Source organism: Canis lupus, chromosome 36 (assembly GCF_048164855.1).
Source record: "Canis lupus baileyi chromosome 36, mCanLup2.hap1, whole genome shotgun sequence".
In the NCBI taxonomy this organism is placed as follows: domain Eukaryota; kingdom Metazoa; phylum Chordata; class Mammalia; order Carnivora; family Canidae; genus Canis; species Canis lupus.
Genome location: NC_132873.1, coordinates 30247741 through 30534379, shown reverse-complemented (window position 1 = coordinate 30534379; position 286639 = coordinate 30247741). Strand labels below are relative to the sequence as shown.

The following is a 286639-nucleotide window of genomic DNA, read 5'->3' as shown; positions in this document are numbered from 1 at the left end:
TTCTCGTATTTATTTTATGACAAATTCCCAGGCTGGAGGTGGGGTAAAACCCAAGAGGCTACTGCCCCTTCCAGAATAACCATGTGGGCAGCTGCAGCATGAGAAGGTGAGCTACGAGCTTTTTGTAGACAGAACCAGATACTATTCATCTGTAGACCTGGCACATATTACAGTGCTTGGTACATAGTCACTATTGGATAAATGTTAATTATTAAGTGTGCACCTCATAGGTTTATAACCAAGTAGGTAGCTACCTGGACTGGGAATAAGTCATAGATTAAAATTCAAATTATGTTGGTGACTTGTCCTGTGAACTTTTATGAGTCACTTCCCGTCTATTTGGTCATCTAGGAAAGAGGCTGCCTGTTGGAATATTTAATGTATCTAATGTGCATTGAACTCCTGCATATAAAAGTACCAAATAATTACTATTACAATTAACTAAAGAGCTCATCCTTTTTATTTCCCAAAGTGCCTTTCATCCAAATACTTGAAAGCACTTCCCATGATGGCAAATTACTCCTAATGCTTTTCTAGAACCTTAAAACATTTTAAGAACTAAAAACATATCTATAGCTTTCATGTGTAATGATTATTTTTACCCAGTCCCAGGTGGCTTCTGTATTATTACTGTAATAACAGTTTCTAAAGCCTTTCTTTGGTCTCTTAACTTTTTTAGAATTCATGAAGTATTTACACTGAAAGGGCTACTACGTAAAAAGGAATACTGTAGTAGGCCCTTAGACGCCCTATTAAGTCCAAGGTCAACCTGACTGTAACCCTGTCACTGTAGCCAGACTCAGATAAATCTGAAGAAATCTTTTGCGATTCTCCAGATATGCACAATCTCTGGATCATCACCAGCTCTGGATACATAAGTCACCTCTGGGATTTAAGTAGCACAGAATCACCAGGAAACATCCACATTCCATGAAAGGAGCCTGAGTCCTCGGGAATCACTGACATTCAAGAATTTTTTAGTCTAGTGCCTAAGAAGGCAGGGTGGCTCAAGGCACCTCAAGGACTCCTTCCATTTCTGCTGCTTAAACCCAGGCGAGGCTTGGCTACTGGTATCTCAGGCATTTGAAGGGCCTCCTTCTGAGGACCATTTGCAAGCTGAGGTCCAGTTCTGGTGCAAACCTGCCTATCTGCACTGACAAAAAGAGGGAAAAAATGCCAGGAGAAAACAAAGAAGGCAGGAGCCAAACATAGTTTTAAGAAATGGTTGTGTCCAACAAGGCCCTTTATATAGAAGTCTATTAGTATTGTTTTCCAGGATCTGTATTTAACATAAAACAATAATAAATTTGAAACCAAAACACTTTTATTTAAGGCATCAAACATGAAGAGTTTAGTAGGAAAAGGAAAAGTTGGAAGGGACTTTTGTTGGAAAGCTGAAAAAGCTAAAAGCATATCTTCATTTCATAACAGTTGTAAAAAAAAAACCAGAAAATTCTATGATTGAGAAAAATAAAAATCAACCTTTTTCTCTCTCTTTCCCACTCTGATCTTATACATCAGAATTAACAAATTCCCCCCAAAGTACAAATGATTTCCAAATACAGACCGTTTGTAATTTTTATTTACAAATGAAATACATGTTTTCTTATGTTGCTCATTATTGATTAAAACGCATTTTGCTGAATCAAAATATTTTTATTTTGTTACACAGGCATTCATTCATGAAAAAACAAAAAGGATGCTTCATCCCCTCTCATGATTGCTTCTTTTTTCCCAGCTTGCCGAAGGAAGGACATGTCAAGGATGAAACTTAGCAAGAGCAGGTAGAGCCGCCATCTCGGAGTCAAAAGGGCAAGACCAAGAGAATCACCAGGATGCTGGGCCTGCTATCAAGGCGCTGCTGGCTGATACCTATCAGCCACCCCCCCACATACCGTGTCGTGTGAAAAGAAGAAAACCTCATCTTTCTAGTCCACTGTCAGATTCTCTGTCGCTTAAAGTTGAAAAGCCTTGTAACTGACAAAGAATTAATAAAAGTATTTTTTAGGCACACAAACAATGGAGGCTCAAAGAGGGAAGTGATACGAAGCAGAAAGAATTAGGAAAGGCCTTGAGGAAGACTTGACACTGGTGATGGTCATGAAAGGCTGCGATATAGGAGGAGAGTACATTTTAGGTAAAAATTATGCTCCAGCAAAAGCTCTGAGAAAAACATAAAAAGTATTGTTTTTATTAAGCCATCTGGTCACGAAATCATTCATTTTGCTTACAGTTTCACTTAAGGCTAATATTTGATTCATATATATATATATATATATATATATATATATAAAATGCTACCAAATATGAATATGTTTCCAATAATACCTATGATACCATAATAATTGATTTTGCCATTTTGGGGAAAATTCCCCCCAAAAGTATAAATACTGAAGCATTTTGCAACTTTAAACTCCATTCAAAATTGTATTTTCAATGCTGTTTTGCAGAACTTATATTTATTACAGTTTATGTTTATTTTTTCTTTATTTTTTTTGAACTGGAAACTAAAACATCCTAATCCCTTTTAATCATGATAAATTATTATTTACTAATAAATAAAACTATTGGTAGGCAATGATTCATTGCAACCTTCATAAACCTGATTATTATACATATTCCAAAAATAAATATAATAATGAGCTCCTTGCCTCTGCATATATATATATATATACAGGCAAGAGGCATCATAATTACAGGATTGTGCAGTCTTAAGGTCAAAGCAGGAGGTCAGAGCTCTGATCCTAACCAGCCCAGGATGAAGCTGCTGATTAAAAAACAAAACTAAATAACCATAAAAACAAAACAAAACAAAATTAAAAAAACCTATTTCAATGCAGGGGAATGTATTTCGACCAATTGTTTATTAGATTTAACTATTTTTGCTCAGCATGGACCAGTTCATTAAAAGATGTTAATGAAAGCCAGATATTACTGTAAAAAATGAGAACTCTAGAAATTTAATTTAAGGGTGAGGATGATTAATTTGGTTATTTATTTAGAGTTTAAGAATATGAGATAATTGGTGTTAGAAAGATTTATTTTTATTCTCTGACACAACATCTAAATAGATAATATTGGAATTTCCCCAATTGTACATTGTCAGATTTCTGAAAGCATGCTTAATTCTGCAGTAATAATAACTATGGATACTTTGTGCCAATGCATTAAGACCAAGAAATCTGTTATGTGTCTCAGTTTTCCCAAGCAAATTAGTCTTAAGTTATTTCAGGCTTAAATGTTACAATGAATTATATAAGTAAAATAAACTGATGCATAAAGGCCTCTATGTATTTTTAATGTTCAAAGGAGAGATGACATATTAAACATTTTAACATAAATTCCCTGTGCAGAGTAGTTACAAAATGATATGTGAAATTATTATTATTTTTTAAATTTAGAATGAGGTATGATTTATTGATTTTTTTTAATTTATTTTTTATTGGTGTTCAATTTGCCAACATATAGAATAACACCCAGTGCTCATCCCATCAAGTGCCCCCCCTCAGTGCCCGTCACCCAGCCACCCCCACCCCCCACCCACCTCCCCTTCCACCCCCCCCCCAGTTCGTTTCCCAGAGTTAGGAGTCTCTCATGTTCTGTCTCCCTTTCTGATATTTCCCACTCATTTGTGAAATTATTTTTAAAAAATAAAATTCTCTCTCTAAAAGGGCACTTGATGAAAAGATGTTCAATCTTACTATGTTAGCTAATGGGAATCTAAAACAAATTAAATGAGAAAATAGTTATGCATTTGATTTTGCCATTTTTTAAAAAGATTTTATCTTTCTTTCTTTATTTTCTTCCTTTCTTTCTTTTTTAAATAGACTTTTTTTTAAAAGCAATTTTAGGTTCACAGCAAAACTGAGCAGAAGATACAGAGATTCACCATATGCCCCTGCCCCCACACATGTGTAGTCTCCTCCATTATCACTATCCCCCTCCAGAGTGGCACATGTGTTACAGCTGAAGAACCTACATTAATATATCATTATCATCCAAAGTTCACAGTTTATATTAAGGCTCATTCTTGATATTGTATAAAATATATGATTGCCATTTTAACTGTCATAAGCGTACAAGTTATTCCCCATTATAGAGGGAAATCTTTATAAATACATATTTAGAATTAATTCCTAAAGTCAAGTTAATCCTAATCAAGTTCCTCCAACTCTTGGTAGATTCACAAAACTTCATATGGGTATCGCCAGTAATCTGTTTTCCAATGCCTCAACTTTTTTGACAGCTGGCCAACTTAGTATTTGTTTGGGATTTTGTTTTGATTTCGGTTAATTTTGTTTATATTTGTTTCTAAGCAATGGAATAAAAATACTCAAATTGAAATAATATTTTACAAACTTGTTTGTTCAATTGAACTGACAAATTCAATCATGACCGTGTTATCAAATCCAATATAAAGTATTCAGACTGAAAATTAAATTAAATTAATGGAAATTCAGAAAATGGAACTACCTATATGCATTGCCTCCGTAAGGCAAAGTATGCGTATCCCGAGTAATTACTCTCATCAGACAAGGTGGCAGTACCATAGCACATGCTTGAGTTACCAAAACTATAGCATTCTTTTGAAAGCTTTGAATACATGGAACTTTACAGAATAATATTTATGTTACTAAACAATGTGTAAGAAGGTGCGGCTCTTGAGTGGTACGCCATAATTGTTATTTAGGTTTTTGGGCTTGTTCAGACATCTACCATCTTTTATAAGGATCAGGAGAGAAGCTAGGCTAAGATTATGGCCGCCTGCTGCCTGGCTAGGGAGACGTCAACTGGACTGATTTGGTCTTTGGGACTCCTCTACCCTCTGCTTGACCTTCCCTAAATATATCTCTCCCTACATATGCCCTCCAAGTACACCTCATATAACCTGCTCCTCTAACAACCAGGCTCCTATCCCTCAGCTACACCTGTTCCAGAAAATGATGGGATAGACTCACTTCCATGTATAAAGAGCTGACAACACTTCATTTTTTATCATTCCTGAGTTATTTAAAATTTAAACAACAAATAAAGAATAAAGTAGTTAATTTTCTAATGTCAGGATCTTGGGAACTTGTAAATATAGTATTTTTGCAAGATGACAGGGAGTGCGGGCGGATCTTCACAGCAAAAGGGATAGGGAAACTTAGTAATCTCAAATTATTTTCAGAATTGCTATAAATATTCATATACACCTAGACCAGGTGAAATATTCCCATATAAAATATGACTGCTAGGATTTGCTTATATCAAGCAGCAGAACAGCAGTCCAGTTTACAGCTTGATAACTTAAGCCATAATTATTTACAAGATTCATTGCATCCAGAGTCAGCTCCACGTTACTGTAATCTATAGAAAAAAATGTGGTTGTCCATAGCATATTGATGTTGGTCTGTCGCTTTTCACGCTAACCCTATTGCCTTTTTCACTCCTTCAGCCTGACACAGATTATCTCTTGGCTCATGCACAAAAGAAAAGAATTCCATTGTCTCATTCCAGTATTAAATGAATGAAAATAGTAATTTATAGTAATTTGTAGGAACATGATGCCCAAAAAAGGGCAGCAGAGTAGGAGGATGATTGCCATGAGAGTACTACAGTTCCCAATAGGACAGGGTGATTTGCTAAATCCTTCCAGTACTCCATGAACTGCGTGAAGAACAACCTCCAAAGTAACATGAGCTAAAATTCCAGTTCCTGTCTCTGGGACAATGGACACAGAAGTGATGTAAGATGTAGCCTCCAGGGTGGACAATGTAGGGCGGACCATGGCTGTGCTTTTAGTGAGAGATGATCTTATCCCAGGGCTACTCAAGGCACATGTTTTCAATCCAGAGCACTATAGTATACTGGAATTTTAGGTTGTATTGTTTTCACATGGCTTGCTCTTTCTTTCTTTTCTTTCTTTCTTTCTTTCTTTCTTTCTTTCTTTCTTTCTTTCTTTCTTTCTTTCTTCTTTCTTTCTTTTCTTTCTTTCTTCTTTCTTTCTCTTTCTTCTTTCTTCTTTCTCTTTTTCTTTCTTTCTCCCATTTTTTCTTTCTTCCTTCCTTTCTTTCTTGAAAATATTTTCTATTTTCTTGCTTTTTATCACCTCGACCCAGTGGCTCTCCAGTGACCATTACTGTGATTGTGTTTCTCAGGAGAAGGAGGCCCTGTAAACAGGGAGGGATAAGGGTTTCCTAAAGATCCAAAAGATTTATAGGAGAGAGGAGAGTTGCTATGACTGGGCAGGAAATTTTGTTTGGTTTTGGTTTTTAAAATATTTATTTATTTACTTATTTTGAGAGAGAGAACACAAGTGAGAAGGGCAGAGAGAGAGGGAGAGAGAGGACCTCAAGCAGACTCCCTGCTGAGTGCGGAGACTGATCTCACAATCCTGAGATCACAACCTGAGCCTAAACCCAGAGCCAGACACTAAACCGACTGTACCACCCGGGCACTCTGACCTGGCAGGATGTTTCAAAATTAGCTATATTTAGGGAACTCTAAAGAGTTCTCTCTAACCCCAAGCCAGTTCATTTTCATGATGCAGGTCATCACAGGTTAAAGGTTAGGAATTCATATGAATCACACATGGGACAGATTTCCCTGATAAGGTAAAGAAAGATATCTTTTTCCTTTTTATTTTATTTATTTATATGATAGTCACACAGAGAGAGAGAGAGAGGCAGAGACACAGGCAGAGGGAGAAGTAGGCTCCATGCACCGGGAGCCTGAAGTGGGATTCGATCCCGGGTCTCCAGGATCACGCCCTGGGCCAAAGGCAGGCGCCAAACCGCTGCGCCACCCAGGGATCCCGATATCTTTTTTCTAACTCGAGAGAGAGAGCTTCTAACTCACACCTTCATGGATCAAAAGAAGAAAAATTCTAAATCTTAATAAGCTAGAATAAAGTGCTTTACATAGACCGACAGAAAGAAAAAAAAAAAAAAACTTGATACATGTAATGCCTGGAAAGCAGCATCATGTAGCAAGAAGAGCTCCAGATGGGGAAGACGGATGCAGGTTCTAATTGCTAGTGACCCATGTGGCCTCGGACAAGTCACTTGACTTTCTGTGGCCTTGTTTCCGCATCTGTAAAATAAGCGGGCTGTGTTTGAGGATCGTGGCTTTCTTACTGTTTTTTTTTTTAATAAATTTATTTTTTATTTTTTTATATAAATTGCTTTCTTATAATACTTTGTGGCACTAAGACTAGAACAGTTGAATTAAATACCCCATGTGTGTTAAATTTCTACTGCTATATTACAAATCATCACAAATTTAGTAGCTTAAAGCAACACACACTTATCTCATAGTTTCCACGGGTCAGGAGTTCGGCAAGCCTCTGCAAAGCTACAATCAAGGTGTCGACCAGCATTTTGTTCTTATCTTGAAACTTGGTTGGTGATCCACTTCCAACGAGATTGTTAGTAGCATCAAGTTCCTGTGTTTGTAGGACTGAGGGCCCTGGCCCCTTGCCAGCTCTCACTATCGGCTCCTAGGAGCCACCCACAGTTCCTTGCCACATGGCCTTCTCTGTGGGTCATCTGATAACATAGAAACTTGATTTTTCAAAGCTAAAAGTGAGAAAGAAAGAGCCTGGTAGCAAGATGGAGTCTTATATAGTATAACCACCAATGTAACATCCCAATTATCTTTGCCATATTCTATGGGTTAGAAGTTAGTCACAGGTCCCACCCAAGCTCAAAGACAGGGGATGACACAAGGGCATGAACACCAGGAGGCAGTGGGTTATGGGACCACCTTAAAGTCTGTCTGCCACATTTTCATGTTTTTTCCTACACTCAGTCCTTCAGCAGGTGCTGTCAGCTAACCTTTAAGATATACTCCAAATCTGCCACTTTGCATCATCTCCATTTCCACCCAGATCTCCCTAGTTTGCCATTATTTTCCTCATTTATCCTATTGCAATAATCAGGCAGCCTGGGTGGCTCAGCAGTTTAGTGCTGCCTTCAGCCCAGGGCATGATCCTGGAGGCCTGGGATCAAGTTCCACGTCAGGCTCCCTGCATGGAGCCTGCTTCTCCCTCTGCCTGTGTCTCTGCCTCTCTCTCTCTCTCTCTCTCTCAAATAAATAAATAAAATCTTTTAAAAAATATATAAAAATCCTATTGCAATAGTCTCTTAACTTGTACCCCTCTGTCTTCTCTTGCCCTATTAGCTTACCACCTTACCCACATGACCTGGCTCCTGACCTCGTCTGTGATCTCATTTTCTACTCTTCTTCCCCTTTTATCTCCCCGCTTCTGCTACCACCAAGCCCATTCCTACCTCAGGACCTTTACAAATATTCTTTATTCTGACAGAAATGTTCTTCCCTCAGATCTTTACCTGTTGATTTTGTCTCCTCATCCATTCCCTGCTCAAATACCACCTCTCCAGAGACCTTCTCTAACTACTGTAACTCATTTAGTTAGTCTCTGCCCTATTCCAGGCATTCTTTGTCTTTGTTACCCTGCTTATTTTTTGCATAACTTACTAATAAATGAAATGTGTGTTTTATTCTAGTGTCCTCCACTAGAACGTAATGTTATGAGGATAAATCACTGTATATCCAATAGTGCCCAATGTCATAAATATAAAATGAAGAAAAAATGCAAAAATGAAACCTAAAATTTTTAATTGAGAAGGTTGGCTATCTGATAATTTTACCATATTATCCTTAATTCTTACAATTGCCATGATGGATGATAGCTTTATCAATAATTGCCACCTATTCATGCTTAGCTTTTTAGAGACCACTCTTATTTGATCAACTCAATAACAATTGTTTCCACTGAGGAAGCCTCTGCTCTGAGTCTAAATATCTGGTGAGTGCTTGGGGTACAGGTATTTTAAGTGATGGATTTAAAAGAACTCATGTGCTTTCCATCAAGATATGCAGAAGGCAATGATTTAGGAATTAGGAGGAAACACCTCTTCTTTATTAGAAACTCCTAAAATTAGCCATTTCCATCTTTGATAATGCACTGGTGGTAGCATAATATGATGAAAAAAAAAAACATTGCTCCGGAAGCTAGGAGACCTAAACTCTAGACCTAATTCTTTCCAAAGACAGCAATTTAAAGCATCATTTATTGCTTTGGGCCTCATTTTCCTCATCTACAAAATGACAGAGTTCAGCTGGATGACTTCCAATGTCCTCTATAATATTAAAATTTTTGAAATCTATGGGTTCCACCAATCTATAAAATTCTAGAAAAGGGTAACTGTTGGTTTATGTTATTCAGAGTAACTGTTGAGTTGTGCTATTCATCAAAAGTCTGTCCAACTAATCACAGCATTTATAGAAAAAAAAAAGGAAAAGGCCAACAACAACAGTACAGCAAGGATGGTTCATCCTATTCCTCTGAAATTATGCTCACTGTCTTCCCGTTAACAGTACTGACTATTATAGTGCTGACGTTTGTCTTTCAGACTAATCATATATGTTATCACCTGCATAATAAACACCCGGGCCAAAGGAAGAGTAGTTGTTTCAGTTATCTATATCATATCTTATTCTGCAGATACCTGGTTTGGAATTCTGGCAGCATCGAGAAAACTCTCTTTTATACATTCCACAGGAATAATTTATTAAGACAGAAAACAGATTTACCAATCTAAGTCAACGAATTTGGGTAATATAGCATGGCTGTTTAGAAAGCTTCAAGAATCTGCTAGTTTTCTAGTAGTAACATGTCACTTGCATACAGAGCACTTCAAAGTGATTCCATATGCCATGTTATTATTGCCCTTATTTATTAAATTGTACCATTTGAGATCATTTGTAGTCCATATTAAAACATTGCATGATAGTCTAGTTAAAGCAATCATAACAGAAAGTTAGTTATTTAATAGTAAATTAATCATTTTTTATTTTTATGGGTTCTTCGGTATCCATGTGAATTAAAGAAATGCTCTCCTGAGATATGTTTGCTTATGCTTAAGTCACTTGAGGTTAGAACAATCCCAAAAACAACCAAGGGTAGGTTACTCAAATATAAAACATTAAATTTTGCCTCATACTTGAAGATAGCACTGTGGTTTGATATAAGTAATAGACATTATAAAAACACACAGGAAGGAAAGAGGCTGGGAAGATGGTAGAGTAGGACAATGCTTAGCTCACCTCATCCCTGGATGCAACCAGGAAACATTCCCACTGGCATAAATAACCCAGAGGACAACCCAAAGACTGACAGAACAAAACTCCACAACTAAAAGTAGAGAAGTCCTCAGGGTTTAGCGCCTGCCTTTGGCTCAGGGCGTGATCCTGGGGCCCCAGGATGGAGTCCCACATCGGGCTCCCTGCATGGAGCCTGCTTCTTCCTCTGCCTGTGTCCCTGCCTCTCTGGGTGTGTGTGTCTCTCATGAATAAATACATAAAATCTTTAAAGAGACAGAGAGAGAGAGAAGAGGCCACATCTAAAACAGTAGGAAGGACAGAGACATGGTAGGGAGCTCTGGGTCATCCATGGTTGGGTGGGGGCGAGGGGCATTAAGAAGGGTGAGAAACAGGTTCTTACACCAGGGAACCTGCAAGGGGAAGACAAATCTCCATAACATTTGGATTTGAAAGTGAGAAGGGCCAAATTTCATGAGTTCTTACAACCAACAGGACTTAAAGCTTGGAATTTTATTTATTTATTTATTTAGCACATGTGCAAGCAGGGAGGGGGCAGCAGAAGGAGAAGGAGAGAGAATCTCAAGCAGGCTCCATGTTCAGCACAGAGCCCATCATAGGGCTCAATCTCACGACCCTGAGATCATGACCTGAGCCAAAATCAAGAGTCAACACTCAACTAACTGAGCCACTCAGGTACCCCAAAGCCTTAAATTTAAAAATCAGTGGACTCAGTTCTGGGAGAGCCTAAAGGGTTAGGAAGCTGAATCCCTGCCCTTAAAGAGATAGCCAACAGCCCCTGGAGATCCAGCCCAGAAGCAGCAGTTTGAAAATTGTCTGGGATGAATGGGAAGGAAAGTTATTTACTCATCTTAAAGCCTGTCCCAGAGAGGATAGGATCCTAAGGAGACCCTTCTATGAACAAAGGAGCTGGTAGGCACCATTTCTATTCCCCACCCCTTAGCATAAACATATAGCCACCTGGGGGAACCAGTTCGGCACCAATACTCACCAGCTAACTTACTTACACCAAGCCCCACGCCCCCATGTTTGGCAGACCTGCGCTTTCCAGTCATGCTTGCCTCAGTCCCAGTGCTGCAGGTTCCTTCCCTCCAAAAGACCAGCATTAAACCTCACCAACACAGAATCTCCCAACCTGCATGCTTTCCAGGGCCCTGGTCTCTGTAGCAGCTGTGTGCCCTTTGTGGAAGAGACTCAGCACACACAGCTTGTGGGCACTGTGCCCCCACATGCACTTTGTGGAACACCCCTGGCTGGCCCAGGTCTCTGTAGCAACTGCACATCACCTATGGTAGAGGACTAGCACCACTTTGTTAAAAGTGAGCACCCTGCCCACTACTTTCATGAGCATGAGACATTGCTGACTTTCCTAACATATAAAAACAGACTCAGAGAGTTAAAAAAAAATGAGGAGACAGAGGAATACGTCCCAAATAAAAGAACAGGACAAAACCAAGCAGGAAACCTAAGCAAAACAAAAATATGTAATATGCCTAATAGAGAATTTAAAGTAATGATTATAAAGAACTCACTGGGCTTAAGATAACAGTGGGGAACATCAGTGAGATCCTTAACAGAGAGATTAAAAAAAAAGAACCAATCAGAAATGAAGAACACTATTAATGAAATTAAAAATACACAATGGAATAAATAGCAGGCTAGAGGAAGCAGAAGAACAAGTTAATGACATGCAAGACAGAATAATGTAAAGTAATCAAGAAGAAAAAAATGAAAGAAAAATATTCAAAATGAGAATAGACTTAGGGAAATCAATGACTCCATCAAATATAATACCATTTTCATAAGATAAGAAGGAGATAGCTATTATTTCTTCAAACTTCTCTAATCTGGGGAAAGAAACAAATATACAAATCTAGGAGGCACAGAGATCCCCCATCAAAATCAACCCAAGGAGGTCCACACCAAGACACATAGTGATTAAAATGGCAAAGGCAGTGATAAAGAAAAATATTTTAAAGCAACAAGACAAAAGAAAAACAATTACATACAAAGAAAGCCCCATAAGGCTATCGGTGGATTTTTCAGCACAAACTTTGCAGGCTAGAAAGGAATGGCATGATATATTCAAAATGCTAAAAGGATAAAAAAAAAATCTGCAGCCAAGAATACTCTATTCAGCAAGGCTATCATTTAGAACAGAAGGAGAGATAAAGAATTTGTCAAACAAAAACTAGGGGATCCCTGGGTGGCTCAGCGGTTTAGCACCTGCCTTTGGCCCAGGGTATGATCCTGGAGTCCCGGGATCAAGTCTCGCATCAGGCTCCTTGCATGGAGCCTGCTTCTCCCTCTGTCTGTGTCTCTGCTTCTCTCCCTGTCTCTGTGTCTCTCATGAATAAACAAATAAAATTAAAAAAAAAAAAAAACTAAAGGAGTTCATGACCACTAAATTAGCCCTACAAGAAGTGTTAAAGGGAATTCTTTGAATAGAACATAAAGACTATAAGAAAAAGTAGGAAAAGTAGGAAACACAAAATAAAAATAAGTATATCATAAAAATGAGTCCAGGGGTTCACAAAATAAAAGGATGTAAAATATGACACCATACACTTAAAATATGGTTGGGGGGGGTAGTAAAAAATAGGTTCAAACTTAAGTAACCTATAACTTAATACAGGCTGTTATACATAGGAGAGGTTATATACAAACCAAATGATAACCACATATCAAAAACCAGTAAGAGATATGCAAAGAATAAAGAGAAAGAAATCTAAGTATATCACTAAAGAAAGCTAGCAAACCATGAAAGAGAGCAAGAGAAGAAAGGATCAAAGGAAAACTACAAAAACAACCAAAAAACAAGAAACAAAGTGACTGTAAAACCATACATATCAGTAATTACTTTGAATGTAAACAAATTAAATGCTACAATCAAAAGACATTGGGTGATGGAGTGGACAAAAAAGCCAAGATCCACCTACACGCTACCTACAAGAGACTCATCTTAGATTTAAAGACACCTGCAGATTGAAAGTGAGGAGATGGAGAACCATTTATCATGGAAATGGATGTCAAAAGAAAGCCAGGGTAGCAATACTTATATTAGAAAAAAACAGACTTTAAAACAAAGATTGTAAAAAGAGACAAAGAACGACAGTATATAATCATAGAGGGCATAATCCGACAGAAGACATAATAATTATAAATACTTATGTACCCAACATGGGAGCACCAGATACATAAAGTGGTTAATAATAAATATAAAGGAACTAATCAACAGGGTATAAGCAGTAATCAAAACTACTAATAAACAAAAATAGCCCCCTATAATAGTGGGGGACTTTAACACCCCACTTAATAGACAGATTATCCAACAGAAAACCAACAAGCAAACAGTGGCTTTGAATGACACACTGGACCAGTTGGATTTAACAGATATATTTAGAACATTCCAACCTAAACCAGCAGAAAACACACATTCTATTCAGGTACACATGAAACATTCTCCAGAGTCGATCACATATTAGGTCACAAAACAAGTCTCAGCAAATTCAAAAAATTGAAGTCATGCCAGGCATCTTTTCTGATCATGATGCTATGAAATAACCACAGGAAAAAATCTGGAAAGAGCAGAAATTCATGAAGGACAAATAATATGCTATTACACAACAAATGGATCAACTAAGAAATCAAAGAAATTTTAAAAATGCATGGAGACAAACGAAAATGATAATACAACAGTTCAAAATCTTTGGGATGTAGCAAAGGCTGTTCTCAGAGGGAAGTTTATAGTAATACAGGCCTACCTCAAGAAGCAAGAAAATATCTCAAATAAACAACATAATTTTACACTCAAAGGAGCTAAGAAAACAGGAACTAATAAAACTCAAACCTGCAGAAATAAATGATATAGAAACTAAAAGTGCAATAGAACAGATCAATGAAACCAGGAGCTGGTAATCAACAAATTGACTCATGAAACAAAAAAGAGGAATCAAATAAACAAAATCAGAAATGAAAGATGAAATATAACAATCAATGCCACAGAGATACAAAAGATTGTCTGAGAATAATTATATGCCAACAAATTGGACAGTCTAGAAGAAATGGATGAATTCCTAGGAACATATAATCTACCAAAACTGAAACAGGAAGAAATAGAAAATTTCAACAGGTCAATTATCAGCAATGAAATAGAATTGGTAATCAAAAACTACCAACAAACAAAAAATCCAGGATCAGATAGCTTCACAGATGAATTCCACCAAATATTTAAAGAAAAGTTAATGCCTATTCTCAAAGTTTTCCAAAAAATAGGAGAGGAAGGAAAACCTTCAAATTCATTTTATTAGTCCAATATTACCCTCATACCAAAACCAGACAAAGATAGTGAATAAAGAGAACCACAGGCCAGTATCTCTGATGAACGAAGATGCAAAGATCCTCAGCAAAATACCAGCAAGCTGAATCCAACAATGTACTAAAAAAGTTATTCACCATAATAAAGTCAGATTTACTCCTGGGATGCAAGGGTGGTTCAGGATTCACAAATCAATCAATGTGATCCATTATATCAATAAGAGAAAGGATAAAAACCATAAGATCATTTCAATAGATGCAGAAAAAGCATTTGAAAGGACAACATCCATTCATGATTTTTTAAAAAGTAGGTTTACAGGGAGCATACAGCAACATAATGAAGGCTATATATGAACCCACCGAATAGCCAAAGCAATCTTGAAAAAGAAAAACAAAACTGGAGGCATCACAATTCTGAACTCTAAGGTACATTAGTGATGTAGTGATGATGTGATGTGATGAAGACAATTATGCTGTTGGCACAAAAACAGAAACATAGATCAATGAAACAGAATAGAAATGACCCAGAAATTGACCCACAACTTTATGGTCAATTAATCTTCCAGAAAGCAGCCAAGAAAATAAATGGGGAAAAGACAGTCTCTTCAACAAATGGTGTTGGGAAAACTGGAGAACAACATGCAAAAGAATGAAACTGGGCTACATTTTTTCACCATACACCAAAATAAATTTAAAATGTATTAAGGACCACATGTGATATTTGAAACTATAAAAATCCTAGAGGAGAGCACAGGCAATAATTTCTCTGACATCAGCCATAGCAACATCTTTCCAGATATGTCTCTTGAAGGGACACCTGGGTGGCTCAGCGGTTAAGTATCTGCCCTAGGCTCAGGGCATGATCCCAGAATCTGGGATCGAGTCCCACATCAGGCTCCCTGCGTGGAGCCTACTTCTCCCTCTGCCTGTGTCTCTGCCTCTCTCTTCCTCTCCCTCTCTCTCTCTCTCGCTGTGACTCTCATGAATAAATAAAAATCTTTGAAAAAATTAGATATGTCTCTTGAAGCAAGAGAAGCAAAAATAAATAAACTATTAAGACTTCATCACAATAAAAAGCTTCTGCACAGCAAAGGAAACAATCAACAAAACTAAAAGCTGACCTATTGAATGGGAGAAGATATTTACAAACGACCTCTCTGATAAAGGCTTAATATCCAAAATATATAAAGAACTTACACAACTGTTACTAAATGGGCAGAAGACATGAACAGACATTCTCCAAAGAAGACATCTGGATGGCCAGCAGACACATGAAAAGATGCTCCGTGTTGCTCGTCATCAGGAAAATACAAATCAAAACCACCATAAGGTATCCCCTCACACTTTTCAGAATGTTTAAAATCAAAAACACAAGACACAAGAGGTGTTCACAAGGATGTGGAGAAAGGGGAATCATCTTGCACTATTGGTAGGAATGCACACTGGTGTAGACACTCTGGATGACAGTGTGCAGGGTCCTCAAAACTTAAAAATAGAGCTATCCTATGACCGGGCAATTGCCCTACTGGGTATTTTCCCAAAGAATACAAAGGATACATGCACCCCAAGGTTTATAGCAACATTATCTACAGTAGCCACACTGTAGAAACAGCCTGAGTGTCCACCAACTGATGAATGGATAAAGGAAATATGGTATATATATATACACACACACACAATGGGATATTATTCAGCCATAAAAAAAAAAGAATGAGGGGATCCCTGGGTGGCTCAGCGGTTTAGCGCCTGCCTTTGGCCGGGGGCGTGATCCTGGAGTCCTGGGATCAAGTTCCGCGTCAGGCTCCTGGCATGGAGCCTGCTTCTCCCTCCTCCTGTGTCTCTGTCTCTCTCTCTCTCTCTCTCTCTCATAAATAAATAAAATAAATAAATAAATAAATAAATAAATAAATAAATAAATAAATAAATAAATCTTTTTTTTAAAAAAAAGAATGAAATCAGTCAGGTAAGCATCCAACTCTTGATCTCAGCTCAGTTCTGAATCTCAGGGTCAGGAGTTCATGCCACATGCTGGGCTCCAAGCTGGGTATTTAGCCCACTTAAAAAAAAGAAAAAAAAAAAGAAAGAAAGAAAGAAAAAAAAAAAAGAAAAAAGAAACCTTGCCATTTGCAATGACGTGGATAGAACTAGAGAGTAGAATGCTGAGCAGAATTAGTCTGTCAAAGGAAGACAAATACCATACGATTTCACTCCTATGTGGAATTTAAGAGACAAAGAAATATTGAGGAGCGGAAAAAAAAGCCAAACAAAGAAATAGACTCTTATCTATAGAGAACAAAACTGATGGTTACCGAAGGCGAGGTGGGGGGGTGGGGGTAATGGGGGAAACAGGTAATGGGATTGCAGAGGGCGCCTGTCCTGTGAGCTGTGAATAACGTCTAGACCTGGCGAGTCGCTGGATCGTACACCTCAGTCTACTATGATGCCGTACGACAACATCCTGCAACTGAAGTAAAAGACTTGGTAAAAAAAAACAAAACACACAGACAGGAAATAACAAAGATTGGCAAAATCTGGCAGACCATGCAAATACAATGCTTATTGGAAAAATACAACAAATATGCTTTATTTTGTTTGTTTCTTGCTTTTATTTAAATGCTTAGTTAACAGAGAGTGTAATACTGGCTTCTGGAGTAGAATTTAATGATCCATCACTTACGTACAACACCCAGTACTGAACCCAAGGACCCTCCTTAACCCCCGTCACCCATGTGGCCCGTCCCCCACTCACTTCCCGCCCAGGAAGCCTCTGTTCTCTCTACTTAATAGTCTTTTATGGTTTAAAAAAGCCCAGAAAACAATTCTAAGATTATAAACAGAAAGGCAACAATTTTTATATTTCTCAGCCTCCAAATACCTCATTATTATTTCCTCGGGGTTGCTAATTCATTCAAAATGGCTGACTTCCTGGGCCTTTGGCCTCATTCTGGAAGCCTGAATCTGTGCACAGAGCCCGCTGTGAGGATGCGGGTCGGGGACCAGAAGGCCACGTCCCCCGCAGCCGCTGCGCCCGCGGTCGCATGGGGAGGCGTCCGGAGACCAAGGTCTGGGCCGAGGAGGTCTCAAAGGAAAGGAGAGCAAGGAGAATTACAGACATAACAGGTTCCCGAGTAATTCAGACAAAAGATAAAGAGGGAGAAGGGGAAGGATGTTGGGGAGGGAGTCAGCGCCATCTGACGGGGCCTTGTGCGGCGGTGACAGGGACCTGCACAGAGGCTCGTCTTTGTCGTGTCGGGCAGGTAGACACCAGCTTCTATCTCCCTTCCTCCTTGTCCTCTGTGGCCAAACGTCGGTACCAGGAAATGTGAGACCCACGTTCCCTTCCAGAGCATCGTTCACGCGTGGAATGGCCGCAGGACGCTCCAACAGGCTGAGTCACTGCCTCATCGAATTAAAATGTGCCGACCCCTCCAAAGGGCACCAAGCACGCTTCTTATGGGGACACTACTGAAGCTGGGGGCGGGCTTGGGGCCCCCGCGAGGCTGTGGCTAATGTAAGACTCCAGAAATCCACCCATCGTGTGCCCCAAGGTGTCTTGTTAATAGTGCTCTTAATATTACTTTGAAAGCTCTCGAACTTGCTATTTTTTTTTAAAGATTGTATTTATTCACTCATGAGACACACAGAGAGAGAGAGAGAGAGGCAGAGATGCAGGCAGCGGGAGCAGCAGGCTGCGTGCAGGGGGCCGACTGGGCCTCGATCCCAGGTCTCCAGGGTCATGACCTCAGCTGAAGGCAGCGCTAAACCGCTGGGCCCCCCAGGGATCCCCCAAACTTGCTATGTTAAATCCTAATCATTTTCTGCCTTCTAAGCTGTAGGCCCAGAACTTGGAGCTAGACCTGTTCCCAAAGCCTTCTGCTTACACAGGCACAGGGCAATGGGAAGAAACGTCACCCTCTTCTCTGGGTCTAAGGTCCAAGCATGGGTGCTGGGGGCGGACAGGCCCCGCTCTGAGGAACCAGGGCCAAATCCTTTCACCAACCTGGGCTCCGGTTTGGCCGGTGAACTGCAGGTCGTGCCAGGTTTCCGAGGGGAGAGGAACAGCAGAGTCCCTTCTCCAGAGCCCCCGAGGGGACCGGGGCCTGGCCGGGGCCGGGGCAGGCCCTGGAGCTGGGGGGCTGCTCGCACGTGGGCCCCACTCCTCCTCGTGGCATCTGTGATCCGCAGACACGTTTTGCTGGGCCTGGTTATTCTTTATGGTTAACTTCTCCTTTGAGGCCTGAGCCTTCTTTGTGGCAATTTTCTATTTTCTGTGGTTACAGTGTAATTAGGAGAAAAACACTTCATCTCTAGCGGTTGGAATGGGGGTCTGGTTTGGGGGTTTTGTTGGTTTTTTTTTTTTTTTTTTTGCTTATCTCTGCTCTCCTTCCATCCCAGTGTCTATGGACCTGAAATGGCTTCAGAGCCTGGTTGGCCCTACTCCTTCCCCCCTAAAGCGCCATCCTTTCCCTGCTCACTGCAGAGGTGGTAACGAGACTGTGGCAGCAAAAGGTCAGAGTGGGAGGCCTTCCTGCGGGGGGCACCCATGCATGCGTGGACATGAGAGGTTCCCCTGCGGCCGGGGGCAGGGCCTGGTAGAGACGGACTCGGGCAGTTGAGGGGGTGGGAGCTCGGGCCTAGTAACCTGCATGTGACTTTAGCTAAGTCACAGGCTGGGGAGACCTGGGACGTACAGCCCTGTGTCTATCTAAGCTCCTTGAGGGCAGAGGTCTCTGTGCCTTAGTTCCTCTGTCTACGAATATGGGTAAAAGTTGGATCTGAGGATTACATTCATGTATAATTTATATAAATATAAATGTTTCTGCTTACATCATACATAAATGTATAGTTATATATTATTATTTTATTATATATTACATTTATATAAAATTTATATTATCTATAATACATCTTTCTATAAAGTAAAATCAAACACATATAAATACACACATATATAAATCATTGAGTATCTGGCCATAGCAGGACACCAAGAAATAAGAAATAGGGTATAATTTTGTATATTTACCCCCCACCCCCACCCCAGGGATAGCAGGAAAAAGGGGAGGGAGAGATAAGAAAGAGAGGAAGAAAGAGGAGGGACAGATGGACTGAAGAAGAAAGGACTAAGGAGTGAACAAGGCAAACACTCCCCTGATGTGCCTGGAGAACAACGGTGATTCCTAAATATGCAGGGAAACGTTCTTGGAAAAATAGTACAGACGGCACACGCATCAGTGAAACAACCCCGTGTGGCACAGAGAAGTCTGCCCCCACACGGGCTGTTGACACTCACACAGGTGACATGAGTGGGAGAGGCAGCCCCAGAAGCCCCAGGGCAGCACTACCACCCTGGGCCTCATGTCTGGCGCTTGGAGCCCCGGAACGGGGCCGGAAGGGAGCTAGAGGCAGAGGAGAAGGAGGAGACTCTGCAGCTGGTGCCAGTGGACAAAGGCTCATGCAAACAGCAAGGCAAAAGCCAGACCACCCCTTCTCCTGCCCCCCGACAGTCTGCAGGTTTGCTCCTTGGAGCGCTGATACCCTGATTCTACCTACAGCAGCGATGCTGAGAGAGGCTGCGGGGCAGGGGCCCTCCCTGGGCCCGTTCCCCTCAATCTCATGTCATATACGCGATTAGAAGGCTGCCTTCCAATCCTTCTCCTCACTCTACTGCCCTGGCCGCATCCCTCCTCTCGAAAACCTAGATTACCTAAATCCTATTAAACTAGAACCACAGGCGTTTCCCTCTTGTCGCCATAGGTAAAGCCACGCGATGTACAAACAAGCACGAGACAATCCGGTTCTCTACACTTTTAGTCAAAAGCGGATACGGATCGACGGCTCCCAGTGAAAGGTCCCCTTTGTGTTCAGGCTGAGTGGGAGACTCATCTCTCTGCATTGTCGCTCTGGAAGAAACTCAGCTCTCCTCCGAGTAGGGCCAAAATGGGAAAAAGAGAAAGTTAGTATCGGAGAAAGACTGGCATTGTGAGGTGCTCTGCACAGCACCCCTCCCCCGGGGGCTTGGCTCCTCAGTCCACCCTGGTTGGAGTCTTGACTCTGCTGTTCACTAACTGATTCAACCCAGACAAAAACCACAACTTCAGTACTCAGATTCCTCACCTAGAAAATAAGAAAACAAAACTCCATTTTTATTTTTTTAGACATTGAATCATTTCATCAAAAAAATTAAAATAAAAAAAAATAAAATCTTATGTGTGGGACGCTGGGGTGGCGCAGTTGGTTGAGTGTCTGCCTTTGACTCAGGTCATGATCCCAAAGCCCCGGGGCTGAGCCCCCCATCTGGCTCCCAGCTCATCAGGGAGCCCACTAGCTCCTCTCCCCCCACCCCCCACCATTCACGTGTGTACGCACACGCGTGCTCTCTCTCTCCCAAAGAAGAACTTAGGTGTGAAACCCAATAGGGTAAAGAGACACAAGAATAATTGTGTACATGTAGGGGTGCTGCAGTGAAGGGGGATAGAGCCTCATCCACTGGTCCCCTCCGCCATCTCCTTGATGGTCCCTGAACCATCACAGAGTTTGTGGATAATTGTGATCTCTCAGCTCTTCCTCCAAGAAGTCTCTAATATTTTACATGTATCTGCACCTCCCTTGGTTATGCACTTAGTATGCTGCAACACAGACAACTCTAGAGCATCCAAACTACGTTCTTCTTGGCCCTGGGCTCCTATAGGGCACCTCAGGACTCTCCGGGGTACAAAAACCCAAAAGGGAAGCCAGCCATTGGAGTCTGTAACCTTCCCACCCTTCACCATTTCACTCGCTGTGTCTGTGCTTTAACCTGTTTTATCCTTTTTGGGGCCATGTAAAATTTCTTTTGAGAAAAAGATTCTATTGCTTTAAAAGTTCAAAATCCACTATTTTGGCACAATGGTTCCTGAGCGCTTCTCACCTTAAAGCACAAGAAAGATGGCTTCGACGTGTATCTCACAGCCCCACGGGCGCGTCCAGAGGTGTAGGCAGCATCTCTAGCCCTTTTCCTCCCACCCAAGAACGCAGAAAAGTTTGTGAGAGGTAACAGCCGTGTTGCCATAGGGATTGTATTGAATATACGCATTTGTTCTTCTTCTGTGGCTGACACAATTGCTGTCCCTGTTGCAGTAAGCAAGAAATAAATAGGAGCGTTAATAATACCTTAAATAGCTACCTCTTTCTTTACGTAATGATTCTATCCAGAAGCAGCAACTTTATCAACCATAGAAAATGAAGTTTTAGGGGCACCTGGGTGGACATTCAAGAGTGTCTAACTCTTGATTTCAGCTCAGGGCTCGATCTCAGGGTCCTGGGATCAAGCCTAGCATCAGGCTCTGCACTCAGGGGAAAGTCTGCTTGAGGTTCTTTTCCTCTCTCTACTTCTTCCCCTCCTCTAGCTCTATAAGTGAATAAACAAACAAACAAATAAATAAATAAAATTAATAATACATTAATTTCATTAAAAAAATAAACTCTTAAAATCTTTTTAGAATAGTTAAAAACTGACAAAATGTGTAAAAATATGAAGTTTTGTAGCTTAAAAGAACTAAAATGCATCACCACATAACTAAGGAATATTTGCCTTCTAGCTACTTCATGATTTGTTATTCATCTTCAAGGCTGCTTGTCAGGTCAGCAGGTCTAAGGGGTCTGATGTGAGGTCATTTTTTTCCCAATTCTTTCTAATTGATGGAGTTTAAAAGAGATGAGAATCACCAACACTCAGAGGAAGAGGAGGGGACAATATACAGGATTTAAGGAGATGACTTGATGTTTCTTTGTGTTTAAAGTGTGTGTGTGTATAAATACATACGTAAAATATTAACTGATGCTTTAGTACTTTCCTACAAACAGTAATAATTGAGATTTTTCCAATAGAATTGCTCATAGAATCACTTAAACACATAAATGAGCAAAACCAACATTACTAAATTTGAGACCATGAAGCCTTTCCTTTTCCTCCCTCGGGCGGGCGGGGTACCCAACACCTCGACCCAGAGAGCACCTGTTGCCTGCGAACGCTGCACAGCTTGGAGCCAGAGGTGAGTATCTGTATTTGGAGTATAAGGTGAGACCTGACCCACTCGGAGTATAAGGTGAGACCTAGGGGGCTCCCTTGATTCTCCTTCATAACTTTAACATGAAAAGTTCCCTCAGATTTGTCTAGAAGGTAACTTGGGTTATGACTGAGGTGTTTTATTTCAAATTCCTTCTCATAATTTCAAACCCTTGTACGCTCTCAATTCTGGGGAAAGCTCCATCCACATACCCGCCCCCCAAAAGAAAACAGAACCTGACCTGACTTTAATGGGGTTTTTTGAGTGTAGTTGACACACAATACTACTTTGGTTTCAGGTGTGCAACTTGGTGCCCCGACTTCCCTGAACATTGTGCTATGCTCGCCGCAACTGTAGCTGCCATCTGTCACCATTCACCATTGTCACGTCGTCGAAAATATTCCCTGTGCCGTGACTTTCGTTCCTGCGACTTAGTCCACAACCGGAAGCCTATATCCCCCAGTCCCTTTCACTCATTTCACCCGTCTTCCCCCCACTTCCCTCTGTCAAGCATCAGTTTGTTCTTTACATTTACAACGACCTCCCCTTTTTCCTGAGGGATGGATAGCACGATCCCGTGGAAATCTAACTTCAACTTATGACAAACGTATTAGAAATCAAATAACTTATTTTACATCAAATCTGGTTCTCTGCTACTGAAATATATAATTATTTTAGTGACATACATACCGCCCTTCCTTGCCTCACCTCAAAACAACTTTTGAGGAATTCACAGAAATAAGAATATATCCTAAAGTGAGAAGTCAGTATGACTGATGGTGTTGCTATGTGCCAAACTTTCCATGTAAAATTAGGGAAAAAGTTACACTGGCTCTACTTGACTTTTATTAATTTCATTATTAAATTTACATAAATACATCAAGATAATTTAAGGCATGTGATTTTTTTTTTTCTACCAAAGAGGTGGGTTTAGAAAAAACTAAAATTTAAGTTCAGGATAAAATCTGATTTAAAGCTATACGTATGTAACATATACAAGTTTGGAGGTAAGTGCACTTTTGAGAAATCATTGGAACCAAACTCAAGTTCTTCTGCCTCGTGCACAAGGACAGTTGCTGAGGCACGAGTGTGCAGCAAGCGTGGGGCTTACCGGCGAGGCGGCCGGACAGGGGCAGGCCCGACAGAGGGGAGTAAGGGATCTTTAAAGGCAACTGAAAAAGCTCTGGGTAAAAGGTTGCAGTTGTGCTTATTAGTCCCGTGAACGCTTAGTTTCAGCATCACGACAACCTGTGCTACGAAGATACCCTCTCCAAAGCTTACTGCCTGGCCTCGTGACTTATGATGCTAAACCCTCGACGGAGGCTCTACCCTCTCAGCAAAATGGTCATAAGACAGCCCTGTTCCCTCTTGCTCGGCCCTACAGGACATCCCCGTCTTGCCGATCTTTTCTAACTGGAGCTGTGTACCTCTGGCCAGCACTCCCCACTTCCCGCACCTCCGCTGACGTCCCCCACCCTGTGTCTGCTTCTAGGACTTTGGCTAGTCTAGATGTCTCGTGTAAGTGGAGTCATTTTATTTTTTTAAAGATTTATTTATTCTTGAGAAACAGAGAGAACGAGAGGCAGAGGGAGAGCCGGCTCCCTGGGGAGCTGATGCGGGACTTGACCTCAGGACCTCGGGACCACGACCTGGGGCGAGGCAGGTGCCCCTAGTGGGCTCACGTGTACCTCCGTGTCCTGCAGCCCCACCTCATGAGTCGGGTTCAGATTCGCTAAAATCACAGTACATGGGTGAGGGGGGCTGAAACCTCCAGCTAACTGGCATTAGCAGAATGGACAGCGGGATTCTTACGGCTGGTGTTTAGCTCAGGGATGTGGGGGTTCCGGCTTTAACGGTGTGAGGGGGATAGTGCGGCGGCCTTGCACAGAGAGAACGATCTGGGTGGAGCCTGGGGGGTTAGGGCGGAAGGGACCAAAGGCCAGAGGCTGCAGGAGGGGAAACTGAGGGCCAGAGAGAGGCTGCAGGAGGGGAGACTGAGGGCCAGAGAGAGGCTGCAGGAGGGGAGACTGAGGGCCAGAGAGAGGCTGCAGGAGGGGAGACTGAGGGCCAGAGGCTGCAGGAGGGGAGACTGAGGGCCAGAGACTGCAGGAGGGGAAACTGAGGGCCAGAGAGAGGCTGCAGGAGGGGAGACTGAGGGCCAGAGGCTGCAGGAGGGGAGACTGAGGGCCAGAGAGAGGCTGCAGGAGGGGAAAGCATGGTGAACACAGGGCCCCCCAGGCCTGCCGGGTCCGTCAGCCGGGACCCGGGGGCCAATGGGGGAGCCCAGAGAGGGAGCCCGCAGTCCAGATGCTGGAAAGATGTTGCTCCCAAGCCCCTGGGTCCTTGGGTCCACGGGGGCTGGGGCGCGGGGAGCAGAGGCGGTGCGCAGCCGGGGCCCGGAGAGGACGGACCCGCACAGCCGCGGTGACCCCAGCCCTGAGAGGCAGTCACATAGGCACAAGACAGGCGAGGCTCAGGGACTCCCCGAAATACCCGGACGGGAAATGGGTCTCCCACGGGCCAGCAAACGGGGGTGTGTGTGAGGTTTATTTGGGTACTGATGGGGGGATGCTCGGCGCCCCGGGCAGCCCTGGATCGTGTTGGGCCTTCTCCCCGCGGCCACCACACTCCTCCCAGGGAGCCTGGAGTTACCGGAAGACTAAGTGCAGCTGTCTGAAAGCCTGACGTAGGGCGACGAGGTGTTCAAACCATTGCACCTTCTTTCCTTAAAGAACTGAAGCTAAAGCTCTGTAATTGGACCCTTGCTGCAGGCTTTGTGCCTGTGAATACCCTGAGGGAATGGGAGAGGAGCTCAGAAGGAGAGGAGAACATTTTTAAAAATATATTTTATTTATTTATTCATGAGAGACCCAGAGAGAGAGGCAGAGACACAGGCAAAGGGAGAAGCAGGCCCCATGCAGGGAGCCCGACGTGGGACTCGAACCCAGGACCCCGGGGTCACGCCCTGGGCTGAAGGCAGACATTCAATTGCTGAGCCACTCAGGTGCCCCAGAAGAGAACATTTTTTTTTTTTGAAGAGAACATTTTTATTCAGGACCCACTAAGTCTCAAGGGCTCTATAAATATTGTCCTCATTTAAACCATAGCAACTTCCTGAAGGAGCCACGATAAATCCTGTTTTATGAATCAAGAAATTAGGCCTCAAGGTCGAATCGCTCGCCCAAGGTCACAGTGTTTTTCATGCTTGAGTGAAAAAGAACACATCTTCTCTTTACAAGCATCACCAAGAGTACGTCAGGCTCCGGGTTTAAAACACGCTGATCTCAGATCTAAGCTACGAAGCGCCTCTTCGTTATAGCAGCTCTTACGTATGGGAGGGCACACGATAATTTTAAATACCATCGTTACACCGAAAACACACTCACCTCAAAATACTGGGACCTGAGAATAAGTGCCTTCAGACCTAGGTGCCCACGGATTCTGGAGAAACGTGGTCCTGCCATGCTCATCGTTTCAAGAGCCAAGCCCTGGCCGAGGGGCGCCCTGGGCCATCGTATGGGGAAAGTCTGTCGGAACTCGGGTGTGAAAATCCGGAGTCCTGATTTCTAACTCGCACACAAAACTCCACGGCGCCCGTAGCCGTGCCCTTGCAAAGCTCCGTCCCAATAGGTGAGCCTCGAAGATCAAAGTCATGGCACGTTCCGCTTCCAGGCCGGGATCCCCGGGTCTGCTGCCCCAGGGCCACCCTCCCGGGAGCACGCTCTACTGGTTGGAGCAGGCTTGGGCCTCCCCCTCAGTCCTACCTGCTCCAGGCCTAGTTTGAACAAACCGGTTGTAACTGGCTCTCTACACCTCTTACCCTCCAAATGCAATTTCATATACAAACTGCAGCTTTCGACTCACATGATACAGACTTAAGTCTAAAAATAAACACGTAAAATAAACACGTCCTTTCAAGCAGGAATTTCCTTCATCTCAGAAGCGCACCAACCACTTCACAAGGCGGAGACGTGGCAGCCCTCCAGGCCTCCGGGCCGGGGGCGGGGGGCTGCACGCCGGGGTGGATGCCGCAGGTGACAGCAGAAGACCTGCAAGCGCAGCTGCGACATGGATCGTGTACGTCATGTACCGGGTTGCAATCGACACATTCTTCTTGGACTTTATCTTGAATTCTTTTGTAGACATTCATTAATAATCGTTTTAAGATCTAGGATACCCAGAGGTTAAATCCCACTAAACTTCACAAAAGGAGAATCAATCATTCCTGATTGGGAACCCAACCCTTTTCCTAACCAGGATTTCATTTGCTCCCCTTGTAGACAATATGATTAATTTAAGTGGATTACAGAGAAACTAGGCGAATTGGCTTAGAGAATTAACAGTTTTAAATGAGCACTTGTGGCCTGTCCAGGACTATACGAGATGCTTCACCTGCTGATCTCATTGAATTCTCAGCAATCCCATGAGGTAGTTATTATGCCATGCAATCCTAAAATCTACATTTTCACCCAATCAAATGCTGCAGGGCAGTGGGACCCAGAATCTCTGTTAGGGGGCCTCAGAACCCGCAGCGTAGGGGAGTTACGGGCTTTCCTAAACTGTACACAGGAAGCACACTGCTCTTAGATCGGATATTTAATTGTTGTAGCTTGGCCAAAAATGATGTGGAGGGCCCCAGTGGGCCCTCCCTCAGTCCTGCAGACTGACTTCTTGTAGTGCTGCCGCTCCGTGACAGCGCTGGAGCTTGGCCCATGGGAGTAAGAACTCACCACGGACCTAGATGACTCCAGGAATGAGTGCATGGTAAAAATCCATGCGATGGCTTTTTTTAAAAAAAGATTTTATTTATTTGACACCTCACTCTGGGAAATGAACAAGGGGTAGTGGAAGGGGAAGTGGGCGGAGGGATGGGGTGACTGGGTGATGGGCACTGAGGGGGGCACTTGGTGGGATGAGCACTGGGTGATATGCGATATGTTGGCAAATTGAACTCCAATAAAAATTTTTTAAAAAAAGATTTTATTTATTTATCCATGAGAGACACACACACACACAGAGAAAGGCAGAGACACAGGCAGAAGGAGAAGCACGGGACTTGATCCCCAGACCCCGGGGTCACGCCCTGGGCCCAAGGCAGATGTTCAACCACTAAGTCCCCCAGAAGCCCTGCATGTGATAACTTAAAAAAAAAAGAAAAAAAAAACAAAAAACCCAGGACGTAAGGGAAAGTCTAAATTGCATTTTTCCAATAAGAAAGAGCTAGTCCTGAAACTAGGGACCGTGAGATTTTTCCAGCAAAACGGGAACTGTGCTCCCTAGCCCCCCCAAGAGCATGTTTTCTTTCCCGGCACCACTGAGGGGCTGGCCGTCTGACTTAGGAGGCCTTTTCCAGCCAAAATGTCTAAACAAAGCAGCTCAAATACACGGTGTCAGCAAAAACTGAAGTTGAGGCTGTCCATATTTTTTCTGCCCTTGGTGAGAGCTGAGCCAGCTGTTCCCGGGCCTGCGGCGGCAGGGCCCAGCACGGCCTGGACAGGGTGGTGTCGGGGCACAGGGCCTGGGAGGCCAGGCCGGCTTTAGGCCGCCCCGATCCGCAGCTGGACGCCAGGGGCTCCCCTGGACGATTGATACTGGAGCCCAGTGGGAGCCAGGGGTCCTCCGGTCTGTTCTGGGGAGGGGGGCAGCCACCCTCGAGGCCTGCAGCCCCAGCAGAGCCCAGCACAGCCCCTCGCCCAGAGCCTGCTGCTTCCTTCCCTCCTTCCTTCCTTTTTCCCCCGATAAGTGGAGGCCTTGGGCTTTCCAGGTGACCTGTCCGCGCCGTTTAGTTCCCACAAAAGGCTCCTTAACCCCGAGCACTGGCTGCAGTCGGGCCTGGGCCGCTCCGGGCCTGGGCCGGGCCTGCCTCCCTCCCTCCCCACGCCAGCTCCACTTCCCGTCATTCTTCTCCGACGTACCTTTCGCCCTTTTGCAAGTGTCCCCCCAAAATATCAAGATTGCCGCCATCTCAATCCCAAAATATCCATGACCTAGAACGGAACATCCAAGGATTTCTTATGAAACGGGAAATGGCACGATTGACGGCCAACGTTTCTACATGATGTTTTGCTTCCCAGGGACCAGGAGTGCCCTTGAAAGAACGACCAGCAAAGACTGTGAGGTTTTAGGGGGGAATCCAAACTATAATTTTAATAAGACTCCATTGCATGAACCGACCGACAAATACCAAGTCCACTGCTCCCACCTGAACAAGAAATTGGATTTAGGCTCCGCTGTCTCCTCACCACGGAACTACGTGTGATCAAGTCCCCCGCATAGCCCCAAAAGGGCCCCCCTTTGACTCACAATGTGCCAGAAACATTAATAATATCGTGTAGCCTGAGGTCCCCAGGGTTCTTAAGCACAGACCCCCCCCTTTCAACCCACTGTTAGCCTTGAGGGAAACAGGCTTAGGAGCACACAGACCGCACAAAGGCCCTAGGGGCTGGCCATGTTCATTCCACATTGCTGTAGTAAGCAAATCATGTCCCTTCCCCCCAACAGGAGGGGGGAAGCAAGGCTGGGCCCCACGCCCCCCGGAAATAGCAACAGAAACTTCCAAAGAATATATGAAGTCTTCAGAAAAGTTAAAGTGTGACCCATGCAAGTAAGAACTGAATACGCATCAAAGATTTTATTCAACCTTTTAATGAACGAAAAAACTAGGAAAAGGGTAAAACTGGTAAACAGAGCACCTTGCGGAAGAATGTTAGACGCGGGCTCCTAGGTTAGACATACAGCTGCAGAGGGCCGGACCGGAAAGCAAAGCAGCCAGCCCGCTGGGCTCCTGTCACACCCGACACAGCTGGGTCTTGACTGCCAACAAACCCAGGAACTACCACGTCACCGCCCGGGGTGAGCCACGAGTCCAGGATAAGCACCTGAGCCTCAGATCGGTGACCACAAAGGCCTGAGGGGGGCTGCTGAGCACTGCCCAGCAGCAGGGAGCGAGGGCTGGGGGGGGCAGTAGGACAGCAAGGGGAGCAAGGGGGGCAAGGGGAGCAAGGAGGGCAAGGGGGCAAGGGGGTAAGGGGAGCAAGGGGGGCAAGGGGAGAAAGGGGGTTAAGAGGGGCAAGGGGAGCAAGGGGGCAAGGGGGGCAAGGGGGCAAGGGGCGCGAGGGGGGCAAGGGGGGCAAGGGGCACGAGGGGGGCAAGGGGGGCAAGGGGAGCAAGGTGGGCAAGGGGAGCAAGGGGGTTAAGAGGGGCAAGGGGAGCAAGGGGGCAAGGGGGCAAGGGGGGCAAGGGGGCAAGGGGGCAAGGGGAGCAAGGGGGGCAAGGGGAGCAAGGGGGTTAAGAGGGGCAAGGGGGCAAGGGGAGCAAGGGGGGCAAGGGGAGCAAGGGGGTTAAGAGGGGCAAGGGGAGCAAGGGGGCAAGGGGAGCAAGGGGGGCAAGGGGGCAAGGGGGGCAAGGGGGCAAGGGGAGCAAGGGGAGCAAGGGGGGCCTCCGAGGAAGGACTCCGCAGGTGGAGGAGGTGTCCGCCCAGTGGCAGGGGCAGCCCTCCACTGTGCCAGGAGGCCCCTAGCATGTCTCTTTGAAGAAAAACCATAAGGAACCTCTGCAGCGGTGCCAAGGCCCGGTGTGCTTCACAAACACAGAAGACACCAAAAGGCATGTGTGGGTTGCACATTAGAATAACTGCATTTATCACGATGTTTTGGTTGGTTCAATATCCTCGTTGTGAGTCTCATGCCACACAAAGGTTACTGCCTATTAATTTAATATTTAGGCTTCTGTTCCTTTCCAGAGATAGAAAGCATTTTCTTTCTCAACTCTTTAGGTTTTGAAATTCCCCCAAAAAATCAGTTTTCTGTCTCTTAAGTCCTATAATTCAAGGGCAAAGCAGCAGGACTCCAACAATATCTGCTTAAAAAGTACCATGATAACTTTATTATCCTAAAACAGAATGTCTTCACTGTTAGGAAGTCACATAAGAAGGACATAAAAATGGAATGGATTTTTATTTTCCAGGATTATTTTCTTCTGCGATGACTTGACACGGAATGGATAAGATGGCCTCCACGATCCCTTTATATTATTATAAATAAAAATTCTACAATACAACATTCTACAATAACTGGATTTCCCAAATCCTCATAGAACATATTTCAGTGATGGGTCATTGGAAGTTCTACATCTACATCATATTTTAAACTTCCTGTCATCAATACATTTTTAAAATATAAAATATCCATTAGAACACATTACACCCTGCCAACTAAATTATAGGCACCTTCAAGATTTTGATTGGAAAAACTGGTAAAATTATTGTGTTGGTTCCCCCCAAAATTGAAAAACGCTCTGTGAGAATATTTTTTAAAGCTGTATTTTCCCGTTTGTGAATAGTTGATGTTTTGGAATATAAAAAAGAAAAGACAGAGAATAGAACCTTTGCTATGAATTCCTACATCACAGGTAAAGCAATGGTTCAAGTCTCGCTGGCAGGTTTAGAGGCCTATGGGATTCATTAAGGTGTTTCTTCAGCAACTTTGAGACTCTCTCAATTATTTTTTATTATGTCTATATCTCATTCCTTTCTGGTCATTATCTGCAACTATCACAAAATGATGAGGCTCCTTGTTGTTCTGTTTTTGTTGCCAAAATGTATTAAATAATTAATTTCTAACCCTTTGGGTCACTGTTTTTGGAAAAAAACTTTATGCTCCTCTTTTAAAGCTAAGTTCTGTTTCAGTGTGTTTTCAAAACATGTCTTTGGAAAGTCCTTTCAAAATTAAAAGCAGATGGTGAGAAAGCTCTTTGCCAGTTACTGAGCTATAAACTGCTGGCAGTCCAAGTGTGGTCAGGGAAAAATAACATTTTATGTTAAAAGCTGACTTCCAGGAAAATTATTCCAATCTGTTTGGAAAAGGACTGTCAGAATTTGTGCTGTTGGACACACGGGGTGAAGTCGTGATCTATCTCTTTTCTTGCTTAAGCAAAGGGGTGCAGAGCCGGGAACTGGAGAAAATGTATTTTTGGATCTCTAGAAAATTCCTAATCCATTCATCCAGTGAATGCTATTTCCATCTTCTAACACACTGTTCCAGAACCTGGTGATAATTAGTGAACTAGATCCACAAGTTCCCAACCCTAAAGACTTTACAGGCTTGTAGCTGAGACAGACAAAAAATTAAGCAAATAAATAAAAAATATAATTACAGATTATGATAAGTAACACGAAGGAGATAAAAAAAAAAGTTCATGATAAGTAGTAGTGGGGGAAAGAACCGCCTTCGATAAGTTTGTCAGGAAAATCCGCTCTGAATAACTGTATTAATTAGCATTTCCTATAAATAACAATGGCAATGACAACAAAATGGGCTTTAAAAAGAGAATTTATTGACTTGTTTGGGAATAATCTAAATTCTGCAGTTTAGTCTAACAGCTCAGAATCATTCCAGAAAACTTTCTTCAGCCCACCTCCCAGCTCTGCTTTCTGCATTGAGGAAGTCATCCACAGTCGCTACTCCGTAAGCCTCATTACCCGCCCCCCCACACATATGCTCCCACTCATGAACATAACTACCATCCAACAATCTAGAGAAACACAGAGGTCTCTTCCAAAAGCTCTCAATGAATAGAAAGGAACTTTTCTTTATAGGAAAATCCAATAAATGTCTTCTTACATCTCCTTAGCTCGAACTGGGTTATAGGCCCACTGCCGACCTAATCATTCTGGCCGCGGCAATGGAATATGCTTATTGTCTCAAGCCAGTTAGGACCTCGCCTGGGGTCCATCCCACCTAATCCACAAGCTTAAAAGTGGGGTAAGAATGGAACTCTAGAAGGAAATTGGATCCCTTTTTTTGCCAAAAGAAGGATGGATAGAGGTTGGGTGCAAAACGACACGTGCCTCTGTAAGGAGATGGCATTTAACCTGAAAGCTGAAGAAGCCAGCCATGTGCTAAGCCAGCGAGGCAGGGCTCCACGCACTGGAAATTGCAATGAAAAGGCCCAAGGAAGAAAGGAGCTTGGTATGTTCAAGGGACAGAGAAATGTAGGCATTTATAAAATAAATCATTACTAAGCTCTGATAATTTAATCAATGACTCTTTTCTAACTACCTAAGATAATTGAGTGGGAGCAGGTCAATTCTAAGGTAAACTGTGTACCTTTGATCTGCTTTTCCATATTCAGATTATTTTTCTTAATATAATAAATAGCTTTACATGAGCTCTTTCAATAATATAACACCATAATATAGCATAAAATGTCACACATGACATAAATAATTCTATACAAGTTTCATATTTGATAGTTATTCAGGAAAAGTTGGGGAGAATGCCTGAGTGAGAAAATTTTCCTTGACTTAGTTGCTGAAGATTTGCTTGAATTAAGGGGTTAGTAGCAGCAAATACAATTGCTCTTCTAAAATGTGTAGTAAACTGAGAATAAACAGTGTGCTAGGTTTTACTTTAAATGCTATAAGTTAGACTGAAATTGAGTATTTTCAATGATCATTTAGTTGACTTCTGAAATCGCCTTATTTGAAAATCTGGTGTAGCTCAATGGAAAGAGAATAATTTTGAAATCAAATGAGGCCTCCATTTCAGCTCAGCCAGTTGTAGTTGTTTGATTCTAAGCAAGTTGGCAAAGCTGTCAGAGCCACAGTTTGATCATCATTTTACTATTAGTAAAATAGTGTGCCAATCCCCACCCCCAGAGGTGTGTTGAGGCTTAATGACATAATGTACGTGACAGTATCCAATAAAATATGCTCAACGGAGCACGTTCAGTAAATGTGACAGTTTCTTCTTCCTTTCTTTGGGAACTTTAACTTGAAATAATGGTCAATGAGTGGATGAAAGAAAAAAAATTCTTGTACTTTGGAAGAAACTGAGTTTCTCAGAATTATTCGCCACCTCAAAGCTCTGAGAGCGATTAGTAGGAGTGAAATGGTGGAAGAAGGAAGGTTAACGCTCTCAGTTAACTGTTGAAAATACATCACTTCTAGATCTTCGTTAACTAGCCCTCCGTCCCACCCCCATCAGCCGTTTTGAGAACCAGCCTTCACTGGAAGTTTCTTGAAAGGCAGGAGGACAGAAAGGAAAATGGAGAAAGGAAGAGGGGAGGAAGAGACATCACTCTCTTCCCATCAACCTAGAAAATTGCCTTCCCACTGTTTTTATTTTTTTTTAATTTTTTAAAATTTATTTTATTTTTTAAAATATTTTATTTATTTTTTAAATAATAAATTTATTTTTTATTGGTGTTCAATTTGCCAACATACAGAATAACACCCAGTGCTCATCCCGTCAAGTGCCCCCCTCAGTGCCTGCCACCTAGTCACCCCCCTCCCCCCCCCGCCCACCTCCCCTTCCACCACCCCTAGTTCATTTCCCAGAGTTAGGAATCTTCATGTTCTGTCTCCCTTCCTGATAATTCCTACCCATTTCTTCTCCCTTCCCTCTATTCCCTTTCACTATTATTTATATTCCCCAAATGAATCCCACTGTTTTTAGTCAACCCAGTATCCATTCCCACTCAGGCTTCTCGAAGAGAGGGTATGGCTCTATCTTTTTCCTTCTACTTTTTAAAAATTTTATTTAAAATGCATCTCCCCCTACACTCCCACCGAACACATAAGCATTTGAAGTAGAAAGTTAAAGGTCTAACTAATCTCGCCTCCCAGAAAAATCTATATGAGGCAAAACTTTTTGATCTTTTTACTTTGAATATCATAAAAAGTTAGATGATAGGTAGCTAGATAAAATAAATATACAGTTATAAGGAGATCAAACTGTTTTCCACTTAGCAAAGATAACCTTATATATCAATATTCACTCATTCATGATTTGACAAAAATGTATGAGCTCCTACTACACACCGGGTGTTGTTCTAGGTATGTGGAATAAACATTTAGATCCCTAAATCTTCATATCCAATAAAACACATTATTTAAATTCAAACTGATGACTTCATTTTGCCTTATGTAAATTTTGTTTTGTTGACTTCAGGGACCTTAAGTCAATTCTTAGTTGACATGAGTCAATACAGGTCAGAAGAGGAAGGCTTCCTCTAAGACCCAAGCATCAATCAGGAATCCAACAGAACTGCAGACATTACATCCTCAGAAACAGTTTTATCATCTTGTGTATCGCCCATCCAAGAGCAAATTGATCCTGTTTTATTAGCACTTTTCCCTAACCAGAGGGTTAGAGGGGTATATAGGGCAGATCTATTGCAATGCTCTTAGCTCATAGACCTCACTTGTCATAGGATTTCCTGGTCCACCTTTGATTTTTAGAGACAAATAAAGGAAGCACAGTGTAAAAAGTCAAAACACTTGATTGCAAAACTTCAGAGCTAGAAGAAATACTTAAAAAATCAGGTAGCCCCAGTCTTTCTATGAGAACACCTACAAATGACAATAGGGATCCTGATAATTTGTATATTCATTTAAATAGATAATTTAGCTCATATTAAATTATTAAGTCATATTTCCTCATTAGTCTTTATGCTCGGGATTATAGAGCAAGACAACTGAGCCTAACCCTATCCCCCTCTCGTGGAAGCTATTTGGTGATGGAGTTAGGACGTAAGCCCAGATAGTTCAAGGCTAGAGACAAAGCTCTTAACTACTTTTACCTTCTCTTGCCACTCAAAACTGGTTTCCTGAGTCCTGATACACAGGATGTTGCCAGGAAAACCAGATGTCACCTATGCGTGCAGTGGCTTGTGCTACAAAAGAGGAGCTTCAAGTTTAGTGAGCCTGACTTTTTTATAATGGGCTGTAAATCTGGCTGAGTAGGTTTTTGGATGAACATCTGTTTCCATATGTTCCGGGTAAAGACCTAGGGGTAGGATTGTTGGGTCATAGGGTACGCGTATGTATGGGTACCCTTGAGGATAGTCAGGAACAAAGGCAAGTAGCGCCTCTTCTCCTAAGTCATGGAGAAATGTGAGCAATCAGTCAGATGGCCTATAGCAGGTGTTCGATAAAGAGTAGTCATGATAATCAAACATATCGTTGCCTATGACCAGCCCTGGACAAGCTATTGGGTCATCTACTCATTCCAGAGAAGGGATTAGGATTTTGAAGGAGTGTTCCTTCCCGCCTCTAAGTTGAATTCATCATTCTAATCATTCTAATGATATCGATAAAATAAAATCTAGTGGATGATGCTCACCACGTTGACAGTGGCCGTTTGCCCGACATTAGCCTTCCGCAGCACTTCCCAGCTTGCAGCTATTCGGTTGAGCGACATGGTTGAGGAAGCTCAAGCCACACTCGTGTTCCCTGTTCCTAACTGGTCGTAGACAGCACGCTTCTTTCCGTTCATTCCCATTCCAGTCGGCTCATGATCTTCCATTTCTGCCCTACAAATTTTGGACATGTTTAGCTGGCTCACATAGTTGTGTAAGCCTGTAAAAGTGTGTATATGTACACACACACACACACACACAATTATGTACACCACTAGTTATGCTTCTTTGGCAAATGCTGAAAGATACAGAATTTAGTACCAGAGATGGTCCTGGAGGAATAAAATGTAAGGCTGAGTTCTTTGAATCAATCCTGGGTTTTCTGGAATTGGGTCTCTAATCTGATTAAATTTAAGGGCGCGTTAGCCTGCTCCCACTGGTAACATGGGCATGGGTAAAGAGGGCTGGTAGGGAGAGGGTAGAGATAAAGAAGGCTGCACAAGGCACAGGCCGCCGACCGCAAGGGATGTGATCACAGACTTTCTATGAATCCCTCAGCAACAATTTATGCCTTACCCCACATTTTTCCTTCTCCGGGGCCTGCAAATCCTGAGTCTACTGAGATTAGCAAAGTGATATTGTTTGCTTCTCGAATCCCTCCCTGCGGGCACCTAAGTAGGTAATGCCACTGTCTACTAAGTTAGTGACCATTCCTCGATCTAACTTCCATCTCCCCAAACTGGTGAAATCTCTTCTGTCTCCTTCCATTCTCTCTCTCTCTCTCTCTTTTTTTTTTTTTTGGAGTTCAATTTGCCAACATATAGCATAACACCCAGTGCTCATCCCATCCAGTGCCCCCCTCCTTCCACTCTTATCAACCTCCAGGATTCATTTCTTTTCACTTGTTAGAAAAGAAAAAAGGTAAAAGATGTGTTCCATCAATGATGTTCAGCTGGAATCCCATATTCTTATTTTAGATGTGTGTCAGGACTGATCCATTTCCTCATCAACGTTAGAAAGTATATATACACAGATCTCAAGTTTTAACCACATTTCCAGTTGCTTGCTTTGGTTTTGGTTTTGGTTTTTGAAGGCTTGCAGTTAGCAGGGGACTAAAGGATTCTAGCGTTGTGCACGAAAATTACTCCTGTCCGATGACCTCCTTGCATATTCTGTGTAGGAAATTCATTAAAACCAGAGCTGGGAACTGACTAAACAACAAGGCCAACCCATGCCCAGAGCCTCGGAAGCCCAGCGCCCGCCGCCCGCGGTGGGAAGGGTGCTCCTCAAGTGATGAAGGACTGGGAGAGCTCTAGAGGGTCAGAGAGGTGGGCCCCGGGGGGCTGAGCACAGCCTCCAAGAGATGGAGACAGGAAGTCCAACTGGACCACTTCCCTTTTTTTTAAAAGGTATCATCACAAATGACAAAATGACAGTAATTTTTAATGTAGGAGGTGGATCATAATTCCTTCGGTTCTTTCCTGTGATGTGCATGTTTAACATTTTTCATAATAAAATATTAAAATAATTAAAAGATGATGTGTGCCTCTTGATAAAAGGAAGACAGGGTCAAGTTGTCATTTTAATTTTGGGATAACATAAAACCTAATGAAGAGATGCGTGAGTGTACCTATGACCCGATCCGCCCTCTTGTAATCAGTTGTCCCTCCTGCTCACTCACATGCATCCTATGTACAGACACATGCATAGAGACATAGATTTTTGCCCAAACATTAAAGGGCAAGCTGCGTATACCAAAGCCCTTTACCTATAAATACTACAGTTTCTATTTGTGTGTGTTTTTTTTTTAAAGATGATGTCTCATATACACCCAGTCCACGTAAGCTACAGTAAGCCTAACACTGCCTCGGGATTTCATCTACTAACTACCTCTACCAGCTGTCCGCCCATAAAACAACGTCCGTGACAGTGTTTGCCCTCCAGAACCTGAGCCCGTAGGTGCTTGTATGTGGTCTTCACATCTCTAGGCCGCATCCCGAGGCCGCGGGGGCAGGCCTCAGGCCCGGGCCCTCCGCCGGCCAGGCCCGTCTTCAAGGGCGCGTTCCATGGGGCCAGCAGGATAACCCTCCATCTCCTCTGAGAAGGGAAACTTTTCTTAAAAAGCTGTTTCTGGAAAAAAAAAAAAAAAAAAAAAAGGCTGTTTCTGTACAACTTGAGAAAGTTAATTAGGCCACAGGCTGCACGTCCTCTGAGAGGACTGGTCTCTGTTTCTCCGAACCCAGAGTGCTTATTCTCTCCAACGAGTCTGCTCTTCAGCGCCAAGTGCTCCCTCCTGGTGGCGCCACGTCTGGGACGTGTTCACACCAGGTGGGAGAATGTAGCAGGCAGTGCCGCCGCCTTGGCTCCTGGCCCGGGCCGGGCGCAGCGTGAGGCCAGGGCAAATCCACTTCAGAACCTGCTGTCCGGGGTGGAAATCAGCCCCCGGAAAGCAAACTTTAAACGTGACAAATAGGTCTCCCTCTGAAGTGGGCACCCGAGGCAAGGAAAGGCCCTCTTTCCAAGTCTTCAAGGAGCCCAGTGTGATGACACTGCTAGGGTAGGGGGTCATCATGAAGTGGTGGTGGTGCAGCCTCTCTGCCTGGGGGCATGAAGCAGAAAGGGAGGAAGTCGTTTGGATTTGGTAAGTAGGAGGAAGAAGGAATACAAATGGAGGACGAGCCAGTTGGTTGGAAGGAATGGGAATGTTCCCATTTTCCTCAGTCACGTCCCTACACACACACACACATCCAGGCCCCACCTTCCTGATTCTCGAGGCTCATCAAGCACTGTGAGCAGACTGTTGCCATTCTGGGGCACACGTACAAGGATCCTGTCCTTGAGCCCAAGACAGTGTTTATAGAAACACTGTCAAGCATGGCCTCACTCTTCCCCCCTCTGGGGAAGGCAACCCTAACACGTCCCTTCTAGCCGTGCTTGATGACATGTAGGATGTGCACACAGTCTGATGATCAGGGTTGAGGCATTGCCTCGTGATTTTCGAGCTCTTGGTGGATCCCTGGTAGATCTCGAGACACCTATAGTTCAGGCAACAGAGGGGAATCCTACACTTTACTCCCCAAGTGCAGTGGTTCTACAGATTGCTGTGGACCCTGATCCGATGCTTGGAAGACAAAATAGTCAAGGATACCGAGTAGGTCCTCATCTTCATGCATATCCATGTCACCCTGATCAAAGCCACGGACTTGCACAGGGAGTGTCTGCAAGCAAAGAAGACATCAAAGGGATGGGACCACAAAGAAGGAGGTGAAGGTGACTCATGGGACCCAATGAAAGGTAAAGTGAAGGGAGCCCTTTGAGCTACCTGCTGAACCACCACCAAGTCGCAGGCCTGGAGTGAGAACATAGAGCAGGGTAGCCGATCCTGTCCACATCCCCGTCTCATCACCCTACCCAAGCACCCAATTCATGGGCTTAGAACAGCAAACTTTATCTTTTACGAAGAGCACCAGTCTTATGGAGGAAGCAAAGCCTACCAATGGTCAAGATTAATTCCAACTATTAATATAGCAAATAATACTGTACATCCCTCATTTTATGTGATTCTCGTAACTTAATGCTCAGAGAGACCGAGTTAACTTAATGAATGAAAAATCCAGTACTAGAGAAACTCAGATATGACCATCAGTCTGGGGATCTTTGCCATGAACCTGCAGATCAAGGACACCTAACCAAGGGCTTAATGACTAGTCTGAGGACAAATCCAGTTATCCCTGCTCCCAAGATTTTTTTCTTATCTCTAGAGATACCAAGGGGATGAGGCAATCAGACAGGATTGACAAACACAGGAACTCTGCTTCTATCTAGCACTTTGTTTCTCTTTACCAGGATCCATCCCTCCTGAAAAAGCAGGGGGGCAAAACTCATTAGCTGAATAGAGGAAGAGCTATTGCTCTTTTAAAATAATGTTTTCAAATACTTTGTGCTCACACCCAGGGCTCACGGTGCCACCCAGGGCTCCCAAGGGTCATTGTTCACTTTGTTTGGAGTTGTGCTCCAGAGGTGATAATGGATACAGAATACAATGAGAATGGGATCCCTAGATTGAAAGAATCCCAAGCCCTACACCCTACACCTAATAAAAGGCTGATAAAAAGGCATGAGGGGATTGGTAGCTTGGAGTGGAGTAGCTCAGGTCTACACATTTTTGGAGACTGGTGTTTTAATGTTATAACTTGTCAAAAAAAAAAAAAGCATGTTGGTGTTTTACTGTATAGTTCCCATAAGTTTATTAGCCATTTGTATATTTTTATTAATTTCTTGCTCATTATCTGTAGCTTATTTTTTTATTTTGTATCTGAATTCAATTTAATTGACATATATTGTACTTTTTTTGTTTCAGAGGAAGAACTTAGTGTTTCATCAGCTGCATATAACACCCAGTGCTCATTCCCTCAAGTGTCCTCCTTAATGCCCATCACCCAGTTACCCCATCCTCCCCACCTCCCTCCACCAAACCTGTTTGTGTGCTCGAGTTAAGAGTCTCCTATGGTTTGCCTCCCTTTCTGTTTTCATCTTGTTTTATTTTTCCTTTCCTTCCCCTTTGTTCATCTGTTTTGTTTCTTAAATTCCACATATGAATGAAGTAATTGGGTATTTGTCTTTCTCTGCCTGACTTACTTCACTTAGCATAATACCCTCTAGTTCCATCCACATCATTGCAAATGGCAAGGTTTCATTCTGTTTTTTTTTAAATGATAGTATTTTCTTAAAGATTTTATTTATTTATTTTTATTAAGATTTTATTTATTTATTCATGAGAGACACACACAGAGAGAGAGAGACAGAGACACAGGCAGAGAGAGAAGCCTGATATGGGACTCGATCCCAGGTCTCCAGGATCACACCCTGGGCTGCAGGCAGCGCTAAACTGCTGCGCCACCGGGGCTGCCCAGTTTCATTCTTTTTGATGGCCAGGTAATATTCCACTTTTGTCTCTTCTGTGTTTCAAATATTTTTCCCAGTGTCATTTGTAGGTAGCTTTTGTTTCTGCAGCATTTTGCCATGTAAATACATTTTTATGTACCAACTCTGCCAAACATTGTATTTTTGACAATGTTACAAATTGAGATAGTTTTAAATACCAGGCGAATAACACAAATAAGTGAACTGGAAAACGACCTTTTTACAGTAGGCAGAAATTATTTATTTAAACAAAGGGAGAAAACTCTTAGATTGTGAACATGGCTGAGGAAGTTTTTTATATGCTCCAAGAGTTTTGGCAAAGGCACCACAGGCCTTGATAGAAGGGTACGCACGGTCATGCTGGCCTTGAGGATTCTTCAAAAGCACCCCGAAGCTCTAAAAGAAACCTTTAATGACTAAAAGGGAGAAGTTACTGGCTTAAGTTGGGGCTGGCCATTTCTCACATGTCTACTTTGGTAAAGAAGTACTTGTTCATTGAACTTTGATGCTTTGGATAGTGCATAGAGCAACATGAGGGTAGCTCATCAGTAAATATCCCCAGAAATGGAGAAATTTGCATTGTCTGTCTGTAGTGATTATGAGTAAATACCTCTACCCTCTGTTCCTTTTAAACCCACTCTTTCACCCTTTGCCTAGCTAATTTGTACTCTTCTGGTCTCATCTCAAGGCTCTCTTTAAGCTTTCCCTGACCTCTCCCTGTCCACCTCACGTCGCATCTGTTTTGTTGCTCCTCATGTGTTCCCATAGCAAATTGTACTTTCCACGTCACAGCATTTATCACTTCAGAAGATAACTATCTGTTCACCCATCTACCTCCCTAACGACATCACATGCTACTTGAGGCAAAGACAGCTGCCTAACTTGTTCACAATTATATTCTCAGCACCTAGCCCAGCACGAAGTAGAAGCCAACATTTATTTGTGGCACAAATAACATGTGTGTGGCTCTGTAGGAAGTACTGCATCTGCTTCGTATTTTCATTCTGCATAGAAATTTAGAAGACATGTTGGATTAAAAGTTGTCCTCCACACTGGACCGAGAAATGCCTCTGGTAGGGCAATAATTCAGCATATGTCTCCAACCGAAAATTGGGGAACCATGAAAACAAACATGTGGTCATTTGAATCTATCTCCTTGTTAGTTGCGGAGAGTTCAATTTGCATTCCAGAGAATTATCCATGTTCCTCCTATTGTTTATTTATTTTAACTTGAAAAGGAATCAAAATGTTAACATGGAACACAAACTGCTAAACAACATCAAGTGGTGGGGGCAGGGAGGAAGAGATGGAAATAGGAAAAAAACAGTAAAAATAAACAATAAAACAGAACTTCAAAACACAGTCTTATTCTGAGACAACAGAGAACTACCTGACTGGTTCTTATGATGTAAAATTTTGACAAGTTTGTTGGACTTCAAGAGAAAAAAATAAAAGAGCCTTCTTGATTTGAATCTAGACTTTTTCTTAAGTATCAAACAAAACAAAATACTACCTTTCTTTTTCCTCAGCAGGGATCTCAGCCAAGAAAGAAAGAGAGAGGAAGGAGGGAAGAAGGGGAGAGGAAGGGAAGGGAAAGAGAAAAAATCTTGAAATTTAGTTTTTTTTTTTAAGATTTTATTTATTTATTCACGATAGACATAGAGAGAGAGCCAGAGACACAGGCAGAGGGAGGAGCAGGCTCCATGCAGGGAGCCCGACACGGGACTTGATCCTGGGACTATATAGGGTAAATATAAACACAAGGAAATAGTGAAAAGCTATGATGAACAGATACCAGCTTCAGAATAAAAAAAAAAAAAAACTTAACCTGTTAATGATTTTTTAAACATTTTTAATGCTTTTAGAAAAAAAAAAAGGTTCTTCTCTACTCAAGCTAAGCAGTTAATCATATAGGTACTTCGGGGGTGTCTGTAGAGCTGACCCCTGCCAATTATCTCCCTCCCTACCCCTCCCAGGCACACACACACCTGCCACGACCATAACCCCACTGAAAAGACCCATCTTAGGCAGCACACGATGTCCCTTCCCTGACCATAGTTGACTGAATCAAGGCCAATCTTCCCCCAATATACCAATCAAGTATAATCTCTCAATTCGAAGCAACAGACACTGATGTTAATTTGGCTTTAATTCATCTCCCTTTATGGACAGAATAAAAATGTTCAAACCACTAACCTGAGTACTATTCTATTACAATACAGCAAAGAAAAAAAAAAGAAGTGGGGCTGGAGAAGGAGGAAAGGAGGAAAAAGAAACATACTCAGGACTTCCACACAGTTGGAATAAATGTGCACTAACCCTAGATATGTTCCCAAAGTGATTCAAAACATTTTGACCTATTGAAAGCCAAATCTTGTTATTGGGATTGGATATTTATAGATACTAAAAATATATACTTCAAAGCAATTTACTGGTTTTGAAATGTCTAAAATGGTTTCAGCAGCCTCAATTAAAAAGAAATTTATACCACATCATTCAGTCATTATGAAAGTAGCCGTGAATTTTGAATTTAAGTATGAATCAAGACAGAAAAAAAATCACTTTCTTCAGAAAATATGGAATAAAACTATTCCATAAAACTATTCCATAAAAATATGGAAGGAAATAAAGCCATAGTTGACAATTTTTCAAATATAAAGATCCGTTAAAAGGTAATGATGTAGTACATTTAATTGAGTTCTAGGTAGTCTAACATAATTACAAAAACTATGCTCATGTATTCAACACTTACAGAAATCTAGCATATTCCAGGCCTCTGCTAATCACTGAAGATACAGCGGTGAGCAAAATAGACATAACTCCCTGCCACATGGAGCGCACGTGGTTCAGGGAGAAAATAATAAACAAAATTAATAAAATATGCAATATAGTATATTTCATGGTGATAAAAGTAATATTAAAAAATGAAATAAAAAAGGGGATTGCCAGGGAAATCCTCAATGAAAAACTTACATCTGTGTCAAGGTCTGAATGGGCCTTTACATCCATCCATGTAAACTTTTAAATTGAAGTGATACTAATTTCATGAAAACAGAAATGTGAAGGGTGCTCTTCCGAGACAAGAGCACATTCTCCACCCCTGGAGTGGGGTGCGGTCACTGGGCCTCCATCCCCTGGGCAGGTGCCTCCCACATTCCCGGGCCCTCTCAGCCAGAGTCAGCCAGCCCTTTGTGGCCAACCTCTCTCTCCTGCGTGCAGATGTCTGTGAATACCCGGCTTTCTCCCCAGGAAAGTGCATTCTCCCTGGGTTGGCTGGGGGTTTGTTGGGGTTTGTTGTTGTTTTGGGGTCTGTCTCCCCCACATGTAACACAAGGACTTACTCGTTAAAGGCGCTCAACTTTTTTTTTTTTTAAGTGAACAGATCCCAGGGTCCAAATAGTTGACAATAAGCATGAAGACCTGAAGACGTGTATCTCAACGTTGGCTGGGCTACCCATGAACCAGAGTAAGATGTTTTCCGCCTTTAGGTCCTTCAAGGGCTTCTCCTGGCCAACAGGAAAGTGGTCAGGGACCCGGGGCAGGTGTTCAAGCAGCTGGCCCTGCTGGCCCCTCACCCCCAGCACGCCCCAACTGCCCACCCGGACCTGCCAACGGGCTGACTCCCTGAAACCAAGTCTCTGAGCTTCTGAGGAGGCTGTTTCCTGACCCGAGGTCGCGTTGGCCTCCTGGTCTGGCAAATTCCCACCCATCTTAAGAATCTGTGCTAGTTTTACTTACTCTGAAAAGCCTGCCTTTATTTCTCCAAGTAGAATCATCCTTTCCACTGAGGTTCCATTTTCTAAACCTTGGCTACAATATTCATCACAGTGTGGTATGAGCCTGTTCTCACCTGGCCTCTCGGCTTGACTGAGAATTCTTTGAAGTTAGAGACCACCTTACTCACCCTTGTACCATCAGTGGGTAGCCGCGGTCCCAGGTGTGCAGGCGTTACTCAATAAGCTTCAAATAAGTGAATTTTGAATGGATTTTAAATATTTGCTTAAGAACATTCAGCAAGATACTGGCAGGGGGAACACAAGAAAAGTCTCCGGTGTCTTTTTTCCTAGGTATCATTTTGCACATTGAATAATATGGCTTGCATCCTAAAAGCATACAGACCCAAGCCAGACACATCACGGATTAAGAAGCAGGATCTCTGGAGTTCTGGGTGGCAAACCATGCACGTAGCCTGTGCTATTTCACATGGTATTTAAAGATTTAAAACACATTCAAGATTAGCAGTGTGAAGGGCTAAATGGAAGAATTTAAGGACCTGGTTTTGGCTGAGGATCTTTGGCATTGTCCGGAGTCCCTTTTGTTGTCACAATTTGGGGGATGGAGCTTCCAGTCTCACTGAGGAGAGGTCAGGAATGCTGTGAAACATCCCACAAAGCACACTGCAGCCCCTTGCCGCACAGTTATCTAACCCTAATTGTCAATAATGCTGAAGTCGACCTTTTACCTCAAGAAAATACAATTTTTTTTTAAAGATTTTATTTATTGATTCATGAGAGGCACAGAGAGAGAGAGAGAGAGAGAGAGAGGCAGAGACCCAGGCAGAGGGAGAAGCAGGCTCCATGCAGGGAGCCCGATGTGGGACTCAATCCCGGGACCCAGGGGTCATGCCCTGGGCTGCAGGCTACGCTGAACCGCTGGGCCACCGGGGCTGCCCCAAGAAAATACAATTATTTTACAAGTTACTGTAATGACCTTGAGAGTTATTTGGGGCTCCTCATAGGTATGACTTCTTCCCTAGTCAACTGCTAAGAATGCACAACTTCCAAGTAGAATTATAAAACCTTGTACTCTGACCTGAGAGAAATGTCAATCTCAGGGAAAAGGGAAGGGCTGGGCTTTTGTGCTCCGCATCTGATCGTGGCAATTTGAACTCTGCTAAAACAATTAGGTGATAATGATCACCATACTCAATCTCAGAAGCATTTTGGTGAACTATTAATAAACATTAATTCAAGTATTAATGCTGATAAAATGGATGATGACTGCCGGGAGAATCAGGAGGCCACTGAGTAACGAGATTACCAACCTTTGTAACATTTTGGCAAATGCGTACAAGGCTAAGGAGCTTAAACACAAGGAAACACGTCGAAGCAGAATCAGAAAATATAAGAGTACTCTACATGGAGACATCTAAAGGCCACTAATCGCCCAGACCCCGGAGCACGTCCACAATCTGATGAGGGCGGCGATGCCCCAACCCTACACCTACTTCACTTCAGGGACACAGGAGCGATGTGATACAAAAGCAAATTTCTCCTTCTGTCTTCGGCTCCTTATCAAACATACTTTGATTCTCCACAGGCGATCTTCACCTGGATTTGCCTTTCACATACAAAAGCTAACATTTCAAAACCTGAGCTTATCATGTTCCCATAACAAAAGGAAACTTCTGCAGGATTTCCGGTGGCGTCCCCCAAGTTCTGAGGCCTGGCCTCACAGTCCTGCTATCTTACCCGTCACGGTCTGGATTTCAGCTTCACCATCCAACTACCCTCCAGGTTTGTATCACGAAGTATCTTTTAAATTTGGTCCTTTGCCCCATTTATTCCGTTTCATACCTGTCTTTCAAGCTCCTACCTTAATGCAGGTCCGTATCATTTATGCCCAGGTCTCTGTGACAACCTCAGATCGTCTTCTGCCTTTGGTGCTGGAGCCGCCACCAGCGCAGTACCAGGGGCAGCTCGAGGCTGCTGTAGGCCGGGCGCCTGCTGGGGAAGGCTTGGAGTCGGGTTGCCCAGACTTCAAGCACTTGGGTATCGAAGTCATTTAATCTTTATAACAACACATTGAAGTAGCTCCTATTCTTACCCCTTTTTTCAAAATGAGAAAGTAGAGGGTGGAAATCACTTGCTGAAGGTCACACATCTACTTAGCGCCACGCCAGGGTGTGGTCCTGTCCAGTCTCTCTGACACCCCCGGCTGAGCCCTAACCACCGCGCGCACTGCCCATCCTCCCAGCAAGTCCTACATCCATACCATGGGGCCACACTTCCCATAACTGGATCTTACGGACTCAACTTATTTTGTCTTTCTGGGTCACATTTGCACATAAGAAGCTAGTCGTCTTTATTTTATTTTGTATACGGCAGTGAATTGTTTTTGCAACTGCCCTCGAGTAGCTTCATTTGTTTATATTTTGCTATTTCACCTAGGTTTAAGTTTTTTAAAAGCTTTGTTATTCTATATTCTTCCAAAGTACCTGGTATAACACCCATGAGTATTAAGCGCTTTAAGACTAATCTTTTAAGGGCAGCCTGGGTGACTCAGCGGTTTAGTGCCGCCTTCCGCCTGGGGTGTGATCCTGGAGACCCAGGATCAGGTCCCACGTCGGGCTCCCCGCATGGAGCCTGCTTCTCCTCTGTCTCTCATGAGTAAATAAATAAATCTTAAAAAAAAAAAAAAAGACTTATTTTTTAATCACTTACATGAAAACCCTTTACACATAAAAAATATAATGAATAAAGGGGAATACCTTATTTTAGATATTATGAATATAAAAAATCAAATGGAAGATTTCCTAACATAATCAAAGCAAGCCAGATTTAGAGATTCTGAAAATAGCAAAACCTTAAAGCTTCATTTGTTAATTCCAAATATAGAGGCTGACAAACCGAAGACTTTATTTTTTCCAATTAGTAAAAGTGGCCTAGTCACTTCAGAATACTGCCCTGCATGGAGCATAAAAGCTCCCAATTCGCTCAGTTCCATATGCCACTGGAACTGTAACCTAGACTGGAAGTCATGTTTGGGGAGAGTCCTCGTTCTTTGTAAAAGAGAATTTGGGCAACTGAGCTGGGGGAAGGGAGGCCAGCGTCTAGCTCTGCCTAGATTTCCCGCGTAGAAATCTTTAATTGGTGTAAGAGCTGCAACAGGTTATTATCACAGGTCTTCTTCAGTTTGGCTCGTCCATCTTCAAGAAGGGAGGCAGCCAAGAGGCTTGGCCTATGAGCGCATGCAGGCTCAGGCTGGATTGCTGTTTTAGTAATTTACTATTTGCTTGTCTGTGAGCCTTGAACAGGCCTGGCTCGCAGGCACTCAATTTGTTGAATTAATTGATGGGTTCAGGAATTTATATTTGCCTTTACACAACAGTAACAACCCCAGTAAGATCTTTCACATATTGGACCGACAATATAGGCAGTTAAAACCAGACTGCGTGAATCCACACGCCTGCTGTTTGTCCTTGAGAGAGCTGCTCGACTTTTCGGACTCTTGATTTCTTAACTGTAAAGTGGACCTACTCATTTTTCTCCTTTCCCCTTTATTCCCTTTCACTATTTTTTATATTCCCCAAATGAATGAGACCATATAATGTTTTTCCTTCTCCGATTGACTTCTATATGTTGGCAAAGTGAACACCAATAAAAAATAAATTTATTTAAAAAAAGAGAAATAAATAAAGTGGGCCTAAGAAAAGTAACTACAGGACTTTTGAAAGGATTAAGGTAGAAACTAGATGTCACACAGTATAATCTTATACATATTAAGTACTTTAAAAATTATAGCTACTTTTGAGTGCCTACTCCGTCGGGCATTACACCAAGGATTCTCAATCTTAGCATGATTGACATTTTGGGCCACATAGTGCATTGTGAGGAGTTGCTCTGTGCACGTTTAGCACATGCCTGGCCTCTACCTGTCAGATGCCAGTAGCACCTCCCCAGACATGCTGAGCGACCAAAATCAGCCCTACTTGAATCTAGAACACAAAACTGAGCTCGTTACAAATATTTTATTAATTTCTCAAACTACTCTAACAAGGTGGTATGTCAATGCTATTATCTCGACAAGTAAGGAAACGGGGGAGGGGCAGGGGTGTGTTAGACGGGGGGATGGGTATTAAAGAGGGCACTTGATGTGATGTATGGAAGTGATGATTCACTATATGTAATTCACAATATGTAAGGGATGAATCATTAAATTCTACACCTGAAACAAATATTACACCGTATTTTAACTAACTAGAATTTAAATAAAATTTGAAGGGAAAAAAAAAAGAAATGGCCGTTCAAAGATGTTACCAATTTGCCCAAATGACCCAACCTGCTGAGATTCTGACCCCACAGAAGGGACTGCATCACGGCCCCCCTATGTAAGTGAGGCTCGTCTTCATGCCTCCCCCTTGGCTTCTCACCCACAGGGGCATGAGCTATAGGTAGAGGTCTCGGGGGCCATCAGAGGGTAACACTGAAGCAAAAGCTCACTTCCACAGGCTCATGAGACGATCTCAGCCACAACCTTATCCACAACCCTTGAGCCACGGTATTTCTAGGCAGAGCAGAAAGTTTTGGGGAATCTCAGGAGTAGGTAAACAAGCAAAAAATGGCATTATTCTAAAAAAAAAAAAAAAGTGTTCAAGAATGTGAACTAAATATATACATAAGGACCTATCTTTAATTCCCCGTCTCCCTCAGCTTCCCTGGCAAGTCCCTCGGCAAGTGATACAAATGCTCTTCGTTGCTGGGAACCCCACCTTATTCCTGGCCCTCCCTACAGCCCTTGCCAAAGTGCTTCAGGGGTCCTCCCTGCACCCACTCCAGGTCATTCAGCATCCTGCTGCCCGACCGACCTCTCACAGTGACCAGCTTCACCAAGTCACTGCCCCACCAGACAAGGGCTAAAGATCCTTGTTTTCTGAAGCATCGAGTTTAAATCTCATGAACTAACATTCAGGGCTCTTGAAATGCTGTCTCTCCAGAACATGAGAGACTCCTAACTCTGTGAAACGAACTAGGGGTGGTAGAAAGGGAGGTGGGCGGGGGGTGGGGGTGACTGGGTGACGGGCACTGAGGGGGGCACTTGATGGGATGAGCACTGGGTGTTATTCTATATGTTGGCAAATTGAACACCAATAAAAATAAATTTATAAAAAAAAAAGAGCAGAATGCTAATGGATGCTAAGAAAGGCCATCATCATACAAACCTGAGTGAACACCATCAACAAAATCTGAAAGTAAGTATAAACATAAACAAACATGATTTTAAGTTTTATATTTTTTATGGTGGACAGTCATCATTTGCCTCAACAGCCATCTGAAGCCAATAGTCCTGATTATTAAAAATCACAAAGTTGTATAAATGCTCTCCTCCTTTTGGAAAGCCATGTTCATTTTCTCTACACGAAACAGGACTGTCTGCAAAGCCTTGTGCTGACAACGTAACCCAAGGAGCCAACTTTGGTTCATCAAAGTAGTGACTGAAAAAGAAAGACAAATCTTAATAAACAGGGAGGGCTAGGAATGTTCACATTTTTTTCCCTATTCAGGATAAGTGATATTTCTGATGTTCCCATGAAGCTTAGACCTTAGCTTTTGTCTATAAAAATTAAGAGATACCAATTACATTCCTGATCCTATGTATTCAATAAACGTTAACCAATTACAGGATGCATAGAAGAAAAGAAAAGAAAGAAAAAAAAAGAAAAGAAAAGAAAAGAAAAGAAAAGAAAAGAAAGAAGGAAGGAAGGAAGGAAGGAAGGAAGGAAGGAAGGAAGGAAGGAAGAAAGAAAGAAAGAAAGAAAGAAAGAAATGCTGTCTCTCTCTCTCATGCTGTCTCTCAAGAGCCCCCCCCACCCCCTGCAAACTCCTCACTACCCTACCAATTGGCTGAGGGGCACCCTGGTTTCCCTGTGCCCCTCATCCTAGGCCTTCCATGTTGGGACGCTCTCCCTTCTCTGGGCCTCTGTCAAAATCCCAGCCTTTGTTTTGGGGCAGCTCAGGCCAAAGCACCTCCACGAAGCATTCTCCGACAATTGCAGGTGTCATCAAGATCCCTCTATTTACAGATGTTCACAACCCTGGCAGTCTAGCCTATAACACCTGGCACTTAATTTAACTCTGGTATCTGCTGGAGTTTCATGTTTGCCCCAGTGGTTTATAACCCCACTGTGTGCTGTTACCATATCTTAACCGCATGGGCTGTGCTCAAAGAAGGCCTAAGGCCCTCAGTGAGTCCCAACAAACTGACTCCATGGAAGCCAATCCTACAGGCAATTGTACAGGCAATCCTTCACAGAAACGCATACTCTTGATCTTATCTTGACATCTGGGGCTCCACCCTATATGAGATCACCTCTATGGTTCGCTGCTACTTGGAGGCACAATCACCAGCACACCTGCTTCTTGCCAACTCATTTCCAGCATAAGCTCTCTGTTGGCCCTTAGCTCTCAAGACTCCTGATCTCCTTTTCTTATCAGCACACCTTAACTTACTTCTGCATCATGGTCTTTGATGCTTTCTTCTTTGGGAGTAAACCCAAGTCACTATGCTGAAGTTAGCTCTTTATGGCCTCATTCCTACATCTCTGGAAATGGAAATTATGACCTCATTTAAGCCAATGATTCCCAAACATGACTGAGACTAAGATCATTTACGGGATTATAAACCATTCCGATTCCTGGACCCTGCTCCAGACCTACTGCATCAGAATGTCCAGGATATGGGTCTAGGAATTGAAATGTTTAATATGCACCCCAGGCAATTTTTCACATCAGAGGAATTGAGGAAACGCTGATCCAAGCTACTGGGTAATGTCTTACCAAGTGATCTAACGACATCGGGCCCAATTGTCAATCAGAAATTAGGATCCTGAAGAAAGAAATCATTGGTTTCGGGAGCTTAGCAGCCCTCTTCCATATGAGTTTCCATTTTTCTAGCTATTCATGTGAGGAACTCTGTCCAACTAGATGGGCCGCTAATATAGATGCTATGTGACCTTGGGCGGGTTACTTAAGAACTCCGAGCTTCAGTTTCCCTTCTATCGGAAAAGGTAGGGTTGGGCTAGATCGGTGGCTCATGGATACACATCTGAATCAGTTCAGGAGCCATACTCTCCCCAGAGATTCTAATTTAATTGATCTAAGTGATTATGTTGTTGAGGTTAAAATAAAGTGAACTGAGTGATTCTTAAGATAGCTTCTGGCTCCGAAATAATCTGATTCAATGACTTGATCACTTTTTAATTCTTGTGTCAAGTCTCAAAATTTATTTCATGCTGTATGTAAAAACACATAGACTCTTTCTTTATTCCACTTTTTTACAATAACATCTTTGTTAGGTATTTGACATTCATGTAGGAATGAGACTGAATAATTCTAACATATTCTTATGGGTTATTACTACCATGGAAAAAAATTCAGGAATGTAATATAGTCTTTTAAAATCTGTAGGCCCAGACATGTGAAGAGCAACAACCCAACTGCTAATAAAATCAAATATCAGGGTATACCTATCATTCCTTCAGCATTTCAAGTAGTAGTTATCATTGAGTGTCTGCTGTCTACCCACCCGCATGCTGGTTACTGGGGATATAAGAAACAGTTCAAACCCAAGTGGAAAGATTAATATCGTTCAAATATTACAAATGTGACTAGGATCACAATGGCATACAGAGAGCTCCAAGAATGCGTAAAGGGGATTTAATCTATTCCGCACAGAAAAGGCTTGAAAGAGGAAGTGAGGGTTAAGGTGAAACCTGAGAAATGAACTAGAATGCCATGATGTGGTGGAGCAGGGTGAAAGCATGTTGAAAGGAACGCAGGTGGAAGTAGCTTAGAGTATACAAGGAACATAAAGACCAAACAGGCTGGAGCTAGTAAGCCAAGGGGAAAGTGGCACAAGTGAAGGGCCATTTGAGAGTTTAGAATTTATTCTGCAATATCAAAGTGCAAGAGTTTATAGTTTATCCTGAGAGCAAAGGCTATTTCAAGAGGGGGGCTGCAGTGATCTGACTCACATCTCTGAAAGTCCCCACGGTGCTGGGAGTGCAGAAATGGCACAGACGCTTGAGTGGGGATGGAGAATACAGGCTCCTGGAGCAGTCAGGGACAATATGATGGACTAAAGTCGAGTTTGCAGAGAGAGGGAAAGGTGAATAGATTGCAGATAGCCATCTGAGGGGACTCTGAGGGATGGTGACTGGTGAGGTGTGGGAGGTGAGGGAACCTAATGAGTCAAGGTTCCAGGCTTGAATAACTGGGTGAATGGCCATCTATTTACTGAGATAAGGAAGCCTAGAGGAGGAGCAGGTTCAGAGAGAAACATGAGTTCAGTCTGGAATGCAGTGAGTGTGAAACACCTGTGAGTCAACCAAGTGATTTAAATGGGTCTGCAACTCAAAAGAGAGACCCGGACTAAAGTTAGAAATTGAGAGCTATTAGCATTTGGATGATAACAGAAGTTACTGGAGGTGGATGAAATCATCAACTGTGTCAGGGACTACGGCAGGTACGTGGGCAATAGATCCACTGCATTCAAGTGACTCCTAGTCCAACCAATGCAAATGTAATGACCAAGGCCTAAATTTTAGCTCAACTGCCATGAAAAACTACCTTGAATATCCTAATAGGTATACTTTCCTCTGTTCTACTCCCTAGAAGTCCATCTCCCAATTCAACCCCAAACCAGAAATCTATACTTTATTCTACTTAAGTGGGGCTTCAACCAAGAGTACCTCCTAAGCCACTAGGAGATTCCACTTAAATCTTAAAATTAAAATTTGCAAGTTGAGATCCATTTATATTAAATAGCATTGAACATGAAAATCCAGGGAGCAGATTGCAGGGTTTGTGCTTGGTCATTCTCATGGTGATGTGAACTTTACAGTTTATAGGGCTGTGATCACAAAGCCCAAGGTCTGTTAGGCCTGTGCCACATGTAAATAAGTCCACAGTCTAAGGGGTACATGCTCTGCTTTTAAAATGTACTTTGTAGCTTAAAAGAGCACTGCACCCAACGGCTAGGCTTTCTGTTTGAAAGTTCACTGATACCAGGAATAATTGCCAAGAAACATAATGGAGATTGACATTTCTTAGATCTGATTCTTCTCTAATTTTTTTTTTCTCCTTTCCTTCCCCTTTCTTCCTCCACTTGTTCCCTCCTCCCTTCCCTCTCTTTCCCTTTCCTTTAATCCTCCTTCCCTTCTTTCATTTCCTCTCTCTCTTTTTTCAGTTGTCTTTCTTTCCACAAATAGTTTCTGCCTCAAAGCTTTTATGGAATGAGACAAGGCATACATATATAATCTGCACACCACCTACAACAATGTTAAGGGGCAAGGCGCTTTGACAGAAGCACAGCATTGGTATCAGACACAAAAGAGACCTCCAATTCACTCATTCTACAAGAAAGGGGAAACTTCTGTTCCTCTGATGCGCCTGAAAGTCACTTTACGGTTTATTTGGCCATCGTGTTGGACTTCACACAATAATGGCAGACACTCCTTTGTATTATTTTATTAAGTCGGCAGACCTAGAACTATACTGACTAACACAGTTGGCCCCTAGGCACATGGCCCCTGAGATGTGCCAAGTCTTAACTGAGATGTGCTGTAAAATATACAATGGATTTTAAAGATAATATATTAAAAAGGATGTAAAATGTTTATATTAATTACATGTTTTGAATATCCTAGGTTAAATGAAATATACTATTAAAATTAATTTTACCTTGTTTCTGTTTTTTTTTTAATGTAACTATCAGAAAATTTTCTATTAATTACATAGTTCACATTTGGTGACTCATTAAAATTCTACAGAACAGAGCTGTTCCAGAATAACAGTGCTATCTCATATAAGTTTGTTTATTGGTTAGTTAATATTTCAGGCCAAATACTGAAGGTTCCTAAGCTCATCCAACACTGATAAAAAAAAAATTCATTCACAAACAAAAATAAACAGGTGGATCACATGTCCTAGAGGGCCCATGCTGAGAATTTATTGGCCATAGCTCAACAAAGCCAAAGAATTTAATGATTTATCCAAGGTTATGTAGCTTATTAGTGCAGAGATGATACCAGGACTATTTATTTGCTCATTGACCTTTTATCATAGAACAGTTCAATGAACAAAATTGTGAAATGCTTTTCAATGGCTGCAAAACTGATTTCACTTGAATTGAACAAATATTTGAATGTCTCATAAATGCCAGGCATTGTGCTAACCAGACTAGAGGACTTTACTTGTTTTTGTTTTTGTTTTTTTAAGATTTTATTTATTTATTCATGAGAGACACACAGAGAGAGAAAGAGAAGCAGAGACACAGGCAGAGGGAGAAGCAGGCTCCATGCAGGAAGCCTGATATGGGACTTGATCCCAGGTCTCCAGGATCACGTCCTGGACTGAAGGTGGCCCTAAACCGCTGAGCCACCCAGGGATCCCTACTTGTTTTTTTTTTAAATTATGTTCTTAATTTTAATTTCAGTATGGTTAACCTACAGTGTTATATTAGTTTCAAGTGTACAATATAATGATTCAACAATTCTATGTATTACTCAGTGCTCATCACAGTACATGGAGTCTACAATCCCCATCACCTAGTCCACTCATTCCCACACCCGCCTCCCCTCTGGTAACCACCAGTTTGTTCTCTATAATTAAGAATTTGTCTTCTTCAGTATGGAGGTTACTCATAAAGTTAAAACAGAGCTGCCCTACAACCCAGAAATTGCACTATTAGGTATTTATCCAACACATACAAACATAGTGATTCAAAGGGGCACCCGCACCCCAGTGTTTATAGCAGCAACGTCCACAATAGCCAAAGTAGGGAAAGAGCCCAGATGCCCACTGAGAGATGAATGGATAAAGATGCGCAGGTGTGAACAGTAAAAAGTATGCAATCGGGCAGCCCTGGTGGCGCAGCGGTTTAGCGCCGCCTGCAGCCCGGGGTCTGATCCTGGAGACCCAGGATCGAGTCCCGCGTCAGGCTCCCTGTATGGAGCCTGCTTCTCCCTCTGCCTGTGTCTCTGCCTCTCAGTCTCTCTCTCTCTCTCTCTGAATAAATAAATTTTAAAAAATACTTATTAAAAAAAAGTATGCAATCTTGCCATGTGCAACCATGTGGATGGAACTAACGGGTACTATGCTAAGCAAAGTAAGTTGGTCAGAGAAAGCCAAACACCGTATGATTTCACTCATATGTGGAATTTAAGAAAGAAATCAGATCAACTTAAGGAAGGAAAGAAAAAGTGAAATAAGATGAAAACAGAGGAGGCAAATCATAAGAGAGGCTGAGCTCTAGGAAACAAACTGTGAGCTGCTGGGGGGTGGAGGGGCCGTGGGGTAACTGGGTGATGGGCATTAAGGAGGGCACTTTAGTAATGAGCACTGGGTGTTATATGCAACTGATGAACCACAAAATTGTATCTCTGAAACTAAGAAAACATTATAAGCAAAAAGTTTTAGGGGGCCCCTGGGTGCCTCGGTGGTTGGGCATCTGCCTTGGGCTCAGGGTGTGACCCCGGGGTCCCAGGATTGAGTCCTGCATCAGGCTCCTTATGAGCCTGCTTCTCCCTCTGCCTGTGTCTCTGTCTCTCTCTCTGTGGCTCTTATGAATAAATAAACAAAACCTTTAAAAAAAATTTAGGAACCACAAAATCATCTAAATCATGTATTATTCAGTACTAATTACCCTATTTTTCAAAATATTTAGCTAGTCCATTCAGTTTAAACCTTTATACTAAAACAATGTAATTTTAAAATAACACAAGTTTTCTAAGCCAACACTGTCGAAAGAAATAGATGAAGCACGTAAGGTAATTTTAAGTTTTCAAATAACAATAAAAATGTAAAAAGAGGTAAAATTAGCTTCAATCATGATATACTTCACTTAACGAACAACAGAAGAGAGTCTATTTCTTGGTTTGTCTCTTTTTTCCTTTTTTTGATCATTTGTTTTGTTTCTTAAATTCCACGAGTGAAATTATGTGGTATTTGTTTTTCTCTGACTTATCTCACTTAGCATTATTGTTTATTATTTCCTTCATTGTGCAGAGCTTTTTATTTTGATGTAGTCCCAACAGTTTATTTTTACTTTTATTTCCCTTGCCTGGGGAGACACATCCAGAAAAATGTTGCTAATGATTGATGACAGAGAAATTACTGCCTGTGTTCTCTTCTAGGATTTTTATGGTTTCAGATCTCACATTTAGAGTGATTTTGTTTTTGAGGTTTTTTTTTTTTTTTTTTCATTTAAATTCAATTTGCCAACATATTGCACATCATTAGTTTCCAACGCAGGGGGGGCTCAGTGATCCCTCAGTTGCACAGAACACCCAGTGCTGGTCACATCATGTGCCCGCCTTCATGCCGTCACCCAGTTACCTCATCCCCCCAGCCATGTCCCCTCCACCAACCCTGTTTCCTAGAGTCTCTCATGGCTTGTGTCCCTCTCTGATTTCTTCCCATTCAGCTTTCCCTCCCTTCCCTTAGGATCCTTTGCACTAATTCTTATATTTCACCAATGTATAAAACCATATGATTGGGGATCCCTGGGTTGCTCAGCGATTTGGCACCTTTGGCCCAGGGCGCGGTCCCGGAGTCCCGGGATCGAGTCCCGCATCAGGCTCCTGGCATGGAGCCTGCTTCTCCCTCTGCCTGTGTCTCTGCCTCTCTCTCTCTATGTGTGTGTGTGTATCATAAATAAATCTTAAAAAAAATAAAATAAAAAAATAAAATAAAATAAAATAAAACCATATGATTGTCTTCCTCTGATTGAGTTATTTTGCTTGCATAATACCCTCCAGTTGCATCCACATCGGTGTAAATGGTAAGACCTCATCCTTCCTGCCGGCTGAGTGACATTCCATCGTATTCACGCCACGTCTTCTCCAGCCACTCATGTCTGTGGACATCTCTGCTCTGTCCATAATCTGGCTATTGTGGGCACTGGGGGGGGCGGTTGCCTCTTCGGACCATTATACTTGTATCTTTGGGGTAAATATTAAGTAATGCAATTGCTGGAGGAGTTTACTTTTGTGCATGTGTAAGGAAGTGGCCCAGGTTCATTCTTCGCATGCACCTGCACAGTTTCCCCAGTGTCATTTATTGAAGACACTGTCTTTTTTTTTTTTTTTCATTGAATGTTCTTTCCTCCTTTGCCAAAGATTAACTGAGCATAAAATGGTGGGTTTATTTCTGGGTTCTCTGTTTTGTTTCATTGATCTACGTGTCTGCTTTTAGACCGATACCATACTGTTTTGATTCCTACCGCTCTGCAGCACGACTTGAAGTCTGGAACTGTGATACTGGAAGGCCTATGTTTAATCACTTTAAAGTCTGAGGGGCTGAGATCCCACCTCACCCCAGTGAGAAGGGTGAGAATCAACAAGACAGGAAACCACAAGTGTCGGAGAGGATGTGGAGAAAGGGGAGCCCTCTGCACTGTTGGTGGGAATGTGGACTGGGGCAGCCACTCTGGAAAACTGTGTGGAGGTTCCTCAAAGAGTTAAAAATAGACCTGCCCTACGACCCAGCAATTGCACTGCTGGGGACTGACCCCAAAGATACAGATGCAATGAAACGCCGGGACACCTGCACCCCGATGTTTCTAGCAGCAATGTCCACAATAGCCAAACTGTGGAAGGAGCCTCGGTGTCCATTGAAAGATGATGGATAGAGAAGCTGTGGTCTATGGATACAGTGGGATATTCCTCAGCCATTAGAAACGACAAATACCCACCATGTACTTCCACGTGGATGGAACTGGAGGGTATGATGCTGAGTGAAGTAAGTCAGTTGGAGAAGGACAAACATATGGTCTCATTCATCGGGGAATATAAGAGATAGTGAAAAGGATTATAGGGAAAAGGAGGGGAACTGAGTAGGGAAAAATTAGAGGGTGACAAACCATGAGAGGCCAACTCTGGGAAACGATCAAGGGGCAGTAAAAGGGGAGGTGGGCGGGGGGTTGGGATGACTGGGTGACAGGCATTGAGGGGGCACTGGGTGGGATGAGCACTGGGTGTTAGACTACATGTTGGCAAATCGAACTCCAATAAAAACAAATTTTAAAAAATAAAGTCTGAGGGACTTCTCTTGAGTTCTAAGTGAAAAACAAAATAAATTTCTTCTGCTTTCTCATATTCATGATTTAAATATGACTACATTTGGGTGGCTCAGCAGTTGAGCGTCTACCTTCGGCCCAGGGCGTGACCCCAGGGTCCAGGGATCGAGTCCCGCATCGGGCTCCCTGCAGGAGCCTGCTTCTCCCTCTGCCTGGGTCTCTGCCTCTCTCTCTGTGTCTCTCATGAATAAGTGGAATCTTTAAAAGTAAAATAAAATAAATAGGACTACATTTGTGTGGGCATGTTTTCTTAATTTCAAAAATTGAAACTGAACATTTGATCAATGTAAAAAACAAGCCATTAAAAATTCCCTGAAATGCAATTATATTTAATAAAAAAATTAACTTTGGCTTTAAAAATATGCATTAAAGCCATTACTAAATTTTTCCCAAAATGGCCTTTCTTTTTACTATAATTTAAAGCTTAAAATTGAAATGTGATATTCTATTCTTTCCTTAAAGGGTCAGATTTTTTTTAAAGATTTTATTCACTGGGGTTATTCTATATGTTGGCAAATTGAACACCAATAAAAAATAAATCAAAAAAAGATTTTATTCATTTATTTGTTATTTTAGAGAGAGAGAGACTATGTGTGAGTGGCTGAAGGGGCAAAGGGAGATGGCGAAAATCTCAAGCACACTCCATGCTGAGCATGGAGCCCAGGGCAGGGCTTGATCCCTGTCCCCAAGATCACAACCTGAGCTGAAATCAAGAGTCAGAAATTCAATTGAGCCTCTCAGGTGCCTTTAAAGGGCCAGATTTTGATATCTGTTGATACCATTATATGGTCATGTGGTTTATAAGTGTTTATCTGTTACTAAACAGTAAATTTAAGTTTTATCAGGCAATTTTTCTAAGTATCTTTGGTGAATTTATATTAATTGCATTTTATCCAGAGTAATTCTCGGTTTTAAGTATATTAAAGGAATTACTTTAATGACTTGCTTTAAACCTCTGGACTATTGCTTAATTTTCCAACATCTGGGAGGCCTGGGTGGCTCAGTGGTGGAGCGTCTGCCTTCAGCCCAGGGCATGACCCCGGGGTCCGAGGATCGAGTCCCATGTCGGGCTCCCCATAGGGAGCCTGCTTCTCCCCCTGCCTGTGTCTCTGCCTCTCTCTCTCTCTGTGCGTCTCTCATAAGTAAATAAAATCTTTAAAAAACAAAAATTCTCCAACATCTTGGCTTTATCTGTCATTTAGTTTATCAACAAGGAAACCCATTCTTGTAAACTTGGAATAAATTCTATTTTGCTATTGTCTTCTTCCAGTTTGGTGATGGATTAAATTTGTTAATATTCAGTTAAATATTTGGATCTATAATTTTTTAAATCAGATTTTTAGTATTTAAGCCATACTAGGTTGAAAAAATTTCAAATTTAAAAAAAAAAAAAAAGAAAAATTTTCAAATTTACTATTGAATTACAAATAATATTCTCTTAAAAATACTAATTGCTGGGGTGCCTGGGTGGCACAGTCAGCTAAGCACCTGACTCCGTTTCAGCTCCTGAGATCCACCCCGCATTGTTGGGCTCCTTGCTCAGCAAGGAAATCTGCTTAGGACTCTTCCTGACCTTCTCCCTCCTCCTCCACCCCCTGATCTCTCTCTCTCAAATAAGTAAAGAAGTATTTTTTAAAAATACTGGGGATCCCTGGGTGGCGCAGCGGTTTGGCGCCTGCCTTTGGCCTAGGGCGCGATCCTGGAGACCCAGGATCGAATCCCACATCGGGCTCCCGGTGCATGGAGCCTGCTTCTCCTTCTGCCTGTGTCTCTGCCCCCCTCTCTCTCTCTCTCTGTGACTATCATAAATAAAAAAAATTAAAAAAAAAAAAAATACTAATTGCCTTGCCCCTAATAGCATTGTTGTAAGGATTAAATGAATTAAAACATGTAAAGTTCTTAAATCATTGCCTGGCCTATAATGTTAAGTTCCAATAAATTTAGCTGTTGTTATTTATATGCACACATTCAAATGCCGAGTATAAAAGCACATTACTTTAATTGTGTAGTTAGATTAAACTTTCCTGATTGCTTCTAAGTGGTTTCATTGGAGTAGATAAATGAGGGTTCATATAATTGTTAAGTGTCTCATATTTTGTTACTAAGAAGAAAAATTAACACTATGCATCACATTTTCCAATTATTTCATTTGGTAATAACAATAGATTATAACAGACAATTGCTCTTGAAAATAAAGATTATAAATAAATACTTTTGTATTTCAACATCATCCTTATTACCTTCAATTTGTTATATAATTTAATTTCATATTAGAAAAACCAATAATTCCAAAAATAAAAATGTCTGGTAAAATTATATTACCATACTCTCTCTGCTCTAAGATCAGACGCTGAAATTGTATTATATATACATGATCCTTTCCCAGTAAGTGCAGAAATACCAGCATTCAACTGCTTTCCAGCTGCACAATAAAAGTAACAGACATGTTTGCAACTGTGTGGACTATTCTATTCCTTCTGACTTTTCTTGCCCTTCTATATATTGTTTTTGTTTTTTCAAACACACTAATTATAGTAACACAGAATTTTAAGAAAGCTGTTAAGTTGCTTTAAAAATCTAGGTTATATTTTCCTAGCAGTCATATTGGTATATCAAATCTACTCAGCTGTACCTGACACATTTTGGTTGACTTGGTTGATATTTAAAAACATATCCTAAAAGTTTGTTTTAGAGACTCTAGGTTCTCTCTGGAGGACTGTTTTTAATATATGCCTTCTTTCACCATGAATGTCTTTTTTCCAAATCCCCACTGCTACAAGTATAATATTCTGGTTGGTTAGTAAATAAAACTATTTATTCATACTTCTGGCAAAAAATTAATAAAGACCTATGTACCAGACAAAACAAGCAGCAGCACAGTCCCTACCCTCATGGAAGCTAAACAATTATACATATAAATGTGTAATTACCGGCTGCTATAAATGGGAAAGAAATAAAGGGAGCCTAATTTAAATCAGAAGGTCAGGAGAAATCTAACATTTAAACCCAAACCTAAAGAATGGTAATGAACACTGAAAAGAATAAAGAGGACCCTGGTCCAGAATGAAGAAAGGCCTGGGGTGCTGTGTAGCTCAGTTTGTCATAAGAAAAAAAAAAAATACAGTTAAACAAGAATATAAAGAAGGAAATGAGTGTGGAAGTGAGTCTACAGCCACAGGTGGGACCTTGTAAGTCACGTAAAAGATTTCTTATTTTATCAAAAGCCATTAAATGGTTTTGAACAAAAACAACAAGCATGATGCTGATAGTTAGCAATGGCATCCATTTTCCAGTTGCACACCAAGTGCATTAAATGAATGATCTCCTTTGGTTCTCACCCAACTCTATGAAGTAGAGCTATTTTCACCTCCATTATATAGTTGAAAAAAAAACTGAAGTTTCAAAGGATTTGGTGATCTGTCCTGTAAAAAACCGGGGTGGAATTCAAGCCCAAGTTGAAAATAACTCATGGGGAATTTTACTACTTTATGCACCATATGTGGGTATATAGTAGTCAATGATCCCATAAATGATAAAGTAGTATTGTTCATAAAAGCAAAACATGCTGGTGAGCCTGGGTGGCTCAATCAGTTAAGCGTCAGACTCCTGACCTCAGCTCAGGTCATGATTTCAGGGGTGTGAGGTCAAGCCCCATGTCGGCTCCATGCTGGGTATAGAGCCTGCTTACGAGTCTTTCTTTTCCTTGCCCCCTGCTCCCCACCTCTGCTTCCCCCTCTAAAAATTTAAAAATAAATTTTAAAAAAAAGCAAAACGTGCCTAAAATGATTAAGGAAACTGTACTATGTCAATCTAGTGGCAGGCCTACAAGCAAAAAAAAACCCATAATTATATGACTACATATGTATATGGACATGGTTGGTACATGAAAACTATATTTAAATAGTTTTGTTTATAAAAGGCTAAATATAAAATAATATGTGCAAACTATCTGCAAGTACTTAATTTACATATTACATAATCATGCATACATATGCGGGCATATATAGATAGGATATATTAATTAAAATATTAAGTGTTCTAAGTGTTAAATATATAAATTATTTCTTTAAACATCAAAATGAATTCTTTCATTTTGAAATTAATAAAATTAATAAGACAGAAAATTAATAAGACAGAAAATTAATTAGACATAATTAATAAGACATAATTCTAACAACATATTGACTATAATTGAGGGACTAATCAGTGCTGGGTTCCTCAGGATATTTTCAGTGTTTAGAAACATACTATTAAATAGGAACTATTATGCCCATTTTCCAGAGAAGACTACTTAGGTTTAAAGAGTGTAAGTAACTTGCCTAAGTTCACACGGCAAGAAAGTCAGTAGGGGTGTCGGATATAAAGTTAGGTCTTTCTGGTCCCATAACTCCACTCATTTCCTATGCCACACGGCCATACATGCTGCTACTTAAGTTACCCCTTTCCTATATGCTAATTTAAGGCTGTACAAAAATGTTTTTCTACCAATGTGTGTATCTCCATTGCCTTCTTACATTATGTTTATGTTATGACCTCAGTATTGCTCGCAAGAACACATCATTAGAATGTATAATCGCATGCCCTGATACGGACATTTACAAATAAAAATAAATAATTGCTCCTGAGGAAAATAGAACTTCCTATTCCTTTGCAGTATGCCTTTGGATAAGTTACTGAATTTGAGTTACAGATTCCTTATCTATAAAACAAACAAAATAATGTCCACCTTATTTAGATGAAATGATCTATGTTAACATGCTTATAAACTGGAAAGTGTCTTAAAACTTACTATTATTAGGGATAGTATTTTAGTTTTCAGGATCATTATATATTGTTTCTGCAAAGATCACTCAAGTTTTCTTGGTCTCACAATTCATCTCTTCAAAACAGCATCGTAACAAAAGATAAATAAAAGACTTTGCCTAGAGTTAAAGAAGATATATCAGATTCAATATATAAAATAAATGAGAAATCACTGAAACAAATACTTTCTGGATGTATTATGCCCTCACCTAAACAATATTTACAATTTTCCAATTTTTATCCCTCTCTATATAAAAACTTTACATAATTATAGAAAGTTCCCTCAACACAGTGTTACATCTACACTAACCCATGTGTCTAGACATCCCAGTGGACGGTAAGGACCGACAGGGTTTCAGAGATAAAGCCATAAATTACTAACCAGTCGGACCTGAAATGTAAAATATTTTCAGTTCTTTTTTTTTTTTCAATGAATAATTCTGTGACATTTCTTCAGGCATAGCTTTTTATTTCCCTTTTAAATTATACCCTAAAAAGAACAGTGGTGTGTTGATGACACTCAAAGCTTCCCCTGTGGGCTGGGAAGGAGGAGCGGGAGCTGCTCCCATTTGCTTCCTTTGCCGATTTCTGTAGCGCACATTCTTGAGCCACGGCCAGTTTCAAGCTCCAATGGCCAAAGATTGAAATGGAAACCAAAGTAAGAGCAACAATAATCATAAAGTAAAACTTAAAAGGTAACTATATCCTGACAAAATGATATGAACCAAAAAATTCCCATGCCTTTTGGTCCTTTATTTAATTTAATTTTTTTTAAAGATTTTTTTATGTTGTTTTCTAGAAATTTTAGTTTCAGGCTTTTTTTTTTTATGATAGAGAGAGAGAGAGAGAGAGAGAGAGAGAGGCAGAGACATAGGCAGAGGGAGAAGCAGGCTCCAGGCACCGGAAGCCCGACGTGGGATTCGATCCCGGGTCTCCAGGATCGCGCCCTGGGTCAAAAGCAGGCACTAAACAGCTGTGCCACCCAGGGATCCCCTAGTCCTTTAATTTTATAACTAAAAATTTAGCCTTGGGAAGAGTAGTGACTGGAGCCAGCCCAACCTGGCTGATTGTTAAATTTTCAGAACTTTTATAAGCTAGTTGTTAAACATGACCATTATTTAAAATTAATTTATGTAAATTTACAATTAAATAAATTATATTTATTTATCATCGTACTACCTATTCAGTCCCTGTTTTTGTGGATTGTTCCTTTGGACTTCCTCTTTCTTTTACAGGGTCCCCTTTAATATTTATTGCAGAGCTGGTTTGGTGGTCACATATTCCTTCAGTTGCTGCCTAGCTTGGAAGCTCTTTATCTCTCTTGTTCTGAATGACAGCCTTGCTGGATACAGTATTCTTGGCTGCAGGTTCTTCTTATTTAGGACCCCGAATATACCCTGTAGCCCTTTCTGGCCTCCAGGTCTCTGTGCAGAGGTCTGCTACTAATCGGATATTTCTCCCCATGTAAGTTAGGGATCTCTTGTCCCTTGCTGCTTTAAGGATATCTTTATCTTTGGAATTTGCAAGTTTCACTATAAATGTCGGGGTGTTGAACGGTTTTTAATGATTTTGGGGGGAGGAGACCTCTCCATCTCCTGGATCTGAATGCCTGTTTCCCTCCCCAAGTTACGGAAGTTCTCAGCTATGATTTGTTCAAATACACTTTCTGGTCCTCCGTCCCTCTTAGTGCCCTCTGGGACCCCAATTAAACATAGATTCTTCCTTCTGAGGCTGTCATTTATTTCCCTTAACCTTTCTTCATGGTCTCTTAATTGGTTTTCTCTTTTTTCCTCAGCTTCCTTCCTTGCCACCAACTTGCCTTCTATGTCACTCACTCATTCTTCTACCTCATTAACCGTCTTCATTAGGACCTCCAGTTTGGATTGCATCTCATTCAAGTGATTTTTAATTTCTGCCTGATTAGATCTAAATTCTGCAGTCATGAAGTCTCTTGAATACTTTATGCTTTTTTCCAAAGCTACCAGTAGCCTTATAATTGTGCTTCTGAATTGGCTTTCTGACATTGAACTGTAATCCAAATTCTGTAACTCTGTGGAGAGAGCACTGTTTCTGATTCTTTCTTTTGTGGTGAGTTCTTCCTTCTAGTCATTTTGCTCATACAGAGTGGCTGTATGAGCGGGCTGAGTCAAGAATATCAACCATGACCTAAGTAAATTTCATCCTAGATGATTCTGATGAGATCAGAGACCAGAAAATGAAAATAAAGATCAGAACAAAATAAAAGGACCACAGAAGTGAAAAACAAATTTTAAAACAAAGTAGTAAAAAATAAAAGACCAAGAATCCCAAAGAAGGAAAAAAAAGAAAAGAGAAAAAAGCAAAAGTAAAGAGGAAAAAAAAAAGAAAAAAAAGAGAAGGAAAAAGGTGGAGGGACTGGGAGATGGTAGTGGTGAAGAAGCTGTATGGAGGGAGAATGTAGTCTACCTGAGGGATCCTAGAGGGTGATTCTCTTGGTTCTGAGTATATTAAGTTCTGTGTGTTAGAAGATGCTCAGTCCCAAATTTATATAAACCAGCCATATTTGCAGAAAGCCCCACCATTGACCACCAACACATAAACAAGATAAAAGAGGGGGGCAGAATGGAAAGGAAGAGAGAATATAATCTCACAGAATGAACCACCACAATGTACCACTTGGTTCTAGGTGCATGCTGGTCATGTTCTAGAAGGTATTAACTTCTGCCCTTGTAGATAGAACACTATGAGGCAAAGAAAACAGAAAACACCCAACAAAAACCCATATCTCGTATATCTCCCAAAATTAAATTGAGTATGTTGAAGGGGATCTAGAAGTGGAAAATACATCTATGACCTGTAATTGTAGAAATATGAAAGTCAAAAAAGAAAGTAACTTAAAAATGAAGAGGTGGTTAAATATTGTAGTTAAGGTTGAAAAGAGAAAAAAATGAAAATTTTTAGTCTGATATAAAAACGAGTTGTACTGGAAAAAAGTGGGAAAAAAAGGATGGGTGCTCTCTAGTTCTATATACTATTTTCCTTGGTCCTGAAGCTTTCCAGTGCTGCTTGGTCCAGAACTTGCTCTTCCCCTGTCCTTCCAGCTGGTCTTCTGGGGGAGGGGCTGCTGTGCTGATTCTCAGGTGTGTGTACCTGAGGAGATGCCCCCCTGCCCTGCTCTAGGTGCTGGGCCCAGTGGGAGCTGTTTGTCCTGTGAGGCCTCTGTCCCCTGCCCATCCCCCACCCCCACCAGGCACACGGTGACACCAGGAGGAACCACCACACTAGCAGTGGCCAGGTCTGCAGCTCTGGAGTCAGCTCCCCCAGTAACCACCGCAGCTCCCAGGTGCAGCAGGGGAGCTGACCTGCACAGCCTGGGGGCGCCCAGGGGCAGGAGTGTCCCCGCTGTCCTGTGCCCTCCCCGCCTCCCCCGGGCACCTGGGGAAAGGGGGGTCCCCGCTGTCCTGTGCCCTCCCTGCCCCCACCTGTCTCTGGGGGAGTGCAGGATCAGGGGCTATGTCTGCTCGGCGCCCTGGGATCTGGGGTCCTGTGTTGCTGGACCTGCGCTCTCGGGGCCTCTGGCTCAGCCCCCTCCGCCCGGAGCCCCTGCCTGACCCACCCGCTTCTCCGAGGCCTCCCGGGTACAAGCTCCAGCCCTTTACCGAGGTCGCTGGGTATGCAGTGCCCTCTCCCCGGGGCGCCCTCCTTCGCTAGTGCCCCCGGGAGACTGGGGGCCTCCCTCCCCTCCTGGGGTCCTGCCTGAGCTCCCTGCTGAGCACCTTTCCATCCGGGAGGAATCTGGTGAAGATTGTTAAAGTTCCTGCTTCTGCAGGACTGGGCTTTCCTGACCCGGAAGCTCTTGCTGCCTGGCCTTAGCCTGGCAACTGCGGGGGGGTGGAGGGTGGGGGGGCTTCTTCACTTGATTACCCCCCCACCTCCCACCCTCCTCCACTTGGTTCCCCCCTCCCACTCCCACAGCAGCGGAGTGCACAAAACATACACCAGAAAAAAAAAAAAAAAAACATACACCAGAGACACATCCTGAAACACCAGGCCCTAGGCAGTCTATGTCCTCTTCTTCATAAAGCCATTACTCTCAGGAGCAGGAAACAGAACAGGCTTTCCTAACACAGATACCTGGGCAAAATGCCAAGATGGAGGAATTCATTCCAAAAGAAGGAATAAGAAAAGGTCACAGCCAGGGATCTAATCAAAACATATATAAGTAATATGCCTGAACCAGAATTTAAAGGAACAATCATAAGGATACAAGCTGGCCTTAAGAAAAGCACAGAAGAGGGGATCCCTGGGTGGCTCAGTGGTTCGGCACCTGCCTTTGGCCCAGGGCTTGGTCCTGGAGTACCAGGATCAAGTCCCGCGTCAGGCTCCCGGCGTGGAGCCTGCTTCTCCCTCTGCCTGTGTCTCTGCCTTTCTCTCTTTTTGTGTCTATCATAAATAAATAAATGAATCTTTAAAAAAAAAGAAAAAGAAAATCACAGAAGACACCAGAGAGTCCCTTACCACAGAGATAAAAGACTTAAAAACTAGTCAGACTAAAATGAAAAATCCAATACTTAAGATATAAATCAACTGGATGTAGTAGCCACAAGAATGAAAGAAGCAGAGGAATGAATAAGTGATATAGAAGATAAAATTATAGAAAATATTGAAGCTGAAAAGAAAAGGGGAAGAAAAATGTTAGATCACAAATAGAGACTTAGAAAACTTGGTGACTCCATACAGCATAATAACATTTATATCATAGGAGTCCCAGAAGACGAACAGAGGGAAAACAAGGCAAAAGGTTTATTTGAGGAAATTATAGTTGAAAACTTCCCTGATCTGGGAAAGGAAAGACATTCAAATCCAGGTGGAACAGAGAACTACCATCAAAATCAACAAAAGCAGACCAACACCAAGACATATCATAGTTAAATTTACAAAATATAAAGAAAAAATCCTAAAAGCAGCAAGACAAGAGAAGTCTCTAATCTACAAGGGAAAACAAATAAAGTTTGCAGCCAATCTATCCACAGAAACTTGGCAGGCCAGCAGAGGGTGGCAGGATATATTCAACACATTGAATGGGAAAAACATGCAGCCAGCATACTCTATCAAGCAAGGCTGTCATCCAGAATAGAAGGAGAGATAAAGTTTCCCAGACAAACAAAAACTAGGAGTTAATGACTACTAATCAGCCCTGCAAAAAATATTAAAGGAGAATCTTTGAGTGGGAAATAAAAACCAAAGTAACAAAGACTAGAAAGGAACAGAGAAAATCTCCAGAAACAACAACACAAGCAATGACATTAAATTCATACCTATCAATAATTACTCTGAATGTAAATGCACTAAATGCTCCAATCAGAAGACATAGAGTATCAGAATGGATTAAAAAAAGTAAGATCCATCTATATGGATCTACAAGAGACTCATTTTAGACCTAAAGACACCTGAGATTGAAACTGAGGGGACGGAGAACCATTTATCATGCAAATGGACATCAAAAGAAAGCTGGAGTAGAAATACTTATGTCAGACAAAGTAGATTTTAAACCGAAGACTATAACAAGAGATGAAGAGATGATTATATCATAATAAAGGAGTCTATCAAATATGAATTGGAGTCTATCCAATTATATTTATGCCCCCCAAGCTGGGAGCACCCAAATATATAAAACAATAACAAACATAAAGGAGCTCATTGATAATAATATGATAATAGTAGGGGACTTTAACACACCACTTACAGCAATGGACAGATTATCTAAGCAGAAAACCAACAAGGAACCAATGGATTTGAATAACACACTGGGCCAGATGGACTTCATAGATATATTCATAACATTTCCTCTTATAGCCGCAGAATACATATTCTTTTTGAGACATTCCCCTAAATAGATCACATGGGACATTCTCCTGAATGGATCACATATTAGGTCACAAATCACTCTACCAAAAAATTGCCTCAACAAGCACCAAAAGATTGAGATCATACCATGCATGTTTTCTAACCACACTAGGAAACTTGAAGTCAACCAAAAGAAAAAATTTGGAGAGACCCCAAATACATGGAGGTTAAGGAACATCCTACTAAAGAATGAAAGGGGCAACCAGGAAATTAAAGCAGAAATGAAAAAATACATGGAAAGAAATGAAAACAAAAACACGATGGTTCAAAACCCTTGGGGAACGAAAGCAGTCATAAGAGGGAAGTATATAGCAATACAGGCCTATGTCAAGAAGCAAGAAAAATCTCAAATATGCAACTTTACCTTACACCAAAAGGAACTAGAAAAAGAACAACAAATGAACCTAAAGCCAGGAGAAGGAAAATGATGAAGATCAGAGCAGAAATGAATGATACAGAAACAGACAAACAAACAAACAAAAAAACCCAGAACAGATCAATGAAGCCAGGAGCTGGTTCTTTGAAAAAAAAAAAATCAATAAAATTAATAAAGCCCTAGCCAGACTTACAGAAGAGAGAAAGGACCCAAATAAATAAAATCATGAATGAGAGGAGAGAGATCACAACCAACACCACAGAAATCCAAACAGTTATAAAAGAATATTATGAAAAGTTATACGTCGTCAAATAGGGCAATCTGGAAGAAATGGATACATTCCTAGAAACATATAAACTACCAAAACTGAAATAGGAAGAGATTTTTAGAAGTTGAACAGACTGATAACCAGCAAATAAATTGAATCTGTAATCAAAAATTTCCCAACAAAAATCCAGGGCCAGACAGGTTAATACCTATTCTTCTCTAAGTGTTCTAAAAAATAGCAATCAAAAGAAAATTTCCCAACATTCTATGAGACCAGCATTACCTTGATTCCAAAACCAGACAAAGACCCCAAAATAAAAAAGATAATTACAGGCCAATATCCCTGATGAACATGGATGCAAAAATTCTCAACAAAATATCAACAAATTGAATCCAACAGTACATTAAAAGAATCATTTACCATGATTAAGTGGGATTTACTCCTGGCTTGTAAGGGTGGTTCAGTACTCACAAATCGATAAACCTGATGCACCACATTAATAAAAGAAAATATAAGAACTATATGATCCTCTCAATAGATGCAGGAAAAATATTTGACAAAGAATAGCACTGATCCTTGATAAAAACCATCAACAGCTAGGGATAGAGGGAACATACTCAACATCCTAAAGGTCATATACAAAAGACCCACAGCTAGTATCATCCTCAATGGGGAAAAACTGAGAGCTTTCCCTCTAAGGTTAAGAACAAGATGAGGATGTCCACTCTCACCATGTTATTTAACATGGTACTGGGAGTCCCAGCCTCAGCAGTCAAACCAAAAAGAAATAAAAGACACCCAAAACAGCAAGGAAGAAGTCAAACTTTCACTATTTGCAGATGACATGCTACTGTACATAGGAAATCCAAGACTCTACCAAAAAATTGCTAGAACTGATACATGAATTCAGTAAAGTTCCAGGATACAAAATCAACATGCGGAAATCTGTTGTCTTTCTATCTATTAATAATGAAGCAGCAGAAAGAGAAATCAAGGACTCAGTCTCATTTACAATTGCACTAAAAATTTTAAGATATCTAGGACTAAATCTAAAAGAGGTAAAAGATCTATACTCTGAAAACTATGGAGAACACTTATGAAAGAAATTGAAGATGACACAAAGAAATGGAAAAACATTCCATGTTCATGGATTAGAATAACAAATAGCGTTAAAATGTCTACCCAGGGCAATCTACACATTCCACACAATCCCTATCAAAATACAAACAGCATTTTTCATAAAGCTAAAACAAACAATCCTAAAATTTGCATGGAATCACAAAAGACCCCAAATAGCCAAAGCAATCTTGAAAAAGAAAAGCAAAGCTAGAGACATCACAATTCTGGGCTCCGAGGTATATTACAAAGCTGTAGTGATGAAGACAGTATGCTCCTGGCACATAAACAGACTCATAGATCAATGGAACAGAGTACAAAACTCAGAAACGACCATAACTTTATGGTCAACTAATCTTTAATAAGGCAGGAAAGAGTACCCAATGGGGGAAAAAAGACAGTCTCTTCAACAAATGGTGTAAGAAAAACTGGGCAGCTACATGCAAAAGAATGAAAGTGGACCACTTCCTTTTATCACACACAAAAATAAATTCAAAAAAAAAAAAAAACAAAAAACAAAAATAAATTCAAAATGTTGAAAGACCTAAATATGAGACAAGAAACCATCAAAATCCTAGAGAAGAACACAGGCAGTAACCTCTTTGACCACAGTTGGTAAACTTCCTACTAGACACATTGAGAAAGCAAGGGAAACAAAAGCAAAAATGAACTATTGGGGCATTGTCATGAGAAAAAGCTTCTACACAGTGAAGGAAACAGTCAACAAAACTAACAGGCAGCTGCTGGAATGGGAGAAGATATTTGCAAATGACCTATCTGATAGAGGGTCAGCATCCAAAATCTATAAAGCACTTCCCAAACTCAATACCCAATAAACAAATAATTCAGTCAAGAGATGGGCAGAAGGTATGAATAGTCATTTTTTCCAAAAAAGACAACCAGATGGCTCACAGACACATGAGAAGATGCCCAACATCACTCATCATTGGGAAAATGCAAACCAAACCCCACTGAGATCCCACCTCACACCTGTCAAGAGTAGCTAAGACAGATGTTGGTGAGAATGCGGAGAAAGGGGAGCCCTTTTGCACAGGGGTGGGAATGTGAACTGGTGCACCCACGTTGGGACACAGTGTGGAAGCTCATCAAAAGTTAAAACCAGGGCTACTCTATGATCCAGCAATCGCGCTGTTGGCGATTCACCCAAAGGACACAACAATCCCAATTTGAAGAGACACATGCATCCACTGTTTACGGCTGCATTATCAACAACGGCCCAATTACGGAAAGAGCCCAAATGCCCAACAACTGATGAGAGTGGATAAAGGAAAGGTGTGTGTGTGTGTGTGTGTGTGTGTATAAGATAGAATATTGCTGAGCCATAAAAAGGAATGAAATCGTGCTGTTTGCAACAACATGGATGGAGCCAGAGTGTGCTATGCTCACAAAATAAGTCACAGATAAAGAGAAATACCACATGATTTCACACATATGTGGGATTTATGAAACAGATGACTATGGGCGGGGGTGGGGGGAGGCAAATCATAAAACAGCCTCTTAACTATAGGGAGCGAACTGAGGGTTGCTGTAGGGGAGGTGGCGGGGATGGATCACACGGGTTATGGGTATTAAAGAGGCCGCTTGTGAAGAGCAGTGGCTGTTACATGTAAGTGATAAATCACTAAGTTATACTCCTGAAACTACTATTACACTATATGCTAACTAACTGGATTTATTTTTAAGATTTTATTTATTTATTGAAGGGGGCAAGCCAGCACGTGCACGAGTTGGGGGGGGCAGGAGAGGGTGAGGGACCCCCACGCCCCCCACTGAGCACAGAGCTCGCCCAGGGCTGGATCCCAGCACCTCGAGGTCATGACCTGTGCTGAAGTCAGAAGATGCTTAACCAACTGAGCCACCCAGGTGTCTGACTGGAATTTAAATAAAAGCTTGAAACTACCAAAAAAAAAAAAAAAAGTAAACAACAAAAAAGAAATTTTCATGCCTTGATAAAAAATTTTCTTTAGTTGAACCAAGCACTTCAATTAAACCACGTGGCTTGCCGGGAGAAAGCCCCGATACAGGGTCACGTTCGTGGGCGATTCTACTCTGAGCAAAACCACAGGCTGTTCAAACGCTAGTACCAGGCTATGAGCGTGATTTCCGTGCTCACGGCCCAGGGCCTCCTGGCTCCCCCGCCTCCTCCCTCCTCCCTCCTCCCTGGCAGATCCTCTCTTCTGCCCCAGCTTTCAAGAAGCCTCAGCCACACAAGCTTAGCTGCAGGGGCAGCCACGCTCGTGACAACCGTCAATCTGCAAAAAAACACACTTTAGTCATCCAGCAACTAATCTCAGCCTTGCACGCCCAACTCCCACTACAGAACCATGGGAGCTATGGACACGGACCACGTGTCGTGCTGTGTTGTTTCCCGGGGGAAGCCAATAACCCCATAACCCCAATAACTGCAGCTCGGCAGCGCTAGTAGTACTGAAACAACAGAACCGACAAGCAAACTGACATAAAGTGAACGAACTTGTTTGCTTGCTTACCCTGTGACAACACAAGGAGAGTTTTCCTGGTAGTTGCTTCACAAAGAAAGAAAGAAAAAACAACTTAAGACACCAAGGTAGAGTTACATTGTTACCATAAACAGAACTTGAGTGATAGCTTTGTAAAACTTTATTATAGCTAACAATCAGAACTAGGGTAAAAATATCCAGCTCTAAAGAGCTCTGCAAAAAAATAAAAAAAATAAAGATGAAATAAAGAGCTCTGCATTATAAGGAGGGCATCCTATGAAGAAAAAGATTTTCCAAATATATAAATATATATCACTAACGTATCATTTACACTTTATTTTTTCCTGTTGACTCACTCAGATACACATTTCTGCATGCTTTAAAAGCACCTAAATGGGGATGCCCCAGGGGGCTCAGCGGTTCAGCGCCACCTGCAGCCCAGGGCGTGACCTTGGGGCCCCGGGATCAAGTCAGGAATAAATAAATAAAATCTTTTATAAAAATCTTTAAAAAAAAATAAAGTGTCTAAATGCAAATTTGGTAATAAAGGCCCAATCACTTTAAAATTCTTCAGATATTAAGCATGTCATAACTTTATCCAATTGACTTAGCCATTCACTGGAAACTACCTCCAGAGATGGTTATGTTTAACTTTGCTTCTTCAGTAATGTTGAACAAAACTTTTTAAGCATACTCCTAGTCTTGAAGAATCGGATGAACATATGGCAGAAGTTATGGAAGAAGCTAAGATGATTTTAATCAACCTTTTTCTTAACTGTCAGAGACATAAAGATGCTTGGGTAGCATAAGAAGCATCTCCCACTGCTGTCATCCGCAAGCCACATTCCCCTACAGTACAGGCAGTCCCACTAATAATGAAGTGTTCGAATCCAGTTAGTCCAAGAGCCGGGCCCAAATATAATGAGGTGTATGGAAGACCTGGGGTGGAAAATCTAAAGAGGTGTTCGTTGCAGCATCCCAAGAGTGCGTGCATCCTTAAATTTTGCACCCAGGTGTCTCATGTGTCTTCCTCTTCTCCCTGCCCCGCACAAGAGCCCCAAAGTGATGCTGGCTGTAGGAGCCAAGGATGCCCTATCTCCACATTCCAGAGCTGAAACTAGTTTGCAGAACCAATCTTATCTCTGGTTGAAAGTCTTTAGTCATGTCCAGCCCAGTGCTTGGAGACTCAGTTATTTCCCTAAGGGACCAAGATCAGGCTGGTGTGCTTCTCCACTAAGCTAAGACACTGCCTCCTCCACACAATCCTGTACAATAAGACCCATATTCCCCCTTCCAGGTACCAGAGCCCTGCTAATCAATCCCAGTCCACTGTCTCGGGCTTTGTCACCTTCTCACAGAATTCCTAATGCAGCTTACCTACTTGGGTTACAGTATTACCTCCTCCTGTTATTTGGCTCCCGAGCATAGCCAAGATCCCACTGCATGCGATTCCCAGTGCTGGCTGATTGCTAAGACGACCTTTTAGCCTGCTAGTCCAGGCTTCTAAAAGTCTGTGGCTGTTTGTCTCCTTTCAATTGGCTTCCAATTAGTCCCACCTCATCACAGTGAACAGAACCATCCACTTACTGTGACAACCGAGATAACCAATGGTGTCTCCAGCCTTAGCCCTGTTGAGAATCCCTAGAAGTAGAAGAGAGAACATACCTTCAATGAGAAATAGGCCACGCATTTTGGGGCCTGGTTCTTTCCAGTTCATTGGTTCATAAACCCTGCTTGTACCAAATTCATCTGGGGGAACTTCTAATTTACCTTTTTAACACCTAGTGCTTACTAGGTGCCTGAAACTGTTATAAACACCTGACAAGTACTAACTCATTCAACCTTCGTAACAAGCCTTTGAGTTGGGCACTATCATTTACTCCCATTCTACAGATTAGGAAATTGGGGCTTGAAAGGTTAATGACTTATCCAAAGTCACACATCTAAAAAATATAAGCCTAAATTCAGGACCAGGCATTTTGGTTATAGGGTAAACGGTAAGCATTATGCTATGCAGCAGACAATCATATCCCATTCCCAAAGATTTGATCCAGTGAATCTGGAGAAAAGACTGAGAAATCTGTACATATGTGAATACAATTTTCCGATGATTTTACATAGTTAGAAGGACACCCACCTAGGACTGCTGTGTGAGCACTATTCCATGCCTCATTTGGGAGAGACAATGTAGCTAGAAACAAACGTGTGTTGCAGCATACCAAGAAAGCAAGGGAAGACGAAAGCAAGGGAAGACGGTGGTTGAGGGAACTACTCATTCAAAACTGCGGAAAGCAGGGCACTAGTACCTTGGGCTTTTATAAAATGGCCAATAGTGAATTACGTATTGTTAAACAGAATGAAATATGTTAAGGATGCAGCATGAGAGGGAGAGTATGATAGCATTAATAAACATGAAATTATCTTATTAAGTAGGATACATGGCAGTGACGGACTTAAAGAGGGAAGGACAGCCTAGCTAGTTGTATGGTGAGCTGCAAATGTCAGGCAGGACAAATGATAGCAGGTAACCCCAAAGTGTGACTTTAAGCAACGTAGGAATTATAGTAGTTGAGGAAGGAAATGGAAGCAAGTGGATATACATGAAAAAATAAGAAAATGTGAAAGAACTCTCAAAACAGGTCAGCACCATACAAACATGACTATCACCACTTTGTTTAGTAGTAGGTCACCTTGAGAGATCCCCAGAAATTAAAAACAAAGACAAAAACAAAGACAAAAAACCCACCCACACACAAAATATCCAAGCCAGGTAGAGGCAAAAGCAACAACTCACCACCAAAAGGGGGCAAGCAGGTGCAGACTGGTCAGCAGTATTTCTGACCACTCAGAATGGAAGCTATTGTGGGTCAGAGTCAACTCACAGCTGAACCAGGACTCCCACTCTGCAGCCACTGCCATAGAAGGTGGAGAGCAAAGAAAACCAGTATACTGGGAAGCTCAGTCTCCAGCTTTATAGAAAAGCCTCAACTTCGCCTCCAAGCACAAGCACAAATTAAAATAATATCCCATGTGTCAGGAAAGGTGTGTTCCTCAGTTCCCATCAACTCAACTACATTAAACCCTAAAGGTTTTGAGGACTGGAACCAGGAGGAGAGTTAAAAGAATGCAAAATTTTAGTTTTTCATTAATACACTTTTTTTTTTTTTTTTTCATGAGAGACACACAGAGCGAGAGGCAGAAACACAGGCAGAGGGAGAAGCAGGCTCCATGCAGGGAGCCCGACGCGGGACCCGATCCCGGGTCTCCAGGATCACACCCTGGGCTGAAGGTGGCGCTAAACCACTGAGCCACCAGGACTGCCCCATTAATACAAATTTTGTAATAAAATAGTTAAAAATTATCTTGTGATAATGTACTTTGCCAAAACTCTAACATATTTCATAGTTTTTTTTCAGGTCCAGGTATTATAAACCAAGGCAAATAAAATCTACTTTCATCAAACTTTGTCCAATTTGCTGTATTTTCTCAAGTTTTGTCTGTCACTGTGCTCTTTCATGTTCTGGAATAAAGTGACATTTTAGAACTTTTTCCTTGCAAAACAAGACTTAAATCCCGTTACCTTGCATTCCCTATTGTTCTTTCCCCTAATGAGATCTTAGCCACTCATATTAATTAAACTTTGAAGTAATTTAATAATTTCTATTTCATAGAACTGGAGGTAATTGAAAACTGTCACATGCAAACATTTTAGAAGACAAATAAAGCTCATAAGTAACATAACATAATACAACTATCTGCAGGCAGTCACATTCCTTTTACATCTTCTGAAAATGGCAAAAATGAATGTCCACTAACAGGACCCCCCTAAAAACAGCCATTCTACGGTATTTAAAAACAAGAAGCAAAAGTATATAAAATTGAAATTATTCTTCTATTAAACAATGTTTTAGTATTCGAGTCTTGAAAATAAATTATCTGCTTATCTCATGATCAATCATGAATTGATCCAATTTAATATTATCTCAGGATTTCAAGTTACCTAAGGATTTTGGAGTCATGCTTAAACTTATATGATACAGAACGTAACTAATGTTAGTATAAGTCTGAATATTTACTCATTTTAGTGGACATAACTTTACATTTTCCATAAACTTACATATTTTATAGCAGTAATGCTAACTTATTTATCAGTAAACCAATATAAGAAGTTTAGGAACTTCATAGCAGCTAATCTCTTCATGAGAAGGCAAACCTAAATATTAAGAAACCAAATACCTGTATTTTACTGAACATGGACAAAACAGTGGAAAGACATGCAACTGCTTTTTTTCTTTCTTAAACGAAAATTATTAATCTAACCTGATTTCTCCAGGCTCATCTTAATTATGTAAATTTATATTCTTCAAATGTGTGTAAACTAGCAGTTTCTGTAAGAACAACTTTTTTTCCTCAAAAGTCCAGCACATACCAGGTGTTAGACATTTGGAATTTTTTTAATTGGAGGGGGTTCATGCCAGGGCACCTGTATGTTTATAGAGCAATCAGACCAGTTCTTTAATTTACGAGACATAATGGAATTTATTAAAACCACCCAGAAGCATGAAAACATCTTACGCTGAGGCAGACAACCTATAAAAGTCCTAAATTAGTCACTTGGACACGTAGCGAGTTTGTGGCTTCAGTTTTCATCTCAATCCTGGGTTGGAGCAAAACAAATGCCAAAACTCACTAGCCCAGAACTCAAAACTCAGTTCTCCTTCCCAGGGGACACAAAGTTAATTAATTTGAGCTCACAGGAGACAAAGAAAAAGACCAAGGAACTGGATTTTTCCGTCCCTCTCCGACGAGACACTAGGTCCCCATCATCCTGGGACGCGCGCGAACCCAGGCTCGCAGTCGCTGCGAGAAACGTCCAACCGCCGCCTGGGCGGCCGCGCAGGTGGGAGGCGACGAGGCGCGGGGTCCGCTCGGGGGTCCCCACGGGGTCCCTTCAGGAGGTCCACTCGGGGGTCCGCTCTGCCAGCCGACAGCCCCCACGCCCGTCCTCCCCCCGCGCCCGTCCGCCCCCACCCTCCCCCGACGTCCGTCCGCTCCCCGCACCCGTCCTCCCCCGCGCCCATCCTCCCCCATCCTCCCCCGGCGTCCGTCCGCCCCCACCCTCCCCCCGCGCCCGTCCTCCCCCGCGCCCGTCCGCCCCCCGCGTCCGTCCTCCCCGGCGTCCGTCCGCCCCCCGCGCCCGTCCTCCCCCATCCTCCCCCGGCGTCCGTCCGCCCCCACCCTCCCCCCGCGCCCGTCCTCCCCGGCGTCCGTCCGCCCCCCGCGCCCGTCCTCCCCCGCGCCCGTCCGCCCCCCGCGCCCGTCCTCCCCGGCGCCCGTCCTCCCCCGTCCTCCCCCGGCGTCCGTCCGCCCCCACCCTCCCCCCGCGCCCGTCCTCCCCGGCGCCCGTCCTCCCCGGCGTCCGTCCGCCCCCCGCGCCCGTCCTCCCCCGCGCCCGTCCGCCCCCCCCCCGTCCTCCCCGGCGCCCGTCCTCCCCCGTCCTCCCCCGGCGTCCGTCCGCCCCCACCCTCCCCCCGCGCCCGTCCTCCCCGGCGCCCGTCCTCCCCGGCGTCCGTCCGCCCCCCGCGCCCGTCCTCCCCCGCGCCCGTCCGCCCCCCCCCCGTCCTCCCCGGCGTCCGTCCGCCCCCCGCGCCCGTCCTCCCCCGCGCCCGTCCGCCCCCAGCGCCCGTCCTCCCCGGCGTCCGTCCGCCCCCCGCGCCCGTCCTCCCCCGCGCCCGTCCGCCCCCCGCGCCCGTCCTCCCCGGCGCCCGTCCTCCCCCGTCCTCCCCCGGCGTCCGTCCGCCCCCACCCTCCCCCCGCGCCCGTCCTCCCCGGCGTCCGTCCGCCCCCCGCGCCCGTCCTCCCCCGCGTCCGTCCGCCCCCCGCGCCCGTCCTCCCCGGCGTCCGTCCGCCCCCCGCGCCCGTCCTCCCCCGCGCCCGTCCGCCCCCAGCGCCCGTCCTCCCCGGCGTCCGTCCGCCCCCCGCGCCCGTCCTCCCCCGCGCCCGTCCGCCCCCCGCGCCCGTCCGCCCCCGGCGCCCGTCCGCCCCCACCCTCCCCCCGCGCCCGTCCTCCCCGGCGTCCGTCAGCCCGTGCTCCCGCCCGACCGCGCGTGTAAGGTCCAGTACTGGACGCCCCGTCGGTCGCGCAAGCGTAACGTGAAGCTACTTCAAAGCTTTGTTCGCTCCACTGATTGGAGGAATCAGGAAGACGTGGAAACCACGGGGCCTGCGGGGTCTCCGGAGGGCGCGGCCGTCGGGGGCGCCGAGGCTCAGCCCGGGAGGGGATCCGGCCCCGGGCGCCCTGCTCCCCGCGCGGCCTGCTGCCCCCACCGCCTCTCCCGCAGCTCCCCTGCCTGGGCGCTACCAACAATATAAAATCTTAATTTAAGAAGGGGATGGGGGGGCTCAGCAGTTAGCGCCGCCGGCAGCCCGGGGCGTGACCTCGGGGTTCGGGATCGAGTCCCGCGTCGGGCTCCCGCACGGAGCCTGCTTCTCCCTCCGCCTGGGTCTCTCTCTGTGTCTTTCCTGATTAAATAAATAAAATCTTAAAAAAAAAAAAAGCTAGCAAACAAGCGGCCCACCCCCCCGCGCTCACACCTGCTGCGGGGCGGGCACCGCGTCCACCGCCGCCGCCGCCCAGCAGGCGGCCTTTCCCGCGCTCCCGCCCTCCGCGTCCCCGCTCGGGGGTGCACGTCACGCACGACCACGTAAGGCCACGAGGGCGCGCCCGTCGCAGCCGCCGTGACCCGCCAGCTCCCACCGCCGGGCCCACGCGCTCCCGTGCGCACGCGCGCAACTGCCCCGTCGCCGCCGCCGGAGGGCGCGGGCGTTCCAGCCAGTGCGCAAGCGCAGCGAGTGAGCCTGCCGGGAAGGGGGCGGGGCCAGGGGCGCGCAGGCGCGGAGGCGGGCGGGGGGGGTGCGGCTGGCGGCGGGGAGATGCCCGGCGGGGCGCTGCGGCCCGAGGAGGGCGCCGCGCGGGGCAAGGACGAGCTCGGCAGCAGGGTGAGTGTGGGGCCCTCGGCTCTCCCGGAAGCAGGAAGGGAGACCCTGGACTTGCCCCGAGATGAGACCACGCGGCGTGGACGGAGATCGGCCGCGGCCCTTTCCCTCCGCCCTTTTCTAGCTTAGAAACCCCGCCTGCCCCAGGCCGCAGCCGCGTGTTCCGCGCGGGAGAATGTTTCCCTGCCCGAGCCGGTGGCCGGGAGCCCGCCTGGACGCCGCCGACCCCCGCTCTCCGGCAGCCCCTTCCGGGAGGCCCCCTTCCGGGAAGCCTCTTCTGACAGCCTCTTCCTGGAAGCCCCCTTCCGGCAGCCCCTTCCGGCAGCCCCTTCCGGCAGTCCCCTTCCGGGAAGCCCTCTTCCGGGAAGCCCTCTTCCAGAACCTCTTCCTGGAAGCTCCCTTCCAGCAGCCCCCTTCCGGCAGTCCCCTTCCGGGAAGCCCCTTCTGGGAAGCCCTCTTCCTGGAAGCCCCCTTCCAGCAGCCCTCTTCTGGCAGCCCCTTCCGGGAAGCCCTCTTCCGGCAGCCTCTTCCGGGAAGCCCCCTTCCGGCAGACCCTTCCGGGAAGCCCTCTTCGGACAGCCTCTTCCTGGAAGCCCCCTTCCAGCAGCCCCCTCCCGGCAGCCTCTTCCTGGAAGCCCCTTTCCAGCAGCCCCTTCCGGGAAGCCCTCTTCTGGCAGCCCCCTTCCGGGAAGCCCCTTCCAGCAGCCCCGTCCCGGCAGCCCCTTCCGGGAAGCCCCTTCCGGGAAGCCCTCTTCTTGGAAGCCCCCTTCCGGCAGCCCCTTCCGGGAAGCCTCTTCCGGCAGCCCCTTCCGGGAAGCCCCCTCCCGGCAGCCTCTTCCGGGAAGCCCCCTTCCGGCAGCCCCCATCACGGGGCGCGCCCGCTGTCGGAGCCGCGAGGACCGGCCGGCTCTGGCTCTGCCCCGTTTCCGCGTCGGAGCCCGTGGAGTCCGCGGAACGCCTGCCCGCTGCTGCTGACGCAGACGGCCGCGCTGTCGGCCCCGGGACGCGGGAATCCCGCGGGTGGCGCCTGGGCCGGGCCGGCGCGCCGGGAGCCGCTGCAGCCGCTGCCCGTGTGCTGCTTGACACCCCGAGGTGCGACCGGGACACAGGCCAGAACACCTGCCGCGTCGTGGCCCCAAACCCCCCTTTACGGACAAGGGTCGGAGGTTGCGCTTGTGCCCAGCCGTGCCCCATCCTAGTGGCCCCAGGGCCGGCGCCGCCCTCCTGGAGGGGAGAGGGACTCAGCCGAGACGGAAGGGGACCGGAGGGGGACCGCCCCGGGAGGGCTGCGGCAGGCGGGCTGCAGCTTCACGGCCGGTCCTCCGCGCGGGGCTGCACCACTAGCATGGGACTCCTGAAAAGCATTGACGTTTCATGACTTATGCTATTAAAAGAAAGGAAATCATTGAAAACTGGTATTACTTTTGGTGCCATGTTGTCTGTTTTAAATAAAAGGTACAAACTTTGTTTAGCGCCTCGGCCTTTGCATGCGTGCTGGTTGCCAACACCAACCCCTTGTCTGGTTCTGGCGCCTTCGAGTGTAATCAGTTCCTCTCCCAGCCTACTCACACCGGCACCCCATACCTGCACCCCCATACCTGCACCCACACACCTGCAACCCCCCACTTGCACCCACACACCTGCAACCCCACACCTGCACCCACACACCTGCAACCCCTCACTTGCACCCACACACCTGCAACCCCACACCTGCACCCACACACCTGCAACCCCAGGCACTGCTGTTCAGAAACGATCTGTATACTCGCAGACTGCTCGTTTGGACAGTCAGTGAATTACAGCCCCTTATCCCATCTCTCTAGTTTTAAAGGGCCCTCAATTGAACATACTTTGCTAATCTCTGATTTAAGAGCCCCCTTTTTTTTTTCTTATTTCAATAGATTAAAGAACAAAAAATTGTTGTGGATGAACTTTCTAACCTGAAGAAGAACAGGGTGAGTTATTAGGGTAATTCTGAATTGTAGGTGGGTAGGTTTGATTACATCTTATTAACTACATACTAACGTTGTAAGAATTATATGTAAGATTTGTATTTACATTAAAATATGCGAGGTTGCAGCATCTTTTTTCTAGTTACAGAGCAAAAGTGAAGTGTCCAAGATTTTATACGCATATGTGGAGAGCTATATGTTAACTATAGTTGATGGTATTTCTTACTCATCATATGTAATTTGCACTCCCTTTGAACCAAAAGATACTAATTACACAATGGTATCTTGGAGCTGTGGTCACTAATGGTATCTACTTATACTTGAGTTTGGTGTTTTCTTTTGAAATAAATAACTTATTTATATGAAGAAAGGAAACTATGCCTTTAAGTGAATGTGAATAATTATTGAAAAAATGATAAACTGCTTCCCTCTTCCCTGATTTATTTACACAAATCTTCTAAATATTTAATATGGTTATATTAGTGCCATTTCCATTAATGCATTTATAAACAGCAAGCTACAGCTTAATGTGTATACTGTCAAAAATTACATTTTAAAGTTCAAGAAGAAATTATTTTGAGCCCTTTAAAGCATTTGATAACTGACAGGTTGGCTAAACATTTCTGAATATTGTCACTTTGGGAGTTTTAGAATTTAAGGCTATCCTGATACAAACTTTCTAGAGGGCCAGTTAGGGGAATGTATCAAAGCCTTAAAATTATGTAGCACTTTGACCCAATTCAATTTATAGGAATTGATACTTGGGAATCATGGGAGTGCACAAAGATTTAGTTGCAAAGAACTTCATTACAACATGGATTCATAAAGTTGGTAATATCTTAAATGTCTAAAACTTGGTGACTTATCAAATAAACCGTAATGTTATGCCCACACAGTAATGTAAAAGAATATGTAATGATAAGTGTTCCCAAGATATTGTTCATTGATAAAAGCAAATAAGTCTGTATTAATAGTACAGAACCTTTTTGTTCAAGGAAACTGGTAGTTTGACATACGCAGAGAAAAAACATTTCACTTCAGTGTTAATGGTAGCAGTTTCCAGATGGTAGGATAATGGGTGACTTTTATCTGTATTTGCTAAGGTGTTATTCTCAATATATGTACAAGAATATACGATAAAAGGGTTCAGAGTTTTGACATATACTTTTTAGGTCAAATCATGACATTAGCCTAAATTATGTTTTGCAGAAAGTATATAGGCAGCAACAGAACAGCAACATATTCTTTCTTGCAGACCGAACAGAAATGCTTTCTGAAAACAAAAGTAAGTTTTTGCGATATATTATATAGAAATGCATGCAAAGTGTTTTCTAGGCTTTCTGTAGAAACTTATGGTAGTGTCTAAATTATACTGTCTATATCTGAATGTTTAAATATATATCTGAAGACTGGATGGTGGTATATCAAGTGAAATTAATGCCATGCTTTGGAAAAACAGTAAAAATAAGATATATAAGTTGTATTACAAAGTCATAATTATTAATGCATTCTTCAGCATATTTGGCAGATCTAGGTACAAAAACTGCCCTACCACTTCTCCTTTTGTGATTTTGAGCCTCCAAAGTTTTTGGGGGATTTAAACAAGGAGGAATGGGATGCCTGGGTGGCTCAGCGATTGAGTGTCTGCCCTCAGCCCAGGGCGTGATCCTGGAGTCCCGGATCGAGTCCCACGTCGGGCTCCCTGTGTGGAGCCTGCTTCTCCCTCTGCCTCTGTCTCTCTCTATGTCTATCATGAATAAATAAATAGAATCCTTAAAAATAAATACGCAAGAAGGAATATATAAAGTTCATAGCCTAGTGTCTGGGCCAAAATAAGCATTTAATAGACAGAAATTATTTTCCTAAAAGATAAACCTTGATCATTAGAAAGCTGTTGTAACACAGCAAATATACTTAAGTGGTTTGATCTTGGTAAATAGCCTATGTTCCTATGTTGTTCTATGAATTATTAGGGAAAGGTCCAAGAACTTTTATTTTATTTAATATTTCTTTTCCCCTACCCCACAGATATATTGGATGAACTGAAAAAAGAATACCAAGAAATAGAAAACTCAGAGAAGACCAAAGTCAAGAAATAGTCAACTTGATTTCACATAAGAATGTGTGGCATTTGTTGTTCTGTGAGCTTTTCTGTTGAGAATTTCAGCAAAGATTTGAAAGAGGATTTACTGTATAGGCTTAGCCGGCGGGGACCCGACAGTAGTAAACAGTTGGTAAAGTCTAGTGTTGGCTACCAGTGTTTATTTTCTGGTCATGTCCTTCACTTAAGAGGTGTTCTGACTGCCCAGCCTGTGGAAGATGAAAGAGGCGATGTGTTCCTGTGGAATGGAGAAGTCTTTAGTGGCATAAAGTTTGAAGCTGGAGAGAATGATACTCAAATCATGTTTAACTACCTTTCCTCTTGCAAGAATGAATCTGATATTTTGTCACTCTTCTCAGAAGTGCAAGGTCCTTGGTCTTTTATATACTATCAAGCATCCAGTCATCATTTGTGGTTTGGTAGGGACTTTTTTGGTCGCCGCAGCCTGCTTTGGCATTTTAGTGATTTGGGCAGAAGTTTCTGCCTCTCTTCAGTTGGTGCCCAGATATCCGGAGAGGTGAATCAGTGGCAAGAAGTTCCAGCCTCTGGAATTTTCAGAATTGATCTCAAGTCTACTTCCATTTCCAAATCTCTGGTTTTAAAACTGTACCCTTGGAAATCTATTCCTGGGGAGAATGTTATCAAAGAATGTGTTCATAGCCTGATTCAAATTTCAGCAAACTTGCCAACATTTGTATCAGTGGTAGCAAATGAAGCCAAACTATATCTTAAAAAACCTGTTGTTCCTTTAAATACGATGATGCCACAAGCTCCACTTGCAATTCCTTGCATTAACATCGCTGGTGTCCTACCTACAAGGGAAACACTTCAGAGGCTTCTTACTGATGGACGCATGAAGGAAGTAGTTCAACAGTTCATTGACGTCCTGAGTGTCTCAGTGAAGAGACGGGTCTTGTGTTTACCCAGGGATGAAAAACTGACACCAAGTGAGGCTTTGAAAGCTTGTGATAGGAAAGCAAATGTTGCAATCCTGTTTTCTGGGGGTATCGATTCCATGGTTATTGCAGCCCTTGCTGACCATCATGTACCTTTAGATGAACCCATCGATCTTCTTAACGTGGCTTTCAGGACTAAAGAAAAGACCGTATTAACTGGTTTTAACAAAAAGAGGAAAAAACAGAAAAGTCATTGTGAAATACCTTCTGAAGAATCCTCTAAAAATGACAATGATAGTCCTGATAAACAGTTCTGTGTACCAGATCGTGTCACAGGAAGAGTAGGCCTGAAGGAACTGCAAGCGGCTAACCCTGCCCGGATTTGGAATTTTGTTGAAATTAATGTTTCTCTGGAAGAACTGCAAGAATTAAGAAGGACTCAAATATGCCACTTAGTCCAGCCCTTGGACACAGTGTTGGATGATAGCATTGGCTGTGCAGTCTGGTTTGCTTCTAGAGGAGTTGGTTGGTTAGTGACCCAGGATGGGGTGAGGTCCTATCAGAGCGCTGCAAAGGTACGTCACAGTAGGTCTGCTCGGAGGAATTCTGAGACCTAATTTTGACCCTTTAAATAAAGCTATTAGTGTGTAGATTGCAAGAATATAGCATATTTTAATTGCGTTTAAACTGCAGTGCAACGTGTAAGACTTTTTTTAAATTGGGCATACTTTACTATTTTATGGCCTCCCTTGTGTTTTGTCAGAAAATGTTACTGTTGAGATTATAACTTTTTAGGCCTTGCTTTTGTTTTAGTTATTTTCTTTATCTTGTACGGAAAACGTGGATTTCTTTAAACTGTTACAGGTAGTTCTTACTGGAATTGGTGCTGATGAGCAACTTGCAGGTTATTCTCGCCATCGCGTGCGCTTTCAGACACATGGGATGGAAGGATTAAATGAGGAAATTGAGATGGAACTGGGACGAATATCGTCTAGAAATCTTGGTCGTGATGACAGAGTTATTGGCGATCACGGAAAAGAAGCAAGGTAATTCTAATTATCTAAGTGCTGTGGCTAGTTTTGTCAAAACACTACACCATAAAAGGAGATTTTTCAGTTCCTTTTCTTTGGAGACTGTTCAAATGAATAACAGCAGCACAACAGTATCTTGGCTTTATGCTACACACCGTCCATCGGGGAGAGCTGCGGAGGGGCCGGGGGAGCCGTTGTTTTCCAGAACTCATTCTCTATAAAATGTCTTTCCAGTAATTTTCAAAGGTGATACACTGACATGATTGTTCTCCATACTACAATGAAAGGGTCTGTAAACCTGAGATAGAGAAATGCTGAGACGAGGTACTTAAAGGGTAAGAGCCGAGGCCCTAAGCCGACACTTTCCCCTCCAGGGTCAGAGCACCCGGCTTTGCCTCTGGACATTCCTGTAAGTATCGGGCCAGACTGACGTAAATGGTGGTTCCAGTACTGGATTCCCCTCTGCTGTGTGTTCTGAACTCCGTTTGTTCTGATGTTGCAGATTACCTAAAATTTTCAAAGAGATCAAGGCACTTTCATATGTATATTCTTTCTTAATTCGGGAGTTTATTTTTACCTACGCTGTATCTGATGGTGGCAGACAAGAGCTTGGAAACAACTTTTTAAATTATTGAAGATAAAGATACATTATTTAATTCTAGAAAGCAGAAGTTTGGTCAAGTATGTTAATTTATTGTTAGTTTATTACAAGCATACAAGCATGTGGAAACCAGGAGTCCAAATAAGCTTTGTGAGAACTGGGACATCGTAGTACAACTACTCCAGCACGTCACTGTTTCTTAACTCTACTTCAGCTTTTTACAGCTTTTTAGTGTGTGTATATATGGTTTTTATAATGCGGTATGTAATATGTATAAATACTGTAAAATATTTTCCTTTGGAGGTTATATGTATTTGAGAGAGAGAAATTCAGTCCTTTATTTCAGGTAGGTCAGAGAAAAGGGATTTTATTTTATTTAGTAAAAGCGGTTAATTCTAAAGGCCCAATATGATAATGTAAAAGTGCATATGAAGAATGTTGGAGACAGTGAATACAGAATTGTGATTTAACAAATACTATGGTAGTGGCTAGATCTGAATCAATTTATTATGTATTTTGGCATACATATTAACAGTGATCGATTGATTATCTTATATATAAAATTGTTTTTGCATTTCTTTTTAATAAAATATTCCATATAACAAATGCCTTTACCCTTCCCAGACTCTATTTGAGCAAGAATAAAATGTAATGAAATAGAAACACTACAGTATTGCATTTAAAGAATTGGAGGGAGAGTTGTAAAGGGAGAGTTGTAAAGTATTTTAAACAAAAACTAGAATTTTGTAGGAAATTAGGGAAGCCAAGGGACAGAAAGTTATTTTTTTTAATCTAATACTTTGTTCTGTTATAGCATTTATCTCCATTTAAAAATGGTTTAATCAATTTTTAAAGGTTTATTTATTTCTAAGAGTGAAAGAGAGCATGAGTGGGAGGGGCAGAGGGAGAGAGAGAATCAAGCAGACTCGTTCGCTGCTGAGCGTAGAGCCCCATGTGGGCTCAGTCCCATGACCATGAGCTCATGACCTGAGCTGAAACCAAGAGTCGGACACTTAACCGACTGTGCCACCCAGGCGCCCCAACAAACTTTTTTTTAGAGATTTATTCATTTCAGAGAGAGCGTGTGTGCAGGAGCTCGAGCAGGGGGAAGGGCAGAGCAAGAAGGGAAGGAGACTCCTTGCCGAGTGCAGAGCCGGACCGGGGCTCAGTCTCCCACTGGGAGATCATGACCTGAGCCTAAGCCAAGAGTTGCACCCAACTGACTGAGCCACCCAGGCACCCCAAAACAATTTTGATACCATAAAATTTTACCGTAAGTAAATGCTTCCCAACCTCAGGATTATAGAGCCCTTCTGTATTGATTTCGTACCTCTCAAATCCATTTCATTTGACGTGATAAAGAGCAGACACAGCTTGAATAATTGAGTCAAGACTGTAGTTGTTTTCAAGGCATCCCCAAAGAAACCTTGTGAAACAAGGATTGTTCCTTCCCATAGGCCTGATTTATTTATTTTTTGAGGCAAAATTCATTTGGTGGCATATGTATTAAAATTAGTGGCATGAAGTAGTTGTTAATGTGATTAAATTTCACCTGTGAAGTTGTGTAAATAACCAGAATATTTTTTGAGAAAAAGTGTCATCAAAAATTAATTTGATGCTATAAATTTTAACATTGAATAAAATGCAGAAGAAACAATTATCACAATTTTTTTTCATATAGTAGTTATATTTATCTATTTATTTTAGATTTCCTTTCCTGGATGAAAATGTCGTCTCCTTTCTAAATTCCCTACCAGTTTGGAAAAAGGCAGACTTGACTTTACCCCGTGGAATTGGTGAAAAACTGATTTTGCGTCTTGCAGCAGTGGAACTTGGCTTAACAACTTGTGCTCTTCTGCCAAAACGGGCCATGCAGTTTGGATCCAGAATTGCAAAAATGGAAAAGAATAATGAAAAGGCATCTGATAAATGTGGAAGGCTCCAGGTCATTTCCTTAGAAGACCTCTCTATTGAAAAGGAGATTGAAGTGTAATATTTCACGACGTAACAGCATTTACTGAATGATGATTGTGTAAAAATAAAACACTTTGCTGCTTTATTATCATATAACGTAGTGGTATTGAGGTTCATTATATGAGGGCTTACTTAGCTATATAACTTACCAATTTAGTCAAATTGACACTGGAGAAAAAGAGATAATATTTGAAAGAGCAACTTGGATGATTAAAGCTGTGACACGACATCCCTCTGAGCTCTTCGTGGTCGGGTCCCACCGGCAGCACTAGGAGAAGACGGCCTTTACCAGCTCTTCATGGTGGCTGCGTCCAGAAATAGCTCAGTTTGTGGCTGTTGTCCGGGGCCTGGCGTAAACAGGGCTCTACGAGAGCACCAGAGTTCAGAGAAGCTGTGCACTTTGCTTGAGGCTCACACTCCTGAGCGATGCCCGTCACTTCTGTTCCATCTCTTAGGCAGCTAATTTTCCCCTCTCAGAACTTCTGACTCTTAAGCGTTCTGTTCCACAAATCTCTAGTCTCCCTCCCTTTGCCCTATTCTCAGCTCATGACCTGAGCTGCTCAGAGATTTCAGTTTTCAGGACAAGAAACCCCTCCACTCTCCAACACCAGAACTTCTAATGTACGTGTAGGTACAGCGTCCTTTTCTCCCTTCTCGTCCTTAGAAAGGGAAATGGGTCCGTCCACCCATCAGAAGGCTGTGCCTGTACCTGTTCTCTGTATCCCCACCCTTCTTGTCCTACCAGAACCTTATACTCTCCTCTCTGCAGTGTCTTCAGCCTCTTCTCTGTAGGGTCCTTCCTATCATCATTTAAAGTGCTCTGGCCGAGCCAATGTAGAATGCACATGCCTGGTTCTGTGTCTTCTCTGCTCATCATCTCTTGCGTCCCATCCACTCTCACTTCTCCACCTTTTCATCTCCACTCCACTCCCGCCTAACGGTAGTCCACTGAGAGCACCATACCAAGGTCACCAGAGTCTGTCCCCAATTAGGGCTGACACCCTTTCTGGATCTGGACAAACTTTGATTCTTTTCATCTTGGCAGGAAAGCAGTTTTAGGATATTGACAAACAGAAGCCTGTCAAAGACTTTCAAGTGCCCTGAATCGATCCTCTGATAAATGCAACGTTCAAACCGTACTGAGATCTTCCTGTAATAGCTTTTATCCCTTTACCTGAGGGTAGACCACTTCAAGTCTCTATGTGGTCCTGAGCACCAGGTTGACATTGCTGCTATCAGGAATAGATAAACTAGGAGATTTGCCCACCAGCCTAGATTTGAATATAATCATAATTTTTATAATAACAACATAGTTTGATACTGAAAACATCTATCATTTCTATAGTGATGATTATGTGGCGGGCACTACTTTAGGAGCCTTACATGTAAATCCAGGACAACTGCTAGGGAATTTCTGGCAGAATCCTGCCTGCAGGTTGTCTCTTTAGTCCCCAGAGAGTCTGATTCTTTAGAACCTTCTTGCTGCTTCATCCCATGAACCCTGGGATGCAGTTCTGTGTCTGTCCTTAAACAGCTTTCCCAGATTTAAGACGCTTAGCGCAAGCCATCTGGGTCCCTGAGCAAAAAACAAGCAGAAGGAGTTCTATATATTGTAAGTGCAAGCATGCAAATCTGTGAGAGAAGCTGACTTACACCCCTGCCCTGGAGCGGCAAGCATCAATTTCTGCTACTACATCTACAGCAGCTAAAATCGTGACTTGGTTGCACCAAGAGAAATTCTGCCCCCAAATTGTCACTGAAACATCCATGTTGGTAAACTCTGGACAAGTTAAGTTACCCCCTTGACCTAGTGGCCCGATGAGACTGGGCGGTCCCTTATCGATGGAACACTTCTGGCTTCTGTGCCCAGTCTCGGTTTTCCTCCTGCCTCTTGACTGCTTTTGGTGGTCTTTGCTGGCTCCATTCTCTTCGCCTGATTTTTAGATACTGAATTTCTCAGGTTTCCATCCTGGGTTCCAAACTTTTCTTCTTAACTCTTTCCCTTGGTCACTTTCCCTTTTGCGCCAGTCCTTGGCTTCACATGCCCTAAGCGTCCCCAAATGTATGCACGTCCCCCTTCCTGCCGTTCCTGGCCAACACCTGAGTACTTGAGCTGGACCTGGCATCTCCACCTGGTTCTCATTGGTACCCTGAGGTCAGTCTGTCCACAGCTGAGCTAATCTTGCCCCGATTCCCCATTTCCGCTGACAAATCCATGTCATCTGGACCACCTTTCCGAAAACACCGCACTCCCACTGGGTCTGCGGCCACGCCACCGTCCCTTCCCCGCCTGCACCTCCACGGCCACATCAGTCTGCACATCCGCTGCACCAACCGAGCCTAGACTTAGGAATGAAGTTCAGTCATGAGCTCAGCGACCTAGCGTTTAGAGCCGCAGGTGCCTCCATGACCCGATTTGTGCCCGGGTCTCTCGCTCTTTAAGCAGGGTTTTGTGGGGTTTCTCAGGAAGTTCCAGTGTGCTCTCCCCCGGGCTCTCCTCACCCGTTTCCCGCCCCTGGAAGGCTGGTCGTGGGCCTGGCAGCTCCTCCCAGTGGGGCCCAGTCCCAGACCCCGCTGCCCTGGGCCCTGCCGGCCTCCTGGGGAGCCGCCCTTGCCGCACCTGTGTGAGCCCTTTCGGGGACCCGCCCTGCGCTCCGGGTCCCCGCGGCCCGCGCTGCCTCACAACGGGCCGCTGCGTGGACGTTCTCTGGGCTCCGGGGCGACGCGGAGGTGGGATTCGGAGCCGGGAGCCCGCACCTGCGCCCCGCATCTGCGCCTGGGAGTTGCCCTAGAGGCCAGGCGGGCCTTGAACGGTGAGGGGAGGAGACCCTGCGGGCGGGGGCTCGGAGGGGAGGCCGCCGCCCTGTCTGCAGTGGTCCTGCCCACCCCACGCCGGCCGGGCGGTGCCCATGGGGTGGCCGGACCATCCCCGCCCCGGGGTCCTCCCCGCCCCCCGGGGGTCCTCCTCTCCCGGGGTCCTCAGCCCCCCCCACCGTCCTCCCCTCCTGGGGTCCTCCCCCCGCCCCCGGGGTCCTCCCATCTCGGGATCCTCAGTCACCCTCCTCCCCATCCTCCCCGCCCAGCATCTGCCCCCCCATCCTCCCCCTCCGCCCAGCATCCTACCCCCTCGTCCCTTCCCAGCATCCTCTCTCCCGGGTCCTCCCCCTCAGAGTCCTCCCACCTCATCCTCCCCTCCCAGGGTCCTCCCTCGGGTCCTCCTCTCCCGGGGTCATCACCACCCAGGGTCCTCCCTGCCCAGCATCCTCCTCAGCCAGAGCCCTGGGGTCCTCCTCAAGTCCTCCCCCATCCCCCACCCCTCGTCCCTCCGTCCTCCCCCCTCAGCATCCTCCCCCCGCGAGTCCTCCCCCCAGGTCCACCCCCCTTCACTCCCCAAACAAAAGCCTACACAAGGGATCCCTGGGGGGTGCAGAGGTTTGGCGCCTGCCTTTGGCCCAGGGCGCGATCCTGGAGACCCGGGATCGAATCCCACATCGGGCTCCCGGTGCATGGAGCCTGCTTCTCCCTCTGCCTGTGTCTCTTCCTCTCTCTCTCTCTCTGTGTGTGACTATCATAAAAAAAAAAAAAAAGCTACACAAGCCCATAAATACAGGGAACAGATGGGTGTTTGCCAAAGGAGCAGGCCAGGGGGTAGGTGAGGCTTGAAGGGGGGCAAAATACAAGCCTCCAGCTGTAAGACAAATAAGTCACGGGCGCATCACGTGGGGCACGGCAGCTATAGTTAACAATGCTGCACTGCATTTTGAAAAGTTGCTGGGAGAGCAAATTTTAAAAGTAGGTATCACAAAAAAAAAAAAACAACCCACAATTTTGTAACTATGTATGGTGACGCTGCTGGCCAGGCTTATCACTTCAAAATACGTACAGATCTTGGATCACTGTTCTGTAGACCTCAAACTACCGTTTGAATATTACACCTCAATCGTTAAAAATGTTCTTTAAAAAAATTGAAAACATTACACCATGAAACGACTTAATAAAGATAACGGTACAGATTTATTTCTTGACAAACCCAGCTTCATCACCACGGCAAATCTCATTGCCTTTTCCTTTTTGTTCATTGCAGGAACTTCAGAAAGGCCACGCACAATTAACATGAAATGTTAAGATTGCCCAAAAAAGGGTTACCTAGATTTGATCAAAACCAAGATGAAGAAACCTACCTGGAAAACTTGGCAGTCCAGAGAAATGCTTCTGCTTTCTTTGAAAAATATGATCGGAGTGAAGTCCAAGAGTTGCTGACCACCACCCTGGTCAGCTGGTTGTCCGCCAAAGACGACGTCCGCTCTCAGCTGGACCTGCCGTGTGGAATCATGAGCCAGATGAACAATGTGGGTTTCTCCACCGCAATCCTGCTGACCCCCACGGACCCGACGGCTCTCTTGGACTACAGAGAAGTCCATCAAATCATACGGGAACTGGCCGTCGGGATTTACTGCCTGAACCAAATCCCCTCAATCAGTTTAGAAGCCAACTACGACCAGAGCTCCTCCTGCCAGCTGCCTCCGGCTTACTACGATACCCGAGTTGGGCAAATTCTGATCGCCGTGGACTACATGCTGAAGGCGCTGTGGCACGGGCTCTACATGCCCAAGGAGAAGCGGGCCAGGTTCTCTGAGCTGTGGCGCACTGTCGTGGACATTGACCCGGACGGGAAGCCGCAAACGCACAAAGACATTTTCGCGGAGTTCAGCGCGGCAGGTGAGAGAATGTAACGCGCCCCCTTTACTAGAAGCCGTATTGTTAACGTGATTTGTCTTTGTCTCGGTTGGACTTTTCCGCTGATGCCTTTCGTCTTCCGGAGCCTCAGTAGGAAAATGCGAAACAGGGCCCCGAGTAGAATTCAGGTGCGGAGACAAAAGTCTCCAGACTTGCAAGCAAAGTGCCAGGTCGGCGAGGCGTCGCCACTTCAGCGACCTCAAAAATGAACGACGTGAGAGCTGCAGCCAAGGACGGACGGGCTTCAGCGCCCACATCTGGCCTTTTAGTGGCATTTGTTTTAAGAAGCAGTTGTTCTTTGACGTTCCCGTGCATGGCAGGGGCCAGCAATAGGCTTTAGAGAGGCTGTCATCCTGTCTGCAGCTAGTAAGGCCGACGGTTTGTCCTCTGGGAGTCGACCTCGCTCGGTCCCCTCCCTGACCGTCCTGAGGACCCGTCGTTGCCCGGGTAGCGCGTCGCTCGGCTGCGCCTGAGGAGGCTCCGGTCGGAGACAGCCTGGCGGGTGAAGCTCTGGCGACCTTAGGCCGAGGGGGACAGCCTAACGCTCCCCCTAATTAGCGGGTTTCCATTGGCGGGATAGAGCAGATGATGGGAACTCTTCATGGTATTTCAGGTGGAAGTGAATCACTTTTCACCTGAATTATCCACGTAAGTGGGGACAACGTGGCCTCAGGGTCCCTCGAGCGGGCAGCGGACGTCTGGCCTCTAACGCAGACTTGGCTTCTTAGCTTCGCAATAAGACGCGGAACAGTTGTAACGGCCCGATATTTGGTATGGCCAGTGGGGTTAGGGAGCCCTCGGCCCGGTCCCCCACGCCCGCCGCCTCAGGGTCTCCACGCGCACATGCAGGCCGCGGGCGTGCTCCAAGCCGACTCGGATCGCTTCACTTTCCTAATTCTCCTTGAGCTTTTATTTCTAGCGGAGACACACAAGCCAGTCTGACGTCAGGGACCATCACACGGTCCCCTGGGGCGCACAGGCCCGGAAAAGCCTCTAACCCGCGGGCTCAGCCTGCTTGGGCCCAAGTCGCCGGCACAGCGTAGGCGCCATCGGTGTCCTTGGCGGCATCAGGGGCCGGATGGGTGCCCACCTGCTTGGAAAGCTTTACCTGCGTCTTCAGTCACCGGGGAGCGAGGGACAGAGCGGGACGGGGGGCCTGCGGCGCCCGAGCCCCACGAGCCCCATGACCCTGGGTCACGGCCTGGCCGCACAAAGCGAGGTCACCCGCCTGTCCCCCCACCTGGGCCCCGGGGCTCCCTGCGTCTGGCCGCAGGCTGCAGGGCTGTGTGGGGCGGGGGCTGTGTCTGGGGTGCTGTGCCCTGGGTGCTGACCCCTGGGTGCTGTCCCCTCAGGTACTGACCCCTGGGTGCTGACCCTTGGGTGCTGTCCCCTGGGTGCTGTCTCCTGCGTGCTGACTCCTGGGTGCTGTCTCCTCAGGTGCTGACCTCTGCGTGCTGACCCCTGGGTGCTGTCCCCTCAGGTGCTGACCTCTGGGTGCTGACCCCTGGGTGCTGTGCCCTCAGGTGCTGACCTCCGGGTGCTGACCCCTGGGTACTGACTCCTGGGTGCTGTCCCCTCAGGTGCTGACCTCTGGGTGCTGACCCCTGGGTGCTGTGCCCTCAGGTGCTGACTCTTGGGTGCTGACCCCTGGATGCTGACCCCTGGGTGCTGTGCCTTCAGGTGCTGACCCCTGGGTGCTGACCCTCGGGTGCTGACCCCTGGGTGCTGTCCCCTGGGTGTGGCCCCAAAGCACTAGGATCCTGGCGCTTAGACCCTCCGGGGCCACTCGGGTGACGTGAATCAAGTGTCTTTAAATCAAGATGTCACCTTGGCCATTGAGGCCCCTCGGGCCCGGGGCTCATCCCTGCAGGTCGGCAGGACAGCTGAGGTGGCCGGGGTCGCCTGCCTGCCCAGCTGCTCGGCTGCTTCCGTGACCGACGCAAGGCAGGAGCTCGGTGAGGACCGAGCTCCGTGCAGGTGAAGGAGCGACAGCAGCGACAGTGGCTTCCAGGAACGTTTGAGACTTGGCCATCCTGACGGAGCTGGTGTTGGCTCTTGGGTCCCTGCGGCGGTGGTGCTGGAAGCTCGTTCCCACCAGCGAGGCCGCCGTGGGCGCTTCCCCCCGAGGAGCAGAGCGCTGCTTCGAGCTTCGGACCTTTAGGGGAAGAGCCCGCAGGAGTCGGTGTGCAGAGCTCGGGCGGGGGTGCGCGGGGTCCCCGCCTGGCCGAGCCCCCAGCGCCCCGGCCTCTGCTGACCGTGTCGACGGTAAAGGGCGAGGCCAGCAGGAGGGGGCAGCGCCGGCGAGTGACTAAGAACACGGACGACGGGAGCGGATCCGCGGCCGCCGGCTGGGCCTGGGGCTCCTGGTGCCATCGGGGCCCCCCCAAGGGGCCCGTCACGGCCACGCTCCCGGTGACAGTGTCACGGTCGCAGTCTAACAGGGCGCAGGGCAGCGGGGCCACCGGGACTAAGGGGCCTCAGGCTGTGCGAGCTCTGGCTCGGCGTGGCTCCGAGCGGCAACGGCCACCCTCCCCGCCGTCCCACGTCGCCCTAGGGCCCTGCGGCTTCCGGGGACCCCGGGCTCAGAGCTGCTCCAAGAGCTCGGGCTTCGCACGGCGCGTCACCAGACGAGACAGGGGTCAGTATTTCATGGCCAATGCCTGGGGACCCGGGCCGGCCGTCGAGGCTCAGGCTCCTGCCCGCTGCGCCTTAGCGATGCCGCAAGTGTCTCCAAATGCGGCCCCCCCTCCACGTGCCCGCTGAAGCCCTTCACGAGACCAGCCGCCTGGCCGCGAAGACGAGCAGCACCGGGCAGGGGCTCCTCTCCTGCGGCCCTCGGAGTCCCCGCGGGCCACCACCGCCACCCAGGCCTCCAGGCCTGCCCCAGGGTCCTGGGTCACCCAGGCCTCCAGGCCCCCCCTTGGTGCTGCACAAATGATGGGAACTAACCGAGGAGAACACCCTGCAGACATTCTGGGGGACCCACGAGGCAGGAGGACGCGTGGGCTCCCCATCACGCACCGCATCGGAGCATCGCTGTGAAACCTTGCAGGCCCGAGAGCCAGGCCTGGGGACGCACCTTGACTCGGGCTGTGGCCCTCCACGCCGCGCCGGCAGGAAGCAGCAGGTCAGGAACCGTAGGGGAGCAATGTCTTCGGCCCAGGCTGCCCCCCACTTTGCACCTGAAGGGAGGGCTGAAATCGGGGTGGGTTACGGAAACGGAAACGACTCCAAGGAAGGGAAGGAGGGACAGGAAGAGGTGAGTGCAGGGGGCAGCAGTCCCGGGAGCCCCGCTGAGCTTCCCCGGCCATCGGCTGTCTGGGGAGTCGCGTGGGGCCACCCTGAAGCTGGCGCCCAGGGGCGAGGGGGGCCGGGTGAGCCCTGGCTCGGGTCCTGGGGTTGCCCGGAGCACAGGGACTGGTGGCCCCGGGAAGCCGGCCCGGGGATGGGGGGGTGCAGCCCGTGGGGGCAGCACAGAGTCAGGCCGTCAGGGCGAGGCTGGCGGAGGCCACAGCAGGGAGCAGGCCGGGCAGAGCCAGGGGGCGGCGAGACCCCAAGGTGCCCACGCGGGGGGACGCCCGTCCTCCCAGGGCTCCAGAGGACAAGGAATCCGGCCTCCGCTGCCTGGGCAGGGCCCTGGGGGCCAGTGTCGCCCTGCAGGGACAGGTTGGTGACAAGAGGCCCGCATCGGCCCGGTGCCTCCAGCCCTGCCACCTGCAGCCTGGGTCCACCTGCCCCGCCCCCGGCCCTAAACCCCAAGCCACCAAGAAGCAGAGAAAGCAGGCTTGGGGGCAGGAAGGAGGTCACGGCTCGGGCACCTCAGTGACCTTCGGGGGGCAGACGAGGCCTTGAGGTCAAGTCCAGGAGCAGGAGGGGGGACACCCAGGGTGCCCGTCGCCGCCTCCCACCTCTGCGGCATCCGATTTTTAAAATTCGATCCTTTCTTGTTTTTGACTTTATTATGACTTTGCACCTATGATCTGCATGATGTGTTGTGGTCACATTTCCTTTTTTTAATGACTTTTTGTCTCTCGTGACACAAACTGTCATTAAGAAAATTAGCTGAGTTCTCCGATGCGGCCCCAAACTTTAGAGCAGGAATCTTGAACTCCTCCCAAGAACTGACATAGGAGGCGGGGCAGCGATTCCAGGGGCTCCCTGGGCCGAACCCCCGACGGCGTGTTCAGGCACCTGCCCTCGCCCCCGGGCCTTGGCCCTACCCCCCCACCCCCCGCCCCTCCTCCCCTCTTCCCTCCTCCCCCCTCCCCCTTCCATCCCTCCTCCCTCCTCCCTCCTTCCCCTCCCATCCCTCCTCCCCTCTCCTCTGCCTCCTATCCCTCCTCCCGCACCCTCCTCCCCTCTTCCCCCCCTCCCCATCCTTCTCCCTCCCTCCTCCTTCCTCCCCTCCACCCTCCTCCCTCCCATCTTCCTCCCTCCCATCTTCCTCCCTTCCCCCTTCCATCCCTCCTCCCGCACCTTCCTCCCCTCTTCCCTCCTCCCCCCTCCATCCCTCCTCCCCCCTCCCCACCCTCCTCCCTTCCCCTCCCACCTCCCTCACCCTCCTCCCCTCTTCCCCCTCCCCCTCCCATCCCTCCTCCCCCACCCTCCTCCCCCCTCCCCTATCCTTCTCCCTCCCTCCTTCTTCCTCCCCTCCGCCCTCGTCCCTCCCATCTTCCTCCCTCCCATCCTTCTCCCTTCCCCCTCCCGTCCCTCCTCCCCCATCCTCCTCTCTCCCTCCTCCCTTTCTTCCCTCCTCCCCCTCCCCCTTCCCTCCTCACCTCAGGCTACAAAGTTTGAGAGATGTCAACAACACCTTGGCTTATGTTCAGATTATTTTAATTGTCAGAAATACGTTAATTTCTTTATAATTTCTTAATTTAACTTTTGCCAAAGGGAAGTGAATCATAGTGGCCATTTAAAAATCCAAGTGTATTCTAGCATTTTGCGCTTGTTTAATAGATTTGAGGAAAACAAAAAGGAAAAAGAAAGGGAGGCATATTGATGTACCATTTATACTTTTAAGGTGTCTTGTGTTACAGACTCCAGATGTTCTACGTATTTTATGATTTTGTGCAGTTTTCTCAAGCTTAGATTAAGGGTAACATTACATGTGTAAATGTCCTTAAAAAGACAACTTGACAACAAGGAAGTCCTTAATTTTGTCATAAATGGGAAGAAAATGAAACAGGATATTTGTCACTTATAATAGAGTCAAATCAAGTTTTAATTCTTATTTAATCACAATTAGCAGGAAAGTTCTGTATCACATATGTTTAGCTTCCAATATCAGCAAAAACAAGAAGTGTGTAATATAAGGCTTGAAAAAGCAAATGATACTTTTTTTTTTTTTAGCCAAGTGAGAAGCTGAATCCCTGCTTAAAGGGAGATCACATTTTTTGTTCTTCCATAGTTAGCCTGATTAGGTATGGGGCTTACATTGTTTCCATGGTACCGTATTTGTATTTCTTTCCTCCAAAGGGCATGGAAAGTTAATTCTCCAAGTGTCCATCCTTCTAACTGCTTAGCTACCACTCCTCCACATGCTATTCATCTTTAACAATTTTTTGGCATCTCACTATTCCTTTATTGTCACTTTAGTAGGATTTCAAGATGAAGCTCAGTGTTCAAACTACTCCATTTATCCAGAAGCCACATATGATGTTATCATTATCTAAAATTTTTCTTTTTTACTGTGAAGGTTTGGTTGATATTACTAAAGATCCAGACTTTAATGGAATCTATGATGAAGACATGAATGAAGATCCAACATATGATCCCAATAGCCCTGAAGAAAAGGCTGTTTTTATGAAATATGCTGAAAACATTATGCTAAAGTTGACATTCAGTACCACACAAGTTCAACAGTATGAAAATGTCTTTATATTTGAAACAGCCTATTGGCTTACTAACGCTATAAAATATAATCAGGATTATCTTGATATTTGTACCTACCAGAGGCTACAGCAAAGGTTATATCTTCAGAAAAAGGTTATTCAAAAACACTTTGAGAAGAAAAAAGAAATCAGAAAAGGGATAGGATACCTAAAGCTAATATGTTTTCTGACTCCATTTCTACTGAGTTTAAAAAAGAAGATGAAAGTTCCATATTTAAGTAGTCTACTTCAGCCTTTTTCAGGTAAGTATATCACCAAAAATCAAATATAAAATAATTGTGTATGTGTGTATGTGTGTGTGTGTATATATATATGTAACATATATATATGTTAAATTTATATTTTTTTTACTTTGTTAATTTTTTTGTTAAATTTATATTTAAATTCAATTTTGTTTGTAGTGAGTGAGTCCAGGCATGTGATTTTGCTGTAGCCTGTTAAGAAAAACAAAATTTAATTTCTCTAAAGTAGTTTAAAATACTTGCTATATGTACTTGATATTTATACCAATTATATGGGCTATAAGAAGACTTAAAACAAATTCTGAAAAAAAATAGGGAAATATGGCATGTTCATGATGGCACAACCTGTGAATATGTCATATCTGATCAATAAACCTACAAATTCAATGCACTTCTATGCAAAATCCCTATTGTGTTTTTCATGAAAGTTTGTAAATTGACTCTGAAAGTAATATGGAGCAGTAAAGGATCACGAATGGTATTACATTTCTGAAAAAGAGATGAAAACATATTTTAAAACTTTACTAATGCGTTAGCACAGTTCTACACAAATAAACCAATGTAAGAAAACAGAGAGCAGAAATAGGACTGTACTTACGTGGACTTTGACAAGAATGTAGTGCAAACTATTCCTCCCACCCAGGTTAGCACACAATTTATATATTTTCACTGATGCCCAAACATGTAGACTTATCATGGCAGGCTTTCTATTCAGGTGGCAAGTTTTCAGTAGAAATTTTGCAAATCATGTACCGAAAATTTGTATCATGGGCATTCAAATGGTCAAAATTATTATGCTTATCTGTGTGTGAACTACTTAAAAATGGGCTCATGACAATTCTCGTCCTGGGGTGCAGGCAGGAGAGCAGTGTGTATGGAACTGAAAGGTCTTTGATTAAAGAGAACGTTAGCTATATCTGTAGTGTTTTATTACTTAGATTATTGGAAGCAAATATGACTAAATGTTAATAGTTAATTCCAGGTGGTGATATTAAGGTGTCGTATTATTCATCGTAGTTTTCTGTACCTTTTACATTTCTCCAAATACATTACATACCTTACACTGATGAAACTGTATTCTGCTAATAAGTCAAAATATTGAACAAACCTAATCTTTAGAAAGATTAGGAGCTTTAGAAAATTATTTTTCTAAAATAAATGTTATATGTGTGGTTTTATTACTTTCCAACAAAGTGAGCTAGTTATTTTTGTCAGTGAGAAATACCCACCTATTTCTTTTCTTAATGTCTCTTTTTGCCTAAATTAGGTCAGGTTAAGCTTTTATTTAGCCAAGGATTCTCTGAGGCATAGTTTCTTTTATTTTTTGTTTTTTTTTTGGGTTTAGCCAAAGATTCTCTGAGGCATAGTTTGTTTTTTCTGTTTTGTTTTGTTTTTTGTTTTTTGTTTTTTGAGGCATAGTTTTAAACCTTTTCTGACAATTAGAGGTAAGACATTAGTCTTGAACTCACATATAAAAATCAGTAAGTAGAATAATGTTTTGACCATTCTGTTAAAATGTGTATACAAACTATAGAAAATGCCCAAAATGAATGATATAAACATATTGTTGTGTTTAAGATATGTACTAAGACCATGATTCATACATTATAATTGCCAAGATTTTCATTTAATGGGTATGTTTTTTTCACTTGGTTTGTGTAAATGAAAATCTAGATCTTCAAAATTTGATTGTGTACGTGTTTTCACTTCTTAAATGAAACTTTGTTTTCCTTGTTGGAGATGACAAGGTCAAGACAGAGCGAGAATTGCCTCCATTTATTTATGGACGAGACTTTAAATGCCAGCACTTTCACTACAAAGAGGATCAATATTTTCATGTTCATGGAGGAATTGAATTTGATATCAGCACACCTTCAATTGAGAATGCTTTGGAAGATTTTAAGGTTTAAATTATTGTTGTTCCTGAAATTATTGTTTGTCACTTCACAATTCATTTTATCTTATTCTCCATCCAGAAAGAGTCTCTGTTGGTACAGGCACTAGGCCGGGCTCCCAGTGGTTATCTTTCTAACTCACTAATTTTTTCATACATCGTGTAACATGCATGAGTTAAGTGCAACTGCATCTGAGGCATGTTAGGTGTCAGAGATAAAATGATAAATAAGCTAGGTACAACGACCTATTCTCACCAAATTAACAGACTTTTAATCATAGTTGCCCTAAAAGTTAATCAAAAGTATTGTAGAAATCCTTCAACATTCGCTACATATTCTTCCATTTTCCTTGAGGATTAGTATTAGAAGAGAGACCCTCTAGAGTTTAGGAACAACAATCTAATCTAGAATTTAATATAAACATTATAACATTTGAGTAATTGTTGCTTTTCTACCTTCTTTACATTGTCTTCTCTTTTGTATTTTTTCTGCATTTCCGAAGGTAGGAATTGGATACATGCAGTTATCGTTATAGTCTAGTGGGATATTATACTGAAATTTATCATTTACAATATAAAATTTCATCTAAAAGAAGTCATAATTGTTTAAAGTTGTTTAAAGATATGTTTTTAGTAACGTTAACTCCTATTTTAGAACAATTTAGAAAAAATACGGGATTGTGCTGCTAATACATTTGCAGAAGATTCAGGATACAAAGAATATTACTCGATACCAGTCATGGAACTTAATGGAAAAAGGTAAGGAACTTTCAGTAATTACTCACAGTAGCCACAACTTGTTGAAAGCTAGGAGAAAACAAGGAAAGTGTCAAAATGCAAAGGCTAACTTAATACCTCAGCATAAGATGCTAGGACAATAACCCCCATGAATGAAATATAGACTCAACAAAATACTGAATAGCGTATTTGTTACTCATGTTCTTTGTTACATTCTGTGTAATAAGCCTTAGACGTGGGGATCAGTTCTTATGACTATCGCCGTGGTTACAGGGGGATGGAGGTAAGGATCAAATCCTGTGGGCCTGCTGAAAAGCAGTGGACTCAGCACAAAGTCCTTTAGTTCCATAAAGAATATGGCTGAGAATTATCTTCCTCTGCTGGGGCTTGTTATGTGGATCATCTTTTGAAGTTGGATGTTTCTCAAAGTTTGGAATATGGAAAGTTTGGAAGTTTGGAAATTTGGAAGTTTGGAAATATGGAAAGTGGAGCTAGGGGCATTGTTATTAGAAGGTGGAGACTTGAGATTTAGAAGCATATAGGAGAAGTTTCTTTTGTTTTTGGTTTTGTTTTTGTTTTAAGGCATGGAAGTGGCTCAGAGGACAGGACCAAGTCTAGAACTCTGGAGAACCGCAGCTTTTAAATGGGGCGGGGAGAAGCTGAGGAGACAGCCAAGGAGACTGAGAAGGAGTGATACAGGGAGAAGTACCAAGAAATAGGATAGAGTGGAAGCCAAATGGGGAGAATTTTTAAAATAGAGACATAGTTAAAAGCATCAAATTCAACAGAGAAAAGGGCCACGTTGACTTAAGACTATAGAGAGCACACTAAATTTGGCAATGACTTGGCAAGAGAATTAGTTCTGGTTAGAAGCTATGTGTAGTGAGCCGAAGGGTGAAGTTGGGGAGCGAGCGTTCATGAGATGTGACGAAGTAAAGACAAAGATTATAAATTTCTCTCAAGATGCATGGCGATGGGGAAAATACCAGAAACAAGGCAGAGAGTGAAGCAGCATAAACAATGAAAGGTAGATCTTTTCACTAATACTCCCTGGATGCGCACATGATACTAGGCCATGCCAAAGACCGTGGGGCTAATGACCTTCATGATTTTGGAGAGAATTAAGTAATAGACCCCCGTGTTTCTAGAATGGACAGTTGGCCTGCGTCTCTCTGGGGGTGGAAATCTCTCGCTCGGGGATCCAGCACCTGTTGACATTCTCCACGTACAACCCTTGCCACGCTACGTGGTATCATGGAAGCACTTGTGAATAATGCTCTGTTCGCCTGGGTTGTAGAGTCTGGCTGGAATGCAGAGAATCTGGTGAGGTGAAATCTGCTTGGTAAGAGGTGGGCATGGACGCAGGAATATGCTTGGCAGGAGCTCACTGCCATTGACTCTAGGGGGCTCAGTCCCCTTGTTGGAATGGGGTGCCGTGGTGCAGGCAGCTCTAGTTTCTGACTATGCACATTTGCTCATCAGCGTTGGTGAGTGGTCAATAGCTGGGTGTGCACTTGCAGGCTTTCAACGCCAGCAGGAGCGTGTTTCTCAGACCCAGCCAGCATGGGGAGTGGAGATCATCAGTCGTTTCCCGGTTCCTGTATCAATTCCTAGACGACTTTGAGTTTCATGATCTCCACCTCCAGTGATTCCTAAGACTCCAGGCGCTCCTGCATCAGCTCTCAGGTCCCATGAGCCAGCCGTCCTTTCCTCCTTTTCTCGTCCGATCCCCTGCTGGGCTCCTGGCGCTCAGCAGGCCCCATGAAAGCAACTCGGCGCCACTGCAGGCACTGCTGACTCTGAAGCTGTTGCTTCTGCTTGTGGGTCTGGTGTTTGGGGTTCGGGGCTGGCTCCTCCTCATGCCCGCTAAGTAGCTGGCATCAACTGTGAGGCATGTTGAAGCCAATCCAATGATTGGATTGTAAGTAAGAGTCAGAATATCTGTTCCCCAATGAAGTGGGGAGAATTTCTTTCCTGATTTTTTTTATTGGCTTCAAAGAAGTGCTGCCTTGAGTCCCCCCCTTGGTGCAAAAACAACTCTTTTGGTCATTTTGCCAACAGTTGTTCTTTTCTGTGATGCAGGGATCATTCTGTGTTGGTGCTGGACCAGCGAATAGTCTGAATGATTGAAAACATGCATCTTTAAAATCTCCCCTCTTTGATTTTAGGGGCATTGTTATTGGATTGGGCTCATGTTTTCTTTCCTAGAATGCCGTATCTCCTGGGAAACCTGTGGTCCCTTATAAAAATAGGATCAGTTCTGCTGGCCCTCCAGGCATGCCTGGGAACATCTAAATCCTAGATTCATTTTGGTTCAGGTTGGGTTCTCCTACCATACTAGAATCAAAAAGTAGGGGCCACAGTTAGATACTCAGGATTTGGCCACCCGTAAAAGTATAAGAACTCATAAATTATTAAGGTGACAATAACTGGAGCAAAAAGATTAATTTATGCCAATACTAAAATATCTTTTTTTGGAGGAGAGCGTACCAGCATAATGATACTGTTGTGAATATGAAGAGGCAGGCCGGAAATCATCTTTATGTGATGGGGTGTATCAGGGAAATAGGAATGTAGAAGCTCCTTAGAAACTGGGTACAGGGACGCCTGGGTGGCTCAGTGGATGAGCGGCTGCCTTGGGCCCAGGTCATGATCTCTGGGTCCTGGGATCGAGTCCTGCATCAGGCTCCCTGCATGGAGCCTGAATCTCCTTCTGCCTGTGTCTCTGCCCCTCTCTCTGTGTCTCTCATGAATAAATAAATAAAATCTTTAAAAAAAGTAAGAAGAGGCCGGGTACAGATTCCCAGGCAGAAGAATATGAAGGGAGTTACTTTAAAAGTGAGGCTCCCCTATGGTCCCTGCTGATGTGCAGTTCTTGGATGAGGGCTCTCTCGTAACACCTGCCATCTGAGCTTTCCATGATTCCAGCATCATCTCTGTGTGGGCCAGCGTAGGTTGTGTATCCAACCTTGCGGGGGGGGGGAGTCATAAAATTCTGTGGTGAGAGATTTTTTCAGGGTATAACCACCTTCACCACCTCTTGCTTCTCCAGTTTCTAGAGTAGGGTACCCCCTCTTGGTTCTAGATGCTTGATGGGATAAGTAAATTGAATTTCTAAAAGAGGCCAACTCACATTCCGTTGGTATTTGTTAAATCTGTGAGTCTGTCATTGCCCGAGCCGTGATCTAAGAGTGCAGCACTGAGTACCCGGGCCCGAGGCATAGTCAGCAGCTTCCGGCCTCATAGTCACTTATCACAGCCAGAGCTAGCTCCCTGGAGCAGCACGTAAGAAGAGCTTGGGGGTTCCGGGACTCTGTGGTTGATGCCGGGGCCACTCAAATACCAAAGGATGTCCTTAGTGTGCTCCCCTGTGCCTGCACCTCTAGAGGCAGTCTTATGGGACTTGCGGTATGTGTTTATGGTGTCTACTCCTGGTAGCATGTAGGACACCGAGGGAAGTGAGCTATTTTTTTCTGGTAATTTAGTCATGCGTCGTAAATCAAGCATCTAGGGATGATTCCCATGGCTCCTTAAGGCCCTAGAACCTACCGCTACTGTGATTTGAAAGCCTTCAAATCTGAGTAAGAGTCAGAATATCTGTTCCTCAATTTTGGAGGCTGGGGTCTAAAAAGTTAGGCAAGGCCCCAGTGATGAAGGTGGCGCGTCCACAAGTCAGGGCCCATGGGAAACATGACAAGTCCCACCACCTGGGCTGGCACTGTATCTGAAGGTGTGGGTTAAGACAGCCTTTAGTTTATATTTTTGTGGTCTAGTTTCCTTTTGGGAGGACAGGATGGTGGATGGGAAGAGTGACAACCTCAAATAAATGCAAATAGGTCCCCAAATATGCCTCCATCCCTGCAGAGGTCTATTATATTCAGAAAACCGGGATGGAAGTAAAGGTCAAGGAAGAGAGTGCATTAGCCTCTGACCAGCTCATAACAGAGCATTTCCCTAAAACCTCCTTTTTCAATCAAGTGCAATTTATTTATTTATTTATTTTTTAATTGTATTTATTTACTCATGAGAGATACACAGAGAGAGGCAGAGACACAGGCAGAGGGAGAAGCAGGCTCCATGCAGGGAGCCCAAAGCAGAACTCGATCCCAGGACCCTGGGGTCATGCCCTGAGCCAAGGGCAGAGGCTCAACTGCTGAGCCACCCAGGCACCCCTCAAGTGCAATTTAAACTACAGTTTTATGTTTAATTGTTATAGAAAAATACAGGTTAGTCAGCATAGGGAAAAAAAGTAGCAAATGACTTCAAACACAGAAAGATTTATTTTTTTCTTTATTTTTTTTTTATAGCTACTATGTGATCTGTTTTGAACTTGAAACCTTCTATCATCAGCTCTATAAAACAAAGTGGTGGGGAGCCATAAATGAAATCGTGAATGTTCTGAAACCGAAAAGACTTCCACTAACAGATGCTCAATTACATGAACAATTTAAGAAAAAATTTGGATTTAAAAAAGCTATGAAATGCAAGGTAATTAGTAATCAGTAATTATCACATAATTGGTATAGGAAGCTATTATAGATAGTATGTTATTATAGATAAGTACGTGTCTCAAATTTTTATCTTAGGGATAAATATTAGGTTAAATAAAGTTTTCAATATGAAATTAAAATTCCACATTTTGCCAGTGTGGAGGCTATAGATTCCTGGATCATACATTTCTGGTAAGGTATATTTATTGTTATTTCCTTAAGCTAAACTTTAAGTGTATTTTGAAAAAAATTATTCTGGGCCTCTTAATAATTTTAGAGCATCCCGTTTGGTATGAAGTCTGCTGTTGAAAGAGGATTATCTGCAGTTTTCCATACATTTAGCCGTAAAACCTCAAGCTCGACCATCAATGTTTCAGATGAGGCCGGTTACACTATTTTCCATCATGCTGCTCTACACAACAGAGTCGCCGTGATATGTCAACTGTGCAACGCCAACTTCAACGTCAACCAGAGACGCTATATTATGTTTAACCAAGGTACCACAAGGTTCTTGAAATTTAAACTGTTTTTCTTTTATTTATTACCACTATTCAGAATTAAGAATATGTGTTAATTTTAGAGCAAGATTATAATTTGGTCTTGGTACCTAGAGCAAAGTGGAGAGTTTTGTTTCTCTTATGTCAGAGGGGCTCCTTGCAGTTCTCAAAGTATCACCTATGGCTCTCCTATAGTAGTATTTATTTGTTTATTGTGTCTCCCTCACTTAAATATGAGCCCCATAAAAGGCAATGACTTGGTTTACTTTGTTTGCCACAATATCCGAGCTCCCGGAAGACAGCCCGGCGTCATAGGTGCTCAGGAAGCGGTTGTTGGGTGAACGCATGGTGGGGCGGATGCAGGGAAGCATTTGATAATCCCTGTGGTAATTAATATGCAGTGATGTCCTATAAGAATTCAGAGAAAAGGTGGATAAATAGAGAACACAACAGGACATCCGTTTCTTAGCCCAGAGTTCTCAACCAGGGAGTAGTTTCTTCAAAATACGTAAAATTAAATTGTAATTAATAAAAAAGTATCCATAATAATATTTTTTTAGATTAATGGCTCCTTTAAGGCTTAGCTTTGACTTTAAAAAGCCATTTTTCCTGATTATTAAGTATGCATACTGATACATGCATTCGTGAGAATAAATGTAACCAGTATAAAAATGAGAACGTTGAAAATGAAAGCAGAAGACGTCCATAACTGAAGAAGAAAATAGAGATAAAATATCAGGAAGAGCTGATGCCTCAAGACTGGCAATAAGAAATTACAATTTTGTATTTTAACTAGATTTCTTAAAAAGTTGTGTTAAATTTTCACACGCCGAAACAAAATATTCTGCTTTCATCCTATTGACTACAAATAAATTCTGTTCCCTTATCAATGTAATTTAAATGTCTTGATAGTAAGACACTTCGATTGGTGACAGTAGAGCACAAACTCAGTTAAATGTAGATGCAATGAGTACGCGGCTTTTTACAGATGTACCATAGTAGAAGCCGTTTTTGGTGTGAAAAAATTCATTTGTAAATTGAAGTCTCTCCTTCATCTTGTGACTGTTTGGATTTCCATTTGGTGAGAATTGGGTAGATTTTGAAGTATGGAAAATGTGCAACTCTGCCTGCAAGTCTGCGCACAGGACCCCACAGCTCAGAACCGCGCAGGCCTCGGGGGCGCCTGGGGACAGTGACCCGGGCCACCCCCACCCTCTGCGGGGTCGGCCTCACCGCCTCGCGGTCCTGGTCCAAGCGGTCCCGCCCTTGGCAACTGGACGTGGCCGTTTGTTCGTATTCCCAGGAGTCTGTTTTGACTAATGTGGGGAACTGCTGTACATAAATGATCATATTGCTGTTTTCCTTTTAAAACAGAGTCATCAAAAATGGACACGAAAAGAGAAAGAAACGGTAAGACGTAAGTAAAGTAGCTGGTGCTCGGAAAGCTTATTGCACGTGTTAAAACTCTCCTTAAGCTATACAGTCTACCAAATGTCCCGTCACAGGACAATGTCACATAATGATGTTTTTGTATATATTTTGAAGTATTTTTCTGTCCATGGTTATTTATTCATATTTCTCTTAAGTCTTGTTTTTTTTTTCTTTTACCTGTGGAATTTGTAGTTACCTCTACTATTTTTATAAAATCAGGCCCCAAAGTGGTTTTTATGCCAAAAAAAAAGGCAGTGACTATTATCCAGATACGCTGCCATCTAGTGACAATAACGATCTGTTAGGTCTGAGGATGAGGCGTTCTTGACTGAGCTGAGAGATGGGACCTAAGTATTGAATACGGGATGAGCACTGGGTGTTATGCTATATGTTGGCAAATTGAACTCCAATTAAAAAAAATGAAGAAAAAAATAAATTGATTAAACAAAAGCCTACTTAAAAAAAATATGGAGATTCAGAAAACATGTTAAAGGGCCCATCTTCCCTCTATAGATGTCTCTGAAAGACCCCCATGCCTTCACACTCTACACAGGATGATTCAAGGAGGGCTAATTTTTTTCAGGTTTTAGCCATATTTAATTGATCAGTGACAACCAGCTTCAGCTTGGTTTCTTTATTCCCAGAACACACAGCCAGCAACACAGTGAACCTGACATGAAAGTGTGAATCATAGCATCATAGCATAATGTAGCCATTCTTCCAACTCAAGAGTTTAACTTCTTTTTTAAATTCCAGCATAGGGATCCCTGGGGGGCTCAGGCTGAGCGCCTGCCTTGGGCCCAGGGCATGACTGCAGGGTCCTGGGATCGAGTCCCGCCTCGGGCTCCCCACAGGGAGCCTGCTTCTCCCTCTGCCTGTGTCTCCACCTCTCTCTCGGTATCTCTCATGAATAAATACATAAAATCTTTAAAAATAAATTCTAGTACGATTAATGTACAGTTTTATATTAGTTTCAGAGGTATAATACACTGATTCAGCAAGTCTATACATTACTCAGTGCTCATCATGGTCAGTGTGGTCTTTACTTCCCGTCCTCTACCTCACCCATCCGCACTCCTCCCCTCCAGGAACCACCAGTTTGTTCTGAATATTTAAGAGTCTGTTTTTTGTCTCTTTTCTTCTTTGTTTGGTTTGTTTCTTAAATTCCATATATAAGTGAAATCATATAGTATTTGTTTTTCTCCAATCTACCTATTTCACTTCACATTATATTCTCTAGATCCATCCATATTTGCAATGGCAAATGGCATTGCAATGGCAAGATTTCATTCCTTTTCATGGCTGAGTAACATTCCATTATATATATAAAATATATAATCAAATTATATAATTTTATATGCATATATCATATATTTCCCCATTCTTCTATTAATGGATGCTTGGTCTGCTTCCATATGTTGGCTATTGTAAATAATGCTGTAATAAACATAGAGGTCTGTGTAGCCTTTGAATTAGGGTTTTTGAATTCTTTGGGCAAATGCCCAGCAGTGTGATAATTGTATCAGATGGTAACTCTATTTTTAATTTTTTGAGGAATGTTTCCATACGGGTTTTCACAATGGCTACACCAGTCTGCGTTCCCACCAACAGTGCATGAGGATTCTTTTTCCTCAGCCTCCACACCAATACTTGTTTCTTATGTTTTTTATTTTACTCATTCTGATAGGTATGAGGTGATACCTCATTGTGGGTGTGACTTGTATTTCTCTGATAATTAGTGACGTTGAGCATCTCTTCATGTGTCTGTTGGCCATCTGGATGTCTTCTTTAGAGAAATGTCTGTTGGTGTCTTCTGCCCATTTTTAAATTGGATTATTTGTTGGGTGTTGAGTTTTATAAGTTTTATATATATTTTGGATATTAACCGCTTATCAGTTATATCACTTGCAAATATCTTCTCCCGTTTAGTAGGTTGCCTTTTAGTTTTGTTGATTGTTTCTTTCACTGTGCAGAAGCTCTTTATTTTGATGTGATCCCAATAGTTCTTTTTTTGCTTTTGTTTCTTTTGCCTCAGGAGACATATCTAGAAAGATGTTATTGTGGCTGATGTCAGAGCAATTACTGCCCATGAACTCCTCTAGGATTTTATGGTTTTAGGTCTCACATTTAGATCCTTAATCCACATTGAGTTTAATTTTGTGTGTGGCGTAAGAAAGTGGTCCAGGTTCATTCCTCTGCATGTTGCTGTCCAGTTTTCCCAACATGTTGAAGGGATTGTCTTTTTCCCGTTGCATCTTCTTGCTAAGGAGAGTTTATTTTTAAAGAACCCATTTACAAAGAGTTGAAACTCACAGTGGGGAGGGCACTGTTCAAATTAGCCATCTTCCACTGGTGGAGGAATGCAGCTACCCTGAGATGCTCTTAAGGGTAAGTGTGCCGGCCTCTTTCTACCCCTTCTCTGATCTCCTGCCAGCAGTTCCCATTGGCAGACGCTGACAGCCCAAGGACGGGGATTGCAAATTCTGTAGGGTGGGTGGTAAAGGGAGGTGGCTGGGTGGAGGGCCTGGACCTTACTGGCCCACTCACCCTGTAGAGATTTACAGTTGAGTAACAGTGGTGTGCTTCCTGCATTATTGCTTTCTTTTTTCATTTTCTCAGTACCACTTCTCCCTACCTTACAGGATATGCTCCCTCTCTTGTGTCTCCCTCGCTTGAATAAACTCCACAAATGGCAAGGATTTGGCTCACTTTGCCATGATGTTTTAGTGCCCAGGAGAAAGCCCGGCATTAGTACGTGACTCGGAAGGAGTTGTTAAATGAGTACATGAGTGGATAGTTGTGGGGTAGTATTTGACGATCACTGGCAGAGGTAGCAGAGCGATGTGAAGTAGATATTCAGGAAAAAGGAATAAATACGGCTTTCAGGCCGTAATTTTCCCTAGACCAGGGTTCTCACCCAGAGGATGGCTTCTCCAGACTACAGACACCCCTCCAGGACGTCCCTATTTCTAGCTCTTAGGCCGCTGGTTTTCACCCTCAGCACTGCGGACACTGTGGCCTGGGGCCTCCCCGTGCACTGTGGAGCGTTTCATATTAATCTCTGAACTCTACCTCTGCAACTAAGAAGACACTGTATGTTAATTGGATTTAAATTGAATTAAAAAGTGTCTTTAAAAAAGAAGAGGGATGTTTGGTATGACTCCTGGCTTCCACCCACTAACTGCCAGTTGCAGCCCCCCCCCACCCCCACCGCCCGCACGTGTCACAAACAGAAATGTCCGCAGTGTTGGAGGGAGAACACTGTCCCACTCCTCTGGGATAAACTTTCAAGCACAAAAGAACCATCTAGGGATCTGGTTAAAATGCAGATTCTGATTTGGAGGCCCGAGGGGGAGGCCACGGTTCAGCATTTCTAGTAAGAGAGGGATGCAGGAATGGAGCAAGGCGTGGGGGGGCAGGGAGGGGGTCGCTGCGGTTTTTAGAAAAGTCTCTTCAGGCCATTTGATCTGTTTGTGTTGCCGAGAGCAGCGAGCAGCCTCGGGGAGCCGAGCTCCACATGGACCTGCCGCCCTGGCCCCCGGGTAGGTGTGCCGGGGTGGTGGAGGGCGTACAGTGGGGGACCCCCCCACCCCAGGTAGGTTAGGCTCCGGTAAGCCGGTCTCTCCTGAGGGCCGGCCTTGTTGAGAAAGCTGGGCTGCTGTCCTGTGTCTCCAGATGGTTCTTCCCCTGCCTCCCAGCCCCCAAGCATGAGGGGGTCTGATGTGCACTGGAAGGACCAGGCCGAAGGCGGGTCCCCTGGACTCTAACTGTGACCGCCGCAGTGGGCCAGCAGCCAGCCGTCTAACGCGGCTCCCACCTGCCCACGTTGCCAAACCCCAGGCTCAGCGGCCTGCCAGCCCTCGGGAGCCGGGCTTTGGCGGGAAGGCTGGGGCCCCCTCGAGGCGCCCGCGCCTGGAAGGCCGCTGCGAGGTTCCCGAAGGACATCGGGGCGGGGAGCTCCTCCTGCAGGCGCCAGGCTGTGCCAGCGCTGGTCCTGCGGAGGCTTCGCAGGCGCGTGATCCTCCCTGGCACGTGGTGTCGCCAGCCTCGGGGCAGCCTCTGGCCCCAACACCTTGCTCCTCAATCAGACCCAGGAAGGGTCGCGATTCCCTCGGTGTTTAGCCTCCTACTTGTCGGCAGGACGGGCCCGACGTGGGTGTCCTGCGCCACCGGACCTGGAGCGCTGTCACATGGCTGCATGGCCCAGGGCAGACACTGGAGATGACACTGGAGATGACACTGGAGATGACACTGGAGATGACCAGAGGCCCGCGAGGAGGGCTTGGACAGCCTGAGGAATGACCCCTGGGGCTGAGGAGCGGAGCCGGAGAGGCAGGGCTCGGGAGAAGGAGCCCTCGGACAGCAGGAGTAGCCCCGGGCCCGGATACCTCAGCCTCCCGTGGGGCAGGCTCGGCCGGGCAGCAGGCGTGCGGGGCCCCCAGCAAGCTGGGCCATGGGCTGCTCACCCTGCCTTAGAGGAGCCGCGGAGAGGCCCAAGCGAAGGGCGCAGGTTGTGTTCTGTTCTGGGGTTTTGGCACGAGGGGCACGGCCTGGTTCTGTTTCCATTTAAATTGAAGCCTGTGGATCCTTCTCCTAAGTTCTTGATCAGAGGGCCTGCAGAAGCCCCTGAAAAGCTTTCAGCAAGTAGGTGAAAAGGTCAGATTTACATTTGGCAATGACGGATTGAAGAGCAAGAGCAAGATGGGAAGCTTAGTGTGGGCGGTGGAGGCAGCAGAGAAGGTTCTAGAGGTGCTTAGACTTGGTGGCGGACTTGCTATGGAGGTGAAGTGAGAAGGAGATACTGGGTCCCCAGGTTGCTGGTTAGCAGAGCTGGCCGGACGCTGCCGGCCTTCGGATCTTGGCCGCAGAGGAAGAGGACCACGTTGGTAGGGAGGGAGAGACCGTTCAGTTTGGAGCGTGTTACGTTGAGGCGGTGTGGACACAGCTCGTGAGATGCTGGAGGTAAAGACGTGGAGCTTGTAGAGAAACAGTAGATCTAGAGAAGGAATCCTGGGAGTCATGAACTCTTAGGTGGTAGGTGAAGCCACTGCAAAGATAAAAAGGCCCAAGACACACCGTAAGGCTCATGTAGGCGTCAAGACAACGAGAAGGTTCAAAGGAGACTGTGAAGGGGTAGCCCGAGCGGTAGCAGAAAAATAGGTGGCGGCATGGCATCCCCCAGGCCACGGGGAAACAACTATTTTAAACAGGAAGAACCTTACTGTTGAACCTTACTTACTGTAAGATAAGAATTGAAAACACCCACTGGAGCTAGTGACCCAGAAAGGCCTTTGTGAGCGTGTTTTTCCTTCAATTTCAGAGGATCTTCCTACTAAAAAATACATAAAATAGGATTTCCTATTTTACAAGAAACAGCTAATTTGATCGCACACTATTTTATACATGGACTTAATTTTTCATGTATGTAATAGTTTCAATGTTATTTGTTCTTAATTTATGAAGAAGAAGGGTTAAATTTTAACCGTCAGACGTCCTGAGTTAAAGGAGTTCTAGAATGGCCTGAATCCATGCTTGCGGTGCTCTTCTTGGAGCTTTTATTTACTTGTTTTCTCTTCTTGGAGCTTTTATTTACTTGTTTTCTCTTCTTGGAGCTTTTACATCCCAGCACCAAGGTCTCTAGAGCCTTTATTTCGTGGCACTCAGGTCTGTGGATGGATATGGAAAAGGCATGGGTTTTTTTATTTTTAAAGATTTTTTTATTTATTTATTCATGAGAGACACAGAGAGAGAGAGACAGAGACAGACAGAGAGAGAGAGAGAGAGAGAGAGACAGGCCCAGGCGGAGGGAGGAGCAGGCTCCTGCGGGGACCCCGACTCCGGCCTCCATCCCGGGTCCCCGGGGTCACGGCCTGGGCCGGAGGCGGGGGGTGGGGGTGGCCGGCCGAGCCCGGGTTCACCTGAGCCCCCCCCAGGCCCGACGCCCCTGCACCTGGCCGCGCAGGCCTGCGCCCTGGAGGCCACCGTGTGCCTGCTGAGCTTCCGCGCAGACCTCACGCTGGCCGCGGGCCGGGGCTGGCTGCCCATCCACTTCGCCGCCTTCTACGATAACATCTGCGTGGCCGCCGCACTCTGCAGACGGGACCCCGCGCAGCTCGAGGCGGAGGCAGCCGCTGGGTGAGTCTGGGCGCCCCGCGACGGGGGTTCGCGGCCCGCCCCGGGGCGCCGTCCTCCTGCGCTCCTGTCCCCGGGCCCCGCTCAGGCCGAGGTGCGCCTGCACCTGCCGCGGGGACACGCGAGGATGCCGCCTTGGGGGCGGCACACAGCGCCACCCACCTGCGGGGGAGCCCTCGGGCTGGAGCGGGGCGGAGGGATGGGCGGGGCGGGGGGGATGCACCTGCGGGGGAGCCCTCTGACCGTAGGGGGGCTGAGGGATGGTCGGGGCGGGGGCGATGCACCTGCGGGGGAGCCCTCGGGCCAGAGCGGGGCGGAGGGATGGGCGGGGGGGGGGGGTGGGGGGGATGCACCTGCCGGGGAGCCCTCAGACCGGAGCGCGCGCGGACAGGGTGTGGGCGGAGTCGGCGCCCCGAGGGCCGCGGGCACAGCTGCCCCGACTGCAGGGCGGCCGCCCCAGGGCCCTGGTCACTGCGGTCACCGCGGCCTGTCCCTCGCTCTTTAGGAATCAGTGCACCCCGCTGCTACTCGCTGCCACCTCGGGGGCCCTGGACACGATCCGCTACCTGTTGTCCCTCGGTGCTAACTGGAGGAAAACCGATACTAAGGGCAATAATATAATTCACCTGTCGGTGCTCAGCTTCCACACGGAGGTCCTCAAGCACATTATAGCGCTGAGCATCCCTGAGCTCCCGGTGTGGGCGACCCTGGTCGGTGAGTACCCCGCGCAGCCCGCAGCGGCCTGGGTCACCATGGCCTGGGTCACTGCGGCCTGGGTCACCAGCAGCCTGGGTCACCCCGGCCCAGGCACCTCCGGGCGCTGGGAAATAGAGGGAATACTGGACATGCCCCCAGGTCTCCAACAATGGACTATCAGAGACGTTTTGTTAAGACCACAGATACAAATAATACGGAGCTATATTTCATGTGTACTTTTATTTCTAAATTAAAATCAAATAATAATGACCCAGGTTATATTTTATACAATTTATTTTCAAAGGTTTTATTTATTTATTTGAGAGAGAACATGAGAGAAAGGGAGAGAGAGAGAGAGGGAACATAAGCAAGGGGAAGGGGGAGGGGGAAGGGGGAAGCCAGCTCCTCATGGGCGGGGAGCCCGGTGTGGAACCAACCCCAGGACCTTGGCCCAGCCGGAGACAGACACTTAGCCCACTGAGCCACCTAAGCGGCCCAACTTTCTCCAAAAGTCTGTCTATCCTCTTCTCCATCAAAAAAGCAAATTAAAAACAAAACAAAACAAGGAAAGAGGAAGGAAATTAAAACTGAAGTGAAAAAGTTTCCCTCTGGGATGCCTGGGGGGCTCAGTGGTTGGGCACCTGCCTTCGGCTCCAGGAGTGACCCCAGGGTCCTGGAATCAAGTCCCATGTCGGCCTCCATGCAGGGAGCCTGCTTCTCCCTCTGCCTGGGTCTCTGCCTCTCGGGGTCTCTCAGGAATAAATAAAATCTTAAAAATATATATTAAAAAATGAAGAAAAAAAGAAAAAGATTCCCTCACATTCATTCCCTCCTAATTTAAAAGATGATGGGCGTTGGTTCAGCACCTCACAGAAGGCAACTTATAAATACTTACAACATGCGTTTTTCTGTTGAACATTTGCCAGAAATGTTGCAGTGTGAGAGCTATAAACGAAGGATGATGGCTGTGATGTCCTTGGAAGTAATTTGTTTAGCAAATGATGGATACTGGAAGTGTATTTTGGATGCAGGTAATAAAAAACCTATTAATTGTGTTTTGCTTACACTATTTTATGTAGGGCTATAATTATATTCAATCACTTTAAGATCTATTTTTTTAAAGGTTTTATTTATTTATTTTTTGAGAGGGAGGGAGTGAGAAAGAAAGCAGGAGAGCACAGAGGGCAAGAAAGCAGCAGCCTCCCTGCTGAGCAGAGGAGCCCACGCAGGCCTCAGTCCCAGGACTCGGACCAGACACTTAACTAACCGAGCCAGGTGCCCCTTAAAATCTATTTTAAATTGTAGAGGAAACTTTTTAGTTGATTTTAAGTTTCTATTTTTTTCTAAAATCACTTCCTTTACCTGATAAATATATTTATATTTATATTTATTAATGTATAAATATTATACATTTATATATTTTTAATTCAGGTATAGTTGACACACAATGTTATATTAGTTTTCAGTATACGATGTAGTGATTCAACAATTCTGTACATTTTGCTGTGCTCCCCGTGGGTGTAGCTACCATCTGTCACCATGCAATGCTACTTTTCCCCCCAATTTTTATTTAAATTTTAGTTACTTAACATAAAGTGCAGCAATGGTTTTAGGAGTAGAATTCAGTGATCGGTCACTTACATACGACACCCGGTGCTCATCATGAGCGCCCTCCTTAATCCTCACCACCCGTCTAACCCATCCCGACCCGCCTCCTCCATCAACCTTCAGTTTGTTCTCTATCAATAAGAGTCTGTTATGGTTTGCTTACCTCTCTCCTTTTTTTTCTTCTCCCCTTCCCATATGTTCACCTGATTTCTATCTTAAATTCCACATATTAGTGAAATCATATAGTATTTGTCTTTCACTGACTGACTTCACTTAGCGTAATACAGTCTAGCTGCATCCACATCATTGCAAATGGCAAGATTTTGCTCTTTTGATGGCTGAGTAATATTCCACTGTACGTATACACCACTTCTTCTTCTTTTTTTAATAATAAATTTATTTTTTATTGGTGTTCAATTTGCCAACATACAGAATAACACCCAGTGCTCATCCCATCAAGTGCCCACCTCAGTGCCCGTCACCCAGTCGCCCCCACCCACCCCGTCCACCTCCCTTTCCACCACCCCTAGTTCGTTTCACAGAGTTAGGAGTCTTCCATGTTCTGTCTCCCTTTCTGATATTTCCTACCCATTTCTTCACCCTTCCCCTCTATTCCCTTTCACTATTATTTATATTCCCCAAATGAATGAGACCATATAATGTTTGTCCTTCTCCGATTGACTTATTTCACTCAGCTTAATACTCTCCAGTTCCATCCACATCGAAGCAAATGTACACCACATCTTCTTTATCCACCCATCAGTCATTGGACATTTGGGCTCTTCCCGTAATTTGGCTATTGTTGATAATGCTGCTGTAAACATCAGGGGACGCGTACCCCTCTGAATCTGTATTTTTGTATCCTTTGGATAACTACCTAGTAGTGCAATTTCTGAATCATCGGGTCATTCTATTTTTAACTCTTTGAGGAACCTCCACACAGTTTTCCAGGGTGACTGCACCAGTTCACATTCCCACCAGCAGTGCAGAGGGTTCCCCTTTCTCCACATCCTGTTGTTTCTTGTGTTGTTAATTCTAATTCTGACAGGTGTGCAGTGGTAGTTCATTGTGGTTCTGATTTGCATTTCCCTGATGATGAGTGATGAGCATCTTTTAATGTGTCTGTTGGCCATCTGGATGTCTTCTTTGGGAAAATACCTCTTCATGTTGTACTCCCTGCAACTCTATTACAATAGCATTGGCTGTATTTCCTATGCCCAACCTTTTATTCATAGGATTAACTCATTCCTTAACTGGAAGTCTGTAGCTCCCATTCCCTTTCTCCCCCCCCTCTTTTTTTTACCCATTCCCTCCACCTCCCTCCACTCTGGCAATCATCAGTTAGTTCTTTGTTATAGGTCTGATTCTACTTTTTGTTTGTTTAATCACTTATTTTGGTTTTTTACATTCCACGTAGAAGTGAAATCATATGGTATTTGTCTTTCTCTGACAACCTCTTATTTTATTTTTCACATGGAAGTTGCACATGATCAAAACACTTTATAAATTCCACTTTTCTAAAAATTTGCAAACTTAAAAATTATATTAAATTACTTATTATGCTACCTTTTATATTTACTTTCACTTAGAAATTATTCTTATTCTGTACCTACACAATTTATTTTTTTAATTAAAATATAAGTTTCTTTGTGATGAGCACTGGGTATTATATGGAAGTGTTGAATCACTCACCATATTGAATGCCTGAAACTAATATCATACGGTATGTTAACTAGCTGGAATTCAAATCAGAACTTTTAAAAATAGCAGTTTTTGTGTCAGCCCTGGGTTTGTAACTAGCTCTGCATTTAGAACTTAGGCTAATTGCTTGCCCTCTCTAATCCTAATTTCCTCATTAATCAAATGATTCCTTACGTCATTGGGTTGTTTTGAGAACACTATTATTCAATATAACTTTCTGAAATGATGGAAATATTTTATTTGCACTGTCAGTATGGTATCCACAGCTCTAATGTGGATATTGGGCACACATGAAATGATCCATAAATATTTGTTGAATGAATAAATGAATGAATACAAAATATAAGTTGTACCCCAAACTAACCTAAAAATATGTACAAAAAGCTCTGTGTCCAAAAAGTGAACCATAGGTAAGTCATGAAGGAGGTTTCATTTCAGGTAGATAAGTAAAGACCTAATTATACCCATTCTATTTTTTTCCAGCACTTCTTGTGTGCTCTAGAGTGTTATTTTCCTTTCTTTCACATTGAACTGATACAACAAGCATCTAGCTGAAGCCAGATTCTCTATTTTTCACCAGACCCAGTGATCTCCATCCTTGAACCAATTGTAATTAGTGAAGCTAAAGTTGCCTTTTAGTAGATTCAGCACTTTTTGTCTTCAGTTGCTTGCAAAAAAAAGGGGGGGGGGTAAAATATAATAAAATGCTCAAACAATTGCATAAACACTGCCACAAAAATTGGATGAAATACCCAAACCGAACACTATCATATGGTAGCTCAAAGAATCTATTCCTCGATTATCTTAAGCCAGAAGTGCATGCTTCCAAGGTGGCTGGGAGTTAGCAGTATGAAACACAGGCTTGTGTGCTGTGCGGAAATCCAATGTGTGAACAATGAGAACTGCCTGAATTATAGAGAAGCCCGAAAAGTATATTCATATAGATTCAAATAATTTTGTAAATACCTCTAGAATTACTTGCTAATTGTTTACATGGCAGTGACTATCGTAATAAGTCGACTATAAATGGTTACAAATAATTCATACCTTTTCTTGATCTCTTCATTGCAGGTACCATCCCTGCCTTAATCAATCTGTTAAAAGGCTCCAAAATAAAATTGCAGTGCAAAACAGTTGGGTTACTGAGTAACCTGTCGACCCGGGCCAGTGTGGTGCGCGCCGTCGTGGCGGCCGGAGGCGTGCCAGCTCTCCTTGGCTTACTGGCCTCCGACGAGCCTGAGCTGCATTCTCGATGTGCTGTCATTTTATATGACGTTGCCCAGCTGGAAAACAAGGATGTGATTGCCAGATATGTATGTTTCTTTCATAGAATATCATTTTGCCTGACAGCAATTCCTCCAGGGCAGAGGCCCTGCTGCTGCGCCCGGGGGGTGGGGGGGGCACCCCCAGGGAGGAGCGCAGTCGGGGTGGCAAGGAGCAGGCCTGGTGGCATCCCTTGGGGGCCACGGTGAAGTGGCCCGGGACAGTAGCAGGGCCAGCACAGCGCAGGGTGTCGGGTCCCTGTCCCCTTCCCCAGGGCGGCACCAGGGCCCGGGAAATACTACCAGCATTGGCCTGTGGCTCCAGAGGGGCCTTGGCCCTGGGAAACCTATCACTTGGCCAAGGCCGCCTGTCGTCTGTCTGGAGGGAGGCGTCAGCGGTCCTGTCAAGGCCACTGGCTGCAGGAGGCGCTGAGGAATGGCCAGGGAGGCTGGTGGCTCTCCATCCTCTCTGGCTCAGCGGGTCCTTCCAAACACATCTGGTCCTCACGACTCGTTCACCCTGGCCTTCCTTAAGTTTTGAGCCTTTATGTTCACTAGGCCCGGGGCCTGCTGACACCCTGGTCCCCAGTCCCACGGTGTCACTCAGGGAGGCGTGTATCTCTGTGTCTGCCCCCAAGAAGGAGGCAAGTGGCCCCTAGGACAGTGGCCATGGAGGGGCTCATCCCCGCGGGAAGCTCACCCACACTTACGGGGCCTCAGCATTACAGATGTGTCCTGCCGTTATTGAAAATGAGGCTACGTTTACCTTTCTTACAGTTTTGCATTATTTCTGTTACTGGAGAGAAAGCCATCTTTACTCCAATTAAATTAGGAAATTACATTCATATTTAAAAATAGTTTGTGTTGCACCAATATAATTACCAATTACCAGCACAATGTCTACAATGGCAAATATTTCCAAATTGGCAGTGTATTCAATTGATCTTATTCAGTTGCTTTACTTTTTAGATATTTATCACATGTTGCAGTGAACTTGTAGCCTTAACTTATTTTGGTGTAGAGGAGGCTATTTTATGCCTAAACTTGTATTAACTGTCATTTAATATGCCAGTATAAATGACACCAATAGACACATTTGTTTATGGGCAATCATTCTCTCCTACATAAGCAGATTATTATAGTAAGAAAATTATAGATTTATGTTCTTAAACAAAGATTGCATAAATCTTAAATAATTCAATTGTAATGAATTTTTTGTTTCTTTATTTTTAGAATGGAATCCCAACTCTGATAAGTCTTTTGAAGTTAAACATAGAAAATGTGCTAATAAATGTAATGAACTGTATACGGGTATTATGTATGGGAAATGAACAAAATCAAAGAGCAGTGAGAGACCATAAAGGCATCCAATATCTTATCACATTTCTGAGTTCTGATTCAGGTGAGCCTCAATTTCTGTATTATTTCTAAGTGAGCAAGTATATCAAGTGAAGCAAATACAGGTTAGACTTGTCCTACCTGAATACATGTCCTGGATTTATCTTAGAATGGAACTAGACATATATAATATACACGAAGTATCTGGAACACTCAAGTTCAAATGCCAGGTTTATAAAAGGAATTGACTCTCAAAGCCATAATCTAAAAAAAATTTAATTAGATTTTTTAATAAATGGAAAAACTGGCATAAATCATGAAAATAATGTAATGTGCCCAGGGACTCGAAAAGATAACTCCTTGTGTGAATAACACATATATTGATCATTAGGAACATTTTATAAGTTACAGCAAAAACTTCAAATTTGCTGTTAGATATTGGATATCAGATTCTAGGTCGTTAGGCCAATTACCACACCTGAGGTACGCATCAGCACTAAGAACAGCACAAGCTATGGGGTAGCTCTTGAAGGCACAGCAAATGGTCTCTTAGGTTCTCTAAGAATTCTCTCATTTCAGTGAGCATACACATAAAAGGGGAGTTTCAAATCCATGGTTTTCCCCAAATTTGAGGGGATAAAAAAATTGTGGAGAAGCTTTCCTATTTTTCTTCCTCCTGCTTTTCATCTTTCTGTCCTAGTTCTCTAGGAATAAATATAGGAAAAATGTGTTGGTTAACATGTAAGACAGGGTTATGGAAAAGGGAGTTGTTGCAGAAAGCTTTCTTTTACTTTAGAGCTTCAAAGTTAAGTAATTATCATCTTCTAAGAACCTCTCTTGTATAGGGAAGTCATTTGAAAGTCCTTTCCCTTTATTACAAATCCCTAAGGTCATCTGCTCTAATCGGCCCTCTATCAGTAACTGTGCTCTACTTTATCTTTTTTGGTGGTGATGGTAGGTAGGCCCCATGCCCAGGTGTAGCCCAGCACAGGGTCTGGATTCAGGACCCTGAGATCAAGACCTGAGCTGAGATCAAGAGTCAGACACTTAGCCCACTGAGCCACACAGGTGCCCCTCCTTTATAATTTTTAAGAATAGCATTAGAGATAATGCACAGAATCATCCAGTCACTATGCGCTGCTACTCAGCTGAAACTAATATAAACTGTAGGTCAACTATACTTCATTAAAATAGCATTAGAGAGAGCCAGCTTTTATGCTTATTTTAGCCATAGAATTTTTACTTTTTTATAATTGTTCTTTATTGTATCATTTGTGTTTTATCTCCTTGATTAAAATTTAAAGATGGGGGGGTGGGGCGCCTGGGTGGCTCAGTTGGTTAAATGTCCAACTCTTGATTTCAGTTCAGGTCATAATCTTGGGGTTGTAAAATGAGCCCTGTGTCCAGTTCCATGCTGGGTGTGGAGCCAGCTTAAGGTTCTCCATTTCCCTTTGTCCACCCCCCCCACCCCAGCAAAAAATGTAAAGACAGGGACTAGTTTTTCCCTATCCTTTTTTTTTTTTTTGTCCTCCCAACCCTAGATGCTAGAACAAAGCACAAATTATGGAGGCAATTTGAACAAATAAGGAGGACATAAATTCATGAAAGAAAGCTATAGAAATAAATCGTTGAAATTGTTTCTTTGTGGGCTCTAGCCATATCTAAATGAAAGTCACTTATCCTATACTATAATCTATATTATCTCCTCATTCCAAGGAAAATAATTTTGAAAAAAAGTTAATTATTTTATTCTCTTCATTTATAATTTATAAATGCTTCGTTTATAATTCTAGTGCTATAACAAATAATTCTCTTGGCTGTTAGCTGGTTGAGCTGTAGGGGATCACAAAGGAATTTTATTAAGTCCAATATTGTCTTAACCATTGTCAACCACTCTAAGATTTCATGGATTAAGGTAAAATGGCCCCAAAGCAAAAATCACATGCAGTTTCTTGAGACTATGGATTTATTAACATCTCCTTAGTCTTGACCCCCATCTCTAGGAGTTCCTCAACCTCTGTTGAGTTTGGTTTGTCTTAAGCCTTTGCCTCACCCATCTTTAAATCTTTAGCTGCTTATTTCACACTCTAGCACTCATGTTTGTGCCTGCATTCATATTCTAATTCCCAGATTTCATCTTTTTTACTGCACACAATTGTCCTGCTCTGTGTTGTTAACAAAGGTCTGTATGACCCCACCATGGAAACTGAAATATGTAACAGAAAGTATACAAAATGCTTTTCAAATGCAAACTATCTGAGGAAAGCTTACAGAGCACTTCATCCTTCTTAGAATGATTATTCACACATTTCAGTGCAGATGTGTTTTTTCCACACTCCCTGGGATCTTCGGTCATATTTAGTATATGCAATCACTACCTTCTAAAATCTGAAAACTTTGGAATTCTGTTCACAAGAGTTTTAGATAGGGGGCACCTGGGCGGCTCAGTAGTGAGCGTCTGCCTTTGGCTCAGGTCATGACCCTGGGGTCCCGGGATCGAGTCCCACATCAGGCTCCCCACAGGGAGCCTGCTTCTCCCTCTGCCTGTGTCTCTGCCTCTCTTTCTGTGTCTCTCATGGATAAATAAATAAAATCTTAAAAAAAAAAAAAGAAAATGCTAAAAAAATAATGGAAGTATACAAATTGTTGCTAAATCCTGAGGGAATTCTCTAACTTATTCTTGCAAATTTTCTGTAAGTTTTAAAGAGAACAAATACAACTGGTTAATAAGATGTATGAAACTATTTAGATTCAGCAGTAATAAAAAATATGAAATAAAATGAGATGATATTTTGCTTATCAAATTAGCTGAATTTATGTATTTATTCTTAATATCGATTCTTAAAAAGATACAGCAACATTGAAACTCATACTCTGATGGAAGGATAAGATGCATTATCATTTTTGAAAAGTAATTTGCTGTGATGCATTAAATTATTCCAGTAATTCCTGGGACTCTATATTAAGGGCAAAAACAGGAAGGAAAAATAGCTTATGTGCCAGGATTTCTCCTAAACATTGTTTAAAATCGTGAAAAGTTGGAAATGATGTGTATTTTTTTTTAAATGAATGGATAAGGAAATGTAATACACTCATTAAATGGAATATTTAGGAGACACTGATGTTCATAAAAATGGGAAAATGTTTTACTGGTAAATTAAAATTCAAGATAGTGTACATATAGTGCAACTGTATTAAATATGTTTACAACATTACTTAAATGTATCTTTTTCTTTAAAAAGTGAATGAGATTAAATGAAGTATTTATGTTTGGGTGGTGAGAATCTGGACAGTTTTATTTCTATTTTTCTTTACTTTCTAAATTTTTTATACTGTCTGTAAGTTTGACTTTATAATATGGGAATCTAATGACAAGTTGCAATTTTATATTTTTAAAAGATTTATTTAACTGTTTCTTGAATTCATTTGAAGATGTGTTGAAAGCTGTATCTTCTGCTACAATTGCTGAGGTTGCACGTGACAATAGGAGTGTTCAGGATGCTATGGCGGCGGAAGGAGCCATCCCTCCACTGGTGGCTCTTTTTAAAGGGAAACAACTTAGTGTCCAAGTGAAGGGTGCAATGGCTGTGGAATCACTGGCAAGTTATAACCCATCTATACAGAGGGCATTTCTGGAGGAATCATTAAGTAAATATCTTTTAAAACTTCTCAAGGTAGGAATTTTATGATAATTTGACATTTTTCTTAGACAAAGTATTCAATATTGAACTTAGGTAAAGTGAAAAGGTAACTAAAACCAATTTTAGAATAAAACTTTTAAAAAAGATTTTATTTATGTATTTATTTAAGAAAGAGAGCTCGTGCATGTGGGGGGAGGGAGAGAGAGGGGAAAAGAATCTCAAGCAGATTCCATGCTGAGTGTGGAGCTCAACATGGGCTTGATCTCACAGCCGAGAGATCATGATCTGAGCCAAAACCAAGAGTCGGACGCTTAAACAACTGGGCCACCCAGGGGCCCCTAGAATAAACTTTTTATAAGACATTCCTACCGTGTTTAGTCAATGCTTATTGAAAGAATGAATTTTTTTTATAGGCATTTCAAATAGATGTTAAGGAACAAGGAGCTGTAGCCCTTTGGGCCTTGGCAGGACAAACCCTGAAACAACAAAAGTATATGGCGGAACAGATTGGATACAACTTCATAATAAGCATGCTTTTGTCACCATCTGCTAAAATGCAGTATGTTGGTAAGTCATGTTCTATGCGCCGATTTGCAGTGTAGAGCAGCACATTGAAGCATCGGACCTACTTCTTGTTTTTCTTTACCAGGAGGTGAAGCAGTCATAGCCCTAAGTAAGGATAGCAGGATGCATCAAAATCAAATATGTGAAGGGAACGGAATTGCACCGTTGATTCGCTTACTGAGGATTAGTAAAATAGCCGAAGGCACACTTCTGAGTGTCATCAGAGCAGTGGGGTCCATCTGTATTGGTTTGTAAATTTTTTTCGATTCTTAAAATATCGGTAAGATACTTCCCTTCCTCTCTGTCTCCATTGATAAAGCTGTAAATCATATTTAATCTATAAAAGACTTACCTTTTTTTTTTATTTCTCTAAGACCTTAATGAGTAAAAGTGGCGTAATTATGAATTTTTAAAAATCAGTTTTGCCCTTCATCTCTGGTTAAAAAGAATAATGAGGACAGTGAGCCTTGATTATTTTGAGTTAAAGGAATCTTATTTTTTTAAGTTTAAGAGAAAAATATTTCTTCTTTCGAATCTCAAGAACTATATGTTTTATATAGAGTTTCTAATGCTGGGGCACATTTTTCAATTCCAGTCTTTTTCCATAACGATTCTTTCCTTTTATAAAGTGGCCAGTAGGTCTAGTTGTTCCTTTGTATTTCCATATAATTTAAAAAATTAATCTGTCAATTTCTGAAAAAAATCTTCTATTATTTATATTAGAATTACATGAAATCTATAAATAAATTTGTGAAGAACAGACATCTCAATAATAGTAAATCTTCCGATCCATAAACACAGTGTATTTCTCGACTTGTTTAGGTCTTCTTCAATATCTCTCAGCAATGACTCCTAGTTTCCAGTATACAATTCTTGTATATATTTCATCTTAGGTATTTTGTATTTTAAAATTGTGCATAATAAGTTTTGACTGAATGCTGGACATTGTGAGTTATAAACGCATCAACACTGGATTTTATTGTTTTCCTTTAAAGGGAGGTATGCTCTGTTGTGGCATGCAGTTATCCTACTTGGGATCAGTTAACTCCTTTTGCAGCTAGTTTTCAAGCTTTATTAGGACAAGTCTAGAGCAGGGTTTTCTCTGAAACTAACTTACCTCCACTATTAAGATGATATCCTTCCGAGGACTTGATTCTTTGTATAGCGCCTTGAATTATGAGGTATCTGAACTCTGGTTACAGAACACAAGCCATTCCTAGCCCTGTGCGAGCTCTGAGAATTGTTCAGCCTACTGCTTGTGGTGGTTCTTTTCCAAACTTAATGGAGTTTCATCCTATTATTAACACATGAAGATTCAGTCAAAGATTTGAGGGTATTCTTATTGTAGTACCATCATCATTTTCCTAATCATTATCATTAAAATATTCATTTGGGGGGACCCATCTCCAGCACCTTCACCCTTGTAAATCTCCCTGCTTATTCCTTTTCCACCTGCTCTGAAGTTAGCAATCTCTTTTCTTTGCTTCAACGTATTTTTCTATACCCCTGTTAAAGCACTTATTGCTTGTGCTGAAATCATGTATTTAAATAGTTGTTTCCCCTATAGAATATAGACTCCTTGAGGACAGAGACTCTAATTCCTCTTTTCCACTTTTTTTTTTTCTTTTAAAGTAGGCTCCACACCTAGTTTGGAGCCCAATGCAGGGCTTGAACTCACGACCCTGAGATCAACACCTGACCTGAGATCAAGAGTCAGACACTTGACTGAGCCTCCCAGGCATCCTCTAATTCCTCTTTTTACCTCTACTTCCTACTTCAGTTCCTGATGAATTAGGCATTCAAAACCTGTCAGCTGAATCAAAAATACTCATGTAATCAATGTCTGTGCACACCCCTGGGTGGCCAGTGAGGGGGGAGGAGGGAGTAGGTAGGCGACAAGGAAACAAACAGGTTCTTTGCTACTTCTATTTCCTCCAGTTCCTTCAAACTTCCCCAGATGATAATAAGTGCCTTCTCTTTATTGTTCAGAAGACAGGTCCGAACTTGTATTTATATTTAAGTATATAAACCTGCTGTGTACGTGTTGTGATTTTTGTTGGCAAAATAAGAGAATTAGAATTATTTGTACATCCACTAGACAAAGATGACAAGTTTTTATACTGAGATTAGGCCTACAACTTAAAGCTATTCTGTTATAAAGGGAGATAGTAAGATTATCTTTTTAGTATGTATATTTAAGGAATCTACACATTTTAACCAGGTAATCACCTGGTTAAACTATATATTTTTTTTTAAACTATATTTTTTAAAAAAAATTTTATGTAATACAATAGTAACTATAAGCATAAGTATCTTGCAAATAATAAATCTTTAATAAATGATAGCTATTATATCACTGTTCTTTGATAGACTAACATTTCTTACTTCTTGGTTTTGTGACTATTAGAAAACCATCCACACTCCTAATAGTAATTTTTCAATGTTTATTCATTTTGCCTTTAAAAAATTAGTTCAGGTAAAATAGTGTTGATATAGCATTTCCATTTGTAATTTATTAACCATATTATGCTAGAACACTTAACCAACCCAACATATCAAGCTGTGTTTGACTTTACCATTTCTAAGATGGAAAGAAATATTATCTTACTGATGTGTATATTCTTATAGGTGTCGCCCATACAAGTAATCCTATCAGTCAACAATTCGTTGTACAAGAAAATGCCTTCCCAGTACTTCTTCAACTACTGAGAAATCACCCTTCTCCTAACATCAGGGTATATAAAAGTCTTTAAAGGTTTTCTTTTTTCTGATATAGTAAAAATGAACAGAAATGTGACTTTCTGAGAATAATTTGTATCTTTATGTGAATTCACAAGTATAATAAAATTTAACATTTTATTTATTTATTTATTTTAAAGATTTATTTATTTATTTATTCATGATAGACAGAGAGAGAGAGAGAGAGAGGCAGAGACACAGGCAGAGGGAGAAGCAGGCTCCGTGCCAGGAGCCTGACGCACAACTGGATCCCGGGACTCCAGGATCGCGCCCCGGGCCAAAGGCAGGCGCCAAACTGCTGAGCCACCCAGGGATCCCCAAAAATTTAACATTTTAAACAGTATCCTAGAAGTTTTAAATTAAAAAGTTGCTATAAAAATAGTAAAGATAAAGTCAATTTTATTAAAATATTAAATTTTCAAATAATTAAGTCTTGTGGTTTACTCGTCTAATAAATTTTATTCCTCAGATATTTGATTATTCACAGAATTTCTTCCCTACTTCCTCAGATATTGGTTGCTAAATCTGGGTGGGGATAATGAGGATGTGTGATTTATGTAGCAAAATTTCTCAAGTATAAGTGATTCCTATCAGTATTGCACTATCAAAACAGCTTTACCTTCTCCCAAGCAGCCTACGTTGGCCAGCAACAATAGTTTTTTCAATATGAATATTTTATGAGTTGTTTGAGTCATTCACTATTCTATTTACTTTTAGTAAACTGCCTTGACAGTTTGAATTTGAATTTGAATGACATTCACATCTATTCAAATCCTCTACCAAAGCTTTGGAAGTTTAGGACATCTAGAGTTAGCCAGGCAGGAAATTATAACAAAATATACATTTTCTCTTCAAAATTTGCTATGAGTTTTGTTGGAAATGAGAAAACAGAAATATATAAGTAAATACATCATTATTTCTTTTAAGGAATGTGTTATCAGAAAAGATGTCATGTAGCTTTTCTGGCTATGAAAGAGATTATTCTATTATAGGAGTTGATTAGGGAAACAAAAAGAAGGACCATAATGCTAGCAATTTTTTGGCTTGAATTGTATGTAAAAACTGACTTTCAAAGTACAAATAAATTTCATAAGACTATGGAAAATGCCATTTAAAAATATTTTTATTTTAAAACATGCAATTTCATGGCAAAACTGTTTACTTCAATTGCGTCCACCCATATTTCAGTATATATTTTCTTTTTTTTAAGATTTTATTTATTTATTCATGAGAGACAGAGAGAGAGGCAGAGACACAGGCAGAGGGAGAAGCAGGCTCCATGCAGGGAACCCGATGCGGAACTCGATCCCAGGACCCCTGGGCCAAAGGCAGGCACCAAACCGCTGAGCCACCCAGGGGCCCCTCAATATATATTTACAAGAGTTCTTCAACTTCTTAAAAACAGAACATCAATACTTTTTTCTTTTTTAATTTTTATTTATTTATGATAGTCACACACACACACACACACACACACAGAGGCAGAGACATAGGCAGAGGGAGAAGCAGGCTCCATGCACCAGGAGCCTGACGTGGGATTCGATTCTGGGTCTCCAGGATCGCGCCGGGGGCCAAAGGCAGGCGCTAAACTGCTGCACCACCCAGGGATCCCCAATACTTTTTTTCAAGTATGATTCTATAGTAAACAAATATTTTTGCAATGATAATCATGCTTTTCAAATTCATTATATTTTTCATAGAAATGTGTAATACTTAAAGAACTTATCTGTTGAGTTCCAACAATAAATGAGGTCCATTTACATCCTCCTAAAAGGCTTCAGAGTGTGCATCAGATGACCCCAGAAATAGAGGAGGAAAACTATTTCTCAGGCCTACTACCCAGTGCTTTGCTTAATTCGTAGGCATTCCATTGAAGTCTTATGACTCAACGGTCAGTGGCTAACAAGCAGTTCAAAACAGCCTATCCCATGCCAGAAATTAAAAACATTTTTTTTTTTTTTTTTAAGATGTGGAAGGGATACAACTATGCACTTAAGAGAATACCTCCTCACATTTCCAGCTGGCTCTGGTTGCTTCCCCCCAGGCCTCCCAATGGAGCTGCGTGGTTGTGCTGGCACATGGAGGAAGGATATTTTCCCAGCTTTTAAAACTTATAAGGGACATTCCTCCAGACATTATAAATGCCACTCTCTAAATATTAGAGAATTGTAATCAGTGAACTATATAGTATCTTTGGATTAGTATATCCTATTTAAATGTTTATATAATGAAATATGTCATTTGATAAACCATGAATGAAAAGAAAATTAATTTCTGAAATCAATTAATTAGGTTGAAGTGGCATTTTCCTTGGCATGCATTGTCCTAAGGAATGATCTGTTACAGAATGAATTACAAGAAAACGAAGGATTTAAATATGCTGATGTCCTCTATCTTCTTCACTCACAAGATAAGGTAATATCTTCATAAAATGTTAAGAGCTCATGGAGGAAGGTTCTTAGACCACATCATCAAATTACAAGTCTTTTTAACAGCAATGTTTAAATATATTACATAAGATGTAAAATCTTTTTGGTAGGTCATTAGTTTGTAATGATGAAATACTACTGTTCCATATTTTCCATAGTTGTCATATTTCTTGAAAATGTAGCAATTTCAATGCTTGAAGAACCAATAAGTCTCTTCTGTCTTGGAGGTGTTGAAACTTTTTCCTAATTTTATGAGTTTTCCAGTCTCAGTCATCCACTTCTTACCCAGTATTCTAGAGTGGTGCTTTTCAAACTATTTATGGTGAAGGAAAGCTTTTTCCCCAGCAATCTGTTATATGGAAGATAATTAAAAACAAACAAAAACTTTAACTTTTGAAATAATTTTAGATTTTCCAAAATTTGCAAAAATATTATGGAGTGTTTCTTATTTATTTATTTATTTATTTATTTATTTTTATTTTTATTTTTTTTTTTTAAATTGGAGTTCAATTTGCCAATATATAGCACAACACCCAGTGCTCCTCTCAGTTCCCGTCACCCAGTCACCCATATGGAGTGTTTCTAGCATATCCTTTATCCACCATTCCTGGATATCAGCAGGGAAATTAACATTGATACCATAACCATTAACTCATCTGCAGATTTTATCTAAACTTCGCCAATTTCTTACCAATGTCCTTTTCCTCTTTCAGAATCCGATCCAAGACCTCCTATTACGGCTAGTTGTCATGTCCCTTTAGTCTCCTTCAATCTCTGAGACACCGTCCTTTGTCTTCCATGACTTTATGTCTTCCATGATTTTGACATTTTTGATGAGTCCATGCCAGTTACTTTGTAGAATGTCCCTCAATTTAAATTATCTCATGTTTTCTCATGATTAAATTGAGGTGGTGTGTTTTGGCAAGAACACCACAGAAATGCTGTGGTCTTCTCCACTCACCTGCCCAGTGCGTCATTTCAGGAGGTACAGGTACATGCTGCTGTTACATCTTATAACTGGCAGTGCTAACCTTGGGTTCTTGGTTAAAGTAGTGCCTGCCATATTTCTCCACTGCAAAGTCACTGTATTTCCCTTTCTCAGTTAACAAGTTTCTCAAGATGAGATACTTTGAGACTATGCAAATACCCTGTTTGCATGTACTTTTGCTCACCATTTTAGTATCCGTATATGCAACAATGATTATGTGGTATTGGCCTAATGGCAATTTAAAAAAGTTGTCTTTTTTTTTTTAAATCAAGTTTTTATTTAAATTCCAGTTAGTTCATACAATGTAGTATTAGTTTCAGGTGTACAATTTAATGATTCAACACTTTCACACAACACCAGAGCTCATCACAAGTGCCTTCCTCAATCCCCACACCCACCGAATCCTCCACCTACGCACTGCCTTCTGGTAACCATCAGTTTGTTCTCCATATTTAAGAGTCTGCCTTTTGGTTTTCTTCTTGCCCCACCCCTGTTTGTTTGTTTCTTAAATTCCACATATGAATGAAATCATATGGTGTCTATCTTTCTCTGACGTATTTCACTTGGCATAAAACACTCTGGCTCTGTCCACGTCATTGCAAATGGCAAGATTTCATTCTTTTTATGGCTGAGTAATATTCTATTGTGATTATAGACCATATCTTCTTTATCCACTCATTAGTTGATGGACATTTGGGCTCTTTCCACAATTTTGCTACTGTTAATAAGGCTGCTACAGACATCTTCTTCTTTGTATATTTATTAGTTGGTATTTAACTATAAGAAGAGCTGTTGCTTTTGAATGCTAACTCCCAGTTTCTGCAATCCTGTTGTCAACCATTTTGTGGACTATCACTGGTCCATGGGCCACACTTTGAATAGTACTAACCCCAGAGAAATTTGATACCTTTTGTTGCATGCAGTGCATTTAGCCATCAGGGAAGAAAATTGCCAACTATCTCTGTCAGTTCTGTTCTGGGGGACTTAGGAGGAAGAAAAGAGGACCATAAGGAGAGAAATGAACTCACTGTATTATTTTCTTAAATATAGAATTGTACTCTACTATAGTATATGAAAAAATGGAGATGTGCTGCTGTAATAATATGGGGAGTAGAGGGCAAAGAGCCTGAATTTGTGTCTGACTAACTCTCTAAGCCCCCTTTCTTTTCTGTTCATTCATTCATTTTATTCTCATTACCCTATTCCTCAGGGACATCCTTCTCCTTTTTCTTCTACTCTTAATCATGCTCCTTTTCTTCCCAGCCTGTTCCCACCTGCTTCACTTACTGGACCCTATTTCTTTGCATATTCCTAATACTTTACTTCTTACTTTATGGCCAGGTGACTACTTTGTGTGTACATAATTTTTATTATGGAACATTTCAAACAAATATAGAATAAAAGAGTAGCACAATGAACTTAAATATTCCTATGACCCAGCTTCAGCACTGGGTCAACTCACAGTTGGTCTTATTTCATCTATATACCCACTCATTCTTCCTAAATTATTTTTTTAAGATTTATTTATTTATTAGAGTGAGAGACAGGGGTCGGGAGAGCAAGAGACAGAGAGAGAATGGGAGCAAGTGTGCACATGCACAAAGAGGGGAAGGAGGCAGAGGGAGAGAATTCTTAAGCAGACTCCCTGTTGAGCACAGAGTCCCTGCAGGGCTCTCATAACACTGAGATCATGACCTGAGCCAAAATCAAGAGTCAGATGCCCAACCGACTGAGCCACCCAGGAGCCCCTTGTCGTATGTTACTTTTGAAGCAAATCTCAGGCATCATATAATTTTATTGGTAAATATTTTAGTATGTACATGTAGAGCTTTTATATAATGATTAACAGGGCAGGAGAAAACTCATTAAATTAATGGTTCTTGCTGTATGATACTGTTCAAACAAAATAGTAAAAATAAGATTTAGTGACAAAATTCTTTTCGGTCTTTCTGGAAGATCTACCATATTTGTTCATCTTTGGCAAGTGAACTGATTCTAAGGAAGAATGGGTTTTTGCTCTGTTTACCAAGTCCAAGAATATTAAAACGTGATTTTTAAATCATCTTTCTTTTTATTTCCCCTTAGGATATAGTATGGATTTTTACAAGTGAACTTATTTTAAGAGATGATAGAGATCATCCCACAATGCCTAAAATGTAATATATAGCATGCTATACAAGGGAAGTTCTGATTTATCAAATCTACTTTGAAATGTTGATTGAAAATAAAAATACGGGGATCCCTGGGTGGCTCAGCAGTTGAGTGCCTGCCTTCAGTCCAGGGCCTGATCCTGGAGTCCCGGGATCAAGTCCCACGTCAGGCTCCCTGCATGGAGCCTGCTTCTCCCTCTGCCTGTGTCTCTGCCTCTCTCTCTGTGTCTCATGAATAAATAAAGAAATAAATCTTAAAAAAAAGAAAAATATATTAAAATAAAAATATCGAGGGTTAATGAAATTATGGTATTTCTTGTTACTATTTATTTATTTGCATACTCATTAGCCTACCACAGCCCACTTCTCTATTTTATATGTTCAATAACATTCTGGGTTAGCTTTATTACCTGTTTTCCCCAATAGTGTCATATTTTACTCCCAGAGATAAGAATGAAATATATTTAGACGGGCAACAATTTGAAATCTATTACTTTGAGTAACATAATAAATGAACTAAGTTAAAGATAATGCATGTTTCTCCTATTTCTAGGATATTTGTTTAAGGGCAGGCTACGCATTAACCCTTTTTGCCTTCAATAATCGCCTTCAACAATACTTGATATTGGAAAGTGGAGTAATGACCATATCAATTTTTGAACCTTTTCTTGAATCAACAATTGAAACAGAGAAGGCAATGGCAGCATTTCAGGTATAAAATTGGAAGTTAAAACCTCAAATCAATAAATATGTCATTTTAGTCAAAATGGAAAAAATCAGAAAAAAATTGATCTGGAAAAGCATTTACCAATTTATAAAATTCACAGTGTTTTTCGCACCAGCCCTTTCTACTTCATAAAAATGCCATTATTTATGAGGGTATCTTCACTTATATACAATTTTAGAAGTTACATGGCACTTTTTGCCTCTGTACTTTGTCTAATGCTCCTAACAAACCTGAGAGGTTGATGAGCAGATAGTATCACTGTCGTCATCCCCATATTATGGGCAGAGAAACGGTAGATAGAACCCAAGACAAGTTTTCTAACTGCAGATCACACTGATCCTTCAACCTATGACAACTGGATGTATCTGGGTGCTTATTTTTCTATCCTATGACCTTTCAGAGAAGTATGTTCTGTGAGCCCATACTTCAAGGATGCAATACAGTGGCCTGCCATGTTCACCACAGTGATCAGAGTGTGACGACTACTCTAATTCAAACCCTTGCCACTTGCTTTTCTTCTAATAGATCATATTAAATTACTCCCCTTGGCTTCCAGAGAAGTACCAAAAAAACCATAAAAGCGTAATTAGAGAAGCAGAGTGAAAAATGTTCGATGATTCTATGCTTCTTTTTTGTTTTCAGATTATCATCTTAGCTAAAGTCATTATAGATGTGGACCATATTACGTTGTCTGCGAGAGGTGTTACTATTTTAGTTGCTAGTCTGTATTCAGTTCATTCCACTACTATTGTCCTGACAGGTAAGAAATAACTAGAAGATAGCTACATAAAACGACATCTGCATAAAGCTATTTTCAAAAATACTTTTGTAATCTGAACAATAATAATAAACCTGGTAATATGTCACATGGTTTGAAGAATGAATTGGTGTAAGTCTACATGGAACAATGGGAATCTACTCTGCACTGCAAATAGAAGCAGGGTAACGCTGAACATGGACTTTTTGATTTCCTAGTTACTTTTTCAACCCCCTAATTATTTTCTTAAGAATATAAAATGAGAATTCAACTATGAGCTACTAACAACAAAATTTACACACTGATTTATAATAGTAATGCAGACTTATACTGCTATATACCTCTGTCTGGTTTTCTTTTGATCAACTTCATATTTTGCTTAACATTGAAGAGTTCCTTATATTGCTAGGCAATAAAGCAAAGCAAAACAGTCCAGTAGAGTTCTTGGCACATTGAATGCTACTTGCGTAACTCTATCTACTCCAGAGCTAATTTTCCAGATGAATAATAAATTAATTGACTTGATAATATCGCTCTAACACAACATGAAACAGTATCAGAATGACAACCATATGGAGTGACTACTACCAAAAAAGTAAATAAGGTCTTTATTTTTTAACTGAAATGAGTAACTGAAGGAAAGGAAATTATACTTGTTGCCACAGAATATTTTTGCTTGGCATGGAAGGAAAAATTCATGCAAATGAAAACTTTCTGATGGAAACTAGCTAGGAAAGAAATATGTTTCAAGCAAATTATTAAGTATATTTTTATCTAAATAGCATTCTTAATTCAAGTCATAGTAATTCTGTGACTCTGAAAAACAATTGTAGTGGGTTTAAATTTTACTCCACAAACTCTTGTGTGCAAAAATACTATCTTTTTAAAAAAATTTTTTTAAAGATTTATTTATGAGAGAGAGAGAGAGAAAGAGAGAGAGAGAGAGAGAGAGAGAGAGAGAGAGAGAGGCAGAGACACAGGAGGAGGGAGAAGCAGGCTCCATGCAGGGAGCCCAATGTGGGACTCGATCCCGAGACTCCAGGATTGCACCCTGGGCCAAAGGCAGGTGCTAAACTGCTGAGCCACCCAGGGATCCCCGCAAAAATACTATTTTATACTAGCTTTCAAATATTAATTTTCTCAGGTTGGTAGGAACTGAATCTCAGAAATGACTGGGCTTTCTCTGCACTCCACCACCATAGTCTGATGCATCTCCAGAGTCAAGTACATGTCGGGTATCTTAAGCAAAGCACAATATTCGGGCCTCAGATATAATGTAAAATAAGTGGTGTGCTCAAGGTCTAAGTCGACTAGGTTCCCAAAAGAGGCTCCAAAGGCACAGAAGTTTTGCAAGGACTAGGATTTCTGTTGCCAAGTGTCAAGTGCACCACATAACCAGTCTCCCCACATGGCTCCTGTTCCTACTATCTCCTTCTCAATCCCAGATTCTCTGCTTGCCTCCATTTGTTTCCCATTTCCTACTCATCTTTAAAGACACCTTTCTCCCTTTCACCTAAAATAATGCCTTCTATAAACATAGGCTTTAGAAAATATATGCCTGAAAAAAAGATTATTTTCATATATTTTTTACGTTAAGCCATGCAACCCATCCTTCCCCATCCTGAAACAATAAATACAAAGGCCTTGGTATGTAAAGAAGGCCAGAAAAAAATATGCAAAAAATACAAGAACAAAACCCTGATAAATATCTTAGTGAATTATCCATCCACATTTATATGAGTGGATACACTTATATTTTAAAAATGTGATGCACTTATTCCAACACAGCAACAATATTGTGAAAGAATATCACATGAAAGCTCTAAAAATAAAACACATATCCAAATGAAATAGTTTTAAGTTGGTAGTTGCACTTTTAATTACTGAATTACTTTATTACTTTATTATTATTTTCAATCCACAAACATGTGGCAAAAATTTCAATGATTTTAAATTTAAGTAATACATTGCTTGGCGTAAAATATCATTAAGCTCTTAACACAAAGCAATCTGAACTACAAAAAGGACATACTAATTTTTTTACAGTAGTACAATCATTATGTTCATAGTTATTAAAAAGAATCCACTAAACCTCAAAACAAAATATATTCTGAAGCCATGGGGAAGAAAAGCTGATTTTTAAAATTTCCTACTGTTAAATAAAGCTAATTATATTTTACTCTTTATAACAGAAAACCAAATCAAAATTTTGGGGAAAGAATTCTACATTTAATATTATATACGTGCTTTTTCTTGGCTCTTCTTCATTAAGAGAGTCTTGTGACTGGACCCCTTTTAATAATATGTGTAAATGAACAAAAGTACACGATGTCAGTTTGAACCAATCACATAACAAATGTTTTTTTCTTGTTTAATTTATAGGGAATTTGATAGCCAGCCTGGCTCATTCCAGAGCTGGTATTCCAGAAGCATTTACCACATTAGGGACAATCCAACGGCTTTGCTATCATTTGTACTCAGGGAAAGAAGAGGTAAAAACAAAAGTAATTCTATAATTAAATATCTTAAAAATGTAATTGCCTCCCTTTAAGGGGCTAATTTCTCTACAGGTTAGCTATGTCATATAATAGTTCGTTACTAACTCAAAATTAGATGATGTTTCTAGTACTACATCTGCCATCCGTAATTCTCATTCCCACAGAATGTGCCCATTTAACTTCAATACTTAAGATTCAATATACAAGTAAGTACATTGATGATATAGAAATTTGTAATTAGAATATTTATAAGTCATTTCTATGATTATTCGGAATGCATGAAAGTGGAACCCACTGGACAGCTTTCCTTATGTGGCGTATGGAGGAGGCTAGGCTGCTCCAGGAGTGGTCTGCCTCTGACTGGTGCCCCCCACTCCCTCGGAGGCGAGGCAGTGTTCCTCCAACTGCAGGGCCCACAGGAATCACCTGGAGGCCTGGTTGCACCATGGATTGCTTGGGCTCCACTCGCAGTGTTTCTGACTGAGTACACCTGACATAGACCCTAAAATGTGCATTTCTAACAAGTTCTAGAAGCTGAAGCTGCTAGCACAGGGGCCACACACGGAGAACCACTGTTCAAGGATGGAGACAGATGGGCACATTCAGCAGTCACAGGCTAGCGTGGAGACCAGCGGACCGACCCTCCGGTACCCGCCTGGGCCTGGCTTACGTTCATTCGATGGCGTTTCCTAGGCCGCCACTAACAGGTTTCACAGGAGCGGCTCAGGAATACACCCGAGCTCATATGAACAACCTCATTACCTCGGGGTTACAGGCAGCGGGTATTCCCTTCAAAAAAAGGAGACATCTACTTTTTCCGGGGTCCTGTAGCTGATACTCAGGCTGGTTTCCTTATTTTTGCCAGTAGAAAACTGAATTGTTTTCCTGAGCGTCTTATTTTTAACTTATTTTTATCCTATAGTCTTTTACCTGGTTTCCTATTACAATCAACTGAGCAGTTCTGAAAAATCCAGTGTCCAGGCTGCACCCCAAAATAATTAAATCAGAGTTCCCGGGGAGGGGAACCCAGGCACCGAGTAACTTCTGTGACCAGCAGGGGGATCCCATGCCCAGTCAAGCCTGAGGCCCACTGTCCTAGGTCAGGCTCGGTGCTTCTCCCTGACTGCACCTGGGAACCACCTGCGACACTTAAAAACAACACGAATGCCCAGCTTCTACCCCCAAGGAAGTCTGATTCAGTTGGTGGACTTTTTTTTTTTTTCCGTTTTCTTCCTCTTTTCTCTTTTAACTGCTGGTGATTCCAAAATGCAGCCGGGACTGGGAACAACTGTGGAAATGAGGGGCTGCGGCCCGGCTCCCTCCGTGGCCACCCTGGGCCACACTCGAACCTTGGGAGAAGGCCTCTTGGAGGCTCAGGACACAGCTCAGCGGGACGGTCTCTCCTGTAGGTCCGCGCGGCCTGCTCCTGCGCCCTGGGCTACTTAACTTACAACGCAGCCGCTTTCCGCCTCCTCCTCAAGGAGTGCCGCAGGCGGCCGGGTCAGTTCCTCCGCCTCACAAGGAACATCAGCAGGGACGCGAGCGTTAACCCGGCCTTCCTAAGGGAGTTTCAGTGGCAGCAGCAAGTGGGACTTCCCTCCTTAAGGTATCGGGCGTCCAGCTGGGGCTGCGGGAGGGGAATCGCCACAGGGGACTTGTGAGGGAGGGAGTTGAGGGAGGATGGAAGGAGGGAGGGGAGCTATTCCTGGGAGGAGTGAACGCAGGCCTCGCCCCCCCCCAGGAGGGAGAATCCATCCTGAGTGCCCACTGCCAGAGCCAGTGTGAGTTCTGACCGGCAACGGCACCGCGTGTGCAGCAGGCGTACAACCAGGGCTTGCGGATCCTGTTTGGCCAAGGTGATTCACCTTTCAAAACAGCTTTCTGGGATTCCGCTTGCCGCCAGGTCTGACCCAGGAACCCATTTCTGGGACATACTTGAGAGGCCCAAGCCAACCAGGAAAACCGCCATGACCTTGGCATCAAGAAAACTCGGGAGGTTCTGAAGACCTCTGAACTTGATTCAAAGCTAGGCCAGACTCCCGGGGTAGAAACGGGGCCAAATCAGACCTGCGGCCAGAGTTACGACAGAACCTGACAGGCACTTACTTCCTCATCCAGGATCTGGCGTCAGTGTTGGGGTCTCATCAGAGCCAAAGGTTCTGAACGGAGAGGAGACTCTCTAGGATGGGCGTTATGTTCTGTCTTTAGTCAATACAGCTGAACTACAAGTCTTCTCTGTAACTGCCACGATTTGTGTAGGAAACACAACTAGTGGATGATGCAATATTTACACTCCAATAATAGAACAGGACCCAATACTGCATCATGGTTCTGTAAATCAATTTTCACTATAAAGAAAAATGAGTCCACCTTCATTTTAATTCTTGGAAAAACTGAGAACCCAAAACGATCTAATTTTATGTAAAAGACAGGGAAATCTAAATTAAATTCCTGTAACTGGCAGTGTTAAAGATATTAGTTCAAAAAATTAATTTATGGCATGCTTGGGTGGCTCAGTGGTTGACCACCTGCTTCCAGCCCAGGGTGTGACCCTGGGGTCCTGGGATCCCACGTTGGGCTCCCTGCAGGGAGCCTGCTTCTCCCCCTGTCTCTCATGAATAAATAAATAAAATCTTAAAAAAACCCAAAACCCAAAAAAGTAGGATAAATAATGAAAAGTATAATCTTATATAGTTGCTCCCAGACTAGCCCATATGGCAGCTTTTCAGGAATTAGAGAAAGATGACCCTTTTTCAGGATACTTTACTGTCATCTGCTGGAAAATAGGTGTAATAACTATACAAATCCACAGCGACTGAGGGTGAACGGCACCCCCTGGAATTGTGAACACTCAACTTTTGGGATTGGAAAGAGTGACCAGTGATCGGTGAACTTCTAAGCATGGTTAACAGGGGTGGTGAACTGGTAACTAATAATTACTCTCATAACCAATAGAGTCATGAACTCTTCTTAGAGTATTTACATGGACTATTCCCTTTATTTTCCATGACCATTCAGTGAAGGAGTTTGATTAAGTGAAACTATGGGAAATGTGCTAAAGATGATTTAGTTTGGAAACTCTGGGATGGGTAACAATACCCTTCCACAAAATATTCCTTGATACCACTACTGGCAATTACAGTGATTGTGGCTGGAATCATGAAAGCATTTTTTGGGTGTAAATACCACTTCTCTATTCCCATCCCCCAACCAGCCCCAAGAACAGCAGATTAGAAAAGTCTCTGGATATGCGAATTTTGGACTATGGAGAGAGACATAATTTTACTGGTGTTAACTGACCCTGTATGAAAGCCCTCAGCCTAAATGCTAACTTTCACGTTACCCTGTGGCCATGAAATTAGCACATGGACAGTTTGAAGCCTAAGATTCATTAAAGTGGGAAACAGCCAATGTTCCTCATCAAATTAACCAGCTACACATTTGTGATACCATCTTTAATATATTAACTTTAAGCCAGACTTAAATTTTATTTTATACACTTTAGTTACATACACTCTTGTTACTCGTTGGCTTGAAACACTTTATTGGTAAACCACTGCTTTGAAACTAAAGTCTTTGTGATCAACATGTTTTCCTTTTAGTCTAGAGAGAAATGGGGGACCATCCGTAACTCCTGTCTTTAAAAAAGGTAATTGACTTTTCTTTAGTCTCTGAGGTAACTCCTAGCCCTGAAACCTTAGTTCTGTGTTCCACTTCTAAAAATTCAAAATGTAGAGGTTATCCCCTAAAAAGTTTACCCATAAATTCTGCTTCTGTCATTTTGTGTATTTAAAATATCTTCCCATTTACAAAACCATGGTAATCATTTCTTTGAAGGCCTTCCCTACTAGATCACTTGGCAGAAACCCAGTCCTCACTTGTTCTCATAAGCCATGCATACAAATAGGTCATTATTGAAACAAGTATGGCCTAAATTATGATCTTGCTATTATTTTGTTTCACATACAACTTGTCTTTAAATTCTTAGGGTAAAGCAGCACACTTTTCCCCAGTGATACGCTAGTTTTATATATACTTGGTAGATGTTGGCTGAGCGATTTAGACTTGCAGGATCGGAGTACAGACCTTACGGAGTTACTCACCGTTTCCTATTAGACAGGTAATAGGGAAAACATTACTTTTTGACTTCATTTATATGCTTAGTGTTTATTCATGTGTGCTTAGTGTAGGGCCAATATCAGTCTGTTTTTTTTTTTTTTTGTATATTATCCGATAATTAAAATCAAGGATAGAAAGGATTCAAAAGCCAAGATTTGTTTGTAAGTCACAAGTGGAAAGGGAGAGAATAAAAGAGAGAACGTCACTTATTCAGGGAGTGTCTGAGGAAAGCTAGGTTTGTGGGAGGTTAAATATATGAATATCATGAGTAGAAGAATATGTTTTTTTTTTTTTTCTTTGAAGAATATGTTTTGTATAGCTTCTTTAGTGTAAGTAATTTACACAAAGGAATAAAGTCAGTCGTTTATTTCTTCACTTAAATATTGTTTTCTTGTTTTGTTTTTTTAACATTGATTTTTAAATAGCAATCTGTGTACCATTAATGGTCTGATAATGTCTTCACAGGTTTATGATAACAAAAGAAAAAATAAGGACAATATAGCAAGTTTCTGATAAAGTTTCATTTAATATAAAATGTGACATTTTGAGATAGTACTTTTACACTTTCTTTTGGGTGTTAAGATATCCCTTCTTTTACAAAATGACGTTGGCATTTGTTCTTTTATTAGTCCCAACTTGGCATACTAAAAAGTTGGCAACCATATATTGGCCCCCACAAATTTTGCACTCTGACGTCTTTAAAGTCTGGAAGTTATGGATCCATTCTCTTAGTATGTTTTAATGATTTAAGAAAATAGAATTATATAGAACCAAAAGCAATGAGTCTAAATCTGGGACTCTTGGGCTTAAGAAAGAGATATTTAATTGTGACTGTCTAATTTGCAGGGAAAGAGCACCAAAGAAAATTAATACCTAAAATTCAACCAAGAGATTCTTTGACTTTAATACCTCCTATAACTAACTTCACGGGACTCTTCAAAACAACAAAAAAGACCACTGTTTCTCACAATATTTTTTCCTTTTCTTCTGCAATTCCATCAGACATCACAGAAGTATCAAGACCAAGAATAGTGTTTTTGAACCAACTTGGGAAACATGTACAAAAAGCTAATTCAGAACCTGCAGAAGGCTAATTAAAGCATTAATATGAAAGTATGAAGGAACTCCTGAGTAATCCTTTTAAATTATTTAATAGTTTATGTTTTAGTAATCTCTACATTCAATGTGGGGCTTGAACTCACAACCCCAAGATCAAGAGTCACATGCTCTCTACTGACTCAGCCAGCTGGTACCCCCAAATTTTTTACTTTTGATTTTAATCTAGTTGTAGCAAAAATATAACATAGCTGAATATAAGCAGTTTAAATGGAAGTTGATATTGATACTTTAAAAAAATATTTTATTTATTCATGAGAGACACAGAGAGACAGAAACATAGGCAGAGGGAGAAGCAGGCTCCCTGCAGGGAGCCCGATGTGGGACTCAATCCGGGGACCCTGGGGTCACATCCTGGGCCGAAGGCAGACGCTAAACCACTGAGCCACCCAGGTGCCCCTTGATTTTGATACTTAATAGATTTTCTCTAGCCTGTTTACTGAAGTTTAACTTTAGGTCAGAGTTATCGTTTCAAAAACTAAATACAATTTTCTTGCACTTAAAACTATTAAAATATAGCAACTGATACAAGTGCATAAGTAGTGTATCTATATCAAGTGTTAGAAACATGTTAAATTGGTATGCTGGGCTAAAGAGGCCTGATTCAAAATAGCCCACATGTTAACACTCATTGTAATACCCTGAGATATTTAATGATAAATACTACAAATGCATGAGGCTTTAAAACGCAAAACGTAGAAATGTATACTTTTAGGACTTTAAAAAAAAAGTCTGAAATCACTTCCCACCAAGTATAAAAGTATGGCTAAAACCGTGGCCACCAGTATTGACCATTCTCCATACTTGAAGTATTTTTGGTTTACAACTGGAAAGTATAATGCTCTGTGGCTTAGAATCATGTGATGTCTTTGCCCAAAGAGGACCGTTTCCAGTAAGTACAAGTTTTGATGTACATCTGCTTCTATTTTACAGCAGGTAGATTTTTTTTAAAGATTTAGGGGATCCCTGGGTGGCTCAGCGGTTCAGCGCCTGCCTTTGGCCCAGGGTGTGATCCTGGAGTCCCGGAATCGAGTCCCACATTGGGTTCCCTTCATGGAGCCTGCTTCTCCCTCTCCCTGTGTCTCTACCTCTCTCTCTCTGTGTCTCCCATGAATAAGTAAAATCTTTTTTATTCATGAGAGACACAGAGAGAGAGAGAGGCAGAGACACAGGCAGAGGGAGAAGCAGGCTCCATGCCAGGAGCCCGACGTGGGATTCGACCCTGGAATCCTGGGATCATGCCCTGAGCCAATGCTGAAGCCACCTAGGAGTCCCAGGCAGGTAGATTTGATACAAAATCAAGCTGCTTCACTGTATCCTTTAAAGCCCTCATTTTCCTCTGTCTACTTGCTCAAGTGTCTCCTTACAGTCCACCTGGGCTGCACTGAAAACATATATATTACCTAGCAGTTATTTTCCCTAATGTGCCTTAACACAAACAATAATGATAGTGATGATGGCAGCTACAGGAACTTAGGGCTTTCAATACAGAGTCTGAGACCTATGCTTTTAGCCACTGGGCAGGAAGAGACCTCTCTAATCTTAAAATTTAATTCTAATTCTGGTGGATGTGCTAATATAGGAATTATGGGTGGGGGGAATAGCTTATTCTATTTCTATCTAAGGGATACATAATGCAAATGGTAAGAAACTGAGTCATTTATTCAGCACTGTTAAGGATAAGTATTCATATTAATGGAACTATTAATATTAAGCCTCTGTAGATGTAAAACAAAACCCTCCAAACAACAAACTGAGCTTTGACACTGGCCTTCTGGTGGACTAAAGAACATATTTTATGAATATGTTCAGGGTTGAGTATTAGGGATTCTTTGTATTCAATAATATGAGATACTTCCTGCATTTCTTGGCCTACCAAGGCCATCCTACCACTCCGAAAACTTAAAGTATTTTTCCTGAAGTACAGCTCCTCCAGTAAAGATTATTTTTATTACCCTACATTTTTTCTTTTTAAAAATTATGTACATAAAAATTATGTATTTTTTCATTTTAAAAATTATGTAAAAATTATGTATGTAGGTTTAGTGCCGCCTGCAGCCCAGGGCAGAATCCTGGAGACCCGGGATAGAGTCCCATGTTGGGCTTCCTGCATGGAGTCTGCTTCTCCCTCTGCCTGTGTCTCTGCCCCCCTCCCCCGAATAAATAAATAAATCTTAAAAAAAAAATTATGTATGAGAAAGGCCTCAGGATAAGAGGATTTCAGCAAATTGTCTGCCTTCTACCTGTACTATTAGCTAAGTCTACGACATATGCTTGCCCACATAGAGGTCAGTATTTCTCCCTTCCTTATCCCTTCCCTATTTCTCTCTTCTTTCCCTTCCCTTATTTCTTATGGCCAGTACTGAAGGCCCACAACAGATGTGGGATGCTTTCTCAAATTGTTCATTTACCTGTAGTTTCTCTTACTTATAACATGAACTCAATTTTGACATGTGTGCTTGTGGTACCTGGAGCAATTTTGATACTTAAAAATTTTTGATACTTATAATTGTTAAAAAAAATTGAGATATCATTGTATAATATTGTGATAGTGGGAAGAAATTTTGGTCAATTTCCTTCCATACTTTGAATGCACTCTAATTGTGAGAGTCACAGGAAATACTTAAATTACTTCTCTGTGAATTCACGTTCACATGATACAGAACACAAATAAAAATGAAAAGTGTGAATTCACAAATAGTTTCTTCTAAATAATATTTATAAACCAATTCTATCATAGGTATACCTCAACAGCAAAGAATACAAAGTTTTACAAATATTGTCTGTTTCTATATGTTCCCTCATATGAATATTTTCTATTTCCAAATGGATAATTATAAAGCAATACTCTAGGATCACAATTCTTAAAAAAAAAAAAAAAAGACAGTACATTCAGTTACTTTAGACAGAAAAAAAGTGATTACCTGGTATAAAGTTTCAGATTCAAAGGGAATTATCAATAAACAAAACCAAAAACCTTTACATCTCATATATTTTCATTAAATACAATTTCTAAAATAATGGCTATAAATATATGTGGTCAATCATATTTCTTAAAATCTCAGATGCATTTTAAGAAATGTATAGACAGACATCCCAACTGCTCCAGGGAAGACACCTAATAACATATTTTTATAATTAATAACTTGCATTTTGTTAGAGAGTCACCTTTTGTCTTCATTTAGAATTCTCTGATTTGACATGACTTTGACTTGGCTACTTTTCTAAAATTGTTTTCTCATTAGAAAAGTCAGGCTGTTTCAAAAAATAGCTTCTACTGATAACCATCAGTTTGCCAGGTGGGGAGGGGACTGGGGTGAGCAGGTGAAATAAGAGAAGGGGGTTACGAAGTACAAACTTCCCGTTATAAATCAAGGGATGAAAAGTACAGTCGAGGGAATAGAGTCAATAGCACTGTGGTAACTTTGCATGGTACAGATGGTGAGACTATACTTAATCATAGTGTCATAATACATATAAATGTGAGTCATAAAGTTGCACACCGTAATATAATATTGTATGTCAACTGTACTTCAATTAACTTAAAATAAGATACATAGAATATAATCTAAAAAAAATAGCTTTTATAATCCTAATATGAGGAAAAGAGAAAAAAAGTCTAAGCCTGTTTAATATGGGGCCAAGATTTAGCAGAATCATTGTATATCTTCCAAGGTTTTCTTTCTACTTGCCAATATCAGTACATTCTTTTCCCCACAAGATGTTTTACTTTAATTTTGATAATAAAAAAATTACACTCCCTTATAAGACTATGACATTATTAACAGTCTTTCAGAAGAGGTTAAATATCAAACATAAAAAAACAAAAGTCTTGATAAACAATTAGTATTATGTACCTTCCAAAATTTCATACACAAAAAATCACAACTTAATGTTGAAATACTACCTTAAGAGATTTTTTGAAGAGCAAAAATCAAATCTCCATTTTTAACCGTGGTACTTTTATGGCGGCTTCTCCAACTTCTTCTGATATATCTACTCCAAGAGGACATCTGCATTATAACCAGATAAATCTCATTATTTCAAATACTTGCTTCCTGATCTGTTGCTAGTTCTGTAGATTATTTGCTTAGAATTCTGACACTGTATGTGTCTAATGTATAATATATGATGATGGTTCTTGAACACAAATACAGCAGGAATAATAGGTGAACAGAAGGCCAGTTCCATTAACAAGAAATCTAAATTTCAGGAATTTTTTTTTTTAAGATTTTTGTTTATTCATGAGACACACAGAGAGAGAGGTAGAGACACAGGCAAAAGGAGAAGCAGGCTCCATGCAGGGAGCCTGACATGGGACTGGATCCTGGGTTTCCAGGAATCACATCCTGGGCTGAAGGTGGTGTTAAACCACTGAGCCACCTGGGCTGCCCTAGAATTTTTATTTTTTATTATTTTATTTTTTATTGTATTTTTTTGTTTTCTTTTATTTAAATTTCAGGAATTTTAAAAAATACTTTGAGGTATAATTGACATGTAAACAGCTATACATCTCTAATGTATACAACTCAAGAGTTTGAGAATTAGAAGTTTTTGAAATAGTTTTACTGTTCTCATACTATGAATAAAAACTTAAAATGAAATAGAAAAATGACAAAAATGCCTTATAATTCTCTTACGAAGCTGAAAGGGTAAAAACAATTTACCATGCAGCTAATGTCAAATCTGCATCTATTTCTACTTTAGAAATTCCCCTGGTTTTTATGGATTCTTCTCTGAGGTTTCAAAATCTGGCTTGCTTCCTTTCTACCTTCCTCTGTCACTCCTGGCAAGAGAGGTCTGAGATCCTACTCTCTTTCTCAGCTCTTCCTCGGTAAATAACTTTGGCCTTAGATTTCTGTTTTACAACACTGTCCAATATTAAGGCTTCAACTGGACCCTAATCTGGAAAAACCCCTGGTCTTTCAGCCTCAACACGGTCACAAGAAGGCGACACCAGATCAGACAATATATTTAACCTGAGGCTAGGCCATCAATATAGGAGATTCATTCTGCCAATACTAACTAAATTCTGTTTACGGTAAGTTGTGTTTTTTTTTTTTTTTAAGATTTATTCATTTATTCATGAGAGACACACAGAGAGGCAGAGACACAGGCAGAGGGTGAAGCAGGCTCCATGCAGGGAGCCTGATGTGGGACTTTACCCCAGGACCCCGGGATCACGGTCTGAGCCAACAGCAGATGCTCAACTGCTGAGCCACCCAGGCGTCCCTGTGTTTGAGAAGTCTTAATAGTCTATGGTTCATGTAGCTATAGTTATGGATTAAAATGCTGAAAAATTTTAAAACATCAAATAAAATCATATTGAAAACAGAATTACGGCAGATTATGAAACATAATCATCCTTTACTATTTTACTATTCCAGAACTAACCTAGACCAGAAATTGATAACAAATTGAAACACTGTGCTATTCTTTCGAACTCTGATCTGAGAGGAAATAAGGCTTTCAGAAAACAGGTATCTTTTGGCCCTCTTTCAGCTGCCTGTGGAGAAGCATACTCACAAAGCAGTCTCACACCTGACTGCTTTGTACACCTCTTCCCTGACACTCCCCAACATGCCAGCTAGTCCTGAGATTGCTTGACATTGCAAAAGTCCAGGCCATGGACATGGTTTCTATTCTGCTACTAAATGCGGGAATTCATCACCCCTACCCGCCACCTATTTCTAAACTATGATTTGTCAAAATGTCTATAATTTGATACTGCAGGAGAGCTATTTCTTAGAAGAAGAAATTTCATGAAAGAAATCAATGTGATCTTTCTTCAAGTCAATGAAAACCTTATATATATAAAAGCAAAATTTAGGCTGTGAATCTCCTACTCCAACTTGTACAGAGATTATAAAAGATACTACGTACTTGGGTTCATAGCGGATACCTTCTGTGTTGTATAAAACGCCCACACCAGCACGCAATCTTTCAATACCATTCCTAAATAAGAATCATTAAAATAAAATAAATAGACCAAGAGTTAAAAGAAGACTTAGCATGATGAAATGGCAAATGATGAGTGAAGCATATATATCCTATGGCTCACCATGCAATCATAATGCCATTGTCAGTGCACAGTCTAGGAGGAGGACACAACAAAGTGCACTGTGTTGCGTTTGTTACAATTTCCAGAGCTTTCCGGATATAGAAGTTACTTGCAACACCTCCAGATGCAACCTGAAGGAATTGAAAAGACCAAAAGTACCAAATATTATATATGGATATGAACCAAACTGTTAGCTACACCTGGGGAAAATACCAGCATTATACAGTAAGAAAACATCACATTTTGATAGGTGGATAAGCAAGTGATTGATATATATATATATATATATAAAATAACAATTTGGAGGAAAAGAAAATCAACAATTTCAATATCAGCATATGATGATTGATTTATTGATTTATTTATTTAGAGGGGGGCAGGGAGGGACAGAGGGAGAGAGAAACTTAGACTCCATACTGAGCATGGAGCCTAATCAGGGGTGGATCTCATGACCCTGAGATTGTGACCTGAGCTGAAACCAAGGGTAAGACATCTAACCGACTGTACCACCCAGGGACCCCTGACCACTTTCATTTTTGTACATTTTCTTCTTTTTTTCTAATTATAATAAAAGTACAATATTTCAGACCCTATTTTTACTTATAAACATTTTTCTCATTTTACATTATTCTTAAGCAATTGCCTTTGATATTCACGTAATATTCCATTTTGTGAATCATTTAAATATTCTCTCATAATTTTCAAAAGGATGAATTTTAAGATAAACAGGAAGTTTACCATGGCTTTTATGCAGATTTAAAGGGATTTCATCAAAAGAACATACATTCAAAGGAAGCTAGCTTATTTTTCTAAATATAACGATAGCAGTTACTGCATTTCATTTCTTCTTGTAAATCCACTTTCAAATTCAATGAGAAGATGAAGTCTTGGAGGTTTTTGCCACAAAGCCTGTACAGATGTCCCATAAAGCTGCCACACCTATTTAAGAATTGGTTATTAGTCTTTATTCTGTAAAATTTCATACTTTAGGGCTAGCATATGATATAAAGTTATTTTCATCCTAGAAATTAAGCTCAATTAAGCTCCTAGAAGAAAAGTTACATACTGTAAAGTGTTAACTCTATTGTTAGGAGACGACTAAGCTTACCAGTACTGACTAAGCTTACCAGTACTGCGTTACTTTGAGGTAACAAGTCTCTCTGCTTACAAAACAGAATGGCACGATGTGTTCTTTTTGCAATGTGGCACGCTGTTGTGTGCTGTACTGCAGCAGCAATGTGTGCAGCTGAAGACAGGATTTGTCCCTTCTGGATCCCTGCAGAAACGAGCAGGTATTTTTAGGCACAATCCAGCATTATGTATTTTATCAACTCTATTAATTAGAAAAATACCTTCCTCTTTTTCCTTTTGTGTTATTATCCTATCAGTAACATGCTGAAGTCCAGTAAAAGAAAAATCACAATTTTTAGCTCGTTGCATGGGAGGTTTGATATCAAAATGCAGTTTATTTCCTTGTTTGGCCAAATGTTCTATAGCCTTCCCACCACTCATGGTGGAGCACTCTGGATGTTTTATCAAAGACAATCTTCTTGCTACCTATCAAAAACAAAAGTTTTTGTAATGAGTCATAAAATTGCAATTCTGAAACCAAGGTGCAAAGGAAATTAAATTTACTAAAAAACAAAAAACAAAACAAAAAAAACAGAACAAATCTGGATGAGTAATAAGACATGGGATGCTTTTAAAATTTGGACTACAGCTGGTAGTAAGGACAGATTCTCTCTCGCTCCTTCTGACAGCCTGATCAATAGTGGCCAATCACTGCTTCCCTATCACTTCTGCTCTTCTATCGGGAATGAAAAGTTTGAAGTTCACAACGACTGCTTAATGATAAACTTCAAAAATTAGAACCTGTCAATTTCTTCTAATTATTTCAGCTGTTGGCAGTAGGATTTCTGCATATAGCAGTAGCCTCAAGGATTCATAAACAAAGGAAAAAGAAACCTGCTTGTTAGTGTGGTCAGCAATTGTGATGTTTAATCATAAAACTTTGTGCAGCTTTACAGTCTTTACATTATCTTTATATACCCTCTTATTTCACATTTTTATAGTGCTTTACATGGCAATTTCTTTCATATATTTTTGATTAAAAACATAACTGCAAACATCTGAGCCTTTATGTACTGATGAAAACCTCTTACCATTTTATTCATAATGGGTAAGAAATCTCTTATAAAACTATGTACTACTTTTTCTGTTTTTCTTACTGTGCATAAATTTTTCAGTCTAATATATTAATCAGAAATATTTGGATAAACGGTAGCAGTATATCTATTACTATTTAATTGAAAAAGGTACCTTAACAGAAAAGAATGGAGAAATTAATTCTTAAATAATTACCTTGTCAAGCATGTCACCTGGTGCTATGTCCAAAGACTTTCCCAGAAGCAGAAAATCTGAAACTCCTCTAACTAATGCCAATAGACAATGGCCTCCAGAAATCAAAAGAACTAAAAAGGGAAATTCTACTTTATTTAACAACCTAATAGTAAGTGCATGAGCCTCCATATGATGAATGGGAATGAAGGGTATTTTTAACTGGTCTACTAGTCGTAAGCTAAATGATAAACCTACTCCCAAGCTTAACGCAAGTCCTGGTTTTACAGTAGTTGCAATTGCTGAGAGTTCACTTGGAGAGATTTTACTGGTAGACAGAGCTTCTTTCACTATTCGTTGGATATTTTCTCTGTGAAGCTGCTGAGCTACTGGAGGAACAATCCCACCTGTTCTGGAAGAAATAAAAAAACTTTATAATTAAAACCTTTTATAAACTTTTTATAATTAAAGCTTTTTATAATTTTAGGATTGTGAAAATAGAGTAAGAAAAGTTTTATATCAGGGCTGAAGGCATGTTTTCAAATTAATTATATAGGTAAAAATGTTAGTCAAGTATATTCAAATATGTATGCCTTATAATGTAGCTCACTATTAAGAACTTAGTATGCAGTGATTAATAATGTCTGACGTTTCAAAATTATACACAACAAATTCCTATGGATTTGTTGATGAATTAAATCACCAAAATAATCTTAAGAAGCATTCTATAGAGGATGTCTTGAACAAGGACAGGATAAAATTGGATTTTAGAAAAATTAATCTGTCTGGAGACAGGGAGATTTTTTAAAGAAGTTATTGTAAGAGTATTCGTTTACATCATAAACTGCGTGACCATGGGATGTGAAAGAAAGGGACAGAGAGCCCTGAAAACTGTTATAATGGACTGGCTGTATGAGGGAGGGGGACCAAGGCATCCAAGACCATTCAGTATTGAGCTGGAATGACTGGGAGAAAAGAAATACTAACAGAGACAAACATAAAGTCAGTTTTGTGAAGAAGATGAGTTTATTTTTAAACACACTGCACTTGAGGTCACAGCAGGACAGCAGACAGCTTACAATCCTGAAATACAGTTTGGGTTACTGCTTAGGTTGATCATTTTGATTTGGGGTCCATGTAGGATAAGCAGTGAATGACCGCTCCAAATGTTGAGAGTGAAGAAGTAGGAGGCAAAGTTGCTAGCAAAAAATTTGCCAGCATGTGACTGACTTACAATCAGAGAAGCAGAGCAATAAAATATAGTCTGTAAGATGCACCTCTAATCTCAAAAAAATCTTCAAATATTTGATGCTGCAAGTTTTATACACAGAAATGAAAACCCTCAGTAGGAGCATTCAACTAGAACTTATTTAATAGTTATGTATTGTATCAGCCAAAGAGGGAAACCATAAAACAATCTTATTCAACACATTCATATAGTAATACTATTTTCTTTAGTTCTTTAAAAGAACTACGTAAGTTTTCTCTTCTATTGTTCAACTCTGCTAATGGCATTAAACTTTCTAATCACTTGGATTTCCAGCTTCATCTTCATCTCCTTTATCTCACTTTCCACAAATAAATGTATCACCATTCCCACTGCTGCCATCAAATTCAGAAGGCTCTCATCATCTCAAGTCTATTCAAAGCCTTCTAACCGCAATTCCCTAGATAGATTTTCTGATCCCTGGAGTCCATTCTACATTGTGTTGCCAGAAAGTAAAGCACAACGTAAAGCTGACCCCATAACTTGCTTACTCAAAAGCACTATCTTGACATTTAAGTCCAAATCCTTTCCTCCCACTAATTCTTCCTTCTCCCCATTTGCCCACCTTCCTTCCTATCTGTACCTCCTGTATGTATTTTATCTTCAAAGGATTATGCTAGCTATGCACCAGAGACAAAAGAGATGAGTAAGACCATGGCTTTATTCTCAGAAGAATTAATTTGTACACAATATGGAGAGTAGGTGATTTGAGAGGCCAAAGCTAAAAAAAGGCAGGGAAACCATCTGGCCTGAAGGTAGAAGCCAAGAGTCCAGAGAAGGGGTTGAACTGATAAGGGCTTGAACTGGGGCAGCCCGGGTGCCTTAGCACTTTAGCGCCCCACCTTCAGCCCAGGGCCTGATCCTGGAGACCCAGGATCCAGTCCCACGTCGGGCTCCCTGCATGGAACCTGTTTCTCCGTCTGCCTGTGTCTCTGCCTCTCTCTCTCTGTGTCTCTCATGAATAAATAAATAAAATCTTTAATAAATAAATAAGGGGAAAAGGAGAGGAATGTTTGAAGAAATATTTGGGAGGTTACTCTGACTAGATGACTGATTTGACATAGAGTATTGAGAAGGAAGTTAAAAGACTGTCCTTCAGGTTTCTGGCTTGGAAGAAAGCCCCACCCCACCCCCCACCCCATCCTCCATTAATGCATTTCATGCTGTTTTACAAAGACGTGTTCACCAATCTGCCTTCTTCACACATTTATATCAGTAAAGAAGTACTACTGTTACCAATAATAGTTTTCTAGCTCTTGCTACTTGTCAAGAACTGCACTACACATCTTGGAAGAATTCACATTTAATCCTCACAATATTGTACATTAGTTGTCATTACTATCCCAGTTTCATATATAAGGAAACCGAGGCGCAGAAAACTGTACAAGGTCTCATGTTGACCCAGAATGTGGACCTACACTCTAAGCCACTTTACAGGGTAAGCTGCTCAGAGACAAGGATCATACATCTTAGACATATTTGTACCTCGGTGCTTCAACTGCTGCTTGGCAACTGAAGGTATTCAGTAAATGCTGAGATGAGCTGTGTAGATGGTACCATACAGTTTACTTGCCTGTGTACTCCTCTCAGGTGACCTAGGCACTAACTAAACTGAATGTCTACCTGTATTTTCTCTCCTCTTTGCCTTTGCTATGATGTCTACTCATGCTACAGTATTTTTTTTTGTCTCATTCACTGAAGGCCTACTTACACCTGCAATGTAGCACATGCTATGCTGGCTATCAGGCACACTGTAGGGATTAATAAAGATACAGCCCATCACCATGGAGTTTGGAGTCTATTGGGGTACAGACTGTACATAAGTAAACAAATGTAAAAATCATCAAAAAGATGAGATGAAAATAAGCAGGGTGTGGTGATACAGAACAAACATGGTGGGAATGTCGAATTTAGATAAAGTGGTCAGGGAGGGCCTTTCTACACAGTTAACATTTTTATGTTCAAAGGTACAGGACACTCAGAAACCCGGAAAGAAAAAAAAAAAAAAAAAAAAAGAAACCCGGAAAGAACTGTGGTAGAACAGTTACTGTTCGCACCGCTTGTTATGTGCTTACTTTACGCTGCCTTGTACTGCATGCTCCGCGTTCCCATGTAGCTCTGCCTATCATTGGGCCAAACTCCTGAAGGCAAAGACTCTCCTAGTACTTCACCCTTTCACACGGCATGCAACTGCTAGAGGCCCGCTCTGTCTCTCCACATACACTCCTCCTAACTGCAATATCCTGTATTGTTTCTATTCCGTCTCCACGACCCTATCAGGCAGGTATTATCTTTCCCACTGTACACATGTGAAAACAGAGGACAAGGAACTCGCCTAGCATCAGAGTCACCACCGGGTGCCTAATCCCTAACTCAAATACAGGTCTGTGATCTCAAAATACTGACCTTTTCCACTAGTCACATGTTATAAATTGATGGCTCAAAGACTTATTTGATCTGCACAGCATTTTAACACACTTTGAATCAGCAACGAATCTTAAAATCTAGAGCTATTAGTTATATTCTAGATTTCCATTTTCTCTCGGGAACACTGATGATCACGTGGCACAGGGCGGGCATTTCTGCATGGCCACAACTGGCTGCAGCTGAGCAGTCGCCTCCTCCGGGTATTTTCCACTTCGGGTCCAGCCCACTTATCGGTGTAGCCTGACTAGAGTCCTCTGCAAACAGAGGACTTCACAAACCCTGCACCGGCCTCTGCTTTAACACAATCGTATTTCGTTACTTATTTGAGTGCCAACATGAGTTCTATGTATAAATGTGAATAGGATTTTTTTTTTTTTTTCCTGTGACTGACACAGTCTAGAGATAGGGTGATGCTCTCCCCTTACTTTAGTTGGGACCATGAAACCTACAGGTGGACAGAAGCAGGAAAAGCACTATTGAAGGGAAATGATGCCTAAATTGTGGAGCTGGGAATGAGCTTCGCTGTTACAGCAGGGGGCTCAGCAAGGGCTGGGACCTCGCTGTGTAGACTTAGAAGACACCCGGGTGGCTCAGTGGTTGACCACCTGCCTTTAGCCCAGGGCATGACCCTGGACACCCAGGATGGAGTCCCACGTCGGGCTCCCTGCATGGAGCCTGCTTCTCCCTCTGACTGTGTCTCTGACTCTCTGTGTCTTTCATGAATAAACAAAATCTTAAAAAAAAAAAAAGAAAAAGAAAAAGCCACATCTAAGGGTTTGAGGTCTTCTACAGCAGCGACTAGAAGCCTTTCCGCAAAAGAACTCTGCTCCTGAAACTGCGCTTACATATGACAAATAGAGAAGAATCATTTCATTTTCCTTTTCCGCCAAAAAAATGGGAACTACCCAGGTAACGTCTACTTACTTTAAGTGGACTTCAGTCTGGGAATGTATGGCTTCTCCCCAAACCTTTCCACTTTCATCCACCACCGCAGCCGCGGTATCATCACAACTGGTCTCAATCCCCAGGATTAGTTTATGAAGAAACAGTTTTCCAGGATCAAAGCCAAAACTTCTTAAAAACTCACACATCCTGCTTCTTGACGGCTTAGGAAGAGCTGCCGCTGCCTTGTGCAACGTTAGCATACCGACTCTACAGACGATTCCTGGAAAAGAAACGAAGAAACAAACTGTCCGGAACTGACGCTGACCACCAACGCATCCAATTAAACCCGATACTGAGAACCTGATTTTTCAATACAATAGTTTTGTAGGATTATAAGACTGTACAGAAGTCAGCAAAAACTGTTAAACGTGCACAGTCCCGGCGCCCCCGTCCCGGTGCGAGGCCCTCCGGACGGTCGCCAAGTCTCCTCTCTAACGGCAAAGTGGGTCCATCTGCAGTTCCCACTGCTTCGCGGCGGCCACGCGCCCCGGGACGCGAGCGACGAGCTACAGGCCGGCAGACGACGGCTGCGGGGAGCGTTCCACCGGCCCAGGGCGCGCCGGGCCGCCCCCGAGGGGCGAAGCGCGCAGGCCGACGATCGAGCGCCCAAGGGGCGCCACAGCTCCCGCAGCTTCCGGCCCGGCCCGGAAGTGACGTCACCGGCGTCTCGGCGCGGCCGGGCCCTCAGGGCGCCGCTGCGGGGCTCGGCCCTGAGCTGCCCGGGGCGCGAGCCTGCGCTCAGGCGTCCCCTCAGGCTAGGCCGGAGCGGCCCGGCCGGGTCGCTGCAAGGTCACGCGGCGGAGTCGCCCGACGCCCCCGCACTAGGTTCTAAGCACTTCGCTACGTTACGGGAGAATTTGGGTTTGCCTTCGGCCGGAACTGGGAGCCGCTGTGAGGGAAGGCTGGTGCGGATCGCCCGCCCTTCCGTCTCTGAGGAGCCGTGGCCGAAGCAGCTGACGACCGCAGGGCCGGCGTGGAGGCCGCGGGACCGGAAGCGCCGCGGGACCGGAAGCGCCGCCGCTGGGGTGACGTGTGTCGCCCGCTGGTCTGGGGTTGAGGAGGCGCCGCGGCTGCGCCGTCCGCCCGCAGTGAGTAGACGCCGCCGCCCGTCGTGGCCGCGCCGAGCACGCGCACGCGCTCCGGGCCCCCTTCAGCGCTTGGGTCGGTTGTGGGCCTTTGGGGTTCGCGTTTACTGCCGTGACCTTGCCGCCCCGGGCGTGGACACATTTACCCCAGAGGCGCTCCTCGCCCGCTGGGCCTCGGCCCCGGCGAGCCGACCCAGCCAGGAGGCCCCCGTGTGCTGCCGGACGCCGTCGGGCGCTTGGTGCGGGGAGTCACGGGGCCGCCCGGGGACACGCGCCTGTGCTCGGGACCGCCGAGGTCTTGGGGGTCCCGGGCGGGACACATGACGGGCGGAACCGCGACCTCGGGGGACAGCTGTGCTGTGCCCGCCAGGTGTCTCCCGCCAGGTGCCGACCGCCCCCCCCCCCCCCCGTGCCTCCCCGCCAGGTGCCTCCCCGCCGGGCACCCCCCGCCGTGCCTCCCCGCCAGGTGTCCCCCGCCAGGTGCCTCCCCGCCGGGCACCCCCCCCCGTGCCTCCCCGCCAGGTGCCCCCCCCCGCCAGGTGCCCCCCCGCCAGGCACCCCCCCCCGTGCCTTCCCGCCAGGTGCCCCTCCCCGCCAGGTGCCTCCCCGCCGGGCACCCCCCCCCCGTGCCTCCCCGCCAGGTGTCCCCCGCCAGGTGCCTCCCCGCCGGGCACCCCCCCCTCGTGCCTCCCCGCCAGGTGTCCCCCGCCCGGTGCCGCCCCGCCCGGTGGCTCCCCGCCACCAGGTGCCTGCTGCCCTCATCTCCCGGATGAAGCAGCTGGACCACACAGCTGGATTTGCAGGCCACACAGTTCTTGGAATTTGTTTCCTCAACTTCCACAAGATAAAATAACTCCTATTTTCCCCTAGGACGTGCGGCTGACCCACAGAAGACAAAAAGAGTAAGACCCAAATGTCAAGAAAAAGTAGTTATCCTGGCTGCATGATTAGAGGTTCCTTTCTGTTAACTGCTGAAATCTAGTCTGACCATAAAAACCTCCCTCCTGGGGGATCCCCGGGGCCGAGTCCCGTGTCGGGCTCCCTGCATGGAGCCTGCTTCTTCCTCTGCTTGTGTCTCTGCCTCTCTCTCTCTTTCTCATGAATTAAACAAAACAAAACAAAACAAAACCTCCCACCTGTGGCATTTTCCTAGTTTGAATTTCGCGCGGCAGGTGCGTCTCTCCACGCCCTCAGGGATCACGGGCCGCGGGACTCCTGGCGGACTCCATCCGGGCGCTGCTGTGGCCCTAACGCCGCTCACCGGGAACCTGACCTCTAGGACGCAGGAGGGAGGAGCTCCTTCTTCCTCAGGGTGATGGCACGTGAGCAGCAGAAAGAATAGGTGCCTCTACCAGGACCGCGGGGTTGGCTAGCCATGGTTTCCGTGCCCTTTACTGTTGGTGGAGAGGCCTGACTGGGCCTTCACAGACTTACGTCCGCGGTGTGAGTGCCACTCCTGGACGGTCCCCGAGAAATACGGCCTGACTACTGTACCTTCCCCTGGAATCCAGAATCAAAATATGCCCATTTTGTCTGTGCTATTGCCTGATTCTTCATTTTTAAGTTTCAGAGGAAAATTATATGTTGAAGAATCTTTGCAACACTCATTTCCTAATTACATCTTACTGAATTGGATTCTATTTTCATTTATTATTTCATTTATTACATATTGATTGGATTCTTTTTTTTTAAATTTTATTTATTTATTTATGATAGTCACACAGAGAGAGAGAGAGAGGCAGAGACATAGGCAGAGGGAGAAGCAGGCTCCATGCACCAGGAGCCCAACGTGGGATTCGATCCCGGGTCTCCAGGGTCGCGCCCTGGGCCAAAGGCAGGCGCTAAACCGCTGTGCCACCCAGGGATCCCTATTGATTGGATTCTTTACGAACTTCATCAGTTGTTAGAGATAAAAGTTAGGATCCACTCTCTATCTTCAAGGAACTGAGACTAACACTAGGTGATTACAATGCAGCATTATGGAAAGTGTGCGCCCAGAGCGGGAAGTCCCTTGGGGAGGGTGGTGTCCTTGCCACAGAAGTACCCAGAGCCTAGGCTTCACATTGGTTTGTCAGATCTGGAAGTGACTGGACTTGGGTGCTGTCACACACTCAATCTGCTCAGAAACTGCTTTGTGAAGACCATAGACTGATGTGTTAATTTAAAAAAAAAAATGTAATGATGAAGGAGGTAGGTTACTTAAGTTTACTGTCCTCACCTTCTCTGTATTGAGCAAATGACAGTGAAAGCCAGATCCAAATTATAATCAGAATTTGACAAATATGGAATGGAAGCAATAGAAATGAGTTTGGGGCTCTTAATGGTTAATATTTCAGGCCTGATGCATTTCTTTTGAGTCCCCCCTGTCTTACATTCTTCATGGGTTGGATTGTGCTAAAAATAGTCGTTTGTCTTTCTCCTTTTTAAAGAGTTTTTTTTGCTGACAAGTATCTCTTTAGAAATCGTTTCATTAATGGTAATACAATCAGTCACGTCTCATCCTTGGAAGATATTTTGCTTTTTTTTTTTTTTTTACTTGCTGAGCCATTATGCTTATTTAACAAATTTACCTTCAAAGGATTTATTTTACTGTTGTAAAATATATGCAACAAAATTTATCATTTTAACCATTTTTAGGTGTACAGTTCAATAGCATTAAGTATATTCACATTGTTGCGTAAACATCTTTATCATCCATCTACAAACCTTTTTCATTTTCCCCAGTTGAAACGGTACCCATTAAACACTAATTCTCTATTTCCCCTTCCTGCTAGCGCCTGAAAACCACCCTTAGGTCTCTGACTACTCTAGATACCTCATATAAGTGGGATAATACAATTATTTGTCCTTTTGTGACTGGGTTATTTCACATAGCATTAACGTCAAGGTTCATCCAGTGTGGTAGCATGTGTCAGAATTTCTTTTCAAGTGGAATAATAGTCTATTGTTTGTATATATGTTGTTTATCCATTCATCTGTCAATGGACACTTGAGTTGTTTCCACCTTCTAACTATTATGAGTAATGCTCCTATAAACATAGGTCGCACAAATACCTTTCCAAATCCCTGCTTTCACTTCTTTTGGGTATATACCCAGAATTGGAATAGCTGGATCATATGGTAATTGTTTAATTTTTTGAGAAATTGCCTTACCCAGATGATCTTATTTTTCAAGTGCGTGGGGTCTATGTGTATTTTTGGCAGGGGAAGGAGGGGGTGAATCTTTTTGTTGCTCCCATATACTCCCTATGACTGTTAAGTACCATGATAGAAACATATGACTTGATAATCCATAGGAGGAACAAAGGTTTCAAAACAGAATCACTGCTTCAGGTTTTCTGTAGTAGGTGATATATTGGTATTTTCTCAGCAATGCTAGTTATATCATCTGGCCTTTCTGTTCCCATTTAAAAAATTATAACATGAATAATGAATACTTATCTTGTTGATAATACACTCAACAGTTTTTTTTTTTTTTTTTTTTTTGCAAAATCTGGACAGTTTTCAAAAAATGTCAAAAGAAATTTATAACATTTGGAAAGCCAGAAATTTTACATACTATAAAACTCCTGTCATAGTTTATATTTTAAAAAGAGTTCATGAGAGACACAGAGAGAGAGGCAGAGACACAGGCAGAGGGAGAAGCAGACTCCATGCAGGGAACCTGACTTTGGACTCGATCCCGGGTCTCCAGGATCACGCCCCTGGCTGAAGGCAGCGCTAACCCGCTGAGCCACCTGGGCTGCCCCTGATACAGTTTTTTTTTACTATAGTTCTTATAATTGAGAATTTATTTTTATCGATATAATTATTTCAGTTAAAGTGAACAATCATAGTGATAAACTTGGCCTATCTGCTAAACTTAGAATTACATAGAACTTTAGTACTACAGGTTAAGTCATTTCCGTATCATTAGTTATCAAAGGCTTGAATGAGTCAAAAAATGTAATAAATTAACAATGCTGAACATAGAATCCAAATGTATTTCTCCTAAACTGTTTTGATTATGAAAAGATTTCAGATTATGAAAGTGTCAAGAATACTATCAAATTCTGTGAACCCAACACTTAAGAGAAATGTGGCCCTATACAGTTGAAGCCTTCTATGTACTGCATACCTAAGACGTTCAGTATTCTAAATGAGTTTACAATTCTCATGTGTTCATTTGAAGCAAAATGAAAAATTTTAAACCCCATATAAAACTACCTGTTCAATCATTTTTTTTAAATAAAGATTTTATTTATTTATTCATGATAGGCATAGAGAGAGAGAGGCAGAGACACAGGCAGAGGAAGAAGCAGGCTCCAAGCCGGGAGCCCGACGCGGGACTCAATCCCAGATCCCAGGACCACACCCTGGACCAAAGGCAGGTGCCAAACTGCTGAGCCACCCAGGGATCCCCCCCGTTGAATCATTTTTAACTGGAACTGAAATTAGGGAGTAAATTCAAAACCTGAGGCATTTCAGAACTGTTCTTTTTGACATTAGACAAAATGAAGGAGAGTTTATCTTTGCTATTCTCTTATCCGCCTTCCTTCCCTGCCCATTACTACTACAAATTTCCTTTTAGATTATTTTTAGACCTGTCTTTCCAATACTGAGCCTGTTTACATTTCCTACCTCAACACGTAATATCCATAGTAATTGTTTTGAAAATTACTCTGTATATCTGTCCTGTTGGAAGCATTACAAAACTACGTTGGTATACACTGGGTTGCTGCATTTGTCTTTTTCAAGATTAGCATGAGAGCATTTTGGGGTCATATTTACTGGTGACGTATTAATAAAAGATGTAATATAGGAGAAATACATTGCATGACAATAAGTTTCAACTTGAGCTAGATGAGATGTATCAATAGGCTAAAATCTAACAAGATGAGGTTCCACAGGAAAAAGAAATCTTAAACTTGGTTTAATAAATCCATTAAGTATATAGAGGGAAAGCCATCATTTAATGGCACTACATGTTGAAGAGTTGAGGTTTTAGTGATTGCAAGGTGAATCAGTGATAGGTAGCTGCCAGAATAGCTAAGATATTAGGCTATATTAAAAAAAAAAAAAAAAAGAAGGATCCAGAACAAGGGAAGTGGTACCATTGTAGTGACATCACCTCTTATAGTCAGCTCTAGTGCTGTATAACAATAAACTGCAACTCAGAGTGGAATTAGTAGGAGAGATTTGAAACCATAGCGTATGGAAAATGGTGAAGACTCTGGTAATGGTTATTCAGTGCTATTGATAACAGTTTAAAAGTTGAACAGTTGAAGAGTTATATAGAACGAGGATTAGATTTTGGTTCAATGTAAAACAAGTTATAAATTCCATTACAAGAATGCAGCCTTATAAGTCTTCCTTTATTAGCACTAACACAGAACTGAATGGAGGTGTGATGGTTAATAAAAATTCAAGGTAAGGTAAGGAGTTGAAATTACATAGCCTCTAAGGTCTTTTCCAACTGTTAGCATCATATAACTCCATAAGGCTAATTCATACAGGTATTAAGGACATCTTGTTATGCCCCTTATGATCTTTATAGTTCAGTAGACCATAGTGCCATAAACCTAAAAAATATAGTTCTATGTTTAAGAAAAAAAGGGGAGGCAGATCAAAAAGATACAGAAACCAATTTGGAAATTGCCACTGGGAACTTTGACTTCCAATGGCCAAATCTGGAGAACCACTTGGAAAGACTAATGACGACAATAATGAATTGTAAGCCAAAGAATAAGGTATGTGTAAGTCCAAAATAATACAAATGATTGAATATAAGGAAAAGGAAAAATCTTCCTTACAGAATTCCAATAAATGTAGGAATAGGGAAGAAAACCACCATGGAACTCCATAATGGTTGCAGGGAAAATTCACCAATGAATGCTAAAATTAGTGGCACTCCTGAGCTCCTGTACATTTAGAAACTGCCATTGTTTCCTGACTTGAAAATAGGAGCCATTATAGCATAGCAATTAGTTTTGTTCGAAGTAATAGTCATTATAGATTTTATTTTTAAAAAAGTTTTTTTTTACATTAAACTGTACAAACTTGTGAAAATTGGGAAGTTCACCTAGGTGTTAAGAACAAAAAAGCATATCCCAAATTTGATCACTTCCCAACCACTCCATCAGCTATTCCCCTAGTCTTAGCTACCTCTTGCCTATAGTAGTTTCCCAATTATTCTTCCTCCTTCCTATTCCTTTACACTTTATTCTCAACATTAGCCAGTAACCTTAAAAAAAAAATCAGATCTCTTTAATCATCTATGTAAAATTATCCAATGGCTTTGTCTAGCTTAGAAGAAAATTTGCTTATTACTTTGGCTAACAGAGGCCTATATATATGATCTGACTCTTACCTATTTCTCTGACCTCATTTGTTACCATCCTTATCCTCCTTATTATTACTCCTTTCTAGTCCAAAAATCACCTTAGGAACATTAGAAGACCTAAGGTAGGCTCCCCTGCCTTTTATGTGCTTAATTTTTTTTTCCACTACATTTATCACTACATGAAATAATATGTTTTGATTGATTTTTTTTTAACCTGTTCTCCAATTTGAATGTAAGCTTATATGGGAAAAGATTTGGTTTGTCTTGCTTACGAACTGTAACCACAATACCTAAAACATACCTACACCAGAGTGAGCCCTCAAACATCTATTGAATAAATATTTTTAAAACACTGAAGGGTGGGAAGTGGAGAAAAAAGGCCTGTATTAACAGAACTGCCATCTCTGAAGTCTGTGCAAAAAATGTTAAGCCTTTAATATAAGGGAAAAGGAATATTTTCAACTACCTTAATTTTACAAATTCAGTTGCTTAAAAAAAAGCCTTGAAAAATAAATATGACACTGCTGAGTGAATTTGGAGATTATTTGCAAGAATCTTACATGAAAGAAAAATTTTATTCAAGTATAGATTACTGGTTTAAAAAATACAAGGGAAAAGACAAACATATAAAAGCATTATTATACAACTGATTTCTAAACTCAATAGTTTGGAAATACAAAACAATGATCAATACCCCTAGAAAGTCAGTTTATTGAAATAAATTGATTTTTCAGTTGGTCTGTAACTCTCTTCACTCAGGTTTACAAATACTACTGGATTTTTCAGTTTCATCCCATATCAGAACTTTGTTTTTGACATGTTTTCTTCTCAAAGTATAGTTATTTGTGGCAATTAATGTCAACTATAGGAAGATTCTCTAAGTTACAGGAATTCAATATGGTTGCTGCTTTGGAAACAGTTACCACTTGGGTTAATCTACACCAAGACTAAGACCCATGTAATGAAAGGTAAAACATTAATGGGCAAAATATGGGTATTGAGAGCAGGGCGTCTAAGAAAAGACAATGTTTTCTTATACTGCAGATCTGCTAGAGAAGACTCCATTATTTACTTTGGTATTACTGCTAGAAAAGCAGTTTCTGTTAGACCACAGGTTGGCCGTATAGTTCTCTATTTTATGTTTCTTTTTCTAAACAGCAGCAGACTTTAACAATTAGACTGAACAATCAAATAAACAGACACCTTTAAATTACCATATATCTTAACTGTGAAATAAATTATTTTCTTAATTGGTTTAGCAGCCTTGTGTCTGGAAAGGCAGCAAAACCCATTCTGTTCCAAAATTAGAAGACTGACTCAGAGGCTATTTGTAAGATGCCTGGCTGTCTTCTATCACCAGTCATGAAGGTAGGGCCTCATGAACCCAGTAATTAAATAAATGTAAAATGACCTCATCCATCAATACAATGTTGAACCAGCAAAAGCAAAAAAGTACAATCATAAAGTAGGGATTGGCCTGTATAAAACAAGAGGGAAATATCCTCTTATATGACACAAAAGGAATACATATGGTAATAAAAATTACAATAAACTTATAAAGAGATGATTCTGGTTTACACGCATGTCTGCTTAAACTGAGTGATTGGAAATTTTCTTTTCCTAACATAATGCCCCCTCGTTATAACCTAAGCTGGTCTTAGTGTCTTATAAATCTCTTATTTCCTTGGATTTATCTACTATACCCTCACTTTACAGCCATTTAACTTATAAGCTGGGCCTGCCCAGCCTGCCTGTAAAGCCTCTCTTCAGAAAGATACCACATGCATTAAACAGAGGCATCTTCTAGTAAATATCTGCACTTCAAAACAGCCTATGAAGAACCAGCAACTGGCCCTCCAATGTAAATACTTCTCATTTCACATTTTCACAGAAACAGTGCAGTTTACTAACCACTCCTTATAGAAAACTGAGTAGCTATAAAATTTTTTGTTCCATTTCAAAACACTTCAATACTTGTTAATTCCAAAGATCCGAACACCATGTAGCTGTGGCATTTTAGGAATCAGCACACTCAGGAGGGAAGCTGTGTTTAGGATGAAGTGAGTTGGATCATACTTCGTATAGAAACTTGCCAGAAAATATCTGTAGAAATAAAAATTAAAAATATAAAACATATAACATGTAAAATCTGTAAAAAAAAAAAAAAAAAAAAATTTAAAGGTAAAACAAAGGTCACTGAAACATAAATACCTAAAAGCAGAATCACTTCCGAGCACTAAAACAGTTTTACAGTTTGGGGCCTGAATTAATTTGGGATTAAACATTTTTTTTTCATTTGTTTTTACTGAAGTTCAATTTACCAACATACAGTATAACACCCAGTGTTCATCCCATCAAGTGCCCTTCTCAGTGGCCGTCACCCAGTCACCCCAAACCCCGGCCCACCTCCCCTTTGCAACCCTTTGTTTGTTTCCCAGAGTTAGGAGTCTTTCATGGTTTGTCTCCCTCTCTACTTTTTCCCCACTCAGTTCCCCTCCTTTTCCTTACAGTCCCTTTTACTGTTATTTAAAAATAGTAGTGGAGGCATATATGCACATTTTGCATTTCTGCAACTATGTTGAATGCATTTAAAATAATGTGCTTGTGGGGCGCCTGGGTGGTGCAGTCAGTTGAGCCTCCAACTCTTGGACCAGGTCATGATCTCATAGCATGGAGTCAGCTTGGGATTCTCTCTCCCTCTTCCTCTGCCCCTCCGGCTCATGCACTCTCTCTCAAATAAATAAATCTCAAAAAAAAAAAAAAAAATAGGAGTATGTTTGCACTTAGCAACCTTTAAAGCAGAGGTCTTCCAAATTAGGGTTCAGACATTTTCTGAAATTTCAGGTATAGTTGTATTTGTGTGTATGTTTCTGAAGAGAAGTTCCAGGTCCAAAACATCTATCATATCCTCAAAGAGTTTTGTGACCCACTAAAAGGTTAGAAGCTACGGCTATAAAGCTGTGAAAAATGGGGTGTTAGTACATTAGTACAACTCAGTATCTTTGAAAGAAAATAAATACTTGATTGCCCTTTTGATATTCTCATTTCCATACTGTAGCTGAACAAGTCGATAACCACTTCAACTGGAAAAAGACACTGTGGTAAAATTCTAGCTGCTTGCTGTAACTGAATGTATGTACACATTCAAAGACATTCAACATCTGAGAATTTGTTTTAACAAACCTAGGCTACCTCTAGGACCATAAATCAAGTCAGAAGGTCTAGTTTTACCCAAGGGTACATCAGAGTGTGGACACATCATCTGGCCACTGAGAGTATCCTAATATCAATAGGATGTAAGACTAAAACATCATACTTCACTGGATCATAACTAAGAAGTTAGTCTGCATATAGGCATTTGTCTAATTAGTACAGTACTTCCTCTAAGTACTGTCAGTAAGTTCTAGGAAGGGGAGAAAAACGTCTTGTGTATTGTGGTTAGAAAAGAACAGCTATTTTCAGGTATGGCTAAAAACATCACAGAGAGCTCTATACATGATTTTCAGAACCATCCAAAGAGAAATTCTTTAATTTTCCACCAATTTTGCAACTATAACCAGAGAATACTTCTTGAGAATAAACCATATTCTTCAATCTTTAGTCTAAACCCTTTCTTCTAGGTTTCATATCCTTGACAACTGTTTTTACACTTCCTTCACTGATACCACTTGCATTTAGTAAGCTCATTTGATTTCCCATAATCATTATGGGCTTAATCTGTAACCTCATATGTTGGAAATAGTCTTATCTTTTTGGAATGGCCTCTCATCACACTGTAGCATATGTCCTCCTTTATTCTTTTAATGAAAATTAACTGTATGTGTAAATTATATGAAAATTACTTGGTTCTTACACAAAAACCTACACAACCCTCCAAGGGGATGCAAAACCAAAGCAGGAATTGTGTAATAGCATTTATTTGCCAGAAAGTATACTGGAAAGAGACCTGTATTAGAAGCTAGAAGTTTAGGGTTTCATCTGGGCTATGGACTCTAACTAGCTGCAAGATCCTGAACAAGGTAATGCATTTGAGCCTGTTTCTTTATCTAAAAATCTGGGATAACATTGCATGCCCCACCTACCTGACAAATGATGATCAAATAAAAAAATGTGAAAGCACTCTGAAAAGTATCAATGCTATATAGATGACTTTAATGCTGTCTCTTCAGTTATATAAGGAATTTAATCACAGAAATTTGAAATCATACCTGTTGGTCAAAAATATATTTTTAGAAATACGGATGTACACAGGTACATCTTAGTTGACTATTTTGTGATAGCTCTTATTGAAAATTCAGGATGTCAGGTTTTTTACATTAATTATAATGCAATCCTCAATATTTTATAGATGAGGAAACCAAGGCTTTCAAAGAAATGGCCAAAAGTCACACAGCTACAAAGCAGTAGAGCTAAAATCCAAATGTAGGGCTGTTTAAATAACTATTATTACTGTTACTGCATTTATCTTTGCTAGATCATACAAATCATTTAGCTTTTGATGTTAATTTTATATAGGGCTGAAACAAAAATTTAAAAAATTTCCTCAAAGTGCTATCAATATAAGAAAAAAGAAACCTACCACTTTATCAATTTATTCTTTTCATTTGAATGTGCCTCCCTTTCTCTGCATATCTGTCTAAAATCTGCCCTCCTTTAAGTCCCAGTTTAAGGAATCCTAATGCCTCCAAGAATTCTTTCCAGTTACTTCAGACTGCACTGATTTTATCATGGATGTGTTACTACATATAAGCTACGTGGTACACAGTGTTTGATAAGATGTATTTAAAACATCTGCTAGGGATCCCTGGGTGGCGCAGCGGTTTGGCGCCTGCCTTTGGCCCAGGGCGCGATCCTGGAGACCCGGGATCGAATCCCACGTCAGGCTCCTGGTGCATGGAGCCTGCTTCTCCCTCTGCGCCTCTCTCTCTCTCTCTCTCTCTCTCTCTCTGTGTGACTATCATAAATAAATAAAAAATATTAAAAAAAAAAAAATAAAACATCTGCTAGACGTATGCAACTATACTGAGTGTGGAATTCAAAGCAATCTATGTACTTATAAATTTTTTTGCAGAAACAAACCATTTACAAAACCGGAGATAATACAAAGTGGCATAAATAACAGATATGTAATAATATTAATGATGTTCAAAACAGAGCATTATTACTTAAGGTTGGGTGCTAAGGAAAAGACCTCATTGAGGAAGTAGGACTTAAATCTTGAAAAAAGAGTAAAAGAAGGATAAATTAAGAAAGGAGAAGGTATTTCAGGTGGGAGAAATGATTTGAACAAAGGCATAAAAATAGGACTACACATAACTATCAAGAAGTGCTGCTTAGAAGACCTAGACCAAGTGGGAGTTGGGTGGCAGTAAAATATTCACATAAAGGTAGGAACCATTTTGTGGAGGGCCCTGAATATCAAATAATAGGAGGTAATATAAGGTTAGATGCTTTAAAGATAGATATTATCTAATTTATTTCTTATGACATCATATTGAGCTATGTACTATTAGCTAGAATTTCATTTATGAGCAAACCAAGCAAGCTGGGTGATAAACACAGGATTCATCCCAGGTCTGTTCTACAATGAAAACCTAACTTTTGTTGTTTATAAACTATACAGCAGTCTCTCCCAAGGAGTTTGAACATCTAAAGTGGGGTGGGTGAGGTGTGGGTCAATGAAATTCATCTGAAATTATCCAAATCCTTGTTTAGGGAGATTAATCTGAACATAAGACAAAATAAGATTATGTGTAGAAGTTTCTTATAAGCAACTCAAAAATATGAACTAGAATACATTTTGACCTGTATATCCTACAATGTTTAAATATACTGATGGGCACATTATACTGTCTCCATATATTATTGACTGAAGTAAAACATGGTTTATTACCAGCCTGTCAAAGATTTTGCCTGTATTTTATGCTCTAAGGTAGCTATTTATTGGTAGAAGTTTCAACAAATACTGTTTCTAATTGAAATTCAACATAATAAAAGGACAGCTTCCTCTTATCCAACCTTCTTCATACCTAAGATTTCCATCACTTACAGAATTATTGGAGAAATTGTGAAAAACTTCCGTGAAGATGTAAACTGTACTCCATAGTCCAGTTGTTCCCAGTGAGTTAGAAGCCTTGCTTTACCCTGGTCAGGAGTTTCAAAAGGTGTTCCTTTTACTGCATGCAAAAATACATACATCCCCTGGAAAGCAAACAAGGGGACATATATTCAATATTAACATAAGCAACCAGAATGTAGGGCAAAAACTGCCATCAAAGGTACAATCAGAGTATTCAACCAATAAAGAGGGAAAGGTTTTTTGTTGCTGAGGCAAAAGCCGTGATGCTACCTTGTCAACTAATTCATTCTTGAAGGTTAGTAGAAGCCTATGTGCTTATATGGAATTTAATTGAAAATATTTTCATTTATAGCACAATATTTTGTTAGGATTGTTTACACGTTTGTTCTCTCATTAGCCTGAATACCTCAGGAACAAGGGTTGGTACACAGCAAGTATTAGACATTAAGCCAAGATGACAGTAAGCTGAGGAATGTTTATTCTGTAAGCATAAGGAAACCATTTTCACATGGGCTTTACAGGAGACAATAAAACAGAAATGGAATACTTTTAAATTCTGAGGAGTATGTGTGATCCAAAAAAGTTAATTTCTACTCTAATCCACGCATGTATTAGAATCATTAAAGAGAAAAACCACCTCTCACTATTTCCTTCAAACTACATGTATCTCTAGTGTTTAGAATATTCAGAGTATCAGATATCCTTTTCAGTTAAATAGAATAAAATCTTATCTACCATATATCTTCTATCCCATTATTTTTAATAGGTTTTCTATAAAATTTAGTGATGGATGATTTATACCCCAATCAAAAGAATTGGGGAAAAAATATGTAGCTCATGGTTGGTTGTTAATATTTACTGGCTCAAACTGAAGAAAATTCTCATTCATGTTAAAAGCCAGCCTAAAAATTTCATGAAATATTAATACCTCTATTTTTTTAAAGATTTTTTATTTATTTATTCATAGAGACACAGAGAAAGAGAGAGAGGCAGAGACACAGGCAGAGGGAGAAGCAGGCTCCATGCAGGGAGCCTGACGTGGGACTCAATCCCAGGTCTCCAGGATCACACCCCAGGCTGCAGGCGGCGCTAAACCGCTGCGCCACGGGGGCTGCCCATATTAATACCTCTAAATGTGAAGTATAGCACTGTAAAAATGAATAAAAACAATCACTACAGATTTCTACTGTATGGTTCAGAAAGGCAAAGACAGTATTTTTTCTAACCAGGGATAACAACTAGGTCTGTTTTCTCCCATTTAAAAGCGTTTAGTATGTATTTCACATTTTTAATTGGTTTAATGTTGTCTATCTTCAAAAGGAACTTAAGTTTGGAGTCACGTTAATTGCTACATCAATGGCTGGTAGTTAAGTTTTTAGTGTGGTGGACTAATAAGTCAGAAGTTTGCTTCCCAACATGTTGTCAATTACCTATGCTTTCCTCATGGCCATATACTGTGCTTCAAAATCTCAACCAACTTGAAAACATCTGGGCAAGGGGAGAGGGTGACTCTAAAGTACATTTAATACATCTGCCATTGGAGAAGGGAAATTATGTAACAATACAGACTAATCCAGCAAACATTTATATAGATCTTCAGAGACATGAAAATAAAAAAGACAAATTCTCAATTATAAAACTATGATAAATACATGATAAAAGAATATAGCATGGGAGTTCTATAGCCTCCTAGAAAACGAGATATTTGAGTTTTCCTGGATGAGGAGAAATCAGCCTGCAGGAGAGGATGGAGGGGAAAGTATTAAAAGAGTGGATAAAAAAAAATAAATAAATAAAATAAAATAAAATAAAATAAAATAGTGGATAAAGAGCTTAAGCCACAGCAAAAAGATGAGGGCAAGATAATTTTCATTATTGTTAGAGCAATACTCATGTTTAGAGATACGTTGAGGTAAGATTGAGTCCTTTTCTTGCCTCTGTACTGTTATCAACTGGTCTTATATGCCATGTAAGGAACTTGTTATTTTACTATGAACAGAATAGAGAATCAAAGAAGAACTTAGAGCATGATTTGAGTATATATGCACTTTGAAAATAATTCTATGCCAAGTTGGAATGGAGAACAGTAGAGGAACATCAAGGAAACCATTTGATCTACTGGAATAATCCACCTGAGAAAAAAAATAAGGGTACAAATTATAGCAATGCCAGTGGGGATCAAGTTGAGAGACAGCAAAGCAGGGCTTTGACTAAATGGATATGGAATACAGAGGAAAAGGAGTTAATCTAAGAGTAGAGTGACCATGTATCCTAGATAGCATGAATGGTCCTGATTTACACCTATTTCCTTAGTTATTATTTAAGCTCCCTTTTACTCTCAAAACAGTATCAGTTTGGATAATTCATTATATGAATTGCTTCACTTTTCACATTCAGCTATCTGGTGTGACATATTGGGCAGACAGTGGTGCCTTTAGATTAGATCAGGAACAAAGTCAGAGTAACAGGTTTTGAGTGGTAAGGGACAGATCAGGAATGAGTTCAATTTATAATTGCTTGGCTTAAGGTGCACGGTAATCTGGCAATATTAATGTGAGCATCATCATTCTACAGATAGAAACTGCAAATATGGACAGATGAAGTAATCTTTAAGAACATACAGCATAAAAAGAGATGGAAGAAAAGAGCCTTGGGGACAGCAGCATCTAGGAGAGGAAAACAAAAGGAAGAATGTGCAAGAAACAGAAAAGGAAAAATCAGGAAAAAAAAAAAAAGTGATCCCATGAAAGCCAAAGGAGATTCTAGTAAAGGGATATAATTTTTGTCAAATATTTCAGAGAAATTACTACTTAAAAATAGCCCTATCAAAGTCCATTGCATAAAATGGACTAAATGGACATTCATATATTTTTACCACCACATTATCCTTGTCCTCCTCCAAATTCAAATAATCTTCACAAGATAGGAAATAAATAGTATTAATTAAAGAAGAAAAAAACCTATTTCCCCTGCACTTTCCTGTCTTATTGTTCCAAGTTCTTCATTTTCTGGATATCTTTCAGCAAATATGTAATTAATCTGAATTCAATTAAAAATCAACTAATAGGGGATCCCTGGGTAGCGCAGCGGTTTGGCGCCTGCCTTTGGCCCAGGGCGCGATCCTGGAGACCTGGGATCGAATCCCACATCGGGCTCCCGGTGCATGGAGCCTGCTTCTCCCTCTGCCTGTGTCTCTGCCTCTCTCTCTCTCTGTGACTATCATAAATAAATAAAAATTAAAAAAAAAAAAAAGTTAAAAAAGATTAAAAAAAAAATCAACTAATGGATTTCTCGCCCTTTGTTCTGCTGTCATACACTGTTAAGAAAGGTCACTATCAACGGTTTTTTTTTTTTTTTTAAATAGACAATTTTCAAGGCTGCATAACATGGTTAGTAGAATCAACTGAACCTCTGATACTTTGTAGAGCTATCCTATAATACAAAAGAACCACAGGCAACATGAAAAAGCTAAGGCACCATAAGATCCTCAATCACACAAGATATGATTAAGCTCAAAATTTCTATACTGAAGAAGGAAAGCATACTTACACAATTTAGAAAGGACTGAAGTTGTTTAAACAAGGATTGAAATCAAAGATGGTTATTAATCAAAACCCATAATTATTTCTGAAGCATTCTGGTTAATCAATATATAACAGTAGCTTGAATTAGTATCTTGTAATTTTTGCTACAATGACCTACTATTTTCTAGATTCCATAAAGCCAAAAGGAAGAAAAAAAAAGTGTTACTTAGGAAAAAAGGCCCAATGTTTAAATATGAAGTATTAATAGAAAAAAAAATCATCTCCCAGATTAGAAGTCTTCAAAATTGTCACATAATTTAAAAATCACTGAACTGTACTATGTCAGCAAATTTTATATTACATAGACTATGAATTATATCTATATAATAAAACTGTTAAACTAAGTCACATGTTTTTCTTTATAACATAAAGCTGTAACCTTTTAAAAATTGTTTCAATATATGTAACATAAAATGCACCACTTTAATCATTTTTTGGTGTACAGTTCAGTGGTCTTAAGTACATTCACATTGTCACACAACTGTCACCACCATCCATTTCTAGAACTCTTTTCCTCTTGCAAACCTAAACTGTACCCATTAAACAGTAACTCTCTATTTCTTCCTCCCTGAGTCCCTAACAGGCACTAAACTTTGTAAGTGCTTAGTATAAAATGAAATTCTTACCAGATTATGTATAACATTCGTTAAGGTCCAAGCAACTGGAACACTGAAGAAGGGAATACTGAGTAGGACAATATGAAGTAAGCCAACTCCTAACCCGTATGTCAGCCACATACCCCGGCTGTTCATTACACGGGTATTTGGATTCACCTCGCTGTGAGCAACTCCAACATTCATGTTTGCTCTGTAGGAAAGAAAGGAAGTGAAACAACAATGATAGAACTGGGAACCTAAACACTCTTTATTCTGACAAAGTGAGTGTTACTAGGATCATTCTCTAGTTGTTCTGAAATAGAACACACTCACCAAAATATGCTATTTGCAGATGCTGATGAAGGTAATAAATAATCCTTAACATCTGACTTCATGGTAAGATGGACAAGACTTATTTTTATGGTTCTTATTGAAAAAATAAATTAAAATCCCTTTCTTAAAGCTTGTGTTCTACCATGTTAAGTTTTTCATGAATCAGGGACAGGAAAACTCACACTCAAAGGGAAAACCTACATTTTCTTCTATCATGAAACCAAAGTGAAAGCTGAGGAGCTAAACGTACTAACAGAATAAACTAACCTATATATATATTTTTTTCTAACCTATATTTTTTTAAAAAAAGCAAAGATGCAGCATTATTTACAACAGCCCAGATAGAGAAACAACCCAAGTGTCCACCCACAGATGAATGGATAAAGGTGTGTGTGGGGGGGGGGGGGGGGAGTATGCGGATACATATGTGGAACAGAATATTACTTAGCCATAAAAAAGAATGAAATCTTGTCATCTGCGACAGAGTGAATGGACCTGGACAGAACTTTAAGTTGTATCAGAAAAACAAATACCATATGGTTCCACTAATGTGTGGAATTTAAGAAACGAAGAAAAAGATGAAAATACACTCTTACATACATACAGAGAACAAACTGGTGGTGGTTGCCAGAGGGGAGGCTGGTGGAGGGGATGGGTGAAATCAATAACGGGGATTAATACTGTTATCCTGACGAGCTCGGAGAAATGTACGGAATTGCTGAATCCTCGTATTGCACACCTGATATTAATATGTTTGCTAAGTATACTTGAATCAAAGTCAAAAAAGGCAAAGTGGACCCAGCCAGTGAACTGTGAGTGGCCAGCCTCTGCCACCCAATGTCACGTCTCCCAACAGTGGCTGGGTTCAAATCACTGCTTTTTAAATAACCGAGCCTGGGGGGAACATGGGAGGGACATCTACGTGGTCAAGGGATACGGTTTGTCTCTCAATCTCGTGACACGATAAGGTTAAAACAGTCTTTCTTCCTTTAACCCGTCAACTCCCCTAAAACTGGTTTTTCCCCCCTAAGTGTTCCCGTTTATGGGATTCAGACGACACCACCGCCAAAACGGGTATCCGTTCCCGCCGCAATGCTGGCCTTTCCTCGGTTGTGAGAGGCCCTCGAACAAAGTGCCAGTGACCGGGGAACACCGGTCATCCCGGAGAAGCCGGCGGCGAGGCCGGGGGCAGCCAGGGCACGTGGGGGACGCGCACGAACGGTCTCCCCTGGAAATACGCGCATCGCTTCGACCGGAGACGCGGCATTAAGAGAGTTTCTCGTAACCGCGTCCAACAAGTGTTTCCGGGGTGAGTGCCCCAGGCCGCCCGGGATCGAACGCGCGCCGCGGCGCCCGGCGGTCACGGCCGCTGACGCCAACGCGCAAGCCTCTGAACGCCGCTCGGCGTCACGCCGGTGTGCCCAGGCCGTGGCTTCGCCCGGAGATGCCGCGGCCCGACGCTTCTCCGGCTCCTCGCCGGCTGCCGAGAAAGCTGCCCGGCTTCTAGGCTCCAACTCTTCCCTCCCAGCTGGAGGCCAGGCGGTGCGGCTCCGCGGCCCCCGGGGCCCGCCGCTTCCCCCAGCCGCCCCCACGCGCGCCCGGCCCACTCACCCGGAGGCCGGCCGGCACCGGAGCAGCCCCGCGGCGGCGGCGTCCCCCGAGGCCCACCCAGCGGCGGGCGGAAGCGCGGCGGGCCCAGCGCGCCGCCCGGGCATTGGCTGCGGGCCGCGCGCAGCGCACGTTCCCCGGCGGGGGGTGGGACTAAGCGCCGCGCGCCGGGGGCGGGGTCTGGGCGGGGCCTCACGGCGGCCGCAGGGGGCGGGGCCCAGGGCCCAGGGGGCGGGGCTCAGGGGGGCCACAGCCGGGGTCGCCGAGTCGCCGGAGGGTCGCCGCCCGCCCGCGCGGGCCACAAGGTAGCGTCGCGGCCTCCCCGGCCGCCGTCCCGGCGCCCTGGCGCTCGCGGCAGCCCCTCCCGTCGGCCTGTCCGCTGCGGCGTGAGCGCGCCGCCGGCGGGCGAGAAGCCGACGGAGCCCGGCTGTGGGCGCGCGCGGGTCGCGGGCTCCGGGCTCCGGGCTCCGGGCTCCGGGCAGGCCGCGCCGCGTCCTCCCGCCGCAGCGGGGCCGACCGTGCCGCTGCCCGCCTCCCAGAAGCCGTGGGCCGGGCGGGCCGCCCTCCGGAAGTGAGGCCTTGCTGCGCGGCGGAGGGCCGTCGGGGAGTCCGGGGCCCGGGGGTCGCAGGGCGGCGCACGCGGTCCCGCTCTCGGCGCCGAAGCGCCTTTCCCGGTGGCTGCGCGGTGCCTGCTTGTCCCCAGGGACCGCGGGCGGCCGACTCCGCGGACGGTGCCCTTCAGGTGCGCCCCGCCCCCCGGGAAGCGGTCGCGGACGTTCCGGCGCTTGGGCCGCGTGGCCCGCCGTGCGCGTGCGGAGGACGCTGCTGTGCCCGGGCCCGGCGGAGGGCGGCAGCCGGCGACGGCACGTGGTGGCCCCGCGTGGGGAAGACGCATCCGCGCTTGAGGTTGGGGGCCCCGGGGCCGAGCGGCGTCCCGGGGCCGGTGCCGGCGGGAGGAGACGCCGCGGCCCTCGGCGGGCAGCCCCGAGGCGCCGGGGTCGCTGGCCTGCGCGTGAGGCCGGGCAGGCGGCGTCTCCGGGCGGCGGCCGTGCGGGTCTCACTAGCTTTGGGATCCTCCGCCTCTTGGTCTCGAGCCTGTAACACCCGGAAGTCCCGTTTGTGGCGGAGGCCGACGCGGCGCGGGGAGACCGAAGGGCTTCGGCCCCCGGCGTGAGGCAGCAGCCGCGGGGACGGGAGCTCGGGCAGGAGCCGGGGCGCGTGTGAGGCGGGGTCCTGCAGGGCGTTCCAGGGCCGGCACCTGAAGGGCCCCTGAGGATGAGGAGGCAAGGCCGGGCGGGGGCGGGCCGCGAAGCGAGGGGGCCGCGGTGATCGGAATGATCGGATGAGGAGGGCCCTGCCGCGGGTGGCTTAGGCCTGAGCCCGCGTCACGGACACAGACGGGCCGCACCACGAGGAGCTAGAGGTGCGGCTTCGGCGGGGCTGCTGCCAAGGACGACGCAGGTGTTTGCTCCTAGTCACTAGAAGAGCAGAATGAAGCAAAGGCACGGGGATGGCAGCAGGAAGAAAGTCTGGTTTATAAACGTTTGTTTTTAAGTAGCCTTGACGGCGATTGTGAGAAATGCAAATTTTAGTGTGGGAAGACCGAGATCTCTTGGTGGATTGATGGACTGATTTTTTCTTTTAAGATTTTATATATTTATTTATGAGAGACACAGAGGGAGACAGAGGCAGAGACACAGGCAGAGGGAGAAGCAGGCTCCATTCCCTGCAGGGAGCCCGACGTGGGACTCATCCTGGGTCTCCAGGGTCACGCCCTGAGCCGAAGGCAGGGGCTAACCGCTGAGCCACCCAAGCATCCCAAGATTGATTGATTTTTAAAGATTTTCTTCATTTATTGGAGACAGAGAGATTGACACAAGCAGGGGGGAAGGGCAGAGGGAGAGGGAGAAGCAGACCGCCTGCTGAGCAGGGAGCCCCATGCGGGCTTGATCCCGGGACCCTGCCATCGTGACTTGAGCCGAAGGCGGTCCCTTCTGACTGAGCCACCCTGGCACCCCGGGGATATAGATTAGACTAGTTTGACTTCAGAAAGAAAGGGGGGGCGGGGAGAGAAAGAAAAAGAGAAGATAATCATTGGGGTAATAGGGTGGAGGGAAGATTTTATTTTTGCTTTGAAGGTCAAGATGCCTGAGGGGGACTGGTTAAACAAGATGAAAGGTCTTAAGAGAGGAGACCTTGACCTGGGAGTTAGGGGAAAAAGTGTGGGCAGAGGCGCAAACGTTTTAAGAAACCAGAGGACATGGGGGTTGGGGGAGGTAGGAGGTATGTGAACGTAGAGTTTGTGCTGCGGTCTGCCTTGACCTCAGAATGGGGACAAAATTGGGGATTTGAGGGAAATACAGGAGATTTTGGAAAAGAGATTATAGAGAATGAGGCAAAAATGTTGAGGGTAATGAGATTGTCTGGAAAGAGTAAAAGGTGAGATGATGCTGGGTTTCTGCTCCAAAGTTTGATCGGTGTTTTCCTTAGATCTTGGCATTCTCAAAGACAGAAAACCTCTTGAATCTAAGCCTGGTCTGATTCCAGGCCATGGGTTAACTGCTGGGGTGGTGGGGATTAGAAGGTGGGTGGGGAGCCTGTTCATTTTGGAGTTTAGAGGAACCTGGTGTGGGCCAAGTATTCTGGGATCTTTAACATGTGTATGCCGTGTTATATAATAAGTTATATTCAGGGGCCCCTGGGGGGCTCAGCGGTTGAGCATCTGCCTTCTGCCCAGGGCGAGACCCCGGGGTCCTGGGATCGAGTGCCTCGTCAGGCTCCCTGCAGGGAACCTGCTTCTCCCTCTGTCTGTGTCTCTGCCTCTCTGTGTGTGTCCCTCATGAATGAATAAATAAAACCTTAGAAAAAAAGACATTATAATTCATCAAAAACATATAGATGACTAATGTTTGAGATTGCCATTAAGGTTTATGGCTGCCTGATATTTTCCACGTCCCAAGGGGGCAGCACCACTTGGTCATTCCTACCCTGGTGGGTCATGTATTATACTCATTGGAGTTTAATAGTATAATGTTTTTCTTACTCTTCTTTATTACCATAGTATGATTTACCAGCTAACCTCTCTGTGCCTCAATCTTACAAAATGGAAGTGATAATGCCACCTACTTTAAAGAATATTATAAGAAATAAATGATTTAATACTATGTGTGCTTATAGGAGAGCCTAGCATAGTGGGGAGCTCATTAATGTGAGCTACAGTTGATTATTGTTGTCACTATCAGATCTGTTAGGAATGTTTAACAATTTTATTTTTTCAACTTAATTTTATCTTTAGCTACCCTACTAAAAGCTAGAATGAAACAGTTGCCTGCAGCAACAGTGCGCCTCCTTTCAAGCTCTCAGATAATCACTTCAGTGGTCAGTGTGGTAAAAGAGCTCCTTGAAAACTCTTTGGATGCAGGTGCCACAAGCATAGATGTTAAACTGGTGAGTGTCCCTAAGAAGCCAAATACCTTTAAAGCAAAAAAGGGCTGGGCAAATGATTTCTTCTTATAACTATTACCTTTCTCTTCTTTTTTTGTATTAGTAAATTATTTTTAGGATATTGCATTTTTTGTTGTAAGAGTAAATTCTTAAAAATAAATTTTAATCTAGATCTGCACTACAGTAACACTAAAGGAAAATTTAAAAGCAAACTTATTCTTTAGGACTCCATCATATAAAACGTGAATCTAATTTGTTATTATTTTCTACTAATTATTCTTGGTTATTCATATTTACTTGCCTTATGCTCATTTGCATTTTGTCTTTTCCATCTAATCTAATTTCAAAACTATATCCCTGGTTGGCTCATAGTTTTCACATTAAAAAAAATCTTAAATGATGTATATTAAGTCATTGAGTTAATATGATTTATGACATTTAATGATAGTTTGTTACAGTTAGCTTGCATGTCTACCTTCCTTATTATAAACTACTAGCTTGTAGTGGTAAGGTCTATATTTTTTAATTTTTGTGTCCTCCATACCTACCCAGTACCTGGTACATAAATGGTGAGTAAATTGAGTGAATATAGGAATACACTTTTTTGTAATCTCCTAATTATCAGATATTTTCATTTAGTATTACAGCATTAGAAATAATAATGATAAAAATTGTTGTAGGAAAGAAACCCTTTTCACGTATATACACAAATACAGTTTATATATAAAATGCACGTATTTGCATATATATACATTCATTTGTGGTTGCAATTGTTCCTTATAAAAACTCTTAATTACTACTATACTTCTTTTTTTCTTTTACAATAATTAAGGTTCTGATAACTTGCCCAAAGTCCTATAATTAGTAATTAGTAGTGAATCTGAGATTAGAGTTCAGGTCTTTCTGTTTCTAAAACCTATTCAAGATCTTTGCTCTGTGCTAGTGGGGTTTTTTGTTTTGTTTTGTTTTACTTTGTTTTGTTTTTTCCTGATAAGGAAACAATTACAGAAAGCTTTTATTTGTTCAAAGTAACCAGTGCTATAGATGCAAAAAACCCCAACTCCTCCAACACTACTTCAAAACAAACATATCAAACTTGATTTTCATTAGAATATTATTTCTAATGAAATATTATTTCTTCACACCAACAAATCAAAAAACAAAGATATATATATATATATATATATATATATTATATATATATATATATATAAAACAACACAAACAATTGTTGAGCTTCATCTTTTGGACAAGAATGCCAAGTTAGTCTCTCTTCATAAAACGCAATTACAATTTGAGGACACTTCATATTTGCCTCTTTTGCCAGCACCGAGTCTGCCTCATCTGAATCTTTCCATTTCATGAGAAACATTAATTCTCCACTGCTGTCCATGGCACCAATTATTCGTTCAGGATCAAGACTTCTGGCAAAGCCTCTTGTTTTATCAGCAGCATCTCTTTTCTTCTTTGATTTGCTATCATCAGATTCACTGTCAGATAAAGATTTTCTGTTAGTACCATCTTTTTCTTTACCAGCTTTTTGGGAATTAAGAAATGCTTCAATTAACTCTGGACAATCTAAATTTTCTTCAGGTTCCCAAGTACTGTCAGCGTCTGTAAATCCCTTCCACTTCAGGAAATACTCCACCTTCCCATTCACTACACAGTGGTCCAGTACTTTTTCTACCACAAATTTTTCAAGCTCCGCCTCTTCTACTTTTTTTCTTTCCATTCTGTGTCTTTCCCATTTTTTGCAATGTAGTTTTACTGAGGGCCATTTTTTATTGCAGACTTGAAGAGCTATTATTCACCACCTTCAAGCTACCCCGGGTCCTGGGTCTCTATGCTAGTGGTTCTAATAACATTTGGGTGCATCAGAACACTTTATTAAAGTGTTTATTAAAACAGTTACCAGGCCCTAGAATATCAGATTTTATTTGGGGCCCAAGAATTTGCATTTGTAACAGGTTTCTAGTTAATGCTGAGAACTGCTGTTCTATACCACATGAATGCTGTATTTGTTCAAAAAAAAATATACATCTGGCCCTTGAACAACACAGGTTTGGATGGACTGCATGAATCCATTTTGACATGGGTTTTTTTTGTTTGTTTGTTTGTTTTTGGTAAATATAGTACAAGTACTATAAATGTATTTTCTCTTTCATAGGAGTTCTTAATAACTTTATTTTAAAATGTAATTTATTGTAAGAATGTAGTATATTAATATATATAATATACACAATATGTGTTAGATGACTTTTTTTGTTATTGCTAAGGTTTCTAGTCAATAGAAAGCTTATTAAGAGCTTACCTCATGTCATAGATACAACTCGATAACACTCAACGTCAGTGTAAATAACCCAGAAAAGACCTGAAGTCTGGCAAAACAAACTCCATAGCTAAAGATAAAGAAAAGGCCACATGAAGGAGTAGAAAAGGCAGAAATGCATTCGGGAGTGAAACAGACCATGATGGTCCATGGAGGGGAGAAAGCTGCAGGCATGGAGAGAGGAGAGAAAGACTGTATCACATTTGGGAACCTGCACAGGGAAGGTAAATCATCATAATATTTGGCTTTGAAAGCCAGAGGGATTGAATTTGATGAATTCTTAAAGCAAGCAGGTTTTGAAGCCTGGAATTTTAAAAATCAGCAGGCTCCATTCTGGGAGAACCTGGAGGGCAGGCAATAGGAAGCTGAATCCCCACCCTTAAAGAGAGCACAACAAATAGCCCTCAGTTACAGCTTAGAAGCAGCAGTTTGAAAATGGGAGGGAGAGTACTAGTTTCAGAGTGTGTCCTAGAGTGCAGGGATCACTGAGGGACTCCTCCAAGGAAAAAGGAGTGAGAAGACACCATTCCTCTCCCATACCCCTGCCAGCATGAACACACAGCCACCCTATAAGAATTAGCCACTGACATTTTCTTATACCAAGGCCCACCCCCCAACCCCTAACACCACACTTCCATATATCCACCCTTCCCACTTACGTATGACTCAGTCCCAGCGTTTCAAGTCCACTCTGCCATCCTATGCATTTTGTGGGGCCCAATTCGGCAATGGCAGCAGGTCTCATTTTGCAGCAGACCAGCACTCATTAAAACTGCATGCCCACCCCAGCCAGGGACCAAACATCGCCCGTAGTAGACAGAGTTTCTGCAGAGCACTGCAGTGAAGGAAGAAGTGGCCAGGACACAATAGCAGGGTGCATGCAACACATATAGGAGATACCCCCTGAAGTGCCAGGTTTTGGTGAACAGGGGATGCTGCACTACTGATGCAGCATACTGATGCTGATAGGACTTCTCCTTCACAAGACTGGGACTTTCAAAAGCAGGACACGTAGATGACTTGCCAAACATACAGAAACAGAGAATTAGACACAATGAGGAGGCATATATCCTGTCTCCAAATGAAATAACAGGGCCAACCACAGCAAGAAACCTAAGAGAAACATAAAAGTAATATTAAAGTAATGACCATAAAGACACTCCCTGGACTTGAGAAAAGAGTGGAGCACATCAGTGAGATTAAGGATCTCACTGATCAAAGAGATGAAAAAGAACCATGTATGAAGAACACAGTAAATGAAATTAAAAAGACATTAGATCTTAATCTAATGATTAAATCGAATTAAATAAATTAAATTAATTTATTTAAATTAATAATTAATTAATTATTTAAATTGAATTTAAATAAATAAAAGAAAAGTGCACTAGATGGAGTAATAGCAGGCTAGAGGATGCAGAGGAGGAAATTAGCAAACTGGAACACAGATTAATGGGAAGTAATCAAGCTGAATGAGTGAGAGAAAAAAAACTACAGAATGAGAACAGACTTAGGGAACTCAGCAACTCCCATGAAGCATAATAACATTTGTATTATAGGGATCCCAGAAGAAGAAGACGGAGAGAAGGGGGAAGAAAATTTATTTAAAGAAATAATAGCTGAAAATGTTCGTTCCTTCCTTCTAAGGAAGGAAGCAGAGATCTATATCCAAGAGGCACAGAGATGCCCCAACAAAATCAACCCAAGGAAGCACACACCAAGACATGTAATAATTAGAGTGGCAGAAAGTAGTGATAAAGAGAATTTTAAGAGCAGTGAGAGAAGACTGTTAAATATGAAGGAAACCCCATAAGGCTATCAAGGGATCTTTCAGCAGGAACTTTGCTGGCCAAAAGGGAGTAACGCAATATATTCAAAGTCCTAAAGAGAAAAAATGTGCAGCCAAGAATATTCTATCCATCAAGGAGATCATGTAGAATAGAAGGAGAGATGGTTTCCCAGACAAACAAAAACTAAAGGAGTTCTTGACCACTAAACCAGCCCTGTAAGAAAAATTAAAGGGAACTCTTCAAGTGGAAAGGAAAGAGCAAAAGTGGGAGTAAAAGTAGAAAGCACTAAAGCAGTAAAAATAAGTGTATCTGTAAAAATCAGTCAAGGGATTTACAAAAGGAAGTAAAATATAACACCAAATACCTATATGGTAGGGAGAGAAGTAAAGAATGGCTTGAAACTTAATTATCCACTTAATATAGACTGCTATATGTGGAGGATGTTATATACAGACTAAATGGTAACCATAAATCAAAAACCAGTAATAGATACACAAAAAATAAAGAAATCCCAGAATATCATTAAAGCCAGCATACCTGGAAAGAGAGCAAGAAGAAAGGGCCAGAGAAGAGCCATAAAAACAACCACAAAACAAGTACCAAAATAGCAATAAAGACATAGCAGTAATTATTATTCTGAAGGTAAATGGACTAAATGCTCCAATCAAAAGACATAGGGTAATGGAATGGATAAAAAAACTGAAACTCTCTTGAACACAGGGATGCCTGGGTGGCTCAGTGGTTGAGCGCCTGCCTTCAGCCCAGGGCGTGATCCTGGAGTCCAGGGATCAAATCCCACGTCAGGCTCCCTACATGGAGCCTGCTTCTCCCTCTGCCTGTGTCTCTGCCCCTCTCTCTCTCTCTCTCTCTCTCTCTCTCTCTCTCATGAATAAATAAAATCTTAAAAAAAAAAAAGACTCATCTATGATGTCTACAAGAGACTCATTTCAGACCTGAAAACACCTGCAGATTGAAGGTGGGGGATAGAGAAACATTTTTCATACAAATGTATAGCACAAGAAAGCTGGGGTAGCAATACTTATATTGGACAAAACAGATTTTAAAACAAAGGCCATAACAAGAGGCACAAAGGACACTATGTAATCGTAAGGGGACAATCCACCCAGAAGACAATAATTATAAATAATTTTGAGAGCACCCAGATGCATAAAACAGTTGATAATAAACAGAAAGGAACAAAACAATTATACAGTAATAGTAGGGAACTAAATCCCATTTACATCAGTGAACAGGTAATCCAAACAGAATCTACAAGGAAATAGTGGCTTTGAATGACATGTTGGACCAGATGGATTTAACAGATATATGTGGAATATTCCACCCTAAGACAGAATACACATTCTTTTGAAGTGCACATGGATCGTTCTCCAGAATAGAGCACATATTAGGCCACAGAACAAGTCTCAACAAATTGACAGAGATCAGTCATACTCTGCATCTTTTCTGACCATAATGTAATGAAACTACATAGCAATCACAAGAAATAATCTGGAAAGAGCCCAAATACATGGAAATTAAATAATAGGCTACCAAGCAATGAACGGATCAACCAAGAAATCAAACAAGGAATTAAAAAATATATGGAGACAAATGAAAATGCAGTACAAAATTTTGGGGATGCAGCAAAAATGAACCTAAGAGAGGTTTGTTGTTTTTAAGGTTTTATTTATTCTGAATGAAAGAAATTGAAGGTGATACAAGGAAATGGAAAGACATTCCATGCTCCTGGGTTGGGAGAACAAATATTGTTAAAATATCTATGCTACCTGAAGCCATCTACAGATTTAATGCGATCCCTGTCAAAATACCAACAGCATTTTACGCAGAACTAGAAAAAATAATCTAAATTTATATGGAACCATTAAAGACCATGAAATAACGAAAGCAAACTTGAAAAAGAAAAAACTGGAGGTATCACAATTCCAGACTTCAAGTTACATTATAAGCTATAGTAATTAAGCTATTCATGAGAGACACAGGCAGAGGCAGAGGGCGAAGCAGGCTCCATGCAGGGAGCCCAACGTGGGACTTGATCCTGGATCCCGGGATCACACCCTGAGCCGAAGGCAGATGCTCAACTGCTGAGCCACCCAGGTGTCCTTAAGAGAGAAGTTTATAGCAATACAGGCCCATCTCAAGCGAGAAAATATCAAATACCCTAACCTTACACCAAAAGGAGCTAGAGAAAGAACAAATTCAAAACCAAGAGAAAGGAAATAATAAAAGCTAGAGCAGAAATAAATGACATAGAAACTAAAAAATTAATAGATCAGTGAAACCAGGAGCTGGTTTTTTAGAAAAGATCAACAAAAGTGTTGAACCTGTAGTCAGACTCATTAAAAAAGGACTGAAATGAAATCACAAACGAAAGAAAAGAAATAACACCACCACAGAAATAAAAAAGGATTATCTGAGAATATTATGGAAAAGTTAAATGCCAACAAGTTTGACTACTTAGAAGAGATGGATAAATTCCTAGAAAGATATAAACTACCAAAAACTGAAACAGGAAGATAGAGAAAATTTGAACAGACTGATTATCAGCAACAAAATTGAATCAGTAATCAAAAAAAATTCCCAACATTAAAAAAAATTACGAATTTTAACAAACATTAAGGATAATATTACGAGGAGTTCAGACCTATTGTTCTCAAACTATTCTACAAAATAGAAGGGGAAGGAAAATTTTCAAATTCATTCTATGAGGCCAGCATTACCCTGATATCAAAGCCAGATAAAGACACCACAATTAAAGAGAACTCAGACCAATATCTCTGATGAACATTGATACAAAAATTCTCAACAGAAGATTAGCAAACTAAACCCAATAATACATTAAAAAATCATTCATGATGATCAAGTGAGATTCATTTCTGAGTTGCAAAAGCTTTTCAATATTTGCAAATCAGTCAACATGATACATCAATAAGAGGATATAAACCATATGATTGTTTTGATTTTAATAGATGCAGAAAGAGCACTTGACAAAGTACAACATCTATTCATAAAAACCCTTGCCAAAGTAGATTTAGAGGGAACATACCTCGATATATGAATATATCCATATGGTATAGGAATATATGAAAAATCTACGGCTAACATAGTGGTGAAAAACAGCTTTTTCCTAAGATCAGGAACAAGACAAGGATGTCTATTCCCACCACTTATTCAACATATTGGAATTTTTAGCTACAGCAGTCATATAGCAAAAAGAAATAAAAGGCATCCAAATTGTTTAAAAAAAAATAGAACTTTCACTTTTTGCAGATGACACGGTACTGTATATAGAAAACTCCGAAGACTTCACCAAGAAACTACTAAGATTGATAAATGAATTTAATAAGGTCACACAATACACAATATACAGAAATCTGTTGCATTTCTACATACTAATAATGAAGCAGCAGAAAGAAATTTAAAAAACAATCCCATTTACAACTGCACCAAAAATAGTAAAGTACCTAGGAATAAATTTAAAACCAAGGAGTTTAAAGACCAGTGCTCTGAAAACTGTAAAACATTGATGAAAGAAATTGAAGGTGATACAAGGAAATGGAAAGACATTCCATGCTCCTGGGTTGGGAGAACAAATATTGTTAAATTATCTATGCTACCTGAAGCCATCTACAGATTTAATGCGATCCCTGTCAAAATACCAACAGCATTTTACGCAGAACTAGAAAAAATAATCTAAATTTATATGGAACCACTAAAGACCATGAAATAGCCAAAGCAAACTTGAAAAAGAAAAAACTGGAGGTATCACAATTCCAGACTTCAAGTTACATTATAAGCTATAGTAATTAAGGCAGTATGGTACTGGCAGAACAGAGAACCTAGCACTAAATCCACAATTAAATGGTTAGTTAATGTTCCACAAAAGAGTTAAAAACGTGATGGGAAAAAGTCTCTTTAACAAATGGTGCTGGGAAAACTGGACAGTAACACGCAAAAGAATGAAACTAGAGCACTTTCTTAACAACATACAAAATATACTCAAAGTAGATTAAGAACTTAAATGTGAGACCTGGAACCATAATCCTAGAAAAGCACACAGGCAGTAATTTGGCTTTGACCATACCAACATTTTTCTAGATACGTCTCCCAAGACAAGGGAAATAAAAGCATAAATAAACTAGTGGGACTACATCACAATAAAAAGCTGCTGCACAGCAAAGGAAACAATAAAACTCCCAAGTGGGAGATCTTTGCAAATGACATTCCCAGCAAATGGTTACTATCCAAAATATATTAAGGACTGATAAAACTCACCACCATAAGACCTAAATCCAATTTAAAAATGCGATGTTCACATCATTCATCATCAGAGAAATGCAAATCAAAACTGCAATGAGGTATCACCTCACACCTGCCAGAATGAACAAATTCTAAAAACTAAGAAGGAACAAATGTTGGCAAGGATATGGAAAAAAGGAACCCACTTGCCCTGTTGGTGGGGATGTTGGTGCAGCCGCCATGGAAAACAGTGTGGAGGTTCATCAAAAAGTTACAAATAGAACTACCTTAGGATTCACTTATCACATACTGAGTAACCAAAGAAAACAAAAACAGTTACTCAAAGGGATACATGTGCCTTTGTATGTTTATAGCAGCATTATTTATAACAGCCAAATTATGGAAGCAGCCTCAAAGTACATTTATAGATGAATGGATAAAGATGTGGTTATATTTGTGACAGAATATTATTCAAACATAAGAAAATGAAATCTTGCCAATCTTGCCATTTGCAAAAGCGTGGATGGAGCTAGAGTATATAATGCTAAGCAAAATAAGTCAGAGAAAGATAAATACTCTATGATTTCATTCATGTGGATTTTCAGAAGCAAAACAAATGAGCAAGGAAAAAAAAAAAAAAGACCAAGAAATAGACTTAACTACAGAGAAGAAACTGATGATTACCAGAGGGGAGGTGGGTGTGGGGCTTGGAGAAATAGGTGATGGGATTAAGAGTACACTTACCTTGTTGAGTACTGAGTAATATATTGAACTCTTAATTTCTTAGTATTAAGATTATATAAAAAATAAATGACACAATTATTTTTCTGGTGTTTCTATTTCTTTGACAACAGTTTCCTGTCTTTATATACTAAAAGTTTCTTTAACTTTTTATAGGAGAACTATGGATTTGATAAAATTGAGGTACGAGACAATGGTGAGGGTATCAAGGCCATTGATGCACCTGTAATGGCAGTAAAATACTATACTTCAAAAATAAATAGTCATGAAGATCTTGAAAATTTGACAACTTACGGTTTTCGTGGAGAAGCCTTGGGATCAATTTGTTGTGTAGCTGAGGTAAGGTAATTTATATTGATTTTCATAATCACAGAGTGGTAGGTAGCATTAGGAGAAAATGAACCCAGTTTTGGCAAAGAGTGTAGAATATACATAACCCAAAATTTATCATTTAAACCATTTTTAAGTGTACAATTCAGTGGCTTTAAGTGCACAAAGCTGTCCCTGCCGTCCATCGCCAGAACTACTTCATTCCAAACTGAAACTCTGTGCCCGTTAAACAGTTAGGTCCCCATTGTCAGTCCCCACCTCCTGTCCCTTGTAACCTCTTTGCTCCTGTCTCTGAATTTGACTAATGGAATCATATAATACCTGTGCTTTCGCATCAGGCTATTTCATTTAGCAAACTGTCTTCAGGGTTCCTGCATGTTGTAACATGTATCAGAATTTTCTTCCGTCCTTCCTAAGGCTGAATGATGTATAAATGTGTAATGTATAAATATGCAAATCATGTTTTATTTATCCTTTTCTGTTGACGGACATTTGGGTTGTTTCCACCCTTTGGCATTTGTGCATAATGCTGCTGAGGATGTGGGTGTGCAAATGTCTTTTGAAGTCTCCGCTTTTGCTTCTTCTGTGTATGTACGCAGAAGTGGAATCGCTGGGTCGCATGGTAGTTCTGTCTGATTTTTTCAGGAAGGGCAAATTATGTTTTATAATGTTAATATTTATATATATTTTTTAAAGATTTTATTTATTCATGAGAGACACAGAGAGAGAGGCAAAGACACAGGCAGAGGGAGAAGCAGGCTCATGCAGGGAGCCCGACATGGGACTCGATCCTGGAACCCCAGGATCACGCCCTGGGTTGAAGGCGGATGCTCAAACCGCTGAGCCACCCGGGCTGCCCTAATGTTGATATTTATAAAAGGAAAAAGTAGTTTAGTGACCCACTGGCTTGGGAAAAAACATATTAAATAAAATTAAACTGAATCATTAATTGTAAGCTCTTCTCAGGATTTCCTATACTGAAGTGCATCATGAACCTCTCAGGTTGATGGTTTATGGTAGTAACATTTCCCTGCGTGTACTTGACAATGAAACCCTTGTATTGATAAGCATATCACTGTTTTTTTGTTGTGCTGTGTGGAACCACCCCGGAAATGCCATTCTAGTAAATACAGATAGATTGGGCTCTAGAGATGTGAATCGACTTGATCTAAACCCTAGCGAGTTAGAGGCAGACTGGGTCCCAGAACTTTGCTCTCCTGACCCTGGTTAGGTGCCTTTAATGTTTATAAACTCAGCTCAGTGCCTGACCAACTTGTTGGCATAGTACTAATTACACTTCACTGCCTCTGCACTAGATTTCATAACTAGTTTGTGGCAAAGCCTGTCTAGAACCTTGATCTGCTCATTTCCATGTGTGTCACTCACTACTCTGGACTAGTTTGTGTTATACTATGTTATTCTGTGTGTTAGGCTCTGTTTTATGGTGTGACAGTATCTGTGTACCATGTGTGCCCACTGGCTACGTATCTCTGCTTCAGCTGGCCGACTATTTGGGTGAGAATGCTCAGGTACAATTAAATGATGGGACTTTACTTACTGTCCAGAAAAGTGGCATGTACATGAGCTACTGTTGCTCTCTCTTCATCCCTTCTTTGGACGTCTGTTTAGTATCTTTGTCTCCCCAGCAGTCATATACTTTCCATGCTTATTGTGATCTTCCCTCTTTTCTTGTGCCCTTAGAGTGCTGGCATAGTTTAGGTTTTCTCCACTTTTTGTGGAAAGAGTCACAGCTCAGTATTCACTTTTCTCTTTTGGAGCTCTGTAAGGTGATACCTAAGTCATGAAGAAAAACTGTGGATAGGGGGTTGGAGATGTAGTTTAAAGTGGGAAAGTTTGTACTTCTAGTACAGATGTAGACTAGGGGCCCGTGTGTGTTAGGATCCAGATGTTCAGGGGTCTCCTGGGAGGCTCAGTTGGTTAAGAGTCCGACTCTTGATTTTGCCTCATCGTGATCTTACTGCCTTGAGATGGAGCCCCAGCATAGGGCTCTGTGCTGAGCTGAGGGTCTGCTTCAGATTTTCTCTCCCTTTTCCTTTCCCCCTCGTGCCTGTGCACATGCACACACTTGCATGAGCTCTCACTTTCTCATTAAAAAAAAAAAAAAAAAAAAAAGAATCCAGAGGTTCAGACACTGCTAAAGGAGAAAAGGCCTTGTCCTTCCTTAAGTGCATTCTGGTTAAAACCTCTATCCAAAATCTTGAATACCCAGTGCTTCACTATCTGTCTGAGCGCTTGCTTTATTTAGAGTTCAGTGAGTCTTCATATAGATTTTGGGGAAAAACAAGTAGAGGGTACAGCTAACTGGGCATCACCCATCTTTCTCCCTAAAGACTGTATCTGGGAAACTACAGCCTTGGGGTTTTATAGAAAGTGTGTTTTTTTAAATGGGCTCAGATTTGTGCCAGGGAACTTCTGAAGCTCCCAGTGCTAGCACATAGTCCAATAAAAATTGGACTCTTGGTAGCTATTTTGGAAATCATGTAATTTATTTGAGAACATAATTATTTGATTTTTTTAGCTGTTGTCCGAACTTGGTAGTCTTTAGGATATATTTTGGAAGAGTATTGTTGAATAATATGTAGCATTTCTGGGTTTTCAAAAATTTTTTTTTTAATTTGAGTGTAGTTGACACAGCAGTGTCAGATGTACAACATAGTAGTTTGACAAGTTCATACATTATGCTGTGTTCACTCCAACTGTAGCTTATGTCTTGATATATATCACTATTATAGTATCATTGACTATATTCCTTATGTTGTGCCTTTTATCCCCATGACTTACTCAGTTCATAATTGGAAGCCAGTATCTCCTTTCACTCAGAGGTGGAATCTACAGGGGAAAAAAACCACCCCACATAAGAATAAACCAAAAGGCATTTCTATATTTTCCATAAGATGTTCATAACCTTTCAGAACTGAAATTGGTTATTATCAGCTTTGTCTACTAGATGGCAGCACAGTACTTTTTTAAAATTCATGGTAATAAGCCATATGATTTATCCAAATCTTTGCTGTAGTTCTGATTTTAAATGGCAGTTTTGCAAGTCTCTGTCTAGTGGTATTCTCTATTTGTTTCTTTCTTTGATTACTTAAGCCCTCTTGATATATTTTGTTTCATTTTTGAGGGATTCAAATGCCATGAGTATACTTAAAATAATTTATCATAATTACAAGAGGAATAAAGGAATTGTCAAACAACCAGAATAATATAAAACTAAATGTTTTAAAAATTATGTTCAGTTTACACATTGTAATGTCAAGTGTTTATCTTACGAAATATTAACAGCATTTTATGTAATCTCTTTTCTTGTAAATCTTTGGCCAAAGCACACGTAGATGCGTGTGTATGTTTTACATATGTGTACTCCAGGTCAAGATACATACTGTGGTGAGCCCCCAAAAGTTCTCCTATGCTGCCTCCCAATAGGTAACAGCTTTCTGACTTCTGTCAGTATATATTAGTTCCACCTGTTGTTGAACTTGATCTAAATGCAGTCTTAAAGTATGTGTTATTTTGTCACAGATTTTATGATTTGGGTTTGACTGTTTTCTGAAAACTAAAGCAGTATCAAAAAGTCTAGAACTGGAAGGGATCCTGTAGTCGTGGACCCTGGTTCACTGCTGATTCCCCTGTCGGGACTGAGTACCTGTTCCCCAAGTTGCCAAGTATTGGTGACTGACTGCCCAAAGCTTAGTCTCTGTCTGGAGATTGCCCTCACTTCAGCTGGACAGCAGCTGCATCCAGTGGCTGACTGATGAGGGGTTATAAGCGTGCTGTTCCAGTCCAGAACAACTCTGCCCTGCCATGCAGTCCAGGATGACCCCCTCCCCCCAAAGGTCAGCCGAGCTCTTGTTTGTGACTGCAGAGCCCCACTTCTTTTCTTTCCTCCCAAGTGATCTTGGGAGTGTCCCCAGGGAACTTCCTGCTCACTGGTTTCCCTCAATCTGTGCTGTGGGCCAGCCGCCGTAAAATGTAGGTCTTCTATTGTTGTCTCCTCATATTACTGATGAAGATACTTGGGTCTTGTGATGCCAAATGCCAGGACTTCGTACTCCAGCTTTGAAACATAGTCTAATAATCAGTCCGCTACTATTTAATTGTATGCAGGGTGCTGTGCTAAGTAGTTTACTTTAGAATAACTGTGCACAGCGTAGTAAATGGAATACAAAAATTGTGATCTATATAGGGTCATTTAATGTGACAAAACCGAGAACTCAATTCCAATATCATGAGCTTTTCACAGTAGGTCATGCTGCCTTCTTACCAGTATGGTTAGAGAGGTATATATTAGTTTAGAAATACCTCTTATTAAAATAATGAATATACTCAGGCCTCAGTGGTAAGTTCAATAGATGGTATCAAGGAGTAGTCAAGTTGAAACTTAGGTGGGAGGATTCTGAATAGTATTTCAGAAATACTGTAAGGTCAGTTAGATTTTAAAAAATTGTTATTTAGGAATTACTGTTAATGAGTACTTTTTGGGGAGAAAAATTCATTTTTAAATTTGAGGAATATTTTTCACTCAGAACAAATTTCATATATATAGAAGTTGCATTTTTGGGGTGGCTCAGACTGTTAGTTTCAGCTCAAGTCATGTTCTCACAGCTGTGGGATGAAGCCCTGCATTGGAGTCTGTGCTCAGTGCAGTCTGCTTCAAATTATTTCTCCCTTTCTCTCTCCCTCTCACTCACTGTCTCTCAAATAGATAAAATCTTAAAAAACAACAACAACAACAAAGTTGCATGTTTATTTTAAAGACTCCAATTTATCTTGAAAATCTTTGGGCAGAGATTACATCTACATAATAAAAATTAGTGGTTTGGTTATTTTATCTGCCAAGACTAACTGATGCAGATAAATTTAAAGTCATATTGATGTAAATCATCTCAGAAACAGTAGATTGATGATATGTAACTGGAATATAATTTTGTCATATTGCTAAACAGCTATCATCCAAAATTCTGATTGTTGAAATTATTTTTATTAGATTACTTTAAAGATATTAATTTTAATTATAAAAAAAATTAAGTAGCCTCTTAGCAAAATTGGCTGGAGGAATTTAAAACACATCTAACTCTATATTCTTTATTGATATACTTTAGAAGAATGGGCATCTTTCCTAATTTGTCAATTTTAAGATGACTTCCAGTTTTGTTTTATTTTTAGATTTTATGTATTTATTTGTTTGTTTGTTTATTTGAGATAGAGAACAAGTAGGGGGAGGAGCAGAGGGAGAATCAAACTCCCCACTCAGCAGGGAGCCCACTGTGGGGCTTAATACCAAGTCCCTGAGATCGTGACCCGAGCCCAAGGCAGACAGTAAGCCAACTGAGCCACCCAGCCACCCCTAAAATGACTTCCAGTCTTAGAATTAACTAGTACAAAGGAGTAAAATGTTTTTATACCCACGGAGTATCCTGTTGGGATTTAAAAGTGGAATTACTGCTTTCCTAATTTATAATAGATGTTATCAGACACGAATTGATATGATTTTCTTTAAAATCACATCATCAAGTGTAACTTCTCTTGAAATTTGTTATTTATAGAGCAGTGATACTGACTGGAATGAGCTAGAGATAGTGAAAATTCTGTTTTGACCTGTTTGTAAAATTTTTGTGAAGATTTTGTATATATTCTTACCACATAATAAAACATGTAAAAAAGGTATTTCTTTTAGGTTGACTTTTTACATACATTGTATTAAAAATGATCTTTTTCCCTTCCAAAGAAATGTTTAAGAAAGTCATAAGATTTTTTCAACTGGATTATTTTTTTTTTAAGATTTTATTTATTTATCTTTGAAAGACACACACATACACACAGAGAGAATGAGAGAGAGAGGCAGGCAGAGACGCAGGCAGAAGGAGAAGCAGGCTCCACACAGGGAACCCGATGTGGGACTCAATCCTGGGACTCCAGGATCACACCCTGGGCTGACGGCAGGCGCCAAACTTCTAAGCCACCCAGGGATTCCCTCAACTGGATTTTATTTTATTTCATTTTATTTTTTTAAATTTTTATTTATTTATGATAGTCACACAGAGAGAGAGAGAGAGAGAGAGAGAGAGAGAGGCAGAGACATAGGCAGAGGGAGAAGCAGGCTCCATGCACCGGGAGCCCAACGTGGGATTCGATCCCGGGTCTCCAGGATCGCACCCTGGGCCAAAGGCAGGCGCCAAACCGCTGCGCCACCCAGGGATCCCCCTCAACTGGATTTTAAATGGAGGCTAAATTATACCTTAGTTTTAGGAGAAATACCAAACAGTTTTGTTCTCTTAAAATCAGAACAAACTCTGAAAAAAGAATCAGAACCCTAATCTAATTCTCATTCCCAAGTGTTTGAAAAAGAGACTTGGCCAAAGGCATAAAAAGCAGGTTAACTTTTCTGAGTCATTGAGGGTGATAATGATTTGAAGGTCGAATGAAATAATACATATGAAAGTATTTTTGATACAATCATGTTCCCTGTAGATGAAAGTTATTTTCACTCTGGACTTGAATGTGAAAAGTAGTATGCACTTCTATCAAGTTGATAAAAATCATCAGACTTGTTCATTTCTTTGTTGGCAGGCAGTATTTCACCTTACTTTTCAAAGTTTGTGCAGACTATTCACCATTTTTGGGAAATCCTTTCTAATAATAGACATTCCTAGGTAAATTCCTTCTATTTCACATAAAAGGTCTTTATTCTATAGTATAAGTTTATTATTTTCTCTTGTTTTTCCCTCTGAAAAAGTAACAGAGCCATTCTCTGCATAACATTCATGTTGACTGATTCATTCATCCACCTTTTAAGTGGCTACAATGTGCTGGGTATTATTCTGATCTATCAAGTTCATTATACATAATTTTGTGATGAGATTACATGATAAGCATGTTTGTTTTTGTTTTACATTCCATTAAACCTCCATGGCTTAAAGGGGGTGGAATGAGAAGCTTTGTCCTTCTGTTTTGAAATTGAAAGTTGGGACTTCCTTATTTGTGGGCTGCCATAGCTGTAAAAAGGTAGGAGGAAGCCCCTAGCATCATTTTGATAGTTTCTCCCTCCTGTTCCTTAGTGTAGGGTACCTCCTGTGTTCTTTAAAGCCATGGTGGTAAAGCTTTAATTAGAATAGGCAAAGGAGTTTTCGAAGCAGTGGGGTATCCTGCTTTCTAAGTGCAGCCTCTTCACAGGTAATAGAACTCTGTAGAAAGGAGAAAAGCCAGAGCCAAGAGTTAGTGTCTTACGGTGAATTATCCAGAAGAAGGTTCTGAAGTCAGAGCTCTTATAGTAGTGTACAAGGATGCGTAGGCAGGCATATTCACACACCGAAAGAAAAAGACACGTCAGTGATCCAGGTAAAATTAATATTTCAGCTGAATCATGAAGACCATTTACCTTAGTTTTCAGTTTCCTATTTCTTTGGCAAAGTATTCATCCATAAGTCAGCCAAAAAGTAAAAAACTTTAGTATAATTACCCTAAATGAATTTTTGTCAAGACAAGATTTTTGCATGAATTAACAGGATGTATCCTAAGTTTTAAATTTAGTTTTATCTAAAACATTGAAAAAATTACACTTATTTAAAGTTCAAATGCTAGTATGTAATGTAACTTGGTGTTAGTATTAAAATTCCTTGAAATTCAATAACTGGACCAAAAAGTCAGTTTTTAATAATTGATACATAATCTGTAAGGTTCTCTGAGAACTTCTAAAAACTTTACGTTTTAAAATAAACTCCTTTTAAAATTCTTAGAATAAATTTATTTAGTTCTTTTGACCACTAGATTGATTCTGCCACAATTCATTAATGTCTCTAGTAAGAAGCACAAGTAATAATCTGTAATATTGGAGATGCATCTGATGGTAGAGTTACTACAGGCTCTAGTATGTTAGCTGCTGCTGAACTAGCACGTTCTAAGCTTGTGCCTGGTCCAAAAAAAGGTTTCCTGCCCAGGACACAGGGTCATATGATGAAATGAACTCTTGAAATACGATTCCTTCCTCTGAGGAACACATTGTATTTCATGAATTTGTGAAACATACTTCTGTCTTATCCTTCACTGTCTTTCACAATGAATTGCAAAGCATTTCCTATTGAAATAGATTTTCATCGCACCCTACACATTCTAATTTTTAAAAAAATTAATGTTAGAAAATAATATATTCTATTTTTTGCTTTCTTACAAATACTGCAGTATAACCACTAAGATCCTATTTCCGTTTTAGTATATCAGTTCATCTAGGTTGGAGGATGTTCATTTTTAACATGTTTAAAGGATGAAGAAGCTGATAACTATAAAATGCTTTGAGAGTAGTTAAAACAAAAAGCCATGTAACCTTAACAAAGTATTGGCATCATTTTCATCTTACCATTGCCCTCCCCTTAAAGATGATAGAGTTATCGTTTATTCAGGACCATCTAACAAGCCACTGGTATAGTTAGTACTAGAACTCAGAGTTCCGGGGCTACTTTTGCTCAATCACACCAACTTTAGGTTAGGTGGCTAGGTGGCTAGCCCTTTGGAGAGGAGAAATAGAAATCAGTTGACCTTGGCATTTTTGAGAAGCTGTTGGATAAACGTAGGATTGTTTTTAAAGAGATAATCATAGAATAATTAAATTAGAGGCAAATAAATTTTTTGTAGTTTTTGTTTTAGGCTTGGCCAGAAAAAAATCATTACCGGACAGAACAGAGTTGGGATATAGCAGGGAAGATGAAGATTAGTTATCAGGAAAACTTTTAAAATGATATGACTTTTGAACCATGGAATATATTTTTAGAAGAAGCAGAAGAGTTCTTTAAGATTATATGGAAGCTCACAACTTTGTTTTAGGTGCAGCTTTTTTGGAGAAAGGTTTTTATAGAAATGGCAGCTTGAGGCAGTGCCCCCGGTAGGGGTTTGATGGACGTTACCCTCAGAGAGACTCTAGTAGATCATACTAGTCCGTGAGCTAGAGAAGCCATTTTGGGGTGACTGCTATTTCCTGTATGTTACCCTCATGTTCTCTAGCCATATGGCCTATTGCAAATCAGATCACAGTTAAGATGAGGTAGCAGAACCATCGAATCTTCTGTAGATCCACCTGAATCTAGATGAGTCTCAGCAATGGAGCTGGATCTTTGTGGCTTCTTCCTAAATTACGCAGTCGGCTCTGCTGAGTACAAGAATGGCCAAGAAATACTGCTCCCAATTTTGTGTCATCGGTGCTCCCAAAATGTGTGAGGAGGCTACCTTTTTCTGAATCCACTGTGCTTTCTTAGAACATCCCACTCCCCAAGTGTGGTATTTTCTGATAGTGGAATCATTCATTTACTATTGTTTTACTCTCTTGCTAATCTCACAAAATAAGTAAACAAAAAGCTGTAGGTAAGGGTAGCTCGGAATAATGTAGACATTCTTATTTTTTTTTAAATATTTCATTTATTTGAGAGAGAGAGAGCACAGACAGGGGCAGGGGCTGAGGGAGAGGGACAAGCGGACTTGTCGCCAAGCAGGGAGCCTGAAGCTGGCGCCATCCAGAACCCTGAGATCAGAACCTGAGCTGAAGGCAGATGCTTGACGGACTGAGCCACCCAAGCACCCTAAATGTAGACTTCTTAAATTTATATTTCTGTGCCTAACATCTTAGGAGATATTTTTATGGTCAGTGAAATCCTTTCTTATACATACATGTCTTCAAGCTAAAGTTTTTTCCAATTAATGAAAATTTACATTTAAATCATTCATAAGTTGGTTTTAAGAAAAATTATTCATAAATAAATGTGTACGATTTATATATTTTGTTCTTTCCAATCATTAGCTTGAAAGACAAGTGCAGTTTTTAAAATTTTATTTAAATTCAGTTGATTAACATATATATTATTGGCTTCAGAGGTTGAGATCAGTGATTCATCAGTTTTTTTTTTTTTAAAGATTTTTTAAAATTTATTTATTCATGATAGAGAGAGGCAGAGACACAGGCAGAGGGAGAAGCAGGCTCCATGCCAGGAGCCTGACGTGGGACTCGATTCTGGGACTCCAGGATCGCACCCTGGGCCAAAGGCAGGTGCCAAACCACTGAGCCACCCAGGGATCCCTCATCAGTCTTAAATAATACCCAGTGTGCATCACATCACGTGCCCTCCTTAATATCCATCACTCAGTTACTCCATCCCCTCCCCTCTCCCCACTCCAGGGACCCTATTCGTTCCCTATGATTAAGAGTCTCTTATGATTTGTTTCTCTCTCTGATTTTGTCTTGTTTTATTTTTTCCTCTTTTCCCCCATGATCCTCTGTTTTGTTTTTTAAATTCCACATATGAGTGAGATCATAGGATAATTGTCTTTCACTGATTGACTTTTATTTCACTTAGCTTGAAGTGCAGGTTTATACAGAATATGAAAAAGGAGGGAATTATCTTTTTACAAAAGGATTTTTATAAAACAAGTATATGGTGTCTTTTAAAAGCAAGTTTCTCTAATGTAAATAAAATACTTGGTTTTACAGATATAAGTTATATATTACAAATAGTCATTTCAGATACTGATTTGTGTATGAGTATTTTAACTAAAGTTAAATGCTCAAAATAAAAATATTTTGCCCTGTAAAATAAAAAAAAAAAAAATATATATATATATATATATATATATATGGTGCCCTATTATTAGTATAACTAAGGGAATATTACAGAAGTGGTCATAAGAGCTTAACAAGTAAAACTTTTTTCAATCTTAAGTAAATGTATAATTACTATAATCTAATTTGATGATGAAACCACTGCAATACCTAAAATAATATATATATTTTTTTATATTCCAGGTTTTAATTACTACAAGAACTGCTTCTGATAATTTTAGCACCCAGTATGTTTTAGATGGTAGTGGCCACATAATTTCTCAGAAACCTTCACATCTTGGTCAAGGTAAGAGAGTAGCTATGTATCTTTGCCTTTCATGTTTTGTTTATTTTTAAAATACTGTTACTGCTTAAATGCACTGCTTCAGGTTTGGTCTTGATAAAGCCTAGTTTACTTTCAAGTGAATATTCAATCTTTATGTTAGTCACCAATCTCTTAAATACTTAGAGGTGTTCTCAAGAGGAACTGTGTAAAAGACTTAGGACAAAACTATGGATTAGTTACCCTTCTGTAAAAACTGTAAGAGCAATTATTTTACTATTGTTGGATCACTAGTGTCTTCTTTATATGTGAAGGATGATATTTTATTGAAATGCCTAAAACATTGACTTGGTAATCATTGCTAATAAACCATACCATCAAGATACTATGATTAAATAAATAATTAAAATATATTTATTTGTGGAAAACTTCAAATGTATGTGCAATAGAATTGTCTGCCATTGCTCAGTTTCAGCAGTTGTCAACTCATTGCTGATACTGTTTCATCTAATACCCTCACCTACTTCTTCTTTCTGTATTATTTGAAGCAAATAAATATATCAATTATTGTTGTTTGTAATACATTTCTATAGTGTTTTATACACTTGTAATTTTACCACATTTTAATTGACATCTTATATTTTTAAGTTCTGCCACTATTATAAGGCAAAAGAAAATCTCTTACTATTATAAGGAAAAAGAAAAACTCAAGGAGTTTCATGCATCTCCCTTCATGTTTTTCATACTGCTAACTTCTCATAATGGAATGTTTAAAATTGGGAGAATGTTGAAGATATGACCTTAGAGTCATGTTCAAAAGAATTATTTGATCTGAAAGGAACTTGTGTTTTTTTGTTGCTGTTTTCCCTTCTCTTCCAATTAGTATTATAAATTCATTTTTTAATTTTGTGTTTCTGTTATAATTTATTAAAGTACTATATTTTTTCTGTAGTCTCCTAATTTTAACATTAAAGTATTGGATTTATATTTTTAATGATTACCATTTTTTCATTGAAGTATATTTTCTTGTATCTTAATACTGATAACCAGATTCACTTTATTATTTTGTAAATCTTCAAATTAGTTACTAATTATTTATGCTTATTAAGAAATAATATTTTTATACCCACATAAAGGAAAGAGTTAATAAGAACACCTCAGAAAACACTTTTTTCTCATTTATTCAGTTAATAAAAATGAGCTCATTTAGTAGGTGTTTAATTTGATATATAATAATACTGTACATATTTCAATTAAAAATAATAGACTGTGATTATTTTATGTATTGAAGATTAGGAAAGAGAAAGCATATTTTTTTAATATGGTCCCTTTCTAGAAATGCTCTAATAACCCCAATTTTTAGGAGTTCACATTAAGAAACCATTAGGAGATATTTGAGTGGCTATCCAGTAGAGTACTTTGAAGTAATCTAGTCACCTTATAAAACTTGAATGTATTTATTTTTATCTTAGTAGTATCCAATCTAATCTGGATGGCCTGTTACTCTGTATCACTCATACTCCTCATGCTTTCCTATGTTCATCTCCATGGGAACTGTGAGAGAGCAATATTTAAATATGGATCCCTCTGATCTTTGCCCATTTGCTGATTGATTTCTTTTTTTTTCTGACCTGTCTTCTACTTTCATTGAGATTAGGTATGCATAAAGAATTTCTGCAGCCAATAAATGAACCTTTTTATAAAAAAGCATATTCCTTTTATCTTGAGAAACAATATACTTGGAAGGTCATGTTGTAAAACTAGTAAATGCCTTTCATGATTCATTGTTATCTCCTCTAATTATAGGTGATTGGCTTGAAAAGCAACAATCAAGCTCTTGTTTCAAATTGTTATAGATGGGCATGTTATAGAAATCTGTAAACACTTTCAGAAGCCTTTTTACATTCATATTGCCCTAGTGCTGATAGTTTTTGAGTGATTAAATCACAGACTCACATTTCACCACCAGCTGTCATTCAACTTCCATTTAAATATTTTCTGTGTAAGATAAAACTACAGTACAACCATCCTAATTAAATACCTGTACATTTAGGGTTCTTGTAGATTAATTTCTGCAGTGGTATGAAAATCCTTGCTTAGCAGTTACTCCTCATGTCATCTGATTGGATAATGACACCTGGAGACAGCCTAACTGTCCCTAGATGTGTAGGGACAGCTTACAGCAAAATCTTTTTTAGGCATTGGAAAATCTGTTACCTCTTTAAAATATATATATTTAAAATGTTTAAAAATAGTTTACTAGAGATTCCAGTTCTGGTTTTTCTGGGTGTAGGTATTTGTTTTATGGATTACTTTAGCCATTTAAAATGATATACGTGCTTAACAGTATGTCATTTTAAATTGCCCTTCTGTTCACTTCTATTTTAAGACATTTTAAAAATCAACAATGTAAAAGTAAGTCCCCAGCTTTTATCAGTAACTTACTAAATTATTTGTTTTAATCCTATCTTTTTTCTTTCACTACTTCTGTTTCTTTTACCCTAATCAGTATAAGCTTTCTAAATTGATTTACCCTCCTGGACAAGTTCTTTTAACACCTCCTAGTACTTCTGCCTTAGGAATTTCTCAGATATCAAAAGTGGTATATTTAAACTAATCAGGGTAGTTCCCTTTCCTTACCCTGTTATTAGAGTAGAGCATCATGTTCTTTTAAAATCCCTGCTAGGTATGATTGTGCATGTATTGAAAGATTTTTTTCATCTGGAGAATGAACTTTACTCATTAAATGGTTTAAGAGGAGTTTAATATATTCAAGTAACTGTACCTCTTTACATTAGGAATATAAATAGCTGCATTTATAAGTGGCATAACATAGGGTCATGTAAAAATATAACAGGGAGCATACTATAGGACTGCAGTTTAATTCTGGTAGAATGTGCTAAAGTTAGAGAGGTGAGCTGTTCTTTTGTAAAATATGATAGTATACTAGGGCCTCCTCCCTATTGGCCAAAATGACTAGGTACTTTTATTAAGGGTACACATTTAATTTAGAAACAGCAAAGTTTTCTGTCATTAAGTTTTTGTTCAAACATATATAATTCTTGGCTGAGTAGTAATTCTCAGTTCGCTCTGATAGAACATCTTCGCTGCTGAAGCAATTTATTAGTTAATATATGGATTAATTGTAGTGTGGTCCTTCATGTATAACATATGTTTAAAAACCGACAGGTATCTTTTCTTTTCATAAACACATTTATATTTTGCTTTTCTGATTTCTGCCTCCTTTTCTTCCCACTGTCTGTCCACAGCTACAATATATGCCATTAAATTTGTCATAGCTAGTGAAGAACACAGATGCATTAAAGGAACTCACGGAGTAGTGGAGAACACAGTTGACTAAATAACGACAGCAAAAAGAAGCTGTCAGCTGCCTAGAGGAAGGTTAGGGAGTTTTTCAGAAAAGTTATCATTTGAGTTTGAAGATGATAGGGAAGAAGGGCTGGGAGTTTAACCTTGCCGCAAGAGAATGATGAAAAAAAAAAAAAAAAGAGAAGAATGATGAGGGGAAAGAGCACATACTTTTAAAAACTTGTATTTTATTTTTTATTTTTTAATTTTTATTATTTTTTAAAGATTTTATTTATTCATGAGAGACAGAGAGAGAGAGAGGCAGAGACACAGGCAGAGGGAGAAGCAGGCTCCATGCAGGGAGCCCGATGTGGGACTCGATCCCGGGTCTCCAGGATCACGCTCCGGGCCAAAGGCGGAGCTAAACTGCTGAGCCACCCGGGCTGCTCTTGTATTTTTTTTTAAACCCACTGAAGAACTATGTCACAAATAAGACAAATACCATATGATTTCGTCCATATGTGGGATGTAAGAAACAAAACAGATGAACATAGTGGGGAAAAAAAGAGAGAGGCAAGGGCAGCCGGGTGGCTCAGCAGTTGAGCATCTGCCTTTGGCTCCGGTTGTGGTCCCAGAGTTCCAGGATCGAGTCCCGCATCGGGATTCCCCTGCAGGGAGCCTGCCTCTCCCCCTGCCTGTGTCTCTGCCTCTCCCTGTGTCTCTCATGAATAAATAAATAAAATCTCAAAAAAAGAGAGAAAGAGAGAGAGAGAGAGGCAAACCATAAATCAGACTCTTTACCATACAGGACAAATTGAGGGTTGCTGGAGGGAAAGTGAGTGGGTGGTTGGGTTAAATAGGTGATGGATATTAAGAAGGGCACTTGTGATGAGCACTGGGTGTTGTATGTAAGTGATGAATCACTAAATCTTAATACCTGAAACTAATATTATGCTACATGTTAACTGGAATTTAAATGAAAACTTGTGGGAGGGTGGTAGGAAGAATAAGTTCAAGAGAAAAATAACCCCTCCTAGACGAGAAGAGACTGGTGTGCCTACTTCTATCCCTGGGAGTATTAACCGACTTTGGGGGCATAGGTGGGCAAAGGAACAAGTCTGTTGTGAGTAAGGGATCTTTTATAGGTCTGGAAGAAACCAGCTGAACTTTTAGCAGCCGCATGTGAGCTGACATGACAGATTGGAGGATGGGAATCCTCAAACACAGCGCTGGTTCACCCCAGATGCTAAATCTCATCAGGACTTCTGCTGAGTAAGAGTAGTAAAGAAAATTGGGTCTGAGCTAGAGAGACAGAGATCTTAAAGTCTTGTAGTGCTTAGATCCCAAAGCCTTGCTAGAGGAAAAGACCTGGTTCCATCCTTAAGACATTTGAAACTGAAAGTGAACTTGAGCTAAATAAAGGGACAGCTCAGCTTCAACCCAGATACATTCCTAATTTATATTGAAGAGATCCTCTTGTCACTCTAGCTGCTTGAGAGAGGAAATGAAGTGCCTTGTCTGAGGGAAATATTTACTTTAGTATTTATTTTTCATTTGTATGCAATGTCTGGCAAAAACAAAAATATTGAGCAACATAAAGGATAATGGGACCTGTAATCAAGAGAAAAAAAATAGTTGATATAAGCAAACACAAACATGATCTAGATGTTTGAATTAGACAAGAACTTAAACAATTACGCTAGAGAATTTAGAGGGAAAAATTGTTAAAATTGGTAATAAGATGGAGAATTTCAGCAGAGAAATGAAACTCTAAAAAAAGAACCAAGTGAAATTTCTAGAACTGAAAGTAAAAATTTGTACTTCTTTACAACCAACAGCCACTGAAACTTTTTAGGTAGAAGGCAAATATATTATTTACAGAATTAACCAGGAGAACCTTGTAACTTTTACCATAAATTATATCTTGTAAGAAATGTCCTCTTGAACTAAATTTTTTTTTTAATTTTTATTTATTTGTGATAGTCACATAGAGAGAGAGAGAGGCAGAGACATAGGCAGAGGGAGAAGCAGGCTCCATGCACCGGGAGCCCGACATGGGATTCGATCCCGGGTCTCCAGGATCGCGCCCTGGGCCAAAGGCAGGCGCTAAACCGCTGCGCCACCCAGGGATCCCTGAACTAAATTTTGAAGGAAGGAAAGGGACTTGACATAGATTTGAGAGAGATTTTTAGTATAGAATGGATAGGCCTAGAAGAATTAAGCACTAAGGGGTAGAAGGAAGAATCCGTTAAGTCTAGAATATCTATCTGCCTTGGGAAGGTTGGATGTCAGTGCCCATATGAGAAAGAGAATAGGTGTAAGTAGCAGACTCAAGGGGGAAAATAAAGAGTTCAGGTCTGAGCATGGTTGGTTTGAGGGGGCTTCGGAACATCCAGTTTATATGTAACTTGAATGCCGTGGGTCCAGATATATACTTTAGTCCATTCTAAGATGCATGTTCTGTCACATTCTGACATCTTTGAAAACAAGTTGTGGCTTATAATTAATGCCCCCTCCCCAGATCCTTTTTGGACAGGGAGTTTTGTGTATTATTGGTAATTCATGTGTTGATTGCAGGAATAAACAATAGTTTCAGAAATAATTTCCTGCAAAACAACAAATACTGTATGAGACCTAAAAAGAGAAAATAGACATAAGTGAAAAAAGCTGGGTTACGTACAGAGGGATTGCTATCACATGCTTCAGTTGAAAATGAAGACACCAGAGGAAATTGCCATACCTGTGGGGATAAAACAAATGTCTAAGCAGTGACAGGCTGGTGTGACCAGTCCACGTGTTGCACAAGACTGTTGTTAAGGCATTGAATTGTATCATGATTTAATTGCCATGTTTTTCTTTTTCAGAGATTGATAAAAGTGTGGTGTTTCTTACAACTTTTATCTAAAGAGTCATTGGCATATAGGTAGTAGTTGAAGTTTTCAGCCTTTCTCATTTCATTCACAGTAAGAAATACATTGAAATAGCAAACTAGTTCATGCAAATCTAATCAAAGCAAAAAATTCTTGATATAGTGTATACCCTTAGAATGTGTGATGTACTCTGTTTTCTGTTCTTGTTTAGTCTATTTTAGACTTTTTTTTACTTTTTAAAAAAGTGCTAGTTGCTATACAGCAAATCAGTAATTCTCAACCAAGGGTAATTTTGCCTCCCATGAGACATTTGGCAATGTGTGGAGACATTTTTATTTATCATGACTGGGTTGAGTACTGCTGGCATCTAGTGGGTAGAAGCCAGGGATGCAGCTACATAGCCTGCAACGCACAGGACAGCCCCCTAAACAAACGCTGGTAGTGCCAAGGTTGAAAAACTTTACATGAAATTTATTTTTGATTCCTCAGTGCTTTCTCAATGCTGGCAGTACATTTATTAGAATCACATAAGGAGATTGATTTACTAAATCCAGATTAGCTGGTGACTGGTAGTTTTAAAAGTTCCTCAGTATTTGAAAAACATAAATTTATAGTACAGTCATGAGAAAATATACAGTTCTAATTTCATGTGTTGTTTTTTTTTTTTGTGTTGTTTTTTTTTTAACAAAAGCTGATTATTAAACTGATATGTAAGCAGTATAATTTTTTTACCATTATTTAACTTTTTAAATAACTTGACTAATAAAATCCTTGTGTTAGATTATCCTGTGTTTTGAATATTTGTTGTTTAGAAGATGGAATTAAACCAGGCAGTTAGATATTATTTCAGGCAATAATTTTTTTTATGGAGTAATAACGGCTACCATATTTGCCTTATACCACCTATATGTTGTATTTCAAGGTGCAGAATAAATGTCATTCCCAGGTTGTTTGAGTATCAGCAGATTTCTTAAGATACGACATTCTAGTGAGCCCATGTTTTTCTTCTGTGGTAGAAATGAGATTATTCTTGTTTAGATTACACAGAAGAGATCATACTTAGCCAGGCCAGTCCGAGTATAAATAGAAGAGTCTTGCAAAGGATCAGCCACCTTTGGGTTCCCAGGGTTGGGAGAGGACCAGCCCTCAGTGATAGGAGTTAAATACTGGTTGTATATAGATTTAAAAGATCTGTGAAGTTCTTTTCGTACCTAATATGCCTTCCTTTTATCTGCCAACAGGTACAACTGTAACTGTTTTAAAATTGTTTAAGAATCTACCTGTAAGAAAGCAGTTCTATTCAACTGCTAAAAAATGTAAAGATGAAATAAAAAAGGTCCAGGATCTCCTCATAAGCTATGGTATACTTAAACCTGAGTTAAGGATTGTGTTTATACATAACAAGGTAAGCTTTATTACGCGTCTATAAGATTTTTTAGTATGTGATGTTATAAAGGGACAATGTATTTTATATTAATCAGTTATGTAAAGTCTTCTTGCAAAAATTTGCTCACATTTGTTTAGTTTTATCTTTATTATACGAAGAGCATCTTTACTTTATCTGATATTTAAGTGAAATCTGATTGAACCTTTCATTTCTTAATTTCTAAGATCAGTGGTTCTGCCAGTAGACATTCAAGAAGTGTTTGAGTACTTCCTAAATATGAAGATGAGTAAACCATGTTCTGCTCCTTTAAGGAGTTCACAATTTAGTGACATTTTTCACCTTCCATTTTATATATATATACATATATATATATATATATTTTAATAAATATATATATATTTATTCATTTTTAAGATTTAATTTACATATTCATGAGAGACACTAGGCACAGAGAGAAGTGGGCTCCCTGCATCACCTTCTATTATAAACTTTTTTCTTTGGAAGAGTTTTTCTTTTTTTTTTAAGGAAACTACCTCATTTCTTCTCACTTTTCAAAGTGAGGATGATTAAGAAATTCTTGTTGCTTGATGAATTTTAGTGGAAAGAAAAGTTAACGTATTTTCTGATTATCTGTTTTTCATAAAATTACACGTATACACTTGAAATACTTAATTAGAGGAGAGCAGAACCACACAGCAGAAGTGTGGAACTCTGATGGGGTGTTGAGAGTTAACGCTTATTGAGGGCCTGTGCTGTACTACCTCATATCCTTGCTGCATTAAACTCCTGAAATAGGGATCCCTGGGTGGCTCAGTGGTTTAGTTCCTGCCTTTGGCCCAGGGATTGATCCTGGGGTCCCGGGATCGAGTCCCGCATCGGGCTCCCCGCATGAAGCCTGCTTCTCCCTCTGCCTGCTTTTCTCTGTGTGTGTCTCTCTCTCATGGATAAATAAATAAAACCTTAAAAAAAAAAAAAAAAAAAAACAACTCCTGTAATGCAGCAACAAATAAGTGACATAGATGTATTAATTTGCTGTTGTCCTTTGAACTAAACTTAGAGGGGTTTAATACTTTGTGTCTCACAGCTACTGAATTATTGAGATGGGATTTGAAACTTAACATGCCTACAGAATTAGGCTCTTTACACTCTGCCCTGTTTTTCCATTTCAATGCTAGGTTACATTTATATAGTTCTGTTCCAGGTTCCAGAACACTTGTAATAGCTTTATAAGTTAGGCAGCATCCTCGATTTGTATGAGGAATCTGAAGCTCAGAGTAATCAAAGAAATTGTTGTATATTTTATGATAATTAATAGTACGGAGGTCAGAACCCTTTTTCATCCAGTTGCCTTTCTACTCTATTCTGTTTACTTGTTATTAAGATGATTCTGTGTTAAGCCAAGCTGTGGGAGAATATTTATGATCAAAATCTCTCATCGTCTTAAAAAAACAAAAAAGAAAGAAAAACATTAAGATTAGTCAGCCACCTGTTCCTGTGGCCCGAGAGCTCAACCACATGATACCTTGAGATCTCTTCCAGCTGTACCATGCGGTGATTCCTCAGGATGTTGATGGACGGAGGCTCGTCCTGTAGTATAAATAACCCCATGACCTCTTGATCCAGAGGACACTTAGCAATTAAAAGGTAAATGTGCCCAAGTTAAAAAAAGATCAAGGACAGAAGAGTCAGTGATCAGGAAGGGAAAACATGTGGAAAAAGGTAAAATATGAAGATAGGAACTATATATTTTTAAAAGAACAACAACTATAAAGAGAAAGGTTTTGAGTATGAGAAAATAGAATAGAACAAGATTTCTGCTTCATGTAATGGAAGTGAGTATTTAAAATCAAATTCATATTTTCTGAGTTTTGGATAAGTTTATGTAGATTTTTCCCAACCACTATAAGATCATCAGTGTAGGAATTATCTTTTGAGAATGGAAAGTAGTATTTTCTAAAATGCTGCATTTTATTATTTTTGGAGGACAGCACATCTGAACTGATATTGAACAAACACAAGTCCCTTGATAGCCTTCAGTAATTTCAAATGCAATTCAAACCCTGGAGTATGTCGAGAGTATTATACCATGAAAGTAATGTATGATTATAAAAAATTTTATAGTAAAATTAAGTATTAGCTATTGTTATACAAGGAAATGAAGGACTAAATTAGAATAAGCAATCTGTCTTCCAGGTTTTTTTCTCTTAGCACAAATTATTGTTCCATGCTTTTATTTCTTGCTAGTACTGTTGTGCCTCAAATGTTGAAATATATTGTTAAACCTCCCAAAATAGCAATGGCACATGTCATAAATCTCTTTGAACATCGAGTCCTGCTCCGCTCTTGGCCTTTTTCTTTTGAACATGTTTATCATTCTTTATGTGTTTTTCTGAAGAATTTTTTGCCTTTGCCTAAAATTTAAACATGACTATATTGACATCTTTTTTTGGAATTTTTTTTCTTCTTTAGAAAAAAACAATCATATTGCACATAATATGAGAAGTACTATTGCTATTTTGACATCTTGGATTAGATAGTGTTCCTTCTTTTTATGAAGGTTTAACCTGCCAAGACATTCTTTGAATACTGATAATGTTGATGTTCTTGCCAGTATGGTTATGTTAGAAAGAGGTATTTTTCTTCTTTCATCACCATGTTCCTTGAAAGCATATTGAATAATGAGACAGCCAAAGGGAAATAATTTACAAGTGGATTCAGTGACTTTATTTAAAGTAGATATTTGGAGAAATTGCTAGAGCCATTCCTTAAAAAGCACTATAGTCTTCAGCTTTCGTTATAATAACTGAATTCCTGTGAGGTCCTGCTGTGTATATTTTCACTTATAAAGTAGTTATTTCCTAAAATTAAAAGTTTTTCTCAATGTGATAATATGTGAAACTAATTTAGTATTCTAGCTCTTTGATATGTGCATGGATAGTTTGGTAGACAACTAGTTCAGAACATAATGTTAAATTGTGATTTCAAATAGGGGATACTTTCATACTTCATACTTTCTGAGTTTTGTGAATATTTTCTTCTGCCGAAAATACTATCTGTGGTTTAAAATATAGTTTTGAATTGAATTTTATCTTGATAATTAGAGGCCCACTGTATTGCAAAAGCTGACTTGAATTATCACTGATACAAGGTTTTAACTGTTACGAGAGAAGTAATTTAAGGAATGACTTTCCACCTACCTATTCCACCTCCTTGTTAGAATCAGTTTATTTTTGAGGTCTGGAAGAATGACGACAATGCTTTCAAAAGTTGAGTATCTGGCAACAATCAATCTGGGAAGAGGCAGGCTCTTAGCAGGGGACAGAAACCCAGTAAAGTAGCTGTGGAGATTTGGTAGTGAGTGTAGTGACTTCCTCTCTTGATGTACTTCTCTAGCTGTCTAGGAGAGAAACTCTGGGGTAGTGCCTGAAGATTTGGGAGGAAGTGTGTGACCAAGAATAATTGAAAAAAAGTGGGGAACACATTTATTAAATTATAAACTGACTATAAAAACATAGTAGCCTATAATCTGTATCCCCAACATTCATGATATTCTCTTTGTTCATTTTATTCTTTTTTTGCATCTTTTGGCCTTTTTTATATCGTTAAATGTCTCAGTTTTGTTTCAGCTGTACCATATGAGGAATCAAGAGAAAGTCCACAGTTGGACCAGCATTAAAGGGTGACCCCCCCACCCCGCCCTCATGTCCCAAGCAAGGTTATGGAGGCAGTATAGTCAACAAGAAATTCCAGTTCAGGATTGTGGTTCAGATGCCCTTTCCTTATGAAAAAATTATTTTTCTACTTCCAACCTTGAAAGTTCGGATGGGTTTGTTTTATTTTGGTTTTTTAATTAACAACAGTGGAGCTCTATTCAAATATAGTTTTAAGCTTAGCTTGAAGCTATCAATCTTGATTGGTTGGTTGGTTAGGGTTTTGTGGGGTTTTTTTGTTTTTGCTCCTTGAAAATTCATGATATCTACATTTTTAAGATGTTTCTCATATTCTGTTATATTCATTTTTTCACTTTTCACCTAATTTCTGTGAACTATTATACAGAAAAGATGAGACACAGATGTCACATTTTACTATAATTTATTTATGATTCTGTTGTTTAGCCATTCTATTGAAGGGTCTCTGTATTTGTCCCCTTCCCCAGCAAGACATAGTTATAACATTGTTTGCATGTTTCTATTATGTCAGTTTTGTTTGTTACAGTGATTTGCATCCTGTCTCCCCTTCTCAGTAGACTTTTGTGGGAGGTAGAGCTGCATATTCATATTCCCCTTAATACTCAGTGCATAGTGCAGAGTAAAATACTAATGAAATAGGTGGTGCTAAAATAAAAATCACATAAATTTATAATTTTGAACACTCTGGCCTTTTAGACCTTTCTCATATTATATAAAATGAATTACTTTGAGGATTCATCCTTTTGGATTCTCACGTGTCCTCTTTTTACAGAGTATATTCTCCCTTGTACAGATATATACTATTCTCGTCTGTTTCTTTTTCCTGGCGAGTAAGTTATCGATATGTCTTCATTAGAACTAGTCCGGAAATATATAAAGACTGCGTGGATGGGACAGTGGGGACAAAGGTTGACAGGAACCTGGTCTTTAAGAGCCATCAATTTATGTTGTTGCTATTACCTTAGTTAAATGGAACTATGTGTAATTCCTTTACGGATCTTCTAACCAAATACATCTTATATATTTACTATTTATCCCAATTTATTTCCCTAATACAGTAGACTTCTCTTCTGATTAAGATCCATAGAACTCTGCACAAACCTAGCTGTTTTTGAGCTTAGGCCTGTAGAAGTTGATACCTAAGGCCCTTTTTCAATAAATTCTTTTTTTTTTTTTTAAGATTTAAAAAAAAATTTTTTTATTGGAGTTCTGTCTGCCAACATATAACACCCAGTGCTCATCCCACCCAGTCCCCCCCAAGTGCCTGTCACCCAGTCATCCCATCCCCCAGCCTACCTCCCCTTCCACTACCCCCTTGTTCATTTCCCAGAGTTAGGAGTCCCTCATGCCTTGTCTCCCTCTCTGATATTTCCCACTCATTTTCTCTCCTTTCCCCTTTATTCTCTTTCACTATTTCTTATATTCCCCATATCAGTGAAACCATATAATGTTTGTCCTTCTCCGATTGACTTATTTCACTCAGCATAATCCCCTCCCGGTCCATCCATGTCAAAGCAAATGGTGGGTATTCATCCATCTAATGGCTAAGTAATATTCCACTGTATACATAGACCACATCTTTATCCATTCATCTTTTGATGGACATTGAGGCTCCTTCCACAGTTTGGCTATTGTGGACATTGTTGCTAGAAACATCGGGGTGCAGGTGTCCTGCTATTTCACTGCAGGGTAAATCCCCAGCAGAGCAATTGCTGGGTCGTAGGGTAGATCTACTTTTGACTCTTTGAAGAGTCTCCACGCAGTTTTCCAGAGTGGCTGCACCAGTTCACATTCCCACCAACAGTGCAGGAGGGTTCCCCTTTCTCCACATCCTCTCTGACATTTGGTGTTTCCTGTCTTGTTAATTTTCCCCATTCTCACTGGTGTAAGGTGGGATCTCATTGTGGTTTTGATTTGTATTTCCCTGATGGCCAGTGATGCGGAGCATTTTCTCATGTGCTTGTTGGCCATGTCTAGGTCTTCCTCTGAGATTTCTGTTCTGTCTTGTGCCCATTTCATGATTGGCTTGGTTGTTTCTTTGCTGTTGAGTTTGATAAGTTCTTTATAGATCTTGGATACTAGCCCTTTATCTGATATGTCATTTGCAAATATCTTCTCCCATTCTGTAGGTTGTCTTGTAGTTTTGTTGACTGTTTCTTTTGCTGTGCAGAAGCTTTTTATCTTGATGAGGTCCCAATAGTTCATTTTTGCTTTAGTTTCCTTTGCCTTCATAGATGTATCTTGAAAGAAGTTGCTGTGACCAAGTTCAAAAAGGGTGTTACCTGTGTTTTCCTCTACGATTTTGATGGACTCTTGTCTCACATTTAGATCTTTCATCCAGTTTGAGTTTATCTTTGTGTCTGGTGTCAGAAAATGGTCTAGTTTCATTCTTCTGCATGTGGATGTCCAATTTTCCCAGCACCATTTATTGAAGGGACTGTCCTTTTTCCAGTGGATAGTCTTTCCTGCTTCGTCGAATATTAGTTGACCATAGAGTTGAGGGTCCATTTCTGGATTCGCTATTCTGTTCCATTGATCTATGTGTCTGTTTTTGTACCAGGACCACACTGTCTTGATGACCACAGCTTTTGTAGTACAACCTGAAATCTGGCATTGTGATGCCCTGAGCTATGGTTTTCTTAATATTCCCCTGGCTATTCGGGGTCTTTTCTGATTCCACACAAATCTTGAAATGATTTGTTCCAACTCTCTGAAGAAAGTCCATGGTATTATGATAGGGATTGCATTTAAATATGTAAATTGCCCTGGGTAGCATTGACATTTTCACAATATTAATTCTTCTAATCCATGAGCCTGGAATATTTTTCCATCTCTTTGTGTCTTCCTCAATTTCTTTCAGAAGTGTTCTGTAGTTTTTAGGATATAGATCCTTTACCTCTTTGGTTAGATTTATTCCTAAGTATCTTACGCTTTTGGGTGCAATTGTAAATGGGATTGACTCCTTAATTTCTCTTTCTTCAGTCTCATTGTTAGTGTACAGAAGTGCCACTGATTTCTGGGCATTGACTTTGTATCCTGCCACACTGCCAAATTGCTGTATGAGTTCTAGCAATCTTGAGATAGAGTCTTTTGGGTTTTCTACATATAGTATCATGTCATCTGCGAAGAGGGAGAGTTTGACTACTTCTTTGCCTATTTGAATGCCTTTTATTTATTTTTGTTGCCTGATTGCTGAGGCTAGGACTTCTAGTACTACGTTGAATAGCAGTGGTGAGAGTGGACATCCCTGTCTTGTTCCTGATCTTAGAGGAAAGGCTCCCAGTGCTTCCCCATTGAGAATGATATTTGCTGTGGGCTTTTCATAGATGGCTTTTAAGATGCTGAGGAATGTTCCCTCTATCCCTACACTGTGAAGAGTTTTGATCAGGAATGGATGCTGTATTTTGTCAAATGCTTTCTCTGCATCTCTTGAGAGGATCATATGGTTCTTGTTTTTTCTCTTGTTGATATGACCTATCATGTTGATTGTTTTATGAGTGTTGAACCAGCCTTGCATCCCGGGGATAAATCCCACTGGGTCATGGTGAATAATCTTAATGTATGGTTGGATCCTCTTGGCTAGTATCTTGTTGAGAATTTTTGCATCTGTGTTCATCAGGGATATTGGTCTAGAATTCTCCTTTTTGGTGGGGTCTTTGGTTTTGGAATTAAGATGATGCTGGCCTCAAAGAGCAAGTTTGGAAGTATTCCATCTCTTTATATCTTTCAGAACAGCTTAGGTAGAATAGGTATTATTTCTTCTTTAAATGTTTGATAGAATTCCCCTGGGAAGCCATTTGGCCCTGGACTTTTATGTCTTGGGAGGTTTTTGATGACTGCTTCAATTTCCTCCCTGGTAATTGGCCTGTTCAGGTTTTCTACTTCTTCCTGTTCCAGTTTTGGTAGTTTGTGGTTTTCCAGAAATGCATCCATTTCTTCTAGATTGCCTAATTTGTTGTTGACATATAGCTGCTCATAATATGTTTTTAAAATTGTTTGTATTTCCTTGGTATTGTTTGTGATCTCTATTCTTTCATTGATGATTTTATTAATTTGAGTCTTTTTTTCTTTTTAAGAAGGCTGGCTAGGGGTTTATCTATCTTATTAATTCTTTCCAAGAACCCACTCCTGGTTTTGTTGATGTGTTCTGCAGTTCTTCTGGTCTCTATTTCATTGAGTTACGCTTGAATCTTTATTATCTTTCTTGTTCTGCTTGATGTAGGTTTTACTTGCTGATCTTTCTCCAGTTCCTTTAGGTGTAAGGTTAGCCTTTGTATTTGTTTTTTTCCAATTTTTGAGGGAGGCTTGTATTGTGATGTTTTTCCCTCTTAGGACTGCTTTTATTGTATCCCAAAGATTTTGAACCGTTGTATCTTCATTTTCATTAGTTTTCATGAATCTTAATTCTTCTCTAATTTCCTGGTTGACCCATTCATCTTTTCGTAGGATGCTCTTTAACGTCCACGTATTTGAGTTTCTTCCAAATTTCTTCTTGTGATTGAGTTCAAGTTTCAAAGCATTATGGTCTGAAAATATGCAGCAGACAATCCCAATCTTTTGGTATCATTTCAGACCTGATTTGTTACCCAATATGTGGTCTATTCTGGAGAAAGTACCACGTGCACTTGAGAAGAATGTGTATTCAGTTGCATTCGGATGCAAAGTTCTGTATATATCTGTGAAATACATCTGATCCAGTGTATCATTTAAGGCCCTTCTTTCTTTGGTGATGTTGTGCTTAGAAGAGCTGTCATTTGCAAAAAGTGCCGTGTGGAAGTCTCCCAGTATTAGTGTATTATTATCTAATAGGTCTTTACTTTGGTTATTAATTGATTGATATACATACTTGGTAGCTCCCACATTAGGGGCATAAATATTCATGATTGTTAGGCCTTTTGTTGGATAGCCCCTTTAAGTATGATATAGTGTCCCTCTTCATCTCTTACTACAGTCTTTGGGATAAACTTTTATTTATCTGATACGAGGATTGCTACCCCAGCTTTCTTTTGAAGACCATTTTTTTTTTATTTATTCATGATAGACAGAGAGACAGAGAGAGAGAGAGAGAGAGAGGCAGAGACACAGGCAGAGGGAGAAGCAAGCTCCATGCTGGGAGCCCGACGCGGGACTCTATCCCGGGACTCCAGGATCGCGCCCTGTGCCAAAGGCAAGCGCCAAACCACCGAGCCACTCAGGGATCCCCTTTTGAAGACCATTTGAATGGTAAATGGTTCTCCATCCTTTCATTTTCAGGCTGGAGGTGTCCTTAGCTCCAAACTGAGTCACTTGCAGACAGCATGTAGATGGGTCTTGCTTTTTTATCCAGTCTGAAACCCTGCGCCTTTGATGGGATCATTTAGCCCATTCACGTTAAGAGTAACTATTGAAAGATAGAAATTTAGTGTCATCATAATACCTATTCAGTCCCTGTTTTTGTGGATTATTTCTTTGCACTTCCTCTTTTACAGAGTTCCCCTTAATATTTTTTGCAGAGCTGGTTTGGTGGTCACAGATTCTTTCAGTTTCTGCCTATCTTGGAAGCTCTTTATCTTTCCTTCTAGTCTTTTTGTTTTTTTTAAAGATTATTTATTTATTTATTTATTCATGAGAGATACAGGCAGAGGGACAAGCAGACTCCATGCAGGGAGCCCATCGCACAACTCGATCTGTGTCTCCAGGATCAGGCCCAGGACTGAAGGCAGCGCTAAACTGCTGAGCCACCCGGGCTGCCCTCTCTCCTATTCTGAATGAGAGCCTTGCTGGATAGAGTATTCTTGGCTGCATGTTCTTCTCATTTAGGACCCTGAATATATCCTGCCAGCCCTTTCTGGCCTGCCAGGTCTCTGTGGAGAGGTCTGCTGTTAATCTGATATTTCTCCCCATATAAGTTAAGAATCTCTTGTCTCTTGTTGCTTTAAGGATTTTCTCTTTATCTTTGGAATTTTCAAGTTTCACTATTAAATGTCAAGGTGTTGAATGGTTCTTACTCATTTGGGGAGGAGACCTCTCTATCTCCTGGATCTGAGTGCCTCTTTCCCTCCCCCAGATTAGGGAAGTTAAGTTCTCAGCTATGATTTGTTCTAATATGCTTTCTGGCCCTCTGTTCTCTCGGCATTTTCTGGAACCCCAATTATACGTAGATTCTTCCTTCTGAGCCTGTCATTTATTTCCTTTAGCCTTTCCTGATGATCTCTTAATTGTTTTTCTCTTTTTTACTCAGCTTCCTTCCTTGCCATCAACTTGTCTTCTGTGTTGCTCTCTCTTTCTTCTACCTCATTAACCCTCATTGTTAGGAACTCCAGTTTGGATTGCATCTCATTTATTTTTAATTTCGGCCTGATTAAATCTAAATCTGCAGTGACAAAGTCTCTAGAGTCCTTTATGCTTTTTTCCAAAGCCACCAGTAGCTTTATAATTTCAGTAGCTTCTAAAGCTTTCTGACATCAAATTGTAATCCATATTTTGTAACTCAGGGGCAGAGAGTAGTTTCTGGTTCTTTTCTGGTGAGTTCTTCCTTCTACTCATTTTGTTCAGTGCATAGTGGCTGTATGAGCAGGCTAAGTCCCAAATTTCAACCACAACCAAAGTAAATTTCACCCTAGATGATTCTGCCGAGGTTGGAGGCCAGAAAAGATTAGAACAAAATAAAACAAAAGGACCACTAAAGTGAAAAAAAAAAATTAAAACAAAGCAGTAAAAAATAAAAGACCAAAAAGCCCAAAGAAAGAAAAATAAAAAAAAAAAGGAAGAGAAAAAACACTTAGTAAAGAGGAGAAAGAAAAAGAAAGGGGAGGGCGGAATGTGAAATGGTGGTGGTGAAGAAGCTGTATGGAGGGAGAATGTAGTCTACCTGAGGGATCCTAGAGGCTGATTGTCTTGGTTCTGAGTGTATTAAGTTCTGTATGCTAGAAGATGCTCAGTCCCAAATTTATATAAACCAGCAATACTTGTAGAAAGCCCCACCATTGACCACCTCTTCTCTTTACAGCGTCTGGCTGTTCTCTCTTTAAATCTCAGATCGAATTCATAGGTGTTCAGGATGATTGAAAGTTATACAGGTAAGCTGGGGGGACCAGGTGAGTTGAGGACCTCTACTCTCCCACCATCTTGCCCACCTCTCCCATCTTGCCCCACCCTCTCAAGATTTTATTTTTAAAATTATCTGTACACACAACATGGGGCTTGAACCCCAAGATGAAGAGCCATATGTTCTACTGAGTTAGCCAGGTGCCCTTAAAAATCTTTGATTTTTCAGGATGTCTACATATATCTTGAGCATTTCCATTACTTTCTTACAGAATTGAAGTTTCACATTTCTGTCACTTAGAAGTTCTAAAAAAGTAATTCATATTTCAAATCACAAAATAATAAGAATTTATACCTCCTAGATTCCTAGATCTTCACATCTGGAAGAGACCACTGAAAACTTTTTTTATTCTGTCCCAGATCTTTTAGCAAGTAGAGTATTTTTATTTCGGTCCTTTCCATTTTATCTTCATGTGACCCCAAGGATTTGAGTGGATTGCCCAATAACTTAAATGTTTAATGTAGCATAAGATGAGCTAAAGTTCAAATCTCTTAGACTTTCTGCAACATTCATTCTCCTTTGCTATATAGCTTTTCCACAATACTAGATGCAGAGCTTGGAGTAGGTGCTATGGAGTAATTACATGATGGCCTATGGAATAATTATGGGAGGGGAGCTTACATATAAGCTGTGAAATGATATAAGTGAAGAAGATGTGAAAGTATGTGAATATTTAAATAAATGAAAAGAATAATGAGAACTTTTTAAATAATTAAATGATATTGATAAATACTATGAAAAGTAAGAGAAGGGAAAGATTACTTCAGGCTAGAATAGTCAAGGAAGACTGTTCATCCATCAGTGGATGTGTTTTGATCTGTATCTTTGTGTGGATGTTTAACAAGTGTCTTGGCTGGAGGAGGCTGGACTGAGGCTGATGCTGGGATAGATCAGTGTGTGGAAATACATTTCACCCCCATAAATCAAAGTCCTCTCTTGCTCTGGACAGGTAAAACATTGCTTTACCTGTTACAAAATGTTTAGAGAACCTGCCTAAGGCCTAAGAGCTTCATGGAAATAAACTTATATCCTCTTTATAGTTGCAATTTAATTCTGTACTAAATATAGGTGGGAAGGCAGGAGAAGTTCGGCAAAATCTCTGAAAAAAATCCCTATGAGTGAAGGAAAGTATCTAATATGTAGAAGGTAAAACTTCTCCTTAGGTTTTTATTGATTAAGAGTCAGATGACAGCTCAGAGCAATGGCATATAGATGTCCATTGGAATTTTCCATTAGGGAATCTTTGCTCTGAGAACAAGACCATCCCTCTCTCCTCCATGCTTTTTTTTTTTTTTTTTTCTGGTGTCAGATGGGATTCCCAGAACTCTCAATCCTGGCAAGACCCCTCTAGCCTTTCCCCTGAAAGTCTGAGTCTTGTGATTGCAAAGTGCTTTGGGACTACCAGCCCTCTTCTCATCATGGTTTTTTTTTTTTTTTCTCGTGTTTGTCAATCATCTCAACAAGCCTGAGTCTTCACAACTCATCTATTACCTCCCTGGTCTGTCTTTTTCTACAAATCATTGTTTTCTCTAACTGTCTCTCACATATCCCCATGTTCTGAAATGCCCCATTTCATGATTAGTCATGAGTAAAATCCCTATTTTCTTAGCCTTTTCTTTGATCTTCTTGCTCTGAAGTCTGTTTTTCTCTGAGAACACTCTATCTTCTGCAGCCCTTCCAAGTGGTGACTGATTTTTGTCATCTGTTCATCACCCCATCGTGCCTCATTCTAGCTTCTAGACCACTCCTTTTCCTCTGCAACCCAAAATCTCATTCAGATTTAAATTTCAGACCTTTAGACTCTTAGCTCACTATTACTCTGGTGATTTCAGTATCCACATAGTCCTTCCTAGTTTCTCAAATCTTTTATCTTTTCTCCAGTGATTTTTTTTTCCTCCACCTACCTCAGCCATTAATTCCAGTGGCTATACCATAGATCTTGTCATTGCCAAAAATTGTACTTCCTCCATAATTCCAGTGTTAAGTATTTCACTCTCTGATCCTCACCCTCTGTCTCTATAGCTTACTCCCTTCCAACAGTCCAGACTCTACTGGACCTTTGATCTATTGATCTGTCTTTTACCTGTTTCTTATCTGTGATGTTCACAGTTCTCTTCTTAAATTATAAGGGTGATAATTATCAATTGTTTTTCTCTCACTGAACTGTACATGTTTGACTAACCAAATCCTGGTTAAAGCCATCTTTTTGTCTTCTTGGTGCCTGAACCAAGCTGAGTGTGCTGGAAGAAAACAAATTCATCCTGAGTAGTGTCACTATAAATTCATGATCACTACTCTCAGTGCTGCCTGGTAGTCATACTGTGTTTCTCCACTGCATTTTCTTTCCTGGTCACCTACTTCAGAATGTAATGTGCATGCAGATCACCTGGGATCTTGTTAATATGAAGATTCTTATTTAGTAGGTTAGGGGGAGCCTGAAATTCTACATTTCCAACAAGTCTCCGAGTGATGTGGTTGCTGCTGGTCCATTGAATGGTGAGGTTCCCAATGGCTCTTTGATCTCTTCTCTCCTCAGACAGCCCACACCTTTTCCTCTGTCTTCACTGTCATCTGATCTTGCATCCTATTTTAGTGAAAAAATTGAGGCAGTCAAAAGAGAACTACCACAATCCACCCACCTATCTGCATTTGTGCCCATACATTCAGCCTTCCCTTCCATCACTTTGGATATACTTCCCATGTTCCTAGGAAAAGCCAATTCCTTCACTTGGGCAGTACTTGTTGAAATAGTTGTCTTTATTCATTGTGTCCAGTTACTGTCCTCCCATTCCCTCTTGAACATACTTTCTCTCAGGCTTTCTCTACCACTCTCTCAAAACTGCTGTTGTCGTAGTCACCATTGACCTCCACATTGCTAAATCCAGTGGTCACTTCTCAGTCCTTATGTTACTTAGCATTTGCCACAGTTGATTTTCCATACTTGAAACACTATTTCCCTTGGCTTCTAGGTCTACACACCTTGATTTTTTTCCTATTTCTGTTTCTCTTTCTACTAACTGTTATCAGTCCTCTAGTTCATATCCTAATTTATAAATTTATGGTGTCCTGGAATTTACTTTTTTTTAATACAGACTGAAGACAGCAAGCAATTATATATATATATATATATATTTTCATTTTCTTAGTCTATTTATTCAGTTTACTTACTTTAGATATTGTTTATATATTGATGACTCCTAAATTTTTTAAAGATTTATTTTTATTTATTTATTTATGATAGACACGGAGAGAGAGAGAGAGGCAGAGACACAGGCAGAGGGAGAAGCAGGCTCCACGCTGGGAGCCCGATGCGGGACTCGATCCTGAGACTCCAGGATCGTGCCCTGGGCCAAAGGCAGGCACGAAACCACTGAGCCACCCAGGGATCCCCCGACTCCTAAATTTTTATCTCCTTTCTAAAACTCTCCCCTGAACTCCAAACTCAGATCACCACCCAGAACGCCTCTGGGTATTTTAGTAATAATAGACTCCTTATATTTAACATGTCAGAAACTGAGCTCTATATCTCCTCTCCTGGAATTTTTCCACATCCCTTCCCATCAATACATGAGAACTCTGTTTTTTCAGTTAATAAACCAAAGCCTTAGGATTATCCTTGATTACTGATTCTCTATCACTTTGATTCAAGAGTAAATTCTGTAGATCTACTTCTAAATATATGTAAAATCTGACTAGATTCCACTATGTCTACGACTACCACTGTGGTCCATCATCTCTCATTTGGGTTTTTGTAATAGTATCCTAATTGGATCTCCCCATTTCCTTCCTTGTTGTCTTTAGTCTATTTCCAGCCCAACAGCTAGAGTGATCTTGTAAAAATGTAAGTCAGATCACGCAACTCTGACTAAACTCTTTAGTGAGTTTCCATCTGGGTAACATCAAAGCCTTTATAAATGGCCTATGAATTCTATATCAGGGTCAGTAAACTTATTTTTTTTAATTTTTTATTTATTTATGATAGTCACACAGAGAGAGAGAGAGAGGCAGAGACATAGGCAGAGGGAGAAGCAGGCTCCATGCACCGGGAGCCCGACGTGGGACTCGATCCCGGGTCTCCAGGATCGCGCCCTGGGCCAAAGGCAGGCGCTAAACCGCTGCACCACCCAGGGATCCCAACTTATTTTTTTATAAAAAGCCATATAGTAAATGTTTTGGAGTTGGTGGGCTATACAGTCTTTTACACCTATTCAGTTATGCTATTGTCACATGAAAGCAGCCATAGACAGTAAAACTTCAAAAAAAAAATTTAAGACAGTAGGCTGGATTCAGCCCTTTGGACTGTAGTATGCTTACCCCTGTTGTAGATGATCTGACCCATCACTGATGTCTGATCTCATTTATTTCTTTCCTCTTACTCACTTTGCTTTAGCTGAACTAGCCTCCTTGTTGTTCCTTGACCTTGGCAGTCATACTGTCAACTCAGGACCTTTATATTTATAGTTTCTTTGCCTGGAACATTTTTCTGTGTATCAAGCTTAATCTCATCTTTTATAAGTTCTCAGACTTTCTTTAGTCACCCTAAAATTGCAACCATTTCTTTTGCTGTCTCCCCATTTTCCTGCTCTATTTTTCTTATTAAAACTCATCACCATCTGATATGCTTTATGATGTACTTAATCTGGATTTACTGTCTCTAGAATACAATTTCCATGAGGGGAAAGGTGTTTTACTATTGTTTCACGTCTGTATTCCTGGAGCCTACAGTAGTCTTTCCTATAGGTGATCAAAAAATTTGTGGTACATGAGTGTAATCAAGGGTTCAGAACATGGAAGAAAGGAGAGCTCTATCACATTGGTAGTACTAGTGCATTTTAGGTTGTGAATAATAGGTATTTAAGCACTTAAGATATTGGCAGATGTGGTCACTAAAGATTAAAGACAGCAGCTGGAACAGGGGTGGCAAGATAGCAAGTATCAGCTCTTAGACCCGAGACGCTTCCTTTTCCTTCTGGGTACTCCTAGAAAGCTCAGAAGAGGGAAGGCTGACTTTGGTCACTAGGCAAAGGTGAGTGTTACTTATTCAGTGGAGTAAACACAACCTGTAAAAGTGATCTCACCCAGGCACCCCCCCGCCCCCCACTGTGGGTGAGTCATAGGGGTATTCTATTACAGTATTTCCTAATAGATTATAGAATTTGTTAATGTGGATAAATAGATCAGGATCATTCTAGGTAGAGAAATAGTGTGAACATAGAAGGTAGGAAGGAGTAGGTAAGTGCAGAGCACAGCTGGAGGCAATTAAGTCAATTTAGGTGAATCAGGAGTAGAGGAAGATAGTGAAAAATAATTTGAGATTAGATTATAAAGGGTCTCGAATGCTAAGCTGAATCATTTTTGTTTTCCTTTTTCCATAGAAAATTAGAAGTAGAGGGGTTCCTGGGTGGTTCAGTCAGTTAAGCATCTGCCTTCGACTCAGGTCATGATTCTGGGATGGAGCCCCATATGGAGCCCGACTGGGGCTCCCTGCATGGCAGGGAGCGTGCCTCTCCCTCTTCCTCTGCTCCTCCCCCTGCTTGTGCTCTCTTGCTCGCTCTCTCTTTCTCTCTCTCAAATAAATATTCTTTAAAAAAAAAAAAAAAGGAAAATTGAGAGTAGAGAAGTGACTTGATCAAGTAAACTAACAATTAGTTTGGGAGTAGTGTGCACAGAAGAATTCTAGGAGAGCTTTTAAGCTATAACAAAAGTCTAGGTACTGAATCAGGATAAATACATTGGACACAGGAAGCAGAGTGTGTCTATGAGGAAGAATCAATGAAACTGGTTGACTGCGTGGAAAATGAATAGAAAAGATTTGAGGGGGCAGCCCTGGTGGTTCAGCGGTTTAGCGCCGCCTTCAGCCCAGAGCATGATCCTGGAGACCCGTGATCGAGTCCCATGTCGGGCTCCCTGCATGGAGCCTGCTTCTCCCTCTGCCTATGTCTCTGTCTCTCTGTCTCTCTGTCTCTCTGTCTCTCTCTGAATAAATAAATAAAATCTTTAAAAAAAAAAAAGATTTGAGGATATCTGATTAATTTACAGGCTGTTGGGAAAATGGTAAGACAACATCCCTTTTTTTTATCCCTGGATGAGTGTATCTGACTTTCACTTTTAACATCTATTTACCTTCATGTGTAATACTCTGACATAATTTTGATTTCACTCTAAAAAAAACTAATATAATATAATTGAACCAGAATTGAAGTTTTAAAGTGAAGTTATTGTTACCTCATCCACAGAGGTTTTGTTAACCAGTCAATGAAGAAAGAAAAGCTAATAAGTTTTAGGCTGGTTATTAATTGTAAGCCTTAAGACTTACTGCTTGTTTTCTAAAAGGAGGCACAAAATTAGAAAAATATTATTATTGGGACATTTATCCTAATATAATAGGATCCATGGGAAGAGAAGACCATCAGGAAATACCAGGAAGCCAGCTGATGGGAGTGTTGGAAGCTCAGAATCTGTAGATTTGGTCTTCTCTTCTCTTCTCTTCTCTTCTCTTCTCTTCTCTTCTCTTCTCTTCTCTTCTCTTCTTTTCTTTTCTTTTCTTTTCTTTTCTTTTCTTTCTTTTCTTCTTTCTCTTTCTAAACATTATTTTGTTAAGAACACTTAACCTGAGAGCTGTCCTCTTAATGTTTTGGGTGTACAATGCAGTATTGTTGACTAGAGGTACAGTGTTGTACAGCAGATCTCTAGAAAGAACTTCTTAAATTGTTCTTAACTGAAATTTGATGCCCATTCAGTAGTACCTTCTTATTTCCTCCTCGCCAGAGCACCCTCCCCCATAACTACCATTACAATTCTTGATTCTATGAATTTAACTGTTTTAAGTACCTCATATAAATGGACTCCTGTAGTATTTGTCTTTCTGTGACTGGCTTATTTCAACTGGCATAGTATCTTCAAGATTTATCCATGTTGCTCATACATTGTAGAATTTCCTTCTTTTTTAAGGCTGAATCATATTCTATCAGATGGATCAATGGGTAAAGAAAATACAGTATATACATCAGTGGACATTTAAGTTGTTCCCACATCTTGGCTATAGTGCTGCAGCGAACCTGAGAGTGCTAATATTAATATCTTTCAGACCTTGCTTTCAGCTCCTTTGAATAAATACTCTGGCATGAGATTGGATTGCTAGATCATGTGGTAGTTCTATTTTTAATATTTTGAGGTACATTCATACTATTTCCATAATATTTGCATTCCCATAAATAGTATACAAGGGTTCCAGTTTCTCTACATCTTTCCCAATGTTTGTCTTTTTTTTTTTTTTGATAATAGCCATTCTTACAAGTGTGAGGTGGTATTCTCAGTGTGGTTTTGATATGCATTCACCTGATGATTAGTGAGATTGAGCAATGTTTCATATATCTGTTGGCCATTTGTATTTTCTTCTTTGGAGAAATGTCTGTCAAGTTCTTAGCCATATTTTAGTTCTGTTATTAGTGTTTTAAATACTGAGTTGTTGGGACACCTGGGTGGCTCAGCAGTTAAGCGTCTGCCTTTAGCTCAGGTTGTGATCCCAGGGTTCCAGGATCGAGTCCCGCATTGGATTCCCTGCATGGAGCCTGCTTCTCCCTCTGCCTGTCTCTCTCTCTCTCTCTCTCTCTCTCTCTCTGTGTGTGTGCGTGTCTCTCATGAATAAATAAAATCTTTAAATAAATACATACTTACATACATACATACTGAGTTGTAGGAATGCCTTATATACTTTGCAATGGATCATCAGATACATGGTTTGCACATATTTTCTACCATTTCATTCGTTGCCTTTTCATCTGTTGAGATAGCTTCCTTAGCTGTGAGGAAGGATTTTTAGTGCTGATGTAGTCCCTCTTGTCTATTTTTCTTATGTTGCTTGTGCAAAAATTTTGGTGTGTTATCAAAGAAATAGGCAAGATTGGTGTCAATGACGCTTTTCTCCCATCTTCTCTTTTAGGAGTTTTACAGCTTTAGATCTTATATATAAATCTTTCATCCATTTTAAATTGATTTCTGTGTATGATGTAAGGTAAGGGTCCAGTTTCATTCTTTTGTATATGGATATTGTTTTCCCAACACTTATTAAAGAGGCTCTCCTTTACCCATTGTGTATTCTTGATGCCCTTGTCAGACATTAGTTGACCATATATGTGTGGATTTATTTCTGTACTCTCTAGTCTTTTCCATTATCCTTTGTATTTGTCTTTATGCCAATACCATACTATTTGCTTACTGTAGCTTTGTAATATATTTTGAAACTTTGTAATATATTTTGAAAACCAGTTTTGTTCTTTATCTCTGGATTGATTTGGCTCTTTTGTGGCTCCATGAATTTTAGTGTTTTTCTTTCTGTAAAGAATGTCATTATGATTTTTGGTAGGAATTATATTGAATTTGTAGATTGCTTTGGGTAGTATGGACATTTTAACAATATTAAATCTCCTTTTTTTAATATTAAATCTTCTGATCCATAAACATAGGATGCCTTCCCATTTGTCATCTTTAATTTATTTCATCAGTGTTCTGTAGTTTTCAATGTACAATTCTTTCACCTCTTTAGTTAAATTTATTGCCAAGTATTTTATTTTATTTTATTTTTTGGTGTTCTTGTAAATGGAACTGTTTTTCTAATTGTTTTTCTCAGCTCATTGTTAGTGTATAGACACAGCTGTTTTTTGTATGTTGATTTTTTTTTCAAAAGATCTTATTTATTTATTCATGAGAGGCAGACACACAGGCAGAGGGAGAAGCAGGCTCCATGCAGGGAGACCCATGTGGGACTCTATCCCAGGCCTCTAGGGGTCACCCCCTGGGCTGAAGGCAGGTGCTAAACTGTTGAGCCATCCAGGGATCCCCTTGTATGTTGATTTTTGTGTCCTACAATCTTACTGAATTTCTAAGCTCTAACAGTTTTTGGATGGAGTCCTCAGGGTTTTCCTCATTTATAGGATCATGTCATCTGCAAACAGGGACAATTTTGCATCTTCCTTTCTGATTTGGATACCTTTTATTTCTTTCTCTTGCCTAATTCCTTTAGCTAGAACTTTCAGTTTTGTGATGAATGGAAGTGGCAAGAATAGGTGTCCATGTCTTACTCTTGATCTTAAAGAAAATGCTTTTCAGTTGAGCATGATGGTTATAATGGAGTTTTAATAGATGACTTTTATTATGTGGTGTTACTTTCCTTCTATTCCTTTATTGTTTTTTAATCATGAAAAGTGTTGAATTTTGTCAAATGCTTTTTCTGCACCTTTTGAGACAATCATGTGATTTTTATCCTTTATTTTGTTAATATAGTATATTCCCTTAATTGAAATCCATATGTTGAACTGCCCTTGCACCCTAGAGATGAATCCCATTAGTGTGTGATTTGTTTAATAGTTGTTGGATTCCGTTTCTAGTGTTCTGTTGAGGATTTTTGTATCTGTATTCATCAGGGATATTGGCCTGTACTTTTCTTTCTTCACAGTGTTCTTGTCTAGCTTTGGTATCAGGGTAATGCTGGAATCGTAAAATGAGTTTTGAAGCATTTCTTCTTTCAGTTTTTTTGGAAGAGTTGGGGAAGGATTTGTGTTAAGTCTTAATTAAATGTTTAGTAGAATTCCCCAGTGAAGCCATCTGGTCCTAGGCTTTCTTAGTTGAAAGGTTTTTGATTATTGATTCAATCTCTATACTAGTTGTAACAATCTGTTCAGACTTACTCTTTCTTCATGATAGAGGTTTGGTAGGTTGTATGTTTCTAGGAGTTGAGCCCTCTCAGTTATCCTGTTTGTTGGCTTGTAATTGTTCATATAGTCTCTCATGATTTTTTTTTCCCTGTGGTATTAGTTGAAATATCACATCATTTCTAATTTAATTTGGGTCTTTTTTTTCTTATTCTAGCCAAAAATTTGCCAATTTTGTTTCTCTTCAAAAAACCAAGTCTTAGTTTTTTTTTTTTCTGTTGTTTTTATGTTTTCTGTTTTATTTTGCTCTGCTCTAATCTTTATTTCCTTCCTTCTGCTAGCTTTAGCCTTAGTTTGTTGTTTTTCTAGCCCTTTGAGGTATATGTTAGGTTGTTTATTTGACATCTTTTTAAATGTAGGCATTATTGTTATGGATAAACTGTACTGCTTATACTGTATCCTGTAAGTTTTGGTATGTTGTGTTTTTGTTTACTTTAGGTATTTTCTAATATTCTTTTTGTTTCAAGACAAAAACACTGTCTCAGGGTTGTTCAAGAGTGTGTTATTTAATTTCTCCATACTATGAATTTTTTCCACTTTTCTTCATACTGATTTCTAGTTTCTTTCCACTATGGTTAGAAAAATTCTTTGGTATGTTTCAGTCTGCTTAAATTGAAGACTTGTTTTGTCTTAACACTTGGTCTATCCTGGAAAAGGATCTGTATGAGTTTGAAAAGAATATGTATTCTGCTGCTGTTGGGTGGATTGTTCTGTACATGCCTGTCCATCTGTAGTGTTGTTCAAGTCCTCTATTTCCTTATTGATTGATCTTCAGTCTGGATTTTCTATCCATTATTTCTCTGAAAAGAGAACTAGAGAACCATGTGGAGGGTGGAGTTGCATTTCAGGAGAGATGGTTGAGGTAGCTTCATTTAGAAGTATGAACAAATTTGGAAAAGAAAAATCTCATGAAAAACAAAACTAATAGGTAAAGTGATCTTCTTCAGTGGGAGAACAAAGAGGAAGAGCCAAAATGAGATAGTGCTATAAAGCAGTAGCAGCTTGATTTGCACATAACCTTTTCTGTAAAGTTAAGTATGGGTGGAAGTAATGATTGCTTCAGGGTTCTAAGATGAAAGAGCTTATCAGAAGGGCCAGCCTGAAGGGTTTTCTTTTTTTTTTTCTTTTTTTTTTTTTCTGAAGGGTTTTCTGTAAACAATATTGAGAAGTATGGATATTCTGGAGGCAGTTATTAAATGCATCTTGGGTTCAAAAAGATTTTCAGTGGAGGAAGCCTTAGAAATTAGTTTTTGAGAAAGACTAGTTGGGCAGAGGCATTCAAAAGCCATGCAAGATCAAAGAGTCCTCAGAGGTCAGAGAAAGCCAGTATTTAAAAATAGAAAATGAGGCTGGATAGGTGCTTGGGTCTAGATTCTAAAGGACCTTGTTGTATACCTTATATGCGAGTGTGGACTTCTTGCCATGTGGCCAAAGGACATAAGTAGTTTCTTGTTGGAGGAGGTAATCAAGAGTGTATGACCTCCTGTTGACCCTTGAGCTGGACCCTGAACAATCAGTAGCTCCTCAGTGGGCCCCTCCCATTCCACCTTCCCCCAATGCCTGCCTTGCCTACCATACCCATAATGGGAGCTATTCCAAGGACATAGCCTTGAGAGAGTAAAGTGTTGTTGAGACCATACGGACATTGTATGAGACAACCCAGCTAAGGCTTTATACAGACGTTTTAAATTCGGGAGGGTAGGTGCATAGATCTACGTGTCTTGCAGCCACCCAAAACCAGCCTCATGAGTCCCCTTGCTTATTAAAACCATTACCTACCAATCTGGGGTGGGCTACCTCTGTCTTTGGGGTCTCTTCCTGCCTTCTGCCTACAGGGGCCGGTTTCATGTTATACTGAAGAAGCTCCTAAGGAGGTTGTGAACGAACACTTAGGAAACTAAAATAAGATAATTCTCATTGCAGTTGGAGGATGGGCCAAATTATGTTTAGTGATTATATAAGAGAGGTAGCTGGTTCAGTACTCAAGGCAGTTGCAAAGCATGGAGAAAGAGGGTCTAGCAAGAAAAACATTTCTGATAAGATTAATCCAATCTTGGAAATAATCTTACTTGTTTTAAAGACCACAAGGAGTAATCTACAATCTCCTTTTGAAAGTTTGATAAAAATTAACTTTATGTTTTTAAGTTTTTATTTAAGTTTTAAAATAAACCCTACCTTTATGGGGTTCAAAAACCAAAAAGTATGAAAAGATACAGTGAAAAAATTACTCTCATTTTTGTCTCTTATCTGCCTACCTCCTGTAAGCCTCCCTGCCTGTTGGTGAAATTACTGTTACTAATTTCTTTATAATCTTCAGGAAAACTAGTTTTGTATACTCTATTTCAAAAACTGAATATAAAATAAGAGATACTTGAGCTGAGTAAAAGTAGGGATAAGAGATTAAAATCAGAATTGTGCTGAATAAATTTTACCAAGATAGATCCTTTTTAAAAGTCTGAATCTCGGGATCCCTGGGTGGTGCAGCGGTTTGGCGCCTGCCTTTGGCCCGGGGCGCGATCTTGGAGACCCAGGATCGAATCCCACGTCGGGCTCCCAGCATGGAGCTTGCTTCTCCCTCTGCCTGTGTCTCTGCCTCTCTGTCTCTCTGTGTGACTATCATGAATAAATAAATAAAATTAAAAAAAAAAAAAGTCCGAATCTGCTTAGCAAGAATCAAATCATATGAATGCTTATGATGTTAATAGAATGTGATATTCTTTTAACAATAGTAATGATGATATTGTAATGGAAGTAGTGAAAGCTTTTTTAAAGAAATTCAGATGTGAACTTACTAGTATATCTGTGCATATAATTTGTATGAAAGTTTGCACTCTAGGCCAATATATATACTTTTTTATTACATATTCTAGAAGGAGTCACCTTTGCTCAGGCAGTCTTAGTAGCATTGCACTTTTTAATTAATTGTGCATCATCTTGTGCGACCTCCTCTTTCCTGCTATCACAAATCGCCTTCACGATTGAGGTTTACTAATTTAATACTGAGTATTGTCATCTAATCATTTCCTTCAAATAGTATATGTCAATGAAATAGGAAGAGTGGCAAGATATATTTGGCTAATGTCAATCAATTACTTGATGTGCATGTAATAATATATTTTTTATTGAGGTGTTTTTGCACTGTCATCATACTGACTATCATCATACTGACTAGAGTCAGATTCTTACTTGGCACATTCAGATGCTCCAACTTTGTGTGACCTAGATAGAAAACATATGGGAGTATGTGTGTGTATTTTTAGCACATGTTAAGCTTTTCAGCCTTGGAGCAAAATATATGCAAAACTTTAGGAAGTGGAAAGAAAATATCTGTTTTAGAAAATAATATAGAATTGATGGAGAAAGCAAACTAGAAACTATTTGCTGAAGTAATAAATACAGTATTTAAAAATTAAGTTTCTTAAAATAAAGATCCTTAATTTCCACTTTTTAAAAATTTTTAATCCACTGTTTTAATAATGGGTTCTGTTTTTGAAAATGAACTTTAATTACCTAAGCAATAGCAAGGATTTAACTTGTTGGCAGACCTCTGTAATCATTTATTGCTGTCCCAACTGCAGTTGATTTAGAAAATGCTCCTAAATTAGTCCCTCAATCTGATGCAGTAATTGCCTACTGTGAAATAATGTTCTAAAACCACGAGCAGTATTTATTTAAAAATGAAATTTCACATTTAATGATTCTCATGTTTGACAGCTTTTTTAGAACCCATTTCTTCAAGTGATCTTTTTATATTTCTGTGCACTAGCTACCCAAGAGGTCAGGCAGTGAAATAACATCTTTGCAGCAGCTAAGATTTATATCTTTAGGCGTTACCTGAGGCAACACTCTAATCTAAAATGTTTACATTAGAACTATCACAGGCTTTGTATCTGTATTCAAGTGTAGGAAATTTTGGAATTTTAAAATGTTAGTTTTCTTGAAATATTTTCTTGACTACTTTAAATATATTTACATGTATGTATTAGAGATGTAGCATAGCTGTAAAGAGATAAACTTTTCATGAATAAATTGTTACTATTCAACTGTTCGTTGTTTAAAGTACCTGTGATATGGAAGGTATGAAGCAGGGATACTTCATTCCATACAGTTGCAGATTAATCAGAACCTTACCTACTTTCTCTTATTTTGAATATTGTTCCTTAAAACACCAGCTACTAACTGGCTTAAAATAACAGCTGTAATATCAGAAGCCATCACTTCTTTGTCTTTTTACGCTCATACACACATACATGCAAACACACACACAGGAAATGCAAAAATTATATGCTGACAGTTCCTCAAAAAAGAGTTACCATATTACCCAGCAATTCCACTTCCAGGAATATACCCAAGAGAGATGGAAATGTATTTCACACAAAAACCTGTACATAAATGTTCATAGTAGTATCATTCATAATAGCCGAAAAGTGGAAACAACATAATTGAAAAGTATACCCATAAAATGGAATATTTCTTAACCATTAAAAAAGGAATAAGATACTGATACAACATGGATAAGCCTTGAAAATGTTACGTTAGATGAAAGAAACCTTTCACAAAAGACTATAATGTATGATTTCATTTATATGAAAAACCTAAAGTAGGCAAACTTATAGAGACATAAAGTAAATTAGTGGTTGTCTTGAGTGAAGGTGGCAGGGAATGGAGAGTGACTGCTAATGGGTACAGAGTTTCTCTTTGGAATGAGAAAATTGTTCTAAAATTAGTTGTGATGGTTGCATAACCCTGTAAATATACCAAAAACTATTGGCTTGTACACTTAGGATGGACAAACTGTATGGTTTATGAATTATATATCAAACTATAATATTTTAAAAAATGAAAGAAAAAGGCTGCTTTGGATTTCTTAAAGGAGTAGACAAAGACTATAATTTCTAGCTTATGTAGTGATGTGACAACCAGCAGTCTTAATTTTTAAAAATAGGTAGTTTTCAATTCTAGGGTTACTGTTTTCCAGAAAAATATATTCTATAACTGTTCGCTCTGTCCACAGATTGTTTATTTGGTCCCATTGGGTACCTGACCCTGTTCTTGATACCAGGGACTCAGTCACATTCCTGATTCTTTTCTTCCTCTCCACTTACAGTTACCAAGTCACATCAAGTCTGTTTCATATCCTTTAGTTTATCCCTGTGCTCGTTCCCTCTTAGCAATATGTTTGATTCTGTTACCTCGTCCAGTGAGTCTCAGCCACAATGGGTTTTTTATTTGAGTGCAAGGGGCAGAGAGAGAGAGAGAGTCTTGAGCCGTCTCTGTGCTGAGCGTGGGGTTCGGTCTCTGGACCTAGAGATCATGGCCCAAGCCAAAACCAAGAGTTCACACTTAACCACTGCGCCATCCAGGTATCTTTCAGCCACAGTATTAATATTAGTAAAGTACCAGAGCTTGCAAATGTTTTACCTTAAAAAAATCAGAGGAGTAATCTGTAATTGTCACTTTCACTAACTTGCATTTCATTTTGGCTTTTTGTAAGTGGAAGAAGAAGTGGTAGCATTAGAGCGAGTGTGCCAGGAATTACACACAGTCCTCGGTGTCTATGGGATGTTTTGTGAACGTGAACTTTGTCCATTTTGCATGTCCTCGGTAAAAGTTGAGAATCTCTACGCTGGATTAATGCAATCACATTTTAAAAATCCATATTGCTTTAGCTTCAGTTCTCACTAACTCATTCTTATAAAAGATCTTTTTTATAAGAATATAGTTGATATGTAACATTATGTAAGGCATATAGCATGTTAATTTGATACATTTATATTGCCATAGTAGCAATAATTAGCATCTCTATCATAATTACCATTTCTTTTTAGTGGTTGGGGTAATTAGGTTCTAGTTTCAGGAAGTTTGATGGTTATTATACAATACTGTTGTTAATATTGACTGTATTGTGCATTAGCTCTCCAGGACTTCCTTTCTCCTCTTTGCAAGTGTGTACCCTTAATCAGTATCTGTCCTGCCTCCCTATCTTCTGTCCCCTAGTAACGATCGTTTTATTCTCTCATTTTTACAAGTTTATCTTTAGATTCCACATATGAATGATATCACAGTATTTGTCTTCCTCTGACTCTTTCACATAGCATAATGTCCTTAAAATCCGAGATCTCTTTCTAGCATCCATATCTGATCAGGCATTTTCCCAATTAGCTTTTTCTCCAGTGACTCCGCATTGCATATAAGATAAACTGTAAACTTCTTACAATATGATCAGTTATTCTTGATCTTGCTCCTGTCTGTCCAGCCTCATTGCCAGCAGTGCATATTCTCTGTGCTTCCATGCCTTTGCATGTGCCCTTCCGTCCTGTCTGGCACTGCCTGTCCTAGGAGTTGTGGGTGGCAGACTCCTTTCAGATCTCACTGCACAGGAAGTCACCATGTGACATAAACTGAGGTTTCTACTACAGTGCCTCCACTGTGTTTTGTAATAGTGTTCAGCTCTTGGTTTTGCCTTGGGTCGTAAGATCAAGCCCCACTTTGGGCTCCGTGCTCAGCGTGGAGCCTGCTTGGGATTCCCTCTTCCTCTGCCTGTCCTCCTGCTCATCCTCTCTCTCTCTTTCAAATAAATAAATCTTAAAAAAAAAAAGGAGAAGAAATATATGCATTGAACCTAGACCTCAATTTTTTCATTGTTTATAATTTATTTTTATACATTGATTTCTTCATGTACTTTATATATTTTTTTCTACTTCAGATCACTTTGAAAGCAATACATAATAGTGAAAAGGTGAAATTTAGGATCAAACAACAGTACCTAAATTGTTTTCCTAATTCTGTCATTTTTGCTGTATACTTTGGGCCTAATTACTGCACATCTGTATTTATGTGCATATTAATGAGTGAAAATTATTGGAAATTTAGAAATTGTTAGGTATAACAATCTGTATAATAAGATTAAGTTTAGAACTGACAACTGCGCTCAAAAATATTTTGATTTTAGGATGCTAGGCTAGTAGTTCCCAATCTTTTTAGACTTCTGTTTTTCTGGTGTAGTTTCTTTGATTTGGGGACCCCAATTATTTATTTATTTATTTTTATTTTTTTATTTTTTATTTATTTTTATTTTTTTATTTTCTTTTCTTTGTTAAAAATAGATTTTTATGGAAATAGTTCTAGGAAATATATTTATCTTTATTTTAAATGAATAGATTAAAAATAATTTTGGTTTGAGAATGCATTAGTACCCTCAAGTTAGTTGGAGAGTAGGGAGTATATCACATGGCCATGGAGGGTAACCATACATGAAAATGCATTGGTCTTTGAGAATTCCCAGTTAGGGTCTGGTGTTGGTTTTGACTTATTACTGTCTTCGACTAGAGATGAGAGAGATGTTAGCAGAGTAAAAATATAGTGAGTTTGGAGCCAAAAAAGTTGGGCTCTTAATCATGGTTTCCTGACCTACTGAGTTTCTCTGCGGAGGTCAATCTGTCTGAGCTTCAGTTTTTTTCTTTATAATGAGATAATAGAACTTATGTGAAATAGTTGTGAAAATTAACAGTAGTTTCTAGAATAGTAGTGCCAAGTAAATTCCTCATAAATCGTAAGTCCTATTTGACTAGTATTAATAAAACCCTGAGAATAGGTAAAAGGTTTTCCTGTTACACTAAATATCACATAGTTTGTCTTGTTCAGTAGTTGTTGTATTGCATCTGTTTTCCGAAGCAGGTTCGTCTTTAAGATTGTAAAAACAAAGTGGTTTATAGATGATACACTTCAACATGCAGAGTCAGTGCTAATTGCCATGTCCAGAAGGCCGTTTCCCTTCACTTCTATCCTTCAGCATGACAATTAGAGGACAACATGAATCCATTTACTTCACCTTTCTTTGTTTTTATATATAATATTGTTAGTACTTCAAACTGCTTATATAGGTTCCTGGTCATGTCAAAGGAGCTCATTTGGCCAGAATCCTTTAGTCTAGTCTGGTCTAGTCATAGTCTCTCTCTCTCTCTCACCTTCTTTACAATCAGATATTTAAATCACTGTGCTTTCACTCACAACAAATAACTTTTCTACATTACAAGGAAACAAAATAAAGGAACATTCTTAACCTCTAGCCATTGAATCTACAAACCTACTTATTTATACACCCATCTTCTTCACTACTTCTGATTCAAGTGTGTCATATTAAGACCCACCCTTGATCCACAGTTGCCTCTGGTTATTGCTCTATCTGCTTTTACTTTACAGTGAACCTTCTGAAATGCTATCTAGGTTCAGATTTTTTATGTTCTTCCTGTAATTACTATTCAGTCATTAAAATTTGGCTTCGTTTGCTCTCCTTGCCTAGAACTGCTCACATCCTTCTGATTGCTAAGTCTTACTCTGGCTACATTGCTGTTTATACCTTGGTCTCTTGACATTAGTCATATATGACTGACTACTTTCTTAAAAGTTTTTCTTGTTCTGTGCACCAGAGTGTCCTATAGCTCTAACTGCCTCTGTGACTGCCACTCCTTTTCAGTCTCTTCTTCCTCTGCAGATCCCTTGAATATTGATGTTTTCTCCTGGTCCTTTACACATTTTTCTCAGGATTTAGGAGGTGCCAGGTGAATATTTGTTGAATGAACAAATTATGTCTATATTGATGGTTTCTCAAGAGATTTGACTATAATTGCATCTTGTTACCTGAACAAATTGCAGTGTATCATGCCTGATGGTGCACTTCACAAACTTTGGTCCAGTCTCTCTTTACCATGATTCTCTTAAACTACCCTAACTATATATTTCCAGTGAAAGAAATCCAAGCTCATTCAACGTTTATGTATATGAGGTTCAGTTAGTATTTTTTACTAACTTTTTATATCAGTTCAACTATTAACAGAAATCGTATAGCTTAGTTGTCCATCCTCAATAAAATTGTAATACCTTACTTAGAGTAACAATTTAATTTAAATATGCCCTGAAGGATATGCTCTATAAAGTCTAGGATTGGGCACTGTCCTTTCTGTTTGCCTAAACCATATGTTTTCATCTTTTAACAACTCTGGGAGATAAATATTCTTAGTCATCTTGTAGAGAGGAGAAAACTGAGGTTAGGGGGAAGTTAAATAAGTTTTATACTATAACATGGATAGTCACTAAAACTCAGAGGCTGACTTTATAGCCCGTGCTAAGTGATACTTCTAAGTGATACTGAAAATACAAGCTGGGGATGAATGCTAAACATAGAAATCAATGGGACAGGTACTTGAGTTTAGTAAATCTAAAGTATGATAAAAGCTACCTGTATCTTTCTGTCCCTAGGCAGTTATCTGGCAGAAGACTAGAGTATCCGATCGTCAGGTGGCTCTCCGGGCTGTTCTGGGGACGGCCGTGATGGGCAACATGGAACCGTTTCAGTACCACCCTGAAGACTCACAGGTACATAGCAAAATGCTCTGTAGTGATTCTGGTTTACCAGTGAAACTGTCAAACTATTTTTCTTTTGTGGGGTTGAGGTGGCAAGAAGTTTTTCTTATAACATTTTAATTAAATATATGTATAGGGTTAAAAAAGAAAATATGTAAATAAAGAGTTGAACTCTCTTACCTTTGTTTTCCCTCTCCCATTCTAAATATATTCTCCAGCTTCCTTTTCTTGGTCTCTCAGCTTCAGACAGTGCTTCTTGAGTTCCTATAATGCTAGATGAGGTTAAGAGCATGCCTACCCTTTTACTTGCTCTTCCTTCTCTCGATAATGTCAGTTGTACTGTAAGTTATCAAGCTTAATAACTTTTCTTTTATAACCATTTTTAAGTCTTCCATCTTTTGTTTGAAAATTGATTATAAAAGTTGAAAACTTACATGGAGTATATTCTATGACTACAAATAATTTTAATTGCAAGCTAAGTATTGTGCTAGGATTGCATTTCCTAAGAAACCATATTATGTGTCCATGCCATACAAATGAGAATATTTCTGTTGTTCCAATTAAATGGAATCTACTTTCTTGTTCTCCTGTCAATTGTGCAAAGTTTGTCATATTTTTATTTGCTTTATATATGGACTATCTTACAAAGTTTTTGCTTTTTCTGGGGTTCCCTAGGTTTTGGGTTTTTTGTTTTTTCCTTTTTAAGTGAATAAATTTTCTTCATCATGTCAGCAGTAAAACCTAGCTCTTTTACTTACTCTAGTTACAGCTGGTAATTCATTCTGTTCCATTTTCTTTTTCTCAAGGGGAAGGGGGTAAGGGAACAGGGGTAACTGGGTAACAGACATTAAGGAAGGTATGTGATGTAATGTTCCCTTTTTTTTTTTAAACATTAGATTTAGAACTTAATTTCTTATTTGGACTTATTACATGTCAGGTGTTCTGCACAGCTCCCAGTCCTGGAATGTTTTTTCATAGAAATACTAGTTGTTTCCACTATTTCATATATCTCATGCCCTCATTCTTAGTTTTAATTCTCAGTTTCTCATATGTATTTTTAGTTAACTTCCACAGAAAGAGGGCATGAGTGGTAGACTTTTATGTACGAGAATGATATTTTGCACTTTCTTTTGTTGACAGCCTGGTAGATCTAGAATTCTAGATTGAAAATACTGAAAATAATTTTTCAGAACTTTAGAGATGTTGTTTGAATATATCCATTGTTGCTGATGGGAAGATGAATTCATTCTAATTATTTCTTTCTAGCTGATATGTATTTTTCTTTCGGAACGTTCTTAGGATGTTTCATTTCTGTTTCTCAGCTTTTCAAGAGTGTCTCTAGGTGTGTGTCTTTTATTATTCATTTGCTTATTATGCTGCGTACTTGTGAGACCTTTTGAATCTGAAAGACCGTTTCAGCTCTGGGTTATATACTTTCATCTGTCATAACTTTGATCATTTTTCTCTTACTGTTTTTCTCAAGCTTTGCATCTTTTCTTTTTTCTGTAAGTTTTTGGAGATATCTGACACTCTTTTATTCCTTCTGGATTTTTTGGAAACCTTTTTGTTTAATTTTCAAGAGCATTTATTTTTTATTTTTTGTTAAAAGGCTCCATGCCCTGTGCAGAGCCTGATGCAAGGCATGATCCCATAACCCTGAGATCATGACCCAAGCTGAAATAAGAGTTGGATGCTCAACCAACTGATTGAGCCACCCAGGCACTCCTCCAAGGGCATTTTTAAATTTTACTGCTTTTTTTTTTTTTTTACAACTTTCTGTTGTTTTTTTGGATACAAAATCTTGAATCTCTCTAGAGATACTAAGTTTTATTTCTATTTTTAAATTATTTGTTCCTTAGATTATCTGTTTCTTAGGAGGTCGGTTTGGTTTTCCTCTTTAGGTCTTTTTCCTCCATGCCATCTTTTTCTGTGAATAGGAAGTCTAATTGGGACCTCAGTGTTTGTGGCTGGGCTTACTGAGTGTCAGGCTTCACTTGAGTATTAATTAATCAAGATCCTGGTCCTGTTCCCAGAGTCTGGGGAAGTCACAAGTGCCATCATGGAGTGGTGGCTTAGCACAGGGCACCCATGCTCACTGCTCCAGTTCTCAGTAAATGCCATGTCATCTCTTTCCTTCTATCCCCCATTCCTTTCCTTCCTCTTTTTTTTTCTTCCTAGCACAAAATTAGATTAATTGTAATTGGCTTGTGACAGATTATCCTTATTCAGTTTCTTCATAGAAGAATCTATAAAATAGAATCTGTTTGATTTTGCTTGTCTGCTCACTTTAAGCCTGAAGGCTCTCTGTTCTGTTGTACAGTTGGTTTCTCTGTTCTCCTTTTTTCATAATTTGTTGAAACCACTTTTCTGTGATCAATAGTTCTTCTATTCTCCTTGCCATATTTAGTTCTTTATTATTATCATTTTATTAGTCTTGGATGGAAGCTTGTGCTCAGTTGATGTTCTCCCTGCCTGAGGAACAGTTCGGGCCAGCCTTAGTTGCCTGCCACAGTACCTGGAGCATGTCCATGATCTGACATAGATTCTGTCTTCAGATCTTCAGAACTCCTTTAATAGTTGTTCAGTAGTTTCGGTATACTCTAGTGCCACTTTAGACTGGTTATGGTGGCTGACTTGGGATAATAAAGGTGCTGTCTTGGGATAGTCAGTTTCCCCAGCTTCCTTGTGGCTTTGTGGGACCTTGTGGCCTACCCTGGTAACCCAGGAAGCTTGTGACAGGAGATCCAGACTTGGTATCCTCGGTATTGTGCTCCAGGTATTCTAGGTGTCATGGTTTGGTCTGAAGACCAACATCATTGGTATTAACCTGCATGCTTGTTAGAAATGAAGGATCTCAGGACTCATCCTAGACATAGGAAATGAGAATCTGCATTTTAACAAGGTCTCCACATTCACATTCAAGTATGAAAAACACCAGTTTAGATTTTGATGATGATTTCATGTGTGATTGGAACTATCCTGTTAGTTTCACAATTGGGAATTTTTTTCTGTGATCTTTATTGACATGTGTTGCCAGATGTATGCTTGCCCATTGGTTCTTCAATTTTCTCTTGAGATAGAATTGTATGAGAGCTGATGGTGATCTATCATAGATATCAAAACTTTTGCTGCTACCTTAATGCCTTCTATCCTTGCACAGGGGAATGGAGGAATTTGGAAAGCATGTGTCGCTGAATAGTTCCAGTCTCATGGATTGTTAGAATGATAAACTTTTGAGTGTGTCTCTAGTGAGAGTGATCATCTATCCAAATCCCTCTTCTATCTATGTGCTGCGTATCTAAATGGGTGTTGTATTTATGTTGCCAGTAGCTCCCCATCATCACTCCATGCTTTATGGTCCTGCAAGGAGGGTTGTCCTATATCAGAGTTTCGTTGACCCCTTCTCATTCCTGGCCAAAAGCAATCCTAAGTTGTTTACTAACTGCTAATAGTTCCCCCATCTCACCACACTTCGGTCCTCATTGCATACTTTAAGTTGTGAAACTTGACCACCAAGACCCCTCCACTGTACTGGGATGGCAAATGGATTGGTCATTGGGAACCTTGGATATAGAGAATCTTTATATATCTCTTCCCATAATGTTGAGGGTTCCTTTCTTTACTACAGCCACTTCATGTTGGAGAATCTCTTAATTATGGAAAGTGATCCCAGCTCAACCACTGCTGTGTTGGCATTTATTAGGAGTTCCCCAGTGTGGCTTTGTTAGCTTAGGGAAGCACCTCAGATTTTATTTTTTCATGTTTGTTTTTTGTTTTGTTTTGTTTTTTGACATCTATCTTTTCTCGATATTTTTTTCTCTGCATTATGCCATGCTAAGTTCTGGGTGAATTCCTCGATGCTGCCTGATTTTTATTCCCAAAACTGTGTATTTCCAAGATTCAGAATTTATTCATTTTCCTAGTCTCTTCTAAACTTTTTTATAGCTACTAGTCTTGATTTTTTTTTCATCTGGTTTTTTAAATAATGGATGTAATTTTTATTTACTCTTTTGAAAGCACAGTACACGTACTAATTTCAGAGTTCTTTTCATATTACTCTATCATTTCTACTTTCCTGGAAGAATATTCTCTAATTCTCTGCTGTTTTATATGCTTTGAAACTTTAATTTGCACAATCATCGTGCATGCAGGTTTTTTTGTTTTTGTTATTTTGTTTTTACCCACTCCACATTCTTCCTCCCTGTGGTTTGGCAGACACCACCACCCTCCCGCCCTCAACTCCAAACCAGGTGCTCATATTAGTAGTTCATGCCTTTTGTCCTGCCAAGATTTTAGAGACCCCTTTTCCTAGCTGACTTGGCTTAGCTTTATTCTTGGTTTTGGAGTTATCCATACTTTTTGTTGTGACCTTTGCAAGCAGTTTCTTAAACAGTGGTCAAAGTATTTTTAAGCAATTTGAGAGGGAGGAAAAGGACTGTCTCAGCAGCCCATTTCATATGGAAAGACTGGTTTTAATGTCTTGCCTTGTATGTGTTCTCTGTCCCTATTTCAACATTAGAATCCAATTTCCAACTGACACAGATTATTTCTTTTTTTGAGATATAGTTGATATATGACATTATTATTAATTTCAGGGGTGCAACAAAATGATTTGTTATATGTATATATTATAAAATGATTATCACAATAAGTCAAGTACATCCATCACCACACATACTTGCAAAAAATTTTCTGACATAGCTAGTTTGTGATCCTAGAGCAGCACATAGAGCTTTTGATTTCAGTCATCACTCTCATGTTTTGCATCCATAACATCTTTATTTTGTTCTACTTTTAAAAAAAAAAAAAGATTTTATTTATTAGCAAGAGAGTATAAGCATCGGGGGAGGAGGAGAGGGGGAAGCAGGCTGCCTGCTGAGTAGGAGCCCCTGTGGATCTTGATCCCAGGACCCTGAGCCGAAGGGAGATGCTTAACCAATTGAGCCACCCAAGCGCTCCTACGTTGTCTTACTTTTAAATGGTTCACTCTTTTGAGATTTTTGTAAAAAATGATTTTTTTCTGTTGCTGTTATGTATTTGCAGTTGGGATGGGGGTGAAGGACTTTCTGCATGACCTTATTCCACTGTCCTGAGCAGTACTTACATTATTGCTTTAGAAACATAACCTTGTGTTCTTGAGATTAACTGAAATAGGAAACTGTTAGGAGACCAGTCAGGTTTACTTCAGTAGAAATCAGAGGAGAGGAGAGGTGGTGGGTTTGACAGATTGGGTAGGTAGCAGGGCTCATTATTATGCCAAAGGATATAGGAGGAGCCAGTTGTACAGCAGGGCAGCAGTGGTGTCAAGTATTTTATCAAATTTTGACTGTGATGAGAATGATAAGATTTTTGTGACAGCTAGTTAAAAATAGGGGTGAAAGAAATAGAGGCTGTACATCTGTATCTTAGTATCACTGGTATACGTGTATAGATGTGAATGAAATTACTTGGAGAGTAGAGACCAAGAAAAAAGGCTCTGATGCAGGAACTCGGGGCCATCATCATTTATAGGTGGTAAGCAAAGGAGAGAAATCAGCAAACTATACTAGAGAGGAAGTGTCGGGGGGAAGCGGAAAGACCAAAAGAGAAGGCAGGAACAGGTGATGCTTCCCAGATGAGAGAATTGTCATTAGTGCCTGGGTCTGCAGAGAGCCAAATAAGAGAAGACTGTGTGTCTGTTGGAGTTGGCTATTGCAGGTAGTAGAAACCAGATTATGGAGGGTTGGAGATGAGGGAAGGAAGGAAGAGGTCCATTGTTGCATAGAAGTCAGGGGAGAAGTATTGCCTTCATTTTTGTTTTGCTTCCTAGGTTGAGGAACACTTAGGTACAGAATTTTGTATGGTCGAATATTTTATTTGGTTGCACTGATTTGGTCTGTCTGTCTCTCTCTCCTTTTCACTGATTTGGTCTCTAACAGACATTCTCTTTCCATAACTACTCTGATTTTCATTTTTAGTGCATTGTATAAGACTTTGCTCTTTGATTTTACTTTTCCATATAACTTAAATACACTTTGTTCTTAGCCATTTTTAAAGCTCAGTATTCGGAAATGGTAATAATTATTCAGTGGACAACTAAGATGGCGTAAAAGGAAAACACTAGCAAATTACCAATCTTTGCTTCATTTTATTTTTCATTCTTACCTATTTGGGGCAATTTTAAGTCCACAAACCCAGTAAGTCTTTCAGAGACTAAACAGGTGCTTCCTGATGCTCAGCAGGTGCTTTAAGAAGGGTCTCATGTTACCTGGTAAATTATACAACCATTTCTAAATACTGTGAAGTTTTTATAGTTAAGTAGTATTTTGTAATGAATTATCCCGCTTCATTAATTTATTTTTGAAATTGGCACAGTTTGGCACTGTGACTGTAGTGCACTTAGTGTTCTAAAATTGGTAATGTAGCTCCTTAAACACTTACTTCCAGGGGTTGGGCTAGCTATAGACACAGATGGCAGCCTACCCACTGTGTTGATAAAGAGCCTCATGGTTTCTGCTTTACCTAAAAATAGCATCTTCGCTGACACTCACTTTCCTAAGCCTGAGCTGAAATTTTACTATTAGTGTTTCTTAACAGGTTAATATAAACACATCTGTATCTAGCTGTTTCAGATAAGAATATAGGCTTGTATTTTAAATAACTAAGATCATATAGTTAGTAGAGTAGAGCTAGGATTTAAATCAATTTGTCTCTGTTCGGTATTATTAACAACTCTCTATATTACCTTTAAAGGTAAAAAGTAGGAGCATTTTTCATGGCTTCTATCTCCTCAGTCTCTCTCTTTTCTCTGGTATTTTTTCTAGGATACTTAATCATTTTCTCCTTTCTTTTCATACATTTGTAAAATAGAGAAAGAGCATAAAAATAATTGGTTTGATTGTAGGAAAGTTCTCTAAACAAAAATGAAAATAAAGTACTGCAATCAGTGTCAAAGAATAAAAGATTTTTTAATTGAGAAATGAAAACCCAGTCAGATTAGCTCCACAAGATAGAAACAGCCACTTCTTTACAGGAAAAGGTGGCTAAAAAGGAAAGGACGAACAGCTAAAAGAAAGTTACAATATGAAGAAGTTTTAAATGATAAAAGAAATTTTAAGAAGAAAGAAGATAGGGTTGAACGTAGAACAGTATTTATTTATACTTTATGTCCTATGACAGTAAGACATATGTCCATTCATGAAGCTTTATGAATGCCATTTTTTTTCCCTTAAAATAGAGTTGTAGGGCAGCCTGGATGGCTCAGTGGTTTAGCACCGCCTTCAGCCCAGGGGCGTGATCCTGGAGACCCGGGGTCTAGTCCCTCGTCAGGCTCTCTGCATGGAGCCTGCTTCTCCCTCTGCCTGTGTCTGTGCCTCTCTCTCAATCTGCATCTTTCATGAATAAATATATATTAAAAAAATCTTTATTTTATTTATTTATTTTTTTAAATACAGTTGTAGAGTTGTTGACTTAGAGGCCAAGAACACCAATGTAATATGCTTCAGTATTTTAGTTAAGGTTAATGTTCAAGACATGGTTATCTGCAAGTATATGACTCTTGAGACCTAAAGATGAAAAGCAATTTTATTTTTTTATACCTTTTATATTGTATACAGCCAGACCCCTGGAACAACCTTCATTGTTGACAATGTATATTAGTTCTGTAATTATTTATTATAATTGCAGATTTATCTAAGTGGATTTCTTCCAAAGCATGATGTAGACCACTCTTCAACGAGTCTTTCAACCCCAGAAAGGAGTTTTATCTTTATAAACAATCGACCAGTACATCAAAAAGACATATTAAAGGTAATCTGTGTTAGGGAAAAAAAAAGTACTACTTGGATCAGAAATAAAAACTCTGTCATTTGTCAACTTGTTATAAGGGCTACTTCCAAGGATTTGCTCTAAAATAAAGAGAAGGAGATAAACAGATACCATAATATTTACTAACCAGTGTACTAGGTGTCTTAATAGGACTTGACAACAATTCTGTTATGAATTATTATCCTATTTATAGTGAAGAAACTGAAATGTTAGTGAATTAATTAGCCCATTATAGCCAGAAAGTAACAGTTTGGGTTTGAACCCTGGACTTTGAAAACACTCATGATACTATGATCTTTTAACCATGATGCCAGTTGCACTGGATATTTATTTTTCTTAATAAATGCTTGTGCTTCATGTAATTTCATGGCCTCTGAATGAGTATTACCATTTAGATACTGCTTTTCCTAGTAAGCTGTTAAATCCACTCAGTTTCTCAACTGACTATATTTTTTTGGTTATATTTAAGGATGGCAATACTATCTTTATTTACACGGTATTTTTATCTTTTCTTTATTAATATATATTTCTAGCTAATCCGACATTATTACAATCTGAAGTGCCTAAAGGAAGCCAGTCGTTTGTATCCCATTTTCTTTCTGAAAATTGATGTTCCTACAGCTGATGTGGATGTAAATATAACACCAGATAAAAGTCAAGTGTTAATACAGAATAAGGTAAATTTTTGGGTAATTTTTTTTTATTTATGTTATTTACAGACTTACATAGTCCTAACCATATTCACATGGGAGAGTTGCTGGTTTATTTATTTTTTCTTTTTCTTTTTTTTTTAAGTTTTATTTATTTATGAGAGAGAGAGAGAGAGAGGGGCAGAGACATAGGCAGAGGGAGAAGCAGGCTCCATGCACCAGGAGCCTGACGTGAGATTCGATCCCGGGTCTCCAGGATCGCGCCCTGGGCCAAAGGCAGGCGCCAAACTGCTGCACCACCCAGGGATCCCGAGTTGCTGGTTTATACATATTTTTTAACATTATTTTAAATCTTGCCTGTTTATTCTTTTCACAGTTTTTCCTAACATTTGTTAATTTATATTTTTAGGAAGCTGTTTTAATTGCTCTTGAAAATCTGATGACGACTTGTTATGGATCACTACCTAGTACAAATTCTTATGAAAATAATAAAACAGATGTTTCCTCAGCTGACATGGTTGTTAGTAATACAACAGAAACAGATGTGCTTTTTAATAAGATGGAATCATCTGGAAATAATTATCCAAATGTTGATACTTCAGCCATTCCTTTCCAAAATGATGTGTGTAATGATAAATCTGGGAAAAACACTAATTATTGTTTAAATAATCAGATAAATGTTGATGACCATTGTGATGATCATTTTAATAGTGAAAATTCTAACATCGATAAGAACACTAGAAGTATATTTCAGGAGATCCCAATGAATAATTTATCATGTGAGGATGCCCAAAAGGAATGTAGTGAAACTTGTTTTGTAGTTTCTGTTAAGCATACCCAATCAGAAAATGGCAATAAAAGCAATAGAGATGAGAATAGGAAAAATGAGGAAGGAGCAGTTCCTGAGAAGCCTTTGGAAATCTCTGCAGATGACTGGAGCAAGGGAAATACACTTAAAAATTCAATGGGAGAAAACATTGAACCTGTGAAAATTTTAGTGCCTCAAGAAAGTTCAGCGTGTAAACAAAATAATAATGCTTATCCAAGTCCTGAACTAAAGAATCTCAGTGAAAGTTCCTGTAGCAAAAAATCAAATGTGGTAGATAACAAATCTGGACAGCTTACAGCATATGATTTAATCAGCAGTCGAGTAGTCAAGAAACCCATGTCAGCAAGCGCCCTTTTTGTTCAAGATCATCGTGCTCAGTTTCTCACAGAAAATTCTAAGACCAGTTTGGAGGATGCAACAGTACAAATTGAAGAACTGTGGAAGACATTGAGTGAAGAGGAAAAACTGAAGTAAGTTTCCAGAGCTTGCATGTGACCTGATGCTGAGATATTTCCATTCTATATGACTCACTGGGTTAAAAAAAATTTAAACTTCTTATTTATGGAAAAGCAGAATGGAAAATGCCTTTTGGTTTGGCTAGAGTACCTTTTTTGGCATCACTTTTTTATATTTAGAAGTTTTTAGTCTTTTGTTTTTTGTTTTTGGTACAAGCCTTAACTACTTTCTTATTATTAAAATTTGAAGTGAAAGGTTTTCCATTATTCTTAATTTAAAAATACTATTTTCTTCTATTTTTTATATTAAAGAATCTTTCTATGACAGGACTTTCTCTTTTTTAAGCTTATGTATTAGAACAATTATAACACTGGTAGTTTTAAGAAATACCTTGATATCCCTTTTATTAAATTAAGAAAATGGTAGACCTAAACACATCAGTTATTACATTACATGGACTAAATATTCCAACTAAGAGGCAGAGATTGTCAGACTGAATTTAAAAAGTAAAATCCAGCTATGTGTGTCTACAAGTTAATCAGTATGGTGTAGGGAATTTTCTAGATAAAGCAGCTAGAAGGAAAATAGTGTTATTGAGGAAATAAAAGATGCCCTCTGTGACAGGAACAGAATATGAGTGAGTATATATAGGAAAGTAAGCTGAGGGAAGGCAGGCCAGGTTCTGTAAAGTTCTATAAGCCGTAACAAAGAGTTTGAATAAGCCCTAGGATCAGAGTTTTTCTGCTGAGAGCTTAGGGCAGTCTTTGGGGTAAGGGGTACTTATTTTTTTGTTCTCCTTTTCTGGATATTTTCCTTTGGTTTTCTTCTCCTTTCCTCTAGTAGATTAGAAACCAGATTTAGGCCATGTGCCCTGGCTACTGGGGTTTCAGCCAATTGATGTTAATTAAAACTTTGTAGTAGCTATGAACAAATACTTATTCTACTTAAAATAAGTAAGAATAATATTGTAATTGGGGTATTGAAAATGGTAAATAAACTTTATGATTACATTTAATCTTTAGTCACAAAAACTTTTTTATTTTTTTTTTTACACAAACACATTTTAATTGATTACTGGTCAAATCAGAATTAATGTTTTCCATTCAGGTTACTGAATCTCTTAATGACAGTAAAGTGAAAGATAGCTGTTTTTACTTAACATTTACTTAATATGTTCCTTTGGACATAGCTTTTTCTGTTTCCCAGGGAACTAATAAATTGACTTCTTGAGTAAATCACAAGATTAGTACCATATGTGAAAATTTACACATTATAATTAATTACAAATGGTGACCTTTATCTCGAACTCATTTTTCACCATAAGGGAAAAATCTTGAATTGGAATGTCCAAGAGCTAAAAATACTTACTTATAGTACCTACTGAAAGTAAACTATTGAAGATTGTGTGTTTTATGTAGCTAATCCAGAACTTCAGATTCTAAGTAGAAACGGGAGAAAATAATGTATAAAATTATGAATATAGCCTGGTAAGTAACCAGAGAGGCATTTTTCATCTTATTTACAGTGAAACAAGGTCTTTCTTACATTATTATCTAGCTAACATTATTTAGCAAACATGTACCGAGTACGAACTGCACAACATGCTCTGGTCGCATGTTTCTTAGTCTCAATTTTAACATTTACTACAATTCTCCCAAGAATACAATTTTTATTTCCTAACACATAGCTATCTAAATTTCTCCCTAAGATTGTTTTGCGTATATTACCTATAATAGAATTTAGCTAGTTTCTTAAGAGTTACTTAGGATTAGAAGTGACATTAATTCTCCAGTCTCAAATTTAAAACTTCATTTAAAAATTGTTTTAGGGGATCCCTGGGTGGCTCAGTGGTTTAGCGCCTGCCTTCAGCCCAGGGCATGATCCAGGGTCCTGGAATCGAGTCCTGCGTCCAGCTCCCTGCAGGGAGCCTGCTTCTCCCTCTGCCTGTATCTCTGCCTCTCTCTCTCTCTCTCTCTCTCTCTCTCTTGCTGTCTCTCATGAATAAATAAAATCTTTTAAAATAATATTTTGAACATAAAATCTTTTAAAATAAAATTGGGTAAAATGTAGCATTGTAAAATACACAGATCTTAACTATATATATAGTTCAGTAGATTTTTATATGTGCACACTCATATAACCACTGTCCCTGAAGTACAGAATACTTTCTCACCCCAGAAAGCTCCCTTACGCTACCTACCAGCCAACTTCTGTACACAGCCACTGTTTGACTTCACCACACTACTGTGGTTTTGCTGGTGCTTAAACTTCATATATATAAAATCATACAATGTGTACTCTTTTATGCCTAACTTCACCTAAACAAAATATTTTGTGATTCCCATCCATGTTTGTTGAATATCTCTGATACCTATATCTCTGTATAGTTCATTCTTTGAATTGATACATAATATTCAATTGTATAAATAAAGCAAGGTTTATTCAATCTCCAGTTGGGTGGTTTACAGTTTGGGGCTATTATGAATAAAGCTGTGTTGTTTGGTTTCTAAATACTTGGGGTATTTCTAAATATCTTACTGATATCTAATTAATTCTGTCATGGATAGGGAAAATAGCTGTCAAATTCCAATTTTGAAATTTACTGAGAATTAAGCACAGGGTAGGATCTATCTTCACGAGTGTTCCAAGTGTATAGCACCTAAAAGGAATCTGAATTCTGCAGCTGCTAAATAGTGTTCTAAAATGTCAATTTAATAAAGGTGGTTGATAGTATTCCTAAAATCTTCAATAGCTTTGCTGTTCTTTATTTTTTGGTCTAGTTCTGTCAGTTACTGAGAGAAGGGTATTAAAGTCTCCAGCTATGATTCTGGATTCATTTCTACTTTATATCTGTAAGTTTTGATTTATGTAACTTATAGCTTTGTTATTAGATAACGTACACATTTGTGATGGGTATACCTGCCAATTGTTAGCCCCTTCGGTCATTCTGAATTTTCCCTCTTTGTCTGTGGTATAATTTCGTTTTGAAATTGATCATTGATTTCACCTTATATTACTATAGCTATTCTTTTATATGCTTATGATTTGCATGGTGTGCCTTTTTTTCTTTTACTTCCAAACTAGTATTTGTGACTAAAGTATAACTTGTAGACACACATAGCTGGATTTTACTTTTTAAATTCAGTCTGACAATCTCTGCCTCTTAGTTGGAATATTTAGTCCATGTAATGTAATAACTGATGTGTTTAGGTCTACCATTTTCTTACTTATTTCATCTTTGTTTTGTTCCTCTGTTCCTCCTTTTTGTGGGAGACAGGCAGCCTTCTTTAGGGTTAAAAGAATATAATTTCATGTTTAGTTTTAATTCTTCTATTGGCTTTGCATAATTTTTTGCTTTGGGGAATATATTATACATTCTTAATATATCATAATCTACTTAAGAGTTAACTAGATTAACCCTATTAGGGTTCCAGGTACAGAGAATATAAGAACTTTGCAAGAATAATCCCACTTACTACCCCTGTCCTTTGTGCAATTGATGTCATATATTTTGTATCTATATACAATATAAAACTCACCTTAAAATGCTTTCTTTATTTTTGTTGTTTATTTAAATTCCATTTAGTTAACATAGTATAATAGTAGTTATATCTTAGTAATTCATCACTTACATATAACACCCAGTGCTCGTCATAGCAAGTGCCCTCCTTAATACCCATCACCCATTTAGCACATCCCACCGCCCACCACCCCTCCAGCAGCCCTCAGTTTGTTTTCTTTGGTTAAGAGTCTCTTATGGTTTGTCTCCCTCTCTTTTTTATCCTCCCCTATGTTTGTCAGTTTTATTTCCTAAATTCCACATGAGTGAAATCATATGGTTAAAATGCTATTTTTAAAAAATTTAAAGTTATCTTTCAAAGAAATGAAAAAAATTTTTAAGATGCATTTTTTCTATTTACCTACGTAGTTAGCATTTTTGGTGCTCATCCTTTTTTCCTATAGATCAGTTTCTATCCGGTGTCAACTCTTTAATAGTGCAATTATGCTGGCAACAGATTCTAAGCTTTCTTTTATCCAAAAATGTCTATGTCATCTTCATTTTTGAAAGACATTTTTGCTTTGTATCATTGAATTCTGGATTCTGTTGGCACTTGAAAGATGTTATTTACTCTACATTACTTCTGATGAAAAGTTATATCCATCATTTGTGGTATTCTTTTTTTGTAGTTCCTTTTTTGTTCCTTTCACTGCTTTCAAGGATTTTGTCTGTCTTTGGTTCTCAGCAGTTTGAATCTGATATACCAGCCTGTGGATTTCTTTGTATTTATCCTGCTTGAAGTTTACTGACCTTCTTGGATCTATAAAATGATTCATATTTTCAAATTGCCTAATTAGCCATAATATTTTTCAAATGTTCTTTTTTTTCTCTTCATCTTTATATTTTTCTATCTGGGACTCCAATTACATTTATGTTAGGTTGCTTGTGCCATAGGCCACTGAGGGGTTTTTTTAATCATCATTTTTCTCTATTTTTTTCAGATTGGATAATTTCTGCTCTTTCTTCAAGTCTGTTGGCCCTTTCTTTTGCCATCTCTGATCTGCTGTTAAGCCTACCCAGGGAATTTTCCATTTCAGATAATGTATTTTTTAGTTCTAGAATTCCCATTTCCATTTAGTTCCTCTTTATAATTTCCTTTCTCTGTTTAGGATCCTCTTCTATTCTCTCATTATGATCATGTTCTCCTTTAAGGGCTTAAATATTTATAAAAACCTATTTAAAAAATTTTTTTTTCAAATTCCAACATCTCAGTTATGTTGAGGTGTGTTTTCACTGACCCCTTTTTCTCTTGGCCATGACTCAAATTTTCCCATTTTATTGCTTGAATGATAACATCATATAGTGGACATTGTGGGTGATATGTTGAAGAAATTCTAGATTCTGCTGTCTTCTTCTAAAAAGTTTTGGTGTTTGTTCTGCCAAATATTGAAGTTACTGACAGATAACATTGAGTTTGTGGAGGCTGTTTTATACTCTCTTAGAGAGAGACTGTTTAAATTTTGCGCTTAATCTCAGGGCAGTTACTTTAGTTCTAGGACATAGTTTTTTCCTTACCCTAAGATGTAGCTCTCCTCCAGTTTTAATTTAAAGCCCAAAGTGTAAAAAAAAAAAAATAAAGCCCAAAGTGTTTACTAAACCATCTGATTATATAGAATTCAAGCCCCAAATTCCATTTGCTCTGCAGTAGGCAGTCACTAAAATCTCTGTTTAGCTCATTTAACGTTCTAGCAGTTGTTTTCCTCTAGGCTTCCATGTATGGGATTTTCTCCTTCAATTTTCAGTTGTTTTGGAAACAAGGAACTCTGTTCTGGTGATTGAAGCTAATAAGAGTGCAACTTACATAATGTAATACTAGGTGATATAAAAATAATAAAAATTATAAACTTTTTTTAAAAAAGAGTGAAGCTTATTGGTTGAGTTCCTGGCACTCCTTTTAATGCTGGGGACTGCCCTCTGGGTAAAAGCTATATAAATATGGATCTCTTTTTTTGAATGTTGAATCCATTCCCATATCTACCTGTTTTTTGGTTACTCTTCAGTGCTCATTTTCAATAGTTGATTTTTGTATTTTGTGTGAAGTTATTCTAGTTATGTATGGGAGGGTTAATCCACTACAAGTTCCTTCATCATCAGACTTGGAATACCAGCTCTTTATTTTTCATAAAATTTACTTCAGATGGCTAATATATTTCAGATTATGACCTCATGAGTTCTATTTTTTCTTTATTCATAGATATGAAGAAAAGGCTACTAAAGATTTGGAACGATACAATAGGCAAATCAAGAGAGCCATTGAACAGGAGTCACAAATATCATTAAAAGATGGCAGAAAAAAGATAAAGCCCACCAGTGCATGGAATTTGGCACAGAAGCACAAGTTGAAAACTTCATTGTCTAATCAGCCAAAACTTGATGAGCTCTTTCAATCCCATATTGAAAAAAAAACTCAAAACATTAAAGTAGTTCAGATCCCTTTTTCTATGGAAAACTTAAAAAAAAATTTTAAAAAACATAAATTTGACTTAGAAGATAAGGAAGAACTTTGCTTGATCCACAATCTCAAGTTTCCTGATGCGTGGCTAATTACATCCAAAACAGAGGTGATGTTATTAAATCCTTACAGAGTGGAAGAAGCCCTCCTATTTAAAAGACTTATTGAGAATCATAAACTTCCTGCACAGCCCCTGGAAAAGCCAATTATATTAACAGAGAGGTATGGTGAAATAGTAGAATTCTTTTTTCAGCTCTCAAAGCATTTATCAATTAATACTAGGTAGAAACTGACAGTAAAAAGTTGGAAGTGTCTTCCGATAGGGAAAAGTTTATCAAAGAATATTTTTAAAACTTGATTTTCTAATCTTTAATGGAACTGTTTTTAAATAACTGTAGAATATTCTAGATAGTTTACTTCTGCAGTTAATAACCATCAATCTCAGTTCTCCTGTAATTTAGTGACTTGTCTCTAGGATAACTTTGAAGTTAGGTTACAGTAACTCTCTCATTGTACACTTGTTAACATTTCAGACACATACCAAAATAGAATTATATAGTAAGAGCCTTTATGAACAGTTATCAAGATTTTGCCACATTTGTCTACTTGTACTTTCAAATATATATATGTATATTATATATTCATGAGAGACACACAGAGAGAGGCAGAGACACAGGCAGAAGGAGAAGCAGGCTCCCTGGAGGGAGCCCAACCCAAGACTCAATTCCCAGGACCCCGGGGTCACGCCCTGAGTCAAAGGCAGATGCTCAATCGCTGAGCCACCCAAGTGTCCCTCTCTCCTAGTCTTTTAGACAGTTGCCACCCAAATATCTTTCACTTTCTTTCTCTTAAAAATAACTTGCCTAACCAGTGATAAAAAATGACTTTTTCCTATTTTTCACAATATTAATTCCTTGGAAGTGTTCCTCATTGTCTCAAAATGTCTTTGTTACAGTTTTTAAATTACTAAGTTTAATTTATATCTAAAACAAGGTCCAAGTATTAAATTTCGTCTGTCTCTTAAATCTCTTCTAAATACCACACCATTAACTTGTTGATACTAAGTCACTTAATTCATTAGAATATTCTATTGTCTCCATTTATCCCTTTGCTACTTCATGGTGGTGATCAACTTGTTTTTTCCTCTCCCATATGTAAACAGAAGTTAGCTCAGGATGGTTGAATAGATTTAGATTCTACTCTCTGGTAAGACTGTTTAATAGGTTGTGCTATGCGCTTCATGTTTCATCACATCGAAAGGTACTTATCACTGCGTTCAGCCGCTGACAGTCTGCTCAGATACCTTAAAATTCTCTATCAACCTTTCCATTTAATGATTTCCATCAATGGTCCATTGATGATTGTTGTCTGAACTGATTCTGCTATAAATTGCAAAATGGAATATATCCCTTTTATATCCTACATGAGCAGATTGTTTTCTGTAAAAATAAATAGCTAACAACCTATTAACATTTCCCTTTTTTATATTTAATATTTCTTTTATGATCTGACACAAGAGACAATCATATGGATGATAAAGGAGATAAAAACCTAAAATTAGAGATTGAGGGTTTGTTCTCTAGGACACATCACTAGATAACTCTGTTTAAGAACTCCCAAGAATAAATTTTAAAAATATTTTATACAGTATATTAAAACTTGTGTTAAAAAGCCCTGCTACAGGCACCTGGGTGGCTCATGGGTTAAGTGTCTGCCTTTGGCTCAGGTCATGGTCCTAGGACCCTGGGGTCAAGGTCCACAATAGGCTCCCTATTGTGGGTCTGCTTCTCCCTCTTCCTGTGTGTGGACGCACTCTCTTTCTCTCAAATAAATGAATAAAATCTTTATAAATATATTTTCTTAAAAAGCCCTGCTACGAGAAGGGAAAAACAGGGCCAGGACATAGGAAAACATTTGTCAGAGCTATCTTTTTAATTAAGGCAACAGTATTTGCATTCACCAAAATCCAGCATATTTCATAGTATTCTCTTAAGATTGGCTTAGCAAACTGTCAAAGATTATAAAAAGAATTAATACAGATTTGAGCTATATTAACAGTTTAAAAATCTGATAAAAAATTTGGTTCTTTCTCTCTGAAAGACCAGTGTGTTTTAGTTTTCTTCAAATAACTGAGCTGGCCTTATACACAGAGGTGACCTTCATTGTAGTGGGCTCCATCCAGCCAAGCTGAAGTGGCCAGTTGTCTTGAGACTTTTTTATCACTAAGAACCCTGCCTCTGGTCCACCTGAAAGCTTCAGGCCCAGCTGGTCCCCAGGTCTTTGAGTGGTGCTGCTCTTTTCTGGTGGGTTTAATGTTGACTTACTGATACAAACAGCTGCTGCAGCTCGGAGCTTGAGGCAAGTTCTGAGGCCTGTGCTATTACCCATCCCAGGGTTTGGTGTCTGCACTCACTTGTCTAGTAGGGCACTTGGGGGCAGGAAAACCTTGCTGCTCAACTTGAATCTCCCTTTGCAAGGGGAAGAAATAAAGGAAAGGAGTTGTTGCTCCCTAAAAAAAAAAAAAAAAATACTTTCTTTTCTTAAAAAGAGCTAGAGTGTATCTGAAATTTTAAACTTGATATACTTTTCTTAAAGATATTTGTGAACTTTCACTTATATCTTAAAAATCATTTTGTACTTATATAAATCATACGTATTTAAAGATGTTTTTCTTTGTGATATTCTGTTACTCAAAAACAAATACATTAAAAACTATTATTTGGGGCCCATACTAGCCTGACAAAGCTTTCTTATTTGAACATGGACAGCAGTAAGGCTGAATTCAAAATTGTTTTTATCCTTCTTTTGGAATGTGACATACCCACCACAATTAATGTAAGTTTTTCAAAACTAAGTCAAAGACAGGGTGATTATGACTTGGGCTCAGTTTTCTCACCATGGTTCTAATGCGGACTGTGTTGTTTATCTCTGAATGGAGTGATTTAGGTATCTATAAAATACAAAGTAAGAGCTCAGTAATAACGACAATAGCTACTGTTTGCTGAGCATTTACCATATAATAGGAACTTTACTAAACCCTTGATCTTACCTTCATAACAATCTTATAACTGGCATTATTTATAAATAAAATTTCATTTGTATTCTATAGAGAGTGCAGTTTTTGATTTCACATTAATTTGTAATGTTCTAAAAGATAAAAACTGTCTTTTATGTCCATTCTTCCTCCTTTCTATACACTGTATTTAGCAGGTTTTCTATAAGATATTACCAGAGATAAAAAAGCAAAGTTTGTTACAGCGCTACTTAAATCATTTTAGTTACTGATCATTTTTAAAGGGCCTTTTTTTTTTTTTTGGATATTGATGTACATTTTATTAAACATAACATATAATAATAATATACTATTATATTCAAGCTCCTTCCTGCTTATGACCTGCTTTAGGCCCTACTGGTTCTTTAAAGGGCCTTTGAATTAAATCTTCTTCATTTTACATATTTAATAAGTTAAAGGATCATAATTTCTTTTACAGTCTTTTTAATGGATCTCATTATTTAGAGATGTTATGTAAAATGACCACAGATGATCAGAGATATAGTGGATCGACTTACCTGTCCGATCCTCGTCTTACAGCAAACGGTTTCAAGATAAAATGGATACCAGGTATGATGATGTGGTTTACCATTTCCTGACTAGGAAAAATAAGTCTTGTTCCAGAAGTTACATTTGAGTTTCATATACATATTAGGGTATAGTTTTGTCTCACCAAACGTACAGTGTCAGCTATGTAAAAACAGGTATTTCAAAAAGGTCATCTCTGTCTGAAACTAGTAAATCTGGCATCTCTTTCAGTCTGTTACCTTGCATTTGTGTTTTCATAACTGAGTAGTTTCACTGTAATTTTTAACATCTTTTGTCACAATATGCAGAGTGCCTACTTTATTTGAATTATTGAATACTCCTTTAGATGAAAGAAATGTGTAGTACATTGGAAAGGTTTAACAAAAATGGACATCTCTTTTTTTTAAAGGATTTACCTATTTTGACAATTAGATTTATAGTATCAGTAATCTATTTAGAGAGTGAATGATTTGATTCCATTGCTTTGCTGAAAAGACTATGATAACACTATTTTCTTTCTATGGCAATTCACTGGGTGTAGAGAAAAGTAAATCCTTCTGAGTAGGACACTTCCATTTTCCTGGTTGGTCCCTTCTCTCTTCTTCATAACTCTCATACTTAACTGTTTTCTGCCCTAACTGCCTAGGCTGGTCCTGTCCTATTACTTTCCCTTCATCTGGTATCAAGGGTACCATGAAGAGTAGGGATTCCACTGTCCCCCCTTCTGCCTGCTCCTAAATTTGTCATGACCAAGATGTAGAAAAACAAAGTTCAACCAAAACAGTGTTGGAGATTTTTATAGGAATGTTTTGCTGAGACATAAAAAGAAAATAAGTAAAATCAGTCGTACAAAACTATGAAATTAAGTATATATAAATAATGTTTTGGTGCCCTACACTTTAATTTTATTGACTTTTACAGTTTTACGAGGACCTGCCCTGAACTTCTTACCTTCTATCTCAATCTTGGATATTTAGATTTGGAGTGAAGAGAGTTAGTCCAAATCTCAACTTTGCCATTTAAAAAGTGTATTCTTGGGAAAGTCAGTTGACCTCAATGCTTTCTCATATAACAACTACTAATTACTGAATAATTATGATGTACAGGGCATTAATCTAAATATTAAATGTATTAACTTATTTAATCTTCCCAGTAGCCCTATGAAGTAGGTTCTGTTACTGTCTCCATTTTATTGGTGGAAAAAGCAAGGCACAGTGAAGTTTACTTAAGGGTACCAGTTAGTAGTAGAACCAGGATTTGAACCTAAGTGCCTTTACCCTAGCTTTTAACTAATTTATTATATTGCTTCCTATAAAAATTGAGATATTTACTTAATAAAGTTGTTGTGAGCAGTTAAGGAGGTACATAAAGAAATCAGCATAGTACTTGCCAAAGGAATATTCTTTCTTTCCATTTTCCAGTATCCCTTTTTGTCATTTCTTTTAGTCTTCCCAGAAGTCTTTTCTTCCTTGAGACCTCTAGCATCATTTTAATTTATTTTAAGTGTGAAGCAAGAGGTGTGTATAGGTACATGTGTGATATTTTTTTCTTAATTTGTTTTTCTAATGTGATATTTCTGACAGGTACCATTTTTTTTCATGAAAGATATTGTCACAGAAATTTTTTTTAAAGTTAGGATAAATATCCTGTCTTTTCCAAGAGCATGTTTATTTATGAATTACTCAGTAAGTTTCTGTCTGACAGATGCTTTCAGCTCTTAGCTTATGGGGTAGTGTTTTTTAAATCCTTTTGAATGCCAGGTACTTTGCATGGCACCAAAGATATAAAAATAAGAGTCATCTGCAAACTGACTTGATTTGATTGGAATTAACTTTTTTTTAGATTGTCGTCAGCATTATTTATCTTACCAGTAACAGATGAAATTAGAAACTCATGTTTTCCTCTTTTAAGACTTTTTTTTTCCATCATTAATTTTTGTCATGTTTTTCTTAAAGACCATTTCTCCTCTTAGAGTTTGTTTTGGACTAACTTTGGAAGAGCAGTTCACCAGTTGTCACAAAACATTTTTAAATGATAAAGACATTTAAAAGAGAGGAGGAATACATTTGGCTTTGAGGGAAAAGGTTCTTAATGTGATCCTAAGGATTTTGCTTGTTAATTGGGATAGTTTTTTGCTCTACATCAATAAGAATTGCATATTTTAAGAAGTGAAAACTTGTCAAACCACTTACTCATTTGACATATTTTCCCTGAAAACTGAAAAGCATTTCACAGAATCTTATGGAAAATTCTTAAAAGTTTATTGTTACATAGTCCCAAATGTCTGTATGTTTCCATATCAGAATTTTGTAAATGCGATTAAAATATTGAAATATTGCTCAATTCCCTCACCTTTTGCCAAATACTTTGCCCATATCCACAAGTAATTCTGTGAAATGTGTATGATTTTCCAGGGCAAATGTAGTCAGTATTAGACTTTTCAGTCTAATCATACTATAAAAGGTAAAGAACCAGCAATGATGAAATCTCTGGACTGATTATTTTTGTCATTTCCTTATCTATATATATGTAAAAAGATGTGAACGATAATATTCTTCTTCCTCTTTGCCTATGTAAACCCTGTGTCAAGTCTCATTTAAATTCCCCTGGTTGCTCAAACTCTCATTTTGTCTCTCTTGATCAAACTCTGTGTTCTGTCCCTTAATGCTTGATTATAGATCTTCTGTTACCCTCCAGTTGTTTCCAGGGATGCCTCTTCTGTTTAGTGTACCACCACTGCATCTTATCCAGGCCAAGGAAGTGATCTGTAACTGGAAACAGATTAGGGGCAGGATCACTGACATCTCAGAATCTGAAACTCTTCAAGCCACATCACTCCTCTTTTTTTATTCATCTGTTGATAGCTACCACTTACCCAAAATTGAGGTTTCATTTTCTTAATTCTAGGTAACATGGTGTGGACTTCAATATTAAGAACACTGGTGCACAGATAGAGCCAGACAAGTCAGATCTCTGCTACTTGGCAACATCTTAAAATTCATTCTAAAGCCAAATTTATCTTTTGGAATTTATGCTATTACGGATAGTATACCCCAGTATATATCTAATCATGTAGCTGTTTTTTAGTTTTATTTTAGTCACTAAATTATTTATTTTTTATTCATGAGAGATGCAGAGAGAGAGGCAGAGACACAGGCAGAGGGAGAAGCAGGCTCCATGCAGGGAGCCCAACATGAGACTCGATCCTGGAACTCCGGGATCATGCCCTAAGCCAAAGGCAGACGCTCAACCATTGAGCCAGTCAGGCCAGGCGTCCCTAGTCACTAAATTACTTAAAGTCGCTTTAATAATATCAGTTTTAAATATTGTTTAAAATATTTTGAGTAAACATTAGTGTTTCGTTCTTTCAAATTAGTACTTTATTAATAAGTTTCTGTAGTGGTAATCATTTTACAATATATGTGTATCAAATAAGTACTATGTACACCATAAACTTAGTGTTTATCAATTATATCTCAATAAGGCTGGAAAAAATAAATTACTATGTATTTTTATAATTTGTAAGTTAAAATAATCATAGAAATAATTCCGACCTTTAAGTTAGTATTAAACTAGTAGAATAGAATTTGAATAGCACCAGTTGTTAAAACACTTAAGCCAGTTTTACTTTAATAAATATCATGGGGCTCCATTTTCTCTCCAAAGTAAGAAATGTTGTAAGCAAATGTAGAGAACAGAAGTGCAATAAGTGAGATTAAATTAAATGATATAAAGCACATGTGGTGTCTATGAGCACTTATGACTTAATGTGAAATCCTATGGGAAATCATTATTTGTTCTCCAACTAAGTAACAAAACTTAGTCCTGACTATATTAAATTCTTTTTTTTAATTTTTTTATTTTTATTTATGATAGTCACACAGAGAGAGAGAGAGAGAGAGAGGCAGAGACACAGGCAGAGGGAGAAGCAGGCTCCGTGCAGGGAGCCCCGCGTGGGACTTGATCCCGGGTCTCCAGGATCACGCCCTGGACTAAAGGCAGGCGCTAAACCGCTGCGCCACCCAGGGATCCCCATGACTATATTAAATTCTAAGGAAGATTCGCTGTTTTAACAGTGATTTTGTTTTTAACAGATATTTTCTGGAATATAATTTAAACAAAACTAACTATATCTACATTTGGTTTTACTTATTTTTCTTTTAGGTGTTTCCATTGCTGAAGACTACTTGGAAATAGAAGAAATGGCTAATTGCCTCCCATTCTATGGAGTGATGGACTTAAAAGAAATTCTTAATGCTATATTAAACAAAAATGCAAAAGAAGTTTATGAATGTAGACCTCGAAAAGTGATAAGTTATTTAGAGGTATGCATTACTAGATTATGTAGGTTGGTTAAGTTTTAACATACTTCACTATTTCTTGGTAAGATGGTAAACTTAAAAAATAGTAAAATTTCTATAATGTTTATTATCTGTTTGCAAGAAGAAATACTACTAAAAAAAGAAAACTCTGTTAAAAATTTCATATCATAGACTGGTTATAGTAAACCCTATCTTGGATCCTTATTCAGTAGCATTCTGTAAGTCCTTCAAAAGTTTTGACTTGTGGAACTTTCTAGCTTATTGTGGGAGCAATTTAACACTGATCATTTCTAATGACTTAAAAGGAATCTTTTCTTGTGAAAGAGATAGTATAAACTTAAATGAAGGTTGAGGGTAGGGTTTTGTGTATTGAAACTATGTAAGATGAAATATGATTTCAAAATAACCAAGAAAGTGATTGGGATCAGATATAAATATTTTTTATTAATGTTATAACTCTCATTACATTAAATCCATTGTGGATTGATAATTAAGGAATGGAGTCTAGGAAAAAATAACTTCTACAAGATCTACAGAAATACTTCCATTTAAGGTCAAGCTGAGTAAGAAGAATTATAAGTAAAGATAGGACAGTAAAGAAAATCCAGTAGGGGGCTAGATATAAAGGTCAAGGGAAGAAAGAAATTTAAAAATGAGTAAGTAGTAGTATCACATCCTCTATAGGGTAAAATAGTTCTAGAAGACCATCAGGTATGGCTGCTAGATGGCAGTGATAATAGGAAAGTAGTCCAGATGGAAAACTTGCCAATGGCTAAAGAGTGGGGCAGTGGTAAAAAAAAAGTACAGGCAGCAGGTCATATGGTGGTGAAAAGAAGAAAAGAGAAATTGGCTTGTCTCTTTTGTTGGTGGAAGAGACTGACAAAAAATCGGAGAGCAGATATTCCGAAAGAGCCAAGAAGGAAGATGGGATAATGATATTAGCTTCAGAAAGGAGAAACTGTTCTCTGTTCTCTCCATCAAGAGAAGAGAGGGTAAGTGGAAGTAAAAATATCTTGAGATAAACTTGAGAGAGGTCATGTCTGATACATTTATAAAGGTATAGAAGAAGTTAGCAAATGAGAGTCAAGGGGCTGGGGAGGCATTGGGGATTTGAGTGTAATAGAGAAGATCTGAAAGTAAGAATTATCAGTACGGTAAGAGAAGATTGAGTAGAGAGACTAAGATGTCCAAATGGCATTGAGCACTCCTAAGAGCTAACATCCAACCAGGACAGTTTGGTGATTTTCCAGCAGTGGATGGTACAATTTATCCAAGTGTAGGGATTAACAGGATGAATGAATATGGTAGGACAAGGGGGTGAGTGAGCACATTGAACCCATAATGTAAATGAGAAGTGGTGTTAGATCCTAGATGAATTTAAAGATGAATTAGGTTCTAGTAGGAATCAAAAAGGAATACAGGAAGCTAGTATCCTTAATGTCTTACTATTAGTACCTTAATTAGGGAAAGATGACAAGAAGGGTGCTGGTGGGGCAGAGCAATAAGGAGGGATTGAGATGGTTTAGTTGGAAAGGAGTAGGATGGTTTGAAAGATAATGGGAGAAGGAATGTGGTTAGAATAATATTAGCCTCAAGCTCTTTGAAGTACAATACTTTTTTAATCTTTCTTTTTTAAGATTTTTTTTTTTTTTATCCATTCATGAGAGACACACAGAGAGAGGCAGAGACACAGGCAGAAGGAGAAGCAGGCTCCTCTAGGGGAATGCGATATGGGACTTGATCCTGGGACTCCGGGACCATACCCTGAGCCAAAGAAGACGCTCAACCACTGAGCCACCCAGACGTCCCTTTTTAAAATAAATCTTAAAAGAAACCACTTTGCTAATACTGTTTACTCCTAAACGTTTAGATTTTCCTATCTCAGAAAACACTATTGTCATACCAAAAATGTAGACATTATTCTTGATTCTGTATCCTTCATAACCAGTTCATCAGCAAGTCTTGCCTCTACCTCTCGTTAATGTTAGGACTTTTTTTTTTTTTTTAAGAGAAGAAGAGAGAATCTTAAGTGGGCAGGATGACCAGCATGGAGCCCAATGGGAGGCTTGATCTCATGACTCTGAGATCATGGTGAGCCAAAATCAAGAGTCAGACACTTAACTGAGCCACCCAGGTGCCCTGTTGTCAGGAGTCTTTATACCTCCCTCCATCTCCACTGCTGTCACCCTAGTCAAAAACTCACCACCTCACCAGGACTGTAGTGATTGCCTGCAGTACACCCTACCCTGCATTTCTCTTCTTGACCTGCCTCAAACCATACTTTACATGGCGGTGCGACTGATTGTTTTAAAGTATGAGGCAAATATTAGGCTCTTGCTTTCAAACCCTCTGGTTACTTCACTGTGCATTCAGTTTAAAGCCCAAACTGAACCCTATCCTGACGGGTGATCTGGCCCCTATCTAACTCCCTTTCTTAGTTCTCTTTTCCCTTTAGTAGCTGCTATACACACACTGACCCTTCAGTTCTGTTCTACCTGAAATGCTTTTCTTTCCCCATGATCTTTGCATGATTTTTTTTTATCTAAATTGAAACTTAAATGTCTCCTTGAGGAAGCTTTTCCTAACCACAAAATCACTATTACGTTGACCAGTTTAATTTTGTGCATTATTACTCATTGAAATTTTTTTGTCTTTTTTTTTTTTTTTTTTTTTTTTTTTTTTTTAGAGAAAGTACAAATGGGGCAGAAGGTGGTAGGGGACAGAGAGAGAAAGAGAGAGAATCCCAAATAGGCTTCACTCCCAGTACAGAGCCCAGCCCCAGGCTTAATACCAGAATTCCATGATCCGGAGATCATGACCTGAGTTGAAATCCAGAGTTGGATGCCCAACCAGCTGAGCCACCTAGGCACCCCCAAATTTTGTCTTTTTATCTGTTTTCTCTGCACTAGACTATAAATTTCACAAGAGCAAGGATATTGTCTAACTCTCCACGGTATAAAACCTGCAACAGTGACTAACACATAATTTGTGTTTAATATCTGAGTGGATAATAAAACTATAATCTATTTTCTGTCTTCTTCTTGCCAGGAATAACATGGTGTCTGCTTCAAGGTATGTCACAGTAAAATATATGGCTTTCTCTTCACAGGGGGAAGCAGTGCGTCTGTCTAGACAGTTGCCTATGTACTTATCCAAAGAGGACGTCCAAGACATTATCTATAGAATGAAGGACCAATTTGGAAGTGAAATTAAAGAGTGTGTTCATGGTCGCCCATTTTTTCATCATTTGACACATCTTCCAGAAGCTACCTGATATGTTTAAGAAAATTTGTTACTATTGAAATTGATTTGGCAATAAAATGAGTCACTTTTTAAACCATTTTTCTACTATCATGTGTTATTTTATAAGTGAAGCTTCACTGACTTGTAATTTGAAAAAAATTCAAAATCTTAAACTAATGTCTACTATTCATTTTATTCTCAAGAACCAGCCTTCATACAAATTATTGGTTATAAACTCCAAACTGAAAATACCTAGTATTCTTGAGTGGTTGATTTACTAAGGGCTGTGGACTGAATTGTGTCCCCAGAATTCATCTGTTGAAGTCCAAACCCCCATTGTGACGGAATTTGGAGATGGGACCTTTTTGGAGGTAATTCGGTTACATGAAGTCCTGAGGGCAAGGGCTCCCATGGTGGGATTCGTGCCCTTATGAGACATCAGAGCTTCTGCTCACTCTCTCTCTTCTCCCACCAACTCCCATGTGAGGATACAGAGAGCCAGCGGCCCTTTATAATCTAGGAATAGACCTCTCAACTGACAGCAAGCGTGCTGGCACCTTAATACTGGACTTCTAGCCTCCAGAACTGTGAGAAAATAGATGTTGTGTCAGCCACCCAGCCTTGAGTGGACTAATAGGCTGGTTCCACCTGCGCAGAGAGAAGTCCGAGATGAGCTGGCATATGTGACAGAAGTTGTCCCTGTTGTTTAAAGTAGGCTGAAAAGACAGAGAAAGTGAGAAAATGAAGTTTAGGGGAAGAAGAAAGCTTGGCTTTCAAAATCCTGCCATTCATCTCTATTTTGGGGTAACCGTTTAGAAATTGCTGTCTCGTACATGGAAATTATTGAGCATTGGGGTCAACATTTGGCAGAGAAAATGGGAAAATCCAGAGACTTAACATTCAGGTTAAGATGACTGTGTGCTTTAAGAAACTAGGTCCCACATACAGTGCACCAAAACATTTGATTTACAAAAAGTTGAAACATTTTTATTGGATATATTTGTTTTATAAAGTATGATTTGTTATACTGGATACAGTATCTCCACACTCACTACCATCTCCCATAATTCTCAAGTCTTTAACTCTTAAGACCCTTGTGTTAAGAGGTACAAACATACCAGAAATTCTGCCGTAAGCCAGGCCTTTTTTCCTGCCATCGTGATCCTCTTACCCATAACCTAAGTACTATATTTTTTTCCGTTATCCCCTTTGAGAGTTTGGGGCCCGTCTCTGGGAGACATTACCGAGAGTAATACTTTTTAAAATACTGGGTAAATTGAGGAAGGAGAAGCCCACAGAGATGCAGAAGATGATGAAGTTTGCATCATACATTTGTACCAGCCCTAAGCAAGATTTAGGACTCCTTTTCTAGCTGATGAAGTCCATTGTTGCAAGAGACCCTACAACAGCTTCTAAGACAAGCTTACTTCACTGTTTCTTTGCTGCCTTCGCTTGACCCAGTCAGGCTAGTGGTAGTAACGACGGTGGGTATTTACCACCCACTTGCTGGATACACTACGCACTTAGGGATCTCGTATGATCTCATTTAAGCTTAACAACAAATTTAAGATTGTAGGTACTATTATCACTGTTCTGTGCTGCCACGAGAAATAGGCCCTAAAGCGTCATTAAGGTCAACAAAAGTATTTTGGGGAAAAGAGGACAAAACACTCCCTGGCGCCCCTGTAAGGAAAGAGCTCAACGCGGGCCGCAGCCGCAAGGATTTCTGTACCGCGGTCTGCAGGGTGGGGGCGCAGCGGGCTTCCCCGAGGCCCCGCCCCCGCCCCCGCCCCCACAAGCCCTTGCAGCCGCGGCGGCCCCACAGGACAGAAGGACTGGAGCGGGCCGCAGAGATTTATGGGAGGTGGTCTGCTGGGTGGGGTCGCCGAGGCCCCGCCTCCTTCCCCTGGGAGCCGCAGAGGCCCCGCCCCGCCGAGGCCCCGCCCCGCCGAGGCCCCGCCCCGCCGAGGCCCCGCCCCGCCGAGGCCCCGCCCCGCCGAGGCCCCGCCCCCGGCCCCCACAAGCCCTTGCAGCCGCCGCAGTGACTGCGCAGAATGGCTGGAGCGGGCGGCTGCGACGGCGAAGTCCCGGCGCCGGGGATGGAGGTAACGGCCGCTGCAGCTCCGGGAGGTGGCGCTGCCCGGAAGGGCGAGGGGAGGCGAGGGAGGCCAAGGGGTCCACCTGCGTCGCGCGCTTTTCTTGTGGGTCGGGGCCCAGCCGGCCCCAGGGTGGGCCCTCCGAGAGCCCGGGACCCGACCCGCATGGCGGGGCGTTGCGGCCCGTCGGGGCCTCGGGGCTCCCACCCGGAGGCGGTGGCCGGGCTCCAGCAAAAGCGTGGACGCGCCGTGTCTGTGGGGCCGCCGGCTGTCGGCCGAGGTTCGTGAGGTGAATTCGAGTCGCCGCGTTGGTCGTGGCCGGCGGGGGGGAGGGGCGGGGGAGGGTTGGGGGAGGCGGTGCCCCGGGGGTGCCCCCTGCGCCCCCGAGCCACCCAGTCACACACACGAGCTCTTCAGGACTCACCTCGGGCCCACGGACGAGCCGGCGCTCCGCCCCTTCTGTTCCCCACGTCCTTACGCAGAACAAAGGTAAGTCGCGGGGTTGCGAGCCCGCCTCCCCGCCGAGCCAAGATGACCTGCGGGTGCCTGACGCTCCTTGACGAGGACGGGCCGTGAGGGCCGCACCGCCTCTGCCTGAACCCCAGTCACCTTGGAGATCTCCGCTGTTTCCAGCGCTCGCGGCCGCCCCGGGACGGTTTCCTCCGCGTGTTCCTCCTCAGGCCACCACAGACGAGGTCAAGGCCGTTTGTCCAGGTTTTGAGGTGCCGTCCCCGTGGTTACCACGTCGGAGCCACCGCCCGTGCTCACACCGGCACTCCCTCGCGATCGCACACCCGCGGCTTCGAGCTCGTGGTTCCCTCCTCCCTGCAGTGAAGCTGCCAACTGGACCCCCAAGTGCACCCTCGCTTCGGACTCTACTTTGGTCTCTCCCTTGGTCTCTCCCTTGTCTTGTCTTGTCTTGTCTTGTCTTGTCTTGTCTTGTCTTGTCTTGAATATTCATTAGCAGGACCTGCAATAACCTCCTTTCAGCTGATCGTTACTACATTACTCTTGACTGTATTTAGTCGCCTCTGACGATGCCATTTGTCCCATAAAATCTTTGAGACTAATCGGTGTCAGGGGTGGGGTTGGGGAGGTTAGATTTCTCCTCCTGTACTCAGATTGGACTAGAAACCCCTGAAACAAAGCCCTCCTTGTCTGCTTCAGCCGAGCGTTCATCTCTTCGTTTATCCGGTGACATTCACGGAGTGTCACGGTGCTGAGCGCAGGCCACAAAGAAGACATTCCTTGCAGGGAAACGTGGTGAATGCGACGAGGACATGTAGTATGTGCTCTGGAAGCACAAGGAGGCACCACTCTGACTTGGGGGAACCTGTGGAAGACTCTAGAAAGCTGAGCCTTAATAAGGAATTACCTGCGAGAAGAAAGGGAAGAAGGGAATTTCAGGAAGGTGCAATAGCATGCGTCCCAGCGGTGATGAATCCAGGAATCCCGATGACTCCAGGAATCCCGATGAATCCAGAAATCCAACACCATTGGATCTTGAAGAGTGAATGTTGATGGAATCAGAACGGACAGTACCTTGTTCACGAAGGTCTCAGGCCACTAAGGAGTTGGGAAGTTTTATCATGAAGACTGTGGAAAGCCATTAAAGCTTTTAGGCAGGACGTCCGCAGTAAGGTTTGGAAGACTCTAGCCAAGTTAAAAGCAGATAGAGCAAGTTAGCGGGTGAGGTAAGAATTCAGACAGTTTGATCCAAAGGGAAAGAGATAAAGGCTCGGCGGTAACAAATAGAATCTCTTTGACAGATATTGAGGCACCCATAGCCTTTGGGGTTTTCAGTTTAGATCCTCTGAGATGATGCTGTAATAGAATCAAAGGGAAAAGAAGTCTCTCACTTGGCTAACTTATGGTGATAACAGGTTACTACAAGAATGGAGGCTCGTTTGCCCCGCCCCTGCTAAGAAGTCCATATATTTGCAGCTAATTCTTTTGACTTCTCACAGACTAGGAAAATCTTTCATTATCTTCTTAAATTATTAAATCAGATGTTTACATCATAATCTAGGCTTGTATCTGGGACCTTTTGGAAACCAGCCTAAAGTTTGTAGCTGTTCCTTAAATGTAATAGTTTTATTTATAAAAGACTTCAATATTCAGATATGATTTCCTAGATAATATTTACATTCAGATGCTTAGCAAGACAAAATAATGGCTGGCAAATTAAAAATTACCTTTAATGTTGAATTGATTTGATTTTTAAGAACTTTCTTGTACGCATTTTATGTTTTATAATTTAGATCATAGAAATGAGTGATGAGTTAAGAAGAAGGAAGCAAGAAATTGTGAATGGATTGAACATATTTTTGGAAGAAAATGGTATGCTCTCAAAAGTTAATTTTATTTATTTAAAAAGGGCATTTTTGGTTTTAACTTTGCTTTCATTTTATCCAAAGACATTGGTGAATAACAGCAAGTTAACTTGCAAGAGAGTCATGTTGTCGTGCCCAAAAATATATTTTAAGTAATTCACTAATAGTAATAGCAAAAAACATTTCCATGTGTCTTTATATATAAATAGCTAAATGTACATAAGGTACTTATTATCTATTTTGAAGTTCTTTGCATTTTGGGAGGTCTGTCTTCTTAGCTTCTCTCGTTCTATAAAAAATTGTCATAGTCATGTTCCCACTTAGATGGTGATGATCCTTGATGTCTCAGATATAAACAAGAATTCTACTCCACATATGTAGTTTCTAACTTATCAAAGATTCTATAGGGACAGTCCAATTTTAGCTATTTTTTCTGCTTAAAACCAAAATGTATAGTACTTCTATAGTACTAATGTATAGTACTTCTCTGCTTCAAAGTTGGAAGAAGGCTACTTCATGTTTTCTAGGTTTTTTCAAATGAGAGGTTTGAGGATACCCTGTGTATACTAGTGTGTGAACATAGTCAAAGTCCCCACTTACCAAAACTGTAATGTGCATATGAACTTCTTGGGCATCTTGATAAAACATGTTGGATTCAGTAGTTCTGAGGTAGGATCTGGCATTCTGCATTTCCGACATCTCTATTGGTTTGGAAACCACACTGGGTTAACAAGAGTGCACATAATCCTTTGACCAAATACTAGGTTCTTAAAATAGAATACAGATACATTTTTAATATAAACATATATTGAAAATCAAATCATCAGAATTATGAGTCTGTTTATGGTTCTCTGTTAGTTTTCATTGGGAAGTTATATTTGAGTTTTCCTATGGGATGCCATTCTTTATATAAGAAGTTGGGTTTAGGGACACCTGGGTAGCTCAGTCATTTGAGCCTCTGACTCTTGATTTTTTTTTTATTTATGATAGTCACACGGAGAGAGAGAGGCAGAGACACAGGCAGAGGGAAAGGCAGGCTCCACGCACCGGGACCCTGATGTGGGATTCGATCCCAGGTCTCCAGGATCACGCCCTGGGCCAAAGGCAGGCGCCAGACTGCTGCGCCACCCAGGGATCCCTGACTCTTGATTTTGATTCAGGTCATGATCTCAGGGTTCTGAGATTGAACCCTATAGCCCTGCATTGGGCTCCACTCAGCAGGGAATCTGCTTCTGTTCCTCTCTTTCCACCCCTCGCATGCACTTTCTCTCTAAAAAATAAATAAATCTTAAAACAAAAATGTTGGATTTATTATTCTCAAGAATGTTACTGAGGTAGCCAACTCCAAAATGGCTACCATTTATTCTTGCCTTCTTGTACCCCCAAGCCATTCCCCCATTAAGAGGTGGAAACTTTTCCTCTACTTCCTTGAGTCTGGGCTAGTTTATGGTCATTTTGAACATTAGATTATAACAGAAGTGACACTATATGCCTTCCATGATGAACTCCTGGGAGCTTTGCAGCTTTCCTCCTGTCTCTCTTGAAATAATTTCTCAGGGTAAGTCAGTCACCTCGTAAGAAGTCATTCTACCTTGAGTCTCTTAAAAGAAAGCACAAGCTACCCAGGTGGAGAAAGCTGCTTGGCTACTGTTCCCAGTTGTTCAGCCATCCTGAACTCAGATGCCAGAGATCAAGGGAAGATGCCTTCAGATGACTTTAGCCTTAGTTGCCATCTGTTACGACTATGAAATACCCTCAGTGAGAGCTGCCCAGCTGAGCTCATCAACCTCCATGATCATGAAAGATAAATTGTTGAACCACTAAGTTTTGACATGATTATTATACAAAGATAGAAAAATAGAACACTTACATCATGCCAGTTTGAGAAGGTTTATTACTAAAATGTCATACGATCTTTGAGAAAATGATCACCATAAAAGTCACAAACTTATCTGAAATTTTCATACAAAAATGTAGTCTTTTTTAATATAAATTTATGAAATGTCTAGCATTTTTTTCCTTTTTAAAAAAGATGATTTTAGAGTGTGTGTGAGCAGAGAGGAGGGGCAAAAAGAGAGGGAGAGAAGCAGACTCCTCACTGAGTGTAGAGCCCAAGTTGGGGCTCAATTCCATGACCTGAGCTGAGATGATGACCTGAACTGAAATCAAGAAGATGGCTAACCAACTCAGCCACCCAGGAGCCCTGCATTTTATTTTCTTCTCATGACGTCTAGCATTAAAAAATTTCTTTTTAAGTTGTTTTATGATCATGCTTTTGAGACTGGAGATAATATTACATTTGAGGATTATTTGAAGATCTGATTTTCAACTCTTCCACATAATCACTAGAATGTTCTAGTCTCACCCTCCATATTGTCATCTATCCATGGATCAAACTATGAGTGAGAAAGAGACTAATAATTTTTATTGAATATTAACTTTTGTTTTATCTTTGATTCATGCTATGGTTTGTCTAGATATTGCCCTCACCCCCCACCCTCCAATAATAGTTTCTTAAGGGCAGTCTCCTCTGGGCTTTTTACCTCTTTCATAAAGAATGATTTTAGTGACACTTGAAAACTTACTCAAATTTATTCACTCCATTTTTACCAAACATCTGTCAAAAACCACAATGGGGAATTTAAGACACGGAGAGATTCAGAATTAAATAAAGCGCAATCTCTCCCTTCAGGAAGGAAGGTTTGGTCCATTAAAGAGAGTAGTCCACAAATACCCCTGATAGAGAAGAATAAAAATGCAGAGAGGTTCAGAATAAAAGAAAGCCACACCAGCAGGGGTGATCAGCTTCTTGAGGAACATTGGGCAGCTGGGCTGGAGGGCTGGGAATTTTTTTGTTTGCATGTTTTTGTTCATTTTTTTCACACCATTTTTAACAAAATATTTTTATATCCCTTCATCAAAGGTTATATTATGTGGAGTATATTTTTTAAAATATTTTTTTATTTAATTTATTTAAACTTAAAAAACATAGTTCACCCACCCCCAGCCTCTATGACCACCAATTTACAATCTGTATCAGTTTGTAAGAGAGGTCTTTCAGTATAGTTGAGGCCAAAAGTGAGTAGAGCTTGCACATATGCACACATACTTTTAAACTGTATATGAATCTATAAATGCAGGGTTTTTTCACTTAAGACTTTTTTTTTAAAGATTTTTATTTATTTATTCATGAGAGAGATAGAGACCCAGGCAGAGGGAGAAGCAGGCTCCCTGCAGGGAGCCTGATGTGGGACTCGATCCCGGGTCGCCAGGATCACACCCTGGGCCAAAGGCAGCGCCAAACCGCTGAACCACTCCGGCTGCCCTTAAAACTGTTTTTGAAGTTTATCCATTTTAGTCCAGAAACACTTACTTGCCCCAGAGCTACCAAGATTTTTCTCACATTTTCTTTTAACAATGTTTCCACTTTGCTTTTTCTACTTGTCAGAGGTACCAGACAATGAAGATTATTTTATTGAGGGTATTGCAGTAGTGACAGTAATCATTAGGAACATCTCAAAAGAAGGGGACTTGAATTTTATAAGGGCAGATAAACAAGGAGGTTACAATCACTGAGGAAGGGTAGGAGTGGGTCATATCTAGGAATACGTTAGAGCTGAGTAGTCCTCCATAGTTCTGGGAACACAAAAAGGTGGAGGGAGTTTTCAACTACCATTACTTTCAGGGAACACAGAGTTCAGATAAAGTTTAACATTGTTACGCTTAAAGATCGAATTCATCTAGAATTTATTTTGTATAAATTCAAATATTTTTGTATCATATAGATTATCAGTTTTCAGTTACCCTGAGATATTTATTGTTACCGAAGTACATCCTTTCTCCACTGATTTTTGAATTCCCTATTCTGTTTTACTGGTTGTCTCAGAGTTAGTACACAGTTTCTAATATAGTTCTTAAAAATAAATCTATTGTAAATGTTCTTGAAAAGAGTATCATTTGTTGAGCACAGATTTACACACAAACACCCTTTCATTAGATCAGATCAAGCTCATTAATTGTGTTATTAACACAAACATCCATGAACATTTTTTGTTTATTAGTTATTGAGTACTAAAAGAGGATGTTAAAATCTTTCACTGTGATAATGGATGCTTTCACTCCTCATTCCAATGGAATTTTTTTTGTTTTATACTAACTTGAAAGTTATACTCTGTTTTTGTTTTGATTTATTCCTCTGAAGTGCCTAAGGATCATCCACATTGAGATATATAGTAAGCTCTGTATATGGCTCAGAACAGAGGATAGAGCTGGAAATGCAGACTTGTAATAATAGTATAGGTGAAGTCTCTGATATAGAGAAGTTATTCAGAGAGCATACTAAGAGGAAGAAAATTTAGAATTGCATGTATTTATACATTTATTTAGAAAATAATAATGGAATCCTGATAGCACTAATATTTTAAGGAACAGGATGAGCCCATAAAGATTATTGAGAAGAGGCAGCCAAAGAGATTTTATCTAGGCAGGGGACATGAGCAATAGTGGTCTTAGAAGCCAAGGGAAATGATAATTTCAGGAAGGAGGGAAAAGTCAGTATTGAATGTTTAAGAGAGGTCAAAATAAAACAAGGATCACAAAATATTCTTTAGTTTTAGCAGTTTAGAGATCATTGGGGAACTTACCAAGAGCATAGTCAGTAGAGCAGAAACAAAAGGTATCTTATAGTGAGTTGAGAAGTTCATGAGAAAACAGAGAAGAGTGTACACATAAAGTATAATATAATGAGAGTATGAAGCCAAGTGAGAATTTTTGTTTTAAATACGTAAAAAAAAAAAAACCTTTGCACATGTTTATATATTAGAAAAGAGATGTAGAGAAGAATGGGTAAAGGTGCAGAAGAGGGGGAATCATTAATAGAATGAGATAGATATGAGATCCAACAGGATAGGGGGAAGTAAAGATAGGAGCTGATGGGAGTGGAGTAGTGAGGACCACAGAACGATGTGTATCATTCAGTGCTTTGGGGAAACATTTTAATTGCTTGTAGAAGAATAGATTTCAGCTGATTTTCCTCATTTTCTTCATGTCTATCAAGCCTCTGGAGTACTTTATTTCTGGTTGTAAGGAATGGAGACTTCCTTTAGACTTCAGTCATGTAGTGTTCCAAGAAATCCGGATATTCTTCTCAATTAGGTCATGATTCAGTGCCCATGTATCCATGAACATGAAAGCTATATTAGTTCTAGGTGATACCATTTATTGATTTTTCTTTGTGGAGAACTGGGGCATATATATATATATATATATACACACACTATATATATAATAAAACCCTGCTTCCGAGGCTTAGGGAATCTAGCTGAGCTCCCAGTATTTTATTATCACATATATTTCATGTCAGAACGATCTGGGTTTTACTTGGAGAATTTAATTCAGAGAATTTATAGGACTCTGTAATGTATCTACATCGTATCTGCAGTGTCAGTTTTGCATATTGTACCTTTTCCAATTTGAATTTTTTTTTTTAATATGGCAAGGAAAAGGAAGCAGAGTAGAAGCTGGTCTGTGTTGTCCATGTCACCTTCCTCAGTTAATCATCCGAAACAAACAGACTTTTTTTGTTCATCTTCTTACTCTAAGCATATCTAAAAAGTTTCTTACATAGTTTTCATAAGCCAGTTTTCATTCTGAGCTAACTTCGTTGACTCAGTTATTACAGACTAGTAGTATCATTGCTGTAAATCTGAGCAGTTTACAAGGTACTTTCCTATGTATCAGCTTAATCATTCTGTTTCATATTCACTGAATATGAAATATTCATATAGATTCTTGGGAAGTACTAACATGTTTCCTAAGCCACCACATTATTATTTTCATTGAGATCATTGGTGACTGTATTGTCAGAAGTGGGATAATAAGCAGTTATTGACCTTCCACTCTTGATCCATAATTTGTTCGAGGGTCTTTGACCATTGATTCAAACCTGTTTTATAATAATTTTGATGTATTTTTTCTATGGTCCAAGCTGTGTGTGTTTTCCTTTGACTATTACCCTTTCTCATCCCTGTTATCCGTGTGTCTACAGTCTTTTTTATTCATTTATTACCCTCTTGGCTATCACCTTCATTCTCTCTCCTTTCTAACCTATTATCATAAAAGCATTATTTGTATTTGCTTCTATACTTTTTAACCTCCTATTTGTTTTTTAGATTAATTTATTTGGATTGCTATTTATTTTAGATGAAGTGGAAATTCAAAACAAGGGAAAAGTTTATCTAAATTCCTACCAGACCTCATTTCTGTTTTTTTAGTCTTTTTATTTTCTGTGTACATATACAGTATTCATGAAAGTAGGATAGTATTAAACATGGTAGTCTATGTCTTCCTTTACTTACCAGTAATCATGAACACATTTTCATATCAGTATATATAGATTTGTCTCACCATCTTAATCATAGCCTAGTGTATCATATGGATTTGCTTGAACTTATTTAAGCAGTATTGAGTTGGATTTTTGTTTGCTTCCTTCCAGTTATTTCTCTACATTATAAACAATGTAGCCCACAAACATTTTTACAAAAATGTATGCCTGTTAGTTTATTTGCTTAGGATAAATTCATAAGATGTGAAATTTTTACCTCTAAGAATATGACTTTTTCAAAAAGATATTTTATATATCACCACATTTACTCCCATAAAAGATGGTAGTAGTTAACTCTCATATCAGGAATAATTGTCAGTGGAGATTTTATCACACCTTTGCCAGTACCAGTTATCTTTGCTCATCAGGCAAGCAAAATACCTTCCTATTATTTTAGTATGCATTTTATTGATTACTAGTAAAGTTGAAAATATTTTCATATGTTAATTGAGCATTCTGTTTCTTCTCTTGTAAATACCCTATTCTGTTTTTTCACCAGTTTTTTTTTTCTATTTAGAGTATCAGTAGTTTTATTATTTGTGAAACTCCTATGTTGGAGAGAGTAAAACTTTGTTCTACATGTTGAAAACAATATTACTAGTTTATTAGGTGTATTTAACTTGGTGGTGGTGTGTTTTACCATGTAGATGTTTTGGATTTTATGTAACCAAATATATTAGAGGCCTTTTTAGGGGTAGTTTTTTTTTTTCTTGATATCCTAATGCAAATAATCACAATTCAAAATTATATAAATTGTTATTACTTTCTTCTGACACTTAAAAATTATATTTTTAAGATTATATTTATTTGAGAGAAAACACAAGCAGGGGAGGGGCAGAGGGAGAGGGACAAGCAGACTCCCTGCTGAGCAGGGACCCAGATGCAGGGCTAGATCCTAGACCTTGAGAGCAGCACCTTGAGCAAAAGTCAGATGCTTAACCCACTGAGCCACCCAGGAGCCCCCTGATACTTTTACATTTTAATGAAAATCTTTAACTATGAAAATTTATTTGGTATGAAAAGTGATATGGATATCTACTTTTTTCTAAAATGTTAGCCAGTTGTCTCTCAAACTTAATAAATAATCCATGTTTACCTGAAATGCTATCTTGATCATCTGCTAAGTTACTATGCATTCAAGCATGTTAGCTCTATACTCTTGACTAAATTCCTTAACCTCTGCACTTTTCTTTATCTAATAATATTTTTTGCAAGAGCTAAATATGAGTCAAATGTAAATATGAATAAAATACATATACCATTTAACATACTGACTCATACTATATGCCCAATAAATTAATTATTGTTAATTTTTGTTATTAACATTGTTGACTCTATTTTTTATCAGAACCAAATTTTTTATAATTACTGCTATATAAGAAATCTTAGTATCTGATAGAGCAACCTTTCCATCTTTATGTTTCTTTGAGGCCTAGGAGATTATATTATCATCTGTTACAAATCTTATCTTTCTTTACTCTTTATTCTTCACAAATTATATAGACATTTGATGTCTGAATGTTGTTCTTAATTATTTTATCTTTTCTTTTTCCCTGAGAATTATTACTACATATATTGTCATCTTTAGTTATGTTTTATTTCCAACGTTACTACAGTTTCTTAAACTTATAAAATAATTTTATTCATTTTCAGAGGCTTAATATAAAAATTAAGAAGTTTGGTATAATTACAAATGAAGAATTCAGAAAATCACCGGGAAATTCTTGGTAATTCCTTGCTTTTCTAATCTAAAAAGTCTTTTTTTATAATGCAAGAATCTGAAATATTTCTATATGATAGTCACATAGTTAGAAATTTCTCAAAGAGCTTTTTCTTTTATTTTTTCCTTAAAGCTTTGTATTCAATATGTCAACTGGTATGTACTGTCACTATTAAAAGTATTGCATGGGTGCTTATAAATATGCTCTTAAAGTAAACATGTATAGGCATAAACACTTTCTGTAAGTAATAGGTATCAGAATTATCCTTTTCTAGTCAGTCATGAAAAACTCCATACTTCAGTGGGTTTTTTTTTTCTTTTGCTGTCTTTTTTTTTTCATGACCTCAAATTTTTGTTTGAATTTAGTTAATAGGGAAGACTAGTAATAGGAAAGCTATCAGTTTTCCTGAATATCTTGGCAGCATGTATTTTCTTCCCTTTTCCTTGTTTTTACATTAAATTAAAAATGACTCTTTGTTAATTATCTCTTAAGGAGATAATGAGAGAAACTGAAGAGAAAGAAATTAACATTTGGGAGATGGGGAAGGGAGGAAGTAGTATGGTTTAACAGGATAGATATTAGAAGATACTATTAAATAAGTTTTTTAAGAATCTGAATTATAAGAAAAATTGGAAACATTTATAAATGGAGGATCAACAAGTAAAAGTTGAGCAAGATAGCTGTAAACCTTATATAACTATATATTCTACTGCACAGTTTTCCTTGAAAGATATAAAAACTTTAATACTGAATATGTTACTAGGCTTAATTTTAATTATTGTAGTAGATTATGTAGGCTGATAAAATTAATCCAAAATAATATGAATAATATGGTAAATAATATGATTGCATGTATTAACTTATGATAAACACATTTATAAATTAATTTCCTAACCACTAGCCTTAGCTGAATTACTATTAAAATACTGCACAATAATTCATATACATAAAGATAATTCTTAGAGCAAAGGAAGAATATGAAGAGAAGTTTTTATCATTTAATTTTTTTATTATAGTTTGTATTAAGTGTATTGCATTCATTATATTTTAGTTCTTTAAGAATTAATAGTTAACATTAGTCCATTATACCTTTAGAGTCAGTAAATATTTGAATGACTTTTACATGTAAACATTAGATTAATTCAAATTGTTAGAGTATTCGATATTGGGAAAAGAGATGACACATTGCCTATAAAGATACACTTCAGATGATAAGTAATGAAACTGATTATGTGTATGATTTGTACAAAGTAAACTTAGCATTTTATAGTCATTCTTCATATGTAAAAATTTTATAGAAGCAATAGGTAGGAGTGAAAAAAGTATTCAAAATTTGCTTTCTTTGATTTATGTATAATTCTTAGTAACTTCTATAGCTTAACATAAGTTTATATATTTTGATTGAATAGTGATTAGTATCTACATTAGGAAATACATGAGCAAATCAATAATTCTGTTGTCTTACATTTATATAGTGCTTGCTACCTTACAAATTGCCATGATATACATGTTGATGTAATTCTCACAGAAATACCATAGGTCATTAGTATTTTGCCGATAAAGCACAGCCTGTTTAAGGTTTGTCCTTGGCAGATCTCTTTACTCTTGGTTCATATCTCTTTCCACCATGCTGATATTCTACAGAGTTGCTTACAGAATTATGGTTAAAATTATACTTTTTATAAAGACAAAATATTTGTTTCTTTTAGTCATCTGTGACTACATTAAAGCTGTTAACACAGAATGGGAAAAGATGACCTAACTGGGTTCCTTAATTGAAATGCAAAAACAATTTCCTAATGAGTCATCTTGGCTATGTTGAGGAGAGAACCTGTTTTTTAAAGTCACTTTGGGAAAAAGATATTTGAAAATAAGGAATGGTTTTATAAATGGTTGTGCAGTTATTAACATCAGTGGACTTTGGCCTCTAATCCTTATATTTATACAACCTACCTTGAGAGAAAATGTGGCACAGAACAGATGATTTTGTATACTACACAAAAATACTGTTTAGAGTGAAAAGACCCATGTTCAAATTATGGCTTTGGTACTTCCTAGTTCGGTGACCTTTGGGAATTCGTTTATCTTCTTTGAACCTCAAGTGTTCACTTAAAAAATGGGGAAAAGAATACTGCTATCGTCTGATAGAATTATTCAGATGAAACAAGATCATAGACATCAAAGCACCATAAAGGTTTTTTTCATTTATTGGTACCAAAATCTGCACTTATGTATCTCTGTCACTTTTTTATCCAAAAGAGAAGGATTGAGGTTAAGTAGGCCTCTCTGATTTTAAAACTCTATCACCAGTTAGTAAGATTTACAAATAAATACTTAAATTCAGGATGGAAGTTCCCACCTAAAAGAAAATTTGATAAAGTGTTTGGTAAGAGTGAGATACATTGTGTAATACAGTTATTTTATAATTTATTTTTCCTCTAAATCTGGATTTTTAGTCTTTTGAAGCTAGGGACAGCTGCAGTTGTATTTCCTAGGAAGTTAATGGTTTATTTGCAAGTACACAGTGTCTCAGATTTCCATTTGTATGAGGCTGCTTATAGAAATATTTTTAACTTTATTATTTTATTTTAAAAGTATGATAATGAGGATGTTTACCTCAGGGGCTAAATGAATAAAGGATATAGTGAGAATTACATAGTTAGCATGCAACTGATATTCACCATTTCCCTAACTGCCCCCACACAGCAAAATCTGAAATTCATCATTATGGGGAAAAAAATCTGTAGCAGATAAGGTAATTTTAGATTCCCGTAGTTAAAGGAAATTCTTATCTTTTGTTTTCAATGTCTAAAGTCTACAATTACTTTGAATTCTTGGCCACTATTAAAAGTTTATGTATTTATTATCTTAAAAGTGCTTCCAGGGGTGCCCTGGTGGCACAGACAGCTAGCTAAGCATATGCCTTTGGCTCAGGTCATGATCCCAGCGTCCCTGGATCTAGCCCCACATTGGGCTCCCTGCTCAGTGGAGAGCCTGCTTCACCCTCTTCCTCTGCTGCTCTCCCTGCTTATGCTCTCTCTCTCTTTCGCTCTGTCAAATAAAATCTTAAAATTTTTTTTAATTTTAAAAAATGCTTCCATACCAATCTATAGTCAGTTGATAATTATTTGTTAAATTGAGTCAGTACTATATATAAACTTTCAAGCTCTCATCAGCTATGGGAAATTGTGCTTTAATCACTTTTCATACAGCATCTTTTTGAACAAATGGGGGTTTAAATGATCCCTCTCTAGCATTTATATTTAGTAAGAGAGTTTTTTACAGCAAAATTTGAAAATTTCTTTCCAGTATTAGGGGGGACTTTAGATACACAGTTGCCCCAAGGAAAGAAGGTAGCAATTTGGTTTTCCTTTTATATTAATTTTAGAGTGATCTATTTTTCTCCAATTTCAGTTGGATTGTAGATAAGAGGGAACAGAGTGAAAGAGCAAATGAAATTTTTCACTTTTTTTGAAATAGGTCTTCATAAGAGAGTTTGCATTTTACTTGAAATATGAATTCTCAGACCATCATATTTTCATATTTGTTTAAAATATTAAGTGTTGAATATGTTAGGAATTATGCTGAGTTGAGAGCATAACTCATGCATATAATTTTCAGAGTCATTCCTTGAAGATAAAACTATTATCTTCATTTTCAAAGTGAGAAAATGGACATCTAAAAGACTAAGAAGCTGATTAGTATCATATAAGATATTTGAATTCAAATCTTTCATTCTATGTGTTTAACTTTGTTAAGATGAAACTTTTTTAAATTATAAAATAAATGCTATAGAAAATTTGAAGAGTGCAGAATACAACAGAAAAATACCTATAATCTCACCATCCAGAAATAATATTTTTATATATTTCCTTCCAGTGTTTTTTATATATATTTTACATAGATGAGAATATTTGGTATATATAATCTTATTCTTTTTTTTGTTTGTTCCATTATATAAGCATTATCTCATGTGTTAAAAATAATTTTAGGTGTTGTTTTTAATAGCTATACAGTATTTCAGCATGTAAAGATGATCTGTTTAAACATTTCTTTATTTCTGACCATTTCAGTTATAATTTTTTCAAATTTTTTATTCAGAGTTTCTATATATCGTTTAACATTTAAATAAGCTTACAAGAATATAAGAAACCAAGAAAAATATTTGTTAGATCCAGAATTTTTACCTTTTATGAAGATTTTAAATTACATGAAAGATTTTAATTTTATGTATAAGCATGGTACTGCACTGTGCACATCTTTTAATCCCAATTACATTAATTATACATACACTAAAATGCACAAGAAAAGACTAGAGGGAATTACAGTAAAGTCTTAATAGCTGCCATCATCTTTCACCTAGGTTATTTAAAAAGCTTCCTATAGGAGCACTCAAATACATCAAATAGTTAATAACAAATACAAAGGAACTAATCAATAATAATACAATAATAGTAGAGGACTTTAACACCCCACTTACATAATGGAGAGATCGTCTAAACAAAAATCAACAAGGAAAAAACGGCTTTGAATGACACACTGGAACAGATGGATTTAACAGATATATTCAGAACATTCCATCCTAAAACAGCAGAATTCACATTCTTTACAAGTGCACATGGAACATTCTCCAAAATAGATCTCATATTAGCCCACAAAATAAGCCTCAACAAATTTAAGAAGATCGAAGTCATACCACACATCTTTTCTGACCACGACACTGAAACTAGAAGTAAACCACAAGCAAAATATGAAAAGACCTCAAATACATGGAAGTTACATACTATACTACTAAACAATAAATGGATCAACCAGGAAATAAAAGGAGAAATAAGAAGTACATGTAAACAAGTGAAAATGAAAACACAATGGCCCCAAATCACTGGGATATAACAAAAGGGAAGTTTATAGCAATACAGGCCTAAAAGCAAGAAAAATCTCAAATAAGCAACCTAACTTTTCACCTAAAGAGACCAGAAAAAGAAAAACAAACAGAATCCCGAACCAGCAAAAGGAAGGAAATAATAAAGATGAGAATATAAATAAATGACATAGAAACTAAAAAAACAGTAGAACAGATCAGTGAAACCACTAGCTGATTCTTTGAAAAACTCAATAAAATTGATCACCCCTAGCCAGACTTATCAAGAAAAAAAAGTAAAGGAGTCAAATAAAATCGCAAATGGGAGAGGAGGAACAATGACCAGGATAACAAATACAATTTTCAGAGAATATTATGGAAAAATTATGTCAACAAGTTGGACAACCTAGAAGAAATGGATACATTTCTAGAAACATATAAACAACCAAAAACCAAAACAGGCAGAAATTAAAAATTTGAAGAGACAAATAACCAAAATGAATCAGTACTAAAAAATTTCTGACACCAAAGTCCAGGACCAGATGACTTCACAGGCTGTCCTATCAAGCATTTAAGGAAGAGTTAATACTTATTCTTTTCAACCTATTCCAAGAAATAGAAAAGGAAGGAAGGCTTCCATATTCATTTTGTGAGGCCAGCATTACCTGATACAGAACCAGATAAAGACACCACAAAAAGAAAGAGAGAGAACTATAGGCCAATATATCCCTGATGAATATAGATCTAAAAATCCTCAACAAAATACTAGCAAACCAGGTCCAGCAATACATTTAAAAAAAAATCATGGACCAGGATCAAATGGGATTTATTCCTGGGTTGTAATGGTGATTCAGTATTCTCAAATCAATCAGTGTGATACAGCACATCAATAAGAGGAAGGATAAGAACTATATGATCATTTCTATGGAAGCAGAAAAACATTTGACAAGTATTACAACATCCATTAATGATAAAAATCCTCAACAAAGTAGGTTCAAAGGAAATATACCTCAAGATAAGGCCAGACATGAAAAACCTACAGCTAACATCATCCTTAATGAGGAAAAACAGCTTTTCCCCTAATGTCAGGAGCAAGACAAGGATGTCCACTCTCACCACTTTTATTGAGCATAGTACTAAAAGTCCTAGCCACAGCAATCAGACAACTAAAAGAAATAAAAGTCATCCGGGTTGGTAAGAAAGAAGTAAAACTTTAACTACTTGTAGATGATATAATGCAATATATAGAAAACCCAAAAGACCACCAAAAAACTGAGAAAAAAAATCCGTAAAGTCGCAGGATACAAAATCAATGTACAGAAATTTGTTGCATTTCTTTTTTTTTTCTGTAAGATTTTATTTATTTGTTTATTTTTTTATTTTTTAGAGCCTGAGCCAGGGCAAGGGGAGGAGCAGAAGAGAAAAGGAGCAGAGGAGAAAAGAATCACAAGTGGATTCCACGCTGAATGTGGAGCCCCTCATAGGGCTCAAACTCATAACCCTGAGATCATGGCCTAAGCCAAAACCAAGAGTCAGTCCACTGACTGAGCCACCCAGGTAGATACCCTTCTGTTACATTTCTATGCATCCAATAATGAAGCAGCTGAAAGAGAAATTAAGAAAACAATCACATTTATAGTTGCACCAAAAATAATAAGACATCTAGGAATAAACCTAACCAAAGAGATAAAAGACCTATTCTCTGTAAACTATAAAGCATTAATGAGAGAAACTGAAGATGATACAAGGAAATGAAAAGACATTCCATGCTCAGAGACTAAAAAAAATTTTTTTTATTCATTCATGGGAGACACACATACACACAGAGAGAGAGAGAGAGAGAGAGGCAGAGACACAGGCAGAGGGAGAAGCAGCTCCATGCAGGGACCCCGACATGGGACTCAATCCCAGGTCTCCAGGATCAGGCCCTGGGCTGAGGGCGGCGCTAAACCACTGAGTCACCCGGGCTGCCCGAGACTGAAATTGTTAAAATGTCTATACTGTATACAAAGCAATCTACACATTCAGTGCAATCCCTATCAAAATACCAACAGCATTTTTCACAGAACTAGAACAAACAATTCTAAAATTTGTATAAACCACAAAAGACCCAGAATAGCCAAAGCAGTCTTGAAAAAGAAAAGCAAAGCTGGAGGCAACCACAACTCTGGGTTTCAAGATATACTATAAATCTGTAGTGATCAAAATGGTACTGGCACAGAAATAGGCACATAGATTAATGGAACAGAATAGGAAGTCCAGAAATAAACCCATTTTACATAGTCAGTTAATCTTTGACAAAGGAGGCAAGAATATCCAATGGGAAAAAGACAGTCTCCAATAAATGGTGTTGGGAAAACAGGGCAACTACATGCAAAAGAATGAAATGGGACCATTTTCTTATACCACACACAAAAATAAAATTAAAATGGATGAAGGACCTAAAATATGAGACCTGAAACCATAAAAATCCTAAAAAAGAACACAGGCTGTAATTTATCTGACATTGGCTGAAGCAATAGTTTTCTAGATCTCTCTCCAGAGACAAAGCAACAAAAGCAAAAATAAACTATTTGAACTATATCACAGTAAAAATCTTCTGCACAGCAAAGGAAACAACAAAACTAAAAGATGACCTACTGAATGGGAGAGGATATTTGCAAATGACCTCTCCTATAAGGGGTTAGTTTCCAGAATATATGAAGAACTTATATGACCTAACACCCCCCAAAAAATCCCAAATAATCCCATTAAAATGGGCAAAAGACGTGAATAGACATTTTCCCAAAGAAGACATACAGATGGCTAACCAACAAATTAAGAGATGTGTATCACTTACCATCAGGGAAATGCAAATCAAAACTACTATGAAGGGATCCCTGGGTGGCGCAGCCGTTTGGCGCCTGCCTTTGGCCCAGGGCGCGATCCTGGAGACCCGGGATCGAATCCCACGTCAGGCTCCCGGTGCATGGAGCCTACTTCTCCCTCTGCCTGTGTCTCTGCCTCTCTCTCTGTGACTATCATAAATAAATAAAAAATTAAAAAAAAAAAAAGAAAACAAAACTACTATGAAATTTCACCTTACACGTGTCAGAATGGCTGAAATCAACATAAGAAACAACAGGTGTCAGCAAGGATATGGAGAAAAAGAAACACTCCTTCACTGTAGGTGTTTAGGAGCATGAACAGGGGCAAAGAAGGATGCATGCTGCTGCTTAATGAAATCCAGGGCTTCCTGCGAGTAAGTACATCTGGGTGAGGTTGGCTTCTCCAGTCTTCAAGTTAATTGGAAATTCCTCATAATATCTGCCCACCGTCTCCCAGTCCCTATACACAGGAATGTTGGGCCTGGCCCTGTTGTCATAAGGTCCAAAGTGACAGTTGGGAGATCCAAACCACTCATCGAATCCATGCCCAGATGCCATTTGCCCACAATCTTGCTGATGTAAAAGCCCCCTTCAGCAGCTCAGGGAGGACGTGCTCCTCATCCGAGATGCCACACACAATCTGTGGTGTGTAGGCGTTTCTGGAGTGCCCATTGATGGTGTAGATGTCCAGTGAGCTGAGCTGCCTGTGATGGCGAGCAGAGGGGGTTGGCTGAGTAGAAGTTTGAGAAAAGCATCCCTTCTGCAGCCATCTGGTACAATTCAGGGTCTCTCTGGAAGGTTCTTCATATACCCCCAGGTCTCCTCACCAGAAATGCAAACTGGTACAGCCACTGTGGAAAACAGTATGGTGGTTCCTCAAAAAGTTAAAAATAGATATACCATATAATCCAGTAGTTCCACTACTACATATTTACCCAGAGAATACAAAAACACTAATCCAAAAGGATACGTACACCCCTTTGTTTATAGCAGTGTGATTCATAATAGTCAAGATCTGGAAGCAGCCCAGGTGTCCATTGATGGATGAATGGATAAAGAAGTAATGTATATATACAATGAATATTATTCAGCCTTAAAAAGGATGAAATCTTTCCATTTGCAAGGACATGGATGGAGCTAGAGAGTATAATGCTAAGCAAAACAACAAATACCATATGATTTCAACACATGTGGAATTTAAGAAACAAAATAAGCAAAGAGAAAAAGACAAGAAACAGATTCTAATTATGAAAAAGAAATTGATGGTTCCCAGAGGGCAGGGGGCCAAGGGGATGGATTTAAATAGGTGATGGGGATTAAGAAGTGCACTTGTGTTGAGGACTGGCTGGTATATGGAATTGAATTACCATATCGTACACCTGAAACTAATATTGCACTGTTTGCTAACTAACTGAAATTATTTTTGAAAAGCTTCTTAACTGACCTCTTAATTCCACTTTTGCTTCAGAGCAATCCTTTAACTACAGAGGTTAAGTCATTTCTCTATATACAACTTCCAGTGGCTTTGTTAGAGTAAAATCAAGAGTTCTTACCATGCCCTACAAAATTTATGTTATGAATGCCTCCCATCCCCCAACTTCCATCTCTCTGGTTTTAACATTCTATCTCTGATTCCATATTTTGTCCCTGGAGCTATTATACTGGCCCCTGATGTCCCTTCAAAGTGTCAGCCATGCTCTTTCTCCCAGGGTCTTTCCAGTTGTGTGTGTGTTGTTGTTGTTTTTTTAATTTATTTATTTTTTAGAATATTCTTTCTCCAGATATTTACATTGTTTATTGACTCACTTAATTGAACCTCCTGCCGGAATATCCTTTTATCAGAAATGACTTCCCTAGTCAGTCATTCTATAAAACATAGCCCATTCCTCCTTTTTTATTTATTACTCTATCCTACTTATCCTACATTATTTTTCTTTTTACTACTGACCTAATCCATGTTTAATGGTTTGTCTCTACTCACCACAATGTAAACTTTATGAAAACAGGAATTTATTTTAGTCACTACAGAATCCCAAATGCTAAAATAGGGCAAGGCATATAGTTGGCGTTCAATAATTGTTGAATGTTTTCTCTAAGTAATAGAATTTTAGGTGGGTTTAATTTTCTCCCATATACTTTCTTTCTTTTTTTCTTTTTTTTTTTTTAGGGCAAATATTATTATTACTACTTGTAGAATCTAACAACTTTAACAAATAACAGGTTTTTGTAAAGAATCTTTTCCTATTCCAAGATCAAATATATTTTCTGTGTTTTTTTCCTTTGGGGTTTTCACATCTGTCATTCATTTATCCCCCAAATCTGCCCAGTTGTCTAATTTGCTTCTCAGTACATTTATACACATTATGTAGTCTATC

At 40.4% G+C, this 286639-nt stretch overlaps 6 protein-coding genes, 3 long non-coding RNA genes and 1 pseudogene across 35 annotated transcripts; 4 read left to right on the top strand and 6 right to left on the bottom strand.

The window, feature by feature from the left end:
• The first annotated feature begins 80233 nt into the window (after nucleotides 1-80233).
• On the top strand, nucleotides 80234-85532 carry ASDURF (ASNSD1 upstream open reading frame). Its single transcript, XM_072813200.1, has 4 exons — nucleotides 80234-80337; nucleotides 82236-82289; nucleotides 83496-83571; nucleotides 84315-85532. Exons 1-4 carry the CDS (start codon nucleotides 80272-80274, stop codon nucleotides 84383-84385), a joined length of 267 nt encoding a protein of 88 aa, XP_072669301.1. The 5' UTR covers nucleotides 80234-80271; the 3' UTR covers nucleotides 84386-85532.
• Nucleotides 84407-88985, top strand: ASNSD1 (asparagine synthetase domain containing 1). Its single transcript, XM_072813199.1, has 3 exons — nucleotides 84407-85858; nucleotides 86148-86329; nucleotides 88623-88985. The coding sequence occupies exons 1-3, from the start codon at nucleotides 84407-84409 to the stop codon at nucleotides 88906-88908; spliced, it is 1920 nt and encodes a 639-aa protein (XP_072669300.1). The 3' UTR covers nucleotides 88909-88985.
• Nucleotides 84776-91586, bottom strand: LOC140625709 (uncharacterized). The gene is made up of 2 exons (XR_012025041.1): nucleotides 91510-91586; nucleotides 84776-86821 (listed from the first exon to the last, which is right to left on the bottom strand). It is a non-coding gene; the product is annotated as an uncharacterized lncRNA (long non-coding RNA).
• Nucleotides 91587-91591: 5 nt separating this feature from the next.
• Nucleotides 91592-143445, top strand: ANKAR (ankyrin and armadillo repeat containing). Of its 8 annotated transcripts, XR_012025018.1 has the most exons (26): nucleotides 91592-91702; nucleotides 92974-93608; nucleotides 99325-99762; nucleotides 101503-101666; nucleotides 102312-102415; nucleotides 106702-106882; nucleotides 107162-107381; nucleotides 108756-108791; nucleotides 114746-114947; nucleotides 115450-115658; nucleotides 116567-116671; nucleotides 120021-120262; nucleotides 121445-121613; nucleotides 124982-125223; nucleotides 125604-125757; nucleotides 125840-126001; nucleotides 128383-128489; nucleotides 130786-130908; nucleotides 134614-134772; nucleotides 135430-135547; nucleotides 137927-138036; nucleotides 139452-139648; nucleotides 139784-139898; nucleotides 141645-141691; nucleotides 142031-142162; nucleotides 143008-143146. XR_012025018.1 is itself a non-coding variant. In XM_072813172.1 (24 exons), exons 2-24 carry the CDS (start codon nucleotides 93008-93010, stop codon nucleotides 143253-143255), a joined length of 4338 nt encoding a protein of 1445 aa, XP_072669273.1. In that variant the 5' UTR covers nucleotides 91592-91702; nucleotides 92974-93007; the 3' UTR covers nucleotides 143256-143445. The 8 variants fall into 8 exon arrangements, 2 of the variants coding, with proteins under 2 accessions (XP_072669273.1, XP_072669274.1); XR_012025022.1 differs by lacking the exon at nucleotides 137927-138036; XR_012025017.1 differs by lacking the exon at nucleotides 139784-139898.
• On the bottom strand, nucleotides 109432-120256 carry LOC140625706 (uncharacterized). The gene is made up of 2 exons (XR_012025040.1): nucleotides 119997-120256; nucleotides 109432-113859 (listed from the first exon to the last, which is right to left on the bottom strand). It is a non-coding gene; the product is annotated as an uncharacterized lncRNA (long non-coding RNA).
• Nucleotides 129910-157335, bottom strand: OSGEPL1 (O-sialoglycoprotein endopeptidase like 1). Of its 4 annotated transcripts, XM_072813188.1 has the most exons (9): nucleotides 157182-157335; nucleotides 156294-156534; nucleotides 151700-152087; nucleotides 150691-150895; nucleotides 150466-150614; nucleotides 149339-149469; nucleotides 149161-149232; nucleotides 147185-147290; nucleotides 129910-131271 (listed from the first exon to the last, which is right to left on the bottom strand). In XM_072813188.1, exons 2-8 carry the CDS (start codon nucleotides 156512-156514, stop codon nucleotides 147212-147214), a joined length of 1245 nt encoding a protein of 414 aa, XP_072669289.1. In that variant the 5' UTR covers nucleotides 156515-156534; nucleotides 157182-157335; the 3' UTR covers nucleotides 129910-131271; nucleotides 147185-147211. The 4 variants fall into 4 exon arrangements, 3 of the variants coding, with proteins under 3 accessions (XP_072669289.1, XP_072669291.1, XP_072669290.1); XM_072813190.1 differs by lacking the exon at nucleotides 157182-157335 and having other exon boundaries at nucleotides 151934-152087; nucleotides 156294-156919; XR_012025026.1 differs by lacking the exons at nucleotides 129910-131271; nucleotides 157182-157335 and adding an exon at nucleotides 150077-150277 and having other exon boundaries at nucleotides 142668-147290; nucleotides 156294-156925.
• On the top strand, nucleotides 156984-264101 carry PMS1 (PMS1 homolog 1, mismatch repair system component). Of its 15 annotated transcripts, none has more exons than XM_072813180.1 (14): nucleotides 157002-157402; nucleotides 179217-179368; nucleotides 181689-181918; nucleotides 188636-188818; nucleotides 199614-199716; nucleotides 207113-207276; nucleotides 237003-237119; nucleotides 244773-244895; nucleotides 245447-245590; nucleotides 245973-246862; nucleotides 252602-253081; nucleotides 256351-256481; nucleotides 260604-260764; nucleotides 263871-264101. In XM_072813180.1, the coding sequence occupies exons 3-14, from the start codon at nucleotides 181844-181846 to the stop codon at nucleotides 264033-264035; spliced, it is 2736 nt and encodes a 911-aa protein (XP_072669281.1). In that variant the 5' UTR covers nucleotides 157002-157402; nucleotides 179217-179368; nucleotides 181689-181843; the 3' UTR covers nucleotides 264036-264101. The 15 variants fall into 15 exon arrangements, 14 of the variants coding, with proteins under 14 accessions (XP_072669276.1, XP_072669285.1, XP_072669281.1 ...); XM_072813178.1 differs by lacking the exon at nucleotides 181689-181918 and adding an exon at nucleotides 175345-175622; XM_072813182.1 differs by lacking the exons at nucleotides 157002-157402; nucleotides 181689-181918 and adding exons at nucleotides 176136-176226; nucleotides 262771-262852.
• On the bottom strand, nucleotides 164278-176078 carry ORMDL1 (ORMDL sphingolipid biosynthesis regulator 1). 3 transcript variants are annotated; one of them, XR_012025029.1, is made up of 5 exons: nucleotides 175925-176078; nucleotides 174011-174191; nucleotides 169771-169922; nucleotides 167804-167929; nucleotides 165650-165824 (listed from the first exon to the last, which is right to left on the bottom strand). XR_012025029.1 is itself a non-coding variant. In XM_072813195.1 (4 exons), exons 1-4 carry the CDS (start codon nucleotides 176026-176028, stop codon nucleotides 165689-165691), a joined length of 573 nt encoding a protein of 190 aa, XP_072669296.1. In that variant the 5' UTR covers nucleotides 176029-176077; the 3' UTR covers nucleotides 164278-165688. The 3 variants fall into 3 exon arrangements, 2 of the variants coding, with proteins under 2 accessions (XP_072669296.1, XP_072669297.1); XM_072813195.1 differs by lacking the exon at nucleotides 167804-167929 and having other exon boundaries at nucleotides 164278-165824; nucleotides 175925-176077; XM_072813196.1 differs by lacking the exons at nucleotides 167804-167929; nucleotides 175925-176078 and adding an exon at nucleotides 174314-174463 and having other exon boundaries at nucleotides 164278-165824.
• On the bottom strand, nucleotides 180551-181293 carry LOC140625698 (chromobox protein homolog 3 pseudogene; annotated as a pseudogene).
• On the bottom strand, nucleotides 263885-267026 carry LOC140625703 (uncharacterized). The gene is made up of 2 exons (XR_012025036.1): nucleotides 266525-267026; nucleotides 263885-264720 (listed from the first exon to the last, which is right to left on the bottom strand). It is a non-coding gene; the product is annotated as an uncharacterized lncRNA (long non-coding RNA).
• Nucleotides 267027-286639: the final 19613 nt, after the last annotated feature.

Coding starts and splice junctions, on each gene's coding strand:
- OSGEPL1 (XM_072813188.1), bottom strand. CDS start 156,514: ATGCTAACGTTGCACAAGGCAGCGGCAGCTCTTCCTAAGCCGTCAAGA. Junction 152,088..156,293: donor CAGACTGAAGTCCACTTAAA/GTAAGTAGACGT, acceptor TATTTCTTCCAG/AACAGGTGGGATTGTTCCTC. Junction 150,615..150,690: donor ACAAAAGGAAAAAGAGGAAG/GTATTTTTCTAA, acceptor TCGTTTCTGCAG/GGATCCAGAAGGGACAAATC.
- PMS1 (XM_072813175.1), top strand. CDS start 179,237: ATGAAACAGTTGCCTGCAGCAACAGTGCGCCTCCTTTCAAGCTCTCAG. Junction 188,819..199,613: donor CAATTTGTTGTGTAGCTGAG/GTAAGGTAATTT, acceptor TTTATATTCCAG/GTTTTAATTACTACAAGAAC. Junction 253,082..256,350: donor CCAATTATATTAACAGAGAG/GTATGGTGAAAT, acceptor TTTCTTTTACAG/TCTTTTTAATGGATCTCATT.
- ANKAR (XM_072813172.1), top strand. CDS start 93,008: ATGTTAAGATTGCCCAAAAAAGGGTTACCTAGATTTGATCAAAACCAA. Junction 102,416..106,701: donor ATGGAACTTAATGGAAAAAG/GTAAGGAACTTT, acceptor TTTTTTTTATAG/CTACTATGTGATCTGTTTTG. Junction 107,382..108,755: donor CTATATTATGTTTAACCAAG/GTACCACAAGGT, acceptor CTTTTAAAACAG/AGTCATCAAAAATGGACACG.
- ASDURF (XM_072813200.1), top strand. CDS start 80,272: ATGCCCGGCGGGGCGCTGCGGCCCGAGGAGGGCGCCGCGCGGGGCAAG. Junction 80,338..82,235: donor AGGACGAGCTCGGCAGCAGG/GTGAGTGTGGGG, acceptor TTATTTCAATAG/ATTAAAGAACAAAAAATTGT. Junction 82,290..83,495: donor CTAACCTGAAGAAGAACAGG/GTGAGTTATTAG, acceptor TATGTTTTGCAG/AAAGTATATAGGCAGCAACA.
- ASNSD1 (XM_072813199.1), top strand. CDS start 84,407: ATGTGTGGCATTTGTTGTTCTGTGAGCTTTTCTGTTGAGAATTTCAGC. Junction 85,859..86,147: donor CCTATCAGAGCGCTGCAAAG/GTACGTCACAGT, acceptor AAACTGTTACAG/GTAGTTCTTACTGGAATTGG. Junction 86,330..88,622: donor GATCACGGAAAAGAAGCAAG/GTAATTCTAATT, acceptor TATTTATTTTAG/ATTTCCTTTCCTGGATGAAA.
- ORMDL1 (XM_072813195.1), bottom strand. CDS start 176,028: ATGCCCGGGCGGCGCGCTGGGCCCGCCGCGCTTCCGCCCGCCGCTGGG. Junction 174,192..175,924: donor CGGTGCCGGCCGGCCTCCGG/GTGAGTGGGCCG, acceptor TCTTTCCTACAG/AGCAAACATGAATGTTGGAG. Junction 165,825..169,770: donor ACAATTTCTCCAATAATTCT/GTAAGTGATGGA, acceptor TTATTTCTACAG/ATATTTTCTGGCAAGTTTCT.